At 38.4% G+C, this 288,358-nt stretch overlaps 5 protein-coding genes and 1 pseudogene across 35 annotated transcripts; 4 read left to right on the forward strand and 2 right to left on the reverse strand.

Moving 5' to 3' along the window:
* Positions 1-480: 480 nt before the first annotated feature.
* On the forward strand, positions 481-48,823 carry Tps1 (Trehalose-6-phosphate synthase 1). 2 transcript variants are annotated; one of them, XM_067767387.1, is made up of 7 exons: positions 481-624; positions 1,067-1,261; positions 22,434-22,590; positions 43,744-45,023; positions 45,092-45,419; positions 47,277-47,570; positions 47,664-48,823. In XM_067767387.1, the coding sequence occupies exons 2-7, from the start codon at positions 1,128-1,130 to the stop codon at positions 47,913-47,915; spliced, it is 2,445 nt and encodes an 814-aa protein (XP_067623488.1). In that variant the 5' UTR covers positions 481-624; positions 1,067-1,127; the 3' UTR covers positions 47,916-48,823. The 2 variants fall into 2 exon arrangements, with proteins under 2 accessions (XP_067623488.1, XP_067623487.1); XM_067767386.1 differs by having other exon boundaries at positions 486-784.
* On the forward strand, positions 34,000-37,168 carry LOC137240118 (uncharacterized). Its single transcript, XM_067766056.1, has 9 exons — positions 34,000-34,109; positions 34,163-34,293; positions 34,353-34,480; positions 34,537-34,677; positions 34,729-34,920; positions 34,978-35,152; positions 35,211-35,380; positions 35,452-35,600; positions 35,674-37,168. The coding sequence occupies exons 1-9, from the start codon at positions 34,000-34,002 to the stop codon at positions 35,720-35,722; spliced, it is 1,245 nt and encodes a 414-aa protein (XP_067622157.1). The 3' UTR covers positions 35,723-37,168.
* Positions 48,824-55,619: 6,796 nt separating the features above from the next.
* On the forward strand, positions 55,620-64,162 carry AIF (Apoptosis inducing factor). Of its 2 annotated transcripts, XM_067767389.1 has the most exons (11): positions 55,620-55,888; positions 56,021-56,064; positions 56,429-56,734; positions 56,956-57,037; positions 57,102-57,220; positions 57,292-57,425; positions 59,230-59,405; positions 59,472-59,869; positions 59,953-60,078; positions 60,152-60,263; positions 63,260-64,162. In XM_067767389.1, exons 1-11 carry the CDS (start codon positions 55,768-55,770, stop codon positions 63,679-63,681), a joined length of 2,040 nt encoding a protein of 679 aa, XP_067623490.1. In that variant the 5' UTR covers positions 55,620-55,767; the 3' UTR covers positions 63,682-64,162. The 2 variants fall into 2 exon arrangements, with proteins under 2 accessions (XP_067623490.1, XP_067623489.1); XM_067767388.1 differs by having other exon boundaries at positions 55,620-56,064.
* Positions 64,163-73,460: 9,298 nt separating this feature from the next.
* aop (anterior open) lies at positions 73,461-238,446 on the reverse strand. Of its 29 annotated transcripts, none has more exons than XM_067767406.1 (7): positions 238,126-238,446; positions 237,231-237,746; positions 236,230-237,003; positions 234,445-235,526; positions 87,557-88,882; positions 86,521-87,463; positions 73,461-79,747 (listed from the first exon to the last, which is right to left on the reverse strand). In XM_067767406.1, the coding sequence occupies exons 5-7, from the start codon at positions 88,680-88,682 to the stop codon at positions 79,480-79,482; spliced, it is 2,337 nt and encodes a 778-aa protein (XP_067623507.1). In that variant the 5' UTR covers positions 88,683-88,882; positions 234,445-235,526; positions 236,230-237,003; positions 237,231-237,746; positions 238,126-238,446; the 3' UTR covers positions 73,461-79,479. The 29 variants fall into 29 exon arrangements, 28 of the variants coding, with proteins under 28 accessions (XP_067623507.1, XP_067623505.1, XP_067623503.1 ...); XM_067767404.1 differs by having other exon boundaries at positions 237,983-238,446; XM_067767402.1 differs by having other exon boundaries at positions 237,910-238,446.
* A 32,526-nt stretch (positions 238,447-270,972) lies between these two features.
* Positions 270,973-273,344, reverse strand: LOC137241829 (uncharacterized). Its single transcript, XM_067769212.1, is given in 3 exon segments — positions 270,973-271,269; positions 272,293-272,514; positions 272,517-273,344. Coding segments are annotated over 3 exon segments (1,347 nt in total).
* LOC137242683 (vacuolar protein sorting-associated protein 28 homolog) lies at positions 271,464-272,113 on the forward strand (annotated as a pseudogene).
* Positions 273,345-288,358: the final 15,014 nt, after the last annotated feature.

Raw genomic sequence — 288,358 nt, forward strand, 5'->3', positions numbered from 1 at the left:
TCATACCAACTTTATCACATACATTGTTCTCACATTACACTACGGTGTAGTGACTACACTCACCATATAATAGCACTGCTGGGTATATATAGAAAGTATACACACATACGAATACGCACGTATATCTAAAGTTTACATACTGCAATTCCACCTAAACACACCTAATAGTGTTTATAAAGAAACTCATAGTTGCATTGTACGGTTGGACATAATCCATAGGGCACACAATGCCTTTGCTGATTAATTTAATTTGATTGCGATCGTGAACAAAATATATACATATATTTTTAAAATCAAAACAACATAAATACCCAAAAACAAAATAAAAATTTTGATACAGCAACTAATACTACATAGATAATTATATTGCAAATGTCGCACCTTATCTACAAAATAGAAACCGCCGATTATAGAAAAGTCGAGCCACTTGGAGTCAAGTCAACTTAAATCACATCATAAATCGTATAGCATCGCATTGAGACGTGACGACGACGACGAGACGAATCTAGTAAAAATAAAAAAACAAAAAGTTATCATCGTTTCAAAGTCGACTATAGATCATGGTTTACAAGTCCTATCCTGAACAACATTTTGTTCAGTTCGTTGTTGGACTTCCTACAGATCGTAACGTCCATTGATTAGAAATATTATATAAGTACTTACTATAAAATAGTATAACTGTAACATTTTGGAAACGGCCAATTGTAAAAGAAGGCATTCCCGTTACAATTCACCCATTACTTAGTAATAGATATAACAACACCATAAAATAAATTCAAATGGGGTTTGTGAAAACTTAAACAAAATGTTTAATTAAAAAAAAAGCAAGTTAAAACATATATAGCACACAAAATATATAAATATATCATGATTTTTGGTATACATTTTGAAAAAAAAAAAATTAAATGTGCTTAAATAAAAAATTAAAAGTTGAGTGTTAGAACTTTAAATGGTTTAAAAAATATAATTTTTAATTTTTCTCTCGTTGTTGTGGCTCCTTTTCTTATTTTCGTATTAATAACGCACATTTTGTTGAAAAATATTTATACAATTTGTGTGCTTATAGTCCAATATTAAATTTTTTGGAATATACAACGAACGGTAACAACAACAACAACATCAACAAAATGGTGGATACGGAAATTGTTATAACGAATGCATTGGAACCGGTTACAAAGGCGAGTTTAATTGTGGTCTCTAATCGTTTGCCATTTGTTTTGAGTCGTAATGTGAAAACTGGAAAACTGGAACGTAGAGCCAGGTAAGTTTAAAGAAAAAAACAACAGATTAGTGAGGTGAAGATATCAAAAGTAAATCTGACCATTTTGTGTATAGCTTTTGATAGTGGGCTTAATTCAATGCCTAATCGACATCTTTTTATAAGTTTTTGAAAGTTTGAGTTATTTTTGTGTAATTTACTAACTTCTTAAGTTTTGAAAAGTGTGAATCGGCGCTTTTTTGTGAAGAAAGCAAATGCAGAATACAAAAGGGTGACATAAAGTCAAATGCCTTAACGTCAATTGATCTTATGACCACTTCAAATTTGCACAAGACCAACTGACGTTATGATGTACGATCATAAAGTCAACTCATATTTTCTGAAGCGCACCATACGTCAACTATTTTGTTTCGTACTGACTAGTTTTAAATTGTTAACAGCAGGTGAATTTACAGTTAATTTTTATTACTTCCGCTTTATTCTTATTCAGTCGAATGAAAAAGCATTTAGTTAGTGCAGACCGGTAAAAGTAGTGCAAATCATTTGAGTGGAGAATGTAGTTTAGATATAACGAGATTATCCTCATTTTCGTACTTAACTCCTAATCGTTAATTAAATAACTAGATATCCCATATAAATTTTTCCCCTCGACAATCGGTAATTTTGAACAAATTTTAGAGATGCGGATTTTTTCATTGAAAAAGTTCCACCTCTAGAATGTAAACTCTAATTGAAAGCACAAAATAAAGGAGAAACATAAAAATTTTACAGAAAATAATCTAGTTCCCAGGAATGGAACATATGTAAACGAGCAGATTATCTATTGACGATTTTTTGTAGATTAAGGTTTGTGTAAATGTGATCTAAAAGTTGTCAGATCTATGCGAAAAGATGCATAAATTGGTTTCAATGAAATGATATGCGGTAATTGTTTTTCTATATAAGAGTATTCTCGTTTCATTTCACTAAAAAACCTAGTCCAGCAAGTACTTTCTTGATTACGAAGATCTTATTCAACAAAGACATTTAGATTTCTAACCTGGAAGCAAGCTGCTTTTCCTGTATTCTGGTTCCATTTCAGTAAAAGTTCGGGTAGTATTTATTTGAGATAAGGGAAAATATTTCAACCAAACACACCTTATTCATTTTATAGGGCTTTTCTGTTTTTATGCTGGTCTCGATACAGTAAAAATATGGTTACGGCCTTTTTCCCGAAATGATAATAACGTTGAACTGAAATTTACTAAGCAGCCAAAGTCAATTGACCTTAAGTGGTCATGAAGCCAATTGACCTTATTTCTGTTGATCTTACAACACCCCATCGCAGAATACAAACGGACAAGCCAGGAAACGATGTAATCCTCAAAAATCCTAGAATATTCTGCAAGAGGCATTTCCGGGGCATTTAATCTCTCGTTTTGGTGTTTTGGACTAGCCCGCTAACTTTCCCGATTTAATCGTGTATAACTTCCTTCTGTGGGAGTTTTTTGAAGTTAAGGAAGCCCCTCAACAGCAAGCATGAAATGCTTGAAGGCTTTTAGGTGAATATTCATCAGGAATGCAATAACGTGTTAGCCGAAGGAAAGTTTTTCATTAAAAAAAAAATAAATAATCCAGCAAGCGAACATCGTGTGGGCACTAATTTTCAAAACCCTGTCTTACATTAGACCTAAAGCAAATAGCAAAATGAACTGCCGCTTATGACCTCCAAATTTGCAATACCTTTACGGCATGTATCTACATTTTCACGCCCGTAGCCAGGCTTAAGCTGCAGTTACCCACCGACGTGTGTAACGTACGTATACGTATGCCGTACGTACACACATTTGAACGAAATTTATGCCCGTAGTGGCAACGAAGACAATTTTGCCATTGACCTGTTTGAATGCATGCTTATGGAAACATCAACTTTTTCTATTTTAATTTTTGATGTTGTAAAAGGCTGGAATTAATATTAATAAGTATAAATAGATTACATATTTATAATTTGATTAATTAGGTGTTTTTGCATAAAAACAGCAAACGGTCAAAAATTAGGGGGCAAAAGTTCACTAGGCAACTCTATCTAGTGAGAGAACGATCACCTGACACGTTCTTTCGGAAAAAATCAAAATTGTTTTGATTTCTACGTTCCGGGCTACGTACGTACGTTATTTGAACGTCGGTGAGTTTTCGTTTAGATTGCACATTCATAAGATAGGTCGTGTCAGCTGACACGTTTTTTGTATGTACGTTCGTGGGTAACTGCAGCTTTAGTATGAAAAATGAACGTAGCCCCTTGATTTCCTTTCTTAGTTTTTGAAAATATGTCAGCTTTATAAACATATTAGCTAAATAAGTAAGATTTTGCACACTTATCAATTTCTTTAAACGAAATTCAACTACATTAATACTCTTTGAATGTGGACGTGGCATCCATCAGTGAGTAAATTCTGTTATTTTCGAAGTCCATAACAGTACATTTCTGAATATATTTTATTTAAAACTGGTAGAGATACTACTATTGCTATGAACCATATTCATATCAAAAACTAATACGCTTACAACCCCTCATATGAGAATACGTTATATCATCGACGCCGCGGTAAAAGCCGTCTTACTCCATTTTTCAATCAAAACGATTTTTTGATACGAATGGATCGAGGGACCATTTCTACACATGGTTGTAAAAGAAAAGTGTTTGTGTTATGTACACAATCTCTTAAAATTACCAAAAAACAAGTAAAGGTGTCTAAGTTCGGGTGAAACCGAACACTATGTACTCAGCGTGAACTTTAATTGTACATTTCATTTCAGATAAATTACTTTTCTACATAACACGTGACACCGCCCGTTTAAAAAGAAAATGTCTCCCCATTTCCTCATAAAATTAAACTTAAAAAGTGAAATATCATTGATTCAAAACTATTTTTTGCTAAGTTATAGCTTATTATTCCAGTCTACGACCCTTTTAAATTTGTTTTATATCTAAGTTTCCGTGGTGTTTAACCGATCCCGTCCATTTTTACCAGAAATATTTTCTACTATAGGGAAAATTTGTGTACACAATTTCATAACGATATATTAATTTTTCTTCGAGTTATGGCTCCCGAAACATAGAAAATTCTTAGTCATAAAAGGGGCGGTGCCACACCCATTTTCAAAAATGTTAGTGTTTTCCAATTTAATGTTATAATTCAATTTATAAAGTAAAATTCTATTGACGACCCTTTTAAAAATCTTTTATATTTATTTATTTACGATCATTTTAAAAATATTTTATATAAAAATTGGCGGTGCCACGCCCATAAACCCACTTGGGAAATGAAATTGATATAAATCTTTTTTTGCCAAGATATAGCTTATTTTATTCGTCCACGATTTAAAAATCTTTTATATAACAGTGGGCATGGTCCTTTACCGATTTCGTTAAGGGCAACCTCTCTGCCGAATTTTGTTACGATAGGTTTAATGATTTTTGATTTATGATTAATAATATTTGTAAAATTGATTTTAACACAAGTGGGCGGTGCCACACCCATACAAAATTGTTTTTTTCAAATTTTTATCGAGAGTGTCAATATGGACTCAAATTTCAACATTCTAGGTGTATTATTTACTAAATAATCAGGTTCTTTGTGTTTTCCAAAATTTTATATATATATAAAGTGGGCGTGGTTATCATCCGATTTCGCTCATTTTCAATACCAATCTATTCTGGGTCCAGATAAGCTAGTGTACCAAATTTGGTGAAGATATCTCAATATTTACTCAAGGTATCGTGCTAACGGACGGACGGATGGACGGACATGGCTCAATCAAATTTTTTTTTCGATACTGATGATTTTGATATATGGAAGTCTATATCTATCCTTTATACCTGTACAACCAACCGTTATCCAATCAAGGTTAATATACTCTGTGTGCAAAGCACAAAGCACTTTGTGTGAGGATGCAAAGCTTCACGTTTTTTGTGGTCTGCATGTAAAAACTATGACTACGAATCACCTATTTCAAAAGTATATGACGTAAACGTAACTACTTGATGAAATTTGATGAATTTTGAAGCTTCTATCCGTAAAAAAAGGGCAAAAATGACAGTTTATATGGGGTATATAATATATATACCACAGATCTCTATGATTTTTTCACACAACAATATATACTATATACGTAAGCAATTATTGAAATTTGAAGCTTCTAGCTGTTAAAATGGGGTAGAAGCTGCGAAAAGTTTCTTATCTGAACAATCGGTTGTATGAGATATATACTATGTATACCACCGATCTCAATAATTTTTTTACACAACAATATATGCTATATACGTAAGCATTTGGTGAAATTTGAAGTTTCTAGCTGTTAAAATGGTGTTGAAATTGCAAAAAAAAATATATATATCCTATATATATATACTATATATACTAGACTAGGTCGAAAAAAAAGTTGCTAATGTCCGCCCCTAAATTTGAAGATTATGTTGAGATGGTTTCGGAAAAAAATTTTTTAATTTTTTTTGATCCTTCGAAATACAGCCAAAAAGTATTTTTCGTTGTAACTTGGTTATTTGACGTCCGATTTTTAAAATTGATATGTCATTATATTGGCCTTGAGAAGCTTCACATTTCCATTTAATGTCCTTTTAAGCTATGAAGTCGTTTTCACATGATTAGGTCAGCTAATAAAATTTTACCCCCCCCCCCCCCCCTTAATGTATGTTTTTTTCCTTACCAAACGAAAGTACTTGAAAATTCAAGAAAATGTTGCTTTGAAACCATATTACTAAAATAATAAACAAAGAAGTTATAGCACTTTCAATATTTATTGCAACTGTTATTTTACCTGATTCTTATTATAATTAGACCTGAAACTCATGATATTTTTGGAGGAAAAATTGCAGGGTTTGCATTGCCAAATATCATGAATAGGGGAAGTCAAAGTAAATAAGTGAGTCAAACCTGTTGTTTCGTATTTATAACAATACCACTATGCGACAAAATCAACTTTTTTTCTGGGTATTGGACAAACCCACTTTTTCGTAGAGATTGAGGCTTAAGTAAACAAAGTACTATCTCCGTTTTTCGAACTTAGCCTCCAAAAATAGATATCGGCTTACGAAGTTGGAAGTTCGAAATTCTACTTTTCGAAATTTTATTTTATTTTTTTGTTAACGCGTTCAGCAAATTGAACAAGTAAAAATGTGGGCGTGGTCCGCCTGTTTCCCTTATAAGAAGGGCTGGATTCCTTTTTTGATAAATTTAGTATAACAGCTCTTATACGAGGTGAAAAGTCAGACTCTGACTTCTGAATACAGTCAGACTCTGATTTCTATATATATCTATTTTTTGGAGGCTAAGTTCGAAAAACGGAGATAGTACTTTGTTTACTTAAGCCTCAATCTCTACGAAAAAGTGGGTTTGTCCAATACCCAGAAAAAAAGTTGATTTTGTCGCATAGTGGTATTATTATAAATACGAAACAACAGGTTTGACTCACTTATTTACTTTGACTTCCCCTATTCATGATATTTGGCATATGTTTATTAACTTTTCAATGCAAACCCTGCAATTTTTCCTCCAAAAATATCATGAGTTTCAGGTCTAATTATAATAAGAATCAGGTAAAATAACAGTTGCAATAAATATTGAAAGTGCTATAACTTCTTTGTTTATTATTTTAGTAATATAGTTTCAAAGCAACATTTTCTTGAAATTTCAAGTACTTTCGTTTGGTAAGGAAAAAAAGCATACATTAGGGGGGTAAAATTTTGTTAGCTGACCTAATCATGTGAAAACGGTTTCATAGCTTAAAAGTACATTAAACGGAAATGTGAAGCTTCTCAAGGCCAAAATAATGACATATCAATTTTAAAAATCGGACGTCAAATAACCAAGTTACAACGAATATACCTTTTTGCCTGTATTTCGAAGGATCAACAAAAATTAAAAAAAAAATTTCTGAAACCCTCTCAACATAATCTTCAAATTTAGGGGCGGACATTAGCAACTTTTTTTTTTGTATGGGGACCAACCCAGTCTAATATTTACCATCATATTATAACAAATTTTTTTGCAAATCCTCTTATTTGCAACCTTTTGCTAAGTTGGAATCACTAAACTGTTGATTAAATAACTCCAATATTTAATAATGCAAAATGGCGTTTATTAAAGTACTTCACAATAAATAACTCTAAAATTGCCCGACAGATAGCGTGATTAATTGAAGCTGATTATAGCCCTCTATCTGTCGCTGCCTTTTATACTCTTTGATTTCCTCGTTCGCATCTTCTAGGCGCTTCCATTTCCAGAATCTACTAGTTGGCCATCAGCTATCAAATTTCTCAGCTGTAACTACAATTGCACGATTTTATAGCTTCTGTCATTGCATACTTTCGGGAGTATCTCAAATATATGCATGTGGTTGTGCGTTGCTTCTCAGCTGCGTGTACGTACATATGTGTAGACATAATGATTGATTCGTTTATGTAGATACATAATGATTGATTTACGGATGTGCATACAAGGCGCTGCTTAGCATCAGATTAGAGATGGCAGTACCCCTTAGTGTTGCTAATATTCGTAACACTGCCCTCCACCTAAGTCTGATCGTCCCGATCAGACAAATCTCCCGATCTAAATGCTGCCAGCCGTTCCAAATGAACCACTTTCATTTTGGTTCGTGGTTTGCCAATGGTTTGTATGCGGTACATTACATCGTTGATCTGTTTTACAACTTTGTATGGGCCTTCCCAATTACACTGCAATTTCGAGGACAAACCTTTTTCTCGTTGTGGGTTGTATAACAGCACCAAATCTCCTTCCTGAAACCCTTCCGAATTAATTGCTTTATCGCACCTCGCTTTCATCTTGTCACTCATAATCTTTGCTCGTTGTCTTACCAGATCGTGTATCTCTCTCAGCTCTTCTTCCAAGACACCAGTGGATTTCTTGACATTTCTCTCCGCATCGGCATCTATACCATACTTCAAATCAGCTGGCCGTCGAAGGCCATTGCCAAAAATTACCTTTGCGGGAGTTTGGCCCGTTGTATCATGTACTGCCGATCGGTACTTGTCTACTACTTTCCTTAAATGCTCCTCCAATGTTCTATTGAAACGTTCCACCATACCATCGGACTGAGGATGCAATGCAGTTGTCCGTGTTTTCCGAATGCCCAACTTCTTGCACATTTCTTGGAATACAGTTGATTCAAAATTCGTGCCTTGATCAGAATGTAACTCCATTGGTACCCGATACCTTGCAACCCAATCGTTTGTAACCACTTCTGCTACTGTTTCTGCTTCTTGATTTGGGATTGGGTATACCTCTGGCCATTTACTGAAATAATCCATAACCACCACTACGTATTTGTTTCCGCGGTTGCTAGTATGAAATGATCCTGTGACATCCATGGCGATCCTTTCAAATGGTGCACCTGAAATATACTGCTTCATGTGGCTATGACTTCGTGTTTTGGGCCCTTTCGCTCTGTTGCAAACCTCGCAGTTGGCAATCCACTCGGTGACCGATTGACGGCAACCAACTAAATAGAATCTCTGCTTAATTTTCTCGAGCGTCTTCGTGATTCCAAGATGACCCCCACTTGGACCATTATGCAGCTCGCTGAGCACGTCAGGAATCCTCTTTCTGGGAACAACTATCAGTTTCTTCTTGCATTTACCATCCTCACTCTCCCATACTCGATTAAGGCAACCGGATATCAATTCTAAATTTTTCCACTGTGCCCAATATGACTTCGCAATGGGACTCTCTGCTGACATCTCTTCTCTGTTTGGTATTTCGTTTCGTTCGAGTCCTTGCATAACATGTGACAGATCTGTATCTTCTAGCTGACACTTTCTTAATTGTTCCTTGTCCCATTCATCCGTACACGTTATAGTCATTAGCCGGACATCTATAATGTCTTTTTTAGCCTCGTCGTTTGAACAGTGCTTGCATTCCAAACTACATGGTCTGCGTGACATTGCATCAGCATTTCCATGGGTACTACCTTTTCGATGCTCAATGGAAAAGTCATAGCCTTGTAGTCGCTCGATCCACCGTGCCAATTTTCCTTCCGGATTACGGAACTGCAGAAGCCATTTCAACGCTGCGTGATCTGTCCTGACACGGAATCGCTGGCCGTAAAGGTATTTGTGAAAATGTTTAATGCACTCTACCAATGCCAACAGCTCTCTCCGCTTAACGCAGTAGTTCCTCTCTGATTTTCCAATCGAACGGCTGTAATATGCAACTACCTTCTCCTGTCCATCGACCAGTTGTGATAAAACGCCTCCTATAGCATATACACTCGCATCTGTATCTAGAATAAATGTTGCTCCTGGAATCGGATATGCTAATTTTGGGGCAGTGCACAAACGCTCCTTCAATGTTTGGAAAGCCACTTCTTGCTCCTTCTTCCATTCAAAAGCTTTATTTTTTCTTGTAAGCTCATGGAAGCTATGGGATACGCTGGAAAAATTTGTATAAATCGGCGCTAATATGTGCACAGCCCAAGGAAACTTCTCAATTCATGTAGGTTCTGTGGTCTTGGCCAATCCTGTACAGCCTCTATCTTTTCGTTCGCAGTGCAGATGCCCTCTGTCGTTACCTTGTGACCCAAATAATTTACTTCCTTTTTAAACAGTGCACACATTTTGGGACTTAACTTCAGACCAGCGCCAGCATTTCTCTGGAAAACTTCCTCCAAGTTCTTAAGATATTCATCAAAGTTCTTACCCAATACGATGATGTCGTCCAGGTACACCAAGCATGTTTTCCAATGTAGTCCTTTCAGTACCTGGTCCATGAGTCTCTCAAAAGTAGCTGGTGCATTACAAAGTCCAAAAGGCATCACTGTAAATTGCCAAAGACCATCACAGACACTAAAGGCTGTTTTCTATTTATCTTCCTCCTTCACCTCAACTTGCCAGTAGCCGCTTTCCAGCGTGGAAAACCATTTTGTACCAGATAGCGAATCCAGAGTGTCGTCAATTCTTGGCAATGGGTAGCTATCCTTTTTGGTTACGTCGCTCAACTTGCGGTAGTCCACGCAAAACCTCATTTTCCCATCCTTCTTCTTCACAAGTACCACAGGTGAGCTCCATGGACTAGCTGATGGTTCGATGACGCCGCTGTCGCTCATTTCTTGTACGATTTGACTCACAACTTCCCGTTTTGCCAGTGGAACACTACGAGGAGCTTGACGTATCGGCCTCGCGTCTCCAGTGTCAATTTGATGTTTCACAGCATTGGTGCGGCCTGGTTTGGAACCATCCTGGTCAAATATGTTTGCGTACTTTAGGAGCATTTGCTTTGCCTTACTCTGGTAATCTTCCTCAAGCCCCTCCGTCCATGCCGTGATGTCATTTGAAAGATCAGTATTACTAGATGAAACGTGTTCCTGGAGCCGTTCACAGTTAATAACTACTTCAGCCTCTTGGCATCTTCCCAAAATAGCTCCTCTGGTCAGTTTGACTGGTGACTTGAACTCATTGAGTACTCTTACCGGAATACGTCCATCTTGTTTTGTCATAGCCAGGGTTTTTCCTACAAGTATGTTCGGTGCTGATTTGTTTGCTGCTTCGACAACGCACAATTTGTTTGTCCCACAATCTCCATCAACCTTTGCCCAGATGACTGCTTCAGATTTTGGTGGTATTTGCTGACTCTCTTGCACCAGCACTCGTTTACTGCTGTAGCCTCTCTCGTAGCCGAAATTAAGTGGTACATCCATGTTCTTATATCGCATCGTCTTGCTTTGAATGTCGATCTTGATGCCCTGGTCGATTAAGAAGTCCACTCCAATTATGATTTCATCAACTATCTCTGCCACTACAAAATTGTGTAGTACCGTGACGTTCCCAATTGCTACTTCACATGCTACTTCTCCAATTACCTGGGTGCCCTCTCCCGTGGGTGTACGTAATCTTGCTCCAAGCAATGGTCTTATCTTCTTGTCGAATGGGATGCACCCGTATCGACAGTCCGTAAACGTTCCTTTCCATCCACATGTCCTCCGACAGTAAGATTGCTTGACCTTCTTCCAAGTTGCGAGATAGAGATTATTGAGCATTCAATTGAGGGAGCCAGCTGTCGCCCCTTGCGGCTGACTCGCTTTAGTTAAACGATTGATTGGTTTTGGAGATCTCCTTCAGCTCTGCGTTTACGACTACCCACATTGTTGGAACTGTTAGGGTTGGTGTTGCAATAACGCGCAATGTGCCCTGGCTTTCCACACTTAAAGCATTTGACTGCATCATTATTCTTCTGCTGCGTACCCTTCAATGCTTCCAAAATTGTGTCTACCCAGTCTGGCCTTTCCACTTCCACGCGATGAGCTTTATATGCGGGCTTACTCAAAAGCGACGCTGTTTCTTGAGTCAGTGCGTGGGATGTCGTTTCTGCGAATGTGGGTTTTAGGTTTGCATATGTCGTTTCTACGTCCCGTATGCCATTTATAAAACTCTGTATTTTTACCCTCTCGGTGTACTCCACGGGTGCCTCCGCATTTGCCAAATGTGCCAACCTTTCAACATCCGAGGCAAACTCCTGCAAAGTCTCATTCGCTCTTTGGTGACGGGTTTGCAACTCAATTTGGAATATCTGTTTTCTATGCTCGCCTCCATAACGTCTCTCGACAGCGGCCATCAATGCTTCATAGTTGTTCCGCTCTTCTTCGGGAATCGTCTGTAGGATTTCGGCTGCTGGCCCCTTCAATGATACGAATAGAGCTGCAACTTCATCTTCAGCATTCCAGTTGTTCACTGCTGCGGTCTTCTCAAACTGTAGCTTAAAGGCCTGGAAAGGAACAGAACCGTCAAAGGATGGTGTTTTTACCTTTGGATTACTCGCTGAAACAGCTGGGCGATTTAGTCGTAACTGCTCAATACGACCCTTCAAATCATCGACTTCTGCCTGAAATTGAGCGATTTTTGCATCCTGCGCTTCCAGCTTTGATATTACCCTTGCTTCCTGTGCTTCTAACTGCGAAGACATTTGTGCCACCTACAATGATAAGCGCTCCTCTTGTTCTTCCATCTTGGATGTTATGCGTGTCTCCTGCGATTCCAGTTGGGATGCCATATATGTCTTTTGTTCTTCCAGTTGAGTTTCCATCTTGGATGTAATCTGTGTCGACATTTCTGACATATGCGTTTCTTGTGCTTCAATCTTCGCTGTTATACGGTTCTCCTGTGATTCCAGTTGAGATGACACTGTCGATGTTTGAGCAGTTATTGCAGCCAATGTCATGTTCAAGTCTGTGCTGGTAACTATCTGCGATGTTTCATTTTTCTCTTCAGTTTTTGTTGTCTCGTCGACATCAAGATGAAAGACATACTCTTCCACGTTAATTCCTTCTGCTTCCATTGCCTCTCGTAGTCGTGCCTGAAGTTCGAGTTTAATGCCGGTTGTATTCAATCCATGGCTCTCTAACTCCTTCTTCAGTCGCTGGATGTTCAATTCACTGAACTTTGCCATGTCCTTCTTGTCCTCTGGAATTTATTCAACAATTCCTCTTCTGACACCAATTGTAACGAATTTATTTGCAAATCCTCTTATTTGCAACCTTCTTCTAAGTTCGAATCACTAAACTGTTGAATAAATAACTCCAATATTTAATAATGCAGAAGGGCCTTTATTAAAGTACTTCACAATTAATAACTCTACTATTGCCCGACAGATAGCGTGCTTAATTGAAACTGATTGTAGCCCTCTATCTGTCGCTGCCTTTTATACTCTTTGGTTTCCTCGTTCGCATCTTCTAGGCGCTTCCATTTCCAGAATCTACTAGTTGGCCATCAGCTATCAAATTTCTCAGCTGTACCTACAATTGCACGATTTTATAGCGTCTGTCATTGCATACTTTCGGGACTATCTCAGATATATGCATGTGGCTGTGCGTTGCTTCTCAGCTGCGTGTACGTACATATGTGTAGACATAATGATTGATTCGTTTATGTAGATACATAATGATTGATTTACGGATGTGCATACAAGGCGCTGCTTAGCATCGGCTTAGAGATGGCAGTACCCCTTAGTGTTGCTAATATTCGTAACAATATATATATTATATATATCACCGATCTCTATGATTTTTTTACACAACAATATATACTATATACGTAAGCAATTGTTTAAATTTGAAGCTTTGTTAAAATGGGGTAGAAATTGCGAAAGGTTTCTTATCGGAACAATCGGTTGTATGAGATATATACTATATATACAACCGATCTCTATGATTTTTTCAGACAACAATATATGCTATATATGTATGCATTCGGTGAAATTTGAAGCTTCTAGCTGTTAAAATGGTGCTGACATTGCGAAAATATATATATATATATACTACTAGCAGACCAGGCAGACGTTGTTCTGCATACATTTTAATAAGCTTTTTCCGTCTAACTCTGCCCTACCCCTCTACACTTTTTCCTAATTTTTTATTCACTCCTCCCTCCGTCTTTTTCGCTTCATCTCCATCTTCGTCTCATTCTATCTCTTTCTCAGTCTCCTTCTCTCTTTTCTCTTCTCTCAAGTTTTTCTCCTTCTTCTTCATCTCTTATTGCCAGTCCCAGTGGATGGTATGTATATTGTTCCACTCCCACTCCGAGTCGCAGTCTCAGTCCCAGTCCTAGTCTTAATCCCAGTCCCAGTCCGTCTCCGGTACACTTCCCGGAAAAAAGCATCGTAAATATTAATATAGGAAAATTTATATACGAAATTTCAGGCAAATCGAATAGGACGTATGTAAATAGGTATGTGGGTATTATTAATTCTTGCCTTTATTTCGGCTTCGCATGCATATTTATCAGTTTTGCCAGGTTGATACGACTAAATCGAATATCACAATGAACTTTAGAGCTCTCAGCAACAGCTTTAATTTGATATCCATAATACACACACATTCTAGGGGTATCCGGGTCCATGTTTTGGCCTATATCTCGAGACCCTAGTCACTCAGCGGTGTAAAACTTACTCTGTATTATAGCGCACATCAACATCACCAATTTGATACCCATAATATAAAAACACATTGTAGGTGTCTCCGGGTCCATGTTTTGGCCTATATCTCGAGACCGTAGTCACCCAGCGGTGTAAAACTTACTCTGTACTAAAGCATACATCAACAGCTTCAATTTGATACCCATAATGTAAAAACACATTATAGGTGTATCCGGGTCCACGTTTTATGCTATATCTCGAGACCCTAGCCTCCCAGTTATATGAAAATTGTCCTGTACTATAGCACTCATCAGCAGTTTTCATTTGATATCCATATTGTATAAACACATTCTAGGGGTACCCGGGTCCACGTTTTATGCTATATCTCGAGACCCTAGCCTCCCAGTTGTATGAAAATTGTCCTGTACTATAGCACTCATCAACAGTTTTCATTTGATATCCATATTGTATAAACACTTTCTAGGGGTACCCGGGTCCACGTTTTGGGCTATATCTCGACACCCCAGCCTCCCAGTTGTATACAAATTTTCCTGTACTATAGCACGCATCAACAGCTTTCATTTGAATCCATATTGTATAAACACATTCTAGGGGTACCCGGATCCACGTTTTGGCCTATATCTCGAGACCCTAGGCACCCAGGTGTATCAAAATTATTCTGTACTATAGCACTCATCAACAGCTTTCATTTTATATCCATATTGTATAAACACATTCTAGGGGTACCCGGGTCCACGTTTTGATCTCAAGACCCTATGCTCGTAGCGAAAAAAAGGTAGACGTTGGCCGATTCTCAGACCTACCCAATATGCTCACAAAATTTGATGAGAATCGGTTCAGCCGTTTCGGAGGAGTTAACCCTCTAACACCGTGACAGAAGAATTTTATATACCTATTGAATTTTTTCTAAAAAAAAATCATAACTCAAGAATGGCTAAACCGATTTGGGATTTCAAAATCATCTAACCATCATCTCTCCTTCCTGTATCTTTCCTAAAAATTTCATGGCAATCTTTCTATCCGTTCTCGAGTTATGGAGTGACAATCAAAATGTACACTTCTTTTTACATATATAGATATATATACATATATACTATATATACCACCATATATATACTATATATACCACTGATCTTTATGATTTTTTCAGACAACAATATATGCTATATACGTAAGCATTCGTTGAAATTTGAAGCCTCTAGTTCTTAAAATAGGGCAGTAATTTCGAATAGTGTCTAATCTGAGCAATCGGTTGTGGGGGATATATACTATATATACGACCGATCTCATCAATTTTTTCAGACAACAATATGTGCAATATGCGAAAGTATATGGTGAAGCTTGAAGCTTCAATCTGTTAAATTGAGGAAGATATGACAAAAATCCTCTTTTTCTGAAAAATCGGTTGTATGGAGGATATATGCTATAGTGGTCCGATCCGGCCGGTTCCGACAAATGTCTAATTGGACACCCAAATACACCCGCTCACCAAATTTTATCGATATATCTCAAAAATTGAGGGACTAGTTTGCATACAAAGAGACAGACGGACAGACGGACATGGCCAAATCAACTCAGCTCTTCAACCTGATTATTTCGGTATACTTAATGGTGGGTCTATCTATTTTCCTTTAAGGACTTACAATTTTGGGTTTCGTGACGAAATTAATATACCATTTCATGAAAGGTATACAAATTTTAAGCACTTCCTTTATATAAATGGACATAAATCAGCGAAAAATGTCTCCTTATATAAAGATATATTTTTGCTAAACTTTGATTTTTAAATTTTGCCATAGAAATTGCAAAAATAATTATGATATGTAAAAATACAAAGGTGGAGCGCAATTGATTGACTAATAACACCTCCTTTCCTACCAACTTTCCCATCCAAGTAATGTGCATTACGCGTCTGGTTACGGGTAATATTTCCGCTTGGAAAACGCTACTGTGATCTGGCAGCCTATAGGATATGTTTATTTCCGGATCAGCACAGGGTACCGCAGACCTTACTACTTCGACTACTTTGGAATCATCTGTGTACACATGTATCGCCTCGTCCGCCATTTGAGTACCCTTGCGCCAACCGTCCACCTCTTTTGTGGCCTTAAGATCTCCCTCGAAGCGCAGATAGGGAATCAGGTAATCTGTTCGTCTTGTGATTGATGACGCTATATTACTATGGCCGTATGGTCGGCGCTCAAGCTGCCCCGAGGCACCGAACCTGGTTGCAGTTGTTAACGCTATGTTCTTTGCTTCCAGGTCTACAGGGGGAATGTGCAGAATGGCATACAGTGCAGCCATCGGGATTGTTTTTATGGCTCCCGTAATGCTAAGCACTGATAGTCTGCATATCCCCTCTAATTTTTTGGGGTAGGTTGTTTTTTGCGTGGCTTTCCACCAAACATGAACTACATAGTATAGAATAGGGCTTACAATCGCTGTAAAAGCCCAATTAGAAGGAAAGAGCGATAAGCCCCACGTACACCCCAGCATTCTTTTACATAAAGTGCCGTTGAGTCCTTCACCCTCTCCTCCACTTTGAGCTTCCATGGCAGCTTACTGTCTAGGATGATTCCTAGATATTTTGTGCAAGGTTTCTCCTGTAGGGTCACCCTTCCTAACTTAGGCCTGGTCCAATGTGGGACCCTGTACCTGTTTGTAAACAAGACCATATCAGTCTTCTCTGTGTTGACTTTCAACCCAACATTAGATGCCCAGGTATGAATATCCCGAAGCGTCCGATCCATCAAAGAGCTAATCGTTGGAAGGCGCTTTCTACTTATGAAAATTGCAACGTTGTCTGCGTAAGCCGTAAGTTTTACGGGTCCCTCATCGAATCGCCTGAGCAGCTGGTTGATGATCAGCGTCCACAATAGAGGTGATAGCACCCCTCCCTGCAGCGTGCCCCTGTACACTGATTTCGTGGCCTCGTACAATCCCCATTGTGATGTAATCTTCCTGCAATTTAACTTGCAGTCGATCCATCTGGCTGAGGCTGGTTGTACCTTAATGTAATTAAGACCATCCATTATCGCCCATTTAGGAGCATTATTGAAAGCCCCGGCAATGTCTAAGAAGACTCCTAGAGCATATTCCTATACTCCAGAGCTTTCTCTATGCTTATTACGACCCTATACAATGCGCCCATTTAGAAACATTATTGAAACCCCCGGCAATATCTAGAGCATATTCCTTGTACTCCAGGGGGTCGATTCGGGTTGTGCGTTACCGTAAAGTGAAAAGTATTAACACCAATTCACCATGATTATTGATTCTCGTTTTGCGTTAAAACTTCGAATTGAAGTGAAGTGAAAACAAAGTTAACGCCGATACAAATTTTGTGTTAACGTTTGAATTTAAAAAAATTGTCAAACAAACAATATCAAACAAAAAGAAAACAAAAACAAAAGAAATCTGTCATAATTTATCATTCAGCAAACAAAACTTCACATATAGTAAATTCAAATATTATTCAGCTAACAGTTTTCACAGCAGTTAAAAGAATCGCATTTTCGAACTCAGTGAAGTGAAAAAATGAAAACACTAAGTGATAACCAAAGTGATAAATTTTTTTTCACTTCACTATAACGCTTAACCGGAATCGACCCCAAGGGCTTTCTCTATGCTTATTACGACCCTATGGAATGCGGTGTCTACCGACTTGTCTTTGGTACGCATGCTGTGTTTTGGAGAGCAGCTTTTCATCCACGTTGAACTTTGTATACACATCTATCAGCCTATCAAAGGTTCTTTGGGATACACGGGACCGATCTTCCCCGCCTTTGGTAGGAAAGCTACGCGAGCAGTTCTCCAAGAGTGCGTTACATGATTCAGTCTTATACACCCATCAAATATTATTTTAAGCCATTCCACGACCGCTATACTTAAAACTTGTAGCAGGGCCAGGAATATACCATCTGGGCCCGGCGATTTAAACTTAGAAAACGTCTTCAGCCCATTCGATCGTGGTATCGGCCACCAAGCCCGGCACTACCCGCTCCGTGATCGAAGTGTCAGTGCTGTCTGCTGGCACTTCTAAACCATTTTCCGATGGGAAATGTGTGTCGAGAAGCACCCCAAGGAATTTATCACTATTACGTGACCATTCCCCGTTTTTTTTTCTTTACTAGTCCCTGGACTATGTTTCCCCTTACTAGGACTTTTTTCACCCGTGCTGTTTCGCTGGAGTACTCTATGTCCGTACAGAAACTTTTCCGTGATATTCTCTTCGCCCTGGAAATTTCACGCATGTAGTTCCTCAGTAGATCCCTGTACTCTCACGACACGCTTCGCTTTCCGCGGTTTTTGCTAGCTTAAACATTTCTTTTACCCGTCTTCTTAGAAGACTCAGCTCATTGCTCTATCATGGCGGATTTGCTTTTCCTCTGAATTTTCTTAGAGGGCAAGCTTTGTTGTACGCAGTCATAAGCGACCTTGTTAGGGATTCATTAGACTCCTCCAGTTCCTCCACATTGGCAACCTCTTTGGGCTGTCCCAATTTTGTTTCTACCTGTTTCTGAAATTTAGTTCAGCTCGTTGACCTAGGGTTTCTAAAGGTTCCTCCCTTCTCTACCCTCCTTAGGGGTATTATGAAGCTGATATACGCTTGGTCAGAGAAGGATGGTCTATCAAAAACGATCCAATCATACCGTGATATATCACGTTCGGAGCTCAGTGTAATATCCAGAACATTGCTGGATGTTGGACCAATGTATGTAGGGAAATTTCCCCTGTTGGCTATCTGCAAATTGGTTTGCAAGATGTAACAAAATAGAGATTCGCCTCTCTCGTATCTTCTCCTCCCCATATAACAGGATGCCAAGATAAATGCCTGCTTATTCCTTTGCTCAACGGCCACCACTACGAGGTCCTCAGTAGTGTAATTAGGTAGCATATACGAATGCAGCTGTTTCCTTACCATTACTACAGCTCGCACCCGTCTTTCCGTTTGCGCGTAGTAAACACCAATCGCGCGCGACGTCAAACGAACCCTCCTCAAGGATTATGAGGAGTTCGCTCGACGCCACTTTATTGTACCTTCGACCTTCGTCGTGACGTCGTCGTCCTCCCTTGTCCTTTTGGTTTAGAGTATTCGAGGCCCCCTTCAGCCTCTCGTAACTATTGTGCCGGTTTTCCTCTGTGTGAATTGCAGCACCATTTGGCTGTTGGTCTCCTTCTAACACCTTCGTGGTGACGTCGGCTGCCTCCACCTGTCCTTTTTCTCTTAGACATTTGAGGTCCTTTTCGACTTCGCCCAATTCTAGCGTGTTAGAATTTTTATCCTCCGGACTTCTTTTCCTGAGTCGCATGTAAATTTTTCCTGTACCAAAGAACATTTTGCCAAACTATGTGTATAATATATCCTCCGCCTGCTTGTTTATTTGGAAGATGTAGAACTGAGCTTCCGTAGGCCGAGATATAGTAAGTACCTTCCAATCCTGTATCGGTACGTTCGGATTTTGATTCTGCAGAAGTCGCAGTGTATCCTCCGACTTCATCACGAATGATATCCATACCTTAACTTTTGGTACCGTGGGGATCTGCACTTTATCCGGCACCTCAAACCGCGCGTTCGTTCCTTGCCCTTTGATGTTTGAAACCACTTCCTCCAGCCACCGCAAGCTCGCGACGTTGTCTCACGCTATCATCTTCACACCATTAGATCACTTAGCGTTAACTCCCTTTAGCACCTCCGAGAAAGTCGGAGTCTTAGCGTTATCTCCCTTTGGCTTATCTCCTACTTCAGTAGTTGGAACCTTTCTCTGACTCGCAGATTTCGAGGTAGTTGCTACCTCGCTATTGGGGCCCACCTTTCTTACAGCTTTGGGCCTACTTGTCTTGTCTATGCGACTGCTCTGCCTTGCAGATCTGGGACTGGGTCCTTTCTGCCTCTTGACAGCAGGCTTGTCGCCTTCCGCCGAACGTTGCCTCGTCATTCTGCCGTTCGACTCTTCTTTATCCTCGTACCTGTTGCAGAACCGAGGGTTTGTCGCAGCAAACCTTTTGAACTGCCTTCGAGCTACTTCTACCGCCTCATGGGACTATTAAAAGGGCTCGATGTCCACTTCTGGTGGGTCGACCACTGCTCCCAGGCGTTGGACAATCCTTAGTGCTGCACGGTACTGCGAGAGAGCTCTTTACTTCCTCTGCTCCGTACCCTTCTTAACTCTTCTACTCCATTTTCATTTGTTTGCTTTTCCAACACGGAGTTCATTGAATCAGCACTACTCTAGCTCCCCGAGTCCGATTCAGTCCTCCTCTTATCATCGTCCTTATTACAATTAGGCAATGAGTCGTTCATCTTGGTGCCGTCCACCACAGCAGAGCGCCTTCCTGTAGTAAGGCCATCAATACTTCCCGAGGTGGCTCGGTATTGGGAAGGCTCCGTTCGAATACAGCCGAATTTATCCCCTGGCTACAAATCGTCCAATAGACACGGTCCGCATAACACCCTGGATTAGGGGGTTGGCAGTTCTTGGTCACCGACATTCCGCCGCCCTCCGCCTCATAGTCGGGCGCTATGGAGTTCGGCTAATTATGATCAAATTTGAGAGATGCGAATTTTTTTCATAGAAAAAGTTCCGCCTTTAGAGTGTAATCTCTAATTGGAAGTACAAAATAAAAGCAAAACGTTAAAATTCTACAGAAAATAATTTAGTTCCCAGGGATGGAACATATGTAAGCACGTAGATTATATATTGACAATTTATTTTAGATTAAGGCATATTTAATAGTGATTTTAGGGCCTTTCGCCTTCTTGTTTGACATAACGTAAGAAACGTAAAAGGCCGAACGGAAATGTCAGAGAATAGAATTTCTAGACCAAATCTGGCGGCTCGTTCATATGAGCTATCGTTCGCAACATATATTGAAGGCCTTAGTCGATGTTGGTGTATTTTTTACGAAATACTCATGTATTTCTGTTTTTCCCAAAATATTTGATTTATACTGGGACCAGTATTGTTTACACTTTTTATCAACGACATAGTCGTCTTTTGCCGCCACGCATCTATACATCTTTACGCTGACCATACCCAACTCTACATGTCGCGCCCGATCGGGCTCTCCGAAGACTTATTTGTTAGGCTGAATAATGATTTAAAGCGCATAAGTAACTGGGCTCGCGCAAATAAGCTACATCTTAATGCGTCAAAATCTAAGGCGATTGCAATATCGAACGCAGCATACGATTTAAGCAGCCTTCCTGAAATTGTGCTAAATGATGATAAAATAGGTTTCCAGGATGTGGTTGCCAATCTAGGCTTCAGAAATAATTCTAGTCTTACTAGTGCTAACCATATCAGCTTTGTGGTGGGTAAAATCTATAACACCCTTCGCCATCTTTACAGAACTGCCTACTTACTACCGCGAGACACTAAACTGAAGCTGGTAAAAACTTTTATAGTACCTCAAGTTTCTTACAGTGAACTTATATATGGTAACCTTGATTCGGTATCGCTTAACAAACTTCAGCTGGCCATTAATAATGCCGCCCGATTTGTTTTTTCTAAAAGAAAGTACGATCAAATATCTTCGTGTGCCGTGCAAATACTCGGGAGTGACGTCTTACCGGCTTTTAAATACTCCACATCCTCTAGAATGTTCTTTGTCAGTACAATCCGTCTATGGAACTCACTTCCTTCCAAGACAAAAGCAATTCGTAAGGCAGGATGTTTCAAACAAGCAGTATTATATTTCCTAAACTCTTAACTTACCCTAATTTACATATCCCAAACCTTCATTCTTCAAATATTGGTCTGGAATTGTTTCTGTCACACTATTATTAATTAAATACGTATAAGCTTTTTATTATTTTTAATCAAAATTTTGTACTCATTCTTTATTAAGTTTATTTATATGTAACTTCAATTTTTTTTGATGTGATTGATGTACTACCTAAAAGACAGTGTCTTACTTGTACAAATAAGTTTTAAATAAATAAATAAATAAATAAATATAAAGATAATTTTAAATAAAAACGGTTCGATGCTCGACTGTATTCAAGGCCAAAAAATAGTTTTGGTTGGAACCAGTTTGCAGCCCTTCTTTTACCGACTATAAGTAACTGTTATGTAGAGTTCATAAATCAAACTTTGAAATAACCGCTTTCTTGAATTTAAAGTTACAAAATCGAAAGTTGATTACGATGTAAAGGAATAACTGTTAAATCGTGATTTTATATATAAAAGTTATAAACTTTTGCTTAAATAGTTATCTAAATATGTTGTTAATAAAACATTAAATATATATCAAATTTTTCCTATCTTTAGCGCTGGTGGACTTGTAACTGCTGTCTGTCCTGTGGTAATAAAAGGTAAAGGCTTGTGGGTCGGTTGGCCAGGCATACATCTCGCTGATCCTGATGAACCTATACCAGAGTCAAATCCAACAGATCAAGCACCAACAGCCGGCTTGAAATCCGATCAGGTGTGTATCAAAATAAGTGATTGATAAGATAACTTCTTCGTTAGTGGGTGATACAAATCTATTTGGTAGTTTGGAAACTTGCTTCTGCTATGTGTTATTCGTCTCTATGGGTAATGTGTATATTTCAAATATGAGCAAAGTTGGATTACAAATATTTCGCACAATGCGTTTTATAGCGGATTTCTTCCTTACACTACATTGTCGCCAGATTTAAAACCATGCTCGATAGAGATTTTTATACTCAGCTGAGCACAGCTCACAGAGCTCACAGATGTATTCATTTTGTAGACTTCTATATATCAAAATGGTTTGGGCGAAAAAAGAAATTCATTTAGCCATGTCCGTCCGTCCGTCTGTCCGTAAACACGATAACTTTTAAAAAATTTTATTAAAGTTTCAGGTATCTTAATTTGGTATGTAAGTTCTTGGGCACTCATCTCAGATCGCTTTAAAATGAATGAAATCGGACTATAACCAAGCCCACTTTTTCGATATCGCAAATTTCGAAAAACCGAAAAAGTGCGATAATTCATTACCAAAGACGGATAAAGCGATGAAACTTGGTAGGTGGGTTAACCTTATGACGCAGAATAGAAAATTGGTAAAATTTTGGACAATGGGCGTGGCACCTGCCACTTTTAAAACAAGGTAAATTAAAAGTTTTTCAAGCTGTAATTTGGCAGCTGAGTATGTAATGTTTGGTTACTCCCGAACTTAGCCTTCCTTACTTGTTTCTTTTACTTAAGAGATGGCTCAGAGTTGTTTGCTAAAAGTACTCTAACCTCAATATGTAAATGATGTTCAGAGCACACCAAATTGTTCATATATATTGAGAACTAGGTTAAACTGTCGGAGGTAGTACCACATCTTGATTTCCTATCTCGAACGGAAAGCACAGTAATAAGAGTAAAAAAACCTCGTACTGTGGATGAAGAACGGTCTGTCAAGAAAAATATGTAAGTCGCAAGTTAAGGCTGCCCGATGCGGTGCATGAAATGCTATCCAGTGATACTTCGGTAAAAAAATGTTACATATACTTGTATAGTAAAACTGCTATTAAAACCCTGTAACTTTGGTGCGATCAAGGGAGATAGGGAGTGTCTAACCCCTCTTGCGAGGTCAATAGCCGTATCCCCAGTAATTTTAACGAGGGTATTCTAGCTCACTGGGGTTCAACTAGACCGGAAGTAGAAAATTGTAAGGAAATCGGAGTTATTGTGACCATCTGTGCTACTGTTCAGATGTGCCTCGTGTCAACTAAGCAAACACTTTTCAGTTATAATCTTTTGCAGGCTAGCAAGATCGCTTTGGGTTTAAGTACATTGCAGGCGGTATTTTGAAATAAGTTTTTTTCGCGAAGCTTTGCCTATCTATGGTGATTGAGGTTAGGTTACGTTAGGTTGAGTGGTAGCCAACCTCGCTTGGTCAACAAAAAGGTGCGTAGTGTGACCACATAATATAACGGTGACGTATGCTAAATATATTGAGAAAACCATTTTGTGGCAACGATGTAGTTTCGAAAAAGATAAAACTCGGCCTTGTATAAGTCCTTCGGAGATCCTAGTGACCCGACCTAAACTCTTATGCCTAGTTCTGCCAAAAGTTGCACAGTCAAGCATGTCTCGATTATCTAGGTTATGAAGGGTGACTTTTCAGTGGTTGCCCATTAGACTGGGTCGTTTTATTAACCGATATCGCGCCATCGATTTTTCGATAGGATTTGGGCTCAGGAAAAATAGTTCCACTTCGCATACTCAAACAAATAATTTTCGGGCCTGCGAAATATCATTTTTTTAATTTTTTTTTCGACTTTGGTTTTTAAGGTTTTTTTCATGACCTAATAAACAAATTTTCATTTTATCGACAAAGCTTCTAGCGTTTTTGGGGCAGACAGGGTATACATATAAAATTTTTTATAGTAGGTCATGAAAAAAACCTTAAAAATCAAATTCGAAAAAAGTCAAAAAAGGGAAATTTCGCAGGCTCGAAAATTATTTTTTGGATATGCGTAGTGGAACTTTTTTTCCTGAGCCCAAATCCTATCAAAAAATCAAGGGAGCGATATCGGTTAACTTTCGTCCATACAAATCGTTCCACCCTAGTGCCTATGTTGGGCTGCTGGAAACCCTTCTTGATGCAGCTGTTTGGAAATGATACAGTAGAATCATCGAGTCTTTTCAGTTTTGACTGTTCAGCTTTTGACAGAACTAGGCGAAAGTATTGCTGCTTTCATCAGAGACGAGATCGGTCTTGTTCGAATCCATGTCGTTGCAACGCGAAAGTAGCTATAGCTTATGTCCTAACCTACACAGAAAGAAAAAGGATAGGTTAATCTAACCGAAAAAGGCTGTTAATAAACTATTTTTCTACTTTGTATTGAAAACACAAACAACAAGTACAATTCAGGTGGTTAATCTAATCGAAAAAAAATTGTTAAACGAATTTGGAGATTTTTAACCATAACAAGTAAGGAAAGTTAAGTTCGGGTGTAACCGAACATTACATACTCAGTTGAGAGCTATGGTGACAACATAAGGGAAAATAACCATGTAGGAAAATGAACCGAGGGAAACCCTGGAATGTGTTTGTATGACATGTGTATCAAATGAAAGGCATTAAAGAGTATTTTATGAGGGAGTGGGCCATAGTTCTATAGGTGGACGCCATTTAGGGATATAGCCGTAAAGGTGGATCAGGGTTGACTCTAGAATGCGTTTGTACGATATGGGTATCAAATGAAAGGTATTAATGAGTATTTTAAAAGGGAGTAATCCTTAGTTCCATAGGTGGACGCCGTTTCGAGATATCGCCATAAAGGTGGGCCAGGGGTGACTCTAGAATTCGTTTGTGCAATATGGGTATCAAACGAAAGGAGTTAATGAGTATTTTAAGAGGGAGTGGGCCTTAGTTCTATAGGTGGACGCATTTTCGAGGTATCGCAATAAAGGTGGACCAGGGGTGACTCTAGACTTTGTTTGTACGATATGGGTATCAAATGAAAGGTGTTAATGAGTATTTTTAAAAGGGAGTGGGCCTTCGTTTTATAGGTGTTCGCCTTTTCGAGATATCGCCATAAAGGTGGACCAGGGGTGACTTTCGAATTTGTTTGTATGATATGGGTATCAAACGAAAGGAGTTAATGAGTATTTTAAGAGGGAGTGGGCCTTAGTTCTATAGGTGGACGCCTTTTCGAGATATCGCCATAAAGATGGACCAGGTGTGACTCTAGAATGCGTTTGTACGATATGGGTATCAAATGAAAGGTGTTAATGACTATTTTAAAAGGGAGTAATCCTTAGTTCCATAGGTGGACGCCGTTTCGATATATCGCCATAAAGGTGGGCCAGGGGTGACTCTAGAATTCGTTTGTGCAATATGGGTATCAAACGAAAGGAGTTAATGAGTATTTTAAGAGGGAGTGGGCCTTAGTTCTATAGGTGGACGCATTTTCGAGGTATCGCAATAAAGGTGGACCAGGGGTGACTCTAGACTTTGTTTGTACGATATGGGTATCAAATGAAAGGTGTTAATGAGTATTTTTAAAAGGGAGTGGGCCTTCGTTTTATAGGTGTTCGCCTTTTCGAGATATCGCCATAAAGGTGGACCAGGGGTGACTTTCGAATTTGTTTGTATGATATGGGTATCAAACGAAAGGAGTTAATGAGTATTTTAAGAGGGAGTGGGCCTTAGTTCTATAGGTGGACGCCTTTTCGAGATATCGCCATAAAGATGGACCAGGTGTGACTCTAGAATGCGTTTGTACGATATGGGTATCAAATGAAAGGTGTTAATGACTATTTTAAAAGGGAGTAATCCTTAGTTCCATAGGTGGACGCCGTTTCGATATATCGCCATAAAGGTGGGCCAGGGGTGACTCTAGAATTCGTTTGTGCAATATGGGTATCAAACGAAAGGAGTTAATAAGTATTTTAAGAGGGAGTGGGCCTTTCTGGACCAGGGGTGACTCTAGACTTTGTTTGTACGATATGGGTATCAAATGAAAGGTGTTAATGAGTATTTTTAAAAGGGAGTGGGCCTTCGTTCTATAGGTGTTCGCCTTTTCGAAATATCGCCATAAAGGTGGACCAGGGGTGACTCTAGAATTCGTTTGTGCAATATGGGTATCAAACGAAAGGAGTTAATGAGTATTTTAAGAGGGCGTGGACCTAAGTTCTATAGATGGACGCCTTTTCGAGATATCGCCGTAAAGATGGACCAGGGGTGACTCTAGAATGCGTTTGTACGATATGGGTATCAAACGAAAGGAGTTAATGAGTATTTTAAGAGGGAGTGGGCCTTAGTTCTATAGGTGGACGCATTTTCGAGGTATCGCAATAAAGGTGGACCAGGGGTGACTCTAGACTTTGTTTGTACGATATGGGTATCAAATGAAAGGTGTTAATGAGTATTTTTAAAAGGGAGTGGGCCTTCGTTCTATAGGTGTTCGCCTTTTCGAAATATCGCCATAAAGGTGGACCAGGGGTGACTTTCGAATTTGTTTGTATGATATGGGTATCAAACGAAAGGAGTTAATGAGTATTTTAAGAGGGAGTGGGCCTTAGTTCTATAGGTGGACGCCTTTTCGAGATATCGCCATAAAGATGGACCAGGTGTGACTCTAGAATGCGTTTGTACGATATGGGTATCAAATGAAAGGTGTTAATGACTATTTTAAAAGGGAGTAATCCTTAGTTCCATAGGTGGACGCCGTTTCGATATATCGCCATAAAGGTGGGCCAGGGGTGACTCTAGAATTCGTTTGTGCAATATGGGTATCAAACGAAAGGAGTTAATAAGTATTTTAAGAGGGAGTGGGCCTTTCTGGACCAGGGGTGACTCTAGACTTTGTTTGTACGATATGGGTATCAAATGAAAGGTGTTAATGAGTATTTTTAAAAGGGAGTGGGCCTTCGTTCTATAGGTGTTCGCCTTTTCGAAATATCGCCATAAAGGTGGACCAGGGGTGACTCTAGAATTCGTTTGTGCAATATGGGTATCAAACGAAAGGAGTTAATGAGTATTTTAAGAGGGCGTGGACCTAAGTTCTATAGATGGACGCCTTTTCGAGATATCGCCGTAAAGATGGACCGGGGGTGACTCTAGAATGCGTTTGTACGATATGGGTATCAAACGAAAGGAGTTAATGAGTATTTTAAGAGGGAGTGGGCCTTAGTTCTATAGGTGGACGCCTTTTCGAGATATCGCCATAAAGATGGACCAGGTGTGACTCTAGAATGCGTTTGTACGATATGGGTATCAAATGAAAGGTGTTAATGACTATTTTAAAAGGGAGTAATCCTTAGTTCCATAGGTGGACGCCGTTTCGAGATATCGCCATAAAGGTGGACCAGGGGTGACCCTAGAATTTGTTTGCACAATATGGGCATCAAACGAAAGGTGTTAATGAGTATTTTAAAAGGGAGTGAGCCTTAGTTCTACAGGTGGACGCCGTTTCGAAATATCGCCATAAAGGTGGGCCAGGGGTGACTCTAGAATTCGTTTGTGCAATATGGGTATCAAACGAAAGGAGTTAATGAGTATTTTAAGAGGGAGTGGGCCTTAGTTCTATAGGTGGACGCATTTTCGAGGTATCGCAATAAAGGTGGACCAGGGGTGACTCTAGACTTTGTTTGTACGATATGGGTATCAAATGAAAGGTGTTAATGAGTATTTTTAAAAGGGAGTGGGCCTTCGTTTTATAGGTGTTCGCCTTTTCGAGATATCGCCATAAAGGTGGACCAGGGGTGACTTTCGAATTTGTTTGTATGATATGGGTATCAAACGAAAGGAGTTAATGAGTATTTTAAGAGGGAGTGGGCCTTAGTTCTATAGGTGGACGCCTTTTCGAGATATCGCCATAAAGATGGACCAGGTGTGACTCTAGAATGCGTTTGTACGATATGGGTATCAAATGAAAGGTGTTAATGACTATTTTAAAAGGGAGTAATCCTTAGTTCCATAGGTGGACGCCGTTTCGATATATCGCCATAAAGGTGGGCCAGGGGTGACTCTAGAATTCGTTTGTGCAATATGGGTATCAAACGAAAGGAGTTAATGAGTATTTTAAGAGGGAGTGGGCCTTAGTTCTATAGGTGGACGCATTTTCGAGGTATCGCAATAAAGGTGGACCAGGGGTGACTCTAGACTTTGTTTGTACGATATGGGTATCAAATGAAAGGTGTTAATGAGTATTTTTAAAAGGGAGTGGGCCTTCGTTTTATAGGTGTTCGCCTTTTCGAGATATCGCCATAAAGGTGGACCAGGGGTGACTTTCGAATTTGTTTGTATGATATGGGTATCAAACGAAAGGAGTTAATGAGTATTTTAAGAGGGAGTGGGCCTTAGTTCTATAGGTGGACGCCTTTTCGAGATATCGCCATAAAGATGGACCAGGTGTGACTCTAGAATGCGTTTGTACGATATGGGTATCAAATGAAAGGTGTTAATGACTATTTTAAAAGGGAGTAATCCTTAGTTCCATAGGTGGACGCCGTTTCGATATATCGCCATAAAGGTGGGCCAGGGGTGACTCTAGAATTCGTTTGTGCAATATGGGTATCAAACGAAAGGAGTTAATAAGTATTTTAAGAGGGAGTGGGCCTTTCTGGACCAGGGGTGACTCTAGACTTTGTTTGTACGATATGGGTATCAAATGAAAGGTGTTAATGAGTATTTTTAAAAGGGAGTGGGCCTTCGTTCTATAGGTGTTCGCCTTTTCGAAATATCGCCATAAAGGTGGACCAGGGGTGACTCTAGAATTCGTTTGTGCAATATGGGTATCAAACGAAAGGAGTTAATGAGTATTTTAAGAGGGCGTGGACCTAAGTTCTATAGATGGACGCCTTTTCGAGATATCGCCGTAAAGATGGACCAGGGGTGACTCTAGAATGCGTTTGTACGATATGGGTATCAAATGAAAGGTGTTAATGACTATTTTAAAAGGGAGTAATCCTTAGTTCCATAGGTGGACGCCGTTTCGAGATATCGCCATAAAGGTGGACCAGGGGTGACCCTAGAATTTGTTTGCACAATATGGGCATCAAACGAAAGGTGTTAATGAGTATTTTAAAAGGGAGTGAGCCTTAGTTCTACAGGTGGACGCCGTTTCGAAATATCGCCATAAAGGTGGGCCAGGGGTGACTCTAGAATTCGTTTGTGCAATATGGGTATCAAACGAAAGGAGTTAATGAGTATTTTAAGAGGGAGTGGGCCTTAGTTCTATAGGTGGACGCCTTTTCGAGATATCGCCATAAAGATGGACCAGGTGTGACTCTAGAATGCGTTTGTACGATATGGGTATCAAATGAAAGGTGTTAATGACTATTTTAAAAGGGAGTAATCCTTAGTTCCATAGGTGGACGCCGTTTCGATATATCGCCATAAAGGTGGGCCAGGGGTGACTCTAGAATTCGTTTGTGCAATATGGGTATCAAACGAAAGGAGTTAATAAGTATTTTAAGAGGGAGTGGGCCTTTCTGGACCAGGGGTGACTCTAGACTTTGTTTGTACGATATGGGTATCAAATGAAAGGTGTTAATGAGTATTTTTAAAAGGGAGTGGGCCTTCGTTCTATAGGTGTTCGCCTTTTCGAAATATCGCCATAAAGGTGGACCAGGGGTGACTCTAGAATTCGTTTGTGCAATATGGGTATCAAACGAAAGGAGTTAATGAGTATTTTAAGAGGGCGTGGACCTAAGTTCTATAGATGGACGCCTTTTCGAGATATCGCCGTAAAGATGGACCAGGGGTGGCTCTAGAATGCGTTTGTACGATATGGGTATCAAACGAAAGGAGTTAATGAGTATTTTAAGAGGGAGTGGGCCTTAGTTCTATAGGTGGACGCATTTTCGAGGTATCGCAATAAAGGTGGACCAGGGGTGACTCTAGACTTTGTTTGTACGATATGGGTATCAAATGAAAGGTGTTAATGAGTATTTTTAAAAGGGAGTGGGCCTTCGTTCTATAGGTGTTCGCCTTTTCGAAATATCGCCATAAAGGTGGACCAGGGGTGACTTTCGAATTTGTTTGTATGATATGGGTATCAAACGAAAGGAGTTAATGAGTATTTTAAGAGGGAGTGGGCCTTAGTTCTATAGGTGGACGCCTTTTCGAGATATCGCCATAAAGATGGACCAGGTGTGACTCTAGAATGCGTTTGTACGATATGGGTATCAAATGAAAGGTGTTAATGACTATTTTAAAAGGGAGTAATCCTTAGTTCCATAGGTGGACGCCGTTTCGATATATCGCCATAAAGGTGGGCCAGGGGTGACTCTAGAATTCGTTTGTGCAATATGGGTATCAAACGAAAGGAGTTAATAAGTATTTTAAGAGGGAGTGGGCCTTTCTGGACCAGGGGTGACTCTAGACTTTGTTTGTACGATATGGGTATCAAATGAAAGGTGTTAATGAGTATTTTTAAAAGGGAGTGGGCCTTCGTTCTATAGGTGTTCGCCTTTTCGAAATATCGCCATAAAGGTGGACCAGGGGTGACTCTAGAATTCGTTTGTGCAATATGGGTATCAAACGAAAGGAGTTAATGAGTATTTTAAGAGGGCGTGGACCTAAGTTCTATAGATGGACGCCTTTTCGAGATATCGCCGTAAAGATGAACCAGGGGTGACTCTAGAATGCGTTTGTACGATATGGGTATCAAACGAAAGGAGTTAATGAGTATTTTAAGAGGGAGTGGGCCTTAGTTCTATAGGTGGACGCCTTTTCGAGATATCGCCATAAAGATGGACCAGGTGTGACTCTAGAATGCGTTTGTACGATATGGGTATCAAATGAAAGGTGTTAATGACTATTTTAAAAGGGAGTAATCCTTAGTTCCATAGGTGGACGCCGTTTCGAGATATCGCCATAAAGGTGGACCAGGGGTGACCCTAGAATTTGTTTGCACAATATGGGCATCAAACGAAAGGTGTTAATGAGTATTTTAAAAGGGAGTGAGCCTTAGTTCTACAGGTGGACGCCGTTTCGAAATATCGCCATAAAGGTGGGCCAGGGGTGACTCTAGAATTCGTTTGTGCAATATGGGTATCAAACGAAAGGAGTTAATGAGTATTTTAAGAGGGAGTGGGCCTTAGTTCTATAGGTGGACGCATTTTCGAGGTATCGCAATAAAGGTGGACCAGGGGTGACTCTAGACTTTGTTTGTACGATATGGGTATCAAATGAAAGGTGTTAATGAGTATTTTTAAAAGGGAGTGGGCCTTCGTTTTATAGGTGTTCGCCTTTTCGAGATATCGCCATAAAGGTGGACCAGGGGTGACTTTCGAATTTGTTTGTATGATATGGGTATCAAACGAAAGGAGTTAATGAGTATATTAAGAGGGAGTGGGCCTTAGTTCTATAGGTGGACGCCTTTTCGAGATATCGCCATAAAGATGGACCAGGTGTGACTCTAGAATGCGTTTGTACGATATGGGTATCAAATGAAAGGTGTTAATGACTATTTTAAAAGGGAGTAATCCTTAGTTCCATAGGTGGACGCCGTTTCGATATATCGCCATAAAGGTGGGCCAGGGGTGACTCTAGAATTCGTTTGTGCAATATGGGTATCAAACGAAAGGAGTTAATGAGTATTTTAAGAGGGAGTGGGCCTTTCTGGACCAGGGGTGACTCTAGACTTTGTTTGTACGATATGGGTATCAAATGAAAGGTGTTAATGAGTATTTTTAAAAGGGAGTGGGCCTTCGTTCTATAGGTGTTCGCCTTTTCGAAATATCGCCATAAAGGTGGACCAGGGGTGACTCTAGAATGAGTTTGTACGATATGGGTATCAAATTAAAGGTATTAATGAGATTTTTAAAAGGGAGTGGTGGTAGTTGTATATGTGAAGGCGTTTTCCAGATATCGATCAAAATGTGGGCCAGGGTGACCCAGAACATCATCTGTTGGATACCGCTAATTTATTTATATATGTAATACCTGCCAAGATTTTAAGGGTTTTTTATTTCGCCCTGCAGAACTTTTTCACTTTCTTCTACTTAATATGGTAGGTGTCACAACCATTTTATAAAGTTTTTTCTTAAGTTATATTTCGCGTCAATAAAACAATCAAATTACCTTAACATATTTCATCCCTTTTTTCGTATTTGGTATAGAATTATGGAATTTTTTTCATTTTTCGTAATTTTCGATATCGAAAAAGTGGGCGTGGTCATAGTCGGATTTCGTTCATTTTTCATACCAAGATAAAGTGAGTTCAGATAAGTACGTGAACTGAGTTTAGTAAAGATATATCGATTTTTGCTCAAGTTATCGTGTTAACGGCCATGCGGAAGGATAGACGGACGACTGTGTATAAAAACTGGGCGTGACATCAACCGATTTCGCCCATTTTCACAGAAAACAGTTAACGCCATAAAATATATGCCCCTACCAAATTTCAAAAGGATTGGTTAATTTTTGTTCGACTTATGGCGTTAAAAGTATCCTAGACAAATTAAATGAAAAAGGGCGGAGCCACGCCCATTTTTAAATTTTCTTTTATTTTTGTATTTTGTTGCACCATATCATTACTGGAGTTGAATCTTGACATAATTTACTTATATACTGTAAAGATATTAAATTTGTTGTTAAAATTTTACTTTAAAAAAAAATTTTTTTTTAAAAGTGGGCGTGGTCCTTCTCCGATTTTGCTAATTTATATTAAGCGTACATATAGTAATAAGAATAACGTTCCTGCCAAATTTCATAATGATATCTTCAACGACTGCCAAATTACAGCTTGCAAAAGTTTTAAATTACCTTCTTTTAAAAGTGGGCGGTGCCACACCCATTGTCCAAAATTTTACAAATTTTCTATTTTGCGTCATAAGTTCAACTCATTTACCAAGTTTCGTCGCTTTATCGGTCTTTTGTAATGAATTATCGCACTTTTACGGTTTTTCGAAATTTTCGATATCGAAAAAGTGGGCGTGGTTATAGTCCGATATTGTTCGTTTTAAATAGCGATCTGAGATGAGTGCTCAGGAACCTACATACCAAATTTCATCAAGATACCTCAAAATTTACTCAAGTTATCGTGTTAACGGACGGACGGACGGACGGACGGACATGGCTCAATCAAATTTTTTTTCGATCCTGATTATTTTCTATCTCGATTCCTTTATATATGTACAACCAACCGTTATCCAATCAAACTTAATATACTCTGTGAGCTCTGCTCAACTGAGTATAAAAATAGTTTAACTAACCGTCAGAATTGTAACTGTACTATTTTGGTTTGTTAAACTAACCATTAGAATTGTAGCATATAAATTTAACTACAAAAAATGGTATGGCTAAACTCTAAAATGGTAAAATTACAATTCTTAACAGCCAAAATAGTAAAACTAACCAAATAAAATTGTAACTGTACTATTTTGGTTAGTTAAACTAACCGAAAAGATAGTTTATTCGATGAGAATAACGGCAACTTTTGATGCTTTGTGCAAAATAAAGCAACTCATTGTTGATATTCAGTTGTCAAATTTTCGTGGACAGTGTTTGTTGCGTGTACGTTGTTTAAAGTGAGATTTGATTTAAATAAAATTAATAGAATAACAATAAGTCTTAACAATAGTGAATTGTTTTCGTTAAATATACTGAGTGCTCTTGAGGTGGATGATGTGAATAATCCTGATCCAGCAGACACGGAATTTTCTCAACTGATTTTGGAGTGGGGTTTTCCTCAAAAAATCGCAGAACTCAAAGGTGATTTGCAAATACATCTATCATTGTTTTATTTTTTATTTTATTTTCTGCAATTTCAGCGCAAGTAATAACGCTGACCAATTTGAAATATCTGACAGAGTCTGACCTTGCAGATTTGTTCAAGAACGACACGATTGGTGCTAGAGAAGAATTCCGCCACAAGCTCATAAATGGGAGGAAAACAAACGTAAGTATTTTATAGTCTCGGTGAATGTTTCAGCTAATTTTTCGCAAAATATTTAGGGTTATAGAAACGTGTCAACGTGTGATACAGCTTTAGTCAATTCTGACATTGTTGATTTTATGCAGCAGTGGCGACAGCGGAACATTGGCATTGAATCTCCTTCATGTTCACAGCAATCCAGTTCTTCGTCACATGATTTTGTAAGTGTATATAGTGTGCAAAATAAATCAAAAATAATTATAATTTTTTAGGATTTACAACAAGTGTTGAATGCTCATCCAACTGGTGAGTATGTTCTGCGGTTGGGCAAGCTAGATGACGCTGGAAGGAAGATCTTAATTGATGCGACTGTGTCTTGGTTTATTAAAAGAAAAATCAAGATATGCCGAAATACATTCCAATCTATTGCGCAAGATATTGCTAACAGATTTAAAGACGACAAGGTTTTACAAATTATACATTCCTTCCAAAATTATTTCTAAATTTTCATAAATTTTCAGTCGATTTACTATCACAAAGATCCGATTACCTTGAGGCCAGCCGGCCGTTTGTACGATAAATATTACAACACATTGAAAAGATTGAAGAAGTCTGGTGAATTAGTGGACCCAGAAAGTCCAACTCCTGAGCCATCACCGACAGAAGAACATACGTTTACTTTCGAAGCTGAAAAATGTAACTAATGCCATGCCAATATCTTTTGCTTATAGTGATTTCACGTTTCTTTATGCAGCTGCCTATGACTGGCTCAAACTATTTGATTCGCCGTGGAGCACAGTTGAAGCTAATTGGAAGAAAACATTCAAAACCAGACGACAACAAATTTTGAACTCAAGTGGTAACACATCAGCGAACACTTTACGGAACTGGAAACTTTTTTCCCATTCGTGTGGTTACAATCTGGTAGGTGGATTTTACATTTTAATGTACAATGTTGCATAGAAAATCATGCTTCATACTTTCGTTTGTTCCAGATTGATATTGACTTTAATGCTCTGCATGAGAATTACTCAAGGCTAACCGAAAATTGGCAAGGTTTTAAAACAAAAAATTTACCAATTCTGAACAAGAGGGTAAAGGACACTCAAAATCTGCAGCACTTGAGAAAAGTAAATGAGACTGAGTAAGGTTTGTTAACATAAGTAATAACCAGATTGAATTATTATTAACTGTTTATAAATATATTTGTATTAAAGGTTCAGATCAACTTATAGCATTGTTGCTGCACGCTGTACTACGACCTAATATAAAACGGAAATCAGATGACAAAACGGTTTTTAGAAGCACTATTAAGGATTCTCAGCTCCCGTTTTTACTACAGGTTAATACTGTGAACGATGTTGAAAATAAATTGGATAACCTGAAAACATCACTGTATGCACGCGGCGAGACATTGCCACTAATTATCGCAATTGGCAGTGATTTAAGCGATTGCAAATTTTATGTTTACTATGACGACATCAAGCATATGCTTCCTTCATTTTTAAGTGCTTTAGACATATGCTTTAAGACTTTTCATGTTTTACATTTAAAATATCCACAGGATAGCATTGAGTTTTGGACGTTTGACCAAAGATATTTTTATTCCATTGAATTGACTGAAGATAAACCTTCCCCAAATGTACTTTGCTTGTTGAGCGACTTAATGTAATGTAATTACATAAAAGTAAACTTAAACATTTTATATATATTTTTAATAATTTTACGTTATATATTTTTTTTTGTTCGAAAATGGTCTTGTGCTTTGTATGCAACTAAAGTTTTGAAGATGTTGATAAACTCGTAGTTCGTCTAAAAAATTGTCACAGTTTAACATCATCTAGTAGTTTTTACTGTCTGCATTGTTGCCATTATTACCAGTGCTTACGAACTTTTAAAAGCCACTTTAAGAAAGTGAATTCATGCATTTCTAATTTAAGTTCAACATTTCAGAGGCTTACTGGATCTGAAAATATAAATTTTCCGTTACAATTCAATAAACAGCAATGTAATCAAGAAAGTCAAGAAATTTTCGAAAATCCTCGTGCTGAGTTCGAAAATATTGCGCTGCTATTTTTAAGTAAATTACACAGCCAATCAAATTTCGCTCGATCTGATGCACAACAACTTATTGATGACATAACAAATGATTTGCTTTTGCCAATAACTGACTATTTAGAAAATTATATATTGGGTTTTCCAGAACAAAAAAAGTCCAACTCAGAAACTTTGTTTCCTTTTAAGAGACCCATTTTCCAGGTGTAACTCAAAAAGAGAAACAGTTTTGAAGATCTACAAGAATTCGACATTGACAATAGAATTGCACCTGTAGTTCATCACCATGATATTTCTTTAACAGAAAAGCATAGTAAGGTTGTACTAATGCCATTACAATTTAAAATTAAACATTTTTTCGAACTTCCTAATGTGTTAAAAGACACCTTGGAAAATCCACGGACATTTCTTTCACATGAAAACAAAATAAAAAACATTGTCAATGGAAAATTATGGAAATCTAAAATTAGTTTATTTAGCTATAAAACAGCAATCCCTTACATTATCTACTTTGACGACCTTTCTGAATTATATTATTCCCCTATTAATACAACTCTTTCTCCAAATGGAATTACATATATTCGTCCAAAAATTTTTTAAAACTAAACATCATTTACCTAATGTACAAATGTAAAACATATAAAAATATGTACGTATTTAAATAAAATTATAAATAATAATGTATTTATTTAAAAAATTATATTTTTTTTAGTTATTTTTGAAAGTTTTTTCTTTTGGTTATTAATGGTAAAAAACTATTTTTCATGGTAAACTAACTATTTTTCATGGTAAATGAGCTATTTAATGGTACACGAACTATTTTTCATGGTAAATATACTATTTTTATTGTATCCGAACTATTTTTGGTGGTTCTCGTACAATTTTTGATGGTACTCGAACTATTTTGACGAACTATTATAATAACAATTTTTAGTCGTTTAGATTTACAACGTTTTTCGGTCACTGCAATTTTAACCGTCTTTTTCGGTTAGATTTACCTCTCTTTTTCTTTCTGTGTATGAGGTATCTTCGGGTGATTATGATCGTCATCGTTAGTCAGAGTGGAATGCTGTTACAACAACAACACTTCCGATAGTAACAACACCAATTCCCGGTATTGCGGATATATACTCTGGAAGAAAACTTTCACTATTCCCAGCCAAACTCTAGCCCAAAATCCTTATCACATTTCATCTGCAGGACCAACAGCAAGTCAAGCGCCCTCCTATAGGGCCAAGCTAGTAGCTGGCAGTCCTTGGGAAAAAGAAAGAAAACCCGATGTCCTGCCAATAATGAGTTACAACGTCCTAATTATAGTATTATCCATGGCTGTTCCCTGGATACCATCTTCATAGTGAAGTTAGTGGTATCCCAGTCGAATAATGAGCGAAACATTAAGAAGCTATGCAACCAATAGTCGTTTGAATAAAACTGTAGTAATCATCCTTGGAGGCATCTGAAAAAGGCACTTTTTCAAGAAAATTCATGGTACGACAATTTATGTGACATACTCTCTCGGACGTGCTACTATGAGCAAACTGTTGCTGAAGAGAGGTTTGAGCCACCAAGCGAAAAAGGTGTGACAATAGCGCAGATCTTCTTCAACAGGGACGGACTTGATCATGCTTAATAAATTGTTAACATGCAAATTATTTGCTCACTCAATCTGGTTGTGGCGCGTTGCGTTATACGTCATATTATTATTATTAATAGGTCTGGAAGCACTGCGACCATTGTGCAAATCTATTGTGCAAGACCTTTCAGCCTAATTTTGTGTCTGGAGGCTTTTGATGCATCTAAGTACCTCTTCAGGCTTTTTATTCCATATGACATAGGGATTAAGAGTCCCACCACCTAGATGGGACAGTCTCTGCCTAGCTAGAGCGACGCATTCGCAGAGAATGTGAACCGGCGTTTCAGCTCACCGAAACGACAAATTTGGTTATCCGATAGATTTAATTTACTTAGGTGATATCGTAGACCGCAGTGTCCCGTATAGTACCCAGTAAGACTTCTTAGGTCCTCCTCCCTGCTTAGATTAATGAGTTTGCCTGATATTTTCGTTGCCGGAAGTATAAACAGTTTGCCCTGCCTTTGCCCTGGGCAGTCAATCTCGTGACGTCTGAATTGTTTGGTTTCCCATTTACTTATAGTTTCCCTGGTGTGCGCTTTTGCAAGTCCTCAAAAGGGCTCTGGACCATAGAATGCTGATGTAGCACCCTGCTTTGCTAGGTAATCTGCATGTTCATTACCTTCATGACCCTGATGTCCGAGAACCCATTCTAACAAAACCTTGTTTTTGGCTCCCAGGGCATTAAGGATTCCAGTGCATTCATCAACTAGCTTAGATGAAACTGTGTAGGATTGCAAGGCACGCAGGGATGCCTGGCTGTCCGACATAATGTAGATGCTCTTCGATGTTGAGCCTCTCCGTAGACATTCTCTACCACAGACTTCTATTGCATGCATTTCTGCCTGATATATGGTGGTGTAGCATCCCATTGGTATCGATTTTTTGAAGTTCGGCCCATAGATGCCAGCTCCCGTTCTTCCGTCATCGAATTTTGAGCTTAGGGGACATTACGTCACGCAGTTGTAATGAGGGATTTCCTATGAATTTTTTTATTACTTTCATATGCCCTATCATATTTCCTTGCTTCAACTCAGAAATATTTGGAAGGCTTAGTGCACCTAGTGTTGCCTCTTTCTCTATCAGAATAGGGAAGGGAGGTATTCCCACTAAAGCACTAAGTGCGTCAGCAGGGGCGGTTCTCATCGCACCCGTTATGCCAACGCAAACTACTCGATGCAGTTTGCTTAGTTTAGCCGTTGCCGTTCTTTTTTAGGTGGCCTTCTGCCACCAAACTAGGGAAGCATAGGTGATTATTGGCCCTACAACAGCTTTTATATCGTCATATAGTTTTAAATGAAGCCACTGCGCCTCATATTTGCACCTTGAAGGTTTTTCGCCTGTTACGTCCCTGCAACTACATAGTATACATACATATGTAGTAACGAATCTGCGTGAAGACCCAAGTAATTGATAGCTGTAATGCTGATAGCGCAAAGTCCAATGGCATCGGGTCACCAATTCTTGAAATCAAAACAACGTCACCGAAACGTGGTTATTAAATTTATAATTCGCATTATCAATAAGAAAATTGAGATATGAATGATTTCCTGTATGGTGTATGAAACGCAAAGAACAGTTCAACAGTTCGTATTTTAATTACGTAAATTAATGCAATGTATCCAGAACAGGTTGACTGCTAAAGCTGGAAATATACCATATAACCCTAACCCCAGCCCTATCCATATTCATATAGAGCATTTCTACTGCTGAAATTTATCTGTCCCTTTATAAGGAGATAGAAGATATTCATGGTAGGACCATGTCTGACTGATAGTTTTTCTATAGAAGCAGAACTTCTTTTCTTAGTATATGACAGAATCCTTATATGAAATATTCATTAAGAAGTCAGCGTTGTAGTTAATTTGCAGTTATACATACGTTGGAACTGCCTTACTAAATGGCGTGTTAGCTATTTAGTGCTGTTAGAGGTCCAATACGTCACTAAGTTAGATTGGACTGGCCGGTCCATGAGGACCTCACATAGACTGAATAAGTCCGTAGTGTTAGGTTAGGATAGGTTTGGTGGTAGCTACCCTGATAGGGGAAGCTCACTTGGACAACATGAAGGTCCGTTTTCATACCACATACAATAAAATAAAATAAAGTAACGGTGACGGAGATAAAGCTACTTAGAGAATCGTTGGGTAGCAACGATAAAGTTACGAATGATGCCGATCTCAACCTTGGATAAATCCTCGGGAGGTCCAAGTGAGTCGCGACCAAATTACCTTCGCCTTGTTCTGGGAAAAGATGGGAAATAAAGCATAAGTGATGTGATGTTTCCACCTCTGCAGCATGATGGATTTTGTAGTATATTGAGACGTACTGCATGGATACCCATGGGTCAGTGCCCTGTCAGAACCCCAATGACCATTGACAGGTGAGCCTTATTGAACCCAAATATTTCAGCGGACCTCCTGCCATCCACTTTCGGCCAGAAAAATCTTGCTACCCTGCAAGAAGTGGTGTCCGACCAACGTTTGTTGAGCTTACTCGAGGCCCAGCTATGGAGGAGCAATCCACTGATGGCCAGCGGAATCCCGAAATCTGTCTTCATCCGGTTCAGTTGTACCGATGCGGGCTAAGAGATCCGCTTGACAGTTACCCGGGATATGGCCCGGGACCCAGATAATCTTAATTTTAAAATAATTCGATGCATTCGCAAACGAGGTCAGGCACTGTAGTTGATCTCAAGGCCTTAATAGCCCTTGGCTTAATTTAACGACCAAACTGAAGGGCCAGGACCCATGTTATAAAATAACTCTTGGAAAATACTAGAAGATTTCCAGGACTTAAGCCACTTGCTGCTTCTAGATCTGACAGCTGTATCACTCCTAATAGCTGGAGTCTGCCTGGAAAGCGTAGAACACGAGCACAAAACGTGCTCGATGGTTTCCTCCTCCAACCCGCACTTCCTACATCTGCTATCACTGACCAAGCCTAAATTAAAGGCATGTAACGTCAGAAGGAAGTGTCCAGTCACAATACCCGTCATGAGTGTACAGTCCTCTCTTTTTAATGATAGAAGCAACTATATTAGTCTAAGATTGTAAAACCTACACATAATCTTCGACTCTTCGACAGCCCCGAGCTTGGGTCCACGCCTTTTCTGCTTGCTTGACCTCATGCACTTCTCGCCTTCTCTTAATCTCGCCCAATCTAATTGGGACGTCTATGGAGAAAGCTTCAAGCGATGCGCCCTTATTAGCTAGTTCATCTGCTTTTTCATTCCCATATGTTCCCATATGTCCTGGGACCCAATATAGATGTATCCGGCTCCCTGCCTAGATTCTTTCCAGAGACTGCTTACACTCTAACACAATTTTAGATACTGTGCTATGCGAGATTATTGCCCTAATTGCTGCTTGGCTGTCAATATAAAAGGTAGGAGGATCTGTTTATTTCCGCACAGTATACCGCAGACCCTAATCCTTCCAATACTTTGGAACCACCTGTGTATATGTAGAAGATAGTCGAGTACAGACAGAGTACAGCGACATCATTCCCTTTTATGTTAGATGTTCATTCCTTATCTTATTATTTTTCCCTCCAACTAGATGCAGTACTAAGGTTGCTTGGCTGCTGTGGTGCTCGCTCACCAAGACCGGGCTCAAGCGCCATTTTGATGCACTTTCTCCTGGGACCAATTAGTTTTATTGCATCTTAAACTACTGTACCCTGAGCTTTTTTTTACTCGAACTATTTGGACGAGCATTTTGATACCGCTCTTATATCGGAAAGCGCGAAACCGCATAGAGTTCGGAACCCGATATTCGCCAGGGCTGGACATTTACAGAGGAAATGGGTGACCGTTACCTTCCAACCTTCTTGGTTACAACTACTGCTCTTAACGTTGAAAGGGATTCCCATTCTTTGTGCGTATGGGCCGAATGGCCAGTGTCCTGCACTTGTGGATGTTATCCTAGATATTTATTTCCTAGACAATTTAAGTAAATCCTTTGTTCTTTTTTTTTTGTTTTGGTTGTAATCCGACCAAATTTGTGTGGTGGTCCTACATGATGTAAACGGTCGATGCACTGCATCTGCCCCAGTGATGTCTGGCGATGCACCGGTCAATATTTCAGTGACCCGGTAGCCATGCGAGTGCAGTGGTCGCTAGGAAGAAGGATTAACGCATTTTAACGTGAGATGAATCGATCAGATCTATCAGAAATATAAGATGAATCTTCCTGAATTTGTTGCCCTCCCCGACTTTGTTGCCCTCGCGAGACAGAAACTCTCCTACACAAAAGGTGTAACTAATTATTCTTGAACTTCATATCCTTGAGCTCTAAATGGGTATAGAGAAAGTATTTTTCGAGAAATTTCATTCTGAAACGGTAGATCCCTGAACAATCGCGCAGTAAGTGCTTCAATGCTGCGTGGGCCTGAACCAGTCGTTTCAGCTATGCCGTTTCTACCCACCTCCTTAGCGCGATAAGTAGACTACCTGAAGGTTTTGGCGATTTCAATCAGTGTTGATGGTCCTTTTTCGGAAATTGATCCGCTACGTTTCGGAAAATAGCGCCATTCCATTCCCTTATAGAAAGACAGGAGCCACAGGATGTGCTCTTTGGAATCGTATTAAGCGTTTGACGACAGTCAATAGGTTACTGCCTGTCCTAGTTCGTGAGGTTGGCAGGTCTTTAACTTGCCTCCCAATCATCTTCAATATAACCGATAGTGTCCACAGGGCGTGGAGGACACCAATAGCTTTCTATAGGAAATACAGTGCGTTCTTGTTACCGTAGCCCACGGCTCTGATGTCAGCCCGTCGAAGAATACTTCCTTGTATTCATCTTCGATAATCAGATCTATCAATTTGCCCTATACCACTAACCATATCGCCGGTGTTACCATACCGTTTGGGGCAAGTTGCATGTTGCCTATGTTTTTGGCTTTTTCGTATGTTTCTTGGGCTACTTATATGAGTTTACTCTCATCCGGCCTGTTAGCTCGAACCAAGACCTTTTGAAGCTTCCTTATAAGATACTGGTCTCTGGCTGTGTGATTTGCGGCGTATTTCATCTTCATCTTCCGCAGTTATTAGGTGGAGTTTTTTTAGCCTTTATGGGTTTTTTCTCCCTTTTTTCTTATGTCCCTGTCCATGTCCTTCGCAAATTTCGAAGTCTTCACATGTTCATTGTGCTATTTCTGTGAACTAAACTCGCAATTACACCTTGGAGTTTCTTTTGAGACCAGCACTCCTTTCCTCCATAGCTCCAGACATGGGAAAATATGCACACGCAAAGATCTATCGATCAACAGGTATGTAGGACACTATCTATTCAGCTTGTGATGGTACTACGAGTAGTTTGAACTTTACTTAGCATTCATGTAGAACATCTCGACTGCTTTCCACCTCACCAGCTCTCCGCATGCTAGAATCGGCAATAAAATGGCTTTGTGCGCCCATGGCCAGGAACTCCACTTTCTCTTATCATTGTATATTGCAGACATACAGAGCCCCATAAGCCCATTTGACTTTATGATAAACTTTTTGCCATCATCTTGAGCTACCTTAGTGATTTCCTCAACATACTAACTTTTTAAATGGGCGTCTTCTAACCTCTTTGTTTTTGTCTTCTTATCTTTTCAGGTCGTTTCCGTTAATATCAATCCTGCCATTTTCGATAGCTACTACAATGGCTGTTGTAATAAAATCTTTTGGCCACTCTTTCACTCGATGCCCGGACGTGCCACCTTTGGCGCCGATCATTGGCACAACTATGTAACGGTAAATAAACACTTTGCCGCGCGCACAGTAGAAGCACTGGAGAAATGTTTACAACAAAACAAAGCATTAGACAACAACACACCACCCATCATTTGGATACACGACTACCATTTAATGCTTGCCGCCAATTGGGTACGCGAAAAGGCTGAAGAGAAACAATTACCATGCCGTTTGGCATTCTTTTTACATATACCCTTTCCACCATGGGACATCTTCCGCCTATTCCCATGGGCTGATGAAATATTGCAGGGTATGTTGGGCTGTGATATGGTGGGTTTTCACATACAGGACTATTGTCTGAACTTTGTCGATTGTTGTCAACGTATGTTGGGTTGCCGTGTAGATCGTAATAATTTACTTGTGGAACATGGTGGACGTACTGTACGTATACGTCCACTACCAATTGGTATACCCTTCGATCGTTTCGTTACTTTGGCCAAGACTGCGGGGAAAGTGTTGAAAACTAATAAACAACAAATTATTTTGGGTGTTGATCGTTTGGATTATACAAAGGGGCTGGTGCATCGGTTGATGGCTTTCGAAGCTTTATTAGAGAAATATCCACAGCATAAAGAAAAGGTGAGCTTACTGCAGATCTCGGTGCCATCGCGTACAGACGTCAAGGAATACAGAGAGCTGAAAGAGGAAGTTGATCAATTGATTGGACGTATAAATGGACGTTTCACTACAGCTAATTGGGCGCCTATACGCTACATTTACGATTATGTGGCGCAAGATGATTTGGCTGCTCTATATCGGGATGCTGCAGTTTGTCTCGTCACGCCGCTGCGGGATGGCATGAATTTGGTAGCAAAAGAATTTGTAGCGTGTCAAATCAATGAGAGCCCTGGCGTTTTGGTTATTTCACCTTTTGCCGGTGCTGGCGAAATGATGCATGAAGCTTTACTGTGCAATCCCTACGAAGTGCTTTCGGCTGCTGAGGTTATACACCGCGCACTCACCATGCCCGAAGATGAACGTATTTTGCGTATGAGCCGTTTAAGGAGACGTGAATCGGAATGTGATGTCAGTCATTGGATGCGTTCATTTCTCAAAGCGATGGGCACTTTGGATGTAGATGATGTGGGTACGACTATTATGCAGCCGGTGACGGTGGACGATTTCGATGACTATTTATTGAAGTAAGTGGCGTTGGTTCCTTATTTACCAAGGTAAAAGGCGAGGTTGAAAACTAAAAACTTACTTTCAGATATATTGGCTACAATCATAAGCTGGCGTTATTGTTGGATTACGATGGTACGTTGGCCCCTATTGCGCCGCATCCCGACTTAGCCACATTATCGCCTGAAATTAAGAATGTGCTATACAAACTTTCAAATCATTCTGATGTTTACGTCGCTGTCATCTCCGGACGTAATGTGGATAATGTGAAGCGTATGGTTGGTATCGAGGGTATCACATATGCGGGAAATCATGGCTTGGAAATTTTACATCCAGATGGCAGCAAATTTGTTCATCCCATGCCTATTGAATATGAGGACAAAGTTAGTCATTTGCTAAAGGAGCTACAGGATTCTGTAAGTTTCATACGATGTCCTTTTTTTGTCATACTTGTCAATTGAAGTGTTTTTGAGCCTGCCAGCTCTTACAGTATTCTACAGGTCCAGTTGTCGAGGACTGTAAGTTCATGGTCTTGCTCTTTTCAGTAAGAAGCACGTATGTTAGGACTATAAATTACAGCGTTAGAGCTAAGTACAGAAGAAGGGAAGAGCAGTGATCGACTAAAGGCGGTAAGCTAGATAGGATCCATTTCGAAGGCAGTGAGGCAAGCCATCCGCCTTTACAGGGCATGCATTTCCGAAGTTGGCGAGCAGAAGGATCCCAAAAACGAGGAAGCAACAGCCTCCAAAGGTGTAAGTCAAGGAGAGATGTAGCAAAAGGAGGGTAACATCGAGACTTCGCGATTCGTGGAGAGCCCAAAGGGAGGCAATGCTGTAATTCCGACTGTCCCCGTGAGAAAAATTGAAGCGGTTTGCTTTACCTAGAGGTTGAAATCTATCAAAGGAAGCTTTTTAGCGTTATGATCAAGATGTTGCATGAAGACTCAAATAAACCTCTTCGATCTTTCGATTCGGTGGGCTGATCGCCTGAAGGCAGTTAGCGCACTTTTATGAGCAAGATAGGACCCACTTTCAAGGCAATGAGGCAAGCTATCCGCATCGAAGAGGCAGGCATTTCCAAAGCTGACGAAAAAGAGGATCCCAAAAACGAGGAAGCAACAGCCTCGAAAACTGTAAGCCATGGAGGGATGTAGCCAAAGGAATGTAACATCAAGATTTCGGCTTTCTTGGAGAGGCCAAAGGGAGGCAACGCCCGTAGGGAAAATTGAAGTAGCAAAGCACATCCCGACTGCGGCGTTAACTGATCGTAGCAATCCATTTGCTTCGCCGAAAGGTAAATTTCTATCGATGAAAGCTTTTTAGCGTCATGATCAAGAAGTTGAGTCAAAATTTATCTGCCTAGCAGATACCGATCGGAGTCGGTATAAAACATGTAGGTCCCACTCCGTGAGTTTGTAGGAAAAAATTTAAAACCTTCGAAATAAATCGAAGAATAAACTGTGTGAGCAACGTTGCTGCTATGAACCAGCTAGAATAGTTGCCGTGTGTCATGGTTTCTGTGACAATGTTTAAACATGGGAAGAGCGAGGTTCTTTTAATTACTCTATAATTTTATAAATCTTCAATACGAATACTAAAGGTTGTTACCCTGGGCAATAATGCTCCGGCTATAGCTCAATCCAATAATTTCAGTAAATCGCTTACTATAGAGGGATCTCGCCGCCCTGCAGGAATTTGTGTCTGTCAAGCGTGTGCTTAGCTGACCTGATATCCAGCTGTGCAGAAGCAGGCCTCGGGTGGATAGCAGAACTCCAAATTCCCTGCAGCCGACTACTCTGCTTTACCTGTATGGTGCGGAACTCGGATTATTCTAATCTTTAAATAGTTCGACACAAGCACAAGCGAGTTCAGGCACTTCCAGACCAATCGCGATCGTACCGCAGATTAGCTCAGGGCTTTAACAATCGCTTAACTGTTTTTATAGAAGCTTAATTCTTTAACCAAAGTAGAACTGCATCCCATCCATTCCATACATGAACGCGGCAACTTCAGCTTGGAAAACGTTGCAGTGGTCGGGCAGTTTGATATTGCACCTCGCACCAAGTTTCCGACAGAAAAGCAACCATTCTTTCAAGCTTCGACTCATCCGGGAACCAATGAACGCTAGTCTCTCTACCTCTATCAAGGTCATTCCCTTGAAGCTTATGCAGAGGATAATCTGTCGTGACCTTACACAATATTGTTTTCGTCCATTTTATAAATAAATTTCAGGTCTCTAACAAGAATAACGATAACCCTTGGTTTATTTCGTAGGTATGTCGTGATGGCGCTTGGGTGGAGAATAAAGGTGCACTACTCACATTCCATTATCGTGAAACTCCAAACGAGCTACGTCCAGCAATGATCGAAAAGGCACGAGGTCTCATCATAAAATACGGTTTCAAAGCAACTGAAGCGAATTGTGCACTCGAAGCGCGTCCACCCGTACAATGGAACAAAGGACGAGCATCAATTTATATATTGCGTACATCATTCGGGTTCGATTGGAGTGAACGTATCAAGATTATATATGTAGGTGATGATATGACGGATGAAGATGCCATGGAGGTGAGTACCGGACAGAAAACCAAAACAGAGTAAAATTTAAAAAAGTTTAGAGCTAATTGAAAATTTTAAATTTGTTTCATTCTATCTTCATAGGCTCTTAAAGGTATGGCGCGCACATTCCGCGTTACCTCATCGGATATTGTACGTACCGCAGCTGATCATCGTTTACCATCAACCGATTCCGTTTATACACTACTCAAATGGGTTGAACGTCATTTTATGGGCCGTAAGGCACGTGCGAATTCTTTAACCTATCGGAATAGGCGCGAGGATGGTGTGCGTACGCAAATGTCTTTGGAGATAGCATCGAAATCTAGTAACAATCTTGATGTGGAGCATGTGTAGCTTCGGATAGTGGCGTGGTTGAAAGCTGAGTTCATGCTGGGCGTCCAGATATGTGCCAAACCAAGTTTTTTTTTTTTTTTTTGAAGATTTAGTTTTGTTTAGTAATAGGTGGATATTATTGTTAATTAAATCACAAGATTACATATGTAGATATTTGTATAGGGCCTGAACAATTACAAGTCATCTTAGGTACGATAAACAAACTTCTGGTAACACTACGGACTCAATCAGTCTATGTGAGGTCCTCATGGACCGGCCAGTTCAACCTACCTACCTAGGTACGATAAACTCGCATTCCACTTTAACGAATGGAATGCATCGAGGTCATTGAGTTTGTTGTTGTTGTTATTGTTGTAGCGATGAGATTACTCCCCGAAGGCTTTGGGGAGCATTATCAATGTGATAGTCCTTTGCCGGATACAGATCCGGTACGCTCCGGTAACACAGCACCATTAAGGTGCTAGCCCGACCACCTCGGGAACGATTTATATGGCCACATTAAACCTTCAGGTCATCCCTCCCTTCCCCACCCCCAAGTTCCACGAGGAGCTTGGAGTCGTCAGAGCCTCGTCTGTTAGTGAAACAGGATCCGCCGCGGATAGGTGCGTTTGACAATTGGGTTTGGAGAAGCTATATATTGCGCTGGCAACCTGAAGGGTTGTGCTACACAGCCCCCTGAATCTGGTATTTTAGTCGCCTCTTACGACAGGCATACATACCGCGTGTATATTCTGACCCCCTAACCCGCTGGGGGAGGTCATTGAGGTTCTTTTAAACTGTTCAGGCCAAATACATACATATGTATGCGAGTATCCATATTTATGTATATTTTATGTTACGTATTTTATAATTTAAGTGAAATGTGAATGCAATTTAAGCAATAAAAAAGAGTTTATCTGATAACAATATTTCTCAAGTTGTATTAAAAACTAGCAATCCTTTCGGACAGACGCCTACTGGAAGGTGGAGATCTACAGAAGCGAATAGCTTAATGCTCAGAATGATGAGGGAAGAATCAAGTAAGGTCCTTCCAAGCTTTGATTCGGCGGGGTGATACAATGGTATTAAGATAATAGCGTGCGACAACATCCCGAGCCTGCTGTAGCTAGAGAAACTTGGTGCAAACCTCCAAAGGCAAGGCACGAACATTGTGGTCGATAGAGCGAAAATTCCAATGATACCGAAAGTGGCAGATACGCTGCGACTTCTGCAGATTCAGAACCCAAACTTATCGACACAGAATTGGAAAGTACTTATTGCATCTCGATCTACAGAGGAGGTTCAGCTCTACATCTTGCAAATAAAAAAGCAGACGGAGGATATGTTGTACACGCAGCTGAGGCAAATTTCCTGGGCCACAGGCAATATTTACTTGTGACTCCGTTAAAAGGTCCCAAGGATAACACGCTAGAAGCGGGCGAGATTGAAAATGGTCTGGAAAGCCTTAAAATAAAGGACAGGAGGGGCTCCCAGACGTGTCGACGAAGATGTTATAAGAAGAAAAACAGCAAAATGGCGTTGGGGGTTTTAAAAAGGAACCTCCAACACAGCATTTACGTATGGGCAAGAAAAGTCCTGAGGATAACAATTATAACATGCAAGAAGCGGGCGATTTTGAAAAGAACCTCGAAAGCCTTAAAACAAAAGGACAAGCGGATAACGTAGACGTCATGACGGAGATGGTGGAGAGGGTCAAGCACCCCTATGGTGCTGCGAATCTTACAGATAAACCTACAACGCAGTGAAGTGGCGTCAAGCGAACGCCTCCTAAACCATGAGGAGGGTACACACTGACAAGAGTGTGACCGTCCTATTATTTACCGGGCCCAGGTCCCGGGTTGTATTCGATACCTTCCCAGAGTAGAAGAATATGGCGCAGTTCCGCTGAAATAATCAGCTGGGAGGATGACAATTTGCGGGAGGGACGCAACAAATTAAATGGGGTACACTGAAATTACAGCCCTTGGTCTGGAAAAATACCGAGTCGCTCCGGTACATAGAACCGGCCTCCTCGGAAAGCCCAACTAACAACATCAACATCATAATTTTAGGAGAATTTCCGTGGAAGCATTTAGTGCACTAGCGAACCACTGCTTACTCGATTGTATATTAATTATGAAATAAACAGGCAGTAAGTATGTATGTATGCTGGAGTGTCAACCGATCGCACCTCTCAAGGCCAAATAACAGTCCGGAATACGTTTGCTGTCCAAAACTGTCCACCATATGCACATCTTCCAAAGCCAAATATGATGTACGAACGACCATTTGTACGGCTTTTTGAAAGTAGAAGCAGTTGCTAGCAAGCTCCAGCGGCTTGATACTTCATACAGGAGGACCGGGTTGGCCATCACGTCAAACAATCAGTGTTGTGTTCGGATTGCATTTAAAATAATGTTTTGCGTCTTGAGGGGAAACGTCGTATGCAGGACAAACATCGAATATATCCCGGGGAAGTCTGCTGTTCTGCAGTCGTGTGCATTTAACTGCCTAGGGTGTCTTCGCTATTGGCAAGAGGAGTGTGTCGGCCGATATGAGGCAGAGGTCGAAACACTAACTGATCGAAAACATGCAATACGTAGTAAAATCTCTCGCCGCCGAGTTGTTTTGACATGGACAAAGCTATTCAGTCTGGGCCTACTGCAGTGTGGTTGGGTATGTTATGTGGAACGGAGCAAAACACAACAAGTGAACCAGTCAGTTTGCACCGAACATGTGGAATCGTTATACTTTAAAATTGCCTAGTTTCAAGTCAAGTCTGACTTCGGACAATAACAAATGCCAATAACTGCCTCCCTATACAACCTTCACCATTCGACCGAGAGAGGAGTGGGGAAGAGAAATTATCTGGGGCATGTGACCGGTTAACTTGTTCACGGATGGGTCGAAGTTGGACGGAAAGGTTGGGGGGTGGGGGCCACTTGGCAAGAGCTAAATGTTAGCCGCAAGTTTAAGTTGGCTGATCACTGCAGTGTATTCCAAGCGGAAGTTGCTGCGATTAAGGATGCGGTGAATGAAATGCTCTCCAGTGCTACTACGGTTAGGGAATTTAACATCTACTCTGATAGCAAAGCGTCTATCAAGGCCTTGAGCTCAACTACAGTGCGATCGAGGGTGGTCTGGGAGTGACTGACCTCGCTTGCGATTGCATCGAATTATTTTAAAATTAAGATTATCTGGGTTGTTGTTGTAGCAATGCTTCGCCCCACCTAATAGCTGCGACCGATCACAAATTGTCAACAATATCCTCTAACGGGAGTCCAAGGAAACTTGCTGTTTCAACAGGGGTGGACCATAATGAAAGGGGTGTTAGAGGCGTTGGTTCCACATTACAATTAAAGAGATGGTTGATGTCATGTGGGGACACGTTGCAAGCCCCATTTTGTATATCGAGGTTGATTCTTGATATGTAAGAGTTTAACCTGTTACAGTATCCGGAACGAAGTTGAGCCAGAGTGACTCGCGTTTCCCTGGGGAGTATGCGTTCCTCTTCCGCAAGTTGTGGGTACTGTTCCCTGAGTACTGGATTCACCGGGCAATTCCCGGCATAAAGGTCCGACGCCTGTTTGTGGAGTTCACCAATGACCTGCTTGTGTTTTTTTTAGCTTCATACGGCTGAGTTCTCAGGTGCCGTATTTCCTCAAAATGTTTACGGAGATGACTCCTTAAGTCCCTAGGCGGTGTTGGCTCATCAATCAGATGTGTGTTGGGATGCCCAGGTTTCTGGGTATTCAACAGGAACTGTTTGGTTAGCATCTCATTTCTCTCCCTGATGGGGAGTATCCTGCCTCATTATGTAGATGGTGTTCTGGGGCCATAAGAAGACAGCCCGTGGCGGTTCTGAGAGCAGTGTTTTGTCAGGCCTGTAGCTTCTTCCAGTGGGTAGTTTTTAGGCTTGGCGACCATATAGGGGACGCGTAGCATGCAATCGGCTGGCCAATTGCTTTGTATGTGGTAATGAGCGTTTCTATGTCTTTTCCCCAAGTACTGCCAGCAAGGGATTTGAGGATTTTATTACGGCTGTGGATTTTCGGTACAATTGCGGCTGTATGCTCACCAAAATGTAGATCCTTATCAAAGGTCACACGCAAGATTTTGGGGTGTAGGACAGTCGGTAAAGTAGTGCCATCGACGTGGATGTTCAAAATGGTCGACATTTGGGACGTCCATGTAGTAAATAAGGTCGAGGAGGATTTAGTCGGTGCCAGGTTTCGCGAGGTGAAAAAACTGGAGAGATCAGGGAGGTAGCCGTTTATTCTGTTGCAAAGCTCATGTTTCCCTGGGCCTGAGCCTGTGGCCATTATTGTGCAGTCATCGGCGTAGGAGACGATAGTAACTCCTTCTGGTGGCGAAGGTAGCTTATATATGTAGAAATTAAACAAAAGTGGGGATAGGACACCACCCTGCGGCACCCCCTGTTTAATTCTTCTAGGTTTAGATGTTTCATTTCTAAATTGCACCGATGCCTGCCGACCACCCAGATAATTTGCGGTCTACCTTTTGAGACATGGGGGAAGGGTAGACCCTTCCAGGTCTTGCAGTAACGTGCCATGGTTGACGGTGTCAAAAGCTTTTGATAGGTCTAGCGCTACGAGTACTATTCTATGGTGGGGGTTTTGATTTAAACCGCAATTTATCTGGGTGCTGATGGCATTTAGCGCGGTGGTGGTGCTATGGAGTTTTCTGAAGCCATGCCGATGGCAAATTTGCTTTGAAGTAGGGGAGCGAAATGGCTTCAAGCGTCTTGGCTACTGGGTATAGGAGAGATATCGGGCGATATGACTCTCCTATGTTAGCTGGTTTCCCAGGCTTTAGTAGCGGGACCACCTTGGCCATTTTCCATTTTTCGGGTATGACAAAGGTGGAAAGAGACAGGTTGAAGACATGTGCTATATATTTGAAACCTTCTTTCCATAGGCTTTTAAGCATCGGCATGGCTATGCCGTCTGGGCCCACTGCTTTGGATGGTTTAGCATGACCGATGGCATCCTCAACCACTTTGGCGGTGATGGTAATTGGTGACGCGCTGAATTTATGTTTATGTGCGTGCCTTTTGGCCCTCCGTCTATCTTTGTCGACCGTAGAATGCACTATATATTGTCGGCAGAAAGCGCTCGCGAATTTTTCGCATCCGACAGCACTTTATCGCCAAAAGCGATGGAAACTTTGTCATTGTGTCTGGACGGATTCGATAGTGACTTTACGGTGGACCAAAGTTTACCTACACCGGCAGAGAGGTTACAACCGCTAAGGTGCCTCTCCCATTTCGCCCGCTTGTGTTCATCCACAAGTAATCTGATGCGTTGGCTTATATCCCTTATTTGGGGTTCGCCGGGATCGAGCTGTCTTATAAGGTCACGTTCTCTCGCTAGTCTTGCGGCCTCCGCAGGGAAGTGGGGCCGAATTTCGGGAATTCTGCCGGCGGGAATGAAACGAGCCGAGACGGATTCAATGACCTTGCGGAAAGCACGCTCCCCTTGGCGGATATCAGTTGGGATAGGGAGGGCAGCAAAGCGGTTGTCCGTAAAGGATTTGTATTCGTCCCAATTTCCTTTTTTAAAGTTAATGAAAGTGCGTTTTTCTGCGACGATGAAGTCGGCGGAACGCTCCAGTGAAACAAGTATAGGTAGGTGGTCGGATGCCAATGTCACCATCGGCTGCCAGTTGGTGCAGTTTACGAGTTCTGCGCTCACGATTGAAATATCTGGCGAACTGTGACAGCTCCCTACCATACGTGTGGGGGCGTCTCCGTTTATTGCGCAGAATGTCGTTTCTTCTATTTGATCCGCCAATATCTCACTCCTACTGTCCACCCGCAAGTTTGAATGCCATAGATCGTGATGGGCATTGAAATCGCCTACGATAATGCGATTGTAACCAGTGAGTACGGCGCTGATATTAGGGCGGTATCCACTGGCGCAACAGGTGGCAGGAGGGTTGTAGATGTTGATGATTTCTAGGTTTGCATCGCCCGACCGGACAGATAATCCTTGACGTTCTAAGACACTCTCCCTGTGGTCCATACCGGGATCAAATATGTGATATTGCACAGTGTGGTGTATGATAAAAGCGAGGCCGCCTCCATTTCCGCTCTCGCTATCTTTTCTGTGGACATTATACCCAGAACAGGTCTGCAATGCAGATCTTGCTGTGAGTTTAGTCTCTTGAATCGCAGCAATGCGGATGTTGTGCCGCTTCATGAAATCGACTATCTCCGTGATCTTTCCAGTTAATCCATTACAGTTTAACTGCAGAGTTCTGAAGTTCATAGGGGGAGACGTCGTCACTCTGGGAGTGAGTGACGGGTGACTTCGCCTGGGTTGTGGAAGGCCAGGACGCGACTGCTGTTGTGGCCCTGGGACTAGACGTCCTTGGGTAAGCATTGGGGTACCCGGTGTGTTTGGGTACGCGGCCTGGCAGCATGGCGCGATGAAACCCGCCGGGGGTTGCCGTCGCGGAGACCAGAACATCTAGGAAAGTGGCACCGTCCATGGCAGGAGCTGCACTGGGCGGATGTCGCAAACGTATATATTCTACTACGGGACGTCCTAGGGCGTGAACAGCAAGGAGCCACAAAAGATTTATAGAAGTTACGTGGACGTCTGGTTTTGGGGTCTAGCCCAGAACAACCTGTCCGATGCAGCCATCCCTTACACGAGACACACTGACAAGAGTATGACCGTCCTAAAAAGATTCTTTTCTGGCAGATGGAGCAAAATCATTTCTCAGGACCGGGGTCAGGAGACGGACCCGGATTGGGTTCGATACCTTTCCGGAGCAAGAGAATATGGAGCAGTCCCGCTGCTAGGAGCTGCTGGGAGGATGACAATTTGTGGGAGGGACGCAACAAATTAAATGGGGTTACACTGAAATGACAGTCCTTGGTGGGGAAAAATCCCGAGTCGCTCCGGTACATAGAACCGACTGCCTTGGGAAGCGAAGATTATCTGGGTCCCAGGCCATAGTGATATCCCGGGTAACTGTCATGCGGATCTCTTAGCCCGCATCGTTACAACTGAACCGGACGAAGATGACTGTAGGGGTGTCGGGATTCCGCTGGCCACCTGTGCATTGCTCCGCCATAGATGGGCCTCGAGTCAGCTCAGCAAACGTTGTGCGGACACCAAGTCTTGCAGGGTAGCAAGATCTTTCTAGCCGAAAGTGGATGGCAGGAGGTCTGCTGAAATAATTGGGTTTATTAAGGCTCACCTATCAATGGTCATTGGGGTTCTGACAGGGCACTGTCCCATGGGTATCCATGCGGTACATCTCAATATACTGGAAGCTCCATCCTGCTGCAGCTGTATGGAGGATGATGAGGTCGAATCACCAAATCACTTTATGCCTGATTATCCAGCCTTTTCCAGAACTAGACGAAAGAACTTCGATCCCGACTCAATGGCATCTCCCGAGCAAAGTTCCAAAGTTGAGATCGATATCATTCGGACCTTTATCGTTGCTACTCTACGATTCTCTAAGTAGCTACATCTACGTTGCCATTATTTTATTGCATGTGGTATCACAACAGACCTTCATGTTGTTCAAGTGAGCTCCCATTATTAGGGCAGTTACCACCTAACCTAAGTCAATTATTCCACGCAAAACCTCTATTATGCGCCTAAAAGTATATCACTAATTTCTAATGCCAATTGGGGGTAAGTTGGGAACAGTTGCTTGCTGTCATTTGAATGCGTTTCCATTCACAAATAGAAAATAAACTTGCTTTCAATCTGTCAAAGTTGGAACATTCAAAGCGAATAGAGAAGCAGTCACTTGGAAAATTCAGTCACATTCATATTAATTCTGTTTTGAAAAATTTATTTATTAAACCTTTTTTCACAATTCCATCGGAATGAATATTTGCAGCCTTCTAGGCTTGAATATGCGTTTCTGCCGGCAGGCCTACCTTCTGGCCCATGTGCGGACAGGAGTTGCGTCGATGTCGGGCCACACCAAATTGAGGTTAAGTTTGTGTGAGTGTTGTCAAAATAGTTATCAGCAGAGATCAACACATAATCGAGGACTTGCAGTGAATACATTAACAAAAACAAACAAAGCAGCATATGAACAATTAACAACACTCACAATGCCATATCTACTTGCAGCCACAACACCGATGCGCGGTAGCCACAACAACTTGTATCAAATGGTAAAAAAGCGTACACTAGAAGCACGCACTAAATTGCAGCGTAACAAATTTCCTAATAATCATGCATGCGAAGATACATCACAAAAACATTCATCTTTTGGGGGCAATGACGATAGTGGTGACACAGCATGTTCAGCTCCCACATCTGGCTCAGCTTCCAAACCTCCATCCTCACAATCTTCCACATATACCTCCTCAGCCTCACCTTGTAAATCCCAATATGAGAATCTAGCTAGAAAAGAAGCATGCCTGCCTCAATCAACAATAGGCGAAAAACCGGTCAAATTGATTATTTAATATGCATAAACATACATACAGCTTGAAATTTAATTGGGAATTTAATTTTTCTATTTCTCAATCGCAGGCAACAGCAACCGCGAAAAGTTGTGGTAAAAATGCTGAGTTACTCCAAGCAAAAGACTGCAATGTAAGTAAAAGAAAAAAAGTTACTTGTGATAAACGGCCTTGCGAGTCAAGTGATGGTGCTGCTGGTAAAGGCGGCGGTACTGGTGGACCTGGAGGTGCCGGCGGCTCCAGCAGTGATGGTTCCGGTCATGATGGTTCCGGTCGTGATGGTGGTGGTAAAGGTTCGCTAATGGGAGATGATGAGGCTAACAGAAAAACGAAAAGACTTTTAGCATTGCTGGCTGCTCTTGGACTTGGTGGTTTGGTAAGCAAAAATGTGTATTGATTTCTTAGCAAATTAAGCATTAAGTTGTAGAGTTTGACAATGGCATTTAAAGCTAAAAATAATTGATATAAAAAGCGCGACGTTCAGTAAGAAGAAAACTGGTTGGAAATGTCTTATATAAGCTATGATAATACACATTCAGCAAACCGCCTGATTTGGTCTAAAAGTTTAACAAATTTGTTATTATGTTTAAAATCTAGATTTTATGGTTACTAACGAGGCGTACACGAAAGACTACCGATGACACAGATTGCACGCCACCAGCAGCAACATTATCCACAGGTAAAATTATTAAAATTTCTATTACCAACAAAAGGTGAAATTTTCATTTTCATTCCTTTCATAGTTACAGTGCCAGCGAGCTCAGCTGATCTGCCAAAACATGTACCATATTTATTGATTGGCGGTGGAACAGCCGCTTTTTCAGCATTCCGTGCAATAAAATCCAACGATCCACGGGCAAAGGTTTGTAATACCTGAATTGTAAAGTAATAGTAAAAATATATATGCGGTAATATGTATGGAAATAATTTTAGGTACTTATGATCACAAATGAACAAAGGAAACCGTATATGAGGCCGCCACTTTCAAAGGAACTTTGGTATACGGCTGAAAAAGGTGAAGTTACAAAAGACTATCGCTTCAAGCAGTGGACTGGATCCGAAAGGAGGTATACATACATATAGGCTGTATTGATGATGATTTCATACCCCCAGCGGGTTAGGAGGTTAGAATATACCCGCGGTAGGTATGCCTGTCGTAAGAGGCGTCTAAAATACCATATTCAAGGGGGTTGTGTAGCGCAGCCCTTTCAGGTTGCCAGCGCAATACATAGCTTCTCCAAACCCAATTGTCAACCTCACCTATCCGTGTCGAATCCTGTTTCATTAACAGCTGAGGCTCTGGAGACCCCGAACTCCTCACGGATCTGGGGGTAGGAAGGCGGGATGGCCTAGAAGGTCACATGTGGTCATAACAAATCGTTCCCGAGATGGTCGGGCTTGGTATCGGAATGTACCGGATCTGCATCCGGCAAAGGACCATCAACTCGATAACACTCCCCAAGGCCTTCGGGGAGTGTCCTTATCGCTCCAACAATAACAACAACATGATGATTTTAATAGGACTGATCCGAACAAATCCCCTAACTTTTGAAAAGAAGGCTGCGGCTTATTTGATACTTAGGATTACCCACCAAAAAAGCTATTACATTCCGCAGTTATTCAGAATTCAATTGCAGCTTAATTTTTGTCGTTCTTTTTTAAAGTATTGAGAAAAAAAATCGTGAATTATTTCCCTTAACCACTAGAAAACCCAATCACTCACCACAAAACATATTTAAAAAATGAAGCTTGATGCAATTTATGTTTCAGCCACTTTGAAACCTTGACTATTAACCGCGTGTAGGTGTGGTTGACAATTGGGTTGGAGAAGCTATATATTGCGCTGGCAACCCCTTGAGAGGGTGCGCTACACAACCCCTTGAATCCCAGTCTTGTTGAGTAATCGTGAAGGATTTTAGTTCAGTCAACTTTGTCGATGTTTGCACAAAAGTCACAAAACCCAAAATGCTTCTTTGAATACTCGAAGGAAGACTGATAATTTCACTAATATATATTAATACCTACATATTTAGAGGATTCAAGGGGTTGATAAGCGCAATTCACAGGTTTCGCAACCCAATTGTCAATGTCACCTAAGCGAGACGAATCTTGTTACAGATATGAATGTATCATACACATATATAGCTTAGCTGGTGAGGCTCTGGCGAGCCCAAGTTCCTCATGGAACTAGGGGATGGAGAGGGAGGGATGGCCTGAAGGTTTAATGTGGTCATGTAAATCGTTCCCGAGATGGTCGGGCTAGTACCTTAAAGGTGCTTTGTTACCGGAGCGTACCGGATCTATATCCAGCAAAGGACCATCAATATCGATAACACTCCCCAAAGCCTTAAGGGAGTGTGTTTATCGTTTATACAACAACAACATTGCTCAACAACGTTACGCTGGGGCTGAAGGTATAGAAGGTCGATTCCCGAAAGGGTCGGGCTGGTACCTTAATGAGGCTTGTTACCGGAACGGAACCGGCTTGGAACCGGATGTATATCCATTTACATCGATAACAATCCCCAAAACCTTCGGGGAGTGTCTTTATCGCTACAACAACATGTATTTGGAGGTGTGTTCCTCTCGATTACCTTTTTTTAGTTTTGAACTTCACTTCGAAATTGATATAAAGTCTCATATATGTCAGAAAAGGGGGGCCACTTATTTTAATGAAAAATTCTGCCTAGGGGACACGTACAATTAATGATACGTGCCCACCTAAAAGATCCCTCAAATACTTAAAAATTACTCTCTGATAAATAATACAATTAATATTGTCAAGTCTGTTGTAGGTTCTTAAATTTTATTTTACATTCATTTGCCTGATGTTCATGCAGTTCAATATTTCCTATTAATATCCATTTACAGCCTCTACTTTGAACCGGAAGAGTTCTTCGTCGATCCTAAAAAACTTATGGAAACAGTAAATGGTGGCATTGCCGTAGCACAAGGTTTTAGTGTTAAGAAGGTCGATCCATCCAAACATATTGCAACATTAAGCGATGGTTATGAAATTAGTTATGACGAATGCTTAATAGCTACTGGTACGAAATAAAATAGTGCTAATCTTTATATTTGCATACACACCTAACATTACATTTTATTTTTAGGATGTTCACCAAAAAACCTTGATGTGTTCTCGCAAGCAATACCAAGCGTAAGGGAAAAGGTTATGATGTATCGTAGTCCAGATGATTTTGATCGCTTGAAACGTTATGCTGATGAAAAGAAATCTATAACAATTGTGGGGAATGGCTTTACTGGCAGCGAGTTGGCCTGCTCACTGGCAAATTATGCCAAAGATAAAAAAGTGAAAATTTATCAAATATTTCCAGAGTCTGGAAATATGTCAAGAGTATTACCAGATTATCTAAGTAAATGGACAACTGCGAAAGTTGAATCAATGGGTGTATGCGTTATGCCGCAAACAAGTATTAAAGAGGCGCAACGTGATGAGGCAGTACTCAAGTTGACGCTTAGTAATGGCAAAAGTTTATTAACCGATGTTGTGAGTAATTCACATTCAAAGAAGCTTTTATTTTGAGTATCTATTAATTTTTGTAATCTATTTTATTTTTACAATCCGCGAAGGTTGTTGTATGCGTGGGCTGTGAACCGAACACAGCTATAGCGACAACCTCCGGTTTGGAGACCAGTCGAGATTTGGGTGGTTTTGTAGTTAATGCTGAATTAGAAGCTAGGCGAAACTTGTTTGTGGTATGTTAAATATACATTATTGTTGTGTCAATGGGATCCAAAATTCATCTGCTTATTTATGTACCTACAACAGGCTGGCGATGCGTCCTGCTTCTACGATCCGCTGCTGGGACGGCGGCGCGTTGAACACCATGATCATTCTGTGGTATCGGGTAGATTAGCGGGTGAAAATATGGTTGGCAAAAGTAAGTAAAACAAGTAAGGACGGTACTGTCTTCTGCTGTACCGAGGACTTCATACCTTTCATGAATGGGGCTGAACAATAATCTTATCCCGTTCGTAATCTCCAAATAATCGGATGTATAAGATAAGAAATATATAGTGAACAGATGTACATACCTAAACGATTTTTAAGATAAATATAAAATAAAAAATGGCAAAAAACCCCCTTATCTGAACGATCGGTTGTATGGGATATATATTATATATAGCTCCGATCGAAATGATTTTTATAGGAAATCTTCTATGATATATTAGAATATATATCACCGGGTTTCATATGTTATAGTGGTCCGATCCTACCGGATCCGATAAATGTCAATATAATACAAAAAAAACATCCTTGTTCCAAATTTCATTGAGATATCTCAAAATTTGAGGGACTAGTTTGTGTTCAAACAGACAGACGGACATGGCTATATCAACTCAGTTCGTCGCCCTGATCAATTCGGTATACTTAATGGTGAGTCTATCTTCTACATTTCTCAACGTTACAAACATCGGACCAAAGTTAATATGAAGGGCTCAGAACCAAAAGGATCTAAGTGATATTTTTTTTTAAATTGAGTTATACCCATATTTGTATATTTAATATAGTGTCTATTTGTTGGCAATGCGACCCAAGCCATTTTGGACATTTTAGTGCCATATATTTGCCAGGCCAAAAACGTACTAAATTTTATTGCATTAATGATTGAAGCCAAAAGGATCTAAGTGCGCTCCTCCAAGCAATAAAATTTAATTGCTCGGCCAAAAGAACATGCAGATTTTGTTTCATTCGATTATCTAAACAGCATATTGATGGACCGAAAAAAGGATGCTGAAAAAGGGCTAATAAAGTGGCGTGAGATTGTACGGTTTCAATACAAGAAAGAGAACTTCTTTTATTTTTGCTATAGCTTAGTAAGAAATTTTGATGCTCCCGTCAACCAAAGCGAAAAATGCTCGGCGCTTAAAGTCGGAAGACAATCTTTCGTGCTAAACGAAGATGTGTTTAAGCCGTTACACCCAACTCCGTTGAAGATTTCTTACCTAAAATGGGAAAACTTGACCCATCTTCTTCCGTACATTCCACCTGTCCACCACGATTTTTATATGAATATTCACCATGAGACAAACATCAAAAATTCACAAAAAAAAGTCAAACTAAGAAGGAAGATGAAAATGCAGAACTTGATGAAGCCCACGTCAGTCTTTTATCTGATTACGATAATTAGCCCAAATCGTCCACCATGCAAAATGCAAATTTCAACAATAACTACTTTTGACAAGATAGAATGGTTTATAAACAAAATATTATGATAGTGATTAAAGTTTTGCAAAATTACACGATTTTGTTGCTGAAAATCGCCACAAAAAATTTTTGGTGTCCTGTAAAAAAGGACGGCCTATAAAACCGATTTAAATTATCCCTTTTTAAGTTTATTTCCGGATTTGCTCCAATATCTATTTAAGTATCGTAATTAAAGAAAAATTTAAAGATTCCTTGTATTAATAAGTCTTTAGGCATATCTGGGTTACAAATAGCGAAATTTTTGCTGAACTGCAACTGTACGTTGTATATTTTCTGTAAATACTTAATATAATGCCACTATGCCTAATGTATGCCAAATTCGCGAAAATTTGCCGAATTTTCAACTTTTTTCTCAAGATTTTTAGAACTCCTTTCAGTAAGCAATTTTGAAGCCAGTAAGTAAGTTAATCTTAGTTTTGTAAAAAATTTCCCTAATTTTTGGCAATTTTTTTCTTGAGTTATACCCCATAGGAATTTTTTAACGTAATTTTTTTTATATGGAAAAAGTCCTTATCCTCGTAAGAAAAAAAATTGCCAAAAATCAGCGAGACTTCCTACGAACTTAAGTTTAGCACTTTATTATACTAAAATTAAACGGGCTTCAAAACTGCATACTTGAAAAAAATCTGCATGTTCTTTTGGCTTAGCAACCAACGCTCGAAATTTTATTGCAACAATTTTTGGAGCCAAAAGGGTCTAAGTGCGCTTGGATCCAGAAAAAAAAATTGCCAAAAATCAGCGAGACTTCCTACGAACTTAAGTTTAGCACTTTATTATACTAAAATTAAACGGGCTACAAGACTGCATACTCGAAAAAATTCTACATGTTCTTTTGGCCGAGCAATCAACGTTCGAAGTTTTATTGTAATAATTTTTGGAAATTTACAGTTATTTTCCATCTGCAGTAAACATCCTTTGAATTAGTTGACTAACCTGCATTCATTTAGACAGGAATCATTTCAAACGCATTTACCCAAAATTGCAATAAGTAATTTACATTAACCTTAATTATCTCAATTCAACGTCGATGTTACTTAGATCCCTTTGATTCTAAGCCCTTCATATACCATTTCATGTTCATGAAAGGTATAATAAATAGGAGAAATGGTCGCAAGTAGGTATATAACATGGTCTTAATAATGTTAGAAATGTGAATGTTTGTCGTCTGGATGTCCAGATGATTGCCTTTGTAATCGCTCCGCAACGGCTGCACATATTTCGTGGAACTTAACACGAACAGCACGAAGAATCCGCAAGAATCTTCTGGCTTTTTTTTGGAGGTAGGGGTCGCGGTCACGCCCCCTGGGAACAGAAACATCCCAATCAGCTTCGTGACCCAATTCCGCCTGATTGAATTCAGATTTTAATGTCATAACGAGCTCAGATAATTTCATAATTCAATGCTGTGAATTTGGATAGTTTTGAGGATCGATTTCAATTCGGAATCGTCTTCGGGCTATTTTGGGATCATTTCTGTAATATTTCGAAATTCCGCCAATTTTTTCGAAACAGTTGCGGTATAAATTCGGGAAAATTTCGGAATAATTCGGGATTACTTCGGAGCTGTTTAGGAAATACCTTCAAGATCATTTCTTTCGTCTATGAAACTTACATACATACATATCTAAAAAAAATATACTTATTTTCTAATATTTTTTGTCTCCACAGAAAAACCCTACGCTCATCAGAGTATGTTTTGGTCCGATTTGGGTCCAGAGATCGGCTATGAAGGTATTGGTCTTGTTGATGCTTCTTTGCCCACAGTCGCTGTTTTCGCCCTACCAACACCAACGCCTGATCGTCGTACAGATAATTTAAACATTATCGAAGGCGATGACAAAAGCGGTGTCAGCGTCGGTAGCACCAATACAGTGATTGTGGATCCGGAGGCACCAAAAGTTAAATGTGATCCGAAGGATGCAGACCATTATGGACGTGGTGTTATTTTTTATATGAAAGATGATAAAATAGTAGGCATTTTATTATGGAACCTCTTCAATCGTATTGGTTTGGCTCGAACAATTATTAATCAGAATAAGAAATTCGATGATTTAAATGAGGTTGCGAAGCTTTTCGAAATTCATGCGTAATTCCTTTCGGAAAGGTGGTTTTAAAAGAAGAAAATAAAAAAACAAATTTATAATGTTATTATACATACTACAAATAATATATAATTTGGTTAGGTAAAAATGTTTGTTACCGTTAGTTAATTAAATGTGTAAATTTTCAATGTACATTTTGAAATATACATTTTATATGCATTTTGGTTAAATCATAAACACACAAAACCTTCATACACACGCGGGCAGCGCATCAAACTTGTGTGAAACGCAATATTATATAACTAATGTGCGGTATTAATGAAATTGATTTTATGTCTTAAGTATGTGAAAAATTGTTGTAAATGGTACGGATATATTCCATAATCTGTAGCGCATTCGAAATGCGTTATGTGGATAGTTTCACAATTTGCCTAGCATTTAAGCTTTATTAGCAATAGAATGATATTACAGAAAAATACATTTCAAAATATTTAAATGAAGACGTAAATATATGCCGAAAAATTTATAAGCTTGTTTCCTAATTTTTATTTTCATTTAAGCGCACTTTTCATTTAATGCTTAAGGTATTATCGAGATTTTATTGGCTTACTAAAAAGTTTAGAAACAAAAAATTATTTATATTAAATTAAAATGCTTAATATATGGGCTCTGGTAGTACCAAATTGATTCAGGAGTTGTGTAGCGCAATCATTTCAGGGGGTTGCCAGCGCTATATATAGCTTCTCCAATCCAATTGTCAACCTCACCTACCCGTGGTGAATCCTGTTTCCTTAACAGCCGGGGTTCTGGCGACCCCAAGTTCCTCACGGATGTAGGGGCGAGAGGGCGGGATGGCCTAGAAGGTTTCATGTGGTCACACCAAATCGTTTTCGAGATGGTCGGACCAGTACCTTAAAGGTGCTTTTAACCGGAAATTACCTGATCTGTATCAGACAAAGGATCATCAACATCGATAACAGTTCCTAAAATAATTCGGGGAGTGTCTATGTATACTACAACAACAGCAGCGGGTATGTCGCTGTTACCGTAACGCAACGACGGTGGAGAGACCTCCAGAAGAAAGAAGCGTTGGGCAGAACGACGACCCCCGTGGGTTAGGGGTTTAGAATGTTCCCGCGATAGACATGCCTGTCTTAGGAGATGTCTAAATACCCAGTCCCGGAGTGGAAAAGTCGAGTGATGGAAAAAATCTTTCGCAGTCCGGCTAGTACCAGAAGCTGCCAGTTACGGAGCGAGCGGAATTTATATCTGACAAAGAACTGCCCACACCCTCCACATATCCCTAAAACTTCTTGAGGTTACAGCAAACAAGAAATGAGTATAATAAGTTTAAATTCTAGAAGTCCGTTGAATGACCGAAAGTTTTAAGACCCGGGCAAACTCCTGCTCTGGCATGGGGTGAACAGTTGTTGTAGTTGATAAACCGTTCCACTGTCCTACTGTGAAGAAGTAAGATTACCAATATCCCGGCTTAAAAACAATAATGCGTTGAGATTCTTTGTCCTGGGTTGAGATCCGAAAAATGGTTTTTGCCATAAACGACTACGAGACGAAGTATTTGCTGCCCAAAAAAACGGCTTATTCATGTATTAGTGACGTCACTGTTGATATATGCAAATCTGTGAAGGACTTCGTCAATTACTGAAATAATAGGTCGGACATCAAAACTCTGTACAATAGGGCGGGTCGATTTAAAAATCGCTCATTGCTCTGTGAAAATCGTATTCTAGGGATCAAAATAAGAAACTTTGCTGAAGGAACCATACCTCTAAAACGAATTCTGATGCCCCCCCCCCCCCCCCCCCCTTGGGTCGAACTTTTGGGTAGGGGCAATTTCAATTCGACCTGCTGTGTCTTGTGGTGGCTTAAAAAAACAACACAAGCAATTTTACGATCTGCAATTGTGTCACAGTGATACCTTAATTTTTTAAAACGGTTGAATAAAAAACCCACACAACTATGTTTACGACATGCAAATGTATCACAGTGATGCCTTGGTTTTAAAAGGGGGTTGTAAAAACGCTAATTTCTAATTATCTTTTTTAATTTTCTTCTATTACTAAGTTAAATTCATTTTTTCATTTACATATGTTCTGACTAAATAAATTTCTAAAGAGAAAAATAAACTCCAAAAAGAAACAAGTAAGGAAGGTTAAGTTCGGGTGTAACCGAATATTACATACTCAGTTGAGAGCTATGGTGAGAATATAAGGGAAAATAACCATGTAGGAAAATGAACCGAGGGAAACCCTGGAATGTGTTTGTATGACATGTGTATCAAATGAAAGGCATTAAAGAGTATTTTATGACGGAGTGGGCCATAGTTCTATAGGTGGACGCCATTTAGAGATATAGCCATAAAGGTGGATCAGGGTTGACTCTAGAATGCGTTTGTACGATATGGGTATCAAATTAATGGTATTAATGAGGGTTTTAAAAGGGAGTGGGCCTTAGTTCCATAGGTGGACGCCGTTTCGAGATATCGCCACAAAGGTGGACTAGGGGTGACCCTAGAATTTGTTTGTACAATATGGGCATCAAACGATTGGTGTTAATGAGTATTTTAAAGGGGAGTGGGCCTTAGTTCTATATGTGGATGCCGTTTCGAAATATCGCCATAAAGGTGGACCAGGGGTGACTCTAGAATGTGTTTGTACGATATGGGTATCAAATTAAAGGTATTAATGAGGGTTTTTAAAGGGAGTGGTGGTTGTTGTATAGGTGGTCGCCTTTTCGAGATATCGCCATAAAGGTGGACCAGGGGTGACTCTAGAATGCGTTTGTACGATATGGGTATGAAATGAAAGGTGTTAATTAGTATTTTAAAAGGGAGTAATCCTTGGTTCCATAGGTGGACGCCGTTTCGAGATATCGCCATAAAGGTGGACCAGGGGTGACCCTAGAATTTGTTTGTACAATATGGGTATCAAAAGAAAGGTGTTAATGAGTATTTTAAAAGGGAGTAATCCTTAGTTCCATAGGTGGACGCCGTTTCGAGATATCGCCATAAAGGTGGACCAGGGGTGACCCTAGAATTTGTTTGTACAATATGGGTATCAAAAGAAAGGTGTTAATGAGTATTTTAAAAGGGAGTAATCCTTAGTTCCATAGGTGGACGCCGTTTCGAGATATCGCCATAAAGGTGGACCAGGGGTGACCCTAGAATTTGTTTGTACAATATGGGTATGAAAAGAAAGATGTTAATGAGTATTTTAAAAGGGAGTAATCCTTAGTTCAATAGGTGGACGCCGTTTCGAGATATCGCCATAAAGGTGGGCCAGGGGTGACTCTAGAATTCTTTTGTGCAATATGGGTATCAAATGAAAGGTGTTAATGAGTATTTTTAAAAGGGAGTGGCCCTTCGTTCTATAGGTGTTCGCCTATTCGAGATATCGCCACAAAGGTGTACCATGGGTGACTTTAGAATATGTTTGTACGATATGGGTATCAAATGAAAGGTGTTAATGAGTATTTTAAAAGGGAGTAATCCTTAGTTCAATAGGTGGACGCCGTTTCGAGATATCGCCATAAAGGTGGGCCAGGGGTGACTCTAGAATTCTTTTGTGCAATATGGGTATCAAATGAAAGGTGTTAATGAGTATTTTAAAAGGGAGTAATCATTAGTTCAATAGGTGGACGCCGTTTCGAGATATCGCCATAAAGGTGGGCCAGGGGTGACTCTAGAATTCTTTTGTGCAATATGGGTATCAAATGAAAGGTGTTAATGAGTATTTTTAAAAGGGAGTGGCCCTTCGTTCTATAGGTGTTCGCCTATTCGAGATATCGCCACAAAGGTGGACCATGGGTGACTTTAGAATATGTTTGTACGATATGGGTATCAAATGAAAGGTGTTAATGAGTATTTTAAAAGGGAGTAATCCTTAGTTCAATAGGTGGACGCCGTTTCGAGATATCGCCATAAAGGTGGGCCAGGGGTGACTCTAGAATTCTTTTGTGCAATATGGGTATCAAATGAAAGGTGTTAATGAGTATTTTTAAAAGGGAGTGGCCCTTCGTTCTATAGGTGTTCGCCTATTCGAGATATCGCCACAAAGGTGGACCATGGGTGACTTTAGAATATGTTTGTACGATATGGGTATCAAATGAAAGGTGTTAATGAGTATTTTAAAAGGGAGTAATCCTTAGTTCAATAGGTGGACGCCGTTTCGAGATATCGCCATAAAGGTGGGCCAGGGGTGACTCTAGAATTCTTTTGTGCAATATGGGTATCAAATGAAAGGTGTTAATGAGTATTTTAAAAGGGAGTAATCATTAGTTCAATAGGTGGACGCCGTTTCGAGATATCGCCATAAAGGTGGACCAGGGGTGACTCTAGAATGAGTTTGTACGATATGGGTATCAAAAGTATTAATGGGAGTTTTAAAAGGCAGTGGTGGTAGTTGTATATGTGAAGGCGTTTTCCAGATATCGACCAAACTGTGGACCAGGGTGACCCAGAACATCATCTGCTGGATACCGCTAATTTATTTATATATGTAGTACCTGCCAAGATTTTAAGGGTTTTTATTTCGCCCTGCAGAACTTTTTCATTTTCTTCTACTTAATATGGTAGGTGTCACAACCATTTTATAAAGTTTTTTCTAAAGTTATATTTTGCGTCAATAAAACAATCCAATTACCTTACCATGTTTCATCCCTTTTTTCGTATTTGGTATAGAATTATGGCATTTTTTTCATTTTTCGTAATTTTCGATATCGAAAAAGTGGGCGTGGTCATAGTCGGATTTCGTTAATTTTTCATACCAAGATAAAGTGAGTTCAAAGTAAGCACGTGAACTAAGTTCATTAAAGATATATAGATTTTTGCTCAAGTTATCGTGTTAACGGCCATGCGGAAGGACAGACGGACGACTGTGTATAAAAACTGGGCGTGGCATCAACCGATTTTGCCCATTTTCACAGAAAATAGTTAGCATCATAAAATCTATGCCCTACCAAATTTCAAAAGGACTGGTTAAGTTTTGTTCGACTTATGGCGTTAAAATCCTAGACAAATTAAATGAAAAAGGGCGGAACCACGCCCATTTTGAAATTTTCTTTTATTTTTGTATTTTGTTGCACCATATCATTACTGGAGTTGAATGTTGACATAATTTACTTATATACTGTAAAGATATTAAATTTTTTGTTAAAATTTTACTTTAAAAAAATTTTTTTTTAAAAGTGGGCGTGGTCCTTCTCCGATTTTGCTAATTTTTATTAAGCGTACATATAGTAATAGCAGTAACGTTCCTGCCAAATTTCATCATGATATCTTCAACGGCTGCCAAATTACAGCTTGCAAAATTTTAAATTACCTTCTTTTAAAAGTGAGCGGTGCCACGCCCATTGTCCACAATTTTACTAGTTTTCTATTCTGCGTCATAAGATCAACTCATCTACCAAGTTTCGTCGCTTTATCTGTCTTTTGTAATGAATTATCGCACTTTTTCGGTTTTTCGAAATTTTCGATATCGAAAAAGTGGGCGTGGTTACAGTCCGATATCGTTCATTTTAAATAGCGATCTGAAATGAGTGCTCAGGAACCTACATACCAAATTTCATCAAGATACCTCAAAATTTACTCAAGTTATCTTGTTAACGGACGGACGGACGGACATGGCTCAATCAAGTTTTTTTCGATCCTGATTATTTTGATATATGGAAGTCTATATCTATCTCGATTCCTTTATATATGTACAACCAACCGTTATCCAATCAAACTTAATATACTCTGTGAGCTCTGCTCAACTGAGTATAAAAACATAGGCATTTCAAATTGGGATTTTTCAAAATTTGCCCCTACGACCCAAAGGGGGGGGGGGGGGGGCATCAGAATTCGTTTTAGAGGTATGGTTCCTTCGGCAAAGTTTCTTATTTTGATCCCTAGAATATGATTTTCACAGAGCAATGGGCGATTTTTTTGCCTCTTCACAAATCGACCCGGCCTACTGTACAAGGACCTGTGCGGTATTCGCAGAGGAAATGAGCCACAGTTTTCTGAAATCATAAAGGCCGCAACTTCTGCACCTCTTATTGGAAGGAGATTTTTAATATGCATGCTTATTGGACCTGAGGCTAGTGCCTTGCTATTGTGGCTATGATTCTGAAAGCTTCTTTCTTCTTCATAGCAGACTCTCAGTTCTCTTTTAGTTATAGACAGTAGTTTTACAGCTTTGTGAAGACTACCGAAGAATATGTCAATCAACTTGTACTTGTAACGTATGCCCCCTTTAACTGATGTGAGTGAGGGTAGTGCTGTCTCTGCCTTATTGTTATCGAACAATGAACCGACTTTGATAAGGAACTCAAGGTTGATTGATGCCGGCGCTGCAATCCGTTCCATTACAATCACTGATAGTCTTGATAGGCTTAGAAGATGTTCTCGGGGAGTTAAGTGCCATAAGCACTGCCTGGGTGTCGGAGGAAATGCATATCTTTTGCCTACTAATTGAATTTTCTAGCACGATATCGCAGGCCTTCCTGATACCCACTTCTTCTTCGAAGATGCCAGTGCGCTTGGAGACAGATGGACGGAGCACCCTGTAATGCTTTCGAGAAAACACATTTTTCTGACAGTAAGATTACGTTCTTTTTACAAACTCTGTCGCAACTTTAGTCACTACTCAAGGAGAAACGCATTTCACAGTTCTTGTCACATTTTAAATAAGGGGAGAAATAGTCAGATTTTGTGTTCCCACACGTAAGCCCATAGAGGATACCACCGCCGTCATATTGCATCTCGGCCCATCAGCCAGTCTCCTACCGTAAGTTTTGCAGAACGTAAGCGATCTTGTTAATTCTGCAGCCTGCCGTTGTATTTTCTTCAGTTTTATGATAGACATGATTATTGCTTCTATTGGGCAGGCCACCATATCGGGTCTTATGATGATTAGCATTTTATGCCCCAGTTCATGCTGACTACTCTTTTGCGCGAGTAGTAAGCAATGTACGGGTAGCTAAGGTTATGTTGGCCGTACCATGCAAAGCTGCGGAGCACAGTTAGGCCAGTTGGCCCATTGTGAAACCAGTGAATGATAATACCCTTACGTCTAATGAAGCGCAGGTTTCCTTCAATTTCAGCTGAGTCAACACTTTCTAGCTCCTTACCACCCCTAAAGCTTGGACAGAAGTCATTAGTTGCGATTCCTATGCGTTCGTTGTGTACTCCCATAAGACATAGTCCCGTTAATATCCCAATTGATAAACCTAGGAAGAGACGATTAATATTAATAAGGAACCTCTCATTTATGCGAAGCCAGGTTTGTCGAGACACCTTACACGTGGATTCCAGTATACATCTGACATTGGTTTTCTCTGTAAGTGCAGACATAAGTAATTCACCCTTATCGCGAAGTTCACGCGGAAAAGTGTTCGCCTTCACTTCTTTTGTTCGGGTGAACTTTTTCCGCCTATCGGCAATTTCGGGCGAACAAAAGTTCATTTCGAAACAGCTGATGCTCTATTGCGAATTGGCAGTGAACAAATAATTTACTTACAATTGTGTAAATTTTGTAACCAATCATATATTTCGTTAAAATACAACAAAAATATAAATAAAAAATTAATAAAATAATGTTTAGTATTGCCCTTAGGTTGGTATTGATTGAGGCCGAGGAGAATATAAATGTGAAAGCGATTCGGAGACAATTAAGGGACTGTTCTAACCTTTTGGAGCTAAATGATTCACTGTAAGCTAAAAATTACTATTTTCAGCACTTTTTAATAATAAGTTAGTTTTATTCAGTTAGCTTTCGCCAATATTACAGGCTAAACAAGTCGGCATTCTAATATTTGGTAGTTATTCTTACCAACTCCTTGCCACCATTGAAGCACAAATTTGGAGTTCCACCAATTGTAAAATTGATTACATGTCTTCGTTTTTTCGCATAGGGAAAACGCGTCGGAAAGGACCATGAAGTGGGTCTTAGCCGATCTTGTTTCAGTGAGGTGCTCAACATTTTGGAACCGTTACTTTGTCCACAATGGATAACTTGGCCGACTGATATGTTCAAAAATATAAAAAATAGAATTTACAGCAATACAGGAATTTCACTTTTTTCCATTCAGCTTCCGATTGTGCATTATTTACTGATTTATTTCTAATAATAAAAGTGCATACAATTATAAGAGTATCAAATTTCAAAAACAAAAAACCACTTATATTTTGTTTTCCTCTCGTTCGCCTGTAAAATATAAGTGAACAAATTTCGGTTTCCCCGCTGTTCATTTCGCCCGAACAAAGAGTTGCCGATAAGGTGAAATCTTTTTCGAACATGAAACATTTTTTCGCCACCCTCTGCGATAGGGTGAACAAAAACTGTGAATATTTTCGGGTGAAAATAAAACTCGCGATAAGGGTGATTGTGTTTGCACATGGCAAGAGAAGGAGCGATGTGCCTTCACTGATCTATTGCGGTCTGTTAAGTGGATTTTCTCGCAAGCTCATCAGCAACACAGTTCCCAGGTACACCTGTGGCTGTCTGAAATCGAATGCAAACTTTGAGTAAGTGCTCCTGTCTTGAAGAGCATTGATCGCTGCTTGACTGTATGATTATGTATGGTTCGGAGTCATGAACGGACGTGAGATTCTTAGATAGTCTCCATTATGGCGTGAGTTGCACCTGAAATACTCTAATGGCTCGCAAGTCAAATACTTAAATAGAGCCAAAGATCTTTTGAGGAGATATGTACGTTGCCCCCATTGTCGTTAGGTTTGGGGAGGAGATATCATGCCATTTTTGCCGCCTTCAGATTTTGATAGAGAATTTCTTGTCTGGAGGAAGGGTCGGCGTAGTGAAAGCTTTCCGGAATGGAAAACAACTCGACTTGAGATTACCCTACATGTCTGTTGGGAGGAGGTTAAGCATAAAATCTAGAGCCTTTGTAGGTGTGGAGATTACTGTTCCATTGCGGCTGATCGCTGCTAGTCTAATGCTGACTGTGCTGTTTCTTTAGAATGCCGGCCACCAAACCGTTATGCTAGATAGAATAGATGGGTCTAACGATCGCGTGTTAAAAGTTATGCATAATGTGTGGCTTTAACCCCACGTTTTGCTCACAGCTGCTTTAGAGGTATTTCTGGGTCTGTCTTCGACATACTCGTTCGAGTCCTATTTACTATCTAAAATAACTTTGAGGTATTTAACCTCTGGTGAGAGTTGGAGCCTTATCCCGATTAATTTCGATGGCTTTGAAAGTGGTATTGTTTAGCGTCTGGTGAATAGAACCATTTCAGCCTTAGGATTCACTTTGAGCCGCTTGCACCGGACCGGTTCTCTACTAGGATTAATTTAGTCTACAGTAGCTTGCCTAGAGTCTGAAGATGTTTTCTGGTTGCAGTTAGAACGACGGCTTGGTGTTCACCGGGATTGCCTCTAGACGCGTTCGGTAGTATGGAGAAGTCTCCCAGACATGATAACATATCCAATTTATGCTTTATCTATTCAATTTCAGGTTCAATGTTTCTAGTTAAACTTTCAAAGCCATGTTATCTTACTGGTGAAATTATTGGGAATTCGATTTTGTTACTAAGCAGTATGAGTTCCGTTTTGCTCGGGTTAACATTAAGCCCTCATCTGGCGATCCAGGACGGTAACCTCCGAACGGTCATGCTTCTGCTATCCATGTCGTCCACAAGTGCTATCTTTACACCATTTCTTTTGAGTTCGAGTGGTATAGCGGTTAGTGTGAGACTTCCCAACACCATCCCGGGGAAACTTGGTATTGTAACCATTTTTAGGAGGGTTTTTGAAACATATTAGCTCGTTCATAAAAAATAAGAAAATTTTTTATATATATATATATTTTTTTTTTTTTGAAGATTTAAAATTTTTTATTTTTTTATTTGTAAAAATTTAATATTGTGTTGTAGTATAAAACTAAAACTTATTTATAAATAAATGTTAAAGTCAAAATTTCTTTTATATTATTCATTAATACATACAATTTCAATTACAATTAAAAAAAAAAAAACTATTTACTACTAGGTAATAAAAAATGTACTAACACAAAGAAAATGGAAGCCAATGGATGCAAAAAAAATTTTTTTTATTTATTAAATTAAAAAATACTATTTTTAAAATTAATCAAATTTTAATTTTTATGAATTTAATTTTAAAGCCAATTTTGAAGCAACAAAAAGTAAACAAGCCTTTTTGATTTTTTTCTAAACATTTAAAACTGTTTTTGTTTTATATATATAACTTTTCCACATTTGCATTTTTTGTTTTCTATCACATTTTTTATTTGCAAAAAAATTATTTCTGAAAAAAAATATTATTTTACATGTTTCGTTGCTTTATTGTTGTTTTACATTGTAAAAAAAAAAATTATCATAATTGTCGAGGGGAAAGGTTTGTTGGGATATGTATGTGTGTTGATACGTACATATTTACTATGCAGGTTTGTTTGTGTGTGTGTATTTGGAGTATTTTATGCTGGGCGCGTATTTCACTTAAAAAATAATTACAAAGCTTAATAATATTAATATTTTTTTAATTACAAAAAACATCTTAGCATATTTGTTTTAACTATTTAAATTTAAAAATATTTTTCCTTTTTTTTAAATTCATTGGATTTAGTTTATTTCTCATACTATTTAAATTATTTTAAATTGAAAATTTTTATTTTTCATTAAATTTAAAACTACTAACAACAATAAAACAAATCAATTTTAATTATAACTCACGCTATATGTAAGTGTAACCGTGTATGAATATGTGCTTTTCTAAAATCAATTTTTTTTTCTCGTATACATATGTATATGTATGTATGCGCGTGTGTAGCGTTGCACAGCGGAGTATTTTGTAGAAAAAGTTGCACCCAAATTCAATATTTCGACAGTCAATACAACTAAAGCTAGAAGTATTTAAAAGCTTTAGCTTTAGCTTTGAATTGCGAATGTGAACAAAAAATTAGTAAAAATTCCCCAAAATCGTTATAAAAAACGTTTTTGAAATAAGTCATACTGAGTTGGACTGATAAATGTGAAAGCGAAGTTGAATTTTCCTTCTGCTTACTACGCGTTTTGACGCTATCACGCCTTCTTCAGCGAGTCTGAAAGCTTTAAAATTTACATTGTTTCATATTGCATCGTGTTACCTGGCATGAACTGATTTTGACACACATGATACGATATGACTTTATTTAATACGATTTGCTTTGATTTCATCTTACGTGATCTATTTTAATTGGTTTTTGTTTGCTTTAATATGTGATCTAATATCATGTGTTCTAAATTGGTATAATCTGGTATGAATTGATTGCATTTGGTCTGATATAACGCGGAATGACCCAGTCTAATGTATATAGGTGGATTGCTATCACGTGATTTAAACTTTATCAAAACTTTTGTAATTTTCCGACTTCATCTTATTAAATTTTATCACCTGATCTGTTTGGATACTTCATGTTTGACTAGCACATGATATATGTATCTATCGCAAGAGAATATCGTAATCTAGTGATGAGTTATAACACATAATAGCCAGATGAAAAAGTGTAATATATCCATCATACCAGTGAAAATCATCATCCTGACTTGGTCTTATATTTCATGTCACACGATATGTTCTAACATGATGCGACATGATTGCGTCTTATGTGAACAATGATCTAGTGATGAGATATAATGCGAAAAAGCCAGATGAGCATGTTTTCTATTTCCATTATACCATTGAAAATTATCAACCTCGCTTGGTCTGATATTTGATGTCATACGATGTGTTCTAATATGATGCGATATGATTGCATCTGATGTGATCAATGATTTGGTTATGATATATAAGGCAAAATAGCCAGACGGAAAAATATGGTATTTCCATTACGATAGTGAAAATTATCATCCTGATCTGTTCTGATATTTTATTCTATATACATCAATGATCAAAATTTCTATTAAAGTCAAAACCGTTTGCCTGTTTATTTTTATTTTTTACAAACCGCCAATAACAAACAAGGCAATGAAAACGCAAAAAACTTCCGTTTCATTCATTCGTTTTATTCATTTTCATTCATTCGTTTTATTCATTTTCACTGCATTAGAATCAGCCTCTTAACCTGTTATGACCATCTTCTGTGGCATGATTGAATCTAATGTCAGTACGTCTCATCTTCTCTGATATGATGACTTATCAAGCTTAGATCTCATCTATGCTGGGTCAATTTACTGACCTTAGTTATATATTTTTTACATTTTAAAGCTTTCAAATGTATTTTTTCGAACTTTGTGATCTGTTCACATATTTTATAAGCTAAGGTTCAATCATCACATTCTTGAATGACTCATTAATGATGGTATAACATGCGCCGTTTTACACTCTGCAGCTTTAGTTGGTTTGTTATGACGTCAAACGATACAGAGATCACAGCTAAGCAGACTAAATTAACTGATCTTATAAAAAACTTTTAAATGCATTTATCGAGTTTACCTCATCTGATATCTGATTTAGTTTTACATTATGTTATTCGTGATCAGATATGTAGCGATCTGCTTTAATATGATTACTTCATATGATACTTTCGATGCTAATTTTTTTAAGTTCTGTGTAATTTCTACATTTTGAAATCCAAATTTATTATCACCATTCCAATTTTTATTGTTATTGAAAGATTTGAATTGGAATGGCATATTAATATCATCAAAATACCCCACTGTGCGTTATAGCTGAAACCTGTTCCGTGGCCTTGTTGTAAAGCTTAAATATTTTTTTCATTTAGACTAAAGCGAAACTAATTTATAATTATTTTTACATACTGAAAGTGTAAGCTTTGAAAATATTCTCAGAATTTTTTGATTTTTGCTTTGCTAAATTTATTAAAAATCATAGCATGCGGCTTGGACAAAACGCAAAAATTTTTTTTAAAATATTTTCACTACAATTTTTGTTTTTTTGAAATTTATAAAAACAAAATATTTGTAACTTCTTCAAAACAAAATTTAAAATTTCAAATTTTTTATTCCATTTAACTAAATTTTTATAAACAGAAGTATCTTAAATTCCAATTGGCACATTTAAACTTTCAAATGGTGAAGACTCCCATGGGTACAGTTGAAAATAATATAATCAAGGTAAAAGAAAAAAAAATGTATGTTTCTTTTCATAATTTTCTAAAATTACGTAGTCAATAATTTTTATTAAGAAAGCTGTAAAAAATTTGATTTGCATTGTCCTCACATAACTAGGACGAGCTCTGAGTCTGCAGCTTGAAGTTTAAGAGAGTGAACTTTTTCCAAACTTTTGTGTGAGTTGCCAGTTTTCAGATGCAATTTAACCAGCAACGTTCTTTTTTTTCAAAAAATTTCAGAAGCTTGCTAATTTTAGCGAGTTTTCTATTAACTATTTCACGCTACCATCACATTACGTGCTCCGCCTACCACACCGAAGATCCTGGGTTCACGCCCCCGGCAAAGCAACATCAAAATTTTAGAAACCAAGTTTTTTCAATTAAAAGAAAATGTTTCTAAGCGGGGTCGGCCCTCGGCAGTGTTTGGCAAGCACTCCGAGTGTATTCTGCTTGAGCTTTCAAGCCCAATAACCCAAGTCTGAACACTGCAATAGTATGCCTTAGTAGTACCAAGATTAAATCTTTGATCAAAATAAAAAAAATACTAGAAATGCAGATTTTTAAAAAAGCTTCACACTTAAACTTTATTTGAAAAGCTTCGCAATTGAAACTTTATCTCAACAGCTTTTGCCTCTCTTGACCGTGCTGGGGCTGGTGGTCCCAGTACGGCTTTGTTACAAAAACTGCATTTTTTGTCATACTAACTTTCTTTTGAGTGTGTGAGTGTTAAAATTGTATTGTGATTGTGTGTTTGCAATTAATATTTGTGTATATAATATATTTTTGTCAGAACTGAACTGTTATAAATTTTTTCAAGTATTACATACACAGCCCTGCAACTGTTCTACATTTTCGTGCAAATGAAACCAATCCAGTTGTTTCTTAAGTGAAATTTAATGCTGAATGTGAGAAATCTGGAGCCGAATGGAAGCCATTTTCATTAAATTATAATTATAATCTGAGCTCATAAGTAAGAATATCATGCATGGTTGCCACAGAATTAAATTTCAATATTTTTTATGAGCTTTTTGTTCGGACGTGATGTGATTTCGCATCAACTGATTTGATATCAACTGATTCTTTTTAAAGATTACGTGGTGTGATCTTAAATCTAATCTCATTTGATCATATCTATCAAGATTTTAAAGTTTATAGCAGGAAAGTTTGAAATAAGTTTTTGTTTATAAAATCTGATGAGTTTTGAAGTTATTGGTTCTGATATGATGGCTAATGTGATATGAAGTGATCGATCATCATCAAATTATATCATATCATCTGGCACACTTTATAAATTACCCGATGTGATGTGAAATGAAGTGACCTGAAATCATTCAAAATAAACAGATTTAATTCCCTGTCACTTGATTACATCTCTTCTGATCTGTTAAGTAATGCGAAGATATCTAAATTCATATTTACATCGCATGGAGTCCTGATGTGATTTCAACTATAATATGATAAGATATCATGTGGTATGATCTCAATGTTTTTTGATTCATGTGAAATGATTTTACGTAATATGATCTGATGAAATATTCAAACAAATGCGACACAACAGATCAGATGATATATTAAAAAACGCGGCCAAAGCTCTTCTAAGATTTTCAGAAGAAAGTTAACTAAAATTCATTCCGCAATCATATGTGGTCCCACATTTCTTTATATTGTTTGATTTTTCACATCATCTGTTTGATATCAGCAAACAAATAATATATTTTAACTTTTAGTGATACTTTCATCACATTTCATATAATCTAATTTCATGATTTGAGATCATATGACTTTATATTATATGATTTTTCACATCATCTGATTTGAGATTAAGCATACAGAGTAAAAATGTTTAAACTTTGTTCGAAAATATGTAGTTATTGTAAGCGTTTTTACTCAGATTCATCCTCAGCGTAAAATTTATCTTAAGAAGCTCCTGGTCACGTCTCACTTGCAAAATAAATGCAAGGCAGAGTTTAATGGTATCTAAGCGTAGACTGTATTGAATTTAACATATTTGATTTGTTATTTATTTCATATTTTTGTTTTGTAAATATAGATTTATATATAATATTTTTTTTTATATCTTTATATGTATATATAATTTTATTATTTAAATCTAAGCTCTTTAATCTAAACACTTAAACTACTTTATTTTCTATTCATTATCGTACACATTAAAATGTAGTTATTTGCTTATGTGCTTGCACACTTTTTGAATCGTTCCATTAACTAAATATATTTTGTTTTTTTTTTATATTTCTCTTCCACGAAATTTCAATCACTTGAAGTGCAACGATCATTTGTATTTACAGCTACGATCGCTATCAACTACTTTTCATAAAATGGGGCTTTATAACAGTGGAACATAATTTGCCCACCACTGTTTTATAACACTGACGCTGCTTGAGCAAAAATTTGGCACTGATTGTAGAAAAGTGGAAGAGCTGCAGAGCGCGCACTTTCTTTCTCTCTATCTCTTTCTGTGAAGAGAAATTTTGTTGCAGGTATTGCAAATATTTAAATATCTGCCTATCCTTTGATTAATCTCGCTCTCACTCTCTTAATGCGCATTCCATTTTCTACTTTGATTGTCCTGTTTCTCAGCTATTGCAGCTGACTGTTTAACTCTTTGCTCACCATCGTCTATTGTACATCCGTATCATATATATGTATTGTCATAAATTTGAAAACGCCAGTTAAGCACAGCTACGTTTTGCGCTCTCTTTTATTGCTCTTTCTCTTCGCTGCTTGTGATATTTCGCCTTATTTGCGCAAATCAGTTGCCATATGAGAGCCTGTCTCATCGTCATTACCATCATTATCCATATGCTCCATGGGAGTATGTTGTTGTTGCTGCTGCTGCTGTTCAGCACTGTTATTGCAATCTGTAGCGCAGCTCGCTTGTTGATGTAGCTGCTGTTGTTGTCTTTCATTCTCATGTGCTGCTTGTTTGGCTGCTGCCATTTCATTGCTCTCATTGTTATATCGTATCAATTTGATTGTGGTTAGCCCATCTGCATTGCGTATCAATCTATTTTTGAAAAGAAGTGAGAATAAGAGTTAAGAAATAATGGATCACTCATTTGATGCACAATTATAGAAATTAAACTTCTTTATCGCTCTTCTGGCGGAACCAAAGAGGTAGTGGAAGACAATCATCTGATTGGTACTTCTTTTTACCAGCTGTGACATTTCATCTTCCGACGCAGTACGATTTTGACATAAAATAGAGAATTAGGAAAACACCACATTGTATGGTTCAGAAATGAGGGAAGGAATCATTACCTAATCAATAAGAAAATAGAATTCTCCGAAAGTTTTAAGGAGTGTTGCCGATGAGTTAGTACTTTGTTCTTCCTACATACTTGCTATTGTTACCACAAAAATAAACAAATATGTTCAATCTGATTGCTGTCCCCGTCTAAAATTGAGCTCTCATTGGGATCACACTGGGTGCTAAGATACTTGGCTTGGATATCATAAGTGGTTCCAGGCTCTGAATCAGGGACTGTTATCAGTCTTAGACCGGCCATAGTGACGAATGTCACGCGTGATTAGTTATCACGTCCTGCACGAGGTGCCCCTGCTTCTACTGATAATGGCGGATCTAGAGAGGACAACTCGATAAAACCCGCACCCCTGAGTAATTGTGCCGAGCTCAAGGGGGGGAGGACTCTTAAGAGTCAAGATCGGTACACAACTGTGACGAACTGGATTGTTTAGGGCTTTTGATTATTGACATTAAATTTTAACTTGATGACTTTTGGCTGGTAGGTGCGGTATTCTGCCACCTTAGTAGTTCGGGGTGAAACCCTACCGAAATGGCTGGTAGGCTAATGCTACACCTGCCCACGTCCCGTTAAAACTGTGGCGGGCCTCAAGGTACGTTCCGGCTCCGTCGCCGTTACGTTGGTGGTGTAGGTGCGGTTGAAAATTTTCCCGCTTTGCGTCCGGTCTGGCTCTGAACGCATTACTCATAAAGTAATGCGTCAACCCTCGCGTGGCCTCCCTGCGTAGCATAGATAACCACGAGACCGTTTAAAAGCGACTACACAATCGGCTTCGGATAGCGGCCTTGAGGGGGGACTTTTTAGAATGGACACGACTAACACGAATCCGCCAAGGATGGGGTGCGGAAGAAGAGCGGTTTTGATGGAAATCCGTCAAATCAATCTTCAGCACTCTAAGGCGGCTTCCGCAAATTTGTTTCCCTGCCTTGAAAAAGGCGGAGTGGATATAGTCCTTGTCCAGGAGCCGTGGCTGAGTAGCAACGGCAGTAAGATTTCTGGATTAAGGACTGGAAAATTCAACACCTTGGTGCATGGGGAGGCTAGTAGGTAACCACGGTCTGCCTCGAGCGAGGAAGTAATGAAATGTGGGTGGTCTCAGCGTACATGCCCCACGGGGACGTAGCGGGACCACCACCTGCGATACTGGGCGAAATCACCGCTGAAGCAAGGCGGAGAGGCGTTGGCGTGATCATCGGTGCCGATGCTAATGCCCATCATAGCATCGGGGAAAGCTCGGATACCAACACTAGAGGCGAGTCTTTATTTACTTTTATTGTAGATGAGGGACTTTGTATATGTAATAGGGGGAAGGACCCGACTTTTATTACTGCGGTAAGGGAGGAGGTCCTGGACCTCACCCTGGTTAGTAGAGAACTGGAAGGTCGGATATCTGGCTGGAGCGTTCTCAACGAGCACTCCTTCTCTGATCACCGATATATTCTGTTCTCGGTGAACGAAGAACGTCCCGGTAAAATATCTTTTGGGAACCCTAAGTACTAACTGGGACTTGTATTGTAGGAAGCTGGGCGAGCTATTGTCTGCGGCGCCTACCGTTAGTTCGGACCTGCCCGAATCTGAGATAGACGTTCTGGTGGAAAACTTCACCTCGGCAAGCAATAGCACCTTTCAGCTGTCTTGCAAATTGAAAACTTACAGGGGGGAGGGCAAGCCGCCCTGGTGGTCGGATTCTCTTGACGACCTAAGAGCGTCCAGTCGGCGGCTCTTCAACAGAGCCAGGAGGAGTAAATTACCCTCGGACTGCGAGCTCTATAAGGTGAGTCTGGGGATTTATAAATATGAAATAAGGATAGCCAAGCGAGATGCATGGCGAAACTTCTGCGAAAACGTAGAAGGCTGCAATGAATCGCCGAGGCTTAAAAAAATACTCTCTAGGAATCCCGCTCCTCTGGGATATCTGAGAGATGATGGTGGGGACTAATCGATGAGTAGCGAGGAGTCCCTAAAGCTTTTACTGGACAATCATTTTCCCGATGTCCCAGTTGCGCAGGGATCTTCGCCTGCATGGTCGGTGGTCGTTGGCCATGCAGAAGTGCCTGCCATTCCAATACGGGAAAGTCAAATAACCTGGGCTATAGGGTCGTTTAAGCCCTATAAGTCTCCGGCCCCGGATGGAATCATTCCTGCGCAACTTCAAAAGTCTTTGGGGATTTCCTGCCGCTGGTTGGCCTTCATCTATACTTACTGTCTCAGGCTTAACTATATCCCGAAGTCTTGGCACACGGTTAGGGTTATTTTTATTCCGAAGGCCGTCAGAAGCTCTCATGTATCACCTAAGGATTTCAGGCCAATCAGTCTCTCGTCGTTTCTTCTTAAGACGTTTGAGCGGTTGATTGACCTGTACCTACGGGAAAGGATACCTCGGGGGTTACTGTCGGCTTCACATCATGCGTACTGCAAGGGCAGATCGACGGAAACGGCTCTCCATTCGATTGTAAAGCAAATAGAGGGGTCCCTAGAACACAAATAGTATGCTCTGGGTGCCTTTCTAGACATCGAGGGGGCTTTTAACAATGTCTTACCGGGGGCAATCGAAAGAGCTCTGGTGGGTTTAGGAGTCGAGTCGGCTCTGGCTGAATTTATAAGCAAACTTCTATGCAGCAGAATTGTCGCATCGGAGTGGGGAGGGGCCATAATTAAGAGGAAGGTGTGCAGGGGCACGCCACAGGGGGTGTCCTATCTCCTCTCCTCTGGGTTGTGGTAGTCAACGAGCTTCTTGTGGAGCTGGGTGGTTGCCTATGCAGATGATCTCAGAGGCAAATTTCTGGGCACCGTGCGCGATGTTCTGCAGGGCTACCTGGATACTGTGGCTAGGTGGGCTGAATCATGTGGATTGGCGGTCAACCCGGGAAAACGGAATTGGTTCTTTTTACAAGGAGATATAAGATGCCCGATTTCAGAACTCCCTCGATTGGAGGGGTACCGTTGGTATTTTCTGATAGGGTTAAATATGCATTTAGGGATTGTTTTGGACAAGAAACTGTCCTGGAGACCCAATGTGGAAGATCGGGCCAGGAAGGCCGCCATTGCCTTGTACTGCTGCAGAGGGGCTATCGGAAAGAGATGGGGGCTCTCGCCAGGAGTAGTAAACTGGCTTTATGAGATGGTGGTTAAACCGATTCTGCTATATGGGGTGCTGGTCTGGTGGAAAGAACTGGACACGGCGAGCACCTCCAAAATGTTAGTGTCAGTGCAACGGACGGTATCAGTGGCGCTCTCAGAACAACACCTACCTTGGCACTGAACGTCATGCTGAACATATACCCAGTAGATATTGCGGGAAAGGCGGCCGCGGCCGATAACTGCTCCCTATACAACCTTCACCCCAGTCATTCCACCGAGAGAGGAGTGGGGAAGAGGAATTATCTGGGGCATGGGACCGGTTAACTTGCTCAGGGATTGGTCGAAGCTGGATGGAAAGGTTGGTGGGGGGGGGGGAGGTCTTTTGTCAAGAGCTAAATTTAAGCCGCAAGTTTAAGTTGGCTGATCACTGCAGTGTATTCGGAAGTTGCTGCGATTAAGGATGCGGTGGATGGAATGCTATCCAGTGTTACTACGGTTAGGGAATTTAACCACAGTGCAATCGAGGGTGGTCTGGGAGTGCCTTACCTGGCCTGCGATTGCATCGAATTATTTTACAATTAAGATTATCTGGGTTCCGGGCCATAGTGATATCCCGGGTAACTGTCAAGCGGATCTCTTAGCCCGCATCGGTACAACTGAACCGGATAAAGATGGCTGTAGGGATTTCGAGATCCCGCTGGCCACCTGTGGATTGCTCCTCCATAGCTGCGCCTCGAGTCACCTCAGCAAACGTTGGGCGGACACCACGTCTTGCAGGGTAGCAAGATCTTTCTGGCCGAAAGTGGATGACAGGAGGTCTGCTGAAATAATTGGGTTCACTAAGGCTCACCTATCAATGGTCATTGGGGTTTTGACAGGGCACTGTCCCATGGGTATCTATGCGGTACGTCTCAATATACTGGAAACTCCATCCTGCTGCAGCTGTATGGAGGATGATGAGGTGGAATCACCAAATCACTTTATGCTTGATTGCCCAGCTTTTGCCAGAACTAGGCGAAAGTACTTCGGTCGCGACTCACTTGGATCTCCCGAGGGTTTATCAAAAGTTGAGATCTGTATCATTCGGAGCTTTATCGTTGCTACCCAACGATTCTCTAAGTAGCTAGATCTAAGTCACCGTTATTGTTGGTGCATGTGGTATCACAACGGACCTTCGTGTTGTCCAAGTGAGCTATCCTTATCAGGGTAGCTACCACCTAACCTAACCTAACCTAGGGATCACACTTGAAAAATAAGAACCTCTACCTGAAATTCGTGTGTGTAAGCCGAAAGCTAGCCCGAATGAGTCTACCTTCCGAAAGAAGAGATGCGGGATCTGAAAACATCTCCCAAAATCTTCATCTTTCGATTGTTGTGTAAACTACAACTTTGTATGCCGGTAGGTTCAGAACACTGGCAGTAGTTCTTTGATGAGACCTGTGATATCTTTATAATACAGTCTCATTTTTACCTCCTTTAAAACCCCCAATTTTTTAATATATCTTTCTTCCATAAACATTTATTAACACACCACGACTTTTATACCCAAAAGCTTGCCTTTTGACTATTAAATAAAGGGTATGTCATAATCCTAAAGGGTAGAACATAGAGAGGTCCTGGACAGTAGTAGTGACCTTCACTCGAATATTAAATAGAGGTATAGACCACCTGAAAATACCTGCAGGTCCGACAGGCATGTCGTCTTTCGAATTTGTACAGCGTCTTTGCATCAGAAGGATCATTGTGGACTGCTTTAAGAGCGTCGGGAAAGAAGATACAAAATCAAAAGTTTCGACGGCGTTTCAAATTATCTCCTCCTAGTTCTAGAAAGATTGGTTGAGATGTTCAGAGTAGACATTGACATATTTGAAAAAAAAATTGGCAAATCTCATAGGGAATTGAAATCTACACTAGTAGTGCAGTTAGTCCGCTTTGGGACAACCGAGACGATTGTGACATCTCAAAGGTTCCGTGGTGGGGTCAAGGTAGAAAATTAGCAAGCTTTCTTTTTAACCTCACACGATGTTGTATACCATGGAGACTTCCGTTTGGAATAGAGTTGAGAAATAATGATTTGCTTCTGATTTTGTCACAGCGATTAAAAATCACTTCGAAGTGACAGCTTGAACCAATCACGATGACTGACTGACTGTGACGGTATCTGCGTCCCGTTTGCCATCACGCGCACCAATAATAGGAATCACAGACCCAATCACAGCTCCCGTCACAGAAATAAGTAGCTGCGATAATATAAACCAATAACCTCCAAAGAGATCTAAGGCCGAGCTTCTCTTCCAATTTGCGTCGTGCTCCTCTTGATTTTCCCTACAAATTGGCCGGACGGGACCTACATACATGTTTTATGCCGACTACGAACGGCATCTGCAAGGCAGATCAGTTTTCACTGAGAGCTTTTCATGGAATAAATACACCCCGGAGGGCTTGCCAAACACTGCCGAGGGGCGACCCCGCTTAGAAAAATTTTCTTCTAATTGAAAAGCCTTATTTCTAAAATTTTGATGTTGCTTTGCCCGAGGTGTGAACCCAGGGAATCCGGTGTGGTAGGCGGAGCACGCTACCATCACACCACGGTGGCCGCCGATGCTTGCGAATTGTACGGCTACTACTAGCACTAGTTATCGTAGTAAACTACTCGATGAATTGTATAGCTACCTATAGCTAGGTGTTGAAGTAAGGTGTGAGCGAGTATGGAGGAGCAATAAAAACACTCCCCGAAGGTTTTGGGAAGTATTATCGATGTTGTAGGTCCTTTGGCGGATATAGATCCGGTACGTTCTTATAAGAGCACCATTAAGATATAAGCCCGCCCATCTCGGGAACGATTTATTATGATTACATTGATGAGAAGCTTGTGGTCGCCAGAGCCTCGGTTGCCTAAGAAACACACGGTTATGAGAGATTGACAATTAGGTTGGATTAGCTGTCAATTGCGCCGGCATTCCCTTCAAAATGCTGCCCTTGAATAACTTGGGTATTTTAGTCGCCTCTTACGACAGGCGTACCTGCCGTGGGTATATTCCAAGCTCCCTAACCCGGCTAAGTTTGTGTGGGCGAGGTCGTTGGCATAACCGCTATGTAGGAGTTTACTGGGCATCTTGAGTGAACTCAGATTAAAATCATATTGCTTATTTATAACGATCAGCCACGAATAAACATCGCTATCTGAGAAGAAACAGTCAAAGTTGTATCTCAATAATCGTAGTAACTGTCAACTATAGTAAAACCTAGCAAGACGTTGCAGAAAAAGAGCTCATTCAAAGTTCTCTTGAAAACTTAGAAGATGCAATAATTTTTTGTATTGAGTTAGGTGCTCATCGGAACCGTAAGGGTCATTCACATTAGACAAAACAGTCGCTGAATGAAAGTATGGGCTCCCCGCATAAAGTAAATAAACTAGAGGTTCACTACTTACGGATAGCAATCCTCTGCTGATGGAGTGGAGTAAGGCCGTTTTTCGCAGCTATTGCCTGCCACACTTAAATCGGTTGGTTTCAAATCCTCGCCATGATCCGGCGAAGATCTACTATTATGTTCCACTTTAAGAGCACCAAATTGAAATTTCTCGCTGGGCGTATGCGGCATGGCGGGTGAATTTGGCTGTGCACCTGTATTATTCGATAAATATTGGAAGGCACCATTAATGGCGTGCATGAAAAGCGGCGATGTGGGTGGCGGACCATAAGCGGCTGCTGCCGCTGCAGCAACAGCAGCTGCTGCAGCCGATTGTGAAATCGCAGGTAGACTCATATGCTGATTACCGACACCGCCATTGTTATTGTGTTGCAGGTTGTGATTGTGTTGGTGGCTGTGGTGACTGTTGCTGGAGTTAATATTATTGCTGCTGCTGCTGCTGCCATGCGACGTGGCCTGGTGACGCTGTGGTGATTGTTGATGATGCGTAGGTAATGTCCAATTTGTATTACTCAAATTTGTACTTGGAGATTGTTGATTGTTATTGTTACTATTGGTGTTATTGCTGTTGTTGTTTGATGAGCCACTTGCACCATTGACGCCTGCTGCTGTTGGTAGACCATTGCCTGCCACGGATTGGCGCAACAGTGAAATATTTTTGATATTCTTGAGCTCAGTTGGATTGCGTAGAAATTGATAGCAATGACGTTCGCCTTGAACTTTGCGCAAAATGTTGACGCGATAATAATAGCGCAGCGCGCGTGACATTTTATCATAGTTCATGGAGAGATGATTCTTCTGTATACCCCAAAGTTTTGCTAAACCAGCGGGATCGACGATCTTGAATACGCCAGTGTCGCGGCATTTCCACGCAATCAAATCGCTGTACTTCTGATTGCGATCGTTGAGCAGCTGCTGCAAGAAGTCCCAAAGCAAACGACCATCTAAGAACGAGAAGATAAAAGAGAGGAAGAAGAAGAGTGTTCGAGTAGAAATATTAGTTTAGTTAAGCTAGAAAAAGGCTAGTCAACACTTACTTGTATTGGGCTCTGTTGTTTCTGGAAAAAATTCACGTTTCACCGGCTGCATATAGCTGGGTGTGGTCGGCGCCGAGGCTGAACCACCATTTGGTTGATACTTTTGATCCATAGCTGCCTGACTCTGTGACCACGAGTTCACAAAACTATTGGTAATCTGTTGCGACAAGCTCTGTGGCATATCCTTTAAAATGGGCGTCGTAGGTGGACTCGTGCTGTAATGTGCTGTCACCATAGCTGCAGCTGCGCCACTTTTAGCTAAACTTTTAGCAGCAGCCAACTCCGAGTAATTACTTTCCTCATCCGAATCGGATTGATTGCTATTAGCGCTCGTACTAATGGCTGCATGATGCGGCGCCGCAAAGCTATTGCCTGAGCTCATTGTCACCGAGATTGATGGAGGCACAAGATTTGTATTGTTATTTTTGCTGTTACTACCATTACTACAATTGCTGTTTGCACCATTATTACTGCTGCCACTACTGCTCGTACTACTACTACTGCTACTGCTTGTACTTACAGCGGCTGCAGCAGCGGCAGCGGCGGCTGCTAAATTTTGTTCTTGACTCTGTGGCGGGCTGCTAGCTTGTGAATCAACCGATGGTGGTGGACTCAAAGTAACCGAGTTGGGTGCCATAAAATGATGCATGTGCGCATTGTGAAACGGACTTTCAGGTGGCGCACCAATTGGTGGCCATGTAGGCGTCTGTGGATGGCTGTGCGGTGATAGAGGATAACGGCTGGTTGGAGTGACCGGACTATTTGGCAAATGCCATTGCATCATATGTGATTCGATGATAAGCATTTGCAGCACATTGTGTAGTACATCACCTGCACCAGGGCAGCGATGGCCGAAATCAGCGCGTGTAAGTAGGCATAAGGCTTTGCCATTCATTTGGAAGAGATCGTGATCCACTTTAGGTAAATCGAATTCACGTTCGCAAAAACGTAAAAATACGGCAACATCTTCGCGTCCCCACAACCGTGGATCGGATGGCAACGAAGGTGGTAATTGTGTTTTTAGTTCGGCTAATTGGCTGGACGGCGCTGGTGGGCAACGCCATAACATATCACTCCACAACCCAAGTGGCGGATTCAACGACAACTGTACGGGAAGCATTTTCATTTTGAATCAAAACGCGTGCACGATACGAATTTTGTTCGTGTGTTGACCAGCGGCACACGGAAATACGACTGCTGCTCTACTGGGTCGCTGGGTCGCCCAATGATCTACTTGCTTTGCTAATCTAGCGAACGGCGCGACGATACGAATTGACGAACTTGTAGAACGAATGAGCGAACGTAAGTTCGTATGTAGGTGCTGATCTGGAATGAGTAGAAGAAAAAGAGAAAAAAAAGGAAAAAATGAGTTAAATTTACCAAATCGATATTTGAGACTACTTAGCTATACTACATTTATACAATGAAATAAAGCTGCTATAATAACGGCACTTGTGCGAGGTGGTGTGGAAAAGGGTGCCGCTAAATAGTAGGTAGTGTGTGGGTGGGTGTGAGTATTCGTATGCGTACTTCCGCTTGGGAATATCATGTAAATATACGCGAAGTAAGTATTCAAGCTGAAAATCGTTAGCGTAACCGAAATAAATGCAAATCGCTTTACATCGATTTTCACATCCACAAAAAAAAAGCAAGAACAACAATAAAATAAACAAATACATCCGCTAACAATGTACTGCTGACTAAGTATACGGACGTAAACTCACCAGCCGCCTGTGTGCTGCGCTAAAAACGGGTTCCTCAAGCAGCAAATTGGCAACGCTTCGTCCAACCCACATACACAGCATCTTCAGCAGCTGTGCTGATGAATCTCATCGCATCGTAGACATTACTTGGGTTCGGCACGTTTTACTGCCGGATGAGCAAGCGAGCTGCGGATGAATAGGTAGGTACACAAAACTGCGCAAAAGCACAACAATAAATCGTCGCTTGACGCAACGCGATGAACACCTTTTAAAGTATTCGCGCCTCCAAAAACAGAAATATCTTGTTTATAAAACAAAAAAGTTGTTTCGTTTGAATCGCACATCGCAATATATGTTAATTTCCTTCCAAAAAAAGAAATCGAAACTTTTGACGATAAAGAGGTGGGAAGACACACCGTCGAAGTTGTAATGTACCGGATGCGTGCAAATGGGATGGCATGTTTGCGGAGATTTGCTCTGAGCACACAGTGTAGCTGTATTGGTAAAAACGTGAAAACATTCCCTGCAAAAAATGCGATTAGTCTAGTATGAATCCGGGATGTGTCGCAAAGGAGTATGCGACCAATGCTAGTTTTGATATCTTTGTATGAGTTGAACCGTTCCTGCACTGAAGAGACTAATTGTACCCATTTATACCCGAAAGGGATCGATAGGACCAATCCCCTTTGTACCCATATGGGAACATAAAAAGACTATACCCTTTTCGTGTCAATAAGGACTCAAATAGGGATCAGTCGAATTTATAACCCCAATGGTAGTAGAATGATCGAAGTAATCTATTTTAAAAAATAATTAAAATTGTTTTACGGTAAAAGTCTAGTTGAGGGGTCGACTGCTAATACGCGTCAAAAAATATCGAGAGAGGTTTCAAAAGACGCGTATTAATCTCGAGAACAATAATCCGAAGGCGGAAAAGAAAAATTGTATCTCTGTCCGGAGATTTTTGCAGTTGAAGTTGGCGATTTTCATGTGGTTGTTGTTGTGTTGCGTACCCACAAAAAAAAATTGTGAACATAAGTGTTTTGTGCGGATATATATAGTTTTGGTCTCCAAACCGGTGTTAGACCCACACAGGGTAATTTTTAATAAGCGCGGCCGAAGGCCGCCAACGCAGAAAAGTGTTCTGCGCAAAAATACTATGCATCCCACCCCCGGTTTCGGAGGTACCCGCGGGTCTTTTTTCGGTCTTTCGTTAATATCTTTTGAACAAGTCAAAATGTTTATTTTCCGCCTTCGGATTATTAATACTGATGTCAAGACGCGTCGTTTGGCACCTCTCTCGATATTTTTGGACGCGTATTAGCAGTCGACCCCTCAACTAGACTATTACCTGTTTTAGTTTCATTTCCGGTTTATATTGAAATAAGCAAGTTAAAGAATTTAGTCTTTCATAATTTGTATTTTATTCAGGTACTACATTTACGCTACTCGTTTTTCTTAATTAATTCGATTCGATCATCTGTAATCTTTTTTATTTTACTAATTTCGTTGTTTAATTCGGATAAGCCGTTTCTTTTTATCAAGCCGGACTTTTATTTTAGCGTTAAAAAATAAAAGTCCTGATTTGACTTTTATTTCCGGAATTTTATTCCCACAAATGAATACCAAAAAAAATCAAAGTTGCTATAAAAAATGCAACAAATATAGTAGATTCTAACATGGCACATAGATTGGTCCAAATGAACCCTTCGGCTCCTCCACTGATTGCGCTACCAAAAATCCACAAGCCGGGCACGCCAATGAGGCCCATCATTAATTTTAAATCGGCACCATGTTACAAACTGTCCAAATATTTAAAAGCGATATTGAAAGATACTCTGGAGCTAAGGAACGAATATGCAATAGCTAACACAACAGAGCTAATAGAGAAACTTGAGACCGTAGAGCTGACAAAGAACAGCAAATCGGTATGTTTTGACATAAAAGATTTATACCCATCAATACCACTATCGGAGACTTTGGGCATAGTTAGGTCAACAATAGTTCATAAAACAAAAAAACAAAGTGAAAGGTATACAAATCACAAATACGCTAAGAACCACTTTACGTCAAAACTATTTTCAATTCAACAATAAAATATATAGACAAACAAACGGTCTTGGAATGGGAAGCCCCACATCAGCAATTCTTATGGAAGTGTTCATGCAAAATCTGGAAGAAAAGTACACACACAGGAGATGAAGTCCAAATTAGGCGTCTCATTTTATGCTGGATACGTGGATGATAATATGCGTTTTAACTACTAATAACGAAGAGCTTGTAATGGAGTACCTCAGCAAGCAGCGGGGAAATATAAAATTTACAATGGAAACCAAAAAAGACGGAGGAATCAACTATCTAGACCTCACGATAAATATTGATAAAGAAGCCAAAAGACAAACTATGAAATATATAGGAAGCCAACGGCCACCGACACAATAATACATAACACCTCAACAGCATAAAAATGCAGCATTAAGGCACTTGGTACATAGTCTTGAAAGAATACCTCTTACAAAAGAGGCATATAAGAGAGAACTTGAGATCATATATAATATCGCTGCAAGCAACGGATATAAAAAAGCACTAGTAGATAAGCTCAGAAGGACAAATGGAGAACCAAAAAGAAATAATGAAAAGGAAAATAATAGCTGGACGACTATGACGTATGCTGGAAAAGCAACATATAAATTGGCAAACTTCTTTAAAAAATACAACATTAACACAGCATTCTAAACATCGAACAATCTAGGGCGAAAACTAAGAACTAACACCAACTCAGAGGATCCTTTTAGCAGCCACGGCGCATACAAGCTTACCTGCGGATGCCAACATAGTTACATAGGACAAACAGGACGGCAAATAAGAACGAGGTTCAGAGAACATATTAGAGATTACAACAAAAACATACCTAATCCAAACATTATAGCCGAGTCTAACCTCGCGAATCACATGATCGAGAATGAATGTTCCCCAGCAAACATCAATAAAACAGGTAGGGTTCTTCACATTCAAACAAAAGGCCGACGTCTCAACGTACTCGAAAACATGAAAATATACAAACAGAAAACATTCGACAGATAAACACAATTTCTGACACAATATTCGAACCTTTAAAACTAGTTTACAAGAAACAAAGTAATCACACAGGTACAACAGGCAAACACACAACAACAAATAAACACAAAACAATTAACGCATCAAAACAACAAGCCCACAAAGAAGGTGAATCGACTAAAATTACGGATTTTTCCCTGCCCCAGTCAGCCACACAAATAGATCAGTAAAAACCACCCTCGGTTCTGAATGAACACACAGCGCATACACATAACTAAATATACACAAGCATCAATTTTGACAATACCTGCCCATGTACCTACGAACTATAAATACAAGACAAACGGCAACAACAGATCAGAACGAAAATCGACACTGATGATGGCACAACGCCGAAACCGGTTTGCCTTAAAACCAAATTTGACAAGGGATGACGGAAAATAGTTCCAATATACATCATTTATCCACCCTGTCGGAAAATCAACAAAACAAAATAAGTCACTTTTATTTTTAAAAGTCCGAGTCTAACTAGTTCTATCGGACTCAGGTAATAAAAATTCGAAAATAATGTTTATCTTGATACAAATATATTAAAAGTCCAAAATTAATAGTTTTGCGAGGAATTATATTATAAAATTAATAACAGTTTTCGCCCCTGCTCTTTAGGAATTAATCGCACAATTTTTTCCAGGGTTTTTTTAAATCATGCTAGGAATTTGATCAGGTTAGAAAATTGTGTTATAAGCCGGCCATAGTTTCAAACAGCGATTTCCTAATTCTGAGCTACGGCTGTGATGGTAAGAGCAAAATCATCGTAGTGGTAGTGTCTTAGTCGTTGATTAGAGAGCAACGAGGTAAGACGTATGCACGCATGTTTGTTATCACTTAAAATTAATTCTTAAATGTGCTATAAAAATATTATTTTTTTTTTTTGCTTTGGTGTAAAAAAAAAATTAAAACAAAACATATCGCTAACATTAAACAATTTAAACATTCTGCGCATGAGCATTTGTTTGTGAAATATGTTTTTTGAATTGCGCAAATGAGAAATAGCCTCTTTCGATCTTGCTCTACTCTGCTTGTTCAACGACTATTAAACGGAAGAAGATGGTTTGAGTGAAGTGGGAGCATATAGTTATTTTACTAGCTAACGACCGTGGAAACGGAATGTCTGAAGACATTTTAACAACTGAAGCGAACTGATAAGAGGTTAAGACTTGCTTTTGGCAAACGAATGAAAGCAACACATCAAGCTCGAATAAAATGTGCCCAAAATTATCAGTCGCTAGAAATTTAAGCTCAGCCAAGAATTTCGAATATCAAATAAGCAAATGAACTTCGTCCAGTTAATTTGTATTTGGAAAGTCCACCCCTCGTCTCCTAATGCGATCTATGATCAGTTAGTGATGGGGGAGCAGACTTTCAGCAGCGTGTGAACATCAGCAAGCGATCCCTAATAAAGGTCTCAAACAGACACCCACGTACCTTCAGTACAACATGACTCTATCTTACGTTTCACTTTACGAAAGAGGTTCTTAAGTATTGAGTTCACTCAAGTGAACAATTTCCTTAACGCCAATACTGATCTCTTAATTATTTACAAAAAAAAAAAACAAAAACGTATATGTATACTTGGCGCGGTTTACCTCCGAAAAAATCTAGGCCGAGCTTCTCTTCCAATTTTCGTCGTGCTTCTTTTAATTTTCCCTACAAATCGGCGAAACAAAACGTGACCAACATGTTTTATGCCGACTCTGAACGGCATCTGCCTTGCAGATATATTTTCAATAAGAAGCTTTTCATGGCAGAAGTACACTCTGAGTGTTGCCAAATCACTTCCGAGGGCGATCCCGATCAGAACATTTTTTTCTGAACAAAACTTTAATTTTTTTATGTTACTTTGCACGGGAGTTGAATCCATTACCTTCGGTGTGGTAGACGGAGCACGCTATCAACACAGAACGGCGACCGCTTGGCTTAAAAGTTTTTGGGAAAAGGGCTGCCTTCTAGTCAGCCACTGGGGTATTTTTTCAAGACAATGGTAAGTAACTTTTCTTTTCTTTAAGGAATTATGCTTCTGTATTCCAAGTTAAATTGCTCGCATTGCTCAAGGCCATGAACTACTGGCCATAGATAATAGATGGAAAGAACTAGCCCTTTGACTACTTAAAAACTAGTTCGGAAATTCAAATTGCTGCTTAATGGTATTTCCAAACAATTAGTCAGTACTCTTTGTACCGGATCTAGAACTGTGTTCCTGGATACGCCAACAGTTCTACTTAGCGCTCCCTCCTTCGCTCATCGAAGTCATATTTCAGAACATTTCCCTGAGTAAACGCCAAAAAACATAGAAGAATTGTTGTTGTTGAACAAACGAATTGCGGCACTGCAGACAACATAAGGAATTCCTAGAAAGCTTGAAGATAATAAGGTGGAGGAGAATTTTATATGCGCTTGTCGAATCATCTCGGGGACCTGGTATGATGCTGCGTAAGATGGGCTAGGTGCACGATCTACTCCTTTATGCACGTTTCGCTATGTCATTCCGACTTAAAACAAAAATTAAGCAGAATGTTTTGAATAATATCTTGAAACTTAAGTAACTTCTAAGACTACCAGGCTGTTTGCCCAAGTTTACCTGGTATCTATTTCTTGATAAAAAGTAAATAATATTTAATATGCCATTAAGCTTACGGAAAAATGTCAACGATAAAGAATAATATTGAAAATGCAAAACGGTTGAGATACTTGAAACCTTTCTGACCCAAGTGCCTACTAACATAGACAAAAACAACTTTGACGCTTGAAACTAGAAACATTATTTAGGATTCTCTTACTTTTCCGGTAAGCTGTGCACTATCCCTGGGATAAAAAATAAAAAAATAAATGCAAGGCGCGATAACCTCCGAAGAGATTTTAGGCCGAGCTTCTCTTCCAATTTGCGTTGTGCTCCTTTAAGTTTTTTCTACAAATTGGCCGGACTGGACCTACTTGTTTTATGTCGACTCCGAACGACATCTGCCAGGCAAATGAGCTTTCACTGAGAGCTTTTCATGGCAGAAATACACTCGGAGTGCTTGCCAAACACCGCCGAGGGGCGACCACGCTCAGAAGAATTTTCTTCTAATTGAAAAAACATTTTTCTAATATTTTCATGTTGTTTTGCTCGGGGTGTGAACCCAGGATCTTCGGGATGCGAACCCAGGATCCTCGCTGTGGTAGGCGGAGCACGTTACGATCACAACATGGCGGTCGCCATCCCTCGGAATTGGATTTGTATAATAGCAAAGAAAGGAACAAAGTTGGTGTATTTAAAAGTATAATTTCACTACCGGCGCAATACTAAGAAACTTTTAGCTTTAATTGTTATCTAATTTTATTAGCTGTGAAGAGATAGAAAAAGTTTTAAGCTTAAAAGCGTGACAAGCTTTTGATTCCCGGAAAAAATCTACTTACAAGAATAGTTTTGAAAAGGCCGACATATTGTAGCTTTGAGCACCACGAACGTCCTGCTATGTGGCATATGCTGTGAAGAAATATTTATGAGTTTTTCATCACCACCATCATCATTAGGCACAGAAAACTCAAGCCTCTCGCCCTGAAAACTTTCAGATTTTACGCAAGTAAGGAAAACGCTCTTCTGAAAATCAAGAGGAATCTCGATCAAGCTATTAATCTTTAGATTCCTTTGAATATAAGTCCCAAATGCTTAAGCTGCACATATACGCAAAACGTAGAATCTCAATAACCATCTAGAAATCTTAATATATAAATCAAAGAAATATAAGAAGATCAGTAAAGCTCAAATCTCAGTAAAGCCCAAAGCTCAAGGAAGCTCAACAAGATAAAGTTGCTTGGATATTGATTGTTAACTACAGAGCAAATATAGATGTTTGATAGAGGTAAGGTGGATCGACTCGATACGCTTTTCCTTTCCACGCCACTCTATTTCTACACTTCAATCTAAATCAATTAATATCTTTCCACAGTAACACATGTTGAGGAAATCCAAAACTCATAATTATAACCACGAACTTTATTTATTCACCTACTCTTTGCCACTGTAGTCGCTGAAACTTTAAAGACACATATAATAGCTTCAATATGTGTGAATGTATTTCCAAACGCTGAGTCGCTAATTTATACGACGCGGATCTGATGACGACAATGCCCAATATGTTTGTTATTACTGCTGCCATTAGTAATATTTCGGCGGCCACCGTGGTGTGATGGTAGCGTGCTCCGCCTATCACACCGTATGCCCTGGGTTCAACTCCCGGGCAAAGCAACATCAAAATTTTAGAAATAAGGTTTTTCAATTATAAGAAAATTTTTCTAAGCGGGGTCGCCCCTCGGCAGTGTTTGGCAAGCGCTCCGGGTGTATTTCTGCCATGAAAAGCTCTCAGTGAAAACTCATCTGCCTTGCAGATGCCGTTCGGAGTCGGCATAAAAACATGTAGGTCCCGTCCGGCCAATTTGTAGGGAAAATCAAGAGGAGCACGACGCAAATTGGAAGAGAAGCTCGGCCTTAGATCTCTTCGGAGGTTATCGCGCCTTACATTTATTTTTTATTTAATAGTAATATTTCTGCCGTATCAACCCGATCCAGCTGCCCCATCGACCCAGCATCAACTGGTGATGGCTATTATAATTTCGCTACCTTGCGAAACTCGACTCCGCACCAAACGTCTCCCTCTTAGTCTTAACAATTCAACTATAAACATCCCAACATACGGTCGAAGTTGCTGTTAGCATTTCTCGTCAAAAGCAATGCAAAACCCCAGACGCCACAAACGGAAGTGTGCATACCAAACTAAATGACGGCAACATCGCCTAACTACAACAACAAAAATATTGCTGGCAACAAATAAACAAAAAAAGAAAACCGAAAAGAAAAATCAGAAAACAAACTTGTTTCACACAATGCAACCGCAAGCAAGCGGGCAACAAAAAAAAAGACTACACTCAAAAGTCTTATGTATGGTATGTAGGTTTGTAATACGCCAAGCCAACAACGGATGAAATGGAGGAAGAACTCGCACAGTGAGTTCAGGAAGACCGATCGTATCCGCTAGTTGGTAAACAGAGCACGGATAAGATATGAGCGTCGAACAAGTAGATGAAGGCACCAAAGCGTAGCGGCAGCGTACAGTCATCCGCATATGGAGAATTGGGTAAGCAAACAAATATGTAGACATCTATTTATGTTGGTACATACAGCTACGGGCAGGGAAATAGCACAACGTGAACACGTTTTCAAGTTTAACTAACAAAACTAGGAGTCTACATTGCAGGCAGGGTGTAAATAAAAATAAACAAATAAGAAAAAAACGCGCGATTTACCTCCGAGGAGATTTAAGCTGAGCTTCTCTTCCGATTAGCGTTGTGCTCCTCTTAAATCTTTTCTACAAATTAGCGGACGAGAACTACCATGTTTTATGCCAACTCCGAACGGCAGCTGCAAGCCAGATGAATTTTCACTGAAAAGCTTCTCTTGAGAGAAATTCACTCGGGGTGTTGCCAAACCACTGCTTAAAAAGTTTTTTTAAATTTTTTGGTATTGCCTTGCCCACGATTTGAATTTAGCCCTCCGGTGTGGTAGGTTACCACTACACTACGGGGTGCAAATGAATTTTAGTAAGCATTAATAGTTTTGATGAGTGCTTGCAGAGCTGCAGAAAGACCTCAACACCTGCCAAGAAGAGATTTCAGCGGTATTTCATAGCCTTTACTGTCAGCCAAGAACCAGGGAAATAACTATGCCCTGTCACCAAGAAAATTTTTAACAAAAAGTCGTTCGATGCCAGTGTAGTTCTTATACGAAATGCTCCGCTTATACCAACCAGCACCAGTCGTTTCACCATTTCCATCTTCTTGATCTTGGAAGAAGTGTCTAGCGCTGTGTAACCAGACGGAAACTCCAAAGAAAAGAATCGGCTTGACCACCATATCAGACAGACAATATACCAACATTGGTGAGAGCCCCCAACGCAGACTAATTGCATGATTCAGATCTGATCACGGTACTAAAACGTCCCTTTTTTGTATACACCAATTTCACCTGACAATAAATGCTTGGTTATTAGCATATCACGCTACTAGGCAGCCCCTACCCCTAGGTTCAGAAGCACAGCAGGTCGTTCAAATCGATGATAAAAGCCGTCTCCCAAGCTTAACATATCCCTATGGCGTACCTTTTCACCTTTCTCTGGGCCGTCGAAGTTCGGTTCGATTTCGCTTTGCAAGCTCGAAAATTATTTTTTTGGGTATGCGTAGTGTAACTTTTTTTGCTGAGGCCAATTCCTACCGAAAACTCGATGGCGCGATATCGGTTAACTTTCGTCCATACAAATCGACCCACCCTAATATAGATATCTGTAACAATTTGCTTTCTTCGTGTGTGGATCCACTTTTAATTCTTGTCTACTCTTATGACAGATTGTTTATATTTGTTTTCTTGCTGATTTATCGAATCGTTTTCGCTTCCTCGTTCCTCGAATAAACACACACAACGTAACCCACTCAACATTTTGAAGTATGAGCGTGCCGGTAACAAGTGTTTCTTGGAATGAAATTACAATTTCAATTCTAATGTGACTCAGTTGGGAAAGTGCACAGTTCGCGCTGTGTATGCCAAATAGTGTGGGTGGATGAGTCGGATAAGTTGAAATAAGAGAAATTGAAGAGATGATTAGTAAATGGCATGATCATATGAATGCGGGGCGTTCTTCAGAAATATATTGGTCTAGTGGGCTTATTTAAGAGCGTGGCATGGAAGCTCCTTCTAATCTCCACCAGTAAGTAGTGATTGGTCATATATTACTTTCTATATTGGATAAAAGTTAAGATAGGTAGAGGTTAGATGTAGCGACGTGTAGAATAATCGTCTTAAAAGCTAGCTGGGTATATCGTATATATATATATGCACGCAGATAGGGAAAAGATATTTTTACTTTGTAAAGATTGTGTGGATGCGTTTCTTGTATGCCTGTGCTTATGAAGTACGAACGATCATTTGCTGTCCGCTCATCCATTACCTCTCGCTCATCCATTCCCCTTTAACCGTCCTAACTAATTCACCCGCTAACTGAGTAGAAGAGTCTTCCTTGTAGAAGGTCTTGTTATTGTGGTTCGATGGCATGCATTATGTAGATACATATGTATGTACTTATGTATGTCTGTATGTACATATCGTATCTGCTGTTGATAATAATGTAGATGTGCCGATGATGATTGGAATGTGGTGGCTGCTACTAAGTACATATTGTAATTGTTTTTTTGTGATTTGATTGCTTGAAGAAATGCACTGTCTCCGGTTTCCAAAGAAACTTGTAAGTATGTACCTACTACGTCTGAAACCGGATGTGCTGAGACAGCAAAGCGGGGCATTGTGGCTGACGATAAAGCAGGACGGGAGGAATAGGACAAAGAGGATATGGGTTGACTGGTAGTACAAACGTTACTACTCGTTAGCTTAACTAAAATTTGAACTAGGGACTAGGTGCTCAGGCTTTCGATTGGGTAAAACAAGCAACGTGGGAAAAACAGCATATGTATGTATCGAAATATTGATCAAATTCGAGGACAACCCTTTTTGAGTGTCATCTATGCAAGTAGCTCCTATTACTGGAAAACTAATTGAAAGATGATGGGTTTTATTGTCCTTGCTATCGATTTATTAGGTTTAAGCCCAAACAAACTCCTAATCCAGTTCCGGTCTTACGTATACCAAAAATTTGAAAGAGATTAGGATTATGGTTACATCGTAGCTCCGTCTTTGCCGTCGCTCTGCTGTCAAATCCCCTCGCTCCTACTCATTCAACCACCCTGTCGCTGGTTTCTTCAGAAGAGATGACTCACCAGAACCGTGTACACCTCACATGGATAGCGAGACACATGCACATTGAGTAAAACTATATTGCAAACGAACTTCGTAAGCAGGACACAATAAAGCCGATTCTTCCTGACGAAGAACGCTTAGGTATATTTTTTGCTAAATGCTAGCTAATACTAAAAGAGTACAGCAACGGTTAATCCTATGATAGATTGACGGCTCTTAACCCCATGGTGTTGGGCAAATAACCAAAGCTGGACAAATTGGGAACTAAAAAGATCTTGTCACGTTTACACCCTAAGTAGGGATACGATTTCCACACTTGTAGGAATACTAACTGGGCACTGCCTTGATAGTGGGCGTACAAAAAGGCTGGGAGTACCCCATCGTCGATGCTGTAAGAGTTGTAAAGAAGACAAGAGGAGGAAACGGTGGATCACCTCATGTACAACTGTCCAGCGTTGAGTGTTGCTAGACAGCGTTGCCTGGAAGCTCCCTTTCAGGATAATCTAGGCCGGGTCGTGGAGTACGATATCAATGAGATTTGGTAGCCTTTATCCGGTCCTCGAAATGGTGCGAAGAAGAGAGGTAATGGTTTTTTCCTTTAGGACCCTGCGGCCTGTGATGATTTGACAAAAAAACCTCTCGTCGGAGTTCACGAGCAACAAAAAGAATTGAAGTTAGCTTAGTTCACAATTCTACAGAGGCTCCGTATCGTGAGCCGAAAGGAAATTTCATTTGTGTTTGCGTCTCGCAATACATAGTAAGATCCAATGTCTTTGTGGGATGCTGCTTAGATAGCGTTTTTTTGTGTCAATTCGCTAATGAAATCAGCCCGGTCTCTTATTAGAACGCGATGCAATGAACTCGTTTCGATCTCATGATGAAGTGGACACCATCAGCTGCAGTTACGTTTCTTTTTATGAAATTCCATGAGTTGAAACTACTCTTAATCCAAAGTATTTCGCGCTCAATCGTGAACTATATATAATGCTAGTGCCGCCCGGTCTAGATTTAAGAGCTGTTTCGATCCAATTGGCACCAAGTCTCAAACACTCGCTGATATCAGATGGTTTTGTTTACCAGGAGAAGGTCCTGCAGGCGAAAATCTAGCTTTCAGCAACCTTTTCAATTTAATAATAACTAGACAGACATTTTATTTTGTGAGATAAGTACATATGAGGCGATTGACCATGTTTTCGGAGGAATCAAGTCAGGCTAGGTTGAGGGACAGCTGAACTAGGGAAAGAGAAGCTCACATGAACAGCTACATTGACGTCAATTTGGATAATCGCTGCGTTCCAAGAATGTATTCATAGGTACCTTGGATAAGTCCTTCGTACATCCGAGGAAGCCGAGATTGAGCTAAGCTCCTCTTTATTAGTAAAGGAAAATGCCATCGTCTTATTATGGACCCGAGCACAACTACTTCAATAAATATTTTTCAAAAGATGGCTTTAACTTTACAACAATAAAAAAAAAACAAGCCTGCACAAAGTTCACAGCTCTTTTAATTAAGCACATCCAGGAAGACATTTTTCAAAGTATTATACATACATACATATATTTGTACATCCATATACAACCCGCCCCAAAAACACAATATATAATCGCCGCCAGTAAAAGCAGTGTTGTTGTACAAATGATCTTGTCGAAATGTCTGTTGGCTGGCACGGATGCTTTCGAATGCGAAAATAAGAAGGACAAAATAAAAGGGGGAAATAAAAAATGCATGCACGGATGCAGTGTATGAACGGGATCCGGATTACGAGGCAACAGAACAGACCAGGAAGAACATGACAAAAAGAAGAGCTCAAGCTAATGAAGGGGGAAGCATGGAATAGTGGAGTAAAAAATAAATAATAAGAGGTAATAAAAGACATAAACTTCACGCATGCATACCCGCGTATAATGCCGGTAGGTCTCTGTGCCGAATACGTGTTATAAGAACCCAATAAACATTTGAATTTCAGGTTCGATAGACAATGGGAGCGTTTTTATGTTTAAGGGCATTCAACTCGAGATGATTTTCTAGTGTTCTTTTCTACGCATCTCTTAAAGTATTTTAAGAGAGTTTTTTTCCGGATACTAGACGGTGTCCGTGGGCCCATCTTCAGGCTAAACTAAGCGTAAAAACATTCCCTTCTATCCAAAAAGCACCCTTTATGTTTTAGAGCAAGCGTGCTCATGGACAAGGCGATAGGCCTATCGTTCCTTTGATTGTGTGGCATGCAGGCACCAATGCAGTTCATAATTTAAATTTCAAGGTATGCTGTGATGATCATATGTGTTATTTTATTAAAAGCGATTTGGTTGTTGTTGGAAGCCAGTCGGAGCCAAAGTAATGCTGTTGAGAGCTTTACGGAGCCATTGCGTGGCACCCTGGTTTAAGAGCATCCAACGCTGAAGCATATTGTTTCGCTGGTAAACTTTGATAATCATCTGCTGTAGGCCATCCTTGGCCATCATCAGGCTAAACTAAGCGCAGAATCATTCATTATTTTGCTTTGAGAAAAAGTTTTACACCTCTCAGTTGTATTTACCCGAAATGGGAATGGTTACTAAGAAGTGCATCAAATTTTAATCTTCTGGAGCTTTCACCTGAGGGCTTGCGCATACGATGTTTTAATTGACATTATTATATTTCTAGTAAAACTGCTTTCTGCTGAAATAAGCGTTAGCAGGCGCTGCGTAGAAAGGACGGGAAAAATATGGTCACATCTAAAGTTGCAAGGTTTTAAGAGTATACCAGCTTTCTTCTTTACATCAGCTACAAATTAAAAGAACTCTATAAAAGTCCAAACAAGCCTTTGGTGGTGTTCCTTGAGGGTGGAATGGAAGGTACGATCTAGAAGGTTCTACGTGGCCAGAACCAATCGTTTCCGAAATAGTCACGATTGTACCTTAATAGTGCCAGTTTCCGAAACGTATCGAATTCGGCAAAGGACTATCATCGAAATATACTCCAAAAAGTTGCGGGAAGGTATTTTTGAGGAGATTTTGACCAAATAGGGTTGTTGGAGTACTTTATGCGTAGAATTGTCTTAATTGGATCGCATTACATGACCTAGGCAGCAAGTCTTATGTGATTTTATTCGTTGCACTTTATTGATATCTGCTCACAGATCATATAGCTCATCATTAAACTTACTATGCCGATGCATCACTGGAGGGCCCATAAATCTCCCTTTTCTCTCAAGCGATAGGCGATCTTCTCTCTTCGCCTTAAATGAGGACTATTCATTTGCCTCGTCTAAGACGGCTCTGATCTTCAGACTCTATAGTAAACCGTTAGCGGCAGCGCATCGAAAATAACAAAGCCGGCTATGGATACCAATTTGAGAACGTTACATTTCTCCAAGGCTTGAGATAAGTATGCAAACTTCGCTTGAGGTTCTCAGAATATTTCTAAAGAATAAAAAAATGTTTGCTGGGAAAAAATTTAAGTCACTGCTACGGTTGTCGCCGCCATTGCTACCGCGAACATGAAAGACCGCAACGCTTGCGCGAAGATATACGAGCTTAGCGCGTTGCTCAGCTAATTCTGACAATCCGGGGGAGGGAGTTGAAAAGAAATATACAAATAGGTATACAAGTGTATGCATATTTAACTTATGCATCTGTAGATACGGATGGGCACGGCACATTGTAAAAAATGCCGATGGAGGAGAATCTCTCACTACATCGCATGGCATCGCAAGATACAGCGTACATCGCACATCAGACATAACATCTCACAACGGGAAGGAATGTGGGCGTTGAAACCGGTTCGAGCGGAAACTACACGCAAATTAAAAGGAAAAAAAGTTACAAAAATAAAAACAATCAACACAAACGATCGAAACTATAAACGACTCATAGAATGGAGCAGCATGTGGAGAAGTGACACAAGCATATAAATTCTCGTATTTGTGTATGTGTGTATGAGCATGTGTAGGTATAAATCTTAAAGTACAATGTGGGATGTGGGGCTTGGTGCCATATAGTGTCCGCATTGAGTTCGTACAAAAGTCGTCGAAGTCGACGATGCTGATGATGAGCTCAACAGTTGTGATGATGATGACGACGACTTGGTAGTTGTTGCCTTACCGGCTGTTATTGTTGACAGCAGTCACACATGTACATATGTATATAGGTATGGTTCAATATTTATTTCGGTTGAAATGATTGTTGCGGATGAGCAAAGCAAATAAATATGCATACAGTGTGTAAAATAATTATGCGTACAGTGGTATTTTCACGATTAGCAAAGAAATCTGCTAACTGTTATCGAGTTTTAATATGTACATATGTATGTACATATGGACCGCCTACTTATGGCATTCGTCGAACAAATTTTAAACAGTAAAACTGATAATTTTTCGATAACAAATAGATAACTTCATAGATAACATTTCAATAAATGGTCGATAGCATTATCAATCGATAACACCTCGCTGAGATATCGATAGTTTTTTCATAACAAATCGATAGCTTTTCGATAACAAAACTTCTTTATAACGTATCAAATATTTGATAACTCTTCGATAGTAAATCGATCACTTTTTGATAACACAACGATAACTTCTTGATAACAAATAGATAGCTTCTCGATAACTTTTCCATAAATATTGGACGTTTCCATAACACATCGATAATTTTTGATAACATATCGATAAATTTTCTATAGCCACTCGACAACTTTTCGATAACAACTCAAATACCGTTTGGTAACATATCGTTAATTTTTCGATAACTTTTCGATAATAAATCGTTAGCATTTTGAAAACACATCGATAAATTTTTGACAACAAATCCTTTGCTAATCAAAAGCAAATCGATAGCATCTTGATAACATATCAATGGCCTTTGGATATATATGCGATAACGTTTCCAAAATACATGGATAATTTTACAATATTTTGATAACCAATCGATTACTTTTCGATAAAAAATAAATAACTTTTCGATAACACATGGATAATTTGATAACATTTAAATAAACAGTCGATAACTTTTCGATAAAAAACCGATAACTTTTCGATAACATGTAATAAGTCTTTGATAACTTTTGTTATCGAAAGCAGATTTATAGCAACTCGATAGCAAATTGAAAACACGTCTATACCTCGTCGATAATACACCTACATATCGACGGGTGAGCGCACACTTGTGCTAAGTGCCCATTTGACCAAAACTGAAACTTTCTGAAACTTCAGCATCATGCCTACCTAGTGTGCATTTTTTGTAAGCGAGTTATCAATAATGGCGGCTCAGAAGCCAGTGGAAATATCTGTTCGCCTAAATATCAATCGGATCTAAAAGATAAATTATGCTCTCCTGAAAACCTTGAAATTTGTCACTTATCACAAGTGTGCGCTCACCCATCGATATGTGCTACAAATGCTAGCACAAAAAATTGTAGCAGCAAATTTAAATATCTATTTTTTATAAATATTTCTTAGTGGATTTTTTCTTCAAAAATGCTTATCCAAAAACTTTAGGGACAATTGTCTGCATGTCTGGTTTGAACTTTATGTACATAAAAGTTTGATAGAGCACCAGTTGAAAGGTCATTTAAAACCTATTGGAAACCCTGTATGTAAACATAAATGCTTATTACGTCTTCCTGCTATGCGTCTTATGTTTGTTTCGAATATATATTTACACACACATATATACATGTATGTTGATATATACATATAAACACCTATATATAGATAAGCACTTGTCCGCACACCTTACACCTTCATTTCATAATGCTTGCTGTGCTGATCTGTCTGCTTCCTTTTCCTTATCTTTTTATGACTTTTCCCTGTTTCTTTCTTTCTCCTTCTCTTATTTATTTGCATCCTCCCTGCTTGAGATTTCTTTTACATCCCCATTACGCATATAAATATCTATATGCATGTGTGCAAGACTTTTTTCTTCTTGTATATTTTCTTTATTGATATTTTTGAATTTGATCTTTAGCATGAACCCAGTAAGAATAGTACGGGTTAATTGACTAGTTTTAAAACTGGCACACCTTCTATAGGAGCCATATGGCAGACTTGGTTAATTTTGTGAGAAGGTCGGATAGAATATAATCACCTCCGCAAAGAGAGTGCGCTCTCTCAATGTGATGTTTTCTCTCAATTCCAATTAAAAGATTTTGGATAAAATTTTATGTACCTATGTGTCTCTTTTGCAGGTTAAAATTGACTTGACAAAAATCACTTTTGTTTTCCCGCTTCACTTTTAGTCAAGATTGGCTAACAGGGATTGCAACTTTTACCGCATAGGTAGGTACTTGGAGTCTTTTAAAATGCAGTAATTTGGATACACTTAAAGAAAAAAGTAAAATCAAAGGAATTCAAACAGGTCTATTCAATTGATAGTTACTTCTGTCTGTGGATAAAAATTCATCTTAAATCGGTAGCTGTTGAATCAACTTTGCGCATATTTGATTCTTCATTGACTGCTTTAACAGTCAAATCAACAAAAAAAAAGTGAATCAACTGTAAGTAATAACTCTGTTAAAACAATAAATAAAACAACTTACAAATTTTATTCAAACAAAAAAACATTTTTCTAAAGATTTTGATGTTACATTTTTCAAGCCTTGCTCCCAGGCTTTTCGGTGTGGTAGGCGTAGCACTCTATTATCACACCACGGCGGCTGCTTAGCTCTGCTCTTTTAATTAACAATTATTAGTGTCACTCTTCGAACACCGAAGGAAACAGTTAAAATAACAGATTTCCGTCACCATTACTTTACAGAATATTGGTAACTTGAGACCAACAGTTTTTCTTTTTTTGAAATAACTAAATAAATTTGTTTTCTGTATATTAATTAGCGAGACTTGCTCGATGGCACTACGGTACCGACTGTCCTACACCCCAAAATCTTGAGTGTAACGTTTGATCAAGATTTACATTTTGGTGAGCATGCAGCCTCAATTGTACCGAAAATCCAGAGCCGTAATAAAATCCTCAAATCTCTTGCTGGCAGTACTTGGGGAAAAGACAAAAAAAAAACGCTCATTACCACTTACAAAGCAATTGGCCAGCCGATTGCATGCTACGCGTCCCTATATGGCGTCAAGCCTAAAAATTACTCACTGGAAGAAGCTACAGGCCTGCCAAAATACTGCTCTCAGAACCGCCACGGGCTGTCTTCTTATGTCCACAGAACACCACCTATATAATGAGGCGAGAATACTCCCCATCAGGGAGAGAAATGAGATGCTAACCAAACAGTAAATCATACAAACAGTTCCTGTTGAATACCCAGAAATCTGGGCATCCCAACAGACATCTGATTGATAAGCCAACACCGCCCAGGGGTTTAAGGAGTCATCTCCGTAAGCATTATGAGGAAATACGGCACCTGAGAACTCAGCCGTATAAAGTCAAAAAACACAGGCAGGTCCTCACCGAACTCCACAAACAGGCGTCGGATGTTTATGCCAGGAATTCCACGGTGAATCCAGTACTCAAAACTTTCGGAAGAGGAACGCATACTCCCCAGGGAAACGCGAGTCACTCTAGCTCAACTTCGATCTGGATACTGTAACAGGTTAAACTCTTACGTATCCAGAATCAACCCCGACATACAAAATGTATGCCCCGCTTGCAATGTGTCCCCACATGACTTTAATTGTAATGTGGAACCAACGCCTCTAACACCCCTCTCATTAAGGTCCACCCCTGGTGAAACTCCAAGTTTCTTGGACTCCCGTTAGAGGATATTGATGACAATTTGTGATCGGTCGCACCTATTCGATGGGGCGAAGCACTGCTACAACAACAACAACAAAGAGTTGCTCATATTGCTTCATACAAGTGTTTTGTTATTGATATTAGAGAAAAATTGCAAAGTTTACAAACGGCGATGGTTACTAGGACATGTTTCTGAATTTCACTTCTTCATCAGCTAGCTTTTTCTCTAATATCAATAAATTTGTTTTCTTGAAAAAAAAAAAATCTATTGAATTAACAAACATACGACCAATTTTACTGAATGACTGTTAATTCAAGACCAAAAAATCTGATTTTTTGATTTTACTAACTTCATTTCCTTCGGTGTTGAAACTAAGTTCTGCGCAATCATTTTCATGAAAACCTACATAGCTATATATATTAAAAGAAGTGTACATTTTGATTGTCACTCCATAACTCGAGAACGGCTCGACAGATTGCCATGTAATTTTTAGGAAAGATACAGGAAGGAGAGATGATGGTTAGTTGATTTTGAATTCCCAAATCGGTTTAGCCATATATATATAAAAATTTAATTCTGTGAGTGTGTGTGTGTTCGCTATGGAAACGTATTTCTCACACATAAATCATCACCAAATTTTGGTTATGGGTTCCTTCGATCAACGGGAAGGTTTTAGGCTAAAAATAATTTCGATATATAAAAGGGGCGTGGCACCTCCCATACAAATGGAATCTTTGGTACTGCATACCTTTGAAGGTATACATGCCAGAACATTGAAATTCAATGAGGAGTTATATGAGGTCAATCCCTAACACCACCAAGAAAATGCGGAATTTGGAGAAAGGGGGCGTGGCACCTCCCATACAAATGGAATCTGTAGTAATGCACAACTTTGAAGGTATACATGCCAGAACATTGAAACTCAGTAAGGAGTTATATGAGGTCAATCCCTAACACCACCAAGAAAATGCGGAATTGGGAAAAGGGGGCGTGGAACCTCCCATTCAAATGGAATCTTTGGTACTGCATAACTTTGAAGGTATACATGCCAGAACATTGAAATTCAGTAAGGAGTTATTTGAGGTCAATCCTTAATACCACCAAGAAAAGATGGAATTGGGAAAAAGGGGGCGTGGCACCTCCCATACAAATGGAATATATTATACTGCATATATCTGGATGTCGTAATGGTAGGATAATTAAAATTGGTAAGGAGCTATGTGACGTTAAGTCCTAAAACCTCCAGTAAAATGTGGAATGGGGAAAACTATGGCTGCCGTACAAACTTAAGTTATTTTAACACCTAAAGTTTGACTGCATTGCTGAGTTTAGCTGTTATGCCTTTTGGACGTTTAGTAATCTGCCGCTGTTAAAAAAATTGTTTAGCTTCAGTCTATCGACATCTTCTATAAAAATCAAATTCTGTGTGTGTGTTCCCTATGAAAACGTGTTTGCTATAACTCGATCATCACCAAATTTTGGCTCGAGGTTCCTTCGATCAAGACGAAAGTTTTTCATATTTCAGAATTAAGAATTTTAAATTTAAATGTTTTTGTTTTTTTGCTATGCGAAAGAACTATCTTAGCTCCCAAAAATGATCATGTTAACAAAATCAATGATCGCTCTCAAAATCAAAGAATGAAGTGACGAAATATAAATCGATCGACACAGTTACAGATGAAGATAAAATTGTGAATTATCCAAATTAATTTCTATACTCCTTAGAACCAAAAGGAATGCCTGCGCATATATCAACTTTGAAAATTGGCTCACCAGTCATGCTTCTTCGGAATGTAATGAAAGCAACAATCATCAGCGGTAAAAGCAATACAATAATATAAAATAAGATACAATAAGATACAAGAATAAAATGTTTTAACAGAAAATTTCACCAAATATGCGTACAAAATTCAATTCAATTTACAGAACAATACATTAAATTATCAACAAACAAACAAGAAAAATAACGCAACATCCATTCGATCTCGGGCGTTACAACATGCGCCTGGTAAAGCTAGTATAATCTAAATTTTAAACCTAATTTGATTAGATCACGAAAAAGTTTCAGATTTAGTGAAAACCTTATAATTTTTAAGCATTTTGCAAACATTTTTATAAATAAGTGCCACATGTAGTTTATACATATGTTTGTCGATATAAATTTCCTAATATCTTAAGTTTTAATAATCGTACTTTTTATTTAATTTTTTCCGCTCAAAAGGTGCATAAGTACGCTACATATAATTTTATAGCCTAGATAACATTTTAAATGGAGTAAGAATAATTGTGGCTGTTTTTTTTTGCTGAGACTTCCGATCTTTAGATAAGCATAAGTGTGAACAAAGTAATAAAAATTCTTGTACATACATGCGAGGGACACTATTTAAATTTCAGTAATAATATATGAAATTACCAAATTTTTAGTGACTGCAAATGCCCTGCCAACCAAAGCTACCCTCTTTTTGCAATTTTCACCTCAAACTCCAACACCAACTCACATTGATAAAGTATTTTTCCCCATGATTCGGAAACAAAAAATAGTTTCGTTTTCTCGTTATTACTAATCCAAAAGATGTGAATGAATCGGTATGATTTTAGTTTTAAAAACAATATGACAGCTGAAATAAATTATTTTGTGAAAATTTCTTTCCGCAAATAATTTTTCATTTTAATTCTTATTTACATAGCCATAAATCTTGGTAAGTACTATTTATTTTAAGCAGAGACTAATAATACCTGGAAAGCTTATGCTTCCAGAGATGGATATTTTGGAGTTTGCACAAAAGTGGCCAAATAAAATATTTGTAGATATTTACTACTGGCGAATTTCATATCCGACAGATACTGCTAGCCAGTGGAGTGGAGATTTTGTAGCTGCTTCGTATTATGCTGGCAGTGCTACATGCGGCCGCATATTTGCTGGTGGACTTACACGAATAGTTTGAAGTTTCTCGAGACGAAGAAATGGATGTTGCAGAGCTATTTATTTTAGAGCTGCGCACCTCAATGTCACTTCTGTGTCCACTACCGAGCACTAAATTTTCTCGTTTTATTATCGCCTGATTTGTAAACGAATTCTTTTAAGTAAATATTAGCGAATGATAGGACACCGTGGTGTGATGGTATCGTGATCCGCCTACCACACCGAAGATCCCGGGAAAAGTAACATCAAAATGTTAGAAACAAGTTTTTTAATTAGAATACACTTTTTCTGAGCGGGCTCGCCCCCCGGCAGTGTTTGGCAAGCACTCCGAAAGTATCTCTGCCATGAAAAGCACTGAGTGGAAATTCATATGCCTTGCAGAGGCCGTTCGAAGTCGGCATAAAACAACTAGGTCCCGTCCGGCCAATTTGTAGGAAAAATTAAAAAGGGAGCACGACGCAAATTGGAAGAAAAGCTCGACCTAAAATCTCTTCGGTGGTTATCGCGCCTTTCATTTATTTTTTTATTTATAGGACACCCTCCTGCTTATTTACGACCTATAAGACTTATAACTTTTGTAGTTTTATTTTAATTTAATTAAGTTCAGCTTAATTTTTTTTAATTTCTTTTAATCTGTCTTACTTCAGTTTATTGCATTTTCCTTTATTTTTATTTTAGTTTCTTTAAATATATATGTGCTTTTATTTAATTTTATTTTACTTTATTTTATTTTAGTTTGTTTTATTTTATTTTACTTTATTTTATTATATTTTTTATTTTATTTTAATTCAATTTGTTTTATTTTTGTTTCATTTGTTTTATTTTTTATTTATTTGTTTATTTAGTTTATTAATCTATTTTCAATAATTTTATTGTATTTTGAAATTTTTGATTGAAAAATAAAAATTGATGAAAAACTAAATTAAATTTTTTTGTTGGGTATTTTGATAAACTTTTATGGATATAAAATTCTTCAGAGTAGCAGCCCCTGCTAGCTGTCACTTCCCCGAAAGTATGCAATTTTTTATTAGAGGAGTAAAGCTATACGTTTTCCCATATGCTGTTTTTGAACAAGTGTGATAAGGATGAGAAATCACACGTACAAGAAAAACATATTTCACCGTGGTTAATATCGGCGCCTCTCCGAACAAAATTATCCAACTTATTATCCAATTTTTTGTGTAGCGTCAATATATGATTACCCAAATATTTTTCCAACCATGGTTGGTATGGTGGTTTTATAATTTTACAAAATTGTTTCATTGTATATGAAAAAAAAGTTTTACGAAATTTTTATTGCTGTTAGATTTAAACTATCGACTTCAGTAGTCATCATCCCGACGCAAAGATACTGCAACAAAAAAATTTTTAGCCAGATAAATCCTGGTAAAAGTCTGGTTCACTTTGTGTGCTACATAATTTGTTAGTTTCTTATCTATAGTTTGGCAACGCTGTCTTTAATAACCCTACTTTTTTCAAAAATAAATGGCGAGGCTTGGCCTTTAGCGGTATTATGTGAAATAATGGCGACATCTGCTTCTCAAGTTTCGCAATGATCCAGAGCATTCCCGTGAGAATTGAGCGTGATACGGAGCTAGAAAATTTACTGGATTATGGCTAATGTGTGCCAGTTTTCGAAAGATAAAGACTAACCCTAGTATGTATTTTTGGCAATCATAACCGTTTATTACTTGATAGTTATCTGGATTCTATCGGTATTTTTTCGGTATGAACTGGTTTAAAATTGAGTTTATATTTATTGTTATGCTATCGCTCAATTAGATCTATATAACGACCAACTCAAGAAACACACTTTTCTGAAAACTGACTGCCTCTCTCATATGCATTGATGGTTTTTTTTATCAAGTCTTATCTCGTTACATAATGGAGGTATTGGATGCGTATTGTACATATATGAAATTGATAAATATACATTTTTGACACGGTAACCTTAAAACGATGTTTACATGGAACTTCTCATATTTAATTCACTCTCTCATTGCATGGTTAAGTATTCACATCGCAAAGAATTAAAAATTCCATACAAAAAACGTTCAATTTCGTTTGTTAAAACACAACTCTCTCAAAAAAAGAAACGCATGTGTCTTCTGCTACCTTTTTTTTTAACAAACGTGTACAAGGAAATCCCGGTTTTGTCAAGAAATATGAGTGCTCTTCACTATTTCTTGAGCAACGACCCTGTAAGAACATAGTCGGTTAAGTACCAGGGGTGACAGTGACTGAATTTATGACTTTTTTGAATGGAATTTACAATTCTAGAAAAAAGAAATTTCTCTTGTTAAGTGTATTTAACTTAAGTGCATTTTTAATTTAAATAATTTTAACATAACAGAACCACGCCGCTTCATAGAGAACAGAGAGATAAAGGAAATGTGAAAATTACTTTGCTGTTATTATTTTTAAAACAATTTAAAAATTTAAAATCTAAATCTGAAACTTTTTTGTACTATATATACATATATGACCTAAACAAATTTGGTTAAAAAATTTGATTATACAAGGCTTTGTAAAATTGAATGGACAGAACTGCGTTTCAATCTTAAACCAGATAAGTCTACACTCTTGCGGTTATAAATAAAAAAAAAGTTGGTTGGGTGTGGTGGTGTGCCTTACCCACTGAGCTAACAACATACCAAACAATCAAAATATTGTGAAACAAAATATACGATTTCCAGCACTTTTCACAAATGAAAGTTTAAATTTGTGCCTGTAACCCGAAAGGGTAGTATTTTTTTATATCAGATATGTAACCAAGTTTCATTTTTGTAATTTTGAGACTTTTTAAAATTTTATTTTTAAACTGTTTTGATTTTGTTTTTGAAACTATTTTGAGAATTAAGACTTATTGCTTAGTTAAATGTATATTTTTAACCGAATAAAATTAAAAAACGTAGTAGTAAATTGGGAGATGTCCAATTTGGGTGAAAAAAGTATGAAAAAATCCCTAATTCGAAGAATCGTTTCAAATTTAGTCTCAAATATAAGTCAATTTCTGGTGCTATCTCTCTGCTCTTCTATAGAGGAAGTAAGCGTATATTCCAAGCTAAGTATTCAAAATCCTTGCTACAGAGTTTTATTATATTGGTTCCAAAGACAGCATCACGGATACGGAGAAAGAATTTAGGTCAGTCGACAAAACTTAGTTTGGCCTTAATACAAGAACAACTTTCAAGGATCGTAAAGTTCTTAAGATTGATGGACTAACTGATAAAACATTTTCAGGTCGAATTAGCATTTTTTAAATCAAACTTTTTTCAACTAAAATGAAACTTTTCGCAGATTAAATTCAACTTTTTTCAAATCAAGTGAGAGAGAAAAGATAATTCGGCTGAAAACTAACACTGGCTAGACTGTTATGCTATGATCTCTACATGTTGATGACATTTAATCTCTCTATTTCGATCCAATAAACACTTGCTTTTGGGAATCGTTATCGTTTCTTTGACTATCGAGTTTAGAAATCTTCGAACAATTAATGAGAAGTTAAGCATTGAAATTTTATTCTACCAATAACAATGCAACCTACTCGTCCCCAACAATTGGTGAAATGAATAACATCATTAGTGCCTTTTGAACAATGTCCAGCCAAAACTTTAATCGGGAACGATGTCTCTAAATTGTTCACGCACGGGGCTTACAACCGGAAGAAAATTTGCTACAATACCTCTCCTTTTTAGCTCATTTGCTCAACAGGGTTGCCTTTATATCGCTGTCTTCAGCTACCCATATAAGACTCATACTGTCGAGCTAAGCCATCTCACTGAAATTTTCGTCACTCAGTCACTAAATTTGTGCTGTTGACGTACGAGTTTATGACCTTCAACGCTGTCGGACTCTGTACTTATGCTCTTGTGTCCTAGAGGTAAAGGGCCAATTAAACTTCCTTTACCCTAACACCATAGTCGTAACCATACTTATATCCATAACCATCTTCAATGTGATCGATTAATGGTACCTTAAACCTAAAAATCGTGAAAATTTCATAAAAATGAAGAAAACGCAAAAAATTACAAACATATTTCACAAAAAATAAGTCTCTTAGTCATAACGTATCCAAAACAATGAATAAAATCTACAAAAAGTTATTAAATTCACCAACTCAATTATTTTTAGGTTATGGATATGGTGAGAAACCAAAAACCAATTGGTTGGCTATGGTATGGTTATGGCGTTAGCATTATGGTATGGCACCATTAATCGATTACATCGATCAGCTGTTTTATTTGGTTATGGTTTTATGGTTATAAGTCACCATTAATTGGCCCTTAAAGCCAAAAGCCGATCTCGCGTTTTATCCCCAAAAAACAAACCTCGAAAATATACAACTTCAAAACTTCACATTATGGTTATATTTATCGGTTAACTTCATTGAAAGTAAAAAGCTGATAAAATAAAATCGGCCGAGTTACGAAAGTAGCTGTTGAATCAACTTCGCACAAGCTGATGATTCTGAATTGACCGTTCCAACAGTCCAAAGCTCTTTTAGCTTAGCAACTATTACAGCCACCCTAAGGCCGGGTTTTTCAGTGCGAGTTCAAACTCTAGTTAAATTTGACTAGAGTTAAACCTTGCCACTGTTTGTTTAGCATTTCATTTCTCTCCCTAAAAGGAAGTACTCTCGCCTCACTGTGTAGGTGGTGTTCTGAGCACATAAAAAGACAGCACGTAGCGATTCTGAGAACAGTGCTTTGACAGACCTGTATTTCCTTCCAGTGTGTAACCTTTAAGCTTGGCGACCTTATCGCGGACGCGTAGCATAAAGTTCTATACACAGATGCCACTTCCTGTTTTTCCGTCATAAAATGTTGATCCACTCGTGAACCAGAAATGTGTTTTAGGGTTGGTATATGGATTTCCTGCTTCTCAAAGGGTTCTATCCACAATGTATAACTGAAAATTCCGCGAGGTTCTGAGCGTACAGAGAAATTGGAAAATTATGCCAACCTCAAAATTGTGAGCGCCATGATATCATTTTTTTCCTTTTTTAAATTGTATTTTAATTTTATTTTTAATTATAAGTACAACTTATGGGTACATATTGACGAAAAAGAAATTCTTTTTGAATTCCCACAGCACGATCATATTTGCTTTACCTTGTATGGATGTTGTTATGGGTCGTTGTATCCAATACGAGAATTTCAATTTGCCAGAGGTTTTTTTGTTTTTCAAATAATCGAAATTAACACTCTACACATTTACTGTTGTTGTACATTTTTAGATTTTAATTTCTTGTTTTATTTTTTTGTTTTGTTTTAAAAACCCACACTCAGCACACATTTGTTTACAATAAAACACACAAAAATATCCGGTGTATGCTTGTATTTATTTAGTAGCTTGTAAATAACATGTGAATATGTATTTATTTATTTTTTTTTTTCAATTTTTATGTGAATATGAGAATTCTTTAATAATTCATAAAATATGCGCAAGCACTTTTTCGCAAATTAAAACTTAACACGTACCTACTAAAATATGGCACAACCGAAATGTTGAAATTTTTTTTTTAAGATTTTTTGAGTTTTGAATTTCTTAAACTTAATTTCTAAATTTTTTTTGTATTGTTTTTGATTGCAGCTTAACTCAAAATTTAGTTTTTAAACTCCTTATATTGCTTTGTTTTTATTTTTTTCAAAACAATTATTTATTTCTCAAGCAGAGCTATTAATTTGTACTATTTGTTTGTAAAACTTTCAAAAGCACTGGTTTTCAATTCCCTTTTCCGATTCTAAAACATTAATTGTACTTAAAATTAATGTTTAATTAATTACAAGAAATAAAAACGCGTCGCGCTCGTAACGGATGCGCAGCGGTTTCGCAATCCGTACACTTTGAAGGAACAGGAACTAATATTCAACGAATTAAACGAGTGCGAGAATACGCCAAATGAATGAGCGCGGTGAGTGAGCAGAGCAGCTACTGAGCGATAGCCAACGTCGACGGAGACAGCGGCAGCGCTCACAGCAGCGGATATATGAGGGGCCGGTGTTGCGACGGCGCACTTGCGTTGACTGCCAATAAGTTTATGAGCGCACAATTCCCAGCATCTGTGGATTACTCACTACTCTTGTAGATTTCTATGTATGTTTGTGTAAATAAACACACAAGCATCTGAAAAAAAAAAATGCAAACACTCACGCAAGGCACACGAAAGCAGTGAGATCTCGGTGTATATATAATTGGAAGAAAAAAACTGTTTAGCAGGTAGGCAACAATCAAACTTAGCCACATGCAACTCGGGTATAAAATCAGAAATATATTTAAACACACATGCATACAAACACACATGGTGCGTGTGAGATTTACCTGCTGGAAGAAATATATACGGCAAGTCCTCATGGCTAGACACTGGGGGTGCATTTTTGAAAATGCCGCAGAATTAACAAAGAATAAAGTGTAAAACAAGAAGAAGAAGTGGCATACAAAGTGATTCTTAAATATGTATATTAATACTGTGTATGTATGTGTTTGCTTGTATGAAAGCCAGTTTATTTTTTTCGTTCGATATCTGATATGTTTCACTTCAAAAACAACAACATTCCATTGCTTTATGGCTTTCTTTCTGCTTAATGCCTTTATGCTCCTCATTATTACTTGTTTGGTTTTTTTTTGCCGAAAAAATTCCCCCACAGAAAGTATTTATGAAGTAAAATAGTTATGTAGAAACATGCTAACGCTAACAGTCACTCAAAGTTAAAATGACACAATCATCATATATATTATTTCTAATTGCCGCTTTTATATACGGGTTCCTTTTCGCTCTTATTTGGAATCCAAATCTATAAATAAAGTGTTGGTTGTAAAGATGGAGAGTCGGGCTATTAGCGAGCTTTGGGCAATTTTGGTCGTAGAGCATTTGTTTCGCTATATTTTATTAAAATAATTTGTTAAAAATAAACGATTGTGAGCACACAAAATATATGTATATTTATACTATGGCCTTATTGTGAATATTTGCACTGCGTTGCCGGGCGTTGCTACCATACGCTGCACCAGATGGCAGCGTAACTGTAAGTTTTAATTGATGATAGAACCGCTGATTTCTGTTGATATTTGATAAGAGACTTTTATATTGGTTGCGCAAGATGCGCACGGGTCCGGCTCGTTTTTTTTTTAAATAATGCAGTTAGCAGTATGAGCGATTCATATGAAACAACTTCATAAATTAATAATAGCAGTATTTTTTTTACATGTATATTAGGGTGGGTCGATTTGTATGGACGAAAGTTAACTGATATCGCGCCATCGCTTTTTCGATAGGATTTGGGCTCAGAAAAAAAAGTTACACTACGCATACCCAAAAAAATAATTTTCGAGCCTGCGGAATTTCAGTTTTTTGACTTTTTTCGACTTTGGTTTTTAAGGCTTTTTTCATGACCTACTAAAAAATTATAAATTAGTTAATCATAAATTAACAATAGCCGTGTTTTTTTACATGTATATTAGGGTGGGTCGATTTATATAGGCGAAAGTTAACTGATATCGCGCCATCGATTTTTCAATAGGATTTGGGCTCAGGAAAAAAAGTTCCACTAGGAATACCCAAGAAAATAATTTTCGAGCCTGCGAAATTTCAGTTTTTTTGACTTTTTTTCGACTTTGATTTTTAAGGCCTTTTTCAAGACCTACTAAAAAATTATAAATTAATTAATCATAAATTACAGGCATGCTTAACGAACGAAACGATATCATTTCGTTACGATAATCAACGCTAATAAACGAAACGAAGTCATTTCGTTTCGTTTATTAACGTTAAGAACGTCAAATTAACTGTTATCGACAACGTTTTTAGCGGACAGGGTATACATATAAAAATTGTTTAGTAGGTCATGAAAAAAACCTTAAAAATCAAAGTCGAAAAAAAGTTAAAAAAATGAAATTTCGCAGGTTCGAAAATTATTTTTTTGGGTGTGTGTAGTGGAACTTTTTTTCTGAGCCCAAATCCTATCGAAAAAGCGATGGCGCGATATCGGTTAACTTTCGTCCATACAAATCGACCCACCCTAATATACATTTAAAAAAACACGGCTATTTAAGCATGCCTGATAAATTAATAATAGCCGTGTTTTTTTAAATGTATATTAGGGTGGGTCGATTTGTATGGACGAAAGTTAACCGATATCGCGCCATCGCTTTTTCGATAGGATTTGGGCTCAGAAAAAAAGTTCCACTACACACACCCAAAAAAATAATTTTCGAACCTGCGAAATTTCATTTTTTTAACTTTTTTTCGACTTTGATTTTTAAGGTTTTTTTCATGACCTACTAAACAATTTTTATATGTATACCCTGTCCGCTAAAAACGTTGTCGATAACAGTTTTTTCAAAAAAAAAAAAAATATATTATTATACATGAAAATTTTTTTAGTAGGTCATGAAAAAACCTTAAAAATCAAAGTCGAAACAAAGTCAAAAAAATAAAATTTCGCAAGTTCGAAAATAATTTTTTTTGGGCATGCGTAGTGGAACTTTTTTCCTGAGCTCAAATCCTCAAAATCGATGGCGCGATATCAGTTAATAAATCGACCCAGTAAAATCTATGTATGTACATCTACATTTACGGGTAAAAAAATGCTTAAAGCTGAGTCATTGGTGCCGTTTGTCGTATCGCTGTAGTCGTATCCCTAACGTAATCAGTTGTTTATCGTTACGGCGGAAAACTAAAATCCAATTGGTTGGCTACGATACGGTTACGACCTTAGCGGCACCAATAATCGATTGCATTGATTCCCATTAGGTTGGTCGAATCAGCTGTTATAAGGTTACCGATACGGTTACCGATAACGCATCAATGTCTGCAGCTATATCAGAACCTCTGTTGGCCATAGCTGAATCGGTTGCGGTGAATAGTGGGCACACACCATTTATAGAGGTAGCACATAGAGGTAGTGCAGAGGTTAAACATAGACACATATTTCAGTTGCATCTAAGTATAATGCGTATTGATATTTAGGAGTACTAATTATCTGCGCCACAATTTCAGAAGTGTAAATAAAGTTATGCACTTGTCATTCCATATAAAGTTTAAGTGCATATGTATATAGATGTAAAAAAAAAATACAGCTAATGTCCATCTATTCAAGATTATGCCAGATTTATGACTGAATAACGGCTGTGAAAACGGCAGAACTACACAAAACCTTCAGGAAATGGTATTTCCATTAAACAAACAACCCAATTCAGTTTGCTCTGCAGATCCTCTCTCTATCTCAAACCACCCCTGTGAGCGTTAGCATACGTCATAGTGTAGAGCAATCAATGTGTCTTGGCCTCGACGCCCTACCATTACTCGACGTTTCATGCAAAATTGGATCGTAAGGAGCTTATTCGGAGACCCAATTCTAGAAAAATAAATAGTTCTAAACGATTTTGAATCGACGACCTTCTGATCGCGTTCGAATTCTCTAACAGCTTCGCCACAGCTACTTGAAATTGTTTGCACTCGACTCGAATAATCGGAACAGAGAACACTACCAGGAAATGGACTCGGAATCAGTATTTTTCTACTTTTCAAACCGAGTCGAAAACCAGGCCTAATTGAATATAAAATAATTCAAGGTTCGATTCGAGCTCAGGGCCAGAACAATAATTTTTTTTTAATGATAATTATTGTTTTTTTAAATGTTTCAATAATTGAAAAATTGTATTTTGTTTTTGGAATAGTAAGTAGGAAATGTTTCAGACAACCTGTCATAGCTGCGCAGATAGATCCATTTCGAAGGGTGCTAAGCCTTCATCATCAGTATGCTTTAGGCACGCTGCGCTAACCATTTAGCTATACACCGGTAGTTTGTTTGATTGAAAAATTGCTACTTCTATTCCTCCTTACCAACTATATTTAATCAGAGTTGCGTCATCTGTTGCAAATCACAGATAATGCTGGATTTGTTTGTTGTCAATTACTGACAAGTAATGATAGAAAATCGTTCCAAAATAGTTTTAAGGTATTACTCGAAAAAAGTTACTGGTCGGTAGGTATTGAATCGGAATACTTTATGGTATGCATTACTGAAACATCTCTTATTGTTGACTCATCCCCCTTGATCCGCAACAAGTGGTTCGACTTAAATCAAACATAATTTTTATTTAAGTTACACTTAAAAAAACAACCCTATGTCTTTCTGCGGCATAAATATTGTGATTAATATTAGCATCACTAAGCTGCTACTAAATAAATGCACAACAACAATAAAGCAGCCACTCTTATGTAGAAGGCGAGACGAAGAGATATCTCATCACACATAAGCAGCGCAAGCTGAGCAATCATTATTCAGTTTTGATTTAAACGCGCTATTGGATGTGAAGTATAATTGCGAAGTACTACTCCCAAAGCAAGCGACCAGTTTGCAATACTGAATATTGGAGTGATTTTAGCGATTCGAACGTTAGCAGAAGGTGCATAATAGTCGGAATTCCTCGAAGTTCATCACAATGTGTAATTTTAAAAAATGAGTAAGCGAAATCCGCCCAGTAGCTCGGCTGTTTCGCTCTAACAAAATTGGAATATAAAAACACTGCAGCACCAAAGGTATGCTGGCGATTTACAAATAAAGTGCAAGTGTGAAAGCACCTAAGTATTGAGTCTCATTTGCACTACGCAATACTGTATAAACTCATATACATACAAATCTCAATTTTTAATATTTACAAGTACATTGGCGATGATGTTGAAATATGAGATCGGCTGAAATAAATGTTGCTGAGCTGTTGATCTAAAAACCACCCCTAATCTGTTAAAAGGAATTCTGAAAGAAAAATACGAAATCTTCAAAAAGAAATAAAAAATCCAACTAGGAAGACCATAGCGCGGGAAGAACACAAGTAGTATATAAGAACTTCCTTTTTCAAGCTGTGCTTGCTTGTAGGTTTCTTTTATTTTTTCTGAAAAGGATCTTAACACAGAATGGTCTCGGTCGATGGTTCTACAAATTTGTTTTATGGAACACACACGTACTCTTTTAATATGCCATGTATATTTTTATGTGCACAACTATGTAGGTGTGTATGTATATATGTGTATAGTATACACTGTATACGTCTATGGCTATGTAAGACGCACGTCATAGGTGAGCCTTCTATGTCACAACATAACGGTAACCAACTGTGATTTAAAGTATTTTTTTGGTTATCTGCGTAAGTATACAATTATCGAATATTATACCATAAATGCTTTAGATAACATTGTGCCAAATCGTTAGATAATGAAATAACAAAAAGTATGCGAATGTGTTAATAAAAGAATTTCAAAAATGAGTTCAGTTTTTTTGGTTAATTTTAAAAGATACAAAAATATAAAAATGCTTGAGATCTTAAAACGAGGCTAGACATATAAAGATAAAAAATTTGAATTTAGATAAGTGATCGCCATGATTGAAACTGTAAATGTGTTGGTATGAGTATTATCATCGTATTGGTGGTGGTTTAGTCGTTGATTGACGAGCAATGAGGAAGATATATGCACGCATATTTGTTAACACTAAACGCAAATAACAACAGTCTTCGATAATTTTGATAGGACGTCTGCTCAGCGATTACTTATCGAAAGAGAATAATAGTAAGTACGTCCTCTTGTTTAGATCTTGGTTGTAAAGAAAATATTTACTGCTATAAACTCATCGTTTATAGTGGACCTACCATAGACATGCGATAGTTTCCATGAAGAGTATGAGGAAGTATTTTTATAGAATAATAGTTTTTGAATAGGTATTGACAAAAGTTCCAAGATCATTAATACCACGCAAAGTGAACTACAAAGAAACATCCACATTTGCAGAAACCATTCATACTCTCCATAAAACTATTTACTATGCCCATTGAGTTTGGTTGTTGAGCAAACTTTTGGTAACCATAAGGAATCATTCAGTCTTTGTGAGATATCAGTCAAGGTGTGAGATAAGAATCCAACTGAATAAGTGCAAGATAAGATAAGATAATCCTGGTTATGTGATAGTCTATCTTCACAAATTTCTGAACGCCTTCACAGTAGCAACCACTCCTAATATTTGGGATGATGTTATTCAGAATCAATCTAAAAGTATGGGTTGTCAGTAAAAAGCAGGACTCAATTGTTTGTAATAGATTTTCCTGATCTAAGTTGTGGATGCGAATATAACTAAATTATTACACCTTTATATCGACGTTTCGCTATTCTGTATAACATTTTCGGGAGTTTTGTTTATTTGACTTATTTTGTTTCATTGATTTTCCGACAGCGTGGATAAATGATGTATATTTGAAAGATTTTCCATCATCCCTGGTAAAATTTCGTTTCGTTCTCAGAGAACGAAAATCGACACTGATGATAGCACAACGCCGAAACCTGTTTGTCTCGAAACCAAATTTGACAAGGGTGACGGATAATCGTTCCAATATACATAATTTTGTTTATTTAATAAAAATCTGTCAACAAAAAAATATATTGGTTTAAATTTAGTTAAATTTGTATAGTAGTGAAGAGTTTGTGTTTTCTGGATGTCCAGCTCTCTGAAGATGCCTATACTTTTAGCGTCTTTGTAAGTGACTCATCAATATTTAGTTGAACTCAACAATATCTGCTGGCAGTAAATTTTTACCGAGCAGGTTCTTACTGGTAGTACCCTAACAACTGTTAACAACTGTTGTGATAGATCGATCGAGTGCATATGTAGTTCAAAGTTCAGGCGAACCTGAGAGAGCCAGGCAAATTTTGTAGCTTTAAGATAAAAATGATCAACATGGTAGCCCGACTTATATGGAATTATCTGAATAAGAAACATTGAACTACCACTGTTTCTAATCTCTAAAGTTGAAGCACGACACGAGAAACACTCGAGTGACATAACGTTCTCAAACAAAACGGGCCATAATTCTGAAATCCAAAAAAATCTTAGCTCTCCAATCAATATTGAATATATTTCTCTAAAGGAACTCTATTATAAGTTGTATTCGTACTAGTTCTCTAATAACTCTCGATTATATTACTACTGTAGTTTTCTAGCAATAATCTCGAGTAGAGATTAAACTACTTATCTAAGAAATGCTTCCAGTGAAGGCTATGCAACCATACACTCCTATAAGAGGCCACCATTTCGGCGTACTTTCTTTCTGCTCGACTCATAGCAGTACAGAAATCAGTAAGCTGAAGAAAGAAATAATTGAGAATACTATATAATCATATGGCACTCTTCATTTAGGCGACTTCCTTCAACAGAGCGTTAGGTGGAATCCGGAGTTTTATAAAACAAAGTAGAATACACCATTTCTAGTTTGTTTTATAACGAATCCTAGGCTGCTTAAGAAATGTGGCTGACGGAGACATAAGCCTTTGGGAAGCCTCGGAGTTTGCCGAAAAGCATTAGCGACGTCTATTCTGACTATTTCAAAAATTTAGGCAAAATTGTTTTTTTAGCACCCTATAAAATCAGTGAAGCTAGTTTAATTTATCTATTCGATCATTGATTTGAATAAGTGATATATTCTGGCAAATGTATTCACTGAGAGCACAATTCGTCCATAGAAGTCCTTAACCTATCTGACATCTTTTATTCCAAGTGCACCTTCGTTCATCCCAATCAAGTTGGAAGGGGATGGAACTTTATCGCATATTTCGGCCTACTTTGTTCTATATCGGGTTGTTTTGTGAACATTTCAGGATAAATTCAAGAACACTTACGGACTGTTTTACCTCTTTTTATTTAAACTATTTCGGTGCAAGTTTTGGACCATTTCGGTATTAATTATGGATTGTTTTTGGAATTATTTCGAGTCTATTTCAGGAAAAATTTGGAGCAATTTCGGGATTGTTATATTACATTAGGTATCACAAGGGTATCTCAACTTAAGGATTATTTCGAGACTAGTTTGAAACCATTGTAAAGAGTTAAAGGATTATTTCCGGAACTATTTCTAAACTATTCCTGAAAGAATTGGCAACGATTTTGGGTTTACAATAGCAGTTTAAAAATGGTTTCATAATAGTCTCGATATGATTCTGAACCTTTCCACAAATGATATCAAAAATAATCCCGAAGTGATGCTACAAAATCCCAATATGGTTTCGAAATAACTCCGAAATTAATCTCGAAAAGGAAAAAATTTAAAGTTGTATAGAGAAAACATGGAGAAAATCTTTTTTTTTAACTATTTCGGTGCGAGTTTGGGACCATTTCGGGATTACTTCTGTATTGTTTTTGGAATAATTTCGAGTCTATTTCAGGAACAATTTGGAGCGATATCGTGATTGTTATATTACATTAGGTATCACAAGGGTAACACAACTTAAGGATTATTTCGAGACTATTTTGAAACCATTGTAAAGAGTTAAAGGATAATTTCAGGATTATTTCCGGAACTATATCTGAAACAATTGGGAATGATTTTTGAATTACAATAGCAGTTTAAAAATGGTTTCGAAATAGTCTCTATATGATTCTGAAGTTTTCCACAAATGATATCAAAAATAATCCCGAAGTGATGCTACAACAATACCAATATGGTTTTGAAATAACTCCGAAATTAATCTGGAAAGGGAAAAATTTAAAGTTGCATACAGAAAACATGGAGAAAATCCGAATTTTGCTGCATTTACATGGTGTCGAACTCTAATTTTTTATATTTTTTTAACTCCTTATAAGAAAAGGATTTCAAACTTGGGGAGCACATTTCCAACTGTGCGAGCTATGTGGCATCAATTCAGCGGGTTATTGGACCCATTAGAACTGCACAGTTTTATCATTATGTCTTATGTGTGCTGAGTCATCTATGTAAGTATTTATATATGTATGTAAAGAGGGTTTGGAGTAGCTAAGCATTTTTGCGCGTCCATGAACTCAGTGTAGACTAACTAGCCGAGCATATTCAAAAATTCTAAACCATTTCCGCATTCGTATTAAATTCATTTTTAACAATTTAAAAACAAACAAAAATTTGTGCTTACACAAATTAATAAATAAAGAATGTCTCATGTTAGAAATTCTCATTTAAGAAACACATGTGTACATACTACATGCCCCTTGTAATATAAGTTTTCAGGCTTAGATTACTGTGCTGATTTCGCAATTTCAAGTAAACGCCTAACAACAACTATTTAGCCAAGCAAGCGTCAATCAACAATCAATCACACCAAAGTGAAATTTTTTTAAGAGTTCGTGTTGTTCTCGCGCGCACAAAATTTGCTTCCCACCTAACACTAGTTTTTCATAAGGAATATATTGGCAAATGAATCGTTGTAGATTTGGCCATATGTGTAAATATATTTCTATACTATATAGAAATGTATGTAGGTATATATTCTGCAAAAGATATTTGAATATCTTTACCTTCTTAACATATCAAATATTCATTTAATAAGCATAAAAATTCAAAACCAAGTCAACGACCTGCTTAATAATCAGAAGCGTATGTACATATTTAAATGAACAACTACAACAGCAAAACTAAAAGCAAAAACAAGAAACGAAATATGAAAAACAAAAAAAAAAAAATATTTATAACATCAACTCAAACATATTTACATACGTACAATATACTCAAGAGCGTCTCAAATAAACTATTGTTCTGTGATATGTCCAGAATAAGTAAACGAGATATACAACAACGCGCAAACGTACATTCAAACAAACACACAAATAATAAAAAACAGTACAAAGCAGAATACAAAACTTGAGCTCGAAAGTGGTAAAGTACATAGACGAACAGACAAAACATAAAAAAACAATAATATCAACAAAAGGTATGACTAAATTCCGGGTACTACGAAAAGTGCTTCCTTAGATTTAACCGCCCGCTTCAAATTTCGAATTTCGTTAATCGTCAGTTTGTGAGTTTAGCTTGTTTTTTTTCTTTCTTTGTGTGTTCGTTTTTTGTTTAACTTATTTCATTTGTTCTTTTTTAAGTGATCTACGTGTAAATATCTACAGACATAAATAATCATAAATATGTGAACGTGCTCGGGTCTGCGACGCTCCATTGGGAGGGTTAAGGTGCGCGACAATTGCTTATGTTTTGCTACTTCTGACTCTAATTTGATTTTATTTGATTTGATATGATGTTGTTGTTAGTTGTTGTGACGCTATTAGATGACTAAAACAGGTAAAATGCAGGAAATGTATAGAATTATAAGTAAATATGGCGGATTCCGCACTAAGTCGGGTAGTTCCTTTATGGGACCTACAGATTCAGATATCGCCACTAAGTTGAATAGCTCTTTTATGGAACCAACAGATTTACTCTAATTCTACGTTTCTTTTCAGTCTGTGCGTTATCTGAAATTATTCTATTCAAATGTTATTACCTTTCTATTATTTGTGTGATACCTATGAATCTTTCATTTTCTTTAACAATTTTTTTTAGATTGTGGATGTGATTCTAGATTGTGGTAGTAAAATCTTTGGATGCGTTAATGCGGATATTCGGGCCTATTTTATTATTCTTGTGAACCTGTCCCACAGCGAGTCAGGGGGTTCAGAACATACCCGCTGCAGGTATGCCTGTCTTAAGTGGCGACAAAAATACGAAATTGATTTAAGAGGTTGTGTAGCGCAACCGTTTCAAGGTGTTGCTAGCGCAAAATGTAGTTTCTCCAACGCGATTGTCAACCTCACCTACCCGTGGCGAGTCCTTTTACTTTATCAGACGAGACTCTGGCGACCCCTCACGGATCTGGGGAGTGAGAGAACGTAATGGCCTTGAAGGTTTCATGTGGTCATACTAAATCGTTACCGAGATGGTCGGGCTGGTGCCTTAATTGTGCTTGTTACCGGAGCGTTCCGGATCTTCATCCGGCAAAGGATCATCAATATCGATAACACTCGATAACTCGTTTTGGTGTTTGAGAACTGTAGTATACCCTTTATCTTTATTGTTATTACAGTTATTCTTTTGAAGCTTGTTCAAAAACGCGAGCTTGAAATTCGATAATTAAAACCTCTAAAGATGCTAAAAACCCAGAATACTCCCCATAAAGGAGAAAAATGAAATGCTGAACAGTTTCTGTTGAGTACCCAGAAACATACTACAAGACATCTGATACAAGAGACCTCGCGTCCCAGGAACTTTAGAACTTAGGAAATCATCTCCCTTAGCAGAAAATGAGCATGAAAAGGCATCAGAGACATCCACAAAAAAGAGTCGTACTACTATGCCAGTGATTGCCCAAGGAGAAGCGAGTCACTCTAGCTCAACTTCAATCTGGATACTGATATAGGTTTAACTGTTACTTATCCAGAATCAACCCCAACATACCCAATTGTAAAGCGTTCCCACATGACACTAACCATTTTTAATAGGAATGTGATCTCTCTGCCTGTTGAAACAGCAAGTTTCGTTGGACTCCCGGTAGAGGATATTGATGACAATTTGTGAATGGTCACACCTATTGGATGAGGCAAAGAACTGCTACAACAACAATAACATGCTAATAACCTGGAAACCGAATTCTAATTTAGGGCGCTTTTGGAACGAATTCTGAAATAGGCCGTTATTAAAAATATTTCTAAGATAGGGCGTTTTAGAAACGGCAGCCGAGATAGGGTGAAATTCCACTCAGTAGTCGATACTGTAAAGAAAATTGTTTCGTTTTAATCTACTTTTATGGTAATTCACTTTAGAGCAAGTTTGCGATTTTTGTATGTCCCGACATGGGATCATTAAGGTAATACTTTCTTTGAGCTTTGCCTTTGAGTGTTACTTGTTTGATTATTTTGTAGTCTCTTCTGAGCCGATACGAAGTAAATCTTGAAAACATTGGGAATATTTCAAAGTTTCAATTCGAAAGTTAACCCGATGATTTACATGGAATTCCCCTTTTATCTTAAATATGATTACATACATATGCATGCATAAATGTAAGAGGTAACAACTTTACCTACAAAATGTACTTCAGATCGTCATTTGTAATATTAAGTACTATTCATAGGTGAAATCTTTTCTGTAGCTGTAAGTATTAATTTGTTTCATAATTTTTCGTATTATGCGCAGACTCCAAAGTTATTGGAAAAGGGTTCTGCTATGGGAAAAGTTATCAATACGTTGAAGTCAAAAAGTGTTTATGCTGCTTATAATTTTAACCTTTCATTAAATCTGATTTATTTTTTTGCTTTGATAGGCCTTCATGCCCGATAATAAAGGCAAAGTTAAATTTTCCTCTCTCTCTTACGCACTTCGACGCTCCCACGTCTTCCTCAGGGAGTCTGATAATTCATTAACAACAAATATAAACCTTTTTGTTTTATTTCGTATTTTTTTGGTTGTTTATTTATTGCGATTGAAATGAACAACGCTTGTTGTTTTGTTTTAGCATATTGCGCCTAATTCGACGCCCACTTTACTCTTTGCTTAAATCAATAATTTTTATTGATGTTGTCAGATGAAGCACATTAATATATATTTATGTATGTATTTATATATATGATTATAACTAAATCATTTAGTTTAAGCTAAGCTGATTTCAGTTTAGAACTTCAAACCCGTTTTGGTACCACCTTCCGGGAGGTAACCCATGCGTAATATTTCCACTACAGCGTTTATGGCGTTGTAAACGTTTTTTTTTATTATATTATCTGGACCGATTCAGACGCTTAGGAAGAATAATATTTAGTTCTTTCCGCTGCCGCAGTGTGATGGTGGCATACTCCGTCTACCACATCGAAGATCCTGGGTTCAGGCCCCGGGCAAAACAACATAAAAAGAAGAAAGTTTTTCTAAGCGGAGTCGCCCCTCGGAAGTAATTTGGCAAGCACTCCGAGTGTAGTTCTGCCATGAAAAGCTTCTCAATGATAACTCATCTGCCTTTGCAGATGCCGTGCGGATTCGGCAAAAAAAAATGTCGGTCCCGTCCCGTCCATTTGTAGGAAAATTTAAAAAGAGCACGACGCAAATTGGAAGGAAAGATCGGCCTAAAATCTTTTTGGAAGTAATCGTATCAAAGTACTCAACCGGTATGCACGAAACCTTTACTTCTAAGCGTACTTGGACCACGTTTACACATGCACTATTTTACAATAAATCTTCAATAAATATTTTTAGCTGTGAAATTTTCACGTTTCCTTTTTATTTCGTGCTTTCAATTAGCAATGCCATCCCATAGATGCTTAGTTTTAATTAGGTGTAAACAACTGATGTCAAGAACTGCCTCATGCTGACCTGATGGTGAGTTGTGGTCAAAAGCGTTTCCATCATATATATTATTTCTAATTGCTGCTTTTATGTACGGGTTCCTTTTTCACCCTTATTTGGAATCCAAATCTATAAATAAAGTTTTGGTCGTAAAGATGGATATTCGGGCTATTAGCGAGCTTTAGGTAATTTTGTTCGTAGAGCATTTGTTTCGCTATATTTTATTAAAATAATTTGTTAAAAATAAACGATTGTGAGCTCACAAAGAAATCTATTTGTACTATGGCACTATTGTGAATATTTGCACTGCATTACTGGCAATTGCTATAATACGCTAGATGGCAACGCAAGTCGTAAGTTTTAACTGATTGATAGAACAGCTCATTTTTGTTGATATTTGATAAGAGAATTTTATATTGGTTGCCCAAGATGTGCACGGGTCTGGCTTGTTGTATCATTATACTGAATCGAAGTCGATAGCAGTGTGTAGTAAAATTCCCATTGTTTCACACGACTTTGCATTACTTGTTTATGGAACGTCTTTTGCAAAGGAAAATAAATTGCAAAATATATCGTTGGACAATAAACCTTTCCACTCATCGGTTAATTTAATTGTCACTTTTTAGTCAAAACGATTCATTTATATTGCTTAGTTTGTGATCAAATTTGACTTAGTGAAAACCAGGCATAAGAATATGAAACAAAATCGCTATCTCCAAAACTTGCGATTATTGAAGGTAAAAATTTTTTATGGGAAATCTAGCTTTTTAATTACCGATTGGAATTATGTACATATAGTGTTAACTACTTTGTACTCTTTACTTTAATTTTTAAAATAATTTTAATTGAGTTTTCGTGTTAACTTAAAATTTTGAATAACTTCAAAAAAAGAAAATTCTAATTAGTTGGAAAATATCTAAACTCAAAAATAAACAAAAATAAATTTTTATACTTAAAATCAAAATAAAAGATTTTTTTAAATATCAACTTGAATGTTGATATACCCAACAAGCATTCCTTTAAACGTTTTAAAAAATAATTTTAAATGAATTTGCTTGAACATACGATATATAAACGTTTTAAAAATTTTATTTATTTTGAGTTTTTTAATGAAATAAATTTCTTTTTTTTTTTTAAAGTTCGATGAAATCTCTCTATCATGCCATTTGCTTGGGGATGGTAAGGAGATGTATGAATTTTATGAGAACCTAAAAGTTTAGTTAATTCCGTAAAAAATTTTCAAGTGAATTGTGAACCTTGATAAAGAATGACCTCCCTATGACAACCGCAAATCAATTACCTCGAACATACCCTACTACCAACAATAAGGAGAGAACCAACACAGCCAAAGGGGAGGGAAAAATACACAAATCAGCAGTTCACGTTCCAGGAATTTCGGAAAGAATAAAATTTTCAAAGCTCTATGACAGAGACAAACATCAGATCGCGCCAACTTACAAACACACGCCAAGAAAACCCCACAGCAATACAAAGGATAGAATTCCCAAACAAGAGAAGTCTGGTGTAGCTTACAGGATTTCGTGTAAGGGTGATGGGTCCCACTTATGCGATAAGGTATATGTGGGGACAACAAAAATGAAACTCAAAACAAGGACCTCCGCTCACAAATCAAATGTGAAACTAAGAAGCAGTTTTCGGACAATAAGACGGCATTTTCATCACATTGCAAGGACTCCGGGCACCATCCTGATTTTGATAATGTATCCATTTTACACGAGGAGAAAAATTACGGCAAACGATATACTTCATAAATGCTGCACATTACGAACACCCCTAATGACACGAAAATGAATTATAATTATTTTAAAAATTAAAGTAAAGAGTACAAAGTAGTTAACACTATAGTACACAAGTTTAGATAATCTTCAAGACCTAGATTATCTAAATTTTTGTGCTTAATTCCTAATGGGCATATAAAAAGCTTATGTACCATATTTTCGTTGTGGTTTTTCTTGCGTGCGAGGGGTTATGGGCGTGCATAACAACTAACAAGGAGCTAAGTGTCTTCATTGTCCATGTGTAAGGGATTGACGGACTTCGAGGAAATTTTAAAGAGATGAAACTGCATTATATATTCTTCGACCACCTTGGGACTACTTCGGTACATTTCGTGAACATTTCGAGACTATATTGGAACCAATTCGAAACAAATTTAGGAACGCTTCCGGATTACTTTAGGGATCATTTGGGACAGCTCCAGGATCCTGTCGAGACTATTTTAGTTTTCGAAATTCGTCTGCAGTAGCTTAACAATCAGCCAACAGTAAAATAATGTCGATATGATTTTGTACCTTGAGTTTTGGATGTGCGTAATGAAGAAGCCGGCTTTACGTGCTTTCCATGTTATTCTACCGAACTGTTGTTGTTGGGTGCTAAACAGAGCATCACTGTAGTTCGTTGGGAGCTTTACAGAGCCATAAGACATTTTGTGCGGGCATCTTAGATAACAAAAATCTGCCTTCCTCACATTAATTACTTTGCAGATACGTTATTTGTGGACATCTAACGAAATAAAATGTTTCCTACTTAGATTACTGCAGGGTTAATTTTTTTGTATGTATGACTATATACATATATGTATATATATATATAAATTTGCAATGACGTTGAACTCAAAATTTTTGCTGATTAGTCAAATTTGAAACAAGCAAAGTAGTTGTAGACATAATAAAAATTTGCTTAAACATCGATCGCGGGCGACGCGCACTCAAGATAGCAACAAACAAGTAATGGATAGCGATAGCGATAGCAGCGCGCTAATCTAACAAGAAGCTAGTGAACTTAGGTGACTGACACAAAAAAAAGCTATAAGAAAAGGTAGTAAGAAGAACCTTTTGTTGACTTCAGTTTGAATACTTAAAAACCAGAAAGGTTATCGAACGTTTGATATAATTAATTTTTTTCACATTAAACATTATTAATGCATAAATGGTCTTAACAAAATCCATACATTAGACTGTGCAAAAAAAACCACAATGTTGTAAAAGACTGCGTCTTAATTAGAAGTTTATGTTGAGACAGTCAGGTAACACATTTTTTTACTAATTTCTTTAACGATCTAAGTACGCCCGCAATTGCTTTGTTATAATAACATCCGATTTTTAAAATTGATATATCATTATTTTTGGCTAAAGATGCTCTACATTCAATTTTAATGGTCCTTTGAAGTTTGTAGTAGCGTTGACATTGTTTTGTATACTAAAGAAGTTGAAGCCCCTTGGCTTCTCCTTTGTCCCAATTAAGAAAAAAAACGTTATGTGTAAACTGAAACTGCAGAACTTAAAGGACATCAGAAGGAATGATAGATCATATAAATTTTAGAAGTCTAATGTGAAATAGAAGTCGTATTTGAAAGAACAAAAAAATTTTTTTTATAACATTTAAGGTTTTATGGGTAGAGCCTACAACTCTAGATACCCGAGCAGTTCGATGCTCGTTCGAAGGTCATTAATTGCTTGTCGGTACCATGATGCAACAAACCAGACAGGGTAAACTCAGAGAAAAACGCCGTTATAAAATCCAGCACAATCCAAAACCGGACTCAATTCAAGCTTTTCATGTTCTCACTTTTTTGTTCTTGAAAAACGAACGACCTGTTCTTAAAACAACAATCTTGTTCTTGAAAAAAAAAACGGCTGATCTTAAAATGTGAAGAAATGTTCTATTAATGGGAACGATGTCTCTAAATTAAGTACAATGTTCTTAAATTAAGCGCAAGAAAAAAGAAACGGTACAATAACATTTGGCACAAGCCAACAAGCAGAGTAGTGGCCCAGCGGCTATGATGTTCCGGTTGCGTTCGTGTGGCGCGAGTTCGATCACCGTCAAACTCAAAAGTTTTTTAAAACAATTTTTGTATCTTCTATTTTTTTTAACTCTATTTTTCGTTCAGTTCCAATCACATATGCACAGGTAATTCTCAAACTTGTTATGAAATGTTTTAAGTATATATTCAGATTGCCTCATCAAATAAGGAGAATTTCTCAATAAGAGATATATATGAAAAAATGCATATAATGCGTCTTTTTTCATCTTTTGGATTTTAATAATAGTTTTCTTGTTATTAATATTTTTTATTAATGACAAAAAAATAATTATTAATAAAAAAATGGGTGCTAATTGCAAAAATTACCTTCCTAATAACACCAATGATTAAGCACAAATCTTTCTTGAATTGAGACCAAAACTCTTAAATCGACCACAAATCGCTCTCGAAGCGTGAGAACGATAAATCTTAAATCAAGCCCAAGTAGCGCTTGAAATGAGCACAAAAGGTTCACACATCAATACCAAACTGGTCACAAAATACGAACGGTGTGCTGTTCTTAAAACAAGCCCATCGGTCACGAGTTAAGAAAAAACGTACTTTGCAGACTTTTGTCAACGAATGTTCTTAATTTTGAACTTGTTTGGTTCGTTTTAGAACGATTTTTTCTCTGAGTGTAGATAAAAATTACAAAATGGAGTCGCATTTGACTTGATTTAAGTGTGGCGTCTTGACTTATCTGCAGCACTGTTTTTGTTTTCAGTATCATAAATCAGATCTTTATTTCAAACAGTTTTGGCTAACCCTGGGTGCGTTTAAATCAATATGAAATACTCTCAGCTGTATGATCAAACCCGACAAACGTTGTGCTGACTATTTCTATCTATTCACCTGCCTCTCCTCTATCTCATCCTCTTCTTCCTCTATTATTTCCTCTCCCATCTGCGGTCACATTCTTCCCCTCTTTTCCTCTTACTACTCCTGCTCTAGCCCTCTCACTATTGCTCTTGTTCTTAGCCTTATGTTGTACTTACTCTTCCTGTTAACCTCTTTTCCTGTTTTTTCTCAAACTACTACCTTTGGCCTTACTTTTACTCTCACTCTCCTCCTTACTCTTGTTCCCTTTACTTTCCTGTTTCTCCTGCAGGTTCATCCATTTTCACTTCTCCATTTTCCCTTTTTCTTTTCTCTTTTCTTTCTGTTTCCCTTCTCCAATTTAGATATACATACTTATGTATGTATTTGTTAGTAAAGTAGTAAAAAGAGTATCAAAATATTACTAAAAAATTTCCTTCCCTTCGTTTTTCACGACCGGATTATAAGGGCCGTCAATTTGTTGTTGTTATACTACTAACTTCACCTGTCTGGTTGTATTTTAATATAAACTTCAATTTTTTTCAGTTTTTTTGGTCCTTAAACACAGAGACCCAGTCTAATACACATACGTCTCTATGATATCTTGAAATGACTTCAGTTGGTCAAGCACCGCGAATAACACGAAATAGATAAAGAAAAAACAATTAAAAAGCATTGACTCAAAAATCAACAAAAAAGGTTGTTCAAATCGATTAGTCGCAGCGGAACTATTTTGCTGCTTCCACAGCTACTGATGCTAAAGCTAGCAGCTATTTTTAATGATGATGAGATTTGATACGCTGCGGTAAATATACTTTAACAGCGCAGATAGAAAAGGTGCTTCTTTTTGTAGTTAAAAAGAAAAATAGGTGAGAATTCCATCCTTATAAATAGTTCACTACAATATTTATCTCACTTCAGGCAAACGAATGCGCACACGCACTATGGCCACTTATGGCTCTTTTGTGAAAAAAATGGACTCTATCATGTTAAGCTTTTAGCGGTTTATTGCTTTAAACGATGCTCAAATCTTTGTTAAATTTTATTTTTTGTGTTTAGCCGAAACTCAAGTGCTTTTGTAGGAATTTTCAGCGAGTACAAGTACTCGTGAACTTATTGTAAACAAAACAGTTTTTAACTTATCTTTGTGGGTTTACAACCACTTAAAATTGATACACCAATTTGAAATTTTATAGTTCATTTTAAATAAAAAATACCACTATTTATTTTCGTTAAAACCTTATTATAAAAATTATTTTATGGTACAAAGCCCGAAAGTATACTTGCGTTTTCGTTTTTAAGTATTTTTATGGAATGAAAATTTTTTGATTATAATAATTTCAAAATCTTAATATATAAAAATCACGTGTCACAATCTTTGGCCACGATGGACTCCTAAACTACTAAACCGATTTCGAATTTGTTTTGCCCACCGTGTGTAGTTTGGTCTAACTTGAAATATAGGATAGGTCATATCTCAGTCTGTAGTCGCAATATTATTTTATTGCAAATTTTTTACTTGTTTTGTACTTAATAATAAAATGTTACGTATACGCACCGGCACTCACATTTTCAGGGGTGCGGATATACTTCCGTGTAATTGGTTGGCGTTTAATTAAACAACGTGCTTATCAATAAAAAATATTATAGCGAATGATATCAAGTATAGCACATCACCAGGCCCGCCGAGAGGGTGGGGGGTTTCTGAGGGTGCCCGCGATTTAGAGGTACTATGACATTTTTTTTAATTCAGGAGAGTCTTTAGTTGTTCCATGTGCAATTTTTAAGTGAAATATTATAGTGAAGTGTGAAAAATAAAAATCTAAGTTCGGGTGTAACCAAACATTACATAATAAGCTGAGAGCTATGGAGACAAAATAAGGGAACATCACCATGTAGGAAAATGAACCTAGGGTATCCCTGGAATGTGTTTGTTTGACATGTGTATCAAATGGAAGGTATTAAAGAGTATTTTAAGAGGGAGTGAGCCATAGTTCAATAGGTGGACGCCATTCAGGGATATCGCCATAAAGGTGGACCAGGGTTGACTCTAGAATTTGTTTGTACGATATGGGTATGAAATGAAAGGTGTTATTGAGTGTTTTAAAAGGGAGTGGGCCTTAGTTCTATAGGTGGACGCCTTTTCGAGATATCGCCATAAAGATGGACCAGGGGTGACTCTAGAATTTGTTTGTACGATATGGGTATTAAATGAAAGCTGTTAATGAGTATTTTAAAAGGGCGTGGGCCTTAGTTCTATATGTGGACGCCTTTTCGAGATATCGCCATAAAGGTGGACCAGGGGTGACTCTATAATGTGTTTGTACGATATGGGTATCAAATAAAGGTATTAATGAGGGTATTAAAAGGGAGTTAGCCTTAGTTCTATAGGTGGACGCCTTTTCGAGATATCGCCATAAAGGTGGACCAGGGGTGACTCTATAATGTGTTTGTACGATATGGGTATCAAATAAAGGTATTCATGAGGGTATTAAAAGGGAGTTAGCCTTAGTTCTATTGGTGGACGCCGTTTCGAGATATCGCCATAAAGGTGGACCAGGGGTGACCCTAGAATTTCTTCGTACGATATGGGTATCAAATTAAAGGTATTAATGAGAGTTTTAAAAGGGAGTGGTGGTAGTTGTATATGTGAAGGCATTTTCGAGATATCGACCAAAATGTGGACCGGGGTGACCCAGAACATCATCTTTCGGGTACCGCTAATTAATTTATATATGTAATACCACGAACAGTATTCCTGCCAAGATTCCAAGGGCTTTTGATTTCGCCCTGCAGAACTTATTCATTTTTTTCTACTTAATATGGTAGGTGTCACACACATTTTACAAAATTTTTTCTAAAGTTATATTTTGCGTCAATAAACCAATCCAATTACCATGTTTCATCCCTTTTTTCGTATTTGGTATAGAATTATGGCATTTTTGTAATTTTCGATATCGAAAAAGTGTACGTGGTCATAGTCGGATTTCGGCCATTTTTTATACCAATACAAAGTGAGTTCAGATAAGTACGTGAACCAAGTTTAGTAAAGATATATCGATTTTTGTTCAAGTTATCGTGTTAAGGGCCGAGCGGAAGGACAGACGGTCGACTGTGTATAAAAACTGGGCGTGGCTTCAACCGATTTCGCCCTTTTTCACAGAAAACAGTTATCGTCCTAGAATCTAAGCCCCTACGAAATTTCTCATGGATTGGTAAATTTTTGTTCGACTTATGGCATTAAAATATCTTACACAAATTAAATGAAAAAGGACGGAGCGACGCCCATTTTGAAACTTCTTTTATTTTTGAATTTTGTTGCACCATATCATTACTGGAGTTGAATGTTGACAAAACTGACTTATATACTGTAAAGATATTAAAATTTTTGTTAAAATTTGACTTAATAAAAATTTTTTTTTTAAAGTGGTGTGGTCGTTCTCCGATTTTTATTAAGAATACATAAAGTAATAGGAGTAACGTTGCTGCCAAATTTCATCATAATACCTTCAACAACTGCCAAATTCCAGCTTGCGAAACTTTTAAATTACCTTCTTTTAAAAGAGGGCGGTGCCACGCCCATTGTCCAAAATTTTACTATTTTTCTATTTGGCATCATAAGTTCAACTCAACTACCATGTTTCATCGCTTTATCCGTCTTTGGTAATGAATTATCGCACTGTTTCGGTTTTTCGAAATTTTCGATATCGAAAAAGTGGGCGTGGTTATAGTCCGATATCGTTCATTTTAAATAGCGATCTGAGATGAGTGCCCGGGAATCTACATACCAAATTTCATCAAGATTCCTCGAAATTTACTCAAGTTATCGTGTTAACGGACAGACGGACGGACGGACCGACATGGCTCAACAACATTTTTTTTCGATACTGATGATTTTAATATATGGAAGTCTATATCTATCTCGATTCCTTTATACCTGTACAACCAACCGTTATCCAATCAAAGTTAATATACTCTGTGAGCTCTGCTCAACTGAGTATAAAAAGAAAGGCTAAAATGTGTGCTAGTTGGTCGCCGGTGTTTGAAGAGATACGTCGATCGATTTTGTTCAAACTTTCACACAAGTTGCGTAAACCTCACGAGGTGGTTACTACATAGGTTTGGTTGCGATCGACGTATAGGGTCTCGAGATATAGGCCGAAACGCGGGCCAGTGAATGTCTAGACAGTGTTTATACAATATGGATATCAAATGAAAGCTGTTGATGAGTGCTTTAGTACAGCGTAATATGTTATCCAGAGACGGACTGGGACTGGGATTAGGACTAGGACTGGGACTGAGACTCGGAGTGGGACTGGGACTGGGACTGGAATAAAATACATACACCCCTCTGGGACAGGCAATAAGGGATGCAGAAGAATGAGAAGAAATTGATAGAAGAGAAAAGAGAGAAGGAGATTGAGAAAGAGATAGAATGAGACGAAGATGGAGATAGATGAAGTGAAAAAGACGGAGGGAGGAGTGAATAAAAGGATTAGGATAAAGGATTAGGAAAAGTGAAGGAAAAACCTTATTAAAATGTATGCAGATAGGCCAAATTTAGGGCAGGACAACGGCTGCCGGGTTTTCTAGTTGAAATATAAAAAATTAACAAGAACAATTCATTCAATTTCTACAAAGTAGTTTTATATAAAGTTGAACATAAATATAACTAATATTAATATCATAAATTAAGATAACATAACCCTACAATCTTTTCAATGCGATATCAAGGAAGTATGAAACAATTTGTTTAAATATTTCAGATAACTGACAATTTTTTTTGAATAAAAAACTTGTTTCAATTTATTTCTAGTTTGAAATTCGAACCACAACCCAATTATTGGCATTTCCTTAATTTTGTCTACAAGCGTTTCTAGGCTTGGTATTTACTGCATCATAACCGTAGGTCAGGACTCACTGTAACATCTCTCAAACCGAATTTACTGGCACGGTTTTCAACAATACTTACTCGTACGTGGTTTCAAAAAAGTGCACGGTTCCAAAAAGTACCCGTATCCGACAAAGTACCCGGTTCTAAATAAGTACCCGTATCCGAAAATGTACCAGTTCTAAAAAATTATCCTGGTAAAAAAAAATTCGATTCTGAAAAAGTACCCCAAAAACGTATAAATTATAAAAAATTACCCGGATACTAAAAAGTACCCAGTACTTAAAAAAAGTTCGTTTTATATATATGTAGGAGAACTATGTTTACCGTCTTGTGCCACGATACGTATATACATATTTAACAATTTTTTTCCGAAGGGTGCGTATAATAGACACTTTAATTCCGAAGGGTGATTCAGATTTTCCTACATACATGGTTTGAAAAATTACACATATGGAAGAAAATCTGAATAACCCTTAGGAAAAAAATTGTCAAAAAGCAATTTGAACCTTGAAAAACCTATAACTTGTACTTTGTTAGACTAAAATTGTTGGGCTATAAAACTACATACTCGAAATAATTCAGAGAACTCAAACAAAAAAAAAATGGTAACATTCGTATAGTTTATCGAAATTGTTTTTGAGATTCGTTTGTTGATAAAACGTAGTTTTTCGCAAAAATTTAGTCTATCAGTCCACGATCCTTATCAAAATCCTTATTATGACAAGAACAATCCATTTGCCGAATTTCGTGAAGACAACTCAGACGGTTTTGGATTTATGAATAAAAATATTTATAAAATTGATGCTATCAGGATTGGGCGATATCACGCCTTCCTCTAACCACTATCTCAAACTTAGCCTGCCTCTCCCATTTCTATTCTCTATTTTTACCATTACCTCAAAATATCACTTTCTCTGCCCCTACCTTTATCTTATCTCTATCTTTACCTTTGCCTTAGCCTACCACTTACTCTGCCTATCCCATTTCTATTCTCTATATTTACTACTTCCTCAACCTGTCAGCCGGGTAGTCATATGGCTTTTACACAAGTATGATTACAGCTACTTCATATCGCGTCAGAGTACCCCTGCAACGAAAACGAGAGTCTGCTACGCAAAGCATAAGTTTCGCAATACAGGTACTAATAGCAACACTCTTACCATCAGCGCTTAAGTTTGAGCTATATGAATTTAAATTAATTACTCTAAGCAGCGAATATTTCAGAACCATCTACGACTGAACCAGTTGAGAACGTTCTCAAAATGTGTGCAAAACGAGGACAATTGTCATTTCTTTGGACATGACATAGTTAGAAGTTTCTCTTAATGACATAGCTTTGCGCAAGCGCGTAACAAGTACGATTCGCTGCGGGGGTGGGTGTTATGTTTTTTAACTTTTACTTGTTTAAAGTCAAATCCATTAATTTTTTTTAATTCGGTATGAGTACATATAGTTGCCTTAATACACGAGGCACTAACAAACAAATTTAAAATTTTAAAGGATTTCAGCACCTTATAGATATGACTTTTTCAAAGTGGCATGATTTCATTGGTTATTTCAACAGCGAGCAACTGTGAATATTATGCAAATGCGTCAGCCAATTTTAAAGAGAAGGGTCAATTATACTTACATAGCATAACAGGGCACAGCAACATCGCTCTCACAAACAATATCTGATCTATGGGATTTGCGTGTACTTGATTAGACTACGCAGTGCATTGCATTGCCACTGCATGAAAGTCTGTTGAATTTTGATTTCCATGTAGGTATGCGCTATGCGCGCGACTCTCACTCTTCGCGCTGTTAACATTGTTATTGCAAAGAGTGTAAAAATGAGCATAACTCTCAGAGTAAAGGCTCCATTACTGATACTTAGCATAGACTTGACTTGGCTTGAGAACTGTCACTTACCCTGCAAAAATTGCTGGATTACGTGTTCCATTTTCTTCATGTTGGAGTACTCTAACAATGCTCCTTTGCAATGCGTTTGCGGACCACCATCAGCCGATCATTGCTCGTTTTTTAACGACCGTGATCACGACACGATGACGATCGAACAGAGTTGCCAAAAGTAAAATATTGCATACAAATAACTGATAATAAAATTTTACTATGGCAACTCTGTAAATGCAACCGCGCACTGGTTTTATGTATACATACTATAGTATAGAGAAATATTAGTTTCTTTATTCACGCAAATGCTAAATAACATAAGAATATTCGTAGTAAAAAATATAAAAGTTGTATTGCCCCTCTTCATTTATCTTCATTTTAAATTAAATTCACTCCGATAATTCTTTCCGACACAATTCCTCTCCATGGAGTACTACAGTGAAAGTACTTTGGAAAGTACTCTCACGTATGTACTCTATGGAATACACACAAACAAAGCGAGAGTGGGATCACCTACTCCTCTCCTAGGACATCGCAATGTTAATTGGAGCACATTTTTTGTATGAATACAGATTAGTTTTGGAATACTCCTTTACTCCCAAAGGAGTATTCCTTACATTATTTATTGAGTACTCGCGTTTTTTGAAGGTTACTGTTCTGTTAAATGAACATTGCCTGTTACTGATTGCTCAAAACTTATCAACACTTAACTTGGCTTAGAAGTCTGTTGAATTTTGATTTTCTATGTAAGTTCGAAGTGACGTTTACATTTTGAGATGCCATTTGTTTGTTTCCATTTCATTTTGACATTTTGTCATACAAATTGACATTTATTGAATATGATGCCAGATTGTATGCGCTAAGTGGAGTATAATCAAGCCTAAGTTACCAAGTTTACGCCAAGTCAAGTCAAGTCTATGCTAAGTATCAGTAATGGGGCCTTAAACCATATTGCTTGCTTGTGTTTGTGTATATTTTACACACAAACTTTATTTGTGTGTGTGTTTGCCCTTGTCAGTGATAGTCTATGTACGCTACGTAAAGTATAATCAGATCTATGTTTCACATGCTATGTACTGTTTTGACATGCAATGCGCTGTAAGTATAATTAGACCTAGAAACATTCGCTCACGGCACTCACTTTTTTGTTCTTATGACCATGTTGCCACAAAATTCATTTTCTATTGTTCACAGAAATCTGTTATTTTAACCGTTTTCATTTCTCAAAGTGACAGTACTAATTGCTAAGTTAATAAACCTATGGCTTACCTATGATTGGAATCGACTTGGGTGATTTTAATCAAATTTATGACTTACCTGTAAAGAGAGAAAAGAAACAAATAAAAATTTAGTAAAAGCCTAATGAAACATTAGATCAGGTCGATGAAGAACTACAGGTATCATTAAATCTAAGAAGGTAAGGTATCATTGAATCTAAGAAGGTAAGAGTTTCATACATTGTTTTTTTTTTGGGCAATGCATTTTCCGAGTCATGATATATGATATATATATATTTATATATATATTACCTCGAGATCAATTTATTGTTGCGACAATATATTGGGATTATTCTCAGGAGAGTGGTGTGCAGTATGAAATAAAGTTCTCCCATGCACAAAATGCGTAACGGATTGACGAAGTTAGATCAAATCTTGTAGGACCATTTAGAGATTGTTTTCTGATTATTACGGAATGACTTTCGGAACAATTCAGGAATATTTTTATGGGCTATTTTGAAACTATTTCGATGCAATTTTAGGGCATTATACGGATCACTTCTGGATTATTCTCGGAAATATTTCGAGATTACTTCAAGATCAATTTGGAACAATTACAGGATCATTACGGGATTATTTTTTGAATTATTTCGAGACTATTTCGGGAACGATTTTGAAATTTATTTGCTTCCCCATAACGGAAAATCGTTACGAAATAATGAGTATATTAAATACCTATATATTTTCAAAGTAAGGAATTACAATATCCGCATAAGGCTCGGTTCTTGTACATGGGTGATGGGTATTTCTTTGAGAAAATCCAGAAAAACTGTAAATAGTTGGTAGCAGTCAAAGATAGTTCGTTGCGAGATACCTTGGAAAAAAGGTGTAAGTTAGCGATAGAGAACTTTATTGTAGTACCCGGCTTTAGATTTGTCAAGCGCTTAGGAGTCGTAGTCTAACATGTGGAATGGGCCATCGATACTGCAATAGTTCTAAACCTGCGAATATCACAATGAGAGAAGTAGAGATAGTGAGCTTTTAAGAGACGGGAAATGATGAAAGAAGACACACTCCTCGGACGGCCTGGAGATTTAACCGCTAAGTCCATATGTACACTTATACACCAGTAAGCAGAGAGAGAGAGAGAGAGACAGTTGGACAGTGAAAATATTAAATATACTCGCGCTTCGACAACTAGGAAGCAATAAGTGTAGGGAATGAGCTGTACTACACAAATTCAAAAAATATGAGTGTAAGAAGAAGTGATTAAAAGTTCAAAGGGATATCAAAAAGTAGGACTACTGCGAAAAGCCAAAAAATAGCTGACTAACAGACTTCATCTTATTGCAAACCTCTGAGTGAGTAATTTCCAACAGTTGCGCTGGAGAACTGAAAAGAGAGAAAGAGAACACCTTGTTCGGGATGATGAGGAAACCAGGTAGGTCAAACCGCTACCATCTTTTTACTCAATGAGTTGGCACAATGCCGACAATTTTATTGGTGAGATGACAGCGCTATATTGAAATGGCGCACAAGTGCACGGAATGAGGTATGGGATAAAAAGAGAAAGAGCTCCTCAATACTAAAGGCGAAGATATGTAGCGCATGTGTGGTACCGTGTCGACCGACTATGCTGCTGGGCTAAAAACTTGAGCCCACATTTTATACCCTTCAAGAGATTCAGTGATTTTTCAAACTTTTTTGGACTAAATTGGAAACCTGCCAATTTACTACTGCACTTTTTAATGTTTTTCGGTTTAAATTGTAATCTTAATTGAACACCCATGTTTAAAATCTCGAAATTGTTTAAAAAGAAAACCGAAAAAGTTTAAAAATTTCAAGATTAGAAATAACACCGAAAAATTATAAAAACATCAAATATTAAAAATTTTCAACAAAAATAAAAATGAAAAAGTTTGAAAAATATAATAGTAGAAACTTGTATACACTTCCAGTTTTGAAATAAAGACGAAAAAGTTTAAAAAAATCTAAAAATAAAAACTTGTATGAACTTCTGGTTTTGAAATAAAACCAAAAAAGTTAAAAAAAAATCTAAAAATAGAAACTTGTAAACAGTTTTGGTTTTGAAATAAAACCGAAAATTATAAAAAATCGAATAACATAAATTTGTATGCGCTTCTGGTTTGGAAATAAAACCGAAAAATATGTATTTAATTAGCGAGCTTTGCTCATATTGCTTTATACAATGGTTTTTGTAATTGATATTAGAGAAAAATTGTAAGTTTACAAACGGCGATGGTTACTAGGACATGTTTCTGAATTTCACTTCTCCATCAGCTAGCTTTTCGGGAGCTGAGCGTTGAACTCGAATCAACATTCATATCAGTGCAAGCCTTTAGCTGCTAAGCCATATGAATGTCCCGTTGTTCGCTGTACAATTGGTCTCTAAGAGTTGCCTTTTTGTTTATATTCCTTTTGATCACCATGTAGGCACATACACTCTGTATGTCGCCGTTTGTAAACTTACAATTTTTCTCTAATATCAATTACAACAAGTAAGGAAGGCTAAGTTCGGGTGTAACCGAACATTACATACTCAGTTGAGAGCTATGGAGACAAAATAAGAGAAAATCACCATGTAGGAAAATGAACCTCGGGTAACCCTGGAATGTGTTTGTATGACATGCGTATCAAATGGCAGGTATTAAAGAGTATTTTAAGAGGGAGTGGGCCATAGTTCTATAGGTGGACACCTTTTCGAGATATCGCCATAAAGGTGGACCAGGGCTGACTCTAGAATTTGTTTGTACGATATGGGTACCAAATAAAAGGTGTTAATGAGTATTTTAAAAGGGAGTGGGGCTTAGTTCTATAGGTGGACGCCTTTTCGAGATATCGCCATAAAGGTGGACCAGGGGTGACTCTGGAATTTATTTGTACGATATGGGTATCAAATGAAAGGGAGTGGGCCTTAGTTCTATAGGTGGACGCCTTTTCGGGATATCGTTATAAAGGTGGACCGGGGGTGACTCTAGAATGCGTTTGTACAATAAGGGTATCAAACGAAAGGTGTTAATGAGTGTTTTAAAAGGGAGTGGGCCTTAGTTCTATGGGTTGACGCCTTTTCGAGATATTGCCATAAAGGTGGACCAGGGGTGACTCTAGAATTTGTTTGTACGATATGGGTACCAAATAAAAGGTGTTAATGAGTATTTTAAAAGGGAGTGGGCCTTAGTTCTATGGGTGGACACCTTTTCGAGATATTGCCATAAAGGTGGACCAGGGGTGACTCTAGAATTAATTTGTACGATATGGGTATCAAATGAAAGGTGTTAATGAGTATTTTAAAAGTGGGTGGGCCTTAGTTCTATGGGTGGACGCCTTTTCGAGATATCGCCATAAAGGTGGACCAGGGATGACTCTAGAAGACGTTTGTACAATATGGGTATCAAAAGAAAGGTGCTAATGAGTATTTTAAAAGGGAGTGGGCCTTAGTTCTATAGGTGGACGCCTTTTCGAGATATCGCCATAAAGGTGGACCAGGGGTGACTCTGGAATTTATTTGTACGATATGGGTATCAAATGAAAGGGAGTGGGCCTTAGTTCTATAGGTGGACGCCTTTTCGGGATATCGTTATAAAGGTGGACCGGGGGTGACTCTAGAATGCGTTTGTACAATAAGGGTATCAAACGAAAGGTGTTAATGAGTGTTTTAAAAGGGAGTGGGCCTTAGTTCTATGGGTTGACGCCTTTTCGAGATATTGCCATAAAGGTGGACCAGGGGTGACTCTAGAATTTGTTTGTACGATATGGGTACCAAATAAAAGGTGTTAATGAGTATTTTAAAAGGGAGTGGGCCTTAGTTCTATGGGTTGACGCCTTTTCGAGATATTGCCATAAAGGTGGACCAGGGGTGACTCTAGAATTTGTTTGTACGATATGGGTACCAAATAAAAGGTGTTAATGAGTATTTTAAAAGGGAGTGGGCCTTAGTTCTATAGGTGGACGCCTTTTCGAGATATCGCCATAAAGGTGGACCAGGGGTGACTCTAGGATTAATTTGTACTATATGGGTATCAAATGAAAGGTGTTAATGAGTATTTTAAAAGTGGTGGGCCTTAGTTCTATGGGTGGACGCCTTTTCGAGATATCGCCATAAAGGTGGACCAGGGATGACTCTAGAATGCGTTTGTACAATATGGGTATCAAAAGAAAGGTGCTAATGAGTATTTTAAAAGGGAGTGGGCCTTAGTTCTATAGGTGGACGCCTTTTCGAGATATCGCCATAAAGGTGGACCAGGGGTGACTCTAGAATTAATTTGTACTATATGGGTATCAAATGAAAGGTGTTAATGAGTATTTTAAAAGTGGGTGGTCCTTAGTTCTATGGGTGGACGCTTTTTCGAGATATCGCCATAAAGGTGGACCAGGGATGACTCTAGAATTTGTTTGTACGATATGGGTATCAAATGAACGGTGTTAATGAGTATTTTAAAAGGGAGTGGGCCTTAGTTCTATAGGTGGACGCCTTTTCGAGATATCGCCATAAAGGTGGACAAGGGGTAACTTTAGAATTTTTTTACGATATGGGTATAAAACGAAAGGTGATAATGAGTATTTTAAAAGGGAGTGGGCCTTAGTTCTATAGGTGGACGCTTTATCGATATATGGCCATAAAGGTGGACCAGGGGTGACTCTATAATGTGTTTGCACAATATGGGTGTCAAATTAAAGGTATTAATAAGAATTTTAAAAGGGAGTGGCCCTTAGTTGTATATGTGAAGGCGTTTTCGAGTTATCGACCAAAATGTGGACCAGGGTGACCCAGAACATCATCTGTCGGGTACCGCTAATTTATTTATATATGTAATACCAAGAACAGTATTCCTGCCATGATTCCAAGGGCTTTTGATTTCGCCCTGCAGAACTTTTTCATTTTCTTCTACTTAATATGGTAGGTGTCACACCCATTTTAAAAAGTTTTTTTCTAAAGTTATATTTTGCGTCAATAAACCAATCCAATTACCATGTTTCAACCCTTTTTTCGTATTTGGTATAGAATTATGGCACTTTTTTCATTTTTCGTAATTTTCGATATCGAAAAAGTGAGCGTGGTCATAGCCAGATTTCGGCCATTTTTTATACCAATAGAAAGTGAGTTCAGGTAATTATGTGAACTGAGTTTAGTAAAGATATATCGATTTTTGCTCAAGTTATCGTGTTAATGGCCGAGCGGAAGGACAGACGGTCGACTGTGTATAAAAACTGGGCGTGGCTTCAACCGATTTCGCCCTTTTTCACAGAAAACAGTTATAGTCCTAGAATCTAAGCCGCTACCAAATTTCACAAGGATTGGTAAATTTTTGTTCGGCTTATGGCATTAAATTTATCCTAGACAAATCAAATGAAAAAGGGCGGAGCCACGCCCATTTTGAAATTTTCTTTTTTTGTATTTTGTTGCACCATATCATTACTGGAGTTGAATGTTGACATAATTTACTTATATACTGTAAAGATATTAAATTTTTTGTAAAAATTTCACTTAAAAAAAAAATTTTTTTTAAAAGTGGGTGTGGTCGTTCTCCGATTTTGCTAATTTTTATTAGGCATACATAGAGTAATAGGAGTAACGTTCCTGCCAAATTTCATCATGATATCTTCAACGACTGCCACATTACAGCTTGCAAAACTTCTAAATTACCTTCTTTTAAAAGTGGGCGGTGCCACGCCCATTGTCCAAAGTTTTACTTATTTTCTATTCTGCGCCATAAGTTCAACGCACCTACCAAGTTTCATCGCTTTATCCCTCTTTGGTAATGAATTATCGCAATTTTTCGATTTTTCGAAATTTTCGATATCGAAAAAGTGGGCGTGGTTGTAGTGCCGATATCATTCATTTTAAATAGCGATCTGAGATGAGCGCCCAGGAATCTACATACCAAATTTCGTCAAGATATCTCAAAATTTACTGAAGTTATCGTGTTAACGGGTGGACGGACATGGCTTAATCAAATTTTTTTTCGATACTGATGATTTTGATATATGGGTCTATATCTATCTCGATTCCTTTATACGTGTACAACCAACTGTCATCCAATCAAAGTTAATATACTCTGTGAGCTCTGCTCAACTGAGTATAAAAACCATTGTATAAAGCAATATGAGCAAAGCTTGCTAATTAAATACATATGATAAAATTGATATAATAGTAACAGCAGAAGTATTAAAAACAAGTACTGTAAAAATCCGAACAAATGTTACTAAGCTTTCAAAAGCGCGCCTAAAAATCATATCCACACCATTAGGAATAAACTACATACAGAGTGTATGTGCCTACATGGTGATCAAAAGGAATATAAACAAAAAGGCAACTCTTAGAGACCAATTGTACAGCGAACAACGGGACATTCATATGGCTTAGCAGCTAAAGGCTCGCCCTGATATGAATGTTCATAAACATGTCCTAGTAACCATCGCCGTTTGTAAACTTACAATTTTTCTCTAATATCAATTACAAAAACCGAAAAAGTTTAAAAAATCTAAATCTAAAACCTTTCATACACTGCTGGTTTTGAAATTAAACCGAAAAATTATAATAATAGAAAATAATAGAAATTTGTATGCGCTTATGGTTTTGAAATAAAACCGAAAAAGTTTAAAAAATCTGAAAATAGAAACTTGTATGAACTTCTGATTTTGAAATAAGACCAAAAAAGTTTAAAAAAATCTAAAAATAGAAACTTGTAAACAGTTTTGGTTTTGAAATAAAACCGAAAAATTATAAAAAAATTTAATAACAGAAATTTGTATCCGCTTCTGGTTTTGAAATAAAACCGAAAAATTATAAAAATTATAAATAGAAATTTGTGTACACTTCTGGTTTTGAAATAAAACCGAAAGAGTTTAAAAAATCGAATACATAATAAAAATTTGTATGCGCTTCTGGTTTTGAAATAAAACCGAAAAAGTTAAAAAAATCTAAATAAAAAACCTTCTATACACATCTGGTTTTGAAATAAAACCGAAAAATTATAAAAAAATATTATGATAGAAATTTGTTGAAATAAAACCGAAAAAGTATAAAAATGTAATAATAGAAAATTGTATACATTTCTGGTTTTGAAATTAAATTGAAAACGTTTAAAAAATCTTATAAAACTAATTTGTATACACTTCTGGATTTGAAAAAGTTTAAAAAATCTAAAGATGAAAACTTTAATACACTTCTGGTTTTGAAATAAAATCGAAAAAGTTTAAAAAAATCTTATAATAGCAACTGACATATACATATCGTTTTGAAATAGTCCCGAAAGAGTTAAAAAAGGTAAAAAATCTAAAAACAAAAATGTGTATACCCTTCTGGTTTTGAAACAAATCCAAAAATTTTCAACTTACTGCCGAAAATCTAAAATAAAAAATTGGACTCGAAACCTGCTGTGGTATTGTAATTTTTTTTCTGGTAATGCAAGGTTAGACTTCTTTGGTTTAAAATTGAAACTTTGTTCTACGCACTGGTTTCACGAGACCCTGTATAGTCTAAAATTTAAATCAAATTTGGTTTGCTCATACATTAGTTACAAAAAGTTTTATATTTAGGGGCTACCTATTAACGGCGTAATGTTAATCGGGAAGACAAAGTTATATAAAGATAACAGGAAGTTATTGCTTGAGTGACGCTATGGCAGCTACATATCTTATTTGATATGATATTTTTATGAACTCATATATTTCTTAGTAACATAAAACCTTTTTGCGAACTCTAACTAGATCAAAATCCAAGTTAGAATAATTCTTACCGGAAATAAAGCATGTAAGCAAATAAAAGAACTATAGGAACTACGTAAATGATATCGTCAAAGATTTTTTTTTAATTTTTTGCATACATTTTCTTTTCGCTTCTAAGTAAATGATCATGTAATCAATCATCTATGTTACCTTTTCATTTAATCATTTATGTGTTGTTGAACATTGGAGTGTCATATGAACGACTACTAAGCCGGCAGTTATTGACTGAACAAATATGTTGATATGTATAAAAAACAAATAAAAATAATAAAATGATTACAAAAGGCGGAAAAAGACACTCAGAATAAAAAACAGAAATCACAGCTTTATACAAGTGTTCACAAACATTTGTGTGTATATTAGGGTGAGCAAAAATAAATAAATTTAAATAGTCCAAATTTTTTTTCAGGACATCCGAAAAGAAAGCCTGTAAACATTTCAGTGTTTATTTTCATGTTTAGAGGTGCCACTTCATGATTTTGGTTTGTCCATACAAATGATATGGAGAATCCCATACAATTTGAGTTGGAATTTTCAACTCGAATAACTACCAAATAAATAAGTCATTGCTAGCTGGTGTTTACTAAGGGTTAATTATGATATTATGAATGATATGAATTAGATACACTTTTTATAAAAATTTGAAAATTGACTATACGATTGAATGGAAAATTTTAAGTCACAAAGAGGCATCTCTGAATATGTATTAAAATTTTGAAAGTTTTACAGGTTATCTTTTTGGATTTTCTGGCCGCAATTTTGACTATACCAAGAGAAAAAAATCTGTTCCACCCTAATATGAATATATGTAAACATAAATAAACATATGTAAGTATGTGCACATTTAAATATAATTACAATTGCATACAAGTTTACGAACATTCGTCAAGTGGGTAGATAACACATTTTCTCATCTCAGGTTCCCTTGCCTTTTAGCAATTTTCTACTTTTATAACCAGCAAAACAACAACAACAACAACAGCATATATATTTGCCAACCGCCACCTCAGACCATGCAATAAGGAATAAATTGTGTTTTATATAGAAAAATATTTATATTTATAAGTTATATGCAAATGGAAGTATGTAGGTACATTAGATTAGATCGGTACCCATAAGCAAAAGAAATTTTGAAAAAATTTTCGTCAAAATTTAAAGCTTTTCTTGAGAAACTTTCGGAATTCGTTTTCTTTGTACATCATTTTGAACCTTGCAAGCTTTTTTCATAGCTAAATGAAACGATAAGCACACTTTTAGGGGTCAACACCCGTTTAGCTGACAAAACTGCATGAAAGCGTTTAAAAAGCTCAAAAAGCTGCTAAAAGCATATAAAGAGCTTATCAGGACCAAAATAATGGCATATAAATTTTAAAAATCGGAACTTAAATTACCATGTTACAATAAAAAAAACTATTTCGGTTAGACATTAAAAAATTTTTTTTTAATTTTTCTAGAAACAAGGAACCTGCCTTATATACATACATGGAGTCTTACTTCATTATTAAAAAAAAAATACTTTATTAAATTAAGAAAAAACGTTTATGGCGAAAAAGTAGTTCCATCATACTTAATGAGCATATTTTAAGGGGCTAGCACTCGTTTATCAGACAAAACTTAGAAAACGACTGAAGCGCAATGAACAGAAAAATAACAATGCCAATTTTTATCAATTTCATCAAACATATTCTTCTTTTATTACTTTTGATATTTTAAGCAAAAACTTCTATGAATTTTGTTACTGAAACTATGCCAACTAATCTAAAAAACGTTTACGGAAAAAATTTCAAAATTCGAGAAAATTTTACGTTAACTCGAACCTTTTATTTGGAGCTCCCAGCATTTTTTCGAGTATGCGGTTTTGTAGCCTAATTGATTTTAGTGTCACAAAGTACAAGTGGGGAGTCCCTCAAAAACCGTATTGATTTTTGACATATTTTTTCCGAAGGGTGTTTTAGATTTTCCTCTACGCAAAATGTGAACCTTTTTTTATTCAGTGAACTCTAAATAAAATGTTCGAAATTTTTGTAAAATTTTTTCGACTTTTTGAATTCCTTTCGAAAATTTCTATAGCGAAAAATCACGCCAATTTTCCATGTTCTGAGGAGATTTTTTTTTTTAGTGTACTTGCAAGAATCGAAAACAAAAATTAAAAAAAAAATCGTCAAACTTAGAGGGAGCCTTTTTCATTTCTTTTTCGACCCATTCTAATGTACATTTATATGTTTGCTTAACCATATGATAGGAAAATGTGCGGCGGTGCGGTCAATCGCATGCGTCATTAGTTAATAATGGAGAACAACTCTGTTTCCGCGTTGCCAATCGCTAATAGTGTTGTTGTTGTTGTTGTTGTTTTTTCCTGTCACTGCTCTTATTGCTGTTGTCAGCGTCGACAACGTTGTTGTCGCGTTTATTGCAGCTACTGTTTGTTGCCCTTTGTAGCTATCGCTAATGCCGGTCTTTTGTTGTAATTGTTTTTGTGTTTACAATCACTTGCTAGTGATAAATTCTTGTTGTTACTCTTACAAATACTCAGTTTGATTGTTGATATTTAAGCTTGTTATAAGCACGTAAAGATTTATGTATGTAAGTACATACATATATACAGTAGCTCACGATCAAAATGAAACAACCAAGTTTGTTTAAATAATTGCACATATTTTTCAAAATCGAACTAATTTTTCTTTTCTAATTTAATATTTTTATTTCTTGCATGTTTCCAATGCTGATATCCTGATAAAAATATATGTAAGCTCTGACATTTTTTTTTAATATTTAAACTCGTTTTTATAATAAGAAAGATATTTAAGTTTGAAAAGGTTTTGGGGCTTTTGAATAAAATGCTATAAACAGCTCTAAAAATTATATAACCAATTTTTTTTTATATTTTTTAATGTGAAATAATATACGTTCAAGAAATTTTTCCAAACATATATTACTAAAATTGTTTTTTGTTTTAAATATATATTTTTACGAACCTGGCATTTATTCGAAATATGCAAGAAATAACTTCAACGTTTCAAAAAAGTTAAAATATTAAATTTTCACACTAAAATTTATTTCAATAATTTGTATTAATTTGCAAAATTTGTGAAACGAATTAAAAAAATTATAATATTTGAACTGGTTTTTTTTTTGGAAATTATATTAAATTTTTCTCACAAAAATTTTAAAAAAATTTTTTAACTTTTCTGCAGATTTAGCAAACCAAATTGAAATATTGAAAATTCCCAGTGATGATTTTTTGTAAAATATATTTTTCTTTTTCAAATTTGATTAAGTCAAATAAGTCTTAATATTGAAAATTTCCAATGATGATTTTTGTAAAAATATGTTGTTTTTTTTTTAATTTGATTAAGTCAAATAAGTCTTAAATTAAGAACAGAAAAAAACAAAATATTTCTAAATAAAAAAATTTCAATTTCTTTTTCAAAATTTTCACATGTATAAAAAAAATTCACATATATATAAGACATTTTCTGCAGATGTGTTTTTAAAATTTGGTTAAGCTAAGTTAGTCTAAAATTTTGAATATAAGTTCGAAAGAATTTTAAATAAATTTAAATTTTGAAAGGTTTTGGCTGAAAGCTATTTTCTTTTTTAATTTTTTTTTTGTCTTTATTAAAATTATTATCACAAATTTTAAAAAACTTTTCAAATATTTTTTTTACTTATAGATTTGAAAATTTGTTTAAGGTAATTTTTGTAAAAATATGTTTTGTTTTTAAATTTGTTAAGCTCAGTTAGTCTTAAATTAAGAATTTGTGGTAGTTTGAAAGAGTTTTGAACAAATTCAAATTTTGAAAAGTTTTAGCTGAAAACAATTTTTTTCAAACATTTTTCTTACTCAAGGACTTGAATATATTTTTTTCAAAGTTTTGAAAAACCTGAAAGAAATTTTGGGACTCTTAATAAATTTTGTGTTCTATAATTAATTCAGTGTAACTTTAAGTTTAAAGTTTTAAAGAATTTTTTTCACAGTTTTAATTTTTTAAAGAGTTGAAATACTTTTTACGAAAATTACAAAAAAAATAAAGGATCTTTTAGTTTTATATCAATTTTAGTCTTACATTAAGAAAAAAAGAAACAAAAAAAAAAAATTGTGAAGTTTATATTTTTTTGGTTTTACTTATGAAGAAAAATCAATCAATAAGTTTCAGACGGCCGCCGTCGTGGTGTGGTGAAAGAGTGCTCCGGCTACCACAGCGAAGATCCTGGGTTCTATTCCCTGACCGCCGTCTTGGTGTGGTGAAAGCGTGCTCCGGCTACCACAGCGAAGATCCTGGGTTCCATTCCCTGACAAAGCAGCATCATAAATTTTGAACCAAGTTATTTCAATTAGAAAAAAGTTTTTCTAATCGAGGTCGCCCCTCGGCAGTGATATGACAAACACCCTGAGTGTATTTCTGCCATGAAAAGCTTCTCAGTGAAAACCTTGCAGATACCGTTCAGAGTCGGCGTAAAAAATGTAAAGGGAGCACGACGAGAAGTGGAAGAGAAGTTCGGCCTAAAACTTCTTCAGCGGTTATCGCGCCTTGTATTTATTTATTTATCTAAAACTTGTACTTTGACAAACTAAATTTGATTCGGCTACAAAATTGCATTCTCGAAAAAAAAACAAAGAACTTCGCATAAAAATTACGAAAAATTCGTAAATTTTTCTCGAATTGTGGAACTTACGCCAAACCGTTTTCTGATTGGTAATTTTGCATATTTGTAGTTACGAAATTCATTGAATTTTTTTCGAAAAATATCGAAAATGATAAAAAGTATAATTTAATTGACTAAATTTGATACTGCAAATTTTCTTCTCGCTGCTGTACATATACGAATTTGTAACAAAAAATCATTGGATGCTGGTAAATATTTAACATACTTGAAAAGCAGGCTAGCAGTTCTTAATTCTATAAACAAATATACAGACATACTTAGAAACTTTCATATAAATGTTTTACTAAGCAATGACTACCGTAGAACAGCAAAATCCAGTCATACTTAATAATAACGGTAGTAATACTAAGTTGCAGCAAAGTTGCTAAAAGAACAACAAACAGCGCGCAGCAAAAATGCATTAAATTAACGGTATGAGAAACATTGTAAAGTAATAAATCAAATATGTACTCTCAACGCCGAGGTTTGTAAATAAAAACAAACAAAAAATTAAATAAATAAAAAATAAGGAAAACAAATTTAACTTCCTAGTCTACAACTCTTATGGGAATTATGAGGGCTGTGAGTTGACGACTTAATATTTTTTTACATATTTATTAATTATTTCTATTAACAATTTAAATTGTCATTCGTGTTAAATAAGCACATATTTGTGAGATTAATTAGCGGTTTGTTAATATGTTTCAAACAAGTTGTTAAGAGTAATAGAATTGTTTTCAATATTTTATTTTATTTTATTTTATTTTATTTTTATACTCAGCTGAGCTGAGCTCACATAGTATATTATGACAGTACCCCGTAACTGCATAAACTAATCGATATAGATATAGACTTCTATATATCAAAATGATCTGGGCGAAAAAAGAAATTCATTTAGCCATGTCCGTCCGTCCGTCTGTCCGTAAACACGATAACTTGTGTAAATTTTTAGGTATCTTAATGAAATTTGGTATGAAAGTTCCTGGGTATTCATCTCAGATCACTACTTAAAATGAACCAAATCGGACTATAACCACGCGCACTTTTTCGATATCGAAAATTTCGATAAACCGAAAAATCGCGATAATTCATTACCAACGATGGATAAAGCGATGAAACTTGGTAAGTGGGTTGACCTTATGACGCAGAATAGAAAATATAAAATATTTGGACAATGTGCGTGGCACCGCCCACTTTTAAAAGAAGGTAATTTAAAAGTTTTGCAAGCTGTAATTTGGCAGTCGTTGAAGATATCATGATGAAATTTGGCAGGAACGTTACTCCTATTACTATATGTGTGGTTAATAAAAATTAGCAAAATCAGAGGACGAACAAAAAAAAATTTTAAGTCAAATTTTAACCAAAAATTGGATACCTTAAGAGTATATAAGTAAATTATGTCAACATTCAACTTTAGTAATGATATGGTGCAACAAAATACAAAAATAAAAGAAAATCTCAAAATGGGCGTGGTGCTGCCCCTCATTTAATGTGTCCAGAATACTTTTAATGCCATAAGTCGAACAAAAATTTACCAATCCTTGTGAAATTTGGTAGGGCCTTAGATTCTAGGACGATAACTGTTTTCTGTGAAAAAGGGCGAAATCGGTTGAAGCCACGCCCAGATTTTATACACAGTCGACCGTCTATCCTTCCGCTCGGCCGTTAACACGATAACTTGAGCAAAAATCTATATATCTTTACTAAGCTTAGTTCACGTACTTATCTGAACTCACTTTATCTTGGTATAAAAAATGGCCGAAATCGGACTATAACCACGGCCACTTCTTCGATATCGAAAATTTAAAAAATGCCATAATTCTATACCAAATACGAAAAAAAGGACGAAACACGGTGATTGGATTGGTTTTTTGACGCAAAATATAGCTTTTGAAAAAACTTTGTAAAATGGGTGTGACACCTACCATATTAAGTAGGAAAATAAAAAAGTTCTGCAGGGCGACATCAAAAGCCCTTGGAATCATGGCAAGAATACTGTTCGTGGTATTACATATGTATATAAATAAATTAGCGGTACCCGACAAATGATGCTCTGGGTCACCCTGGTCCACATTTTTGTCGATATCTCGAAAACGCCTTCACATATACAACTAAGGGCCACTCCGTTTTAAAACCCTCATTAATACCTTTAGTTTGATACCCATATCGTACAAACACATTCTGGAGCCACCCCTGGTCCACCTTTATGGCGATTTCTCGAAAAGGCGTCCACCTATAGAACTATAGCCCACTCTCTTTTAAAATACTCTTTAATACCTTCCATTTGATACCCACGCCATACAAACACATTCCAGGGTTACCCTAGGTTCATTTTCCAATATGGTGATTTTCCCTTATTTTGCCTCCAAATCTCTCAGCTGAGTATGTAACGTTCGGTTACACCCGAACTTAGCTTTCCTTACTTGTTTTATTTCATATTATTTTATTTTATTTTTACTATTTTCTTTTGTTTAATTTTATTTTATTTTCGTTTTATTTTAACTTTTTTATTTTACTTAATTTTATTTCATGTTTGTTTGTTTAATGGTGTGTTCAATTTATACTCAATATTTTGAGAATTAATGAATTATTATGTTTGTTTAAGAGAAACCGAAAAAAACCGAAAAACTTTCATTTTAGTTTAATTATCTTATTTTGTCACTAGATATTTTTTATTTTATACTATTTAAGTTAGCTATTTTTTTGTTTGTATTTTTTAAAATCTAAATTAGTTTTTCTTCATGTATAACACTTTTTTTATTCTAATTGTTTTTTTTTCTAATTGTAAAACCTATACTAAAGATTCCTTGTTTGTCTGACAGCCACACAAACAGAACCTACCTCAAAAAGTTACAGCCGTTATGCAGGCTATCAATGCTTAGCATGCAAAACACCCCAAAGGCTGCACTGCATGCCATTCTCCACATTTCACCAGTAGACCTGGTGGCAAAGAACTTAGCGTTAACAACTGTAACTGTCAGTGCCTCGGGTCAGCTTAAGCGCAGACCATACGGCCATAGTAATATAGCGTCATCAATTACAGGACGAACAGGCTACCTGGTTTCATATCTGACCTTCGAGGGGCTTCTACAGCCACAATATAACTGGATAGTTGGCGAAAGGGGGGCCCAAATAAACTAGCTAAATTGGGCACTTCCCGCAAGCTTGCTGTGTAGACATCCCAATTAGATTGGACGAGAGTAAGAGAAGGCGGGAGTTGCATGTGATAAACCAAGCGGGAGAGACGTGGACCCAAGCGCGGGACTTTAGACTACCAAAGTTACTCCACACATTAAAAAAGATTAGCGTAGAGTCATGACGGGTATTCTGACTGGACACTGCCAATTGGGATTGGTCAGTGATGGCATATGTAGGAAGTACGCTGCACTTGTCAGGCTAAGACTACAGCTCTTAGGAGTGATAAAGCTGTTAGATCTAGTAGCAGCAAAGAGAACGGAGTTATTGTATAACATACATAGGTCATGGTTTTTGATAGAGATTTCAGTTTTTTCAGTTTCGTCGTTAAACAAACTTCTGGTAACACTTTGGACTCATTCAGTCTATGTGAGGTTCTCTCGAACCGGCCAGTTCTATCTAAACTAACCGTAAATGTAACATCAAATTACACTGAAAGAAAAGGACTGGTCTCTCCAGTTATTTCGCCTCGCAAAACCCGGCATTATCACCGACTAAATCTTCCGCGACCTTATTTACAACATGGACGTCCCAAATGTCGACCATTTTGAACATCCACGTCAATGGCACTACGCTACCGACTGTCCTACACCCAAAAATCTTGGGTGTGATGTTTGATCAGGATCTACATTTTGGTGAGCACGCAGCCGCAATTGTTCCGAAAATCCAGAGCCGTAATAAAATCCTCAAATCCCTTGCTGGCAGTACCTGGAGAAAAGATTTAGAAATGCTCATTACTACATACAAAGCAATTGGCCAGCCATTTACGTGCTACGCGTCACCCATATGGTCGCCAAGCCTAAAAATTACCCACTGGAAGAAGCTGCAGGCCTGCCAAAATACTGCTCTCAGAATCGCAACGGGCTGTCTTCTTATGTCCCCAGAACACCATCTACATAATGAGGCGAGCATACTCGCCATCAGGGAGAGAAATGAGATGCTAACCAAACAGTTCCTGTTGAATACCCAGAAACCGGGGCATCCAAACAGACATCTGATTGATGAGCCAACACCGCCTAGGGGCTTAAGGAGTCATATCCGTAAGCATTTTGAGGAAATACGGCGCCTGAGAACCCAGCCGTATGAAGCAAAAAAACACAAGCAGGTCCTTGGTGAACTCCACAAACAGGCGTCGGACCTTTATGTCAGGAATTGCCCGGTGAATCCAGTACTCAAAGAAAAGTACCCAAAACTTCTGGAAGAGGAACGCATACTCCCCAGGGAAACGCGTGTCACTCTTGCTCAACTTCGTTCTGGATACTGTAACAGGTTAAACTCTTACCTATCCAGAATCAACCCCGACATACAAAATGTATGCCCCGCTTGCAATGTGTCCCCACATGACATCAACCATCTGTTTAATTGTAATGTGGAACCAACGCCTCTAACACCCCTTTCATTATGGTCCACCCCTGTTGAAACAGCAAGTTTCCTTGGACTCCCGTTAGAGGTTATTGATGACAATTTGTGATCGGTCGCGGCTGTTAGGTGGGGCGAAGCACTGCTACAACATCAACAACAAAAGGACTGGTAAAATCAACCGAAACACGGGTCAATTTTACCGAAATTTCTGTAAATTTTTATCCATCGTAACAAGATGTTGAATCAACTGCGCACAAATCGTTGATTCGTAATTGACCGTTTTAGTAGTCAAATGAACAAAAAAAGTTGTTGCGACAGCTTTGTACGAAAATACCTATGTTGCGACATTTGCAAGGTAGATGAGTTTTCACTGAAATCTTTTCATGGCAGAAATACACTCGGAGTGCTTGCCGAACAGTGCCGAGGGGCGACCCCGCTGAGGAAAATTTTCTTCTAATTGAAAAACCTTATTTCTAAAATCTTTTTGTTGCTTTGCCCGGGGTGTGAACTCAGGATCTTCGGTGTGGTAGGCGAAGCATGCTACCATCACACCACGGCGGCCGCCATACACATACTGTAATGAATATTAGCAACACTAAGGGGTACTGTCATCTCTAAGCCGATGCTAAGCAGTGACGTGAATGCACATCAATAATTCAATCATTATGTCTACATATATGTACGTACACGCAGCGGAGAAGCAACTATCAAAAACATGCAGATATCTTACCTGAGATATGCAATTATAATTGTGGAAGTTTCGCTCACAAACACACGCCCATATGAGAGCTATACACGTACATCTGTGGTTATAATTATAACAGATAACTAACTAGTAGATTCTAGAACAGAAGCGCCTAGAAGATGCAACGAGGAAATCAAAGAGTATAAAAGGCAGCAAAAGTAGAGGCGCTACAATCAGTTTCTATTAAGTACGCTATCTGTCGAGCAATAGAAGTGTTATTTTGAAAGTACTTGAATAAAGGCCATTTTGCATTATTGGAAAGTGGAGTTATTTATTCAACAGTTTAGCGATACGAACGTTAGCAGAGAATTTGAAATAAGAGGAATTGCGGTAAATTCGTTACAATACGTAATGTGCATACATATAGTACATAGCATACATAAGTACAAAGTAGAGAGCGTAAAATTCTCTTTGAAATTTGCTCATGTATTGACTGTTGATCGCTATTGAAATGACCAATGAGATAAATTGGTTTAACAAAAAAATCAGTTAGACTGATTCAACTTTCTGTCTGACTGTCAATTTTACGGAATTTTGTTAACCTAAGAGCGACAATTTCTCTTCTGTTGAAATGACTACTAATTTGTTCGCTTGACAATGAACTCGGTCAAATTAACCATAATTCGATCAATTTCACCAAATCTCCGTTAAGTCAAGAACAACAGAAACGATTTGTTGATTTTACTAGCACCAATTCTTTCAGTGTAAGTAAAAAAAAGTAAAAAAAGTAAATAATAAATGAAAATGTTTTTTTTTTGTAACTTCTTGAATATTCAATTATTATGTTTTTTCTAAGAGAAACTGAAAAGAAAGAAAGAAACATTTGATTCAAGGTTCGATTCGAGCTCAAGGTCAGAACAATAATTATTTTCTAATGATAATTATTGTTATTTTTCTAAATTTGAAAAATTTTATTTTGTTTTTGGAATAGTAAGCAGAAAATTTTTCAGACAACCTGCCATAGCTGCGCAGATAGATCCATTTCGAAGGGTGCTAAGCCTTCATCATCAGTACGCTTTAGGTATGCTGTGCTAAACATTTAGCTATACAGCGGTGGTTTGTTTGACTGGCAAATTTGCTACTTCAATTCCTTTTTACCAACTATATTTATTCAGTGTTGCGCCATCTGGTGCAAATCACTGATAATGCTGGATTTTTGTTTATTGTCAATTACTTTGTTTGACATTCCCAAGTGCTCATGGTTTATTAACAATTGTTTTTGTTTTTATCGGCCAATTGATAAATGATTCAAAGTTCGATTCGAGCTCAAGGCCAGAACAATAATTTTTTCCTAATGATAGTTATTGTTATTTTTTAATTTTTCTAAATTTGAAAAATTTTATTTTGTTTTTGGAATAGTAAGCAGAAAATTTTTCAGACAACCTGCCATAGCTGCGCAGATAGATCCATTTCGAAGGGTGCTAAGCCTTCATCATCAGTACGCTTTAGGCATGCTGTGCTAAACATTTAGCTATACAGCGGTGGTTTGTTTGTCTGGCAAATTTGCTACTTCTATTCCTTTTTACCAACTATATTTATTCAGTATTGCGCCATCTGGTGCAAATCACTGATAATGCTGGATTTTTGTTTATTGTCAATTACTTTGTTTGACATTCCCAAGTGCTCATGGTTTATTAACAATTGTTTTTGTTTTCATCGGCCTACTGATAAATGATTCAAGGTTCGATTCGAAAGAAAGAAACATTTACTAACATGTTGCGATGGTATCATTTCGAAAACCGCCAACGTAATCATCATCAGGCAATTTCGTAATGTTATCAAAGGTTATATTTATACTATTTTATATTACAAATTACTATCTGATAATCCCATTTATTATTTAAAATTTAAAAAATCTATTATTCTAAGGGAGTGGGATTCTAGTGCGCTAAGGCCTCCTACTAGCTCAACTTAAATGTCTCTTGCAAGAAAATCGCACTATGATATCTTAGAGTCAAAATTGGCCCACTGTTTTGCAGTCTTAATAATTTCGATTCGTTCCAGATTGTCTAACGGTCATTTTTTTTTTTGAAAGTTATGAAACATTTCTATTTTCCAAACAAAACTTTAATTCATAAAAGAGAGAACTCACTTTGTATTAAAAGTGTCTTCTAATATTTATGCAGTTGGTTTTATTTGAACCTTTGAAGATCTTGTTTCAATGGAAGTAGCTAATTTTTTGCCTTGAAGTCCTAGTTCTGTGTCAGTCATATTTCGTTCCTTCTTGCTTCTGGATTTCCCTCTTCTATATGTAGTTCTTCGGCAGTAATAAAAATGATATATATGATACTTTCTCGGCTGCAACTTGTTATTAAATTAAATTTGCTGATTTTTTTTTATTATATTTTGGAATTTATTACTAAGTCTATACTTATTATTTAAGAATATATGAGCTTAACACCGGCTTATAATAACTGGATATTCAATTATTATGTTTTTCTAAGAGAAACTGAAAAGACCGAAAGAAACATTTACAGGCATATTGCGATGGTACCATTTCGAAAACAGCCACGTAATCATCATCAGGCAATTTCGTAATATTATCAAAGGTTTCACCGAGATTCGAACCGAGAATCACACTGTGAAACTACAGTTGCCTTAGCCATTAGGCTATCCTGCTTGTATTTGTTTCCTTGCTTAATTCAGTTTATCTCATTTCTACACTAACAACACAATTGAGACATTCTGTCTCTATATTAATTTGTGTGTTATGTAGATTTGTTTTTGTAAAGTTCCTTTTTCGTTGCGAATGAGAAGCTTTGTAAACTCGGGCTCAGTTTTGCATATTAGTTTAGGCATTTCCACGAAATTATTAAATTTATTATTTGCATTGTATTTTTTGAGTTTTTATCTACAGCGCTTAACCATTTCACGTTTATAAATAATTCCTTTGCTGTACAAATGTTCTGAACACTAAAATAGTTTCCCCTATACATAAATCGAATGAGATGATAAATGTTCCGGAATAATTACTCTAAATCAGCTTAAATTTTTCTACTGGTATAAACATGTTATGATGTTTGTTTGATATTTAATAAAAACATGTGCGTCACCAACGGCTTAAATACAAGTGTACTTATTCAAGTCAAAATCCGCTGATAAATTAATCAACATTTCGTAAGTTTATTTTCAAAAAAACTCTGTCAATTCATTTAAGAGGGACATAAACTTATCACTCTATCAGCAGTATATCATATTTCTTGAATACCTACTCGTAATTTCTTCAGCCATAAAGGATCATATAACGTTGAGGTTTTATAATCTGAGTTCTGGAACATGAATAAATCTTAAGGGCAGTATTATATGTCGAATCTTCCAAAGTAATTATTTTCCTCTTCTGATATGTAGTGATGTGCCGGTGGTTACACTTTCCATTATTCTCCGCGTGTACAACATGTCTCGCACTTTTAATTTAGAAACTGTCCTAAAACACATTTTGCTTTTCAAAGCTCGCTATCCACTTTTCCTAGTTCACTATGATTTTACTTTACAATATTGCGTAGTTACTTTTCTGCAACAGGTATTATTTGAAAAGTGTTTTTCCAAACAAGTGTTTTCCAAACAAGTGTACCACCATTTTTCCGCTCTGGCAATACATTATTTGCCAGACTTATCATAAAGGTTTTCCGACACATATATTATTTCTAATTGCTGTTATTATGTACGAGTACCTTTTTCGCTCTTATTTGGAATCGAAATTTATAGATAAAGCTTTGGTTGTAAAGATGGAGATTCGGGCTATTAGCGAGCTTTGGGCAATCTTGGTCGTAATGCTTTTGTTTAGCTATATTTTATTAAAATAATTTGTTAAAAATAAACGATTGTGAGCACACAAAGAAATCTATTTGTACTATGGCACTATTGTGAATATTTGCACTGCATTACCGGAAGTTGCTATTGTACGCTAGATGGCAGCGAAATATAGAAAATAGAACAGCTTTTTCTTTCTTTCTGTTGATATTTGATAAGAGACTTATATTGGTTGCGCAAGATGCGCACGGGTCAGGCTCGTTACTTATTGAAAAAAATTGCTCAGTCGAAAACCTATTACTTTTTTTTTTTTGCTTATTTTCTAAATATGTATTAGTTTTTTACAATAATTTGGGAATGAACTTCGTATGGCAGCTATACTTATGTAGGTTAAACTGGCCGCTCCATCAGGACTTCATATAGACTGAATGAGTCCATAGGTTTGCGGCTATACTTAGTTAAAAAAAAATAGTAAGAGTCAAACCGAGAAAGCTTTAGTACGTTCTTATAGCAATGGCACGACGCTCCGAACATCACTAAAGTGATCAGTATTACCGCAACCTGGAGGTGAAATCAGCGATTTTAACGATTTCTTTCTGCTTAAAGTTGGGAGTCACCTTTTCACTGGCAGAAGAGTCCTGACGCAATTTCCGTCCCACAACCTGGCACTGATGACAATAGTGGGATCTTTCTGAAGCTGAAGAGGAAGAAGGCTACAAAATTAGCAGGGGAAAACTTTTGCCTCTGAACCCACAAAGAAACTGAGATACAGGCCGCAAATTAGCTGAAGAGAACTGTAAAAGGTTGAAAGCTAAGCAATTACTCACTACCGGCTATTCTAACGTCCTTTCTTGTTGGAAGTACGGGTGCGGTATAACGAAATGTTGAGGCGACAAATCATCTTTTGAGTGGAATATCACGCCCAGCCGCCATTTCGAAATACACATTTTCAAAGACGCCTTATTTCATAACTTAGTCGAACAGCGTCCTATTTTGGAAATTTATTCAAAAATACCTCATTTCAGAATTTGCTTCAAAAAAGCTGGACTGAGCGTAAATTCAATACATTTTGACATTAGATAGGACGTTTATGAAGAAAAACTCTCAGGTAGGGCCTTCTTCAACTGAGTTCTTAAATAATATGGCGTTTTAAAAAATATTCTGAGCTATGGTATTTTCGAACTATCAGTCGAGATAGGTTGACCGGCGTACCCTTTGTGCAAAGTTTAAATGAAACCCATATCTCGGGCTGCAAAAAGTGCGCAACCCACTGCCATAAAATAAAGCAAAGTCAAATCAGGGGGTTTCTTCTCTTTAGCGTTTACAGCGAAACGAGCTCTTCATTTTGGAGGGAGTTATGTTGGTTTCAAATATAGATGGCAATACGGAAGATGTGCTTTCTTGGTTCCGTAATCAAACCGGGCTTACACGAAATCCGAAAGGTACAATGGAAGTTGATACAATGGTTGTGAAAATAGTCCAACCTTCTCGCCTGTGTCTGTTCTTATGGGTGCTGTTTTATAGTCAACCCATAAAGATTGAACCATATAATTTGTTCTACCGTCCTTTGCCAATTACACAGATGAACCTGCACAATAACTTTGAGTGAAAACCATGACAAGGTATAGTACGGCCTCGTCATCCGCATTCAACGAACACAGGTGGGCATATTGGGATTCTAATTAAGGCTGTCTAGAAATCACATAGTGGCTGTAAAGGACTCCCATTGTGTTTGCTGGGTAGGAGCTGCTTCGGCCGATGGATTAATAAAGAAAAACAAAAGTTTTACTTTTTCCCTCTATGCATTTCGGCGCCTTCGCGTCATCATCACGAAGGTCTACATTTATTTTAAAAAACAGAAACATGAAAACACAAAATGAAATATAAGAATACAGCACAATCAATACACATAAAAATTAACATTTGGAACTTTACTCACATTAATTTGATTAATTTTTTAAATTACAAAACTATCACATATTAACATTAAACATATTGTTTTTATATTATTATTTATTTACATGTTTGATCAAAGCTGTGTACCCTGCAAAAATCGTTGTACTTACCATTCTACTCCACTGTAATGCAGCGATGGACCAACTCATGTTTCTACACGAACATGTTGTAAGCCGATCATTGCTCGTGTTTAACGATTGTAATCACTACACGATGTTTATTGGACTGTGGGTACTCCATGGATTACTCTGATGTAATGCGGAGCTGGAGTATATGGTCCGGTCCTAGGACATCGCAATGTTAATTGGACCATATTTTTTGTATGAATTGTGGTTAATTTTGGAGCACTCGCTTGGTCCATAGCGAGTACTCCATACATGCAGGCATGGAGTACTCGCGATTTTTGCAGGGTAAGCGCTGTTTGTGTTGTCCACGTCTTCTTTAAAATTCATTACGATTGTGATTTGGTGTTGAATTCGGAGACTTTCCAGTGTCATCCGTCTTTTTTCTCTTCTCTCAACATCCAAAATCCTAGCGTTCGCAAAATCAGCTGTGTGTTCGTTTTCGATCAGGTGTTGAGAAAGCGCTGTTGTTGTTTTGTTGTTTTTCACGTCCATTTGATGTTCGTATAGTCTCGATACTAATGCCCCTTTGTTGTGCCTATGTAACACTTATTGCAGTTATTGTTGTTGTTGCCTTTGCATTTGATTTCGTAGACTACGTTGCTTTGTTGTTCCTTTTCTATCCTGTCTTTTGTTTTTGTAAAGATTCTCCTTAGTGTATTGTGCGGTTTATAGGCAAAATTTATGTCGTCATTTTTCATTATTTTTCTTAGCGCTTGATTGCCGGTTAGGCCAGGCAACGACACGTAACGCCGATGTATTTTTTGTTGGTATTTGCTTCGGTTAATATAATAATATTTTTTAAGATACTTCCAATGAACTTTGATAGCTTATAGCATGGCACATTCGTAGAGGAGCAAATCGGTTTAAGTGGTGTGTGCGGTTTGTGTATTTTCGGAAGTCCGTACAGTCTTGGTGCGTTAGCAGCCGAGGAAGTCAGTTGGTATTTTTGTTTTGTATCGAGTCTGTTCTGTTTGTAGAGGTCATTTATAATGGCGTTGTTCTTCCTCAGTAATTTTTGTGTAGGATCGTTCCTAATAGTTTTGTACGTGTTCCTGTCATTTAGCAGCTCTTTCATTTTTTGTTCATATTCGTCTTTGTACATTAAAACCGTCTTATTTCCTTTGTCGGCATTGGTTGTTTCGTCTCTATATTTTCTTAGAAAACTTTTGATGTCTGCGGACGTTTTTAGTATGAATTTTTCTTTGGCACTGTTGCTTATTTTTTGCTGAAAAGTGTTTATTTTGGCTGCAATTTCACTTCTTACTGAATTTTTGTCTCTATCGTCCTCAAAGCTTTTTACGGCTTGCTCCAAATCTGCAAAAATTTGGATTGGACAAAATGTCTTTCTTGATATCGGCAAAGCGAATTTTTGCCCAAGCGATAATAGCCAGCGTGACTCTTGCGGGACTTCGATGCTTGTCTTGTTCACAAACCATTCTTTATTAAGTCTCATGCCAAACTTGACCGTATTTTTAGATATCTGTGCCTGTAGTTTTCTGTTGTGTGTGTCTTGTGTGCGATTTTTTTTCGAGAAATGTCTGTGGTTTTCTATAATGTTTTCGTAATCTGTTTGTTGGAGTCTGTTTTGTAACGTTTCCTGTATGTGCTTCACGGTAGTTGTGATGGTTTTTATGTTAATGTTGGATTCTTTTATTTCTAAATTCACGACTTTTAGAAGAAAGCACTGTTCCAATTTATTTAGGTCTCGTCGAGTGGTGTCTAGCTTGAAGCAATGTTGTATTGTTTTAGTTTTACCTTGCAGATGTGGTGGTGAGATGCCATATTCTTTGCACCGTAGTAGGAATTTTAGTCTTTCTTTTTGTTTGCCTAGTTTTTGGACGTTTTTCTTGTGCTGTTTGATTATGTAGCACATCTCTTCATCGTATTTGTATTTTATATGTTGGTAAAATTTCTTCATGTTTCTAATTTGTAAAATATGTTATTTTTCCGGTTTTATTTGCTCACCGTAAGATTTATGGTTTTTTTTAGTTGGGCCAAACTCTTTTTAAAATGTTTGCTGGGTAGGAGCTGCTTCGGCCGATGGATTAATAAAGAAAAACAAAAGTTTTACTTTTTCCCTCTATGCATTTCGGCGCTTTCGCGTCATCATCCAGGACTCCCATTGAGTAGTGCGCTGTTAACAAACAAATTACAAGTAATGGGTGCACTTTTGGACGCTCTAACAGGTCCCCCGGAAGTTTAGGGTGCACGCTTGCTTAGCTGATACGAATTCTACTGTCCATACCAACAGCAGCTCGTCAGCGGAGTCCTAAAGTATGCACAAGTGCCCACTGGAACCCACGACAATTTAAAGGTATGATATTAAGCACCTCGTAGTTCGTGCCACTGGGAGTGAAGTCAAGCAATCTCTTCGACTTTGCGGTTGTAGCCAGCTGAAAACGATAGAAATCATCCCATCAATAACCTCCTCATTAATAACAGCGTCATCCGCCTGGAAGCCTACATTTCGGTGACGTCGACTTCCTAGCAGAATACTCAACCTTTTCCCCACGTTACTTTTTTTAGACAACCCTACTACTTACTAAAATGTTTAAGTCGAATCACTGTTCTTAACTACCTCAAACTTCGATTAGAAGGAATGCAAACGAACGTAGCCAAGATATGACTATAAATGAGGAAGGTGGACAGCCGATTGGTCTTTCGAACGGTCGTTTGTCTTTCGGTCAAGTAAATATTGCTCTAAGGCGCTATAAAACACTTGCATAAAATAACAATTTATATGTTTACGAGCACACAACTAAAATGTTCGTAATAACTAGAAGCCACAACAACAACAACAACAATAATAGCAGGAACAACAAATGGCAAATGGTAAATGGCAATTGGATTGGCGAACGCGTTCAGCATTTTAATTACAATTTGTGCAAAAAAAGAAACTTGTGGAAAAAAAAGAAATTTGTGGAATTGTTCTAGTCAACAACAATAAGTGTAAGCAATGTGACGCGCGAGATTTTTATGTAAGGAAAATGTATGCAGATGTGTGTGTGTGTGTGTGTGTGTGTGTTAGTATGGCGTGCCCAAAGATTTCTGTTTATAAAAATGCGGAAGCGGATGTTAAAAGCACAACATTTACTTAATAATAATCACAATCAAGTCATGCAAGTCCAGGCAATTTTATTCCTTTATATACGTTAATGAATGTACGTATGTATGTATGCGTGTATGTTTGTATTGACGTTAATCGTTGGTAATAGAAACTTAGTAGCTACTTGGAACGAGTGAGGATAGTTAACAACAAAGCAAATGACAGCAACAAAATGATTGTGGCAGCAAAGGAATGTTGCAATGCGCGTGTAGACATTAGGCCGTATGGAAAATTTATAATTTTTAATTGCGCGAGGTAGGAGAGAACTAGATACAGAGAGAAGACCCAAAGAGAACAAGGGCAAATGGAGTATATGATCCCGTACCTGAGGTGCTTCGAAAGAGTTCTGGGATCCACAATTGAGCCGGAGGATTGGCGCTAGGATGCCGAAATGGCAGAACATAATATTCACGTGTATACCGATGGCTCCAAGTTAATGGAATGGGCCGGATCTGCTGTTTACTGAATCGATCCAGAAATAAGTAGATCCTACAGGCTGCCTTTAGCAGTCGTCGCGTCAATATATATATTTATATTCAAGCGCCGATAATCTAAAACAGTACTTCAGCAAGAAGTGTTCTGGAATGCAAATAAGCATGGGGAAAACTTCGCTGAGGCCGAACCATACATCTATACTAGGTTCCCGGTCATGAAGGAATAGAAGGAAACGAAAAGGCCTATGAGCTGGCAAAAGAGGGTGAAACAATCGCTGAGTTGACGATAGACGTCCCAATCCGTTTGGAAAAATCGAAGGGAGACAGTTGCATATGATCCATCAAGCAGAAAAGTCGTGGACAAAAGCTACGATATTAGACTCACAAAATGGCTCATATCGCTGAAAAGAGAAGACTTAAGGCTCACGATGGGCATACTGACTGGACACTGCCTTTTGACATCAGATGCTTATATATTAGGCCTCGTCAGTAGCAGCAGATGTAGGAAGTGCAGGCTGCAGGAAGAAACGCCGTGGTGTGTTCATGTTTTGCGCCCGCCAGGTCAAGGCTCCAGCTATAAGAGGCGTCACAGTTGCCAGATCTCGAGGCAGCAATTAAGATATGTCCTAGAAATCTTCTAGTATTTGCTAAGAGGACGGAGTGATTCTATAACATAAGTCCCAGTACCCAATTGGGGGTTTTCCGTTTGATCGTCCAACAAATTCACTATGAACACAGTCTATGTGAGGTCTTTATTGACCGGCCAGTTCAACCTAATCCAATCACCATAAAGGTGGATCAGAATTTAAAATGGCAATGGAGATGTCATAATATCGATGCCGACTTATCTACAAACTAAATTTTAAAAGGGATGGGGAAAAATAAAAAATAAATAAACTATAAAATTAAAAATTGCTTCAAATAAATGGTTTCATACATTTAAAAGCAATAAGGGCAATCCCCGCTTAATTCATACGAAAAATTGTTCCACTGTCAGGAAATTGGCAAAGAAAAATTAATCAACATTTCTCCTTTAAAACAAGGATATAAAAAATGGCGGTTGTTCCATTTGTGTGACGTTAGCCACTTGACTTTTACGGGGACAATGACAATTTCTCTAACAACAAGCTACCACATTGACAAATTTTACGAATTTTTCTCATTTTGATGGATTTCATATTAACGGAGAGGACTAAATTACTTTCAGAAAAGAAGGTTTTTAATAAGTTGTTCGAGCTCCTGAACATTTTTTTGGTGGGAGAGACATGGATCGAAGTACACAAAGCAAGGGAATATAGGCTTCGCAAGTGTCCGTACTAGACTGGGTCGATTAATTATTATTAACCGATATCGCGCCATCGATTTTTCGATAGGATTTGGGCTCAGAAAAAAAGTTCCACTACGCATAGCCAAAAAAATAATTTTCGAGCCTGTGAAATTTCGTTCTTTGACTTTTTTTCGACTTTGATTTTTAAGGTTTTTTTTTATGACCTACTAAAAAAATTTTCATTTGATTGTAAAATTTTCATGTATAAAAACTATTTACGCCAACGTTTTTCGCGGACATTTCTGGGTTGGACAGGGTATACATGAAAATTTTACAATCAAATGAAAATTTTTTAATAGGTCATGAAAAAAACCTTAAAAATGAAAGTCGAAAAAAAGTCAAAAAAATGAAATTTCGCAGGCTCGAAATTTATTTTTTTTGGGTATGCGTAGTGGAACTTTTTTTTCCTGAGCCCAAATCATATCGAAAAATCGATGGCGCGATATCGGTTAACTTTCGTCCATACAAATCAACCAACACTAGTCCGTACGTTTTGCTTAGAAGATGTTGACAAAACATACACGTTTGTCAATTAAATGCCCAAATGAGGTCTTTACAAACCGACACCGCAATTTCTAAAGAGTTTAGCATACTTAAACGCAATTTCTATGAAATTGAATGGTAATAAATTGGCGACAAATCCACTTTTTTATTCATTGTATAATTCAATTGTATCGCTTGAGGAGGGAATTGTTAAACCATTTTTTAGGGAGAACATTGCCCTGTAGCTCTGCAGGTTAGCCATTAGTTATGATAGTTCTTTTGCCCGTTGTACCAGGGGTCGGTCACCTTGTGGTGAGCCCATCCTATAAACACTCTGTGCCCTTTTAGCATTGACATGGATGTGGCGTCCCACAAACGTGACAAATTAAACACCTACCACTCACTGCAGACTTTGGAGATACACTTTTTCTCAACATGCCTTGAGAAATATCCACTGTAGAGGCTTGATAATAGGGCCATGCTAGAACAACAGGATTTTTCGTGTATTTTTTTCTGTCCAGGGGTGAAAATATGAGTCATCAACCAATTTATGAGTCATTATCCACTATTTTTCTATAAAATTGCATGTTTTACTGTATTATCAATCAATATGTATGCACATAAATCGTGCTTCTGAAAGCATATTATTATTGTCTCTGATGACCATTCCGTTTTTATCCTGAAAGAAATTTCCATCCCGAAAAACACAATTTCGCCTTAAACATTAACGGTATGGCAACGCTTCTAGCAATCCAAAAAACATTTGTTACGTTCCAATGAAGCATGATCTAGATACGGATAGAAATTTAACATGCAAATGCCACAACAAATTGATCCATATGGGCCAAATTGTTGTTGCATTTGCATGTTAAATCTCTATCCGTATCCGGATCACGTTTCATTGGAAGACGAGGATTATGGAACTTCAAAAATCCCCAAATACGTCAAAAAATTTTGAGTGCAAGTACCTTCTCTTTATACCATGTTTTAAACTACCTAGTCAACTGATTGGAATGTGTGTGACTTAGATTTCGATACTATTGAAATTGTAGAACAATCAAAATAACGCCCAAGTATAATTGTAAAAAAGGAGAAATTCATAACGACTTTCCTGGATTGCAAGCTTATCTGGTGAAGAATTCCCAAATAGAGATAAGTTGGTTATCGCCCTTAGAATGACAACCTACATTAGTATACAAAGGCACTTTCATCTTTTTTATGATACGCTCTAATATACCTACAAATATACGTATTTATTCTATAAGAATATGTTAAAACGATTTTAACATCCGTTCGCAAATTGTTATCGCCATTTAACTATGCTCTCATCAGATAAACGAAAATTAGTATAAATGTATGTGAATCGGATTGTATATTCGCACATGACTACTTCGCATTTACATTACTCGTATTTGACTCATATTAACCGGTAGAACTACATCAACTTTTGATTCCTTAGCTCGTCCGTCCGTTCATATGTCATTTACGACAGGAAAACAACCAACATTCTTTCTTTCTTTGCTTAATTACGTCTTAAAATTCATTGTATTGGCAGTATGCATGAACGGTGAAAAAAGTATCGATAACGTTGCTCATAGAATTGTCAATACAAGCTAAAGATGCGGTCTTGAGAGTATGAACGTGATTTTTATTGATAAACATAACACCTGGAACAAGGCTTTACGTGAAAAATGCTTGAAGATCAATCATGTATGAGTATAGGGGCTTTACCGTAACTGGGTTCTAGCCCCAGGGCAGGTATCATCCAGACATGGCTACATTTTCAAAAAGAACTCGTCCCGGCAAAGTTTCAGAGTGATCAACTTGCATGAAAATCTTCAGAAATAAATACATCTGTGGTTTGGTGGTTCAAATTTACCCAAATGTTAAGGTGGTGTTATGGATGTGGGTAGGTCTCTGCTGGTGGACGAGGGACTGTTCAAACAAATTGTTTGTGCAGGGATAAGGATGAGAATGAAGATGAGAATGAGGGTGAGGATGAGGATGTAGATAAGGATGAAGGTGAGGATGAAGATAAGGATGAAGGTGAGGATGAGGATGAGATTGTCGATCAAGATGACGAAGAGGATGCGGCTAAAGATGAGGACTATGGTGGTGATGAATATCATGATGAGGATGCCGTTTTGCGTCGGCATAAAATATGTAAAAAGTGGAATAAAGTAGCATGATGCAAGTCAGCTTGATCTTTATCTCAGTGGAGGTATTTTTATTATTACCTTTTGATTAAGTCGCTTTCATGTTTGTCCCCTCATTTCCATACGAATTTTTGACACACGGAAAAGTCTTTTTCGGTAACTTCCCGTTGAGCTAGCCACTTGATACTTAGAACTTAGTTCAGATCTGAGAGTGATTACAATGCAAAAAAAATCCGCCAGGTGGCGCACGGATCGAGATATACAGAAAATTAATTTTAAAATGGAAATTTTGGGATCGACTTTTAACTAACTTTTCGGTGATCCAGAGACTTGAAACTTAGCACATAGTTTGCGAGTCGATGGCACTACAAGGTGGAGTGCCAATGGAGATAACTACAAATCCCTGAAAAACGAGGGGAATCTTGCGATCGATTTTTGAGTAACTTTCCGGTGAGCTGAAGACATGAAACTTGAGCCATAAGTCAGAACCCGGTGACAATGCAATATTTTATCAAAAAAATTCCGCCAGGTGACGCATGGATCGAAATATTACGAAAATTAATTTTAACTTGGGAATCTTTCAATCCATTTTTAACTAACTTCCCGGTTACCTAAAGACTTGTAACTTAGCGCATAGTTCAAGACTCGGTGACAATACAATTTATAGAAAACAAAGTTACGCTAGGTGGCATGCTAATTGAGATAACTACAAATCCCTGAAAAACGACGGGAATCTTGCGATCGATTTTTGAGTAACTTGCCGGTGAGCTAGAGACTTGAAATTTGGGCCGTGGGTCAGAACCCGGTGAAAATGCAACATTTGATCAAAAAAGTGCCGCTAGGTGGCGAATTGATCGAGATATTAGGAAAATTTATTTTAATTTGGGAATCTTTCAATCTATTTATAACTAACTTGCCGGTTACCTAGAGACTTGCAACTTAGCACACAGTTCGAGACCCGGTGACAATACAATTTACAGAAAGCAGAATTGCGCTAGGTGGTGCACTAAGTGAGATAACTACAAATCTTTGAAAAACGAGGGAAATCTTGCAATCGATTTTTGAGTAACTTGGCGGTGAGCTATTGGCTTGAAACTTGGGCCGTGGATCAGAATCCAGTGACAATGCAACATTTGATCAAAAAAAATTCGCTAGGTGGCACGCTTATCGAGATAGTAAGAAAACAATTTGGGAATCTTTCAATCCCTTTTTAACTAACTTCCCGGTTACCTAGAGACTTGAAACTTGGTACTTAGTTAGAGGCTTGGTGACAATACAACCCATAGAAAACGAAAATCCGCTAGGTGGCGCGCTAGTCAAGATAACTGCAAATCCTTTAAAAACGAGGGAATCTTGCGATCGATTTTCGAGCAACTTCCCGATGAGCTAGAGACATGAAACTTTGGCCGTAAGTCAGAGCCCGGTGACAATGCAATATTTTATCAAAAAATTTCCGCTAAGTCGCGCGTGGATCGATATATTGAGAAAACTAGTTTTAAATTGGGAATCTTGCAATCGATTTTTAACTAACTTCCCGGATATCTAGAGACTCGAAACGTGAAATATAGTTTAAAACTCGGTGACAGTGCAATGTGTGATCAAAAAATTTGAGCTACGTAACGCACAAGTCGAACTATTTAGGAGATTAGGCCATGCAGGCGTTGTAGAATTCCACCTCGTTGAAGGCCCAACTCAATGCACGTCCTTGCATACTTGGAGGCGTACGCGACTTTCACCGAGATTCTTTAGACTTTCAGGCGTATGCGAATTTCACCACCATTTTCAGCTGTGCAAATTAAGTAGCTGGCAAACGAGGTGGAATTCTCTTGTTATGATGCGAGGTGGAATTCTGTTGTTTTCGCCAGTGTTGTCAGCGAAAATTCCATTAATTCTATTAAATTTTGCTATTTTGAACAAATAAATAAATATAAGAATTTTCACTGAGGAATTACTAAAATTACTAATCAAAGCTGCCTTTTTGTAGGCTGTACTAAAAAATTGAAAATAAAAAGATGATAAAAAAATTTTAAGCACTACCTTTATATAAATGGAACAAAAAATAGAAGGCAATTTTTCCTTTAATACAGACATAGTCTTGTTGAATTTTTACTAAAAAACGTTAACAATAGCTCTTGTAAAAGAATTTTGAGATTTAAAATTATAAAGGTAGAGGCGTGTTTAAATTTTAAATATCAATTAGTTAAAACCAAGTACATGGTTTGCCTTAAATTGAAAGATTGCGCTCCACCTTTATAGTTGTAAATCCCAAAATTCTTTTACAAGAGCAACTGCTAAAGTTTTTTAGTCAAAATTCAACAAGATTATGTATGTATTAAAGGAAAAATTGCCTTCTATTTTTTGTTCCATTTATATAAAGGTAGCCCTTAAAATGTTTTTATCATTTTTTTATTGTATTTATTTTTAAATTTGTATTGTATTTTTTTTTTACAAAATTTAAATTGAATAAAATCCATCCACAAAATGATTCGTTCCAGTCTTGAACTTAGTAGGGGTAAGGTTACGAGGATATACATGTGAATACTCTCACCAAGAGGCCAGATGAAGATTCCTTCAACCAGCCAGATTTTTCCTACTTAACCTGTATTGAGATGGAACATTTCTTCACATTTAAAAAATTTTTTGTCGCAACATCAGATCAGTGTCATATGATGTGGCTGGCTATATGATCTAGAAGGGTAGGTGTAGGGTGAGTGCGAGTAGTTGATGGCTGTATAATAACCATTTTTATAAGCAGCATATTTTGTCAACAGCTTTCGTCTAGACCAAACCACTGAAGAATAGGATGAGTTTGACCACCACAGTGTTCTTACTGTTTCATACCTAGCCTGTGGCAGCTTTGTGAAAATACGGAGCAGGAATTGCTTTTTTGCATTTAGCATCGATCTGCCTAATTTAGCTTAGTTTTTTGACGCTCTACTGGCTGGAGAGTTAGCCAGTAGTCAATTAAGAGGGTGGCTTGAACGGAGGTATTTTGTATTGTCTCATAAACAGCATAAATGTATGGACACTCCTGCATTTTTACATTGAATCATAAATGTTAAGGGCGTTTATCACATATGATTTCGATGGCCGGTAAATTAAGAAATAAGTTGAAGAACGAACCACTTTAACCTAACCTAACCTAACGTATATTGTGACGTCACAGTACCAAAATACGACAAAAATTCTCGCTATTCTGACTGGCTTACAACTGCAGAAACTTCAAGCTGTGCACCAACATCTATTCTAGTCTGAAGCCTCTCACGGCTATTGGGTCGAACATTACTAAAGGCGCCTACTATGTCAAGTATATCCTCCACCATATACTTACTAAAAGCGGGTCCCTTTTTAATATTTATTGTCATGCCTCTATAGACGCAACAGTTTGAATGAACTCTATAGAGCTCGCTGAGTTTGAATAATCCGTTGTATTGTGAGTTATTTATGGGCATTTGTTTACATAAGAAACAAAACCTTAACGACTGATAATGCAGCTTATATGATTCCTTTTCATATAACACACGTTCTTAGCACAGCTCTCATATCCATAAATAGCTCGCGGGATTGCTGCTACACTACAAAGTGTTAAAAACTACTTACATATGTACGTACGTACAAGTATTCGTCATCTTTTATTACTCATTAACTGCATAATTATGACTCGGAAGATTGTAAGTAATTTACTTAGTCTCACAATTTCCACCGGACAATAGTCACAATTGCTAATGTTTCAACACGCACAAGTACTTAAAGTTTTGCAGCCGAAAGGGAAATGTCGCACATTACAACAAGCCGTAGATTGGGGCAGGCACACTTTCGAGTCAAATATTTACATGAATAAGTGTTTATAATAAAATATATATTATAGAAACCACACGTGGTTACCTAAGAAGTCAAGAGTTTGCAAATAATATGCTGATTCATAAAAGTATAAAAAGAAGGAGATGAAGCAAAGGTGACGAGGAGCCATAATGGGAACCTGCAAGATGAAAATAGGAACGCCTGCAGCCTTGCGCAAGTATGAGTAAAGAAAAAGTAAGAAATTTGCAACAACACTAACACAGTCGCATAGCCAACAGCGATTCCTCATCTGTCACAGACTAATTATTAATTAAGAAAACAAAAATAAAATGTTTTTTATTTATTCTTATTTGTTTTTTTTTTTATGGGCTTATTAAGGTAGGTGCACAGACAAAACGTGTGACTACTCGAGTCGTACAAATACGAAACTCAATGCAACAACATATTGCATCATGGGCAGAGCTACAGCTTAACTCTAGCACCTACATATGTATGTGCAAAGTTGGATCGCCCCAGCCGCCACATTTTACTCGGTGTGAACTCTTTTCATCAAAGAATGAAACCGAATTAAAATAATGCATTCGAATTGGTATTAGTTTTGCTAAGAAGAAGTAAAGCCATGCCTTAGCACATCTGTTGCATTTTTTCATATCGAGATTGTGACGTGACATTATCAAAACACAAAAACTATTCTGATTGGTTCCTATTTCAGAACTGCGTTTGATAATGTGACGTCGACGTGCAAACCGTTCGTTTTCAGTTTTCATTTTGAAATAAAGAGCTTAAAGAAAAAAGGAGCTTTTGAAATCTGCTCTTGGTATCATGGAAATCACGTCCATGCCGGATGACGGACGTTTCTTACAGCTTTTCTCATCATATGATTATACAGATGATAGCTACGGCTCTTGTTGAGCTAGCTTTACGTACGTCCTTTACTACTCGTTTTGCGATAGTGAGATTGCGGCGTCACATTATCAAAATATAAAAAAAGACAAGACGAGCGTTTGATTATTTCGCCTTAGAGCAGGCATGCTTAACCAACGAACCGATATCATTTCGTTACGATAATTAACGTTAATAAACGAAACAAAGTCATTTCGTTTCATTTATTAACGTTAAGTACGTCAAATTAACGAAATGATTTTGTTTCGTTTTCTGCCATATCAAAACGAAATCAAATCGTTTATGTTGATTATTAATTTCAAACTATGCTGGCAAAGCTGATTGATGGCGGAGTCATTAAGGTGAAAGCATTAGCGAAGCTGATTGCAACTTTTCTCATTAATTTTGACAGTACGAACATTTCTCAGAGTATTTTTGACATTACCACCAACGAATTACACAAACAAATTACATGGAGTTTGTGTGTATGTCCGCTCGCTGTTACCACCTTACGGCCTCACCATGGCTATAGCATTGCCAGCACAATTCAAACATAAAGTATCACGTTTTTGTTAACGTTTTTAACGTTAACGAAAGCTTTTCGTTTCGGTTAAAAACGAGATACAATTTATCTTGATAATTTCTTTATCGATAATATTTCGAAGTGTTTCAACGGAAACGGTGGAAATTTTTTGATAAACGATTAGCTTAACGTTAAGGTGCATCCCTGCCTTAGAGCACTGTTCGCTCTCGTTCGCTTTGCGTGTGTCCGTTAAGGGCCCATTACTGATACTTAGCATAGAATTGACTTGACTTGAGAACTGTCATTTACAGTTCTTTTAAATGAACATTGCATGTTACTGATTACTCAAAACTTAGCAACACTTAACTTGACTTTGAAGTCTGTTGAATTTTGATTTTCTATGTAAGTTCTAAGTGACGTTTACATTTTGAGATGCCATTTGTTTGTTTCCATTTCATTTTGACATTTTGTCATACAAATTGACATTTATTGATTATGATGCCAGATTGTATGCGCTAAGTGGAGTATAATCGTGGCTAAGTTACCAAGTTTACTTCAAGTCAAGTCAAGTCTATGCTGAGTATCAGTAATGGGCCCTTTACTCTTTGCTTTACGATAGTGAGATTGTGACGTCACACTAACAAAATAAAAATAAAACCAGACGAGCGTTTGACTCTCTGGCTTAATGTGAGTGCTCCGGTCGTACACAACTAATTTCGCTAATTTTTATGGATCAGGCGTTTTTGTGTGTACTTCTGTTGGTCAAATGACTGGATGGCTCTAATCGAAATAGCTTGTCCCTCTTTGACTTCAACTAGTAAAAATATATCCTTTTTAGCTATGGTTGCGAGACTTGTGAATTCAGTGCCAAATATCTTGGGAAAGTACGAAAAGCTACAAAGAATCAATAGCTAGGTGCTACTGCCTAAAAAAAGATGATAGGGTATAATATATTGCTTTACGTCAAAGGTCTTTGGTAATCGTTGGATTGAAGTATAGCCATTTCATCTATCGGCGGACAGTAAAAGAGAGATCGGTCAAGACACTCATAGCACTCAAAGGATAACATCTATGAAACCATTATCTTTGAGAAAAAAGGTTGAAAATAGAATTGGGCGCAAAACAACTTGGAATGCCTTTAATGTTAGGAATTACTCACTTCCTTGAAACACAGATGGCACGAAAACATCATATAGAATCGAAGCGCAAATAATTGAATCCTCAATCATTAAGTTCAGAACATTGGGACTGTTTTCGTGCATCTTTTAGGTTTAAAGTAATCGCTATAGGTTTTTTCGCATAGATAGATATGCAACTCCGTGTACTAATGAGAGTTTCTTTATACTGAGCAACAGTCAGGCCACATTTACACTATAATTAATGTAAGATAAGATCTTCACTTGTATGGACAAATTATGGGCTGATACAAGATCAAAAATTTAGACTGAGCAGCGCAAGGCTTTGTAACTGCCGACACCTATCCAAGAACAACCTTATGTTTATATATGGAATCCTAACTGGACAATGCGCTCGCAATGCTCACATTCTTAAGCTAGACATTTTGATTAACCAATACAGAAACTGAGTATTCTGTGTTAATGAAACTGCTTACAAAATGGGACGCTACTTCCGCTAGGACGCTACAGCTAAAGCTTAGCGCGAATAAGGTGCCAAGAGAAGATGAATTTTGTACTAACTTCGACGCCTTAAGACGGCCTTAGATCTAATTTGGATTTGGGAAGTGATACTTTTCTGCCAAAAATTATTGGTTGCTTATAAATACAAGCTACCTAGTCAGTGTCTAATCCGCCATTTGAGGGTCGTCGTCTCCGCAAAAATGATGCCACCAAACTAACAGAGCTTCTGAAATTTGAAATCTTTTCTCGGAAAGGTCTGCGCCGACACAACTGACCCTTGAACGGATGCCCATTCGCTGTGTCGAAATTATTTCGTTGAGTTGAGCACATTTAGCCATGATGATTGTCTACGTGATATTACCTACAAACTTACTAGTCTCAAATCATCTGGTATCTCCATCTAGACTGGTAAACTTCTTTACGTATTAAAACTTATACTGGAACTTGGGGTATTTGGGAGGTATTCTGTAAAGAATTTTGGAGACAATCCTAAGCTAAGGCTAACCGATCAGTGCTTTCAGTTCACAAGGAAATCCTTATAGCTGATCTCCGGCGTGCAGAAAGTCTTAGGCATAATGCATAAAGACTCGATTTTAACTTTAAAAGATTGCTTGTTTTTTGTTTTGCAACAAAAGCAAAATATTCAGATTTTTCGCGGAAACTCGAGTCAGAGCATATGCTCACTTTTTATTCATGAGACTCGTCCTGTGAAATTCTTTCCAGACAGCTGTGTAAATGATAACTCGGGCGGACTGCAGCACTGCTACAAAAACAACAACAACTACACAGACTACCTTGTTTTTTATAATTAGCTTCCCTTTTCCATCTTCACAATAAAAAGGCCTAAGTTATTCCTCTTGGGTGTCGTCCAACTTTCGAAAAAACATATCTAAACTCGAACTCATCCTACAAGTTTACATCACAACCGTTTCCTACCCTTGAAACAGTTTCGCGGAAGTTTTTTCTCAAATCAAAACGACGACTAAATCTACAGTTTACAAAACTAAAATGCTTTCAAACGGTTTCAATTCGGTTTCATTCCTTGTCATCCATACTTACTACGTCTTATTTAAGGTACATTAAGTGTTGCAGTGTTGCAATTCATATTACATATATACAAATGAACTCACACAAATGTATGCAAACTTGTGCATAAATGCTTCAAACGCGCTTTACACCTGACGCAGTATTTACTGTCTTTAAGCTTACTGCCCATAGGCAAATTTCCTGTGTAAATCAGCAAGCAGATTTGCTAAGGTAATTTCCACAAGATACCAACCGGCGAGTGTTTCTTTTGCTGTGATGCACCCACTTGACGATATATCTACTTGATGATGATGATGATGATGGCAAAATTGCTACGTGCTGTTCATGTCAATTGTATTTAATTCGCTTGGAAATTATATGAGGAGTTTAAGGAGTATAATGCGATTCATTGAGGAGATTGAGTGAGGAGGTTTATTGATGAGAGGTGATTTGAAAATATATAAAATATTAAAAAGTTAATAAAGTTAAACAAAAGAAAATAACTGACTTGGTTGGTTGCCCCACCGAACCTACACGCTGGCTACAAAGGGTATGTTTTTATGATAAGCTTGACTAAAGAAGAACCGAATATTTTTCTACAGAATAACGCTTGTTTATGTGAAAACACCTAACTTGATTTAGAAAATAATCAACGTAGCAAAAATAAAGGCCTCACGTAAACCGAACGTGATGCCAGAACTTATGTTATAGAATAACAACGTACTCCTGGAACATACTAGTAATTTTTTAGGACCTATATTAATTGCTGCCTTGAAATCTGGCAACTCTGCCGCCCCAAATAGCTAGAGCCTTGACCTGGCGAGCGCAGGACACGGACACACAACGTGCTCAACCGTTTCTTCCTGCAGCTTACACGTCCTACATCTGCTGCTACTGACGAGGCCTAGATAGATAGATAGATGTTGTGGGGTTAAGCACTGCGACCTATTGGTCTATTGTGCCCTCATTCTCTTTACAACACCTCATCCAAGCCAAGTCTTGCGACTGCATCGCATTCCATCAGGATGTGTTCTGCAGTCTCATCTTCGAGATTACAGAACCGACAGCGGCTACTAGACGATATGCCCAATTTATGCATATCAGTGACCTGGGAGTATATCTGTTATAATTCTACTACTAGGAGTACTTTATGGAAGTTTAATCATAGCTTTAAATCGCTTTGAATTGTACCCTCCTATTAGTGCCTTTGCCTGCCGAAGTCCTGGAATTTCGCGCCAGTGTTGTTCTCTGAGGCACGCCTCTTTTTGCCGTAACTCTTCCCTTATTGTATGTGACCCTATCGGCACGATGGGTTCGGGTCTTTTTTTCATTTCGACCGCTGCCAACCTGGCAAGCTCGTCCGCTACGAGGCCTAAGTTATAAGCATGTGATGCCAGAAGGCAGTGTCCAGTTAATATGCCCATCGTGAGCCTTAAGTCTTCTCTCTTCAGAACTATAAGCCAGTTTGTGAGTCTAAAATCGTAGGCTTTGCACATGATATCAGAAATTTTGCAACCCCGTTCTTATTTCCATGTCTTTCCTGCTTGATGGATCAAATGCAACTATCTCCCTTTGATTTCTCCCAAACGGATTGGGACGTCTATCCTCGATTCAGTGAGTGTTGCACCCTCCTTTGCAAACTCATTGGCCTTTTCGTTACCTTCTATACCTTTATGGCAGGAACCCAATATATATGTATGGTAGACCTGAGCGAAAGTTTTTCAATGCTTCTTTGCTTTCCAGAACACTTCTTGAGGAAGTACTGAGTGAGATTATTGCCTTAATCGCCGCTTGACTATCAACCCTGCTAAAGGTCCAGACATTAAAATAAAAATATTCTCTGCTGGGTGACCGCCAGAAACAAAGAGAACATGCCGAATATAAATCTAATGACTTATAGACCGGGCTCAGCGAAGCTGAAACGAATATCCTAGGGATTCAGCGAGTCCCGCAAAACGACTGACACAAAGAGAAACGTCGCCGCGTACGGCGCGCTATTTCTGTACATAGGTTAAAGATATCGTTAAATTGAAAATCCGACCGATGGCGGAAGGCTTAACTACTCTCTATAAGTATCTTGTCCTGTCATGTATGTTCTGATTTATGGCTCTAAATATTGAGCAATGTCGAGATGGCTTTTGAAGTATTTGAGGAAAAATTTGTCTGAAAGAGTAATGTTCCTTTTCGTGATATCAAAAGGGTGCAACGGAGGAGGTTTACGAATGAGCTGTATAAGCTTTATGCAAATATGAACATAGTGAAAGAAAGTACAAGTCAAAGCTTCTCCAACCAAATTGTCAACCTCACCTACCCGTAGCGAATCCTGTTACTGTAACATCCAAGGCTCTGGCGACTCCAAATTCCTCACGGATCTATGGGGTGGGACAGAGGGATGGCCTTGAAGGTTTCATGTGGTCATACTAAATCGTTCCCGATACGGTCGGGCTGGTGCCTTAATGGTGCTTGTTACCGGAACGTACCGGATCTGCATCCGGACCATCAACATCGATAACACTCCCCAAGGCCTTCGGGGGTATCCTTTTCGCTACAACAAAAGCAAGGCACTCGGGCTCAGAAATTTTCCTATCGGTTCTTTATTTGGAGGCAGCGAAAAGGCGACTACTTTTACAACTGAATGAACATATATAACGAATTTTTGTGAAAACTCTCAGTAGGACGGCTACTAACAATAGATACATTTTCACAAAAACCATAAGAAATATCCGCTAGGCAGTACTGAGAGTTAAGTAACATTTAGTACTAACACTTTGAAATTCCACAGTCTCTCCTTCCAAAAATTGTTCACATGTTTCCGCTGGCATCAGGAAGTTGCTACATGTTGCTGCAACATGCTGCCAAAGATTTACTCTGCCTATTAACTTTTGGGGTAAAAAATACTATGAAAGGACTAATTGTGGAAAGTTGAATTGTAAGTATGAAATATTAATTTTTTTACAGGGAGCAATATTTTCTAGGTCACCAAAGTTGTAACTGTTCCAAAAAGGCCTCTTGAAACCCCTTAATCCTAAATTGTAAATAAAAAACCACTCAGACGTGCTGGACTATAAGAATGTTCAGCGAAAATGATCTGTACGAAGGCCGTTATCAAAAAAATAACAAATTTGCTCTGTTGCAAGAAAAAGTTTCAATTTCATTGTACTATGTAATTTATTCTTCTGATAGCGCGGAAGATGTGAAACCATCAGCAAAGTCAGACAGATCCATTCTAATTTTTTTTACAATCGATTTCGGCAATTTAATTTATTGTCGCTATATTTCCTTAAATTTCCTTCCATACATATATATGAATGCTTGTATATATTTAAATGGAAGTACATACCTATAGATATACCTGGTGTTTTATCAAGTGCAGAAGATCAGCTCTGTAACGGTCGCTCGCTACTTGTCTACCACTTCAGCTGCACTTCAAACTCCTATGGGCTTGACCAATTCATTATTCTAGTCCAAGTGCAATTCATTATGTCGGAAAGTGTTCAGGCACAACTTTTTTTTTTCTTTGTTTACATCAAGCAGCATCTGAGTTCTTCACATCATTTGATTGTTTTAAAGAGGAAGAGCTCAATATATGCCTGCATACTCATATGAAAATATGTAGAAGTATTTGGTAGTCAGTACTTCCGAAGACAATAAAAACACTGTTTGCTGATCCTTTTGAATATGGAAATTCTTGGAATTTCCTAAACAGGACACAAAACAGTCATTTCCAACTCAGCAGGTATGCTATTTAAAAGGCGCATATTATACAAATAAATATTAGATGACTCTCTCTACATACCTTTATTTTCATATATATATGTATATATACCTATGTTCCTATTTATTTATTATTCGTCAATATACATACATATGGATACCTTTGTGTACGTTGATACATATGCATCTACGTGAAGAGAAACCACTCCTAACGGACACCTCTATTAGGTGAACAACTGCTGGGTATGCTGTGCATTCGCACATAAGATGCTCAACCGTTTCCTTCGTCTACGGACGCTTGCAGCTGCGAGAGGAGGTCTAGTATATTCCTTCTGTTCATCTTAAGGACAGCTATAGATCGTTTTTCGTTATATAATGGTCACATGCTCTTAGAAACTCTACAGGACCGCAACCGCTTCCCCCTATTGTTAGCCTCGCTCAACCAGTGCTGGGAGATGTGACCCTTGATGAGTCCCAGAGGTGAAAGGATCTCTCTCACTCCTGAGACATCAAGAGCCGGAGCCGTTCCACGCCGTGCAAGCTCATCCGCCATATTGTTACCCTGTATGTTTCGATGCCCGGCACCCATATCAGAGAAACGATCTGCCGTCTTGCCAGAATGACTCGCCAGAATCATTGCGGTCTCCCTACACTGCCCAACCAGGTTCGAAGCTATCGTCGCTGACTCGAGGGCCCCAAGAGCCGCCTGGCTATCGGAGAAAATGGCTACTCTGTTACCGTTACTATTGATATCCATTAGCACTTTACACGCCTCTTGAATAGGGAAAATCTCAGTTTTAAACACGCTTGCCGAGTCGGGAAGCCGCATACATAAGGACGTGGGCGGGACAGTCGCAAATACTCCCGCTCCCACTCCGCAAGCCATTTTCCAATCTTTCCTTCTGGGGAAGAGAATTGTGTAGTTTGTGTCGAAGACTGCCCTTGCACATATTTAGTCCGTTTTGACTTGATGCGGGAGTCGTTAAAATTGAGCAGGGCGGGGCCGGGCCCATATGGACGCTCCCTCCAAAGGACCAACTCCCGAAGCCTTAGAGCCCCTTGAGATGTAATTTCCTTGATAAAGAGATCTACCGGTTTGTACTGGTCAAATGGAAAAATTCTTAAACAAAAGTTCTATTTTTTTGGTATGCTTGTATGAAAATGCTAATATTTGTGCACTAAGGAGATTTAATCTTTCTGATAAATTAATCTGTGGATCAGGAACCAACCGTGACTGGGACTGTAGCTAAGAGTGGGACTAAGGCCGGAGCTGGGATTGGGACTGGAACTGGGACTGGGACTGGGACTGCGACTGGGACTGGGAAAAAGGGAAGGAGAAGAATAAGAAGAACTAGAGAGCAGAAAAGAGGAGAGGGTGTGGTAAAAGACGGAGAGAGGGAAAGAGAAAGGCAGAAGAAGGAGTAAATAAAGGAATAAAGATAAGAAGGAGAGAGGGACAGGGAGAGTAAAAGGCAAAAGCTTCTTAAAATGTATGCAGATACATCAAAGTTAGGGCAGAACAACGTTTGCCGGGTGTGCTAGTATATACTTAAGTTTAAGAAGTGTAATAGTCTGTCACCATTTAGTATCGCTTTCAAGTTTGTAAATGAAAAATAAGGTTTCCAGATTGCTTCAAATCAGATTTGGTTGAACTAGGCGGCCCTTAAGTACTTCACAGAAACTGAATGTGTCCATAGAGTTACCAGAAGCTTATTCGACGACCAAAATTAAGCAGCCCCTTAAGAACAATGGCATAGGATATCAAAAAACTGCGTCATATTGGAAAATACTAGAAGTTAACTAGTGTCCACCCCACTAGCGCCTACTAGACCTCAAAATTTGATTTGACGTAATCTTTAACACCTTGCCCTACGCTTGGTTTCAAAACTTTCCTACTTGGTTGATAAAAATCAACTATTTTCTTCTTTCGTAGTTTATCCGCTTTTTATTGTTGTTGTTGTAGCGATAAGGACACTTCCCGAAGGCATTGGAAAGTGCTATCGATGTTGGTTGTCGTTTGGCGGATGCAGATCCGGTACGTTACGGTAACAACCACCATTAAAATACCAGCCCGACCATCTTGGAAACGATTTGGTATGACCACATGAAACGTTCTAGGCCGTCATTGGAGAAGCTATATTTTGCGCTGGCAACACCTTAAAAGGGTTGCGCTACATAACCCCTTGAATCAATTTGGTATTTTAGTCGACAGGCATACCTGCAGCTGGTATATTCTAAGTCCCCCAGCCCGCCTTTTCGTTACTATCTACACTCAGAGAAAAACGACGTTCTAAAATCCAGCACCACCGGACTCAATTCAAGCTTTTCATGTTCTTACTTTTTGGTTCTTGAAAAACGAACGACCAGTTCTTAAAACAACAACCTTGTGCTTGAACTGACACCATTTCCTTGAAAAGAGAACGGCTGGTCTTAAATTAAGTTAAAGAAAAAAGAAACGGTACAATTCGTCTGCACGACAATGTTAAATACAACATTTGGCACAAGCTATCAAGCGGTCGTAGAGGCTCAGAGGTTATGATGTTGTGGTTGGGATCGCGTGACGCGAGTTCGATCACCGTGAAACTCGAAAATTTTTTAAAACAATTTGTTTAACTTTTATTTTTCGTTCAATTATTTTTCCATTCACTTATGCAAAGATAATTCTCAAACTTGTTGTGAAATGTTTTAAGTATATATGCAGGTTACATTTTTAAATAAAATCATTTCTCAATAAGAGAAACATAGAAAAAAATGCTTATTATGCATTTTTTCGTAAATTTTTGGAATTTAATAAAAATATTTTGTTATAAATATTTTTTATTTATAACAAAAATTATTATTAATAAAAGATAAATGGGTACGGTACCTATTGAAAAAAATACTTTCCCCTCCCACCAAAATCAAGCACGAACCGTTCTTGGATTGAGACCGAAAAATGTTAAATCGACCCCAAATCGTTCTTGAAGCGTGAGAACGCAAAATCTTAAATCAAGCCCAAGTAGTGCTTGAAATGAGCACAAAAGGTTCACATATCAATACCAAACTGGTCATAATATACGAACGGTGTGCTTGGAAAAACTGTTCTTAAAACAAGCCCATCGGTCACGAGTTAAGAAAACACGTACTTAACAGACTTTTGCCAATGAATGTTCTTGATTTTGAACTTGTTTCGTTCGTTTTAGAACGATTGTTTCTCTGAGCGGGGCCTTGTAACGATTTTAAGCTTCTCCCTTTTCCAATTCTTCAAAGTGTTATTTGCACTCTTATACACTTTTAGTTGTACTATGTGAGATTATCGCACCAATGACCGCTTGCTTGTCAATACAAATTATTCGTTTCATTTTCGTATCGAGTATATCTTTTGACATATCGGCACCCTTGCCCTATTGAGGCTCTATGCTCCCACCAAAGCCTGGGCTTACATAATGTTAAGAACAGAATACTATAAAAAGTTGTCTTTAATAAAGAACGTTGTGTCTACTAACTAATTAAATAAAAATCAAAACAGCTACCCAATCCGTTGAGCGTACACCTCTTTTAGTTGGAGCAAAGTTAATAGCCGCTGAGTATCTGTCCAAGGGAGGTTGCACTGTATATAAACAAGTAGAGTCCAAGTGTTTTGCTTTTATCTACATTTCCAATTGTTTGTATGTAGGTACTCGCATTTGTATTGGTGCGGCAATTGTCAAAGCCATTTGCTTTTGTGTTTTTGTTGTACACCTCACACGCTCATCATTAAAGATCTTTTTGTTAAGAAATTCACTTTTGAAAACATAAAAATTGGTTGCATCCGCCCACAGAAGATAGGAATGCTACCACAGAATTTCAAGTGAAAAGATATAGGAAGTTGAAGCCTTAGATGCTTGCTTGCTTGATCCAAGAACTGTACATTTCTATGTACATATGTATGTATGTTTGAATAGACAATTAGAAAGTGGTATTAAGTGAATTTTTAAACTGAAATAAAAATTTATAAAAAAATTGTTACAATTAATAGGAAATGCAGGACATAAAAGTTAAGGCCCTCTAGGAAAAGTATGAGCTAAGGAATTTTGTTTTCAAAAAGAAATACGGTTACGGTATCTAGGGAATGGGTGTGTTGCATAAAAAGGTAGCATGGCGGAACCATACAATGTGGCGAAGGGCGACATACACACAAACACATTGTGGCGAATATTAGCATCACTATGCTGTTATTAAATAATCACAACAACAAAAAATACAGCAAGTAGCCAAACTTATGTACATACACACACATAACCAACAAGCAACAGAGAGTATAAAAGCAGCGCAAGCTGAGGAATGACTAATCAGTTTGATTTCAACACGCTTTTGTGAAGTACGTGATATTGAAGTATAATTTTACTACTCCCAAAGTAGACTAAATAAAGACCATATTGCAATACTGAATATTGGAGTTACTTATTCGACAGTTCAGCGATACCAACGTTAGCAGAAGATGCAAAATAATCGAAATTCCCCAGAATATATTGAACTAACAGCTTAGTAATGCTGATATTCGTCACAATATTAAAATTTCATGTACTTTATTGTTTTTACAGGGCCGCGAAGTTAGCCTGAAAGTCTCTATGCTTTGGCACACAGTTAACTTTTATCAAAACAAAAAAAAACAAACAGAAAGCAATGCCTCACAGCTTTCGAAATCACTGTGTCAGAGTTTAAGCGATTTGAGTGACAATCTGAGCAGATGTTAAATTCCATAACAGTTACAGCGGCGGATGGCATCCCATCTAGCGCATACTTTATAGAAGCGACCCACGCCTGGAAGGTGCGGTAGTGATTGGGCAAACTAAATTTCCGGCTAATACCAAGCTCTTGCAGAGTAATCCACTCAAAACCGCATTCATTCTCCACTCCAATCAACCCTTGAGGGAATGTGAGTGGTGAATGTAGCAAGAGGGGCGGAAACCGGCGCACAGTGCTGGAGTGCTTGCAATTCACAAGCTTATATTCCACGTCACGAAGCTGCTACGGCCATTTTGCCAACGACCTCAACCTGGTGATTCAGCATTGCGTTTTGTGCCAGTGTAAGTGTTGTACAAAGGACCCCGACCACTACACTGCTTCCAACCTTTTGACCGTGGAAGAAGTGTTTTTTTGTAACAGACCAGAATGCCATGAAATAGAATCGGCTGGAGCACCAAATCGTACAACCAAGGTACCACTCTCGGAGAGCGCCCCCAGTTTGTGTCGATTGCCCCTCAATAGCAGTTCAAGACAACGGAAGCCTTGCTAGTTTTCTCCTCCACATTAAGCTTTCATGACAGCTTGTTGTCAAGCAAAATCCTGCCCGAGAGCACCAGTGGTACTCCACCAATAGAGTGCGGTCTAAATTCAGCAATCTTCTAACTCCGCATAAACAAAACAAGGACAGTTTTGCTAGGGCTGACAGCTAGTCCGCATGAGTCGGATCACCTTTTCACGACACCCAGATTACCCAGTAAAATCTTCCCTAGTGTATTTAGAAAATCGACGAAAGCCACCATTTGGCAGCCCCTACCATCAAGGTCCCGAAGCAGTTCGTTCATTTTCACCATCCAAATAAGAAGAGAAAGAACATCCCCCTGTTGCGTGCCCTTCTCACCTTTCTTTAAGTCATTCATCCATTCAATTCCGCCGCTGCAGTTATGGAACTCAAAAATTTGCTGATGAATACTTCCAAAATCGATTGCACTCCCAGTGTTTAGAGCTCTTTCAATTGCCGCTGGTGGGGCATTTCTGAAGGCTCCTTTTACTACATCAAGAAAGGCAACCAACACAAATTCCTTGCTAGCGAGGGACGCCTCTATGAGTTTACCAAAGGAAATGCTGTTTCCGTACACCTGCCGTTACAATAGGCGTGTTGAGATGCCGAGAATCACCATAGCGGAATCCTGCGATGACGCTAAGTTAATACCACTCACAACAATAGATCTCCCAGAGTGCAAAGTCCGAGTTAAAATTTGTCCACAGCAACCTTTTCCATCCGTTCCTTGTTCAATCATTCAGAGCGTCAAACAGCAGTTCCACATGTGAATGATCTAATGTAGATATTTACTATAGTAATCTTAGCTTCTCCTTAGATTCTATTGAAGGATCCGCAATATAACAGCACGAAGGCATACATATTGATTCCTTTGGATTTTCTCAACTTAAACTTGTTTAATTCCTTTAAAACTATTTGTCAGATAATGGCTCCCTTAAAAGGCAGTACCAACTTTGCCTTGACTAACATTTTGCGACAAATACGGTCTTATTACCTCTTTGAAAAAAGACTTAAGTTCCTCAACAGACACTGTCTAAAAAGAACAAAGGGCCTGAAACTGAAATTGTAAGTTTGATTTTCTTTTGAAAACAAGAAAAACGTTTAAACAAGAAGCATAATCTTAGTACGAAATTTTATGCATACTATTTCCTACAGGAAAATAATGTATGACTGCATATGTGTGTTTTCTTTTAGATCAAATTTACTGGCCTATTACTATTAATTGACCTTTTCGCTATTTATGTGTGTCAGCTATCAGTTAAAAAAATCTTTTTAGAAAAAAATTAAATAAAATTTCAAGATTAGCTCGGCTGCACCTACGACGAATTCTGAGAACAGAAAAATTGTACTAACTATTAAGGAACTACAAAGGGTGCTATGAAATAGGAAAACAACAATTGTAAAACTTGTTAATAAAGGAAATTAGAGATGTAATGCAGATATACATATATATTTATGAATTTTTATAATAAATCATAGAATTTTGTTGATATTTTGCATTTAAATTTATTAAGAAATATTCCTGATCTGAATCAATCTGTAGAGTATTTATTGTTTATGAGACTAATCGATCAAAATTTAAAATAATAAATACAAAGTACATTCAAAACAAAGTATTCCGTCATCACATTCATTTCACAGATATATTCATTTGATTGTTTCTACATTTGTCTCATATAAGAACAACTTGTTCCGGACTTGATATTTGCTATCGCTATAAAAGTTGTGACTCATTTCTTAAAGCCCCGACACATAAGCAGTTTTTCATATAGATGCGTTAAACTCAATCGTATGCATTATGAGTAGGTTGCATGTATTTTTATTGAGAAAGGTAGATTGAGTGACATTGGCGCCATCTGATATGGAAAAGTAGCCAATTCTCAAATTTTGTTGAAAGCAAATCATAAGAAGAAGAAATTGACATATGCTTTGGCTAAGGGTGTCGGCACACTTTGCAAGTGAAATTATTTTTCCCACTCATTGGTAACTTTTCTACCATTTTTCGCAATTAAAAACAGCAATATAACCATCGAATACGACACAAAATATGTTAGGAAGTATTTTTGTTGTATAGGGGAATGTTTTTAACAGTGCTTCGCGAAATTTTGTATGTGAATGGGCAAAGCGAAATAAACTCCAATTGCCAAGCCTGAAGTTCCCTCATATTTACAAACGCAACATCTTAGTTGATTGTGGCGATATTATTGGAATGCATACCTACGCTTGTGTTAAACGCATCTGTATGAAAATTATCATTGTGCCGCGGCCTTTAAAGAAGTTTTAGAGCTCTGTTAATTATGAGCGCGGTTGCGCAAGACTTCGTCAAGCACCGAATTTAAAATGGTTTATATTGCAGTGGTGAAATTGTTTCCATAGTTTAAGTTACAGATGACTTTTCTAAATTTGGTCTAGCTTGTAGTTATACTCGTAGAGTCATTCGCGCATAAACATATCGACTGGCAGAAGTTATGATGCTTAAGTTAGACCTTCAGCAATATATGGATGAAAATTATACTCGCTAACATACAGTACTACTGTAACAGTAGTTATAGAGTAATATTGTGCTGCCGTTTCCAATAGCATAACAACCCCATATTCACGTAGATAGCTACTAATGCATACGCCCCCACTGTAACAATTATCAGTAAGCAAACTAACTGATCACTTGCAAACATTTCACATGCGTGGCAATCAAACCGCGGGCGAACAAACTTCTCAAATTGTTCATAAAGACTTGGACCTAATTAGAAACAATTGCATTTGATAGGATATTGAAAGCGCGACCTACTATAAGGTAAGTCTTTTTCACAAACATATTGTGTTAACATATGTAATTCCCGTATCTTGCAAAGACCCCAACTTTTCATCAGAAGAACAGTAGGTACTCTCGGTCGCTCACTACTTGCTGGTTTTTCCAGAGAATGGGTGTGAATCAACGTAGCTCCTACCGTCCCTTTTCCCAGATACAGTTATACATATATATATCTTACATAACCCGTTCTCTTTCAACGACTGGCCAAAAACAAAAAATTGAACGTGGGGTTTCAATGAAGATGTTCACCTCGTTTTGTTTGGTCAGGATATGATGGGTAATCCGTTTGCTGTTAGTAGTGTTAATCATTGTCCAGCCATACCCCTACCTTTATTGTAAGCTTATGGTCACGCAGCCGTAGACAAAACCGTGAATATGACGGCTCCTGTTACGAAAGCCTCTCCGTAACCATATTTCTACATTTCTTCTTTCACTACACTCATCATACCAAAGGCTACGCCGTATCCCTTAAAGTAACCACGACATGTGCTGTAACTATAGGACTTACCATTAACGTGAATCAAAACGTATTTTTTTTTTTTCTTATAATTAGATAAAGATATTCCCAAAGTGTTTTGTAGAGTATTATTAATGATAACGGCCCTTTGCCGTACATTAATCCGGTACGTTCCGGAATCTAGCACCATGAAGTCACTAGCCCGACCATCTTAAGTCGTTTCTAACGACAAGCCCTTCAACCTGCTGTATTTCCCTAAACGTAAAGGTGGCGCTTACCACGGCTGTAGGACTAACTGGAATAACCGCAGCCTTAATATTATCCCCGTGTAAATGTAATCTCTTTCTCAATCGTATTTGCATCCATCTTAGTTTTATCTTTATGTTTTATACTTATATTATCAGTGCTCGCATTATCATCGTGAGTACCATGACCTTTATTATCTTCCCACTTCTTCCTATTCGATTTTAAATATTCTTTTAAATTTCCTCTAAAATCTTTATTTGTGTTAATTTTTTTCTACTTTTACCCTGTTTCATACTGCCTTTGACTTTTTTCCATTTAGTATGCCTTCCCCTTCTGTTGTTGTTATTGTCGCAACCACAAAAGCGCTTTAAGAACACTTCTTAGCGGAGTGTTGTGAATATGGGCAGCCCTTTTTTGGACATGAATCCGGTATTTACCTCTACTAGGACATTCTAGAACTAGCCCGAGTGGCTCGGAAATGACCTGTTGTCCCCCTCGAGTTTTTGGATCTGCAAATTTTTGTCTTCTCTAACGTCAGGCATATCTATTGCGGGAATAGTCTAAGGCTCTCAGTCCGCTGAGGCCACATACACTTTGAAAAGAATAAAAAAAACTTCCTTTATACTCCTATTTTCACTTTCTCTTTACTTATTCTTATTATTCCCGATTTTCTGCCTCTTATGTGGTTTATGTTCACTGTCTGTTTCTCCTGGCGTTAGTGCCGGTATCGGAGTTTATGATATATCGGCATTAGTGACAGGAGTTAGAATCGCACAGTGATGTGAGATATTCGATAACATTAGTCACAAAAAGTTAAGTGAGGAAGTCGAAAATATCGAGTATCTACACGTTCTTACTAATATCGGTCCAACATCGAGATGCAGGTGCTTATAAAGCTAATGTTGTGTCCTAAATACCGGAAAAACAATACTCGATTTGTTACTTTGTTGTTGTGCAGTTATTTTTGTTGCTATCACAAAGGTTTTTATACTCAGCTGGAAGAGCTCACAGAGTATATTAATTTTGTTCGCATAACGGTACCCCGTAACGGCATAAACTAATCGAGATAGATATAGACTTCTATATATCAAAATGATCTGGGCGAAAAAAGAAATTCATTTAACCATATCCGTCCGTCCATCCTTAAAGACGATAACTTGAGTAAATTTTGAGGTATCTTAATGATATTTGGTATGTAGGTTCCTGGACATTCATCTCAGATCACTATTTCAAATAAACGAAATCGGACCATGACCACGCCCACTTTTTCGATATCGAAAATTACGAAAAATGAAAAAAATGCGATAATTCTATACCAAACACGAAAAAAGGGATGAAACAGGTAATTGGATTGGTTTATTGGTATTACATATATAAATAAATTAGCGGTACCCGACAGATGATGTTCCGGGTCACCCTGGTCCACATTTTAGCCGATATCTCGAAAACGCCTTCACATATACAACTAAGGGCCACTCCCTTTGAGAACCATCGCTAATACCTTTAATTTGATACCCATATTGTACAAACACATTCTAGGGTCCCCCTGGTCCACCTTTATGGCCATATCTCGAAAAGGCGTCCACATATACAACTAATAGGCACACCCCTTATAAAATACTCTTTAATACCTTTCATTTGATACCCATGTCATACAAACACATTCCAGGGTTACCCTAGGTTCATTTTCCTACATGGTGATTTTCCCTTATTTGACAAAGGATGAAGGAAAATCGTTCCAAAAAACGTCACCCTTGGTCTACAATTTGGTGGATATTTCCCAAACGTATGTGATATGGAATTAAAAACCACTTATAAACCATCTACGAAACGCTACGAAACCAACGCAGCTAAGCTCTCAGCTGAGTATGTAATGTTCGGTTATACCCGAACTTAGCCTTCCTTACTAGTTCCTCTTGCATTTATTTCGGTTATTTTATCGTTTGGTGTTAATTTAGTACAAATCCATCGACAGCACAACGTATTTCACAATCCTCAGGGGGTTTGAATCTCCAAACAAACGAAGTTGTATATGTGTGTGTGTGTGTGTGTGTGAGTTTATAGGTTTGACAAACATACCGAGTACTTTTTATTTCCCTGTCTATTTATATTTGTACATATTTCAATTGAGTGCATTCATGCTGACCAGGAACACTTCAAACATTTTACACACAACAGGTAGTAGTTTATTAAAAGGCATGCCAAATTGTCCATGTAAGCTCTTATGGGGCTCCAAGTACAATTTATTTTATTGCCGTTATTGTTTTTATTTGGCACTTTTCTTAAAGACTTTTGCCGCTGAAATTGTTTTTTGTGTATATTGTTGTAAAGGCAGCTATTTGTGATCGTTACGAAATCGTGTCGGCACTATGAACCACCAACTCACAGCAACAGCAGCGCAAAACCAAAAAACACTTCCTTCGATTTTTATTTTTTTTTTTTTTTAATATTTATAAGTTTTCTTATACTCTTTGTTTGTTGTTATTTGTGTGCTCATGCTACACATACACATACTTACAACCGCCATAAAATGGTTCAAAGAAAGAGGTTACGCCGTTAACTCCTACCCTAAAACGTAATGCTTTGTAATGGCAACAATAACAACATATGCAAACAAGAAGTAGGAACAACAATAAAACAGTTAAAGATATAACAACTAACATCATGGCAGTAGCAGACAGTATGTTACGGGTTAAGTCAAGTAGTTTCAAACTGCGTAAAATTGCACTTGAAGCTGAGCTATTTGCACAATTGCCTCTTGGCTCACAATGGGTTAAAAGGAATACAGATAGGTGGAAGAGTATTTAATTTTTTTTTTTTTTTTCTCCAAGGCGATTTCGTGCTTCTTGACACCTTCTTCAGGGAGTCTAGTTATTTTCACCAGCCTCTCTGATATTTCAGGATATCTAGACATTCCACATTCGATATCGAAATTGTCTACGCGACAGTTTAATTACTTGATTAGCTGTCGCTTAACCGTTTAAACGGTTATGGCCGTCCAACAAGCAGCGCCAGTCACTTCTTCTCTCTGCCAACTGGTGCTAACTGGTCACACCAAAGGAGTTTAAATCGTTTTCCACCTGGTCCTTCCAGAGGAGTGGGGGCCACCCTTTCATGAGTGTGTTCCGATAGAAACACTTTCTTAGCCGGAGCGTCATCTTTCATTCGCATAACATGGCCTAGCCAGCTTAGCCGCTGCATTTTAATTCGGTGGACTATGTTGATGTCTGCGTAAAGCTCGTACAGCTCTGGATTAAATCTTCTCCGGTACTCACCAAGGCGTAGACGTCATAAATCCTTCGAAGAACTTTTCTCTCGACCATTCCCGGACATATTTTGAGGGCCGGTTGTATGACTTCCTCGTTGCCTTCTAGCATAGCATGCTCGCCCACCACACCAAGGGTCCTAGGTTCAACTTCCGGGAAAAGCTACATCGAATGATATGCACAATTTTCTAAACGATGAAAAGCTTCTCAGCGAAAATTCACATGGTTGCAGATGTCGTTCGTATTCGACGTAAAACCAGTGGGTCCTATCGCCTCAATTTGTAGCAAATAATTCTCAAAGTATTTGGCTGAGACAAACCATATATATAATACATATCTGCTGATGTCCATTATGGAGCATTTAGGGACCACCCTTAGATTGAATAGTTCCAAAGTGCCCAAAGCAAAACATAAGGTGTTTTATTTATCTTTGCGGCCTTGAGCTCAATAATTAACCAAAAAGTCAAAGTTCGGTAGCTTATGTCCCGTAAAAGTCGTGGGCAACCAGTAATTGCAAATCTCTTCGCCGCAGCATCTACATACCTCATTGAAGTTTACTGCAATTATTTCCGCTTGCAGACTAAAATCCGGAGAATCTAGATATTTCCTTCACTCTTGGCCTTCTAAGTAAACTCCATATGGCAATCAGTCCTGATGCCCTACATTCATGCAATTTCGCCTGCTGAACCGGTTCAGAACACCACCTAATACAATTGCATAATGTGCCTTTGTATTTTGTTTGTTTTTGTATTTTGTATTGCTTGTCGCGGGTTGGCCACCTTACAGGGCCGCCGTTTGCTAGATTGGGCATAATGACCTGTGTAACGTCACATTATACGTTTTGGTTAGAGATTCCAATTTCTCTCTCACTTTGACGAATATCATAAAATTCATTTCTATTAAACGACATGTGCCATTGAGTGCAGAAAGTCCCCGTCTTAATTAAATACTATGTTTTACTGTAAGGTCCCTATATGGGCTTTGAGCTCACACATTTTATAGTGGATTCATACAACACATAGGACCCAAATTTGATTCGTTTTTTGGCCACTGGACAGCAGTGCATCGTAAATAGTCTTAATTTTACGATGTTGGCCTATGTTACAGGAAACTGTTGCACACTAGGAAGCCCTTCCACTGCTCGAAAAAGATGATGTGATTTAAAACTGGGCATTGAAACATGAAGTAATTTTTTGATTAAACCACGTCACCCGCCAAACCGTTTTATCACCGAATGAGTACCCATTGAACAGAACTATTGCAAAACACCAATAACCAAAGATAAGTGAGGCTTATTACAATATATGTCGTCAAACGGATTCCGGCCATTCAACTCTGGCTAGAACATTCTCGCTACCCTGCATGGGATACTGTCTGCCCAGGCCTTGTATAGCCGGCTCAAGGCTTTCCTTTTGTAGAGCCGATAGAAAAAAATGGTTATAGCTTCAGCTAACAAGTATCCGTACTGGAGAAACAAACTGGAAAAGACAACTGTCAACCTTTTTCTTCTTGTCTTAGCGATGAAGATACTGACTGAAGATTTCGGCGAGTGTTAACGATGTTGATGGTTATTTGCTGGATATAAATCCGGTATGTATTGGTAACAAGTAACATTAAGGTACTAGCCCGACCATCTCGGGACGATATTGAACCTTCTTGGCCATTCCGCCTCCCGCAAAACTTAATTTAATACTAGGTGGTAAAACCCTTCTCATTTGCCTTAAGACTAATCTTGTGACAACATCCGGCCTGTAAAGATGTTGGCAGACTTGATAGAATGATCTTACTTCTCCAATTGAGAAGTGGCTGGAACTATCGGTATATTATAGGACACGAGATTTACGAATAAAGGGCTTATTCAAAGATCTAACCTGACAAAATGATTGGATTTGGCCTCAAAGGTATATAACCTTTTCAGTTTTTCGGTCTTGCATACCACGTTTCGGAGGGACGACAAAAGGTCAACGACCACAAGGTCAGTTGACCTTATGAACACTTCAAATGGTCACAAAGCCAAGTGAAGCTATGACCATATGAAATAGTCACAAATGCCAAATTTCAAATTGTCATAACGTCAATTAACCTTTTGGCCGTTGACCTTATGTCACCGCACAGCACTCTTCATTAGATTTGCTTTTCCCACCCCACTATAAAACTAAAAATCAGAAGCGACATGATGGTGTCTTTCAATATTTCCTTACTTATTTCCCATTTCGCCCACAGTACAGCGAACGGAAAGCGTGTGAAGGTAGTGTAAAAAAAAGTTTATACCGAAAAAAGTGAAGCTCAAACACAAAAATGAAAAACAACAAACACCAGCACCAACTCAATGCAGTTCAATAAGTTTGTCAGTCGAGCTTTTGAAATTACCTAATTGTGTACAAAAACATACTGCACCACACCACAGCATAGCGGCAAAGCAAGTCGAACCAATTGCAGTTAAGTTAGATACATGTGCTTATAACGGCCGCCCCACAGTCCCAAAGCCTAAAATGACTGACTAGTAATAGAGTACGTGGTGTGTGGCTCAACTCAACTATGAGCTGCGACCTACGAGCTCTCGGTCTTGCCAGGCAAACGTTAGATAATATTTACCAACATAAAATACGTAAGAAAGCAAAGTCCGTTGTCAGCTCAACAATAAACAATAACACAACAACAATAAAAGAAAACAAGTAAGGATGTCTAAGTTCGGGTGTAAACGAATATTATATACTCAGCGTGAGTTTCAAATGCACATTTCATTTCAGATAAATTACTTTTCAATATAACACGTGGCACAGCCCGTTTAAAAAAAATTCTTCTCATTTTCTCTTACAATAAAACTTGATAAGTGAAATATCATTGATTCAAAATTCTTTTTTGCTAAGTTATACCTTATTATTTTCGTCTACGAACCTTTTAAAGATCTTTTATATAAAAGTGGGCATGGTCTTTAACCGATCTCGTCCACTTTTTAAGCGGTTTTATTTAGCTTGACTTGACAGGCTGGTTGGCTGGCTGGCAAGAATTTTGTAATTGAAATTTAAGTAACTTCCCGATAAGCTACAAGCTTGAAACTTGGAATATAGTTCAGAACGCGATGACAATGCAATAATAAGGAAAAAATCGCCGCTAGGTGGCGCATGGATCCAGATATTCACAAAAATCGTATTTGTAGTCCGATTTGGCTCATATTGGGAACACATAATACATACATGAATAGAAAGCGACATATAAAAAAATCGACGCCAGGTGGCGCCAGGATCGAGATATTCACAAAAATCGTATTTGTGGTCCGATTTGACTCATATTTGGAACACATAATACATACAAGAATAGAAAGCGACCTACGAAAAAAATCGCCGCTAGGTGGCGCGAAGATCGAGATATTCACAAAAATCGTATTTGTGGTCCGATTTGGTCCATATTTGGAACATGCAAAGAATAGAAAGCGACCTATGATGTCCGATTTGGCTCATATTTGGAACAAATATTACATACAGTCCGGTAGAAGTGGCATCAAAATAGTTTGGAGTTCCAGGAGGGCCAACCATACGTGGCGCAGAGTCGAGTAAAGTCTTTGGAAGGATTATGTATTGAGGACTTAGATTGTAACAAATTGTCAGGAAAGAGTCCTTGTAAAAATGAGTCACTAAATGAACTAAATAGAATGAGAAATAATAGGAAATTAAATAAAGACTAAAAACTTGAAAATAAAATAACTAAAAAAAATTTTTAAGTTAAAGGGTTTTATTGACAACAATACTTACATGAAGTAATAATAGTACTAAAAGCTAGAAAATAATTAGGCAGGTCCTAGGTACTAGTCATCACACTCCTCATCAATCTAGGGCGTTGATCAGACAATTAAATAAAAGCGTTGGACGCGTCAAATTTCTATTAATAGTCATAAGTAAGGCCAACTGAACCTTAATAAGGTTATGATACGCCTCACATTTTTAGAAATTTCACGCGCCCAACGCTTTTATTTAATTGTCTGATCAACGCCCTAGATTGATGAGAAGTGTGATGACTAGTACCTAGGACTTACCTAATTATTTTCTAGCTTTTAGTATTATTATTACTTCAAGTAAGTATTGTTGTCAATAAACCGTTTAACTTAAAAATTTTTTTTAATTATTTTATTCTAGAAATATTTCCTGCTATAGGGAAAATGTGTGTACCCAATTTTGTTACGATATGTAAATTTTTCTTCGAGTTGAGGCTCCCGAAACATAAAAAATTGCTTAGTCATAAAAGGGGCGGTGCCACGCCCATTCTTCAAAATTTGATATTTTTCCTATTTATTGTAATCCGTCCACGACTATTATTATTTACTAAATAATCAGGACTTTTGTGTTTTCCAAAATGTTATATATATAAAAAGTGGGCGTGGTTATCATCCGATTTCGCTCCTTTTCAATACCAATCTATTCTGGGTCCAGATAAGCTCGTGTACCAAATTTATTGAAGATATCTCAATATTTACTCAAGTTGTCGTGTTAACGGGGGGACGGACATGGCTCAATCAAATTTTTTTTTTCGACAGTGATGATTTTGATATATGGAAGTCTATATCTATCTCGATGCCTTTATACCTGTACAATCAACCGTTATCCAATCAAAGTTAACATACTCTGTGTGCAAAGCACGCTGAGTATAACACATTGTTAAGACACCACCAAAAACGTAACTAAAAACGGCTGGAATTGCGATTGCGAAGTTAACAGTTGCTAGCTGAAAATAGCGGCATACCGACAGTGAGACAGCAGCGGTTGACTTCCTATATTTTGAAACACGTTACGTTCGTAACATAATTCACAACGCCACAACAGGTTACTGGGTGCATTTTTATATATGTATATAAAATAAAGTCTTGCTTTGTTAATACAAATTTTGTTACTGTTGTTGTTGTTCATTTTCTTCTTATTTCTTACTTTGTTGGTTTGTCGGTTATATGGTTTTATTGCGTTGCATTCCTTTTACCACATTTCATCGATGATGTCGGCTTTCTTAGTCGGTCAAATAACCAACCAGCAGGTACATAGCCTACAAGTTAACTGACAATGATCGTCTTACTTCACACACCATTTTTCTTTGATTACTCGTTTACTGGGGGGAGTTGTTGTTGTTGTTGCTGTCGATGATGGTGTCTGAAGTGTTGTTACATTTAAGGCAGGTTACACCATAGCCGATATTACATCTGAAACTGATTTGTGTACCTACTTACAAGTCAAATAAATGGAACACAAGCATGTGGGTCTAAAAGCGAACCCAGCAACTTAACTGCAAACATGGATACAAGTCTATATACTATGACAAGTCAGGAGAGCAAATGGGCTCTTTATCAGCAGGTAGGGTAAATAAGTTGGAAAGATATCCAGAGGACATCCGATCATGGGTCTCCAAACATTTTAGGTAATTACCCTTTCGCACACGCAATGAGAGCACAATTGTGCTATTGATTGTATACCCCTGGTCTAATGCATATTTTATACGAGTCGTTTTTCTAGTCGATATAAGGAAATTGATAGTGTGAATAAAAGCGACTTAAATTTGTTTCAGTAAGAATAAAACGTAACAGATCATTCAATTAACCATGAACACATTTCGAGACTGCTTCGAGACTATTTGGTGAACATTTCGGAATGACTTCAGGAATACTTCACCTAAGGCGGGATTCGCTGAAACAAAACAGGAATTATCTCGAAATGATTCCAAACAAGTAAGGAAGGCTAAGTTCGGGTGTAACCGAACATTACATTATCCACATAGCTGTGGAGACAAAATAAGGGAAAATCACCATGTAGTAAAAAGAACCTAGGGTAACCCTGGAATGTGTTTGTATGACATGTGTATCAAATGGAAGGTATTAAAGAGTATTTTAAGAGGGAGTGGGCCATAGTTCTGTAGATGGGCGCCATTTAGGGATATCGCCATAAGGGTGGACCAGGGCTGACTCTAAAATTTGTTTATACGATATGGGTATCAAATGAAAGGTGTTAATGAGTATTTTAAAACGGAGTGGACCTTAGTTCTATAAGTAGACGCGTTTTCGAGATATCGCCATAAACGTGGACCAGGGGTGACTCTAGAATGTGTTTGTACGTTATGGGTATCAAATTAAAAGTATTAATGAGGGTTTTAAAAGGGAGTGGCCCTTAGTTGTATATGTGAAGGCGTTTTCGAGATATCGACCAAAATGTGGACCAGGGTGATCCAGAACATCATCTGTCGGGTATCGCTAATTTATTTATATATGTAATACCACGAACAGTATTCCTTCCAAGATTACAAGGGCTTTTGAATTCGCCCTGCAAAACTTTTTCATTTTCTTCTACTTAATATGGTAGGTGTCACACCCATTTTACAAAGTTTTTTTCTAAAGTTATATTTTGCGTCAATAGACCAATACAGTTACCATGTTTCATCCCTTTTTTCGTATTTGGTATATAATTATGGCATTTTTTTCGTGTTTCGTAATTTTCGATATCGAAAAAGTGGGCGTGGTCATAGTCGGATTTCGCCCATTTTTTACACCAATACAAAGTGAATTCAGATAAGTACGTGAACTGAGTTTAGTAAAGATATATCGATTTTTGCTCAAGTTATCGTGTTAACGGCCGAACGGAAGGACATACTGTGGACTGCGTATAAAAACTGGGCGTGGCTTCAACCGATTTCGCCATTTTTACAGAAGACAGTTATCGTCCTAGAATATAAGCCTCTACCAAATCATTACTGGAGTTGAATGTTGACATAATTTACTTATATACTGTAAAGATATTAACTTTTCTTTTAAAATTTGACTTAAAAAATTTTTTTTTTAGAAAGTGGGCGTGGTCGTTCTCCTATTTTGCTAATTTTTATTAAGCATACATATAGTAATAAGGGTAACGTTCCTGCCAAATTTCATCTTGATATCTTCAACGACTGCCAAATTACAGCTTGCAAAACTTCTAAATTACCTTCTTTTAAAAGTGGGCGGTGCCACGCCCATTGTCCAAAATTTTACTAGTTTTCTATTCTGCGTCATAAGTTCAACTCACCTACCAAAATTCCCAACTTGATCCTGATATTGTTCCAAATTGTTCACAAAATAGTCTCGAAGTTGAGTGAACCTGAAACGATGCCAAAACATTCCCAAAATTGTGTCGAAACAGTCCCGAAATTATTGTGAAGTTTTCCAGAAATGATAACTAAAATAAAACCTTGGCCTTGAAATAGTCTCAGAATAATTCTGAAAATAATCCAGAAATGATCCTGAATTGTTCATGGAACAGTCCCGAAGTGGTCCAAAAATTTACGATACAATTCCATGCCCTACAAAATTTGATCAAAGTCCGTTAAAACGGTATGCATGGACAAAGGTAGCATTTAGCTTCATAATAGCTATGTAATTACGCGCGGGTTCCTCCCTGATCATATTGATCTGATACGCATTTTTTTTATGAAAAAAAAAAACAAAAAAAAAAAAACGATGAGTCCTGCCGAAGCTATGTATGTCGTAATATTTTTCTCTCTCTTATACTCCGGCAAAGCTCCCTTTCACTCCATATGTACTTATATATGTATGTTTTCATTTCCGTTGTCTTCTCTTTAATCGCCTTCACTTTTTCTTTTTTCTCTTCCTATCTATTATCATCGGTGATTTCTTATCTCTATACGTTTAAACTTTTTCTTCTTTTATAACTTTTTGTATAGTTTCCAACTGTGTTTATCCGAAGCTTCATCTCTCTTTTTTTTGTCGATGCTTCTTTTCTTTTCCGCCTATTTCATTGTCCCTCTTCTTATATCTTGCGACTCCAACTTTCCTTCTTTCTTCCTTGATTTCCGCATCCTAGTTTCATTTCTGTTCTCTTCTCTCCATTCTTCTTCTTTCGCTACTGCTCTTCCTATTTTTTACCCTGTTTTTTCCCGAGGATTTATACCTCCATCTCTTTTTTCAGTATTTCTCTTAACTCAACTTATAGCTATGAGAGACACCGCTCAGGACTGCGCGCTATCGCCTCTTCTTTATGGAAATGGCACAAAACCAGCTGAGAGTAAATCTAACAAATTCGGAGCTTAGCCTTTTCCCAAAAAAAAACAATTATTCCCGCATTTAATTTACGGAGGCTTAACGGCACAACGAAAAAGTCCTTTTTCTAAAGCCAAATATCGTGGCGTGACTCGCGACTCCAAGTTAAGCTAGAAAAGAAACGTTAGGTGAGATCAAACAAATCTCTGGGAGAAACTGGGGACTAAACGTTTAATATACAAGGCATATTAAATACAGTTATTTGACCAATACTAACGCATACAGCTTTCTCCACAGCCAGGCCTTCTGAAAGGCATTATAATCGAACGCGGTAAAGCACGATGGAGGAGTCGAGTCCATTAGACATTTTAAATGTATTCCTTTGCTTGGTTCCCGGCACAGCGATATTGGAGTGCATGAATTCGCAGATAAAATGGCCAGGAAAGGTTCCGAAAAGGACATAAGACATGCGGACAGTTCCGTACGACCGCCGCTGGGTTATCCTGAGGAAAATCGAGTTATATTAGATTCTGGCATGGGACTTGTTGTTGCCCAACCGGAATGAATGCGAGGTCTCATGATCCGTATTAGTATAATTGGGATAGGAAAGAAACTAACTTCATTATCAAACTAATCTAAGCTGCAGTTAGTGCAATTAGGGGTGTCATCATTGGTCATAACGTTATTGTACCGATGCTCCGACGGTGCTGCATACCAACAAGCTCCCTTTGCCGAAGCTATCAAAATAAGTACAAATAGGAGTCGGTACATTACTTTCATTGCCCATGTCCAGAACTGTTAACAAGACTGCTCAGATTTCAGGGCACACCTTTTATTCGAAGTCAGGCAGAGGTTGGAAAGGTGGAGCTTTCTCACATACCTAAGTTCATCAGAAAAAGCAAGTGGTTCATTGAGGGCTACTGCGCGAAGTTATCCAGTTGGCCGAATATGCTACCACCTGACACTCACTGAGGGCATTCACAATAGACGAAAACGTTTCCGAGTGAAAGTGTGAGAAGTTTCCACGTACGCTCTCTTAACCAAACCTATTCCACTTATCTATCTATCTTCTCTTTCTCTGCTTTCTTTTCCTTCTCCGCTGTGCGAAAACCCACGACCGTAAACAAATTTATGAAGAACGCTTTACCTAAGAACAATATCTAAACCGATTGTAAGTAAAATGAGTTTGGATGTTCTGGAAACAAGTTCTGAGAAAAATGTGTTTAGGTGGGGTATTCTTGAACCGACTGTTGGGAATCAGAGCGTTTTCGAACCAGGCCGATCTTCCATTCAGATCTAGAGCGATCTCCCACTATGACGAATTCTTTGAGGAAGAAAGAAGTAAGAAGTTTTGGAAAACTATTAAATAGGAAGTATTTCCAACGAAAACATTCCACTACTTTCAAGTTATGGTTGTTAACGGGTTAAGCCTGCAGTTTGCTGTAAATATTGTTATATACTACGACTTCTTCACTACCTCTTTTATTTTATATTTCTTTCATATTTTTACAACAATGTGCAGTTTTTTTCTTTGCATTTTTCCCGGTTAGGTGAATTTCAATTGATCGCGCGAAGGATCTATCAGTTGCCGTCTCGGACTTAAGTGCACTGTATGCAATGTTGTGTTATATTAAGCTTGGCTTTTGGGTCAGCATAACTGAAGCAACAACAACTATAACCATCACGTAAGAAAAAATCCCATAACATTGTACAACAACAAAAAGCAACTATAAAACCACAACCAAACAATCAAAAAAAAAAAAAAATTGCCAAGCAAGCTAGCGAGCCTCTACACGAGTACCCCTAAAGCCACATAAGATCGGAACGCTTAGTTGCTTTGGATTTTCTATGTGCTATGCTTTGTTTTACTTTACTTGAGCTCTTTTACTTGGTACGAAGCGGAATTGATTAATTCGATTGGTGAAATATTGAAACAGTGATGTAAAAGGCAAAAAAAAAATGGGTCAGCTGGGTACCGCATGCATACGAGTTTGTATTGATATATGGGTAAGCGCATGAGGAAGTGCAATTCGAAGTTATGTAGGAATATAGATTTGTTGTTGTTGATGATATGTAAGCACTCTCATGTACAGGTGGAACTGGTTATAATATCGTGCGCTTACTTTTTGGAAAGATTTGGCGCATAATAAAAAATTTAAATACAAATACTTCGTTGTCTTTCGTTTTGTGTGTCTTTCTTGCGCGAAAAGCGTTTTGCTTATGCAATATCCTTATGAGTAAAATTTTTCATTGATAATTTTCATTGATTATGTAAGTGTTGCGAGTTAATGGAAATGGAAATAATTTCAATTTATAGTTACTGATTTTCCTTAAGTAATCTGAAGAGCTTTTTCATGGATGTAGACCGGAAAGAGGGAGTGTAAAGGCAATAATATAGAGTGCAAGAGAACTGTCTCATCGACAGCGTGTGCTTAACAAAGGGCGCTCACAACAGATGCCATCGCTAAAATAGGATCAGTCACTAAATTCGACAAAAAGAGGTACAGCAAGCAAGGGGAATTACATGATCAAGGTACTGTAACGAGCTTTCAAAGTACCATACACAACCCCTACGAGATATCTTAAGGAAGTACCAAATAGGTCGGCAATCAACGGACGAAACGACTTACAGTCAAAGAAAAGTGAGGGTGAAAAGCGGAGCAACCAAAGTTTGAGACTAGTCCTAGATGTCTAGAATATTACATACAACAGTCGCTTACGCATGCCTAAACACATTTTCGTAGATTTCGCAGACGACGTGACTGCTTCCATACCGGCACGATAAGGTTACTCCCCGAAGGCTTTGGGGAGCGTTATCGATGTGATGGTCCTTTGCCGGATACAGTTCTGGTACGCTCCGGTAACACAGCACCATTAAGGTGCTAGCCCGACCATCTCGAGAACGATTTATATGGCTACATTAAACCTTCAGGCTATCCCTCCCTCCCCACCCCCAAGTTCCATGAGGAGCTATTTTCCACAACGTACCGGTTAAATAACCGGCAAAGGACTATGAACGCCGATTAAACTCTTCAAAACATTCGAAGAGCATCCTTATCGCTACAAAATGTGTGTGTCAATAATAAACCCAGAAGGCTGGAAAAGGCATATGAACACTTAAAAGGATCTGAGTTGATTAAAGATAGGGTTCACATCAGCTCTGGATTTATTCTTCTTATACCGAGCCTTTTAAACGTGGTCCCATGCAGGGGCCTCCTCACAGTTTGCTTAGAAGCTAGTCTGGTCACTGCGGGAATACTACTAATATATCAGTGCAGAAACGAGTAGGGACAGGCACGAGAATAAACAATTCGGCGCTGACAGCAGCAAAGATGTGGCAGTAAAAGGACCTGGAAATAAAATCCCAAATAGAGGGCATGCTGGTAGGACACATGTATTGGTGGGATTTACTACACCAAATTCCTAACCGGTTACTCAAGTAAACTTCTCTACAGAACTTGATAGTTGGAGAATCTCAACTGTCTGTACTGTGGAGGTATGGAGAACGCGGAAAGTGAGCGTAGAATATCGCACCCTTTTGCGACAGTGGCCAAAAAAAGGGAGTCGCCAAACGCAATTTTAGAAGGAAGAAACCAGAAAAGAACAAGTTAAGGTGAAGATATATTCGGGCGAGCGATATGTTCAGTCAAGATCCCGCAAATCACGCTAATTACCGTGGAATCAGGCTACTTAATATCGCTTATAAAGTTCTATCGTAGGAAATACTTCAAATCAGTTTTTGACTGCGCGAAGAGTATTTTGCTACGGCTTTGACCAATGGCATTGTGCAACATCATCAAGTCAGTAAGTATGATGTATTCGCACTTTGGCGACAAGATTAGTGCTGGCCGATACTGTAAAGTGCTCCGTCTTTATGGGAGCTAGGGCTATCAGTTAAAATCATTATTCTAAAGTAGTGTTACTTTGGGCTGAGTAGGAAACTGAAAGGTGAAGTCCTCTCTCGACGAACAAATCTTTCGCTTTAAAATCCTTCCATTATACCCGTTCTTATGAACGGCTCGGAGTCATGGACGGTAGCAAAAAAATATGCGATGGCTTTTAGAATATTCGAGAGAAAATATGTTAGGAAGATTCCTGTTTTGCCAACACCACGTAACGAAGGAGGATTAATGATAAGCTATATGAGCTTGACTCAGACGTGAGCGTAATACAAAGTACAAGCGTCCTATGGCTCGGCTCACTTGCTAGGCCTCATTTGGAGAATGAGAAAAGAAGCTCCGGCTCGGAAAGTAATTCTAGTCGCAACAGTATTTGGAAGCAGTGGAAGAGAAAGCCTTCCAGTGAATTGGGAGATCCATAGTGCGGAATTGCGATTTTCCTTGGTGCTCCTAATTAGCATCAGTTATCGCTAAAAAAGTGATTATTTAAATAATTATATCCTATGTACAACATAATATAAAATTACTAATATACAAATATATATGCCACACATTCACACATATGTACATATATTTTAAATAATGCAATCATGTAATTCAAAATAATCAGCCCCAACTCATAATCAACAATCACTACATATGCATCTTTTTAGTTATTTCTAAGATGAATAGAAGCGATCGATATCACTTAGTACAATTACAATACTCTAGTCTAGTGAGAAAATATATAGAGCTAATTTCCAAAGCCTTTCTGTAGACTCACAAAGCCACACAGTAAGCAAACCGCAGGAAACTGCGAAACAAAGCAGTTCAGACAAAACTGGATTGCATGCTTAGGACAAGGTTAGGTTAGGTTGAACTGGCCGGTCAATAAAGACCTCACACGGACTGAATGTGTCCATAGTGTTAACAAAATTTGTTTGACGACCAAACGAAAAACCCTTAATTAGACACCAGGACATATGTTACAGAATAACGCTTTTGGCAAATACTAGAAGTTTTCTAGGACGTAGCCTGCCTCCAGATCTGGCAACTCTGTTGTCTACCGTAGCTGAAGCCTTGACCTCGCGAGTGCCTTGACAGAACATGCTCAACCGTTTCATCCTGCAACTAGCACTTCCTACATATGCTGTTACTGACGAAGTCTAACTTATAAGCATATGACACCAGAAGGAAGTGTTCAGTTAGTATGCCCGGCATGAGCCTTAAGTTTTATCTCTTTAGAGATATGAGCAACTTTGTGAGTCTACCCTCATATGCAAGTTCTGTCTCCTTTTGATGTCACCCAAACGGATTGAGACGTCTACCATCGGTATGCCCAGGGCAAAGGCAGGCCAAATTGGTTATACTTCCAGTAACGAAAGTAGCAGATAAACTCATTAATCCGAGCAGAGAGGAGCTGTGCACTCTAACTGGGTGCTATACGGAACACTGCAGTCTACGATATCACCCAAGTAAGTCAAATCTTTCGACACACAAATCTGTCGCTTTTCTGAGCTTGAAACGCTGCTTCATATTATCTGTGAATACGTCGCTCTGACAAGGCATATACTCCCACATAGGTTGCGCGAGTCTCAATCTCTTAGTGATATGAAGTAAAAACCCCTAAGAGGATACATTAAAAGCCACCATCGTACAAGAATAGGCTGAAAGGTCAAGCAGTGCATCGAATCCTAATAATAGTTACTAATATTATTTTCTAGTCTAGTGAATTGTATGTATAGAGCTAACATGCATACATAACAGCATGGACATCGTAAGTACGACGTCTGAATCTACTTCTTACGCCAGTATTACGCTTCGTCTATGTATAGTTACATAGTATGTGAATGCATAAATGATTTTTGTAAGTGGAGCACATCCATAGCAAGTCAAGTGAAACATCACTAAACTAGTTTCATTTCCGTATAGTATGTCGGTAGTGGCAGCGTGATAGTGGCTTGCTTTCTTACCGCAACAAAACTTAGTACATAATTGGTAAGAGTCTACAAAGCATAGTGCAGTTGTTGCTGTCGATTAGCCATATTACATGCACACCTGTCCCCACCTAGCCATACATAGGTATATAGAGCGCACCAACACTACAGCTGGTGCGAAGAAACAATTGAAACCGGAGTTGCAATCTTGGACTCGAGTTGCAGCTGTAAAGTCAGTAAGCCAGCATGTCATGGAGCTAGCAAACTTCTTGGTGTGGCAAAAAATCTTTGTTTATAATTTCTTTAATATGAGTCATCACTAAAAGTGAGCTCACTCTGACGCCGCGTTCACTTGTGCTCAGCGCAGCATTAAACTTTTTTGCTGCATAAGCGTCTGAACACTCACTCACGTACTCTCATTTCTCGTATTTTTCTTCGAAATGTAACAGAGCGCTTACGTAGTTATATGCCGTCTTTTCCGAAACAAGTTTCTTCTGCTCAGCTTTGCTCTCATAGATCGCATTTATTCTCTAAGCTGCATGTTATACAAGTACAAATGCTCATAGCTTATGAAAGAAGTCATTTGACAAGTGTAAGGTGTTTCGAGAGTGAACCCTCATCGTGTAACCACAAATTACTTCGTATGTTTATGCAAGATTATTTTATTTTATACCCAGCTCTGCTTATACCTAGCATATTATAAATTTGATAGTAAGTTATCGAGACAGTGAGAGGCTTTTCATCATTCCTGTCTCGTCATAACTGACGTCAATCGAGTACCCCAAAGAAAGACCAAGTGGTCCATCCTTCCTGCTGATATACCTTCTAAGCCGGAATGCATTTTTTCATTCGCAAAACATGATCTAAACAACAAAGTTGGCGTTGAACTATTTTGATGTCTCCATGCTCATCATTGAATCACCTCCGATAACAGCCCTTGGTGCTTGGGACGCGATTTTCGTCTGAGGATATTTAGGTCGAGCGGGACGGTAGCTACGTGTTTTATGCCAATTTCTGACGACTGCTGCAAGGCAGAGGCATATTTACTGAGAATCTTTTCTTGGTAGACATACATTCGTAGTGTTTGGCAAAGTACTTCAGAGCGGAGACCCCGCTTAGAAAAAAATGTTTTAATATGGCTCATTATTAAAGCTATTTCTATACACACCTTGGTATCACGAGTACCACCCAGAAATCTTCCGGTGAAATTTTCCCCTTATTACTTTGGTGGTTATCCCATCCTCTGCTGACACAGCCAACCTCCATGAGAGGTATGACGAGACACTTTGTTCGTCGAGAGTGGGCTTTAGTTTTCAATTGCCTGTTCAGATCAAAATAGGACTTAGAATAAAAAGTATAAAAGGTCCGTTTCGCTTCCTTTCTAAGCTTACATTGTTTTCAGGTTCCTAGTTAAGCGAAAACCTCACATTTCGAGTTTATATCTGTCAGCGATGGCATGCCTACCAAGACGCAAGTTCTTCGTCTTGTCCTCGTTCATCACATGACCCACTTTTTTTCGACCCTTTATTCAATCCAAAGCAGACCTAACTTGCGCCACATTTGTTAAGACCAATGATATCAATATCATCAGCATACGCTAGCAATAGTACGCTCTTATAAATGATTGTAACTTTAGCTGGTCACTGAAATCCCACGGTAGGAACTGCTTTGTATCAAGATTGACAGTGTCAAAAAGGTTTCAATTGATTCATGTCTGATTCATGATATCCGTCTGCCTGGCCGTCCGTCCTTTATCATGATAACTTGAAAAAACCTTATAATATCATTACCAATTCTGGTATACTTTTTCTGAATCCAGTCTATAAATGGGCAATAGCGTACTATAGCCACACCCACTACTTCGAAATCGTAAACTTCCATAAAATGAAAAACTGGCATAATTGATTGACGAATTAGAATAAACTGAAGAAACTTAGCTAACAGTTTGACTTTTCAGGCAATTCGAAATTTCAGATATCTCTTTGAAATTTGGCAGAATGTTTGTTCCAGAGCTAGTAGGATCGGAACAATTACTAAAATCGATTTGGTGACCACGCCCACTGTAAAAAAAAAGTTTTTATGGCCGATTGTAATGCCTATATAGAACTTTCAACCTGGAATGTTGTATGGTCAAATTAAGAAAGGCGGCAAAATCAGACTTATACCAAACCTACTTTTCGCTATCGAAATTTTCGGAAACTAGGATATTGTATTAAAGAATACTGATAAACTGATGCCGGAATTATATCTTGTCAGTGTTATAAAAATCGGGACTATGACTGTTATATTTCATTTATTATTATTTTTTACAGCTGGGTATATAATATTCGAATCTACCCGATCTTACACTTTCATACCTCTTCAGCATTTGTTCACAAACTTGTATATGTACATATTTATGTATGATTTTTTTATTTACTCCTCTATGCATTGATCGTTTTCCGTATTCTCTTCTTATTGTAGACTTTGTGACCGCTGCAGCGCCGTTTTCTTTAGGTGTCCTAACCCCCCACTGTCTATGTAATCACCAACCACCATCATCTGCAATTGCACTGTTGCTCAATATTTTATTTCCTACTTTATTCGTTTGCCCTCTTATTTTTATGTGGTAGGTACTTACTTTGTCGAGATTGAGTTTTGGTTGCGGTCGTTGAGTTGGCGTTACGTAGCGTTCGCATGGATGCATGTCTGGGTACAGTGGGTAAGTGTTGCGATTGTTATGTATGAATTAGAATAAGAAATAAGTTGCTATAGTAGCGCTGATAGATTTCGAATAATGAGATCTACTACATTGTCCGGCCTAACGTCTAAATATAAAGAACTTTAGAATTCTACCCACGTGCTCACTTTTAGTTCAGTGTATCATGAGTTCGATCATGCGATCTCACCTCAATCTAACACTAAATATAAAGAGAAAATAGTATTTATACCCTGAAAAAGTAGTTGCTGACAAATAGCATAAATTAAACCGATGTAGGGAAACTATGGTAGGCATATCCCACGCTGATGACTTTGCTCTCATGATGACATCGCAATATTTACTGAAATAAACTGTCTAAAGGAATGTAAGTATCTACATGCGGATGGAAGACTCACTAGAACAATAAGAATTTTGGTTTGCCACCTTTTTTTGGCATCGAAGGAGCTATCAACAATATATTACTAGTGGATATGAAAGGCCCTAAAATATTGTGACGAATATTACCATCTCTAAGCTGTTACTAAGTAGATGCACAACAACAAAAACATTAAAGCAAGCTACATAAACACATTAATCATCATTTACCAAATACATACAAGGCAACGAAGGAATAACTCACACAAAGATTTAATCATCAGCCGAAGTAGTACTCACATATACACACGCATATGGCTATGCGACTCGCATAATGCGAGAGACTATTAACTACAAATATACATGTACATATATGGCTAACCAAGTATGAATTTCGCGAAGTTACTAGACCTTAGGAGAAATGGGTCGACGAGACAATAGAGAGTATAAAAGCAGCGAAAGCAGAGTAGTCAGTAATCAGTTTGATTTAAGCACGCTATTGGTTGTGAAGTTAAGTGTTATTGTGAAGTACTTTCAAAGTAGTCTCATAAAAACCATTTTTGCATTATGTTGAGGGGAAGAGTTTTCGTAATGGTATGGGGACTAGGCGTAGAACAGTAAAAGGTCAGAAGGTGTAGGACCCAATAAAGCGCAGTCCCCTTCATCAGACGTTCCTTACAGAAAGATTATATAGGACCATCTATAAAGTTTGACGTGGTCCTATGAAATTGTTCTCCAGAAGATCGGGGTATTAACATAAGACGCAAGTACCTGATTCATATCAAACGAGGCATTGTCAATATCGCAAACTTTCCGCAGGTTTGGCTGCTTTATTAGCAACCGTGCGGCCGAAGGTGGTCGGTGAATGGTTGACCAAGATCGCGTCTTTATCGAACTACTTTACGATCTAAATTATCTAGGTGTCAGGTTATAACGACGTGCCCGGCAGCGGTGAGATTCAGTAGATGGCAAAATCTCTAAATTTGTGATTCCATGAATGAGAGCAATATTCTAAATGCATACGTTAATAGCTTGGATATATTCACAACGTCACGAATACTCTCTTATTGAGTTTAGGTAGTCCACAGTTGGCTCTGATGATAATGCATAGCAAGCATTCCTTTAGAAGTGAAATTGGTTGGTTGGTTGCAGTGTCGCATGGATAGCAAAGATCCCAGTAGCAACCAAGTGCCATTTTGATGAACATTACTCCGTTCGAACCATTTGGTGCGGAAAATATACCCACTGATATTTTTTACAGACCATTTAGATACTTCCCTAAGTTCCGGCTCTACATAACTGCCCTTAGTAAGAAATCTATTGTGTGTTAGAGCATGACATTCACACAGTTGGCGCGCGACCATTTCTTGACCGCCCTCCTCGCCGCAGGTTCTGCAAATACTGTTAAAAGGGATCCCCATTCTCTCAGCTTGCAGACCAAGCGGCCAGTGTCCTGTGTTTGTGGCAGTGATCCTAAAAATGTCTTTCCTTGACCTATTTAGTAGCACCTCTTTTGGAGACTCGTAACTCTTTTAATCTGCTACGAATATTTCTTTTGTTTAATGTGAGTGGATGAGGCATCTCAACCGCCTCCGCAGCATCCAGCAGTGCCCCTGCTCTAAAAGTTCATTGCCGCTTACAACTGCCGACGGCCTTAGCCGAAGTGATGAGCGAATTAAGCGACATTAGGGTTGCTTGGCTATCTGAGTAATAGCCACATCATCAGTTTGGGATTTAGACCTCAGCTTCTGATGACAATTCAGATACTTGAAACTCTTAAACAAAGTGAGGGTAGTACCATTTAGGGAGGACAGTCAAAACTGCCCTAGTTTGTTTTTGTTAGTAAACAGTGTCAGCTCCGTTTTACAAGAAATTACGCCAAGGCCGCTTCTGACTGCCCGGACGTAAAGTCTTTGAAGCACCCCTTATAATATTTAGGAGCGCAGTATTAATGTGCTTCTTACGGCACGGCTCTTCGGCGTCCCACCTCCTCAGACTACTATGCCTTTACATTTTGCAAAGCCAAATTTGCCTTATCCGTATTTTTCGTATTAAGGAGAATACATTGTCATTGGATTAAGTTGATTTTGACTGGGATACAAACTGTAGACTAAGACACACTTCCCTATACTGTTTACAGTTCAGGTGAAAGCTAACATTCTATAATGGTCTCTTTTTGTGCCTTGCGATCCTCATAAGAACTCAATCGAAAAAATGGCTGGGAAGTAAAATCTATATTTTCTCACAACAGTTTTTCACAAAACTGAACACTGTCCCAAGTAGTATACAATTAAAGACGATTAGAGAATGCCAACATATATATGTAGGCATGCACATGCATGGGACGAGTCATATACATGCATAAGCAAATATACACATAGTTCTAGTTCCTTAAAAACTAGCACCGCCCAACCCCGCAGCAACATTTTTTTATTGGTCTCCATTCTCGACTGAGTTGCCCGCTGCTAGAATTTCCTATCAACTGATCACTTGACTGATCAAACGACCCAACTGTGCGACCGTCTCTCAACGTCCGATCTTCATTCCATTTGACCGAATCTCCAAATAGCCGCGCCCATCCAACCGACTACCACGATTAAGTGTTTAAGGCGGGCGCATGCGGCAAACCCATAAATTAATTGATGTTTGTACTTAAGTTTTTTTGTGCTTTTAATTTTGTATTGCTCAAAGTGTACAAGTGAGTTACGCGGTGCATTTTTTCTTGACTTAAAATTATACTTAATAGTTTCTAGCCCTATGCGTGTATATATACATACTACATACAAACATTAGGATGGTTCGAAAATGGTGCTGCTAAATTCCCCCCCCCCCCCCCCCCCCTTGGCCTTTCATATTATTAAGGGGTTGGGTCTGCTGCTTACTGTGTCGACCCAGAAATAAGTAGATCCTACAGACTGCCAGATTACTGCAGCGGGTTGCATGAGTCATAAAGGGATAGAAGGTAACGAAAAGGACGATGTGTTGGCATAGGAGGGTGCAACACTCGTTGAGCCAATCCGTTTGGAGAAAATCAAAAGGAGACAGGAGTTGCATATGATCCATCAAGCAGGAAAGGCGGGGACAAAAGCGCGGGGCTGCAAAATTTCTCCGATATTATACTCACAAAAGGGGGCATATCTCTGAAGAGAGCAAACTTATGGCTCACGATGGGCATACTGACTGGACACTGCCTTCTGGCGTTACATACTTATAAGTTAGGCCTCGTCAGTAACAGCAATTGTAGGAAGTGTGAGCTGCAGGAAGAAACGGTTGAGCACGTTTGCGGTCATGTCCTGCGCTCGCCAGGTCAAGGCTCCAGCTATTAGGGGCAGCAGATCTCGAGGCAGCAATTAAGTCAGGTCCTAGAAAACTGCTAGTATTTGCCAAGAGGACGGAGTTATTCTATAACATATTGAGGCGAATGTTGACATCACTGGGCTGTTAGTAAATAATCACGCAACAATAAAAACATGAAGCAGCCACTCGTATATACATGTACACATTAAAGCTAGCGCCACTTATGTACAAGGCAACGAAGAGATCTCTCACACACACACATGGGGTCATCTGCCGAAGTAGTTACTCACACATACACACGCATATGGCTATAAACTACAAATATACATGTACTCATATAACTAATTACCAAGCAGAAGATACAAGAGTTCTAGAAGGTGAAACGTCTAGACCTTTGGAGAAATATGCGAACGAAGCAACGGAGAGTATAAAGCCAGAGCAAGCTGAACAATCAGTAATCAGTTTAAACACGCTCTGTGAAGTACGTGATATTGGAGTATAATTGTACTACTCCCAAGTAGACTAAATAAAGACCATACTGTAAAACTGAATATTGGAGTGATTTACTCAACAGTTTAGTGACTCGAACGTTGGCAGAAGGTTTGAAATAAGCGGAATTTCCAAAAATTCGTTACAATCACCCTTATCGCGAAGTTCACGCGGAAAAGTGTTCGCCTTCACTTCTCTTGTTTGGGTGAACTTTTTCCGCCTATCGGCAATTTCGGGCGAACAAAAGTTCACTTCGAAACAGCTGATGCTCTATTGCAAATTGGCAGTGTAAATTTTGTAACCAAGCATATATTTCCTTAAAATACAACAAAAATATAAATAAAAAATTAATAAAATAATGTTTAGTATTGCCTTAGGCTGGTACTGATTGAGCGCGAGGCGAATATATATGTGAAAGCGATTTGGAGGCAATTAAGGGACAATTCTAACCCTTTGGAGCTAAATGATTCACTGTAAGCTAAAAATTACTATTTTCAGCACTTTTGAATAACAAGTTAATTTTTTTCAATTAGCTTTCGCCAATATTACAAGCTAAACAAGCTGGCATTCTAATATTTGCTAGTTATTCTTACCAACTCCTTGCCACCATTGAAGCAAAAATTTGGAGTTCCACCAATTGTAAAGTTGGGTAAATGTTTTCGTTTTTTTTGCATAGGAAAAAAGCGTTGGAAAGGACCATGAAGTGGGTCTTAGATAATCTTGTTTCAGTGAGGTGATCAACATTTTGGAACCGTTGCTTTGTCCACAATGGATAACTTGGCCGACTGATACGTTATGAAAAAATATAATTTACATACTTAGCAATACAGGAATTTCACTTTTTTCCACTCAGCTTCCGATTGTGCATTATTTATTGATTTATTTCTAATAATAGAAGTACATATAATTATAAGAGTATCCAATTACAAAACAAAAAATTAATTACATTTTGTTTTCCTCTCGTTCGCCTGTAAAATATAAGTGAACAAATTTTGGTTTCCCCGCTGTTCATTTCGCCCGAAGAAAGAGTTGCCGATAAGGTGAAATCTTTTTCGAACATGAAAAATTGTTTCGCCACCCTCTGCCATAGGGTGAACAAAAACTGTGAATATTTTCGGGTGAAAATAAAACTCGCGATAAGGGTGAATATGTTCTGGCACCTGACTGCGGTTCTTCAGCTTGGTCGTCAAACAGATTCTAGTAACACTATGTACACATTCAGTCTATATGAGGTCTCTATTGACGGGCCAGTTCAACCTAACCTAACCGTCTTCTATCAAGTCGTTCAATGTTAGAAAAATTACACTGAAGATGGCACAATATCGTAATCGATTTGTCTCGAAAAGCTATTTGACAAGGGATTCAGGGTTGACTCTAGAATTTGTTTGTACGATATGGGTATCAAATGAAAGGTGTTAATGAGCATTTTAAAAGGGAGTGGGCCTTAGTTCTATAGGTGGACGCCTTTTCGAGATACCGCCATAAAGGTGGACCAGGGGTGACTCTAGAATGCGTTTGTACAATATGGGTTTCAAACGAAAGGTGTTAATGATTATTTCAAAAGGGCGTGGGGTTTAGTTCTATAGGTGGACGCCTTTTCGAGATATCGCCATTAAGGTGGACCGGGGTGACTCTAGAATATGTTTGTACGATATGGGTATCAAATTAAAGGTATTAATGAGGGTTTTAAAAGGGAGTGGTGGTAGTTGTATAGGTGGTCGCCTTTTCGACATATCGGCATAAAGGTGGACCAGGGGTGACTCTAGAATGCGTTTGTAAAATATGGGTATTAAACGAAAGGTGTTAATGAGTATTTTAAAAGGGCGTGGGTCTTAGTTCTTTAGGTGGACGCCTTTTCGAGCTATCGCCATAAAGGTGGAGCAGGGGTGACTCTAGAATGTGTTTGTACGAAATGGCTATCAAATTAAAGGTATTAATGAGGGTTTTAAAAGGGAGTGGTGGTAGTTGTATAGGTGGTCGCCTTTTCGAGATATCGGCATAAAAGTGGACCAGGGGTGACCCTAGAATGCGTTTGTACAATATGGGTATCAAACGAAAGGTGTTAATGAGTATTTTAAAAGGGCGTGGGGCTTAGTTCTATAGGTGGACGCCTTTTCGAGATATCGCCATAAAGGTGGACCAGGGGTGACTCTAGAATGTGTTTGTACGATATGGGTATCAAATTAAAGGTATTAATGAGGGTTTTCAAAGGGAGTGGTGGTAGTTGTATAGGTGGTCGCCTTTTCGGGGTATCGGCATAAAGGTGGACCAGGGGTGACTCTAGAATGCGTTTGTACAATATGGCTATCAAACGAAAGGTGTTAATGAGTATTATAAAGGAGTGGGCCTTAGATCTATAGGTGGACGCCTTTTCGAGATATCGCCATAAAGGTGGACCAGGGGTGACTCTAGAATGTATTTGTACAATATGGCCATCAAACAAAAGGTGTTAATGAGTATTTTAAAAGGGCGTGGGGCTTAGTTTTATAGGTTAACGCCTTTTCGAGATATCGCCATAAAGGTGGACCAGGGGTGACTCTAGAATGTGTTTGTACGATATGGGTATCAAATTAAAGGTATTAATGAGGGTTTTAAAAGGGAGTGGTGGTAGTTGTATATGTGGTCGACTTTTCGAGATATCGGTATAAAGGTGGACCAGGGGTGACTCTAGAATGCGGTTGTACAATATGGGTATCAAACGAAAGGTGTTAATGAGTATTTTAAAAGGGAGTGGGCTTAGTTCTATAGGTTAACGCCTTTTCGAGATATCGCCATAAAGGTGGACCAGGGGTGACTGTAGAATGTGTTTGTACGATATGGGTATCAAATTAAAGGTATTAATGAGGGTTTTAAAAGGGAGTGGTGGTAGTTGTATAGGTAGACGCCGTTTCGAGATATCGCCATAAAGGTGTACCAGGGGTGACCCTAGAATTTGTTTGTACGATATGGGTATCAAATGAAAGGGGTTAATGAGCATTTTAAAAGGGAGTGGGCCTTAGTTCTATAGGTCGACGCCTTTTCGGGATATCGCCATAAAGGTGGACCCGGGGTGACTCTGTAATGCGTTTGTACAATATGGGAATCAAACGAAATGTGTTAATGAGTATTTGAAAAGGGTGTGGGGCTTAGTTCTATAGGTGGACGCCTTTTCGAGATATCGCCAAAAAGGTGGACCAGGGGTGACTCTAGAATGTGTTTGTACAATATGGGTATCAAATGAAAGGTGTTAATGAGGCTTTTAAAAGGGAGTGGTGGTAGTTGTATATGTGAAGGCGTTTTCCAGATATCGACCAAAATGTGGATCAGGGTGACCCAGAACATCATCTGTTGGATACCGCTAATTTATTTATATATGTAATACCTGCCAAGATTTCAAGGGTGTTTTATTTCGCCCTGCAGAACTTTTTCATTTTCTTCTACCTAATATGGTAGGTGTCACAACCATTTTACAAAGTTTTTTCTAAAGTTATATTTCGCGTCAATAAACCAATGCAATTACCATGTTTCATCCCTTTTTTCGTATTTGGTATAGAATTATGGCATTTTTTTTCATTTTTCGTAAATTTCGATATCGAAAAAGTGGGCGTGGTCATAGTCAGATTTCGTTCATTTTTTATACCAAAATAAAGTGAGTTCAGATAAGTACGTGAACTAAGTTCAGTAAAGATATTTCGATTTTTGCTCAAGTTATCGTGTTAACGGCCATGCGGAAGGACAGACGAACGACTGTGTATAAAAACAGGGCTTGGCTTCAACCGATTTCGCCCATTTTCACAGAAAACAGTTAACGTCATAAAATCTATGTCCCTACCAAATTTCAAAAGGATTGGGAAATTTTTGTTCGACTTATGACATTAAAAGTGTCCTAGACAAACTAAATGAAAAAGGGCGGAGCCACCTCCATTTTGAAATTTTCTTTATTTTTTGTATTTTGTTGCACCATGTCATTACTAGAGTTGAATGTTGACATAATTTACTTATATACTGTAAAGATATTAAATTTTTTGTTAAAATTTTACTTCTCCGATTTTGCTTATTTTTATTAAGCTTACATATAGTAATAGGAGTAACGTTCCTGCCAAATTTCATCATGATATCTTCAACGACTGGCAAATTGCAGCTTGCAAAACTTTTAAATTACCTTGCGTGGCACCCATTGTCCAAAATTTTACTAATTTTCTATTCTTCGTCATAAGTGCAACCCACCTACCAAGTTTCATCGCTTTATCTGTCTTTGGTAATGAATTATTGTACTTTTTCGGTTTTTCGAAATTTTCGATATCGAAAAAGTGGGCGTGGTTATAGTCCGATATCGTTCATTTTAAATAGCGATCTGAGATGAGTGCTCAGGAACCTACATACCAAATTTCATCAAGATACCTCAAAATTTACTCAAGTTATCGTGTTAACGGACGGACGGACGGACATGGCTCAATCAAATTTTTTTTCGATCCTGATGATTTTGATATATGGAAGTCTATATCTATCTCGATTCCTTTATACCTGTACAACCAACCGTTATCCAATCAAACTTAATATACTCTGTGAGCTCTGCTCAACTGAGTATAAAAATTCGATCCACCCTGTTGTACCACAAACACGAACCCCGGCCAGCAATTTTCGCCACAATGACTACGTTTTTTTTTTTACTATGCTGAACATGTTTTTTTTTATTGCCGATTTCATTCGTTTGCTCTTACGTTGCCGTCATCGCTGTAGTAAATGTTGTTGTTGCTGTATTTGTGGAGCAATGCGGAAGTGAATTTAATTTATTGTATATGCTTTGCCTCGCTTCTGTTTCTGTTTCTTTAGTTGTGCTTTTCTTTTCTGGCATGTGTTTGTGTGTGTGTTTGTGAATGTTTTGCTCAACTTAAGTTGTGGGCAGCAAACAGTGGCGTAAACGACGGCCAGAATCAAAAAAACAGTAAAGAAAGAAAAAATTTGCGACAGCAAATTTAGCATACAACTGCCTGCCGTACCATGTCTTGCCGCCTTAACCACCCCCTACACTTCGCTTCACTGCTACTGACCCGTTTTAATCTTGCGCGACGTCAACGTCGACATTAGCGCAAGAAGTTCTCAGTGGGCGGAAGGGTTGAAGGAGCAAAGCAAGCAGGAAGGCGAACAGCGCATAGTGATTTCAACATTTTTTAGTTGTTGGCAGCTGGCGTCTGGCAGTCACACAATAAGCAAGCAAGTGAATAGTGCACGATCAGGTGTTGGCGGGTTTTGCTTAGCACACACACAGACACAAATATTAATTTATTTATATCAGCGTCCATATGTACTTAAATAGACGAATTTTGCTCGTAAATATTGTACAAACACACGTACATATGTATATTAAAAAAAATTATATTACCAGGGACCGATTATGAGTTTTTTTGCAAAGTAAAAATTCAAGAAGTGCATAAATTTCTATATTTTTCCATTACATTTTCAAATTCTCTTAAAAGCTCGAAAAAGTTACTGTTGAAATTTAACATAAATGCAAAAAATTCATTAAAAAATTTGTAATTTCATTTTTCTAATAAAATTTTTTTAATTTCTTTAAAGATGTCACAATCTCAGCGTGCTTTGCACATAGAGTATATTAACTTTGATTGGATAACAGTTGTACAGGTATAAAGGAATCGAGATAGATATAGACTTCCATATATCAAAATCATCAGTATCGAAAAAAATTTGATTGAGCCATGTCCGTCCATCCGTCTGTCCGTTAACACGATAACTTGAGTAAATTTTGAGGTATCTTGATGAAATTTGGTATGTGGGTTCCCGGGCAGTCATCTCAGATCGAAATTTAAAATGAACGATATCGGACTATAACCACGCCCACTTTTTTGATATCGAAAATTTCGAAAAATTGAAAAAGCGCAATAATTCATTACCAAATTCGGATAAAGCGATGAAACTTGGTAGGTGGGTTGAACTTATGACGCAGAATCGAAAATTAGTAAAATTTTGGACAATGGGCGTGGCCCCGCCCACTTTTAAAAGGTAATTTCAAAGTTTTGGAAGCTGTAATTTGGCATTCGTTGAAGATATCATGATGAAATTTGGCAGGAAAATTACTCCTATTACTGTATGTGTGCTTAATAAAAATTAGCAAAATCGGATGAAGAACACGCCCACTTAAAAAAAAAATTGTTTAAGGCAAATTTTAAGAAAAAATTCAATATCTTTACAGTATAGTAGTAGAATACTTTTAATGCCATAAGGCGTACAAAAATTTACCAATCCTTATGAAATTTGGTAAGGGCAAAGCCTCTATGACGATAACAGTTTTCTGTGAAAATGGGCGAAATCGGTTGAAGCCACGACCAGTTTGTATACACAGTCGGCCGTCTGACCTTCCGCTCGGCCGTTAACACGATAACTTGAGCAAAAATCGATGTATCTTTACTAAACTTAGTTCACGTACTTATCTGAACTCACTTTATCTTGGTGTTAAAAATGCGCGAAAATTCGAATATGACCACGCCCACTTTTTCGATATCGAAAATTTCGAAAAATGAAAAAACTGCCATAATTCTATACCAAATATGAAAAAAGGGATGAAACATGGTAATTGGATTGTTTTATTGATGGCTCCACATATACAACTAAGGGCCACTCCCTTTCAAAACCTTCATTAATACCTTTAATTTGGTACCCATATCGTACAAACACATTCTAGTGTCACTCCTGGTCCACCTTTATGGCGATATCTCGAAAAGGCGCCCACCTATAGAACTAAGTCCCACTTCCTTTTAAAATACTCATTAACACCTTTTATTTGATACCCATATCGTACAAACAAATTCTAGAGTCACCCCTGGTTCGCCTTTATAACGATATATCGAAACGGCGTCCACCTATGGAACTAAGGATTACTCCCTTTTAAAATACTCATTAACACCTTTCATTTGATTCCCATATCGTACAAACACATTTTAGAGTCACCCCTGGTCCACCTTTATGGCGATATCTCGAAAAGGCGTCCACCTATGGAACTAAGGCCCACTCCCTTTTAAATAATCGCTAACACCTTTCATTTGGTACCCATATCGTACAAACACATTCTAGAGTCACCCCTGGTCCACCTTTATGGCGATATCCCGAAATGGCGTCCACCTATAGATCTATGGCCCACTCTCTTTTAAAATACTCTTTGATACCTTCCATTTGATACCCATGTCATACAAACACATTCCAGGGTTACCCTAGGTTCATTTTCCTATATAGTGATTTTCCCTTATTTTGTCTCCAAAGCTCTCAGCTGAGTATGTAATGTTCGGTTACACCCGAACTTAGCCTCCCTTACTTGTTTTTTTCCTTAAATGCTTTTGGGTAAAGTTAAAATTGTATCTTACATCGTAAATTCAAAGAAATGTTTGCTTACTTTTTATTATAAATATTATTTTTGACGAAATTCGATTGTGGAAAACCAACAACAGGACTTTCCCTATGTGTTCGACATCTCAGTGCAAAGATTTTTGTTCCTCTTCTGTTTTAGAATTTTTTAAATAGCGCTCTATTTTAGAAATCGGTTGAGGTTAATAATTTGCTTCAAAAGCACTTTTTGTCAGTATAAATTCAATATATTTTAAGCTGAAATAAGGATACGAATTCAAGAAAAGTTCTGACATATGACGATTTTGCAAATTGTTGAATTAGAGCGTTTACAAAAAAAATTATGATATTATGGCGAATATTAGCATCAATATGCTGTTAGTAAATAATCAGAACAACCACAACAGCAAGCAGCCACACTTATGTACATGCACACATTAAAGCAAGCACCCACACTTATGTACAAGGCAACGAAGAGTATTCCATTCAGATACCCAGCAGCTTGAAGCAGAGAGATTATTTCACATACATATATGTAGGCGGCAGCTCAGAGCAAAAGTTGTTACTCACCCATACACACGCATATGGGTAGAAGAAAAGCATAAACTGCAGATATACATGTATTTAGATAAATAACCAAGCATGAGATACAACTTTTCTAGACGGCATGCTCGTGAAACATCTAAACCTAAAGAGAAATGGGCGACCGTGGTAACTGAGGGTATAAAATCAGCGCAAGCTGAGGAATCAGTAATCAGTTTGATTTAAACTCGCTTTTAGTTGTGAAGTATAATTGTGAAGTACTACTCACAAAGTAGTCTAAATAAAGACCATTTTGCAATACTGAATATTGGGGTTATTTATTCTACAGTTCAGCGTTGCGAATGTTATCAGAAGATGCATAATTATCAGGAACTCACCCAAAAGTTCATTACAATATTCAGAGTGTGATGAGAAAGGGCATTTTCGTAGCCGAAGCCGAGATAGGATGATATTCACAAGCAGAAGTGGGTACGCAAATTTATAACAGATTTTATTTTTTTTTTCTAAAAACCCGGCATTAATCTATTTGGAAGTAAATCGCATCAAGTATTTAAATTTTATTGATTTTTTTGTTTTTATAAAAATCGTAACCGAGACGAACCCTGAAATATATACAACAAAACTCGATTATTCGCGGACAAAGCACAAACTGCGGCGATCAATTGTTTTATTTTTTATACTCAGTTGAGCAGAGCTCACAGAGTATATTAACTTTGATTGCATAACGGTTGGTTGTACAGGTATAAAGGAATCGAGATAGATATAGACTTCCATATATCAAAATCATCAGTATCGAAAAAAAATTCGATTGAGCCATGTCCGTCCGTCCGTCCGTCCGTCTGCCCGTTAACACGATAACTTGAGTAAATTTTGAGGTATCTTGATGAAATTTGGTACGTAGGTTCCTGGGCACTCATCTCAGATCGCTATTTAAAATGAACGATATCGGACAATAACCACGCCCACTTTTTCGATATCGAAAATTTCGAAAAATAGAAAAAGTGCGATAATTCACTACCAAATATGCATTAAGCGATGAAACTTGGTAGGTGAGTTGAGCTTATGACGCAAAATAGAAAACTAGTAAAATTTTGGATAATGGGTGTGGCACCGCACACTTTTAAATGAAGGTAATTTAGAAGTTTTGCAAGCTGTAATTTGGCAGTCGTTGAAGATATCATGATGAAATTTGGCAGGAACGTTACTCTTATTACTTTATGTCTGCTTAATAAAAATTAGCAAAATCGGAGGACGACCACGCCCACTTTTTAAAAAAATTTATTTTTAATTCAAATTTTAAAAGAAAAGTTAATACCTTTACAGCATATAAGTAAATTATGCCAACATTCAACTCCAGTAATGATATGGTGCAACAAAATACAAAAATAAAAGAAAATTTCAAAATGGGCGTGGCTCCGCCCTTTTTCATTTAATTTGTCTAGGATGCTTGTAATGCCATAAGTCGAACAAAAATTAACCAATCCTTGTGAAATTTGGTAGAGGCTTAGCTTCTAGGACGATAACTGTTTTCTGTGAAAAAGGGCGAAATCGGTTGAAGCCACGCCCAGTTTTTATACACAGTCGACCGTCTGTCCTTCCGCTCGGCCGTTAACACGATAACTTGAGCAAAAATCTATATATCTTTACTAAACTCAGTTTACGTATTTATCTGAACTCACTTTGTATTGGTGTAAAAAATGGCCGAAATCCGACTATGACCACGCCCACTTTTTCGATATCGAAAATTACGAAAAATGAAAAAAATGCCATAATTATATACCAAATACGAAAAAAGGGATGAAACATGGTAATTGTATTGGTCTATTGACGCATTATACAACTTTAGAAAAAAACTTGGTAAAATGGGTGTGACACGTACCATATTAAGTAGAAGAAAATGAAAAAGTTTTGCAGGGCGAAATCAAAAGCCCTTGGAATCTTGGAAGGAATACTGTACGTGGTATTACATATATAAATAAACTAGCGGTACCCGACAGATGATGTTCTGGATCACCCTGGTCCACATTTTGGTAGATATCGCGAAAACGCCTTCACACATACAACTAAGGGCCACTCCCTTTTAAAACCCTCATTAATACCTTTAATTTGATACCCATATCGTACAAACACATTCTAGAGTCACCCCTGGTCCACGTTTATGGCGATATCTCGAAAAGGCGTTCACATATAGAACTAAGGCCCACTCCTTTTTAAAATACTCATTAACACCTTTCATTTGATACCCATTCGTACAAACAAATTCTAGAGTCACCCCTGGTCCACCTTTATGTCGATATCTCGAAAAGGCGTCCACCTATAGAACTAAGGCCCACGCCTTTTTAAAATACTCATTAACACCTTTCATTTGATACCCATATCGTATAAACAAATTCTAGAGTTCACCCCTGGTCCAGCTTTATGTCGATATCTCGAAAAGGTATCCACCTATAGAACTAAGGCCCACGCCCTTTTAAAATACTCATTAACACCTTTCATTTGATACCCATATCGTATAAACAAATTCTAGAGTTCACCCCTGGTCCAGCTTTATGTCGATATCTCGAAAAGGCATCCACCTATAGAACTAAGGCCCACGCCCTTTTAAAATACTCATTAACACCTTTCATTTGATACCCATATCGTACAAAAAAAATTCTAGAGTCACCCCTGGCCCACCTTTATGGCGATATCTCGAAAAGGCATCCACCTATAGAACTAAGGCCCACTCCCTTTTAAAATACTCATTAACACCTTTCATTTGATACCCATATCGTACAAAAAAATTCTAGAGTCACCCCTGGCCCACCTTTATGGCGATATCTCGAAAAGGCATCCACCTATAGAACTAAGGCCCACGCCTTTTTAAAATACTCATTAACACCTTTCATTTGATACCCATATCGTATAAACAAATTCTAGAGTTCACCCCTGGTCCAGCTTTATGTCGATATCTCGAAAAGGCATCCACCTATAGAACTAAGGCCCACGCCCTTTTAAAATACTCATTAACACCTTTCATTTGATACCCATATCGTACAAAATAAATTCTAGAGTCACCCCTGGTCCACCTTTATAGCGATATCTCGAAAAGACGTCCACCTATAGAACTTAGGCCCACTCCCTTTTAAAATTATCATTAGCACATTTCATTTGATACCCATATCGTACAAACACATTCTAGAGTCAGGCCTGGTCCACCTTTATGGCGATATCCCTAAATGGCGTCCATCTATAGATCTATGGCCCACTTCCTCTTAAAATACTCTTTAATACCTTCCATTCGATACACATGTCATACAAACACATTCCAGGGTTACTCTAGGTTCCTTTTACAACATGGTGATTTCCCTTACTTTATCTCCACAGCTCTCAACTGAGTATGTAGTGTTCGGTTACACCCGAACTTAGCCTTCCTTACTTGTTAAAATTTTTTTATTAATGTTTTGGCAGAAATATATTTTTTATTATTTTTATTGATCTTACGCCATTAGTGATAAGACTACTGTGAGCTTTTCCGAGTACATAAGGAAATAATTTTTTTTTCGCTAAACACACATGTCCATAGAATCTACATTAGGGTGGTTACAAGTTATATGGTGAATTTTAATTTTTGTTGTATCTTTCGGGTAAAGATGGGTTTGATGGTGAATGAGAACAAAACGAAGTACCTGCTGTCATCGAGCAAAGAGTCCGCGCATATGCGCCTTGGCAACCACGCTACTGTTGGCAGCCATAGTTTTGAAATAATAAAAGACTTCGTTTATTTAGGAACCAGCATCAACACTAGCAACAACATCAGCACTGAAATCCAGCGAAGAATCAATCTTGCCAATAAATGCTACTTTGGACTAGGTAGGCAATTGAAAAGTAAAGTCCTCTCTCGGCGAACGAAAATCATACTCTACAAGTCACTTATCGTACCCGTCCTGCTATATGGGCAGAAGCATGGACCATGACAACAGCAGATGAAGCGGCTTTGGGAGTGTTCGGGAGAAAAGTTCTTCGAAAGATTTATGGACCTCTACGCGTTGGCGATGGCGAGTACCGAAGAAAATTTAATGATGAGCTGTACGAGCTATACGCAGACATCAACATAGTCCAGAATTCAAATGCAGCGGCTGCGCTGGCTAGGCCATGTTATGCGAATGAAAGATGCTGCTCCGGCCAAGAAAGTGTTTCTATCGGAACCCGCCTATGGAATCAGAGGTAGAGGGCGGCCCTCACTCCGTTGGAAGGGCCAGGTGGAAAACGATTTATACTCCCTTGGTGTGACCAATTGGTGCCGGTTGGCGGAGCGAAGGAGCGACTGGCGCGCCTTGTTGGACAGCCATAACCGTTTAGACGGTTAAGCGCCAATTAAGTAAGTAAGTAAGTAAGTAAGTCTATCTTTCGGGGCACCCTCCTAAAATATGCAAATAGATCAGAAAATGATTATTGAAAAGTTTCAGGCCAATCCGATAATGTTAAAAAGTGCCTCATTGAGGTCAAAGTTAGGAAAAACAGCGATTTTTCAGAAACAATTTTAGTGTTTCGTCAGTAAAAGTGAAACCACTTATGCCAGGAACTTGACTCAGATTGGCCTGAAACGTTGTATGTATCATTTTCTAATCTATTGGCATATTTCATCGAGGTGCCACAACGGAAAATCTAAAATTGATTTCTTGTAGCCACCCTAATCTACATGCATTTACAAACACGCTCAACAATAGCATTTTTTTTTTTGTTGTACTCGAGCACACTGGCGCACTTATTTTATTTACATTTGTACTTTAAAATCTTGTTTTTTTTTCTCGAGAATGGCAATTGCAAGTCAGCAATTATTGATCGCAATATGGTAAGTGATCAGCGCTTGTTATGGCAGTGTTGTGGCTATTGTTTTTTTTTTATAATCATAAATATTGTAACTATGGGATTTGCCCTACTATTGATTTGTTGAGAAAATAAGATAACACAAATTTTATATGGCAATATGGTAGATAAAACAATAAGGGTGTGAAGCCTTAACAAGTGTATACATACATACATATATATTTCTAGAGGATCTCAGAGCTGCTCTGTCAAAACATATGAGGATATTATATTAATTTTTGCAAAGACTATCTCTGCTTTTATTTTATTTCTTTTAGCTTGTAGCATAATCTGTTCAAACTCGACCCTTGTGGAAATTTCTGCGAACAATAAATGACACTGAGAGGGCACAAAGAGAAAACAAGTTTGCCTTCCAAGTCTGACAAGGGAAACTCGTACCACTCACTATACATGAATGTTATAAAGTTTGCCTGTCTATTGCTTTGCATAAACTATTCTTCCACTTTTTCTTCTATAAAAAGTAATTGCTGTAGATACTAGATGATTGATGTTAGCAGGTTCGCAACTCAAAATCTGAGTCTAATCGAAGCCCGTAAATTTACAGCTTTTCCACTCTTCATCCGGTATATACTCAGCATGACATTGAAGCAAGAAAAGAAGCCCTGGTAACTGTAGCCAAAGACGTTCGAATCATATATAGGACAACTATTTAATAGCCTACTGGTGACTAGACATGGCTTCTATTATATTTTTTTCACATTTTTCATTTAACGAGTCGACTTAGCATGGGCATTATCCCGTATGGTATGAAGTTTCCACCAAAACCGAGACCGTTGCTAATTTTGAATCGGGTACTTCTTGTCTGATATCTGATATATATGTATATATAGTTCGTATGAAAAGATGCATATTATGCGTTTTTTTTAACCTTTTCCATATTAATAATAGTTGTTTTGTTATTAACATTTTTTATTAATGACAAAAAAAACCATTTATTAATAATAAATAAATAGTACCTTCCCACTCCCACCAATGATCAACCACAAACCGTTCTTGAATTGATATTAATCAAACCCTACGTGGGGTTTGGTTTAAATGAGCACAGAAGGTTCACACATCAATACCAAATTGGTCATAAAATATGAAAATGTGCTTGGAAAAACTTATCTTAAAACAAGTAAGGAAGGCTAAGTTCGGGTGTAACCGAACATAAAAATACTCAGCTGAGAGCTTTGGAGACAAAATAAGGGAAAATCACCATGTAGGAAAATGAACGTAGGGTAACCCTGGAATGTGTTTGTATGACATGGGTATCAAATGGAAGGTATTAAAGATAATTCTAAAAGGGAGTGGGCCATAGTACTATAGGTGGACACCATTTCAGGATATCGTCATTAAGGTGGACCAGGGGTGCTTGTACGATTTGGGATCAAATGAAAGGCGTTAATGAGTATTTTAAAAGGTAGTGGGCCTTAGTTCTATAGGTCGACGCCTTTTCGAGATATCGCCATAAAGGTGGACCAGGGGTGACTCTAGAATGTGTTTGTACGATATGGGAATCAAATAAAAGGTGGTAATGAGTATTTTAAAAGGCAGTTGGCCTTACTTCTATAGGTGGACGCCTTTTCGAGATATCTCCATAAAGGTGGACCAGGGGTGAATCTAGACTTTGTTTGTACGATGTGGTAATCAGATGAAAGGTGTTGCTGAGTATTTTTAAAGGGAGTCGGCCATAATTCTATAGGTGGACGCCTTTTCGAGATATCTCCATAAAGGTGACCAGGGGTGACTCTACAATGTGTTTGTACGATATGAGTATTAAATTTAAGGTATTAATGAGGGTTTTAAAAGGGAGTGACCCTTAGTTGTATTTGTGAAGGCGTTTTCGAGATATCGACCAAAATGTGGACCAAGGTGACCCAGAAGATCATCTGTCGGGTACCGCTAATTTATTTATATATGTAATTCCACGAACAGTATTCCTGGCAAGATTCCAAGGGCTTTTGATTTCGCCTTGAAGGACTTTTTCATTTTATTCTACTTAATATGGAAGGTGTCACACCCATTTTACAAAGTTTTTTTCAAAGTTATATTTTGCGTCAATAAACCAATCCAATTCCAATGTTTCATCCCTTTTTTCATATTTGGTATAGAATTATGGCTTTTTTCGATATCGAAAAAGTGGGCGTGGTCATAGTCGGATTTCGGCCATTTTATATACCAAGATAAAGTGAGTTCAGATAAGTACGTGAACTAAGTTTGGTAGACATAAATCGATTTTTGCTCAAGTTATCGTGTTAAGGGTCGAGCGGAAGGACAGACGGTCGACTGTGTATAAAACTGGGCGTGGCTTTAACCGATTTCGTCCATTTTCACAGAAACCAGTTATCGTCAGAATATATTCCCCTACTAAATTTCACAAGGATTGGTTAATTTTTGTTCGACTTATGGCATTAAAAGTATTCTAGACTAATTAAATGAAAAACAGCGGAGCCACGCCCATTTTCATATTCTCTTTTTTTTTTTTTTGTATTTGGTTGCACACTATCATTACTGTAGTTGAATATTGACATAATTTACTTTTATACTGTAAACATATTCAATTTTTTGTTATAATTTGACTTAAACAATTTTTTTTTTTTAAGTGGGCGTCTTCGTCATCCGATTTTGCTAATTTGTATTTAGCACACATATAGGAATAGGTGTAACGCTCTTGCCAAATTTCATCATGATATCTGCAACGACTGCCAAATTACCTTCTTTCAAAAGTGGGCGGTGCCACGCTCATTGTCCAAAACTTTACAAATTTTCTATTCTGCGTCATAAGTTCAACTCACCTACAAAGTTTCATCACTTTGTCCGTCTTTGGTAATGAATTATCACACTTTTTCGGTTTTTCGAAATTTTCGATATCGAAAAAGTGGGCGTAGTTATTGTCCGATTTTGTTCATTTTAAAGAGCGATCTGAGATGAGTGCCCAGGAACCTACATACCAAATTTCATCACGATACCTCAACATTTACTCAAGTTATCGTGTTTACGGACGGACAGACGGACGGACGGACATGGCTAAATAAATTTCTTTTTTCGCCCAGATCATTTTGATATATAAAAGTCTATATCTATCTCGATTAGTTTATGCCGTTACGGATTACCGTTATGCGAACAAAGTTAATATACTCTGTGAGCTCTGCTCAGCTGAGTATATATAACAAGCGCAATCGGTCACGAGTTAAGAAAAAACGTACTTAACATACTTTCGTCAACAAATGTTCTTAATCTTGAACTTGTTTCGTTCGTTTTAGGACGATTTTTCTCTAAGTGTATGAATTAAGAACTTTTCGAGCAGAAGTGAACAGTTAGTTACCTCGACAATAAAAGTCACGATATGCGATAATAATTCCTAAAAGCCCAGCAACAGTCGGTTTTAAAGGGAGCTTTGATTTAAAACCACTACCAAACAATGTACACTATGACCATGATGACAGTCTCCCTCAATTCTAGTTTTCAGGCATACCAGATTCAGTTGTGAATAAATTGTTGGCAAGTTTTTGCAAATAAAGTTAGTGTGAGCGTATCTTGGCATATCTAAAGGAAAAAAATCGATGAAAAGTAGAAATGAGCTGACTTAATCGAAAAATAATTTAAACCAACCTTCATGCATGAATTTGATAAATAAAGGATATTTTATATGAAAACATGCTGGAAGACTAGCTTGCACCAATGCAAAGCAGTCGGATTTACAGCTACTATACCTGAAACAATCGGCGACTGTTTATGCTTAATATTAGAATAATAAATTTCCAACTTAGTGCTGTAATTTCATTTCTAGAGGCTTGCAGTATTGATATTTCTAACCCTATACTTTTATCCTACTAGGTACATATGTATGTATGTTTGCAAATGCATTATATTACTTACCAGATACTCCACTTAATATCCCTCCAACGGGATTCTCTTTGAATTGAGCCTGCTCTACTGCAATCAAAAATGATTTTGTACTAGCGGCAATACGATGTCCATCACTACCACCAACAGCAAGTAAGACACAATTGCTGAGTTGTTGACTTGTTGGTCATCACTGTCTTAGTTGCAAAAAAATCAAAATTCCAAAAGACCAAAAGCAAAAAAACAACCACAACGAATGTAACGAACCGTGATACAATGAAATACAAAGCGCAAACGAAGCCAAACACAATGCGGAAGCGGATATATCCAGATCCAGAACACTGCTGTATTGTACCTACATACATAAATAATACAGGGCCGGCTTGACTTATATAGCTGACTTATTTTGTGCCAAGCTGTTTTTGATGTCTTCTGCTTTCAACTTAAGCTAACCAATGTTCTGATACTGTAGCTGGATAGCTTTGTGACGGCTAGACGGGCTGTAAGGTGTGTTTTTTCTTGGTTTATTTCGCTTGCTTGATTGTCTATTTGTTTGTCTTCTTGCCTGTGTACTTCAGCACTTATGCGATTGCGTTTCCTTGCTTTCCGCCTTTGGGTTCTTTCCGTTTGTTTATTTATTTGTTCGTTTGACTGTCAGTTGGATTTTAAATGCCTTTCTCTTTCCTGCTCTTTTCGAAGTTCTTTTGAAATATTGTTGTATATAGTTTCGTTGCTACTTCCTCTTTTTATTTATTTTTTGTAACTTTTTTTTATTTATTCATTCTTATTTTTATATGCATACATACTCACACTCTATTTGCTATCATGTCCAGTGTGTATGTGTGTGTGAGTTGGTTTGTTGCTGACGCTCGATTTGCGCTGTTTATTATTATTTAGTTTTTTTGTTTCCCTTTTTCACTTGAGTTTATTTTTGTTATTGTTTTTGCTCTATTTTTCATATATCTTCAGCGTAGTTTATTTATATCTTTTCTTACACAAACATACAATAAACCGCTTTCGTCCGATATGAAATATTTTTTCTTTTTATATTCTGTTATTTGTTGTTGTGTTTTATTATCAGCTCAAGTTGTTATAAAGTTCTGCTATTATTCCGTCTATAAATGTTGTACCTCATACAATCAATTTAATTTTTTTTTGCTATAAGCGGATTTGCTTAGTACAGTAGACGCTCACAAATTATAACCACTTTGATTTTAGGGTGATTCTAATTGTATAATGTTTTTTGTGATGTTTTTAATTGTATAAAACCTTAAAAATTAAGTCAATTTGAACTAAAAAACTACAACAAAATTTTGTCTTATTTAATTTTATTCATAAAAACTAGAAAATATAAGATAACGATGAAGTACAATACATATCACATGTTTTCTTTTATTAAATATACACATGTGTATATATACGGTAAATCAAAAAAAAGATCCAAAAAACAAAAACTCCAATTACATAAAATATATTTTTTCAATAAAAATACATAAAAGATCGACAGAAACACATTAAAAAAGCTGAAATTGAAATAAAAACTTCATAACTAATATTCAGCTATGTGCAATGATTTTTTGTGAGCTTCATGATATGTATTAGAAACAGCGTTTAAAATTTATGGTTTATTCGAGTTGATATAGGTTATTGCAGATGGCGCCACATCAAGTTCTGGGGCTAACCGCTTCGATTCTAACCGAATTTTCGATTCTAATTTCAGATCGTGTAATGTATTGAAAAAGTTGATTCTAATTTCTGGACATTCTAATTACTAAAGGTTCTAATTTGTAAGCGACTACTGCATTACCGCTTTTCTACCTTCGAAAATTTAAGTACAGAGTTCTGCTATTGTACTATGCAACTTTCTTTTCGTACTTTTTATCTTATGTTTTTTTTTCTTATTCTCACTTCAAAATGCCTCAACTAACATACGCGAATTTGAATTCACGTTCAGGTTGGCTTCCTTCTATCGCTTGAAGGGTGGCTTCCTCCTGTTGCTTGAAATCACTTCCTTATTGGCGTGTTCATTCTACTTATATATTTTTTACATTCACTTGGCGTTCTACTTTTACCAGTGTTTTTGCTTACTGTTATGCTTATTACAGCAACAATGTCAGGGCTTATGCTCTTTACATTTGTTTTTTTTTATTTGTTGCTATTGTTGTCGTTTAACAAAAAAAAATCAATCACATGCGACTTGCAGCTGTTCGTGGCGTACTAAATGCATAGAGGGCAGTGGGCGTGCGGCGCGTGGTGGATGTGAACTCAATAAATGCGTTGCACTTCCATGTGCGTACTTCGTTTTGTCCTTTCTTTCCTCTCTTTCTTTCTTCTCCCCTCCTTCTCTTTTCTTGTTCCGTTTTTGCTTTTTATTTAGTTTAGACTTACTTGTTTTTTATTTTGATTCCTTACTTTCTTGTAATACTTCTTATACTTAGTTCTTTTCCTCTGTTATTATGTTGAATTTGTTTTATTTAGAATAAATTTATTCTTTTTAAATCCATTTACTTATTATTGAATTGATCTTCTTCTACTAACTTTTCTTTCACTTATTTGCCTATTTAACCTCAAATATGCGCTTAGTGTCTTAAGCTGGAGTCATTGGTGCCGTATGTCGTATCGCTGTATCCGTATCCCTAACGTAATCAGCTGTTTATCGTTACGACGGAAACCAAAACCCAATTGGTTGGCTACGATACGGTTACGACCTTAGCGGCACCAATAATCGATTGCATTGATTCTCATAAGGTTGGTCGAATCAGCTGTTATAAGGTTACCGATACGGTTACCGATAAAGCACCAATGTCTCCAGCTTTAACGTTCACTGCTGCCCACTCCAACTGCCTCGTTAAGCGCTTGAACTCTTCCACACAGCGTGCTTGCGATGCCGTTGCGATGTGTGATCATCTGCTCTGTTCGCCGCATACACCCAATTACTTGGAACGATAAACGTTCATTTATCAATAAATTAGGTACATACTTTATTTATTTATTGCTTCCTCTTAGCTGTTTCTTTTGCTTTTTGGTTTGTATTTGCTCATGCTTTGTGAGCTGTCAAAATGAAATATTTGCAAACTTATTTTAAGCAGAAATATGCCAACCAAATAATGTTGCCGAAAAATTCTAAATTCACATTCACGCCGCTTTATTTTCCACTCTCATATTGCTTTAACATTGTTTTCTGATATTCCCGCTTGCTAATTCTTTACAAAAGCACTCGGCTGCTAGCACAGACGTTCAGTTTATTTGACATACCTGCATGGCACGCTTACATACATACACGCTCATAGTTTAAATTTTTTTTGTTGTATTTGCTTTGCTTAGCTATTTCCTATCTGTCAAAAAAAAGCAATACAAATAATTATCGACGAAATAATAAACCACACGCTTTCGACGTTGAGTCATACACTTTGAAACTGTTGTTGTTTTTATTTTTGTTCTCTTTGTATTAAAGTATTTCTTTGCATTATTTCTTATAAGAAATGTCAATTTGCTCACTTATTATTGCCTTTGGCATTGTTTTGTTGTTTTTGTTCCAGATTTCGCGTATGTTGCTGTCTGCGCTACTTACACACGCCACCACATTTACATCCGCATCCGTATCCGCAACCGGTACTTTCCGCTATTTTTATTTTCATGCATGCTATAACTTGTTTAATATACAGTTTTCTCTTTTTCTTGTAGTTCTGTTTTTATGCGCATTTTATTACATACCTATTTGTTTATACTTTTGCATTTTTCGTTTAATCTTTGTTTCATATATAGTCAACAATTCGCAATAAAATATTTAACACATACACTTTATTGTTGCAAAAATGTTAATTGTCAAGTCCAAAAGTTGTCTTCTTTTCTTACTCTTTTTCGCGCGTTTAGTTTTTTTTTTTTCATTTATTTATAAAGTTGAACTATATCACTCACTCAAATAAAATGAAATTATTTATTTAATAGAAAATGTTTATTATCTTAACCCGACGTCATTTCATACAACAACCGTACCGCACGCCAGGCAAATAACAAATAACAACAATACATTTTCTAAAGTCTCACATAATCACTTAAAAAGCAAAAAGCGGCAAAAGCGCCGCAGCACATGAACAGGGTTGCCTGTCGTTTGTTTTGGCTAAGTGGCAGTGTGCACAAAAGAGTACTGAAAGAGAGACGCGCATAATGTACTATGGGATCAGGGAATTTGATTCGATGTACTCCAAAAAATCATATCAAGGCACTTTAAGTGGGTAAACTATTTAATATACTTACAAGCGGATAGGGCGCTCGACTGTGATTGCTGTTGATGTCGATTAAAACCCACCGGAACGATTTAAAGTCAATGAATATTTTTTTAGTTTGCTTAATCTATTTTTTATACTCAGCTGAGCAGAGCTCACAGAGTGTATTAATTTTGTTGGCATAACGGTACCTTGTAAAGGCATAAACTAATCGAGATAGGTATAGGCTTCTATATATCAAAATGATCTGTGCGAAAAAAGAAATTAATTTAGCCATGACCGTCCGTTCGTCCGTCAGTCCGTGAACACGATAACTTGAGTAAATTTTGAGGTATCTTAATGAAATTTGGTATGTAAGTTCCTGGGCACTCATCTGAGGTCAATAGTTAAAATTTACGAAAGCGGACTCTAACCACGCCCACTTTTTCGATATCGAAAATTTCGAAAAACTGACAAAGTGCGATAATTCATTACCAAAGATGGGTAAAGCGATTAAACTTGCTAGGTTGGTTGACCTTATGAAGCGGAATAGAAAATTAGTAAAATTTTGGACAATGGGCGTACCACCGCCCACCTTTAAAAGAAGGTAAATAAAAGTTTTGCAAGCTATAATTTGGCAGGCGTTAAAGATATCATGATGAAATTTGGCAGGAACGTTACTCTTATTACTATATGTGTTCTATATAAAAATTAACAAAATTGGATGACGAACACGCCCGCTTTTTAAAAAAAATTTTAAAGTCATATTTTAACAAAAAAATTTAATATCTTTACAGTATATAAGTAAATTATGTCAACATTCAACTCCAACATTTGTCTCTAAAACTCTCAGCTGAGTATGTAATGTTCGGTTACACCCGAACTTAGCCTTCCTTACTTTTTTCAGAATAAATTTGGGATGTGTAAATATCTTTGCTCACGGTATGAGGGAATCTTGAATGTAAGCATAAGATGTAAGTGTAAGCGTAAGCGTAGTCTTTGCAAGAGGTATGCTACGAGAGAAACATGTAGGACGTAAATGCAGACGTAGTGTAAATATTGATATTGATGTATTTACTGTATGGAGTACTCGATAACGTATAATTATAGGCGTAGTGTGTGGTATTAGTATACTGCATGCAATAATAAAGAATGAGAGCATAAGTACAGTCAATACACTGTAGCGTAATGTGGGAGCAAGATACGCGTTAGAGTTGATATGAGCGGCATGACACAACCATTCAGGGCAAAAACCTTACGTACATATAAATTTATTGAAGTCTCTGAGCATATACACAATCTTTGGGTACGCAAGTGCATCTCGTATACACTGCTGTTATGTTGGAAATACAAAGCCAGAGATAGTATGGCAAACATGAGCAAATGCATGATTTTTATACTCAGTTGAGCAGAGCTCACGGAGTATATTAACTTTGATTGGATAACGGTTGGTTGTACAGGTATAAAGGAATCGGGATAGATATAGACTTCCATATATCAAAATCATCAGTATCGAAAAAAATTCGATTGAGCCATGTCCGTCCGTCCGTCCGTCTGTCCGTTAACACGATTACTTGAATACATTTTGAGGTATCTTGATGAAATTTGGTATGTAGGTTCCTGGGCACTCAATTCAGATCGCTTTTTAAAATGAACGATATGGGACAATAACCACGCCCACTTTTTCGATATCGAAAATTTCGAAAAATCGAAAAAGTGCAATAATTCATTACCAAATATGGATTAAGCGATGAAACTTGGTAGGTGAGTTGAACTTATGACGCAGAATAGAAAACTAGTAAAATTTTGGACAATGGGCGTGGCACCGCCCACTTTTAAAAGAAGGTAATTTAGAAGTTTTGCAAGCTGTAATTTGGCAGTCGTTGAAGATATCATGATGAAATTTGGCAGGAACGTTACTCTTATTACTATATTACTGCTTAATAAAAATTAGCAAAATCGGAGAACGACCACGCCCACTTTTAAAAATTTTTTTTTTCTAAATACAAATTTTAAAAGAAAAGTTTATATCTTTACAGTATGTAAGTAAATTATGTCAACATTCAACTCCAGTAATGATATGGTGCAACAAAATACAAAAATAAAAGAAAATTTCAAAATGGGCGTGGCTCCGCCCTTTTTCATTTAATTTGTCTAGGATACTTTTAATGCCATAAGTCGAACAAAAATTTACCAATCCTTGTGAAATTTGGTAGAGGCTTAGATTCTAGGACGATAACTATTTTCTGTAAAAAAGGGGAAATCGGTTGAAGCCATGCCCAGTTTTTATACACAGTCGACCGCCTGTCCTTCCGCTCGGCCGTTAACAAGATAACTTTAGCAAAAATCGATATATCTTTACTAAACTCAGTTCATGTACTTATCTGAACTCACTTTGTATTGGTGTAAAAAACGGCCGAAATCCGACTATGACCACGCCCACTTTTTCGATATCGAAAATTACGAAAAATGAAAAAAATGCCATAATTATATACCAAATACGAAAAAAGGGATGAAACATGGTAATTGTATTGGTCTATTGACGCAAAATATAACTTTAGAAAAAAACTTGGTAAAATGGGTGCGACACCTACCATATTAAGTAGAAGAAAATGAAAAAGTTTTGCAGGGCGAAATCAAAATCCCTTGGAATCCTGGAAGGAAAACTGTTCGTGGTATTACATATATAAATAAATTAGCGGTACCCGACAGATAATATTCTGGATCACCCTGGTTCACATTTTGGTCGATATCGCGAAAACGCCTTCACATATACAACTAAGGGCCACTCCCTTTTAAAACCCTCATTAATACCTTTAATTTGATACCCATATCGTACAAACACATTCTAGAGTCACCCCTGGTCCACGTTTATGGCGATATCTCGAAAAGGCGTCCACATATAGAACTAAGGCCCACTCCTTTTTAAAATACTCATTAACACCTTTCATTTTATATCCATATCGTACAAAAAAATTCTAGAGGCACCCCTGGCCCACCTTTATGGCGATATTTCGAAAAGGCGTCCACCTATAGAACTAAGGCCCACTCCCTTTTAAAACACTTATTAACACCTTTCGTTTGATACCCATATTGTACAAACGCATTCTAGAGTCAACCCTGGTCCACTTTTATAACGATATTCCGAAAAGGCGTCCACCTATAGAACTAAGGCCCACTCCCTTTTAAAATACTCATCAACACCTTTCATTTGATACCCATATAGTACAAACAAATTCTAGAGTCACCCCTGGTCCACGTTTATGGCGATATTTCGAAAAGGCGTCCACACAGAACTAAGGCCCACTCCTTTTTAAAATACTCATTAACACCTTTCATTTGATACCCATATCGTACAAACAAATTCTAGAGTCACCCCTGGCCCACTTTTATGGCGATATTTCGAAAAGGCGTCCACCTATAGAACTAAGGCCCACGCCCTTTTAAAATACTCATTAACACCTTTCATTTGATACCCATGTCGTACAAACAAATTCTAGAGTCACCCCTGGTCCACCTTTATGGCGATATCTCGAAAAGGCGGCCACCTATAGAACTAAGGCCCACTCCCTTTTAAAATACTCATTAACACCTTTCATTTGATACCCATATCGTAGAAACAAATTCTAGAGTCACCCCTGGTCCACTTTTATGGCGATATTTCGAAAAGGCGTCCACCTATAGAACTAAAGCCCACGCCCTTTTAAAATACTCATTAACACCTTTCATTTGATACCCATGTCGTACAAACAAATTCTAGAGTCACCCCTGGTCCACCTTTATGGCGATATCTCGAAAAGGCGGCCACCTATAGAACTAAGGCCCGCTCCCTTTTAAAATACTCATTAACACCTTTCATTTGATACCCATATTGTACAAACGCATTCTAGAGTCACCCCTGGTCCACTTTTATAACGATATTCCGAAAAGGCGTCCACCTATAGAACTAAGGCGCACTCCCTTTTAAAACACTTATTAACACCTTGCGTTTGATACCCATATCGTACAAACAAATTCCAGAATCACCCCTGGTCCACCTTTATGGCGATATCTCGAAAAGGCGTCCACCTATAGAACTTAGGCCCACTCCCTTTTAAAATTATCATTAACACATTTCATTTGATACCCATATCGTACAAACAAATTTTAGAGTCAGGCCTGGTCCACCTTTATGGCGATATCCCTAAATGGCGTCCATCTATAGAACTATGGCCCACTTCCTCTTAAAATACTCTTTAATACCTTCCATTTGATACCCATGTCATACAAACACATTCCAGGGTTACCCTAGGTTCTTTTTACAACATGGTGATTTTCCCTTACTTTGTCTCCACAGCTCTCAACTGAGTATGTAATGTTCGGTTACACCCGAACTTAGCCTTCCTTGCTTGTTATTATTGATTTTTATTGTTCACAACAACAAAGTATGTTGTTCGACAATTAGGTTAAAATTGAAATATATTCCTTTTTAGCGCTTTGGTGGTTGTAATATATTTGTACATTATTTCATTGGATTTATACGAAGAAGAAAAGTGCAAACAAAGAAAACAAATAATTAAATTAGAATTAAATAGAACAAAAAAAATATGAAAACAAATAGAAATAAATATAAAAATAAAATTGAATAAAGTAAAATAAAATAAAGTTAAATAAAATAAAATCAAAGAAGATAATTCAAAACAAAATAATATAAAATAAAATGATATGAACAAAAATAAAATTACACTAAAATAAAATAAAATAAATTAAAACGGAATAAAATTGAATAAAGTAAATTAACACAAAATGAAATAAAATAAATAAAATAAAATAAAACAATTTAAAATTAAATAAAATGGAGTACAATTAAATAAAAAAAAAGCAATGAAACGAAATTAAATTAAATGAAATAACATAAAGTAAAATATAATAAAATAATACAAAATTAAGTAATATAAAATAATATAAAAACATAAATAAAATGATCAAAAATAGAATGACATAAAATAGAGTAAAGTAAAATAAAGTAAATTAAAAAAGTAAAATGAAATTAATTTGTACTAAATAGTTTTTTTATTGATGAGTTATCCGTTTGCTATCGACAAATTTTGGATTAACCATCGAACAATTATTTATATACCAGTTTCTAAACGGAGTGTTATCGAAAAGTTTTAGGTTTGTCATCGAAAATATATCAATGACAAATGTGTAACCCTTCTATCACAAGCTGGTCAGAAACCAATAAGACGCCGATAACTCGGCAATAACAAGCCGATGGTAAACCGCTAAGTCGACGATATTTATCATTATCGATAATTACCCGATTATAAAACCATATGGGTTGTTACCACTAAGCAACCGAAGAAGCCCAGAACTAGTTGATTATGGTAAAGTTACCTCTTTTTGGGGTTAACTATAACCTGTGGGTAAGCTCTAGTTAACTAAAAAAACTTGTTTCCAGTTGTTGTTGTTGCTGTAACAACGAAAAAGACACTCCCCGAAGGTTTTGAGGAATGTTATCAATGTAGGTGGTCCTTTGATGGATATAGATCCGGTACGTTCCGGGAACAAGCACCATTGAGGTACTAGCCCTACCATCGCGGGAACGATTAATATGACCAAATTAAACCTTCAAGGTCATCGCACCATTAAAATTAGTACACCTCAAATTAAAGGAAATTTTCGGCCTAACGTCAAGGAACCTTCGAAGCTTAAAAGTTCATAAATTCTGGTTATTTGTTTGTTTTTTTTTTTTGTCAAATAAATCAGTTCTACTGGGCCATAGTGCAATCCTGTTTGGTGGTGGCAGAGTATTTTTATTTCGCCTTTGTATTTGAAACGTAAATAAACTCGAAAGCTATATGGGAGAGAGAAAGCACACGAGAGCAAGAAAATGTGCTTATGAGAGTGCGATTGTGAAAAAAAGTTAAGAAAGTTATTTAAGTTTGTAGAGCTCATAGATACGGAACACACGCTGCTTGCTCAACAACAGGTTATCGTAATGAGTTTGGAACAATAGGTAGTATGTAATATGTACGAAATTACATATACGTACATACATATATGATAACTTACGCCACTTACGCATAACAGATTAGCTTTTTTCCCTTCTTACACCATGAATGTGCATATTTATGAGGTGTTATTTAATATTTTTTTTATTTTATAACATTTCTTTACTATTTTTGAAACTTGTTTACAACTGTAACTTTACGGTTAATCTAATGTTATAAAAAAATTATTCAAAATTTGGCATCATTATGACGTCAAATTTGCAGAAACAAGTACTGATCCAAATAATTTATTTAGAAGAAAGGTTTTTATTTATAAAATATGTTGAAGTGTACAATGGTTCCCTGAATTTGGGTTACGGGTTCAAAAACGTATTACGTATCCATACTTCTGTTCAGAGAGAAATATCGCTGTAGTCTTCTAACTGACATACCTAGCAGCAGTCTATTTTAGGGACGTGGCGTATGAGTAACCTCAGAAGGTTACATGAAAATAGGGATTCGATTTGGTTGATATTTTGCAAATCCTGAGATTACACGGGACTCAAAGGGTTCATAAGCGCAATACAAAGCTGTATAACTTGAGAGCTTCCGCAACCCAAACCTCACCTACGCGAAGGGAATCCGCTACAAATATGAATGTATCATACACGTATTAAGCAGGCGAGGCTCTGGCGACCCTCACGTAACTAGGGGGTGGGGAGGGCTGTAAGGTATAGAACGGTTATTGTGGTCATATTAATCGTTCCCGAGATGGTCGGGCTAGTACCTGACTGGTGCTTGTTACCGGAACGTACCCGATCTGTACCCGGCAAAAGACCACCAACATTAATAGGGCTCCCCAAAACCTTCGGGGAATGTCTTTATCGTTAATACAACAACACCAACAACCTAAATTCCGTGCGACAAACAGAGGATCCCAGTGTTTGTTCCGGACAGAGGCATTTTTTTAAAGTAGGAGCTTAAGCGTGAGATGCGGGGTACTCTTTATTCCCAGCTTTGAACCGAGGTATTGAACGATCTGCTTCAAGACTTGTAGGGTCTGCCAAGTGGTGGCTTATGCCAATAACCTGTCAATTCCTGTCAGGGGTGTATTTTTGAATATACTGAAGGACGTTAATAATAACGTTACCTATCAATCTTAACAAAAGGGAACTCGTTTTTTTATACGGAGGTGCAAGATTCGTAAGTTAAGACCGTCCTATATTGGGAGGTACTGCTGGTGATGCATGAGAGGAGTTAAAAACATCCTCTTCTGGGAAGTTCTGCTGGTTTTATGTGAAAGGTCTAAGTATCTTGGGATTATTTTTCACTTCACCAAATAACAATAATTATCATTAGAAAAAAATTATTGTTCTGGCCTTCAGCTCAAATCGAACATTGAATCATTTATCAATAGGCAGATAAAAACAAAAACAATTCTTCACAGTTAGCTATAATGGATGCTTGTTATGAGGTATGGCGCTAGGGAGGATTCAGTTGCCTTGCGAAAGGGGCACACGCCAGGCGGCAAATACGGGTTCGTGAAGCGAAATATAAGGTTGTGAATAGCGGGCACTCCTTTAGACCTGGCCGGACAGACTACTGTGCGCTGACTTTGGCTTCAGTTGCCACGTTCACCACTCATATACCTTCAAGCGAGAAGAGAGGAATTAATATGGGTTGGGTGTCTGGTGAACGGATAGATCCTGGCTGGACGAGAGGATATGGGTGGAGCATTCAGCCATGAGCTCTTCGTTATCTTTAAATTTTGGTTACCGAATCATTTCAGCATCTTCCAAGCGGTGGTTGCCTCTGTAAAATACGGGGTTGATTGGCTGCTATACTCAGATATTCAGGCGACTATCAAAGCGTTAAGCTCCGCTACCATGTGATCGAGAGCTGGGAGGGATTACTTGACACCACTTGCAGTTACATATACATTACTACTTTTTGATAAAGAGATATCTCGTTGTGTGTTAGGGAATACGGATATCCGAGGCTACTATCACGCTAATCTCTTGGGCCGGACATACCTTGGCGAACTGAACATATCTGCCTCGAGTCAGCTTAGAAGACAGTATCCTGACACCACATAAAAATGGTTCAGCTTTTGATGGACGAGACGTAAATATATCTGCCAATACTTATTCGGCTCTTCATAGGAACTTTTGCCGTTAGTGTATGCGGTAATACAACAGATTAAAAAAGTGTATAAGTGAGCTCCTTTAACTATCGTGGCTCCGCGCTTCTATTCTAAAACACTGCGTTGTATCTGACTACTTACATACTATGAGTTTACTTTCTTAATTTGCGCTTAGCCTCCACGCCTACCGCTTTTTTTGCTGTGCTATCTGGAGCTGATTGGAAACACCAAGGTGGAAGCGAGGCGCCTAGCTAGAAGAATACGAAGAGGTTTCGATACTGCCGATAGGAATAATGTCTCAAAAGCCCACAAAAAAAAAATTGGCAGGTATGATAATAACGACTTGGCACAGATTAGTTGATTCTTTTTGGCGCAGCTGTGATTGGGTACGTGATTGTGAATATTGGTAATTTAGATTATTTTGCTCAGTACCAACCGTGGTATCTCCCAAATCTCTCTAGTAAGTCCTCTTTTCAAAGGCATTCAGCAGCACCTGTAGCTTCGTTAGTTTAGGGAAGAACCTCTCCATAATTTTTAGACTAAATGACAGGTACAAATGTACAGGTCCCTTTTTCGCTCTTATTTGGAATCCAAATCTATAAATATAGTTTTGGTTGTAAAGATGGAGATTCGGGCTATTAGCGAGCTTTGGGCAATTTTGGTGGTAGTGCTTTTGTTTAGCTATATTTTATTAAAATAATTGGTAAAAATAAACGATTGTGGCAGGAGCGTGCGCAGTAATTGTCTATGGGGGGTTTTGAACATATGGAAGTAAGCATCCGTTATTGTCAAGACTAGTTTTGCGATAAAAATTAATAGAAATGGGAGTAAAGAGAAACATTTACCATATTTATTGGCTATCAGTCAACAAATGCACTCTTCCATCTACCACTTGTTATGAAAAAAATTCCGTCGCTGTAAGCCCATGGGAGAGATTTGAACCCCCAAAACCCCCATCACCCCCCCCCCCCCCCCCTTCCGCACAACCCTGGATTGTGAGATCAAAAAGACATCTATTTGTGCTATTGTGAATATTGCACTGAATTACCGGAAGTTGCTACCATACGCCAGATGGCAGCGCAAGCTGTAAGTTTAAGTTTACATGGCACACAAATTAATATAGAGACAAAATGTCTCAATTGTGTTGTTAGTGTAGAAATGAGAAAAACTGAATTAAGCATGAAAACAAATACCAGTAGGATAGCCTAGTGGTTAAAGGCAACTGCAGTTTCACCATGCGATTCACGGTTCGAAACCTTTGATAACATTACAAAATTGCCTGATGATGATTACGTTGGCGGTTTTCGAAATGGTTCCATCGCAATATGCCAGTAAATGTTTCTTTCTTTTCGGTTTCTCTTAGAAAACATAATAATTGAAATTCAATTATTATAAGCCGGTGTTAAGCTCATGGATTCTTAAATATAAGTTTAGAACAGTTCATTTCTGTTGATATTTGATAAGAGACTTTTATATTGGTTTGCGCAAGATGCGCACGGGTCCGGCTCGTCTTTATATATAACGCCTATTTATAAGGAAAGCGTGCGATTTTGGGCATATGCAGTGGCGGATCCACGGAGGTAGGAGGGCGCGGGGGTAAATTTCCCCCTACAAAGCCACTAAGGCATTGAAAACTTTACACACATATCTTTCTTATTTTTCGTAATTCAAGCATTTAAGACTACGTGCGCTAGGGCTGAAAAGTTTGTTGCATCTCTGTGGCGAATTAAATTTGGGATAAGACGTTCATTTCATTGGGGCATTCGTCTTCCTCTGCTTCCACGGTTAGGTGTCGCTAAGAATATCTTCCTGGCCGGAACTTCTTCTTCGATTAGCATAACATTGCCTTGCCAGCGTAGCAGCCTTGTCTTAACTCGATGGACTATGTCTTCAAAAAGCTCCTACAGCTTACTCGCCGTACCAAACAGGCAAATTTTCACAAATTTCATATAGAACCGGAACGAAAATTGACTTGTTGCAGTGGATTTTCATTTGCGGAGCATGGCTTTATTTCTAAATTGCTCACTTGGTCTAAGTTGAATTTGTTGCCAAAAGTGACTCTCCGAACAACGCCATTTCGCGTCAAGTTAAGACTAACCGTGATATAGGCAGCAAATTTTTCTGCTGTCAAAGGCGGCTTTAGAATCGGCGACGTGTTGATGTGTGTCGTGTCCTTTCGTGCACTTTAAATCAATTCGTGGCTTAGCGAAAATCTGCTCCGTGGTGGATATCCAAAAGGCCTGAAGCCGCAATCAAAAGCTTCAATCAGTTGGGATGCTGATTCCGCGACAATTGACGCAGTTTGCCTCCATATTTGAATAACCCTCAGATTGTGGGCTCAATATCAGCATCTTTCCTGGTCGCTTTATTGCTACCTTCGGCTAAGAACCACTCTCTAGATATGGGTTTCCAGGTCACCGCTTTCTACTAGAATTCGCCACAGGGTGGAAACCTTCCCTCTTGCTTTCCTGTTGCTAAATTTGGGAGCTAGTTTATTGGATGGTAGCTCAAGCTCTTCATACTCATGTCTTTATGTGTCTACTTTTTTTCTTTTGGAAAATATGCCTCGCATGCCTCTTGAGCTTACGGCAGCATTAACATATTCCACTCGTTGCGTTCGATCTGAAAGCAGTGTGTATACATCGATCTTTGTTCAGCATTTCTTACCGTGCCAAACGCTCTAATTCCAAGATTTTTCTCGGAATCGGCTCGAAGTACTTTCAGAGAGATAAAGTGATCCGACTCAATGTAAGGGCATTGAATCGTGCGAATATCTAAAACGGTATAGGCAAGCCATCCGCCTAGCGAAATATGCGTTTTTGATAAGGTGGTAGCCATGTAGCTTGATGCATCTTTTTTTGTGTATGACCCTGTTTTGAGGCACAGATGAAGTCGATCAGCCTAAATCCATTAACAAATGGATGGAATTCTGTTTTTATTTTGTCTGATAGATCGGTTTTTTCGATACACCTCAGTGGTAGCATTGGAGCTGGATGGCCTCTGCTGCATCTGATCATCAGGGTCTTGGGTTCCAGCTAGCGGCAATCATTGCAAAACGGTCATGACAGTAACAGAAAGCTAACAAATACATATTTAGCTCGCTTATCTGCACACCGCTTGGCGGCTAGTCGTCCTACGGAACTGTGCAAATTGCTAAAGTCAAATACCCATAACTAAAAACAATGACCTAACACACACACCAGATCAGATGCCTACACTAATTTAAGGCAATGTGAACACACAGAATTTCATGTACAAAAATTTGTTCTTCACTCCTCTCATACTGGCAGAGTTATCAACATATTTAGCAGATCATTAACCGCGCTACTCCTGGATACCACAACATATTACACAAACTGAGCTGACAAATGACTCGAGCACGTATTAAAAACGACACGAAACATTGTACGATGGCAGAGCTCCAATGCGCAGAAGGAACAAGCGGAGAAAAGAATAAACTACGTCAAGTAGAAGTCTTTGGAAGGTGCGGCCGCCGCCCGAAATCAAATCGTTTGCCACTTGCTACACACAGGGCCGGATTAACCTTTAACGGGGCCCTAGGCAACCATGAATTTGGGGGCCATTTTTCACGTCCGTTCCCTTCTTTTTTCGATTAAAAAATACAAACTTATATCTTTCATAAAAATTTTATTGTCACAATGTCAATAGAATTACTATCTATATTTTAAACATGTCTTTTTCTATATTTTCTTTCAGCAAATTCATATAATTGATCATCATCAATGTCGATTTTGTTCAATAAATATGACTCAATGCAAAGTATACCTAACATCTTAAGTTGCTCTTGTCGCATTGTAGCTCTTTCGGCAGCTTCGATTCTTTTTAATTGCGAGAAGGATCCTTCGGTAGAACAATTTGTGATCATTAATGTTAAAAAAATCCGAAGAGCTATTTCTGTGTTAGGAAATACATCTACTAATTGATCTTCCATTTCAATCTTATACAAATGACTATGAGTTTTTTGTGCATCGGTGTATATGGAGTTCATGTAACTTTGGAATTCTTTCATTTCAATGAAAAATTCTTCCAAACCTCTAGAATAAAAAACTAAGTTATTAATAGCTTCGTGGAGGTCTCCATCACTTAGAGAAAAGTGGAGGAGAAATGCAAATCTCTCTAAAGTTTCCATATACTTTCACTGTGAAGATTGTCGATGATTTCGAAGAAACCTTTTGTCTTAAAATCATAGCGAGGCGAAAATTCTACTTCTGGAGCATTTCCGTCATTAGCTTGTTTTTTTCTACGACGAGTACGTTTTACGATTTCTGTATAACCTACACCAGGTAATAATTGTTTTGTTGTTTCCTCGAAATCATTTAAATTTTCACGGAATGAAACTAAACTCTCTTCTAACGATCCGTAAAAAAAGCGCATGTTTGCTAATCTGCTTTTTCACTTTGCAATGACTTACTCACTGAACGCATAGCAGTCAAAATAGAGTTGAAGGCTTCTACACCCTCTGTTCCAAAAATAACCGAAATTCTTTAAAATAAAAACAACCAGTGTACATTTTGAGATAATTCTTTTTTATTATTCAATATACTCTCCTTTCACTTCGATACACTTCTTTGCACTCTAATACAATTTGTCAAATGAGTCGGAAATGTGTTTAGGAACCTTGCCTAGTTCGTCGGTCATCGTCTTTTGAATGCGGTCAATTGAGTTTTATTTATTTGAGTGAAAATTATTTTCAGTTCTGATTATATTTTTCTTTCACCCTCTAGAATTTTATATTTGTAAGAAAATTTTAGAAGTATTTTTCATTTTTAGGGGGCCCCAGGAAACTGCCTATTCTACCTACTTGTTAATCTGGCCCTAGCTACACAATTACGTCTCGTCTACATGTATTTACTTATGTATGCACGAAATTTGGCTCTACACATCGGACCAAGCATGCAAGCACGATCATATTTAGTTGAATATTTTTATTGCTAGGCGTCTTTTATCGCGCCCGTTTAGTATAAGCAAGTGCGCGTCACTTCCAGCTGAGGGTATAAACTCACTTAAAAATGGGGAAATTTAAGTACTCATTGAAGCTGTGTAGCTGTGTAACATAACATCTCGTCTCGGTCAGAGTTCAAATAGCATCAATTGAGCCAATCAAGCACTGTAGTGGAACAGTGGAGTTGACGGACAAAAACACATATGCTTGGATGACGGTTGCGTTTCGTATGTGGCAGGAAGAGGGGTAGTTAATAGGCTGACAAATCGACGGATGAGGGTGACATTTAGTTGCGGTCAGGCGTATACGAAGCAAGTATCACCCTTACTCATAAGTTATAAAAAAAATATACACTTCCACACATAAAAGGAATATGTGGGACTGCAGAGAATGGACGCCGGTCAGCAGCGCTGGTTAAGTTGTGCTATCTGATGATTTACTGAAATTCGTCACCTCAACTTGTCAAATTAATGTTATTCCGTCGTAGCAATGAGCAGAGTGTTCATAGGTTATGATTCGGATATTTTCAATCACTTTTAAGTAGCGGAATTTTGTATGTGATACCAAACTCTGGATCAGAGGCTTAACAGCTACAGACCGACCATACGAGAAGAGGTATCATATACTGCGTGAAGTGCCACTCCTTTTGCAGATAATGAAGAATAAGGAGGGGACAACTCGATTAATCCACAGCCTTTATTGATGGTACCGTCTTCAAAAAGGGGGAAACTATTTCGGGTATATCAAAATCAGCAAAAAAAGTGATGGACTAACTTTTTATCTCATGGCAGGACACAAAGTTTGTTCTTGGTCCGTCGGCATAAATTGATGTTGTAGGAGCTTCTCCCGGCTCTGCTAGAACAGCTTTGTGCGCATGCCCCATAGAAGTGCCAATCGCTCAGCGAATTCCGCGAACCTTGCAACCACATTATAGAGTTGAGCCAGTACAAGCCCCTTTTTGATGTGATGTCGAGTAAGGGGTTATTAAACAAGTTTCCTGCTTCAGAGGGATCAGCAAAATGAGCAAGCGACGGGAAAATTCACTGTCATCGACCCGTGACCGTGGGAGCTTAGTTGTCTGACAAGCATTCTCGATAATATCTGCGGCTTGTATGGAGTCTACAGGGAAGTTTCCCGGACCTCACGCAGCTTTTGAGTTAGCGGCATTGTGTCATGGGTTTCGGCTTAGAGCAAGCAATCTAGAGTATAATCATTTTAGTTGCAAAGACTTTGCTAGATGTAAGACTCGAGGTCGTAGACAAAGTGCTCATGTACGATAACTTGCCAAACTTTTGCAGCCTGTAAGAATTATTATTCTGAAGAGGTATAGATACCTGCCCCGAGTTTTTGGGTGGTCTCGAGGTCAGATGAGTTCAAATTACAGGTCGTCAACTGCCGATTCCGTTTAGTGCTAAGCCCCTCTCTTCTCTCTAATATGGAAACCGTGTGTATATGGTCTCGAGCTTCGAACTACCAAGTCGTGGTTAGGATTATGACTGCCCACTCCCAGAGAAGGAGTAGGTGAAGGGGTCAGGGTGCAATCCAGAGCTTTAAAGCTTCACAACTTGCTCAACCCAATGTTCAAACTCACCTACCCTAGACAAATTCTGTTACAAATATGAAAGTGTCATACACATACTTAGCAGCGGGGCTCTGGCGACTCCAAGCTCATCATAGCTGTAGGGAGTAGTGAGGCGGTATGGCCTAGAAGGTTCAATGTGGTCGGGAGGCTCCGGATATATATCCGGAAAAGGACATTTTAGACATTTAAGAATTGGAGTGCCGCCTACCACGTGATCTATTAGCATTTAAGCTCACTTGCTCGATGGGGCTCAGAAAGAGAGGCGCTGAACATCGGATGGCGAAAGTACCACTGTTTGATGATGTGTGTACGTCAGATAAAGCTTTAGCACTATAAAAGGGCATAAGCAAAAATGTGTATCTGCTCTTAGCAAAGGTCGGCATAGTTTTAGTCCGGAAGCCTCTGCCAAGTAGTAACGGCAACCAAATTTGTGGACTGAGAACGGGTAAACATAATATCAGGATTCTTGCGGAAGCTGTTACGACAAAAATTGCAGTTCATATCCTACGACATTGCAGTGAGGCCACCCTCAGCCATCGGCAGCAGGATCACTGCAAGAGAAACATTTTCACAATCACATATAGGACAATGACCACATTTTTGTTACTGCAGTTAGGGAAGTAGTTTTAGACTTTATACTTATCTCGGGAGACCTGATCTTCGGTGTCGGACTGCGGTATCACTCGGACCATCCCTCAGTCACCAACTAGGAATTGCATGGTTGTAGGCTGAAGGAACATTCGATAGGAGTGCCTGCAGCAAGGAGCAATGTTGTAGTAGCGTTTTTTCATTAGGAGCTCCTCAAACCTCCATGGTAGACGTAAGATACTTGATGATCTCGAAAATTCTAGTGGGCGACTCTTTAGCAAGGCCATAAGGAGTAAATTACTATATGAATCATAGTTCTAAATCGAAGGCTTGGATATTTTATAATCGAAGGTTAGGAGAAGCAAGTGGAAATCTAGCAAAGAGTTTTCCAAAACATAGAGGTGTGCTATAAGGATCAGGAAGATTCTTCGGAATGAAAGGGTATGAAGCTGAGCTGAAAGCTGCGTGGAGTCCTTTAAGTTTTTAGCAGACAGTCATATTCCGGCTGCGCCAATTTCGTAGAGAAATCAGCTTCACTGCCGGCGATTACTGGTCTATGAGGAATTCCGTTCACCCGCTCGGGAAAACTATCTTGCCTAAGCCATAAGCTCTTTTAAGCAGCTCGTCTGGCCAACAGTGGGTTCTTGATCCACCTACAGGCGCGTATTTTGTTTTGGAAATTGTACCTAAGAATTGGCCCTGTTCGCCCATGTGAGGTGTCTGCCTAATGGCTGAATCCGTTAGGATACGTTTCTCTGTACATACAAATGTACATATATACATTCAATGACCTACGGCCCTTAGCAGCGTTAGCCCGCCAATGTTCAGATCCATATGAGATTCGGCAAGTGTGCATATGAAAGCTACTGATTTGTGCTACATGATCGTTTTTGCTTTCATCTTAAAATGCACGTAAATTTACGTAAATTTCTTAAAAATAAAATGTTTGCCGTATCATAAACATATGTATGTATGTAAATATGTAGATGAGAAATATTTATATCTATTCAAATTCTCATTCGCTTATGCTGAAGATGCGGAAATGTTTCCAGACAAAATTTTTTTGGTCAAATGCCAAATCAATCTGGGAAGGAGCCGTCGTCGTTGTCGGCCGTCGCTGTCTTTTCTCTTGTTGTTATTGTTGTAGTCATCATCATCATCGTCATCACCAGCTAAAGCCTATATGTATGCTATAAACACCCTTCTGAGCACATAAGGAGATGTTAATATTAGGGTGATTAGCTCGTTTTTATCTTCAGTTTTTTTTAGGTATTATTTCAAAATATTGATTATAAGAATCGTTAAAGAGATGGCACTCCTATCTGGACCCTTGCAGACAGCCTACCGCTGCCATACCTTACTTACTTAATTGCCGCTTAACTAAATGGTTAAAGCCGTCCAACAAGGCGCGCCAGTCGCTTCTTCTTTCCGCTAACTGGCGCCAATTGGTCACACCAAGCGAGTTTAATAGTCCTTCCCGCGGAGTGGGGGTCGCCCTCTTCCTTTCCCTCCATAGGCGGGTTTCAATAGAAACACTTTCTTATCCGGAGCGTCATCTTTCATTCGCATAACATGGCCTAGCCAGCGCAGCCGCTGCCATACCAGAGACACCTAAAACAACGTTGCACTTCTATATGCAGTATATAAGGCGCTGTATCCAGCCGATAGGAATTTTTCCCTTTTGTACTAGAAAGTTGCCAAGATTCTCGCCTTATTCGATGACTATCAATTGTTGTTATTTTTGTTTCGCTGCGAACACATACACTCGGTCGGATGAAGTCTTGAATTTCTGTTTCAGCTGTAAGGCAGTCTATGCCCAATACCTCCAACTTCATGCGCCTAGAGAGATGTTTTGCTTCACCGACTTCTTCCACTGCACTACCTTTAGCTTTTCTGAAAACCTTTCGTAGCAGCGTGCTGTTTCTATCAGAACGCTACCCGATTTGGTTTTTCGTACTGTTCGTATCACCGTGACAACATCGTCGCGCCGGAGCTGACTATGTATGGTCCTTAGGACCAGGGCGCAGCTTGCGCCTTACAGCGGTTTTACCAAAAACGCTTGCATATTGTCGTCTTCTTTTAACCCGTATTTTCGGAGTTTGAATGGTGGTTAGCTGATTACACCTGCTGTTTCGTCTTCCGCCAAGTTACTTGGAACCAAGACTCACCTTGTGGTAACGTATTTGTATTTTCGTGTCTTTATGTATTGACCTCCGTGTATGGGAATCTGAATATGTTCGTGCTCTCTTATTTTTTGGTCCCATTCGCTACTCTTCTCCCATTGTTGGACCCACAAAGAATCCCATGTAGAACAAAGTTTCTTCGAGCAGAGCCATAACGGGCTTTATGTCCTTGGACACGGCCTTCTGCTTGCGTGCGGTTTTCTGCATATCGCGCAGCATTAATACCGCGTACCTGAGCAGTTCGTCCTGACTTTTCTCTTCTAGGCTCGCTTAAGGTAGCAAGTCTATAAGCGGAGTCCACGTTTCTCTTTCCCGACAGCCCGCTCTGGGACAACGCTCCGAAAAGCTATGTTGGGCCGGTAGTCTGAGGTATTGGCTAGCTGGATGTTTCAGCCAGCTGTGTTTTTGCCGCCGTCACATTTTCTGCAGTTCCTTTGCCCTGTGTGTGCCGCTTTAACGGGGGTTTTTGAAACCGGCGATATCAGTACTTTAGTAATCTTTTTGAACTCATCTTCAGAAGCGACTTCTTTCCTTTTCGCTCGGAGTGTTTTTTTATATTTTTTGGTCGTTTTCAGTTGCTCTATTAGGTTTCCGGTTCAAGGCATGATGTGAAGTCGCCGTCATCAAATCCCGTGGTTACCAGTGCATAAACATGCCCTTATGGGAAGCTGTGTACTGCGCCAGACTGCAGCGTTATTCACCAGCAACAGCGACGTGATTCGAACTTACTTGACGACCTGCCAAGGTTTTAACGAGATGGCGGCAATGGCAATACATATTAGCCTATCAGCAGTTTCGACAAGGCGTCACCTCTGCTTACGAAAATAAAAGCTTACCGTCTTTTCCAGTCCATTGCATACCTTTAAAAATCGTGTTTCCTGTTCTGTCCAGGAGGATCATACTGGTCTCATTCCTATCGCCCTTTCACCGAGCTTTGGAATGCGTTGTCTTTTGAGCCACATAGTCACATTTGTTAACTGGATTGCTCGTTTTTGTTCGCCCAGAGTACTTAATTTCCTCAGTGCCTCCCGGCTTTGAGAAGCATTCCTTTATTCATTACCTGTGGAGAAGCCCCTTTCTGGATCGATAATCCCTCGGGTAAGTAACATAAATTACGTTAATTAAAGTTAAGATGAAACGCATTCTTTACAAATACAAAATTTGAAAACGGGGTTTTAGAAAAACGTCAAGTAATCGTGCACCCCAATGTATGACAGCAAATTTCGAAGAACAACAACTGCAACAATGACGTTATTAATAACCGAAACATTTTTAAAACGGCAACAATAACAATAAAAATAAACCCAAATAACATATCACAGCCTGTGCGTGACGATCACCTGTTCGATGAAGATCGAGCGCTGCTAGCACTTTTTTCTACATTTTTGTTGTGATTCTGTCTGCAATTACCATCAGCAAATCTTCACATAAATATATGTATAGATGTGTGCATCAATTTCATATAAATACGGTTTTCAGAATTAGGAAGAGTTCAGATGAGTCATCACCATTGTCTGCTTGCGATGTAGTTTGCATCCGTTCAGTTGTTGATAAATTTCAGATAAAAATGTTCTTTTATTTCTGGAGATATGTGCTCCAAATAAAGATAGTGTCTAAGCTTTGGTGATTCGACGGGCGAATAGTATTGGCTGCGGGTTGAGCCACCTTGTTTTGCTTTGAAAAACCCCACTTTGCGATAAAAAATTTAAACTATGTCTTTAGAATATTTCACTAACCAGTTGAGAATTACAAGCACACTCAATGGCTAATGAAACAAACTAACGAAAAATGTGCATATTTAGGTCACTTAAACAGACAGTAAGGGAGAACCTAAGAATATAAGAGCTTCTACTTGAAACTTAACTTAATCGATGTGTGTATTTCCCAGGCAACCAACGACAGAACCCGTCGCAGGCTGTTAAGCTGCCATGTTAAAGCTATATGTGTTAAAACCATCTGAATTTGGATACCAGGGAAACCTCACTAATTTGAAGAAGCTTTTGAATAGAGATCGTGGACACAAGTGCTCGTTTTGAGGTCCAAAATTTCTAAGTGTGAGTCAGCTTTCCTGGAGAAGCCACCGAGACAACGGAATGTTGAGTAGAAACGTCTTACAGCTTCACGTGGAAAATATTGTGGCGAATATTAGCAGTTCTATACATCACTATGTTGCTACTAAATAAATGCACAACAACAATAAATACAACAGCCACACTAATGTACATGTACACATGAAAGCAAGCAGTCACACTTACGTACATACATGAATATACCATAGCAAGCAGCCAGCAGGAGAAATATGCGAATGAGGCAACGGAGATTATAAAAGCAGCGTTAGCTGAGGAATAGTCATTCAGTTTGATTTAAACACGCTATTAGTGAAGTATAATTGTAATTGTGAAGTACTACTCCCAAAGTAGTATACATAAAGACCATTTTGCAATACTGAATATTGAAGTTATTCGACAGTTCAGCTATTCCAACGTTAACAGAAGGTGCATAAATATGAGGAATTTCCCAAAATTCGCTACAATATGTAAATTGCATAAAGGCAGGCTGTATGAGTGCAGCCCCCCTCATCCTCTACTTACATAGGTGTTTTCCGATAAAAATGCCTAATAAGCCCGATCGTCTTCACCTGTTCGCGCAACATGGTCTAGCCAACGTAGCCTCGTCGCAAAGGCAAGGAGATCCATATATTTTAGAAAAGCTTTTTTCTCTTAAAATTTCCCAAAGGAGTTTGGGACTGTGTGCATAATATCAATCATGTGGTGAAAGTTTTTTTATCGTTATTTACCAGCCCAAGGCGATTCTTTTGCATGAGCGTCAAGCCGCTCACTACTTCCAACACTTCATCCCAAGCTTTTCCTGGGTATACACGAAACATTCATTTGGTTGTGAACATACGTGTGTGTGTACGATAACCTGACAGAGTCACTTCGGCATAATCAGATTATAGGGGCTTTTCTGAACCATTTCACCACTAGCGTTTGCACTCTATGCGAAACAGCAGAGATAGCGCTCGTCTTGATAAAAAGGTACAAGATAACACCATTCGCGCAGAATGGATTGCGGACTTATTAATGCTAACACCAAACTATACCATAGTGAATACAAAAACAACGCCTCGAATTGGTTAGTAAAGGTTCAACTGGTCGATCAATAAAGACCGCCCATGCGGAAAACCTCTTTAGTACCAGGACTCATATGTTGATCCTATACTAATCTAATACCAGGACTTATGTTATAATATATCTTCGTACCATTGTCAAATACCAGGTGGTTTCCTGGACTTAGCTTAATGTTTCCTAGACTTCTGAGAACTCTTCCGAGCCGTAAATTCGAGAGTTCAGGCCACAAACATAGCACGTGTTTAACTATATTTAGCTACTTTTCGTATTTTCAACAGCTGTTGTCACTGACGTAGCACAATTTATAAGCACGTGACGCCAGAAGTCAATAAGCCCATCATGAGTCTTAGGCCGTTTCTCTTTGGAGATGGAAGCAACTTTGTTAGCATAATATCGTAGGATTCACACATGATCTTACAGATGTTGAGGCAGATTTTGATGCATGGTTAGCATAATACCAATCGATAATGATGGAATAAATATCTCCCCCACCCGATTATAACGAAGTCAGAAAGGCACCAGATTAAAAAACAACCAGGCCGCGGCCGCTGATGGATTGCCTGCCGGAGCTCGGGTGAAATATGGCGGCGAGGATTTAGCAAAACTTAGCAAAATGATGTTGAGCAACACCATCAGCTCAGTTTCAAACTGGGTGATCTCCCATCGTGAGATTTCTTTAATTTGATACTGGAGAACATAATACAGGCTGCTGCACTTAGTCCCTCTGAAACAATAGTCTATAAAAGCGTGCAATTATTGGCGTATTCTGAGACATTCATATAAGCGGCCTGAAAACCTACGCCTTAAGTTCCATTTACTTCAAATTGGAAAACGAAGCGGAAAAGATGGGTTTGGTAGTGAATGTGGGCAAAGCGAAGAACCCTGCCACTGCTGGCAGCTATAAACTCGAAATAGTATGGAGGCGAAGCATGGACCATGACAACAGCAGATGAGGCGGCGCCGGAATTGTACGAGAGACAAGTTTTTCGAAAGATTTACGGGCCTCTACCCATTGGCGCGGGGAGTACCGAAAACAATTTATTGATGAGCTATACGATATTTACCCTGCCATCACCATTTTCCAGCGATTTGAAACACAGGTGTTATGCTTGCTAGGCTATGTTACGCGAATGGAAGATGAAGCTCCGGCCAAGAAAGTATTTTTAACGGAACCCGCAAAGAGGGAGTGTGCTTCCACAATGCTGGCGGAAAACACGAGATGGAAACCCAATATAAATTGCCTTGGTGTGACCAATTGGCTGCAGTTAACTCAACGAATAACCGATTGGCGCGCCTGTTAAGAAAGTAAGTAAGCTAGCATAATATTGATATTTTATTACTACAGGTTGAGACTACCAGCGTTTGGCCTTATATCTTTGCCGTCGCATGAGAAGTTAAAACGAAAGCACCTTTTTCGTAAACACATACATTTTGGCCCTACCCGAGACCAAATTTTGGTTCACATCTCCTAAGCCGGTATAGATATTGTGGCGAATGTTGACATCACTAGGCTAGTTTAATCACGCAACAACAAAACCATGAAGCAATCCACACTGGTGTGCATTAATACATCTGTCATCTTTTACACACATACATACAAGGCGACGAAGAGATTACACATGCACACACATGTAGTCATCAGCAGAAGTAGTCATTCACCCATACACACGCATATGGCTATAAGAGAAACATAAACTACAAATGGGTATACATGTATATAGCTAATAACCAAGCAAGGGATACAATTGTTCTGGAATATAGTTTCGCGAAATGGCTAGACCTTAGGAGAAATGAATGAACGAGAAAACTGATGGTATAAAAGCAGCGCAAGCTGAGGAATCAGTAATCAGTTTTGATTTAAGCACACTATTGGTTATGAAGTAAAAGTGTTATTGTGAAGTACTCTCAAAGTAGTATAATAAAGACCATTTTTCGTTACTGAATATTGCAGTTATTTATTCAACAGTTTAGCCATTCGAACGTTAGCAGAAGGTTTGGAATAAGTGGAGTTTCCCAAAATTCGTTACAATATAGAAAAACTACCTCTTATTTCAGTCAGTTCAGATTGTGGCATATCTATGTTCACATTATTTTTGATATCTCCAAACACTTTAAAGCTACATATAAAAGCTTGTGATTATCTGTGTTCATTTTCAGTACGCGTATACATTTTGATAATTCTTTACGTAATATACTAAAGCTTTACTCTAACACCTTTACGTTACTCTTATCAAGATCTCTCTGTTTTTCGAGCCGTTCTGTCAAAGCCAGCGATTTATCAAAGAGTCATAGTGTGTCCCCACGAGCTCACTTCTAAACTTTAAGCGCCATTCAAAACGAAGTAAATAACTGTAAATTCCCTTGTGAATGATGGATGTTAGAGGATTGTTCAAGCATACCGATTATGTTTCTTTCGCATAGACCCGTCATTGCAACATAACGCCTACACCACATTATTATGCAAGTACATCACATTTCGAGTTCTCTTTTCATTTCCTTAATCATGGCATACTTCTACTGTTATATATATGTATGTTGTTGGCATTGTTGTTGCAACAGTTATTCATTCATTTAAATTCCCCAGGCTTCCGCATGTTTTTGTTCCAAAAATTCTCTCAAAAGAAACAGTAATTCACATTACACTAAACAATTGTTTTTTATTTTTTGTATAGTAAATATTTTATATGCCGATCGTTAAACATTTTTTCCCCGATTTTGATCTTTCAAACACGTTCACAAAATTTAACTCAGTTATTCTTTCATTTTGCTTATTACTTTTAGCAGCATTTTATTTCTATGATTCTTTCCTGCTTCTACGGTCATTTCTTGTTAAATTTGCTGTTACAAGAAGCATAGCCGCGAAAGACGTGTGTTACGTGAAAAAAGTCAACGTCTGAAGATCATTGAGAAATATGTTCCTTAAATATCTGCCGCTCACAGATTAGATTAGGTATGTTGAAGTTCCTGCCTCGGGGCACACATAGGCCTGTGTCAAAAGAGCTATAGTGGTACCTGAAAAGGACATCCTTTCCCCTCATCTTCGAACCACTTTGAGAACCAAGTCCTTGATGTCATACTGTACGAACTGTCGTAGATTATCCATAAAAGAAGCTGCCAGACAGCGCGATCTAACCCCAGCGGGTTAGGGGCTCAGAATATACCCGCGGTAGGTATGCCTGTTCTAAGAGGCGACTAAAGTACCAGATTCAAGGGGCTGTGAAGCGCAACCCTTCAGGTTGCCTGCATGATGGCCTGAAGGTGTAATGTGGCCATATAAATCGTCCCCCAGATGGTCGGGCTAGCAACTTAATGGTGCTGTGTTACCGGAACGTACCGGATTTGTATCTGGCAAAGGACCATTGGCGGCCACCGTGGTGTGATAGTAGCGTGCTCCGCCTTCCACACCGTACGCCCGGGGTTCAAACCCCGGCCAAAGCAACATCTGCCATGAAAAGCTCTCAGTGAAAACTCATCTGCCTTGCAGGTGCCGTTCGGAGTCGGCATAAAACATGTAGGTCCCGTCCGGCCAATTTGTAGGGAAAATCAAGAGGAGCACGACGCAAATTGGAAGAGAAGCTCGGCCTTAGATCTCTTCGGAGGTTATCGCGCTTTACGTTTATTTTTTTAAAAAGGACCATCACATCGATAACACTCCCCAAATCCTTCGGGGAGCAACCTTATCGCTACAACAACAACAACAATAAGCACGTTGGAAATGAGGTGATCCATCGTTTTCTCCCCCTTCGACGTCTTTACAACTCCTACAATATCGACAATTGAGTACTGCTGGCTTTTCTGCATGCCTACCAACAGGGCAGTGCACGGTTAGTACTACTACAGGTGTGGAAATTTGTTCCTTACTAATAGTTCGAACGTGACTGATTATCTTAAGATCCCATTTCGGCCAGATTTGCTTATATATCTCATATAATGTTGTATGTAGCCATCTTTCGCTGACCTGATGGTAGATGTACACTTTTAGCATTAGCTTGAATGTGTCACAGGGTATACCTAAGCGTTCTTTATCGGGAAGAATCTACTTGATCGTATTCTGCCTAGCAAGTTCGTCACCAATACAGTTCCCCCTGAACGTGTTTGTGTGGCGAGACCCCTGTGAGGTGAACACAGCTCAATTGATCCATATTCTTAGTATAGATTCGGGAGTTTAATCTTGTGCTTTTCTATCCAAACTTCACCTCCCATTATAGGTTTACTTCTGCCTGGAAGACTCAACAATAATAAAGTAGCCTAAAAGAGAGAGTTGAGGGTCTTAGTACTTTGATTAGACCTATCCATGCAACCATACCGGTCAACTTGGAACCGTCGGTGTGCATGGGTATGCTGCCGTGAACAGCGAATCACCTCTTCGACTCCATCCAATCATACCTGATGGGAAAGTTTAGCATGAAGTTGCTGACAAAAACCATTGTGGTCTCATAACCGTCTGTGCTTCGAGGGAGAAAATTATAATTATTTAGTATGCTACAGTGTCAAACTGAACGCCTCTCTTAAACGCGGGGTTGACTGTGTCGTCGCAGCTCGTTATTCTTCTAGGCCCATGGACAAGATATCAAGAATGATCCCATCAAGAGAAGCTTGACATTGTTCTTAGAGCACCATTTTTTCTGATCATACCATACAGCAATATAACTGGAATAATCGCGGTCTGCGTGTATTGGGGGCTCTCCATTTTTTCTCAATGGCTCTTTCACGTGTATTTAATGCTATGTACGCTTCCTTTTCACGCTGACTGACGTTCTCCTTCCAGTACAGATTTTTGTTTTGAACTACGCCGAGGAATTTTGCCTTATCGGCAACTTCTACATATCATCTTCTGCATAATTAGGTCGCATACATATCATGGAAAAGTCGCAAGATTTTTCTTCTATCCTTCTTCGCCTCCTGTCGCGCATTTATTGTAGCAACATCTATACTTGGCGCCCGAGCACATAGAATCGAGGAGATGCTGACCCGTCCATAAGAGGCGGATATCTTCTATTAATCAACTCAAATATGCTATAAATCGGATTTCATTATTCAACTCATATTTGCTATAAAGTGGGCAGCCTTTTGCTATGCAAATCCAAATTAGCTACCAGTATAGAGATCCTTATAAAGAGACCTATGGTGTTTAGACTAAATCCATAGAGCTAATAAAGGTTGGATTTACTAGAATATTACGCCGTACCGCACGATTTCTTTTTGGCAGTGTCTGTAATTTCCCCTATTATAATATATGAGCCTTTGAGAAACAACATATCTCACTACAAGGATCTCAACAACTGGTAAGAGGTGATGTTAGTGTAAAATGGAGCTCTAAAGTCATTGATGATGCCACAACGAATGTTGTTAGAACCTAGCATCAACTTTTTTTTATTGTAGAGTAAAAAAAAAAAAAATGTAAGGCGCGGTAACCTCCGAAGAGATCTAAGGCCGAGCTTCTCTTCCAATTTGCGTCGTGCTCCTATTGATTTTTCCTACAAATCGGTCGGATGGGACCTACATGTTTTATGCCGACTCCGAACGGCATCTGCAAGGCAGATGAGTTTTCACTGAGAACTTTTCATAGCAGAAATACACCCGGAGCGCTTGCCAAACACTGCCGAGGGGCGACCCCGCTTAGAAAAATTGTCTTCTAATTGAAAAACCTTATTTCTAAAATTTTGATGTTGCTACCATCACACCACAGTGGCCGCCATTGCAGAGTAGTCCGATGAAAAAGCGAGACAGATGAAGCAATCACCGACAGCCATTGAACGCACAATGGTTCAGATCACTTACACGGCTGGTCCTGATACAGTGTGATAAGCGGGACTACAATCAACTGTTGTTCGCTATACAGGCGCCGTACAATAGCGTGGGTAGAGTGAGATCCATCAGCAGCTTTCTTTTGCTTTTCGGCGGTGTTACGAAGTATTTCATCAACCTGCTCAGTAGCGATACCTGTTTAGATGCCTTCTCAGTCGCATTTTGAATTCGCACCAAGTAATCGGGGGTCTAAACTTACTTATAAATAGTTTAATAACTTTTTGATATGGTATTTCCCGGAGAGGTTTCAAAGCTAAGTTAGGTTTTATGTTACGTGCATTCACGTGAGTTTAGCCACTCCTTTGTGGGTGTTCGGCCTGAGTGCGTCGTAAACCGGCAGTGGGTAGGCGCACAAGGGTCGATCTCGGGAAGGTTCACTCAAAAAAATATGATAAAAGAAAACACAAAGAGGAATTTCCTCGTTATAATATAATATTTAATTCAGAGTGAAAAGAAAATCTACAGTGGTTATAAGGTTACCTTTATGTTGAAAAAGTGATGACGGTGATCCTTGGCGATGTGTGCTGGTTGGCGGTCAATCGAGAAAGAGCCCGGTTGTCCCGTTGATGACAACCGCTAAGCCGCGAAAAGGTCCTCTGGTATTAAGGAGGGGGAAAAAGCCACGCACACCACGACCCCCACATATACGTGCATGGGTGCTGACAACCTGCACACACACGTGCATGTGTATGAAACGCATGCATGTACATGCATGCACACAAAAGCGGCGTGAGTGTGGGTGGCTGGAAATATTATTAAAACGTTAGGGAGGGGCGCCGTCAATCAGGTAAAAGTTAGGCATTGGGCCTAAACATGCCGCCCCCCTTGCGGTACGCAACATCACAGTCCGCCAAGGATCACCGACCGTGAAGAAGAGAAGAAAAATAATAAAAAACTTATAACTAATTATATCTAACTTAACATAACGCCGGCCAGTCCGCCGGCTTGGCGGCACGCAAAATGGTTTGCGCAGTGTGCGAGCTTGGTTGCTGCTGCCTCGGTCATTCGCCAATTTTCCCGTTATGGTTTAAGGCCTGAGCCAGGTTTGCCTAGAGCTAGGGATTGCGAAAAGAAGTAAGAAGATAAACGTGTTCATATTTCTTGCCGTTTATTACAAATTCATTGGAAATGAACAAGCATAGAATTTTGTATGAAGAAAATTCAAGAAAAAATAACTTATTGTGGTGATACAAGATTTTAAACGCACACCTCCATTGTGAATTCATACAAGTGGCGAAGGTTTGATAGAAATGTTCACAATAGTAAACAGCTTCGAGCACCTGTTCAATCGTTGTTCGATTACCTAAATCATTAGCTCACCAGTAGTATATTGCTTTATTTACATATTTTAGAATGCCTGCATAGCTGGTGGCTGGAATTTAATCTATAAACTTGATTTTAGAAATGAATATTAATATGTAGTCTGATTTTCGGTAGACAAATTTAAAAGAAAGCTGATTTGAAACAAATGTACAATTCATGGCACTTCAATTTAATAACGGCGAGCAAAAGCAAAACAAACCTTTATTCCCTTATCTGGCCATTCGCGACTGCCGTTCTCCCTGTCAGCTATTATTTGACACGTAGGTATGGCAATGGAGGAATCGAATGATTTTTCGCTGGTACGAATTCACAATGCAAGTCTGTTGCAACTGTGTACACCAAAATTCAATAAAAATAACAAAGTATAAAAAATCCATTTGTTTCGGTCGTTACCGAACATTTTGATGTTAGGCCTTGGTTGTGCCCGAGAGTACCCAGCCGAAGATGGTACTCTGAGCCAGCAAAGGGCCAAACGTGGTAGGCAGAATCCCTGGTAATATTATTTCCGCATATACATCTGTTCCTAGGATGAGGCGGATCGGCGCGGATGCATGGAACTGTGGATCCGCCAGACGGAGATGTGCTTACGGGGCTGCGATGGCACTGTCGATGCTGGTTGTGGGTGTCATGCGCCGAAAATTTGATACGACCGCAGCATGGGTCGCAATTCTTTTGTTTTGTCCGTGTCTTCCTCGGATACGCAGCAGACATCCTGCTTGCCCGCCAATGTTGCTGGTATGAAGTTGGAGCTCCTGGGCGAGCTCATCCGCAATCACTGTGGTGGGGGAGCATCCATCGATTAAGGCGCGGACGAGGTGTAGCCGCCCCCCTGCTTCTATTTTCACGACCGCGGTGGGGGTGATCGCTACCGTCGGTATCATGGTGGCGGTGGCAGCTGAATGCGGGGCTAGGAGCCCTGCCCGGAAGGCGGACACTGTGGTGAGTTGTAACGATCCGGATCCGTTGCGGCGGTCCTGCGGCTGATGATGGGTGTGAAGTCGTTGTTGCAGGCGAAGAGGCCTTGTCTCCGCTCTGCGGTCGCGCGAAGATCGTCTCCGTTGGGGGTTCCTGGGTTGCCGGCGAAGAGACCGGGTCTCCGCTCGGCCGTTATGTGGATGGCGCTGTGCTGTCGCTGTCCCTTGTTGGAGCCGCTTCCTCTCGTGCTGCAGAAGTGGTCGAAATGATTTGGCTGTAGGCGGTATGGTCGGGCGAAGAGACCGCGTCTCCGCTCCGGTTCGGCTGGCATCTCGGTTTCGGGGTGGACGAAGAGGTCCAGTCTTCGTTCCAACGTCCGACGCATATAATGAGATTGAGTCATCCATCCGCTCTCGGGGTGAATCTAGCTCCTCTTCCACTTGGATGCTCCATGGCTTGGAGCGGGCTTCTCGTAATAGCTGCTCCTCTTCGTCGATCGAGGCGATGTGCAGCATCGTGTGGTGCTTCTCGCCGCACCGTTTGCATCGCCCTTGGCTCGGGCACGCGTTAGAGCGGTGATCAGGTGCCAGACAATTTCCGCAGTAGCTTTCGCGAATGGTTACGTAGAGGCGCTCTTCTGGCCTTTTCGCCCGAAAGGCTGGGCACAAGCGGATAGGGTGTCGCTCAAGACACACTCGGCATTCCGACGAATAGCGCGCTGCGTTCGTGGCAGCATTACGTTTTAAAGCGGCAAAACGACCCATTTTTCTGAAAGGAGTGAAATAGGTTTCAATGGGTCGGGTCATTGTCAAAGTGCAGGGGCGAGTGGTCCCTAATTGTATTGTTGAGATTTGGGATATTTTAGTAGCGCTTGCGTAGGGGGCAAACATCTGTAGCAGTATAAAAATATTCGTATTTGGCGCACATCATGTGCATGGCCTCTTTCAACCCACGTTATGTGCCTGGGTCTTTAGTGCCTTATTTCGTTTATTTTGTGTCACCCGCTAGCGTTTTAGTTAGCCACGGGCACACTAGTGCTGCAGAAAAATGAGCATTTACGATTTTTCGGTTCGCACATTCTGGTACCGAACCGGGTAGAAAGTGTATAGCGTGGGTTCTTTTGAGTCGCTGTTATTAGTGTTGTTGATGCTAAAAATCAACAACTTCCCTGCCCGCCACACAAAAAAAAAATGTTTGGACAGCAAATTGTATGCGATGTAAAGAAAAAATAAAAAATCTTCGTTTTGGACGAAGAGAAAAATTTGTAGAATGACGCATTTTTTTTTTTTTTTTGTATTGCCCTTCACTTATTTCTTCAACTTTTCCCCAAGTACGCTTGTAGTCATGTTTTATTGATGGCCTTTATCAAACGGCACGGTTCCCGAAGGGTATTTGGCTCCGTTACCGGTTCCTCAGACTCGGGTTTTTGGGTACCCGTTTGCATCTTTTTATGCATCCCTAATATAATGCACATTTAAACTCGGCATGTATATGTACATACGTTGGTATAAGTATATGGACAGTCAGTGCACGGACTTTACCGCATTGGTAGTTTGACCAACCTTTTAGGCCCATTTTTCATTTTCTACTGCTACGGCTACCAAAACCTAGATTCTACCAATATTTCAGTATTTTCGCACTGAAAACGTATACTGCGATAATTTTAAAGTATTGAATTGCAGAGCCCACCCAACTACCATTAGGGGGCGATACTGACCAAATCAATAAATTTTGAAAAAATTTGTGAAGAACTTAAACAGGAAATAAATTTTTGAGTGGAGAAATATAATGACTGAGTACGCGAATATTTTCTGCGCTATTTTTCTCCGTTTTTTTTTTTTTTTTTTTGCATAATTTGAACGACAATTAGAAGTTTTACGTAAACGATAACATGCTGAACTTGGTTATTTGGCGGCAGTAATTTTGGTACCTTGGAAAATTGTTGTGGTAGGTAGACGTTTTGGGATGTGATTTATTTTGTGATATGTTGGTTTTACGATAAAATTGGGAATTTTTTGGTACCAATATAAACCGTAGTTATCGTTTTCACGAAACCTCTACTACCATTTTCAGTGCCCCAACATTTTGCCTTTACAAGAGTCCATGCACTGGTAGATATTTACCAGCCGCAAAGACAAAAAAAATTGTGCACATTCATACACACCCGTGTATAGAATGTAAATTTCTCAGAATTGAAACAAACGGGACTAATCGAAAGATTTTTTTCCGTTGCTTCATTCTTTTTATTACGGCGCGTGGCCGTAGTACTATCATTTGTTAATTTTTCATTTAAGTAGACGGGTAAATTCTTTTGAATCGAGATTTCTTCGTTTATTTAATTACAGATCACAAATTTGAAGATGCCTAATTAGTTACCGTAAATATTTATGTTTAATCCTCGATTTGTTTGTCGAGCCGCGAATTTGCTACAAAACGGCGCTGTTATGAATAAAATTTTTCATCCATACGAATCACATGTGCCGTACATTCTACAGTTTATGGTATTACAATTTGTATGGTATGAGTTTTATACACGTACCATTGAAAATTTTGAAATTTCGTCAAGTCGCCGACAACATTCTAACTAACGGTGGGTGCGTCGATGCGCACACTACATATATGCACATTAATTGCTCATTTCTGCGATATATACTTGTAGGCGATGCCCTTCTCGAGCTGAAGGAGCAGCAAGTACTTAACCCAATTGTTCTGAAAAAGCAATCAATTTGTACACTTGAAGTTGATATTGGCTCCAATTTCGTTCTTAGCCGTTTCCAGCTGGCAAATTATGATCAAAACAATGAGCCTTCAAAACCTGGTGTCGAAGCTATTTGGAATGATGAACGTTTGCGCAGACAGAAAATGAAGTACAGCTCGAATGAAAAAAGGTAGGTACCCACGCCAGAGATACCAGTATCTCAAGAACGTCCCGATTTATTACCAACAGAAAGCGAAATTTTTCACCGTACAGCAGTGCTAAGCAAGTTAATGGATTTGGAGTTATCGGCTAAAATTAGGGATACTCCACTTGACCAATCTTTAAATTCCAATCTTGCAAGCTTCGCACTGGATGAATTTGAATTTGAGGAAAATGCATCCTCGTGTATGCCTGCTTCCGTCGCTGTCTCATCATTTGTAGCAATTGGGGAAAATGATGATATTTTAGAAGATTGAGGAGTACCCTTTAAAGTTGTTATGGCTCCACCAACCTTGATGTTTGTAAACTCATAATCAGTCACGTCTTTGTTGTTATTTTGCTTAGGATGATTTTTTTTTCGTTTCAACTACCAATTGGTTTCCATTTAGGGAATTGCTGTTGTTAGTTATGATCACCCCGTTGGCAACATGATGAAATCTGGCACTTGCAGCTGGTGCAGAAGATGAGACTTGCTGACATAAATCTGTTGTGTTTCGTGCAGTTCTTGTATTCATAACATTGTTGCCACAAACACCGCTCGCTATATCAAAACCCGTAGAACATTGACCGACATAACATAGCTCTACAATATCATTTGAAGCCGTTATTGGGGATCTCTTTAACTTCTCTTGATGCTCAATATATTGAGCTGCATCTAATAATACTTTTAACCCTGTCGACATAGCAATTTAAAGAAGTTCAACTGGATGGTACTTATTTAAAAATAGTGATATTTCAATCCAATGGAAGGGATCAATACACGTCAACATCCAGTTAAATATGTGAAGGCAAAATGTCCAGATTTGAATTGTCAAAACATTATTCGAAGAACTAACGCTGTTTGCAGGCGCAGATGTTGCTATTTATATAAGTTTTAGATATCACAGGTGATAACGCAGTGGGCAGGGATATACTTGCACCAACCGGTGAGGACATGGTCGTGCTGCCATTACTTCCTCCGCTCGAAAAGGAGCTTGACGAACTATATAATATACTTCCTAGGCCAGAAGAAAGAGATGTAGTTTCATTCAAATGCTCCTTTTCACAATTGTTTAGGTCAAAGTCCAAAAATGGCCCAGGAAACATGTGTTCATACTTTGGACCTAACTCCCTTTTTAATGAAACAAGCTTAAGTTGCGATGCACTTGCGCTTCGACGCTACCCAACACAGATTCGATTCAGAATTCACCATAACAGCTGACAACTCTAGTCAATAGGCAAAATTATTCGTCATCTGATTGAAAATTGGCATCTATATTTACATTTATCGCTTTCAATAAAAAGGAAACAAAGGATTTTGCACACACTTGCAATTCATTGGGGAAATGCAAGATAATTGTCCCGAACTATGCGAAGAGGTAAAACTCTATCGAAATGCACGTGAACGTGAAAAATACGATAATATGGCAGATTTATATGCAATTATCAATACGCTTCAACAACTAGAAAAGGCTTATATACGTGGCTGCATCACACCACAAGAATACACAGCTGCCTGTTCCAAATATTTAGTACAATACAAAGTTGCTTTTAAACAAGTCCAATGTGATGAATTTCCCAATGTTGACACATTCGCTAAAAAATTCCGCTTAGATTGTCCAGCAGCACTTGAACGGATACGTGAAGATAGGCCAATTACAATACGAGACGATAAGGGAAACACATCGAAGTGTATTGCTGAAATTGTTTCTTTATTTATTACGATTATGGATAAATTACGTTTGAAAATGAATACAATGGATGCCTTACAACCGGATGTGAAAGATTTGGCTGATAATATGGATCGCTTGTCGTTGATACCGAAAGATTTTGAAGCAAAACAAAAAGTTGAAACATGGCTGAGTACACTGAATGAAATGCAAGCTTCGGACGAGTTGTTGGAAGGACAAAGTTGGAAGGACAAGTGCGCCAGTTTCCTTTTGATTTGGAATCGGCATATGCAGATTTTACAAAACTATTACATAGTCAATAGTTTATTTGTGGTTGGAGTAACGTAGAGTATTTGTTATGTGTTAGAGGAGGAATATTCTTCATATGAAATTAAAAATTATTTAATATCTTAGCTTTTAATTAAACTTAAAGTTATGTATTTCTTTTTGCAGATTATCACAACCTGTTAAATGCTTATAAATACTTCAGCGGTTTTTTAACTGCATTTAATGAGATATGCTTAAGTTGCGAATTTATTTTCGTTTTAGCTAATTGCTCCACTTCAGCTTCAAGCTCTTGATCCTTCTTTTTAAGGGTTTTAACATATTTAATCGCTTCGCCAAGTATTGCGAAATTGGAGGTTTTCTTGCGTTCATCTTCTTTTAAAGGAAGTTGATGCTTCAGCTGTTCATAGCATTCTTTGAGGTGCGCCCGGCGATTTTTTTTTCCAATTTGTTATGCACTTCCCGGGTACCAGCCCCATTACTATTGGAACTGATTGTTCGCCTCCGGCCGCTGCCACCAATAACCGGTGTGACGTGCATCATTTGAGACGCAATTGCCGCTTGTTGTGCTGACAACATCTGCAAATAGTGACTTCCAGTCGTACCTTGTCGCGATGGCGACTGATTACCACCAATGCAATTCATAGTATGGACGTCCTCGATGATCATGTCGCCTTCATCTCCATTATTTAGAAGCGATTTGTTAGCTGCAATTTTATGTGAAAGTGAAAAACTGCGTATGCGCGTATGCGTATGCGTATCATAAATTTTTCTACACGTAACGGGTGGTGGGGTAAGAGGTTCTGAAGTTTTATAACGTATTGAGGAATTTGAAGGTGCAGATGTGCTGTTGATCAGCGAAAATTTTGATGATATTGTCACCGATTGATGTTGTTGCTGTGTTTGTTTTGGTATGCTTATCGCTTTGGATGTTGCATCACCAAGTGTCGCTGCTGGCGATGCAATACGCAAACCATCATTCAGCAACATTTGGTTATTGGCCGCAGCGGATACGACAACAATATCGCCACCACTGCCACTATCAACAAGTCTAAATGTTTTTGTTTTACTATTATATTGACTACTACAAATCCCCATACTGTTTTCCTCGTGCATTGGCTGTGGGGGAGTTTGTTGTTGTAGTTCTTGCTGCTCGTTTAAAGTATGAATAGTTTGTCTTGGCGGGTATAATACGGCGAGCCCATTATGCTTCGTGGATGATTTAATATGCGATGTGTCCAATACTTGTTGCTGTTGAATACCAACCATTTCCCGCCATTTTTTTTAATAATGACTTAGCCCGACGTGCTAAGTTCTCGTCCGTAGTACGTCTTCTTAAATGATTTATAAACTTTGCCAATCTGTTGGCTTCCACTTGCTCTCTGGTAACCGGTGAGCATTCCAATGAAGAAATAACAGACACGACTGAATCCATATTGACCACATCATAGTTTTGGTCCAGCGATTTACATAAACGTAGTGTTAAATCATATATATGTTGGGTGTTCATTTATACAAGCCTACACGAACCCCAAAAATTGTGAAAGGTTGTAATGAAAGATAATAAATTTCTCCTTCCTTATCGATTATTTTTATAGCATTGATTTTCAGGATGTTTCAAAATGTAACATTCTTATTATTAAAAGGAAAACACGCTTTTATAAAACATACATGCGCAAGTTTAAGAAACTATTGCTGACTAACCAACGGAGTTGAGGAGTTATATTCTTATCCCGAAGTCTTCCAGTGCTGTCATAGTGCCATTAAATTAAATGTATATGCATCCTTTTAAAGAATGAATACTTTATCGGTACGGGTAAAAAAAAAGAAATCCGTTAACCCGTTGGTGCCAGTGTATCATTTTGAACACGTTCTCAACATTTTGCATGTGTTTTCGAAAAGAGGCACGTATCTGGTTAGGTGCAACCTCTATGGGTAGTTGAGCATGGAAGTTGATTTGATTGTATTTATAGTTAAGAAGGAAACGGTTGGTTTCCATTTTAACTATTTTTTAATAGCTATTTCAATACATACATTTTGTTGGTCTCGCGCCTTTGGCCGAGTGTGTAGGTGTTCTGTCATCCTCGCTCGGGGTGAGCGGGTGAAGTTGGGTTGATTTGCTGTCCTCGCTCTGGGAGAGCGGGTGAATTGTGGGTTTGATTTTGAAGATGAAAAATATTTGTTTTGTGGCAGATGGGGATCTGCATTAGGGTGGTTGATTGGCCTCGGTGGGCGAGCGCTGGGTTTTGAAATTTTGAAAATTTAAAAAAAATTATGGGCCGAGTGCCTTTGTTTTCTGTGGCAGACCGAGGGTCTGCGTAAAGGCTTTTCTGGTATACTCGTTATGGGAGAACGAGTGAGTGGACTATTTTTTTTTTTTTTGAACGGAGGGATGTGGAGGCACGGGGGGGATTGTTAAGCGAAGCTTTTGGTCCTCGCACCATCTATCTCCGTGGGAAGAAGGATCAGTTTGACCAAAGGTCGTCTGACTTGACCCTTCTCGGTTATGAGGTCGACTACACGTACTCGGTTATCTTCTCCGGGGTGTACGTCGACGACTCTACCTAGCCTCCACTCGTTGGGAGATAAGTTGTCCTCTTTGAGGACAGCGAGATCTCCCACCTTTATATTTTCTTTGGGATGCTTCCACTTCACTCGTTTTTGAAGTTCGGATAGATATTCCACCTTCCATCGTTTGCAGAAAGTGTGATGGAGGGCTTTGAGCTTCTGCCATCTGTTTATTAAGGAGGCCGTGCTTTCGTTAACATCCGGTTCTGGCGGCGCCAGAAGATGGCTGCCTGTTAGGAAATGTCCTGGAGTTAGGGGTTCCAGGTCCGTTGGGTCATTCGACCCCGGACTGAGAGGGCGCGAGTTGAGGCACGCCTCAATCCGGCACAAAAGTGTTTGGAACTCCTCCATAGTATATTTGTGGGGAGAAGCGATCTTTTTGAAGTGGCTTTTGAAGCTCTTCACTCCCGCTTCCCACAAGCCGCCCATATGTGGAGCGCCAGCGGGAATAAAATGCCAAGTTAATGCTTGATGGCTATACTTGGAGACTGTTTTGTCTCGGCTTTCTGCCAGGAAGGCTTTGAATTCCGATCGTAGAGATCTGGAAGCTCCGACAAAGTTCGTACCATTGTCGGAGTAGATGTTCTTCGGACATCCTCTTCTCGCGATAAAACGCGAAAAGGCCGCGAGGAAGCCTGGGGTACTAAGGTCACTAGTGGCTTCTAAATGGATGGCCTTAGTGGAAAAGCAGACGAAAAGGCATACGTAGCCTTTTGACAGGCGACATCCCCTACCGCGGTAGCTTTTGATGTCGAAAGGCCCTGCAAAGTCTACCCCGGTATTGGTGAACGCGCGGGTAAAAGTAGTCCGTTCGCAGGGAAGGGTCCCCATAAGTTGGGACTGTATCTGCTTTCGGTGAATAATGCAGGTTTTGCACTTGTGGATGATGGCTCTGATCATGGTCTTGACATTCGGTATCCAGTATTGGGTTCGGATAAGACGGAGCATGAGCTGGTTCTCGCCATGAAGGGAGTCATGATGAGCCATCATAACTGTAAGGCGAGACAGCCTACAATTGTACGGCAAGATGATCGGATGACGCTCATTGTATGACATGTCCTTTGAAGCCCCTAGACGCCCCCCTGTTCTAATAATATCATCTTTGTCGATATATGGGTTGAGTGACAGTATTTCACTCTTTCGGTCGATAGGTTCCCTATTTTTCAATTTTAAATATTCTGTCCCGTAAAATTGTTTCTGGCAGACTCGTATTAATGCTTGAGTCGTTGCCTTAATCTCATCGGCTGAGATTATGCACGACCTTTCGTGGAACATTGCTTTAGTTTTTGGGTGAGTTCGTTTATAAAATCTCCTAACATAGGAAAGAACCTTTAAAGCCCTGGGTAAATTTGAAAAACGGTCGAGAATATCTACATGATCTACCCTTGTCGTGGCATATGTTTGTGCCCTCTTCTCCTCAACGGACGTTTTGTATTCGGTCTCTTGTGCTGGCCAGTGGGAATTGTCTTCTTGCAGCCAAGAAGGTCCCTGCCACCACAACGAATTGTTGGTCAACTCTGATGCAAGTAGTCCTCTGCTTCCTAGATCCGCTGGATTAGATTCCGAGTCCACGTGAAGCCAGTCCTTGCTACCGACCATATCGATGATCTTAGTGATTCGGTGTGCGACGAAGGTTGACCAGGAACAGGGCGGCTTTCTTATCCATGCGAGTACGATGGTTGAATCCGTCCAGAGGTGAACTTTTACGGGTCCCAAATGAATATTTCGGAATATTGATTCCATCATTTCTGCGAGAAGCACGGCGCCGCAGAGTTCTAAACGTGGTAGCGAGATGGTTTTCACTGGAGCTACTCTGGTTTTTGCTAAGAGTAAGTGAATGAAAAACTGATCGTCTCTTTTTACGCGCATATATATCGCTGCAGCATATGCTTTCTCGGAAGCGTCACAGAAGCCGTGGATTTCTATTTCGCCTTCCGGGGAAAAATTTACCCACCGCGGTATCCGTATGTTATCTATTTCGCCATAGTGTTGGGTGAAGGTTTTCCACCGTTCTAATGTATTTGGTGAGACAGGCTCATCCCATCCGGTGCCTTCTAACCAAATATTCTGCATTAATATTTTTGCTACTATGACCATTGGTGCAAGCCAGCCTAAAGGGTCGAAAAGTTTGGCTATAGCGGATAGGATTGCGCGTTTGGTGATGTTCTCGCCCTTCTCTAAAACTCCTGCGGTGAAGTAAAACATGTCTGAATGCGCGTTCCATCGTATTCCGAGTGCCTTCACCGAGATAGCCTCTTCAAACGCTAGGAAGTCCTCGCTGAGCAAATCCGTTTTGGGGATGTCCTGAAGGACTTCCTCACAATTGGATGTCCACTTGCGCAACGGAAAGCCAGCTGAGTGTAATGCTTCGCGAATCTCGTTCCTTGCTTTGATAGTTGACGCTATTGTATGCCCTCCAGATAAAACGTCGTCGACATACATACTTTCGCGTAATATACCCGATGCTATTGGGTGGGTATTTTCTACATCATTAGCCAATTGTAGAAGTGACCGTATCGCGAGGTAGGGGGCGCAGTTTACACCAAATGTGACAGTCTTTAGTTCGTAAAGACTGATGGGTTCGTTGGGGGATGTTCGATGGACAATTCTTTGAAATTTGGCGTGATTATCGGTCACCCAAATTTGCCTGTACATCTTTTCTATGTCACTATTAAAGACAAAGCGATACAGTCGCCAACGTAAAATTAAAATAGGCAAGTCTGCTTGGAGTACTGGACCTGGGTGGAGTATGTCGTTTAGACTAATGCCATTTGCTGTCGGACTTGACGCGTTGAAGACGACGCGCACCTTGGTAGTGGTACTTTCCGCCTTTACAACGGCGTGGTGGGGCAGGAAATAATTATCCGAATCGTCGGATGGTACATTATTTTTAATTTTTCTCATATGTCCAAGCGTTTCGTATTCGGATAACACTCGAACATATTCTTTCCCTAACTCTTGGTTTTTTAGTAATCGCCCCTCATTTCTGAAGAATTGTGAACATGCGCGCTTTAGGGACGGTCCTAATTTAATATTCTCAGGGTAATCCTGCCTGAATGGTAGCGAGACTGTATATCTTCCACTTTCATCACGTTTTGTTGTGTCCTTGAATAATTGTTCACAATACCTTTCTTCTTCATTAAGCATTTTGTTTTTGGGAACATTTTCTACCTCCCAGAAAGCTTTTAATTGGTTGTCCAACGCAACCTCGTTGTAGAATGACATGATGCTCTTCGTTGGACTCGGTGCTTCGATGCGACCGGTTAGTATCCAACCGAACACTGTCTCTTGGGCCAAAAGTGTATTTAGTACATTCTTTTTCAGACCACTCAGTATAATTTGGGGATATATGTCTCCTCCAAGTATGAGGTCTACATCTTCGTTGATGTAGAACCTCTTGTCTGCCAAAACCAAGTCTGGGAATGCCTGCATAGTCATGACGTTGATATGGCAGGATGGAAGATTCCCAGTGAGTTTGGCTAGGACTAGAACGGGTGTAGTCAGGCTGAAGCAGGCATCCACTGGTGAACGTAATTCAATTTTGGATGCTTCTTTCACCTGGGCTGACACCGAATTTGTGATGCCTGAAACTTGGGCATGCATTTTTCTCGCTGGCAAGTTGATTCTGCGTTTCAGTCTTTCAGTTATAAAGGAACATTCAGACCCTGAATCAATTAATGCCCGTGCGGAGAAGTCGGTACCATTATGGCGAATGTGTACGCGAGCAGTTCCTAATAGCACGCCTGTGCTGGAATTGGCATGACAGGATTTTACATGCTGGTTCGCAGATTGTCGCGCCTGTGCCGAAGTTGTTGGGCTATTATCCGCATCTTTGAAAGGATTGCGTACAGCCGTGTGTTGAGATGTATCCGCATGCAGGAGCGTGTGGTGACGAGAGTGGCATTTGGAACAGTTGTAGGAACTGGTGCACTTCGTCACGGTGTGTCCTGGGGATAAGCAATTCAGGCAGCCACTTGTGGATTTTATAAATTTAATCCTTTCTACTGGGGTTAAGTCGCAGAAGCGTGAACAGTTGCGTAATCTGTGTTCAGGGGATTTACACATTTTACAAATTGATTTTATTGTTTGCTTGGATACTTTCGTTTGAAAAGCACCAAGTCTTTTCGTAGGGGTTTCCGTTGATTGTCGCGACGCGTTTGGTTTTTGCACTTTCGAAGTGGCATGCCCTGTAAAACCAGACACTGTTTCAAGTGTCTGAAACCGATTAGACAGGAATTTATCCATATCCTCCCACTTGGATATGTCCATTTTATGGTCTATACTTTGCTCCCAAAGAGCCAGCGTGCTCTCTGGTAACTTGGTTGAGCATAGATAGGTCAGGATTGCATCCCAATTGGAAGTGTCAATTTTGTGGCATTTGAGGGACGAAATACAATTATTTATATCATTTTGCAGCTTTTTTATTGAACTGCCACACTCACTTTCTACCTTTTTTAAGTTAAATAAAATTTGTAGTTGTGTGTTAACTAAGATACGTTTGTTTTCGTATCTTTCACACAAGTTTTTCCAGGCCATCTCGAAACCTTCATTTGTGAGGGGGCATTTTTTAACGATATCTTTTGCTTCGCCCTGCGTTTTGTTGTTGAGATGGAATAACTTTTCCACCCCTTTCAAGCTGGAATTGTTTATATAAATTGCCGTGAAAAGATCGCGAAAAGTTGGCCAAGACAGATAATCCCCTTTAAAAACTTCCGTATCGCAAGCAGGGAGGCGAATTTTATGCCCATGAGGTTCTTGCTCAGGGTTGACGTTCTTTTCATCCTTCTTGTATTTTTCTGCCTCAGCAGATATAGACGCTGAACATCGCACGTAGATTGCGTATGCTGCCTTTTGCTTCTTTCTGATCGCCATAACGTCATCCGCTGACACCTCATCAGATCCCAATAGCGAATCAAACGCAGACTTTACCTTCTTCCACAAGAGCCGCAACTCTTCCTGCTGTATTGCAAGGGTGTGTTTGCTATGGTCGCTCTCCGGAATAAGGCTGTAATCTTTATCAAACTCTGCGATTGATTCTGCTAAACGGATGTAGGTTTCCATTGTTTTATTTACGTTTATTAACGAGAAAATTGCCGATTATAGAAATGGAACGCTTTAGAGTAAAAATACCTGCCCAGCCGTAAATAAACACTACTGAAATTCGAAGTTTATTATTTATTTTGTTTATTGCAGAATTTGTCAGAGTAGCGACAACGAAAAGGGTTTACTTTATGGACTTTTTGTCACAGCAGCGACAACCGCAAAAGGTTTAATTTACAGACTTTGTCTCAGCGGCAACAACAAAAAAAGGGGGACCACTCGCCACCTCCACAGATAATGGGTGTATTTTTGAAAAAGTGAAAAAATGCGTGCGATATTGCAAAACAAGCGCAAAAAAAAGTGTAAATAGTGTTTAAAAAGTGAAGTGAGCACCGGATTAATTAATTAAATTGAACTCAATTTCGTGTTTGTGATGTGCAAAAAAACAACAACACAAAACTATTTAGTATGGTGCGGAAAATGAGGTTAGGTAACCCTCTTCCTTGTGTTGTGTCTGGAAAACCTTACCACTGGTGGGGGGATAGACCAGATAATCACAAGGATCGAAATAAATTAATAAACCAAGTGATTTAATTTTTGAAATTGGAAAGAAAAATGGTGCTCACTAAATAACTTCACTTTTTCACTTCTTTTTTTGATTTTAATTTTTCGCGCACTACACGGGTTTTTTTTTTTTCTTTATTTTGCAAAAAAAACAACACTCAAAAAAAAAAAAAAAAAAAAGTGGCAAGAAATATAACACTTACTTCTTATTGGTTTTTGTGCTGGAAAAGTTGATTGTGCTGTGCTGTGGTTGGCAAATATGCTGTGGCTCTGGTCACCTATGTACAATGTAAAACCTCCAACTTTTTCCTTGTCGATTTTTGGCTGCTGTGATCTGCTGTGGCAAATAAATTTTTAGTAGGCAAAATGTGCTGTGGCTCTGGTATTTGTCTAATATAAAGGCTCCAAGTTTTTCCTTGTCAGCAATTGGTGGCAAATAAATTTTTAGTAGGCAAAATTGTGCTGCGTTGTGGACTGTAATTTGTAGGTGCTTTTAGTTCCTTTTTCGGGGAGTAAGGACCAATGTTCGGCCTGAGTGCGTCGTAAACCGGCAGTGGGTAGGCGTTGGGCCTAAACAGTGGGTATCACGACCTAGCTGTGCTTTTTTTTTTTTGTTTCGGGCTGCACTGACTGTCTGCATATTCGACTAATAATGAATCTTCGGGCATTTAAAAATTAAACATTTCATCATAGTAAACATTCTTCGGACCGATAATTGTTCTCTGTGCTGTTCCACTTTTGACTTTCATGGTTCTCGAGCCAACTGTAGTTCGGTTAATATGGCTACGATCAAAGAGAAAGCTTCTGATGGTGAAGTGTAGATAGCATAGAATTTTGAAGCTTATAGCTCTCGTCTCGTCTAGCAATGTCAAATGTGCACGGGTTGAGCATTCCATTTTATTCCAGAGGTAGTGTTATATTCCTTTCACAGCTTCTAACTTTTCGTCAGTACAAACAGAGCATAACTTTCATACAGGATGCTCAGTCATTATCTTTTGAGAAAGATTGCCAGTTCGTCAGCGAAAGCCACCATATAGCAGCTGTAATATAATACAGTATACATCCTTGTGGCGTACCTCTTCACATTATGGATATACTACGGACCGATTAGTTGAATCTCTTCTTACCCTAGTCTGGTTCAAAGTTCATTCCCACTTATCAGTAACAGTTCCATTGGTAAGCATTCTGTGAATACATACTCCTGTGGTCTCCTCGATTTAGAAAGCCATGTAGGCTTTTTCGATAGCCACCGTCAGCAAACTCCAGTAGGTTAGGGGGCTTAGAATATACACGCGGCAAGTATGCCTGTCATAAGAGGCGACCAAAAGACCCAATTGATTCAAGGGATATTGTAGCGCAACCCTTTCAAGGGTTTGCCAGAGCTATTTATAGCTTCTCGAACCCAACTTTCAACCTCACCTACCCGTGACGAATCCAGTCGAGGCTCTGGCGACTCCAAATTCCATGGAAGGTTCAATGTGGTTATATGAAATCGTTCCCGAGATAGTCCACGTCAAGAAAAGCATCCTGAGTGAGTGAACGAACTTAACGCACGGGTTTTGGCCCTTACTAGTATAGCAGTTGATTGGAGAGCCGTTTATGTAGACTACATAGACATCGCTATGTTGCAGACTAATAGCTTTTTATACCTTTCATGGAAATGAAATGATATATTAACTTTGTCACGAATCTCAAAATTACAAGTCTTTAAAGAAAAATAGATAGATCCACCAATAAGTATACCGAAATGATCAGGATGAAGAGCTGAGTTGATTTAACCATGTCCGTCTGTCCGTCTGTCTGTTTGTATGCAAACTAGCCCCTCAATTTTTGAGACATCTTCACAAAATTTGGTGAGCGGATATATTTAGGTGTCCGATTAGACATTTGCCGGAACCGGCCATATCGGCCACTATAGCATATATCCCCCATACAACCGTTTCTGAAAAGGGGATTTTTGTCATACCTTCCTCAATTTATCAGATTGAAGCTTCAAACTTCACCATATGCTTTCGTATATTGTACATATTGTTGTCTGAAAAAAATGAATGAGATCGATCGTATATAACATATATCCCATACAACCGATTGTTCAGACAATAAATTTTTCGTAATTTCTGCCCCATTTTAACAGCTAGAAGCTTCAAATTTCACGATATGCTTACGTATTGGCGTGTATTGTTGTCTGAAAAAATCATAGAGATCGGTGTTATATATATTATATACCCCACATAAACTGTCATTTCTGCCCCCTTTTTAACGGCTAGAAGCTTCAACTTTCATCGAATAAATTCGCTTACGTCATATATTGTTGAGATAAGTAATTCATGGTCGTAGCTATTTCATGCAGACCACAAAAAACATGAAACTTTGCATCCTCACACAAAGTACCAGCACAGTCGAAGACAGTCCCGTCTTTACTTGGTTTTTTTTTTTTTTTTTTTTAATTTAGCAGATTCTTTCAAATCGGGAGCTTTCAACAACGTTACACCCTCTGCGATCACTGATACACTAATCGGCTTGGGGGCCGATGTTCATGCCGACCTAGCAGGTTCAACGGTGGTCAAACACATACGGAGAATCACCCCGCAGGGTGGGGTACTTTCTCCCCTTCTGTGGGTTGCCACACTTAATGAGCGATCTAAAGCAAACTAAGCTGAGAATGGTGGAGAACTGGACCAGGAGTAAAGGTATATCGGTCAATTCAGCCACTGGTTCTGTTCTCTAGGAAATATAAGATTCCTGCGTTGCAGCTGCCGGTGCTAGCAAGTACGACCCTGACGCTGAGGGACTCTGTCAAATAGCTAGGAGTAATTTTGGATAGGAAACTATCCTGGAGGGAAAACGCTCAGGAGCGTGTAAAAAAAGCAACGGTGGCACTGTACAGCTATAGGGGAGCTGTTGCGCGAAGATGGGGATCACCGTATATTACCCTGTGGCTCTACACTGCAGTGATTAGACCAATCCTCTTATATGAGGCGTTGGTCTCGTGGACGAGCTTGGATACTAAATCGACCCTACGGGTATTCCAGAAGATACAAAGAAGTGCTCTAGTCTGCGTGTGGAGGAGCCCTGCGCACCACCCATCCGGAGGCGCTGAATACTCGTTGTAATGTGTTGCCAATGTATTTAATGGCCAAGCAATGTACGGCCTTTTCTGCTCTACGGCTGCGATAATTATCTGGCTGGAGAGACAATGTGGATGGCCATGCAGCCATCCTTAATAATCTGGATTTGCCTTCGTCGGACTATTGCGCTTCGACTGTATTTTCGATATAAAGTACGAGGTTGTTATCCCGGATAAGGATTATTGGTTGAAGGAGCCGCCGGACCTGAGCGATAGGCTGCAGATATATACTGACGGTTCCAAACTGGATAAAAAGGTGGTCAGCGGGGTCTTTGCACCTCAACTAAGGTGAAATCTATCCTTTAACCTACCCGATCATTGCAGCGTCTTTCAGGCGGAGGTGGCTGCTATAAATGAGATCGTTGATCACCTTAGAAATGCTACTCACGGCTATAATCAAATTTGTATTTATTCTGACAGCCAGGCTACACTAAAAGTGCTTGGATCGGTCACATGTAAGTCCAAGACAGTAGAGAAGTGCCGCAAATCTCTTAACGAGATCGCTGACCAAACTTCCCTCAGTTTGGTATGAGTGCCGGGACACTCCGATATACCGGGCAATGAGATGGCTGACGAACTTGCAAGGGGGGTACATCCGTTCCACTTTCGTCGTCCTGGAAGGAATTGAGCATACCGCTCGCTACTTGTAAGCTCCCTTTGATTGGGATTTTCCTTAGGGAAGCGGGTGTGAAATGGAGCAATCTCGAATCCTGCTACCACATCAAGCTCGTGTGGCCTGAATAGGACGCGAGACGCACAAGAAGTCTCCATCTTCTTGGAAGGGGGGATATATCTCTGGTGGATGGACTTTTAACCGGCCACATAGCAATCGGGAAGCATGAACAATGGCTGGGTGCTCCCTATAATGATTACTGCAGGAGCTTCAAAGACGAAGAGGAGATAGAAACAGCCAAGCATTTTCTGTGCAATTGTCCTGCGCTTTGGCGCAAGAGGAAGCAATCTCTGGGATCTCCCTTCTTTGACGATCTTTATGATCTGGTTAAGTTGGAACCTAAGAAATTCCTGACATTTGCTGAATCGACCTGTTGTTTTGTGTAGGGGAGAGATCCACGTATTATCACAACGGGACCTTTTTGGGCCTAAGTGCACTGGTGCTCGCACCGGTGGCCACTCTTACCTAACCTAACCTTCAAATCGTACCAGTTATTAAGTTGAATCTTCATAACGCAACTTGTGTATTGATAGCAGGGAGGTTAAAGTTGAGAGAAAAACTACTTGTAAAACATTTTTCGCGGCTATACCTCCCTCCTACCTTTTGTATATATTGTTTTGTATGCATCGTGTAGCAAATAATAATAATAATGGTAATGCGTTGTTATATTATTTACAATTTCTTACAATAATTAATATGCGAAGCTTGTAAGTCGAGGTTAACGCTAAAATAAAACTCTTCTTCGTTCCCTAAAAGATCCGGGTGTACATATGTTACAAAGTATGTATGTACGTATGTATGTAAAAAGGTGTTGCAGGTACACGTAACTTGTAAAAAAACTTGTTCTACTCAAATTTATTATATTAATTTTTCGATTGCACGGTGCATTCGTTCCGCCACAAACAGAATACAAATAATTGTTGAAATTTAACGATTAAAAATGCACTGAAAAAAAAAATTGATCGGCGATTGTAAATAATTCTTAACAAAACAATAAAAGGTATATGATTCAAGAATTTTTTAATACTTTTTGTTACGCCAGATGATGAGATTTCACCTGCCAATAATCAAAGGTACCAACAGGTACCGGAATATTTACCAACTCTTAAGTACTCTTAATGTGTCTGGACTAATTGTTGTCCCTGCAGGAGAAACCATATACCAAATGTCTAGGAAACATTCTAGACCATAATTTGTGGTGGAAGGTCAAGGTGGACACTTGAAAACCTATCGTATAATGTGTTGTTGTTGTCGTTGTAGTGATAAGGACACTCCCCGAAGGTCTTGGGGAGTGTTAACGATGTTGATGGTCCTTTGCCGGATGCAGATCCGTTACGTTCCGGTAACAAGCACCATAAAGGTACTAACCAGCTCGACCATCTCGCAAACGATTTGGTATGACCACATGACACCTTCTAGGCCATACCGTCCTCCCACCCCCTAGATTCATCAGGAATTCGGCGTCGCCAGAGCTTCGGATTTTAATGAAACAGGACTCGCCACTGGTATGTGAAGTTGACAATTGGTTTGGAGAAGCTATATATTGCGCTGGCAACCCCTTGAATGAATTTGGTATTATAGTCGCCTCTTACGACAGGCATACCTACCGCGGGTATATTCTAAACCCCCTAACCCGCTGGGGGCTATCGCATAATATGGAGCTCTTGTTTGGTAGACGGCAGCTGAAAAAAGAACGAACCTCATATAGTTAGAGTAATTATGTAGGCTAACAATGCTTAGCATAACGGAAGCCCGGAAAACTACCCCAACCAAGGCTGCACTGTTTGCCATTCTGCAGATTCCACCTGTAGACCTGGTGGCGAAGATCGTAACGTTAACAATTACAACGAGGACAATATATCTGAGCGCTAACCATATGGCCCTAGTAGTATAGCGTCATCGAATATTGGACCGACAGAATAGGCGCTTCGGTGGGTCGCTTCTAGTTATAATAGAGGTGTAAGGTTGGCTCAATGACGCCAAAGTAATGTAAGGCGTAGGATGTATGGTATACAGCGCACATCCGGAAATAACAAAAATTTCACAAACTGCCAGATTACTGTTATATTTTTCAGACGAAAGTAGTAGCCGTGACTAAAGCAGTTGAAACACTGGAGGAAAATAGCTTAATTTGCAGGCGCGTCAATTTTTATATCACTCATAGCACAATTTAAAAGTGTAGGCGATCCCTGGAGAGTAACGCTATAGGGAGAAAAATACACCTATATTGGGCCCTGGTCATATGGGAATAGAAGGAAATGAAAAAGCGCATAAGCTAGCTAAACAGCGCACATCGCTGGAAGCGACGTAGATGTTCCAAGCAGATTGGGGAGATTAAACGGAGGCGAGAGCTGTGCATGATCAACCAAGCAGGAAAGACGTGAAACCAAGTGCGGCGCCGCAAAGTGTCGAAGATCATGCGCAAGTCTTACAATCTCAGACTAACAAAGTTACTCTTATCCTTGAAAAGAGTACACTGAGGGCTCGTAATGGGTTTTCTGATTGGACACTGCCTTTTGACGTCTCATGCTTTTAAATTAGGCTTTGTCAGCAATAGCAGATATAGGAATTGCGGGTTGGAGAAGGAAGCGATCGAGCACGTTTTGTCCAAATATTAGGGGTTGCACTGCTATCAGATATAGAAGCAGCAAGTAGCATAGGTCACAGAAAGCTTCTAGTGTTTGCCAAACAAACAAAACGCGGTTATTTTATAACAAAAGTCCTGGTTTCTGCTAGAGTTTTTCAGTTTGGTCGTTAAGAAAACTTATGCGAGGTCCTCACGAACCAGTCAGTTCAACCTAACCTAACCATATAGAACTGCAACCTACATATGATTTTGTTGCCGTCAGCCTTTGTAGCTCCAGATAATGTGCTGGAAATTCACAGAAGTAAGCTGTAATCATAAAGATCCTAAGCGGTTACGATAGCTTCGGGATCGGGATGATTTATTCGGGATCAAAATTATCTTAGTGCGCTCTTAGTTATTGGAGGGTTAAACTAGCATGGATACCTCTCAGCCGGAAATACATGACATACTCACAAATTTCCCTAGACTCTTTAAAATGTTTATTTTCTAGAAGAATATAGACGGATCACATATCTCCAAACTATCTACTTATAATTCCTGTGTCCTGATTCTTATATAAGGAAGACACTGAAGTGTTGCTTCAAATCATTGGGACATTTGCTTGCGACATTTTATATTTATACCGGACCCCTTAAAAGTTCCGGAAAATATCATCGCTAAGGTATTGCCCGACCTACTCAGGAACGATTTGATATGACCAAGTTAAAAGTGATGAGTCATCCAAAACCTTCTTTTCGTGAGGTATTTGGAGTAGGACAAGGATTTTGAATAGGATAAGGAGGTTGAAAATGAATTGTATTAAGTTCAATATATATGGGGTTAAGATACTTGGCTTGGATATCATACGTGGTTCCAGGCTCTGGATCAGGGACTGGTATCAGTCTTAGACCGGCCATAGTGAAGAATTGTCACACGTGATTAGTTATCACGTCCTGCACGAGGTGCCCCTGCTTCTACTGATAATGGAGGATCTAGAGAGTGGATATAGTCCTTGTCCAGGAGCCGTGGCTGAGTAGTAACGGCAGAAAGATTTCTGGATTAAGAACTGGAAAATTCAACACATTGGTGCATGGGGAGGCAGGTAGGCCTAGATCCTGTGTGCTTGTTAAAAAAGAGATTAAAGCTTTTATTCTCTCTAATTTCAGCAATGCTGACGTAACCACGGTCTGCCTCGAGTGATGCAGTGATGAAACGTGGGTGGTCTCAGCGTACATGCCCCATGGGGACATAGCGGGACCATCACCTGCGATACTGGGCGAAATCACCGCTGAAGCAAGGTGGATAGGTGTTGGCGTGATCATCGGTTCCGATGCTAATGCCCATCATAGCATCTGGGAAGCTCGGATACCAACACTAGAGGTGAATCTTTATTTACTTTTATTGTAGATGAGGGGCTTTGTATATGTAAAAGGGGGAATGACCCGACTTTTATTACTGCGGTAAGCGAGGAGGTCTTGGACCTCACCCTTGTTATTAGAGAGCTGGAAGGTGGGATATCTGGCTGGAGGGTTCTCAACGAGCACTCCTTCTCTGATCACTGATATATTCAGTTCTCGCTGAACGAAGAACGTCCCGGTAAAATATCTTTTAGGAACCCTAAAAGTACTAACTGGGACTTGTATTGTAGGAAGCTGGGAGAGCTGTTGCTTGCGGCGCCTACCATTATTTCGGACCTGTCCGAATCTGAGATAGACGTTCTGGTGGAAAACTTCACTTCTTCACTT

This window comes from Eurosta solidaginis, chromosome 2, assembly GCF_040869045.1.
Source record: "Eurosta solidaginis isolate ZX-2024a chromosome 2, ASM4086904v1, whole genome shotgun sequence".
In the NCBI taxonomy this organism is placed as follows: domain Eukaryota; kingdom Metazoa; phylum Arthropoda; class Insecta; order Diptera; family Tephritidae; genus Eurosta; species Eurosta solidaginis.

Coding starts and splice junctions, on each gene's coding strand:
- LOC137240118 (XM_067766056.1), top strand. CDS start 34,000: ATGAGAATAACGGCAACTTTTGATGCTTTGTGCAAAATAAAGCAACTC. Junction 34,678..34,728: donor GTTCTTCGTCACATGATTTT/GTAAGTGTATAT, acceptor ATAATTTTTTAG/GATTTACAACAAGTGTTGAA. Junction 35,601..35,673: donor AGAAAAGTAAATGAGACTGA/GTAAGGTTTGTT, acceptor TTTGTATTAAAG/GTTCAGATCAACTTATAGCA.
- Tps1 (XM_067767386.1), top strand. Junction 1,262..22,433: donor AAACTGGAACGTAGAGCCAG/GTAAGTTTAAAG, acceptor TCCTATCTTTAG/CGCTGGTGGACTTGTAACTG. Junction 47,571..47,663: donor CGGATGAAGATGCCATGGAG/GTGAGTACCGGA, acceptor CTATCTTCATAG/GCTCTTAAAGGTATGGCGCG.
- AIF (XM_067767388.1), top strand. CDS start 55,768: ATGAATATTTGCAGCCTTCTAGGCTTGAATATGCGTTTCTGCCGGCAG. Junction 59,870..59,952: donor AAAGTTTATTAACCGATGTT/GTGAGTAATTCA, acceptor CAATCCGCGAAG/GTTGTTGTATGCGTGGGCTG. Junction 60,079..60,151: donor CTAGGCGAAACTTGTTTGTG/GTATGTTAAATA, acceptor TACCTACAACAG/GCTGGCGATGCGTCCTGCTT.
- aop (XM_067767417.1), bottom strand. CDS start 88,682: ATGAAAATGCTTCCCGTACAGTTGTCGTTGAATCCGCCACTTGGGTTG. Junction 87,464..87,556: donor AACAACAGAGCCCAATACAA/GTAAGTGTTGAC, acceptor TCTCGTTCTTAG/ATGGTCGTTTGCTTTGGGAC. Junction 79,748..86,520: donor TCAGCAGAGGATTGCTATCC/GTAAGTAGTGAA, acceptor TTTCAAAAATAG/ATTGATACGCAATGCAGATG.